Source organism: Pipistrellus kuhlii, unplaced genomic scaffold (assembly GCF_014108245.1).
Source record: "Pipistrellus kuhlii isolate mPipKuh1 unplaced genomic scaffold, mPipKuh1.p scaffold_m20_p_17, whole genome shotgun sequence".
Classification (NCBI taxonomy): domain Eukaryota; kingdom Metazoa; phylum Chordata; class Mammalia; order Chiroptera; family Vespertilionidae; genus Pipistrellus; species Pipistrellus kuhlii.
This window is the reverse complement of record NW_023425482.1, coordinates 11,204,589-11,492,946: the sequence shown is the minus strand read 5'-3', so window position 1 is coordinate 11,492,946 and position 288,358 is coordinate 11,204,589. Positions and strand designations below refer to the sequence as shown.

The 288,358-nt window shown below is 41.8% G+C and overlaps 2 protein-coding genes across 2 annotated transcripts; one reads left to right on the top strand and one right to left on the bottom strand.

Annotated features, from left to right (window-relative positions):
- Positions 1–40,925: 40,925 nt before the first annotated feature.
- DYNLRB2 (dynein light chain roadblock-type 2) lies at positions 40,926–51,631 on the top strand. The gene is made up of 4 exons (XM_036440999.2): positions 40,926–41,077; positions 43,212–43,287; positions 50,350–50,517; positions 51,377–51,631. The coding sequence occupies exons 1-4, from the start codon at positions 41,075–41,077 to the stop codon at positions 51,418–51,420; spliced, it is 291 nt and encodes a 96-aa protein (XP_036296892.1). The 5' UTR covers positions 40,926–41,074; the 3' UTR covers positions 51,421–51,631.
- Positions 51,632–89,068: 37,437 nt separating this feature from the next.
- On the bottom strand, positions 89,069–240,466 carry CDYL2 (chromodomain Y like 2). The gene is made up of 7 exons (XM_036440608.2): positions 239,978–240,466; positions 143,193–143,781; positions 118,138–118,355; positions 110,124–110,296; positions 103,713–103,923; positions 101,252–101,395; positions 89,069–95,190 (listed from the first exon to the last, which is right to left on the bottom strand). Exons 1-7 carry the CDS (start codon positions 239,999–240,001, stop codon positions 95,032–95,034), a joined length of 1,518 nt encoding a protein of 505 aa, XP_036296501.1. The 5' UTR covers positions 240,002–240,466; the 3' UTR covers positions 89,069–95,031.
- Between the last annotated feature and the right edge of the window lie 47,892 nt (positions 240,467–288,358).

The following is a 288,358-nucleotide window of genomic DNA, read 5'->3' as shown; positions in this document are numbered from 1 at the left end:
AGGTCCTTTTCTTATACAAAAAGACATTTGCAGTGAGACGACAAGAGTGAATCATTGCCAAGTCCAAATTACCCATTCATTTATTCACTCCAGATGTTCGAAGGGTGGCCAAGGAGTGTGGTGGCTAAAGGCACAGCCTATTCATAGAAGGGCATGCCCCAATGTGCAAGTATTTTTCAAACCTCTCCTCATGTCACATATACTGGCAACTCTTTAGCCAAAACCAATCTCACTCAAACTCAAACTCAAGGGAGCAGGAAAGTACATTTCGGCCACCATGAGGCCTTGGCAAGGATGTGGTTATAAAATACTATGGCAGACTGTGCAGTAAGACCACACCTGGCTACTGAGCACTGAAAATATGGCCGGTTCAAACTGAGATGTGCTCTAAGTGTAAAATATACTAAGCCCCCAAAATGTAAATATCTCAACAAGGTTTACACTTTTCTTTGAAATGATATTTTGGGTATGTTGTTGGGTAAAATTAAATATATTATTATTTTTAAAAAAAAATACTAGTGCAGAGTATTGAAAAATTGGGACCAGACATATACTACAACATATTAAGGTATAACAGATGTCACTATAGAAACAAGGGGTGGAAATGACTATTGATCAATAGTAGCTAACATAAAAACACATTTTCTATTTGGGGGCAGGAACCAGTTTTATAGGGACCAACCCAAACACTGGCATTTGGATTTGTGATTTCTCCTACAGGAGTGAGGTGAGAGTTGATCATGGAGGTTTCAAGAGAGAAAAGAATCTCACATGACTGCATTTTCCAAATTCCACTCAGATACAAAATGAGAGGTCTAACCTAGAAGGTTCTCTGGAGTGGCTTCCAGCTCTCCTTGGCATGGTGCTCAGTGTGCACCAGACACGGAGGAAGCCATTAAGCTGCCCCTCGGTTGTAATGGTCTTAACATGCTGATGGTTGCATTGGCCCCTAGCTGGTGCCCTCAGCAGCTGGCATGGCATGATGGAAAGAGCAGGAGGAACCAGGCAAGCTGGGTACATGTCAGTGGGACTGCTGACCACTGGGTGAGTCCTTCACCTCTCTGCCTCTGAAGTGAGGCAGATCTAGATGATGTTTACATCCCTCTCATTCTGAGAGCTCGTGGTTTTATGACTACTTGGCTACATCACAGGATAGGCGGTGCTCAGGTGGCAAGGTGGCCAAGGTAACAAGCATAATCACCAAAAAGCAGTGAGAACTGTGCTGATGGGCACAGGCAAAGAGTGAGTTGCCTGTGACATATGGCTCAGCTGTAGGCTCCATGTGCCTCCAAATGGGCCCTTGTCAACCAGGCCTAAGGCTCCATCTTTGGGCTAAAATGTGGTCTCCAGAGCAAGATGGGTCCTAGAAGAGCTTCCAACTCTGAACCCCACTCTTTCTTGAATCTCGTGATGCCCCAGAGAGACCTGGTATCCACAGTTCTCTCTCTCCACAGACAGACTGCAAGAGCCACTTTCTCTATCAGCACAACAGATGGGGGGGGCGGAGGGAGAGGCGTGGAAATACATGCAATAAAAGCAATTTTTATACAGAAATAATTTTGAGGCGACAATGAAAGTCCCTTTAGCAGGAGCCACAATTTTCTTAAATAATCGTTCCCGTAATTGGCTACTTGTGGGAACAACTAATTGTGCATGTAATCATTTGCCTGTACAGCTCAGCATCAACCAGTAATTAAAGACAGAGCCGTCCTTGCTAAAATTGGCTCCAGAAATAATGGTAATATTTCCAAGTGTCCAAAGTCTTCCTGCCAAAGAACTTTTAGCCCTGTTCAAATGAGTTTGTTATTTTTAAAAACATCTTACAAAGGGGAAACCTGCATCCTTGCCCAAAGCCAACATACAGTCAAAGAAAAATGCTTCTGGAATAATCCTCTACTTGCACTTATTCCACAGCATATATTGTGCATTGAGCATCCCCTTTGTGCTGGATCAGACCCTTCCTTTAACTAGTATCTCCTTGATCTTCTGGGCCTTTCTCTTTGCACATTCTCTCAGGGGAAGATAGAAAAAATAATCATCTGACTTTGCAAAAGATCCACTTTCAATAACTTCCTTCAGACCATGGATAGCTTCCTGACCAAGGTACTCCATCCACAACACCTCCCCATCCCCACCCATCACAGGGCCACCATGTCTGGGAGTGGCTGTTATCTCCCATCTGGAAGCTCACAGAAGCCTCTTAGCTGGTCCTCCTGGTGTCACACTTGTACCTCTTCAATCCAATCTCCTGCCCCAAGAAAGCAAGCAATGCTCTTACGTTCAAAATCATATTGCTCCCTAGATGGTGGGTTAAATTATATCAAAATTCAATAACAAAAAGGCAAGTATCACATGATCTCACTCCTATGTGGAATCTAAAGAACAAAATAAACTGACTAACGAAATAGTTCCAGAGACATAGAAACATAGAACAGACTGTCGAATCTCAGAGGGAAGGTGAGGATGGGTGGATAGGAAGAGATTAACCAAAGAACTTGTATGCATGTATGTAAAATCCATGCATGCAGATAACAGTCTCTCCCACTCATCCAAATCTGTCTTTCCTTGTTATTTTTTGTTTTTCTCCCCCAGGTAGAACCTGGTGTGAAGGCTATTAAAGCCACAGAACCTTATATTTGAAATATTTAGTTTATATTCTTATTCTAAACACTATCTAGTGCTTTAAGATATTATTATCAAAACTATAAAGATTTGGTAAAAGGACAGAAAGTTGTAAAAATTTTTTCTGTAAGAAGGGTCAGATATGAATCCTCTATAATAAAAGTCTAATATACTGTTTGGTTGTCCGTTCAACCAATCAAAGTATAAAATGCTAATGATATGCTACGGCCACTCAACTGCTCACTGTGACGTACACTGACCACCAGGGGTCAGACAGTCAACTGGTCAACCAGTCGCTGCGACATGCACTAACCACCAGGGGGCAGATGCTCCAACTGGTAGGTTAGCTTGCTGCTGAGTCCAGCAGATTGGGACTGAGCAAGACAGGCCAGGCATACCCTGAAACCCTCCTGTGGTCCCTCCCTGGCTGGCCAACCTACCGCATCTCTCCACAGCCCCAATCATGCACCAGTGGGGTCCCTCAGTGAGGCCTGTGCCCTCTTGCAATCCAGGACCCCTCAGGGGATCTTAGAGAGCCAGTTTTGGCCTGATTCCAAAGGCCAGGCCGAGGGACCCCACTAGTGCATGAATTTGTGCACCGGCCTCTAGAGCAGTGTTTCCCAAACATTTGACATATGTGTACCCCTTCTATAATTTTCGTAATGCTGAGTACCCCTTGTAATCATGAGAACATAGAATTAGGCTCAGCTAAGCACGGTGCAGTGCATATCCCCACCAAACTCTTCCCGTACCCCTGGGGGTATGCATACCACACTTTGGGAAACACTGCTCTAGAGTGTGTGTGTATGTGTGTGTGTGTGTGTGTGTGTGTGTGTGTGTGTGATCATATAGTCTCTGTTGTAACTATCCAACTCTGCCTTTGTAGTGTGACACAGTCATGGACAATATAAACACAAATGGGCATGACTGTGTTGCAATAAAACTTTATTTACAGAAATAGGCAGTGGGCCAGAGATTGCTGACTACTGTTTTAGAAGAAAACCCTTTAAATATCTAATGTAGTTAACCTGAGCTTTGGTTTCTCTCTATTCAAGCCTGCTGTCAAGTCAGGAAGCTGGCAAACAGCTCCAGGACAAGGGTAAAATGTAAGTCAGCAGCTGTGTTCTGAATTGAGCACTCTAAGAAGAAAGTTTCAAAAGCAAAACCTTGCAAGAAGAAGGTTTTTCTCCCATTAAAAGTTAATATTTTCAATGATTTTTCCCTTAAGTAAATAGGTAATCTTTGGAGCCAGCTAATCCTTAATAAATTAGAATCTTTACACCACGCTGAACCGAGGGAGCATCCGTGTTCCCATGTCCCCTCACCCGGAGCCTCTTTAAAGACCCATTGATTACTGCCAAGCCTCCATTGGTGGGATTAATTAATTTATGAACTTGTCATTACAATTCATTGATTAAAACGTCCCTTCTTAAAGATTTAATTATGCCCAAAGATAAAATATCTGCTAATTATTGTCCTTTATCTAATTGAAGTTTTGTATTACAAATAAAGTTCAAAGGTTTAAGACAGTTGCCCTTTCAAACAGTTGGGCAAAGATGAGGATTTAATTAGAGGCGAGACACCATTCTCTCTGATCTATTCTAATGAGAGAGAGACATCAGGCTGGATAAGATGTCTGGTCAGAGTGGGAAGACCTGAAAAATCTGTCAGCCTCCTTGTCACAAAATGGATCTTAACAAAACAGCTCCAGTCACATGCATTGTCAAAATAGTTTGGCTTGCTGGCACAAGCAGAGTTATCCATTGTGTCAAGAGCAGGAATTCTGCCAACCAAAATTATACTGTGTATTTAATTTTTCTTAAAAATACTGATGCATGAAAAAGTCTGCAAAGAATTTTTTTCTCTAAGATATTATAATAGGCCAGTGTACCTCAGTGGTTGAGCATTGACCTATGAACTAGGAGGTCACAGTTCAATTCCAGGTACATGCTCCGGCACATGCACAATCCCTAGGAGGGGGCATGCAGGAGGCAGCTGATAAATGATTCTCTCTCATCATTGATGTTTCTAGCTCTCTCTCCCTCTCCCTTCCTCTCTGAAATCAATAAAAATATAACTATAAAAAAGTAACATTGCAGATACATGAAAAGGCATCTTCAATATTAAGAGAGATTATGGCCGGGACCAGTTTGGCTCAATGGATAGAGTGTCGGCTTGGGGACTGAAAGGTCCTGGGTTTGATTCCAGTCAAGGGCATGTACCTTGGTTGCGGGCATATCCCCAGTGGGGGGTGTGCAGGAGGCAGCTGAGCGATGACTCTCTCTCTCATCGATGTTTCTGACTATCTCTCTCCCTTCCTCTCTGTACAAAATCAATAATATATATATTTTTAAAAATAAAAATTAAAAAAGAGAGATTATGATACAAATATATATATCATTTAAAATACATGTTTTATTTATATATTCGCACATATATGAGAGAAGATGAAGAAAGTGGGAAGGAGGAAAAGAGGAAGAATCTAAATCAAGTTTATAATGGCGATGTATCCCTATATCCTTTTTAATAAAACCCTAATATGCAAATCGACCAAACAGCAAAATGATTGGTCGCTATGATGCACACTGGCCACCAGGGGGTAGACGCTCATTGCAGGAGAAATGCACCCTGGTTGTCAGCGTGCTCCCACAAGGGGAGGGCTGCTCAGCCAGAAGCTGGCTCATGGCTGGTGAGCTCAGTGGTGTGGCTGGAGCCTCTCCTGCCTCTGAGGCAGTGCTAAGGACCCCTTGGGGGATATTTAACTGCTGGCTTAGGCCCACTAAGCTGGCAATCACACATCCCCCAAGGGGTCCCAGACTGTGAGGGCTGGGCTTAGGGACCCTTCCCCCCAAGTGCACAAATGTCATGCACCCAGCCTCTAATAATATAATATTAAGGGGGATTGCTTATCTATATCTTCTTTATTTTCATTATCTAAAGATTCCAACTTTCTATAATTACCATGTATAATACTTATTTACTAAAAAGAAGAAAAAAAAAACACACATGGATTTCAAGCTAGGTAATTTCTTATGCCAAGAATACAAAACAAGCTATATTTGGAGTCTATTTTACATAGTTCAATCACTGAGCGACCACACCGTGCACCACTTCTGGTTTGGTGTATTCTTTGCACTTTACAAACCACCCTGAGGACACACTTCTTTATTGGTGACACCTCCACGAGGGTGGCTGCTTCTCCAATTTTCGCTCTCCCAAGATGACAGGTGCCTGGACTCAGACAACCCCTCCAATCCTTGTGCACAGCAGATCCTTTCCCCAGATGGTCAAGAACCCTGGCCTCTCTGAGCCACTCCCTGAGCAGCCCAGGGAACCCTCAGCCATGCTGCTCCACCCAGCCCAGACCTTTGCAGTTGTCATCCTTATTTCTGCCCAAAGCTGGGCCTTTTCTTTGCTTGACTTTATTAGGTTGTTGAATTGGGTTTTGTTTTTTGTTTTGTTTTGTTTTTAATTTATCTATTTGCTTTACTTTTGTGTCTTAACTCTGAACATAACCCTATCCTACATGAAAGAGATGGAAAGTTTTCCCTTCTTTGCCCACAATGGGATGTTTGAGAGGAAAACCTTAACTAAATCATGGGTGGAGAGAGACAACATTGAGGATTAGAACAGAAAGAACTGTTGGTCAAGCAGGAGAGAAAGCTCCCCAATCCCCCGCCACCAGAGGCAACATAGAGCCCACCACTCAGGCCGGCTCTGGTGCTTGCTCCAGCTGCCAGGGCTGGTGATCAGATTGGGGATGAGTTTCCTGCTGTCCCAAGTTATGGCTACTCCCTGGGATGTTGTGCTGGGACACTGGACCTAAGAAGCTCTCAGAATGTTCTGACCAGAGAGGATCCCTGGACTGAATTCTGAAAGTCTGTGGAAGCATGAGAGGAAGCCAATCCGCTGGCATCTATTCACATGGCTCTCCCGCCCTCAACCCAGCATGGCACTGCCCTGGCTGCACCTCCACACTGGCAGGGCAGAGCCCTCCAGAGCAGGAGCAGTCAATAGCTAAAGACAACCTGGGAGAAGGATGGCTGAACGACCCTTTGCCCTGCCCTGCAGGATGTCCTTCTAGAACCTTCTTGACCTCAAAGATCAGTGCCCCACATGATCTTTTCCATCTGCAAACCACAACTTCCAGAAGCACAGATGGGCTGTTTCACATCTCAAAACTGTCTTGCATCTATATTTTTAACCTACTGAGAAAATAACTTGATATTTGCTATGAATTTAAGAAACAACCTTATTAATGGCATCAAGCTATTGAGCAACATTCACTGACTGTCGATTTACATTATGTAATGGAATGTGAAGCCGATTTCCCTGTGTCACACGAGTAACGATTGAATTATCAGCAGATGGAAAGTTGTTCTGAGCTATAACAAGGTCCTATAAGGTGCTAATTAAGTTGGCACCTTTCTAAAGAAAGAACTTCTGACACATTTTGATAAGAAATGTTGCTACTGGGGATACTTATTGGTCCTCAGTAGCACATTTTGGATTTATTTGAGAGATTTTTTTCCTTATTGTTAATTCCTGAGAAGAATGATAATGTCATAAACTTACTGATTCTCCAATCTGGTCCAAAATCCATACTGCAAAAAACCCTATTGATTCTAAAATAGAAAAAGCCACCTTTGCCCTATCTGGTGTGGCTCTGTTGATTGGGCGTTGTCCCATGCACCAAAAGGTTATAGGCTCAATTCCTGATCTTGGCATATGACCAGGTTTCAGGCTTAATATCCACTCAGGGGTGTGCAGGAAGCAGCTAATTAATGTTTCATATCTCTCTCTCTCTCTCTCTCTCTCTCTCTCTCTCTCTCTCTCTCTCTCTCTCTCTCTCTCTCGTCAATAAACATAGCCTGAGGTGAGGATTTTAAAAAAAAAAAAAAAAAAGCCAGAAAAAGTCTGTATGCTATTGAAGTGGCAGTACAGGCCAGTGTGGGGAAAGAAATTTCAGTTACAGAAAGGAGGCACAATCTCAAACAATGTAAGCAATTGATGAATTTGGGGTAATAACTTGGCTTTGGATCATCTTCCATTTCAGCTTGCAAAAACAGAGAAAGAATGTCACAGCCTTCCAGCGAGGTAGGGGGGTATTAATCTTCTAATTTTGTAGATGGAAAAACTAAGGTTCAGAAAGGTGAAATCCCTTCCCAAACCCATGAAATTAGTAAGAAATAGAGCAGGTATTCAAAATCAAGTTGGTTTGCTCCACAGCCACCCTCTTTCTACATTCATGATTCCAGAAACACTGATTCTTAAGGATAAAAAGAAGAAATAAACACTCTTTCCAGGCATCAGTAAAGAAAGAATAACTTCATGAAGTCAGCTTAAAATAAGTATAACTCTTATGTGAAGAGAAGTGGACACAGGAGTGGTGAATTACTATGTTTAAAATTGTCCTTTTATTCAAATATGATTGAAAGGGGTCAGCAGGACAAAACACTTGGTCTTCTTTTGAACTAATGTTTGAGGAGGGGAGAGAATCCTTCTGGTAAATAATAGAGATTATAAAATTAAGCATTTCATAAAGTAAAGTTAATTGCTGATTCACCCTAAAGCAGTGAGAGCCTCAGCAAACTGTGGCTCTCGAGCCACATGTAGCTCTTTGGCCCTTTGAGTTTTTAGCAAAGGTCAGCTTAGGAGTACCCTAATTAAGTTAATAACAATGTACCTACCAATATAGTTTAAGTTTTAAAAAATTTGGTTTTCAAAAGAAATTTCAATCGTTGTACTGTTGATACTTGGCTCTGTTGACTGAATTTGCTAACCACTGGTCAAGCAACCACAGAGACAGGACCCCATCTCTCACTGGAAGATGAGTGAAAGAATCTGCAGGCATTTTCAGTCCACCAAAATAGAAGTCCCACCTAGCTGGGACTTACTTCACACAATTTTATTGACACCTCATAGCTCAGAATCATAGTTCTAGAAGAATGTTCTTCAACAATGAAGTATTGATGGCATCCACATGTTGGAAGACCGTTTTGTCATTGTGACAAGACTTCACCATTACAGAACCTACAAAAGCATTTCCTGATCTTAACACAAATCTTTTCAACCAAACTTTAATTACTTTGATGGGGGGGGGGGGGTCTCCTCAGTCATTTTAATGTGCATTTTATGCTTCCAGATGCTCGATCCTACTTTTAGAAAGAAATGTTTCTCATTATCATAAAATTTACATGCTCATACATTTCACTGAAAGACTTAATCTTTCTAGGTGACAATAAACAATTCAGTAATTTGGAGAGAAAAAAAGTCACAGAAATAAGTGTGGATATACTCAGGAATTCAGAGACTCAAGCCATAGCTCTGGGAGAAGAGAGGCAGGATGATTACATAGAAATAACAAAATTAAATTCTGTTCCTAATTCATCCCACATCTTGAAAAGTTTGTTCAACCTCTAGGAACCTAAGTTTAACCATATGTAAAATAAAATACTCTTGTGAATAGACTCCTCAACTGTGGCTTTGAACTTCTTATCTGTGTCTAAATCCTAATTCTAACAACACTGTTTCTGTAAATTAAATAAACAATATTTCATCTCTCGGATTTGATAATGATAACAAGTCAATATGTAAAAAAGAGCTCACAAAATAGTCTATGTATAGCCTTATATTTCTCGAATTCTCTTGCAGTTAGGATAGGGCTATTTAATTAGTTCTGATCAATAGGATGTGAGCAGAAGAAACAGAGTTACTTCTAGGCTAGAGCAGGTGAGAACCCAGGCCTGAAGACCAAATGTTTAATTTCTTCTCAATATGGCTTCCTATATTTTAAAAAATCTATACTATTAGGAATTTGTTTCAATTGAGCTATAAGACTTATCAGGCCTAAAATATTTTGTTCACTATTACAGCTTTTGTGCACAAAATTTTGAATTCTTAAATTGTGTACAATGTTCCATAGGTCTACATTGAAAACAGGTGTAAGAGTAATTGGATCTACATATAAAAGAGAAATTACACCTATTTTCTCCCTGTCCAACTCATATCTATTGAGTTTGAGATATTTTTACTGTTTGATTGATTGATTGATCATTATTATGCAGCCTCCAGTTGCACTGATTCCAAGTCAATGAGTTTAAATTGAAGGAATCATATGCAAAAGATTCAGATTTGTTTCATCTTTGATCAAGGTTCACTGTTCTTTACAGATACAATTTCTACAGATTTAAACCTAAAATTAATCTGAATACTGTGGAAGTGCCCCAGGTCTTGCTCCCTACTAAAATACCTAGGTCTATTTTCTAGTATTTGTTATTTGTTAATATTCAACTTGTTTGAATTTTATACCCATTTAATATGCATATGAGTCTCTCTCCTGAAAAATTCTGAATGTTAACCACTCTCTCTTAAAAATAGCGAGCTGCAGTAAGGGTTGAAACTCAGAAACGTCAGAACATAAATGAGAATAGGAAAGAAGAAAGTGAGATTAATTAAAGTTCTACATATGGAGTAGTCAACTCTCCTATCTCAACGTTCAGGATATCCTAAAGCCAAGTGTTTACCAAATGAAAACAACCACAGGAAAAACAACAGCAATAATAGACACAGGGGCTCTTCCTCTTAAAACACACACACACACACACACACACACACACACACACACACGAATGAACAGAGAAAACCCATGCAGCTAGGGTGATTGCAATGGGACAGCACTCCACATGTTGGCATTTGGAATTCCAAAGCAGAATGTCCAGATTCTTGCCTATTGTACCAAAAGAGACACCTGACAGTCAACCAGTCCCTCCATACCCAGTTCCCACCCTCTTATAGCCTCCTCACATATGAATTAATGAGAACCATCCTTGCCAGAAAAGGATCAAATAATAAATGTGATAACAGAGAAAACAGAAGTAGTACAAAAAAGAAAAACCTAAAAATTTATTTTCAAAAACACTGGGAAAGTATTTATATTCATAAAATGAGAATAGGGTGTTATATAAAGGGAATAATCCAAGAACACAAAAGGACAAAGTAGAGGGAATCCTTCAGAACACAGAAAAAAGTAACATGTAGGGAAACTGTAATAAGGAAGCATCTAGTTATCTCTCTGCTTATAAATAAAGAGGCAAATATCTGGAAGAAACATAGCACGCAGTGAACTATTTGCCTCTGGGGAAGGGGGTTGATTGACTAAAGGTATTTCATCTTTTACATTATATATTTCTGTATTATTTTTATAATCATTTATTAATTTATAATTAAAATGTAATACTTTCTTTAATCTCACTCGTATCAAACTATTTTTAAGAGACCATTGCCATGCACACTTTCCAACCAAGTCTATAATATGGTGACCCTCTGGGAAGATACTCCTATTTCTGTTTATAAGTTGGTCTTTTTGAGGCTTTCATTTAACTGAATTAATACTTTAGAGCAGACTTTCTCAAAATGAGGTTTTCCCCATGTACTTACTAAACCGAAATTCCTACAGATGTGGCCCAGAGACTGCATTATAACGAGCCTCTCAGTGACTCTGCATACACCAAAGTTAGGGGAACCACCATTTCTGAGTCCGGTTTTGCCTGGGACAACTGATCACACTGAGCCACAAGGCACTGGCCAACATTTTCTGAAGCTGCCATACAGCTCTTCTGATTTCCCAGTCAAATTAATGGTTGCTGGTCGGGGTCTCCAAATCTAGATTCACAGACCTTGAACTCCAAAGGCACTGGGGGACTGAAGGATGTTCAAATGTGCAACAAATTTGGATTTTCCCAGATTAAAGAGAACAGCAAAGGCATAAATATAGTGTTCTGACACTTCTGGCTTGAGGTGGCCCCAAATCCTAAGCTTGTGGCTGGAAGGTTATACACCAGCAACCACCCTTTTCAAGATCGGTATCGCCAAACATTGCAACAGAATCAAATCAGGCTCCCAAACCCAGCCTAGCTGGAATTCAAGTTCTTTAGGTGCTGAGCTTTTGTTTACTCCTGAATAAATTCAATAAAGTGCAGTAACCATTATAACAAATGTAGATGTCACTAATTACAACACTAGATTTTAAGTGCAACGCTAGTGTCTCAAGTGGCCTTTAAAACTAAGTAAAATCACAGCCAATTCAAATTTAATTAAAACTATCAGTTTAATTTAGTTTGCTTTTACAATAAAAACTGCACTAACCCATTAACTGCATTCCGAATCTCCCATTACGCAGAGCAACCAGCAGCTTGCAGGACTCCACTTCAGTGAATGCGGCCGTGCATTCATTTACCTTGTTATCCAGTGAAGTTTCAGTTGTTCTAGGCCCAATAGATGACCAGTTTCAGCCTCTGAAATGAGGCTCTTGGACTCGTTCAGGTAATTCACCATGTAATTAGAACAGGCTTGTGGCCAGCATCTTGTGTTTTTGCAAATTCATCCCAAGGCGAATCCACCTTTGCTGATCACAGTATCTGTTTAGAAACTGAACTCACAGTTGCAAAGAAGGGATCTTTGCAAACTGAATGAAAGAACATTGGGAATCTGGGCAGTCATGACCTAAACCTGGTCCTGCTACTATCGAGCTGAGCAAACCTCTTCCCTTTCCAGAGACTGTTTCCTCTTGTGTAGTAGTGAGGAGGATTCCAAAAATTTGACATTCATGATCTTTGTCTTATCTGAGTATTTCCTGTCAGCACTTGCAACTCGTATATACTGATGGCAATGGTTTCTATGACAGCAACTGCTTTAAACTCATCCTAAACAGTAGTATTTATAACAGTTTAATGTACCAGTTATACACACTTTTCTAGTAGGATTAAACTAAATACACAACGAAAGTTATTTATTTATTTTTTTAAAAATATTTTTATTGATTTTTTTACAGAGAGGAAGAGAGAAGGATAGAGAGTTAGAAACATCGATGAGAGAGAAACATCGATCAGCTGCCTCTTGCACACCCCCTACTGGGGATGTGCCCACAACCAAGGTACATGCCCTTGACTGGAATCGAACCTGGGACCCTTGAGTCCGCAGGCCGATGCTCTATCCACTGAGCCAAACCAGTTTCGTCAACAAAAGTTATTTAAATGGCTACTAAGGTCATCATGTACAGCCCAGTGGGTTATGCATCACATTTGGAGAATATTAGCCTCTCTGACCTCTGAAATCCCTTCCTGCTCCAGGGATTTGCAAGTCTATGAAAAAGAATTTTATCACTTGACTCAGGTGAACAACTGCACACACACAGATGAACTGCCTGCAGGGCTTGTCTGCTTCGGAGCAGAGAGGGGTGTGTCTGTTGAGGGAAAAGCACTGATCAGAAATGAAATTCAGGAGGTAATAGATGTTATTTTAGGAGAGAAAGGCATTAGTAGTTTAGCGAGTTCATGACAAACTGAACAATTCAGTCAAACATTGGAGAGACAAAGATAGACCTTGTAGGAAGGAAGAACTAAAACAAAAAGAAAAAACAGACCTGTGAAAAGTTTGCAATCTTTTAACCACCCATGAGCGAGAAACCTGGAACACAAAAGAAGCAGATCCCATCTGTTTGGGCCTGAATGGAGACTTCACTAGGTACTTCACTAGGTACTTCACGCTGGGTCATCCTGGTCCAAGGATGCCTCTTCTGGAGAGGACAGTAAAATGAGGAAAACTGCATACAAATTAAATAAGGAATCACTGGAGAAGAGTCCACACATGTTGTGGTTGGGTCCACCTCATGGAGAGATCTGGGAAGGCATTAGGAGGGGATTACGCTGCCAGGAATGAGGTTATTCAGGGAAAATGTTGAGATGTATATATAAGGGATGACTTAAGGCTGTTTTTATAGGGCATTCAGACAACGGGGCTGTAGCTTCTCTTGGTCACACTGGTTAAGTCAGTACTGCAATACTCAGGTAGCTATAGGTCTGTAAGTCCACCAGTGTGTCTGCATGAGCGGAAAAGGCCTGTGTGAGCTGGCCCAGAGCAAAGCAGCTGCCTGTTCTTCCTGTCTTAATGTCATTGTCATTTGGGAGGCAGCAGAGCCAGGACAGTGGGGCAACAGTAACCTGTATAACTTGAGAGCTTGAAAATACAAACAGCCAGTGGCCAGACTATATGTGACAATAGACCTCTGACCCATAGACTCTGCAGCAGCCAGCCCAGGAAGCCAATCTACAGCCTCTGTGGCACTCAACTCAACACGGGCAGGACTCAGTCAACAACACCCAGCTTCCCTAATGTTTGCCTCCTTCTTCTGTTCATGACCAACTAGAGAACGCCAATATGCTCCCAAGTCTAGCCACACAGGATGTCCCACTTCTAGTTAGGTGACATCCAGCTTTCCTGGGCCAACAGCCTCCAGACAGGGTCCACCAGACACTTTCCCTTTTTCACTGTCAAACTTCCCCTCTTCCCTGCCTGCCTTTGAGTTCCTGCCAAACACCAGTTTTAGTCTTGTTTGTTCTTACTCAGGTGGTCATTGTTTTATTTCTACTCCTATCTGAAATGGCCTAAAGATTTGCCTGGTGCCCATATCTACCTCAAAGCCCAAATTACATGGTTTTTAACTAGGACACAAATTGCATGGTTTTGGACTGTGTCCATCTGATTCACACATGATTTACACATAACCCTTCCGTTCATGATATATAACACAACACACACACTTATGCACAGGCACACTCACTTCTGGTATTGGCTTGAATCATGTGTGCCTTCAATTCAATTATTGATGGCCTATTTCAAGTGTGGTAAAGGCTTCCACCCAAGTTTAGCCTGGTGTGTTTTAAGCCTGTATTGGGGCAATTGCTTTAATTTATGTGACACTCAGGGCAGAAACCAAGTGAAGGCAGGCCTTTACCAAAAAGATTTGAGGCCACTGCTGCTGTTGTCTGCTGCCACCCAGAATATAAATTACTGGGTTTATGCTAGACCCAACACATAAATGCTCTTTTGAGACCAAGGATCAGCAAATTATGACTGTGTATTTGGCCCACTGCCTGTTTTTTTTAAATAAAGTTTTATTGACACACAGTCACACCCACTGACTTACTTATTATCCATGACTGCTTTTACGCTCCAATAGTAGAGTTTGGTAGCTACAGCAAAGATGGTATAGTCCACACCCAGATCCATCCTTTTCTGCCCTGTTCTATGCCAGGAAGCCCTAGCAGACTCATCTCCCAGCTTCCCTTGACCATGAGCATCTAGTTGGGTTTGATCAATGGGAAGCACCTATAGGAAATCATAGGATAGGAGGAGAGAGAGAGAGAGCAGAGTATTTATTCTTTGCTTAACCACATCTCCTATGGTATCTGTGTCTCTCCCTGGACGCAGCTCCTCCCAGATGGATCCTCCATATTGCCATCGCACTGGGTTCCCATAACGCTGTGATCCCCTAGGCCTAGGGGCTGAGACAGCTTCCTGTTATGGCTAGTCTCTAAGGACTTCACTCACCATTCCTGGTCTATTTTAGTAAACATGCCTATATTTCAGTCCTGTAGCCCCTTCATTTGAATCACTGAGGAGCAACCCTGCCTCACATCTTGAACAAGCAAGTGCCTCCATATGAACCATTTGAAACTCCAGTTGAACCATCTGTTTCTTGCTGGGACCCTGACCAAACACAGCCCCTTGTTTCTTTCAATAACTCACTTAGGAAATCAATCAGCCTAACCCACTCACTCAGGACATAAGGTACATGAGGTCAAAATACATTCACCCACACATGCATGAACACACAGCCTTTTATCAGAGGACAGGCATTTAAAAGCTGACATTTATATTCATAAAAATGTCTTTTAATCAGCTGTATTCAGTCCCATTTGGATGGTGTGCTTTAAGGATAAGAGGCTTTTTCCATGAGCAACCAGAGTTTATGTAAGGCCGTCCATCCATATGAGCAGATGAACATTATTATAAGCTCGCTTTTGAGATTGCAATGTTCCCAAACATTATTGCTACGCAGTCAACAGTTATAATGAGTCAGGAGCTCACTGCTCACCAATAAGTGGCACTGGCCTTTGTGTTCTCTTCTGAGTCAATCTCTTTATTGTTTCACTCCTTTGGTAGAGATTGTTTTAATATGTCCCATTTCTGAGCAAATTCTCTCAGCTCATCTTCAAAATTCTGAAATTCCACTTCGGTTCCCACTGGGCTGTGTTTGTTTATAAGGTCACGAAAGGTTTCTTTAAGCTAAATCAAGCTGGGCAGCATTGCTGTGCCTGAAGTTTTCTATAAGCAATATCTGTAGCAAGGCAGAGTGGGTTTTAAATCATTTGTAAGAGATTGAGCTCCTTGTCCAAGCTGACCCTAAGGACATTTCTTGCCTGTTCTTTTTATTTTTTTATGTTGAATGACATAATGGATTTGAAAGTTCTTTGTGAACCATAAAGACCTTTCTAATGCAGGGGATTACAACCATGATCTCAGAGTTTGGGAACATCCTGTCTCCTCCGGTTTATTTTATTCCCCATTTTTCAGGGGTCATCAGATTCTAAAGGAAACCAGGAATCCTGGTTTTTCTATGACTCCTTTTACATATGGGGAAGAAGAGAACCTCATTCGTTTGTTTACAGAATAGTCACTGGATACTATCTGTGTGCCAAGCATTGGGCCAGGGTGCTAGCCATAAAATGGTGTAAATCACACAGTTCATGTCCTTCAGGAGCCTAACGTTTACTTGGTTCTCACTCTGGGCTAGGCACAGTGCTAAAGATTTCACTCACATTATCTCAGTCTTTAAAGGTTAAAGACATTATTCACTTTATTTAGTTAATGACATTATCCACATTTTACAAATAGCACATAACAAAAACAATGACGTCAATGTTGAACATTTGGCGAGTGCTTACCATGTATCAGGTAGTGACCTAAATGCTTTACAAACATCTCAGCTAATCCTCAAAACATCCCTAAGAGCATTCTATTGTCCCTATGTCCCACATAAAAACTAACATTTATTGCCCAAGCTGGTTTGACTCAGTGGATAGAGAGTCAGCCTGGGGACTGAAGGGTTCCAGGTTCAATTTCGATCAAGGGCACATGCCCGTGTTGTGGGTTCGATCCCTGGTGGGAGGCATGCAGGAGACAACCAATCAATGATTCTCTCTCATCACTGATGTTTCTATCTCTCTCTCCCTTTCCCTTCCTCTCTGAAATCAATAAAAAATATTTTTTTAAACTAACATTTGTTGACCACTTAATATTGGAAAGTATGACGATAAGCACTTTAAGGGCATTATCGCATTTAATTATTTCAAGGACAACTTGAAGGAGATACTACTATTATCCAAGTGCTTAAGAAACACACCCAGGTTCACAAGGCTGGATATGACAGAGCCGACATTCTAACTCAGCTCGCCATGACCTTAACCATGACACTAAACTGGCTCTCAGAAACACATTTTATTCCCAGAATAACTGACTCTCAGAAAAAAAACAAACAGAAAGATGTCAAGGTACACATCTCAGCCAACATTGAAAAAGAACGGTTCAGAAATAAATCTGAAAGCAGGTATTGCCTTTGTTCCCCTTATGGACTTTTTTGTTATTTGGTGGCTTCTAGCTTTCAAGTAGAGTTTCAGCTTATTTTAATTTACCACAGGATATGCAGTTTGTAAACCTGGTCTCTATTAGATACTAGCAAAGAAACACTAAGGGCTTAAACCCTTGAATTCCAATACCTGACTATTCCTAGAGAGGGGCTTAAGAAATATGGACTTTTTGTCAATTATAATGATATCCTGAAAACTACCTCTCAAGACACATCCTTTCATTGTGTATGCTGTAGAGGGGCACAGGTATACACACACAGGCGCATACGCACGCGCACACGCGCACACACACACACACACACACACACACATTTTTCATAGCATTTAGCAAAAAACCTACATTAAGCAAGAACTCAATACAAGACTGTAGAATGAAATGGAATGGAATAGAATGGACCAGAATAATATAGAACAAAAAGTCACAAGTTCAAATGGAATGAGACAGCATAGACTAGAACATCTAGTAATTAAATATAATAGCGTAGAATGGCACGGAGTAGAACGAAGGAGAATGGAATAGAGCAGATGCCTGACATCCGATTTGCTTCAGTGTGTTATCATTTCCTTTACTGGTGGAATTCAAGAGGAAGGGCCTGTCTAATAACTGGGCCCTGACAGCCACAGCGGTTCATGCTGAGCTTTGTATTGCAATAGATCAAAACAGGGCTACTCAGCAGAGGAAGAGTCCCCTCCACCCTGAAGAGCCTCAGTTCACAGCACCCAACAGCAAGAATCTCCTTTTATTTCCAGGTAGGAGGGTTGCTGGGAAACCCTAAAATCATGTGGTATCCTTTTAAGCTCCGCCTTCCTCGGAGCTGGATACTTCTCATGTTCAGAGCTCTTGCGAATGCTAGGCATGAGACATAGCCAGGACAAAGAGATGTGGAAATAAAATCAGATATAAAAAGTTTTGGCTTTGGGTAGTCTGTCTACAGCCTTCATAAATACTATGTTGGAGGGCTTGGATAGGGCTCAGAGGTTATGCAAATTTATCTAACTCTTAATTGTCTAATATCTACAGAAAAGGCACTGGCACTTCCAAAAAGCACTATTCTAACTGCTCCCCCGAGTCAGTTTAGAGCCAGAACTGTTAATTCTCTTGGGATGTTATCCTGTATCACCATGACATCCTTTGGGGACCATATTCTTAAAGGGTAGGCTGTGAGTCTGGAAATTCAGTTTCCTTAAAACTGAATCTAAGAAGGCTTATGCTGATCTATTTAAAGGTGTTGGTGGGAATGGGGAAGTCTGATGAATTAAGAGAGCCAAAGAGTCTCCAAGACAGGCCACAGACATTTCACCAGCTCCACTCATACAGATCTGTTCCTATTGGTTCTGTTCTTCTGAGAAGCCAGACTAATACACCATTGCTCTGCCCTTTCCCCAATTAATGTATAATGTATTAAAGTTACCCCATTAATTCATATATCTAGAACTATTTTTGTGATAGACAGAGGCAAAGAGATAAAGACAGAGAGAGACAGAAATAGCAAGAAAGATGAGCAGGGAGGAGGGAAATGCTTAAGAAATTGGTTCACGTCGTTTCGGAGGCTGACAAGACCCAAGGTCATAGTCAGCAATCTGCAGACCCAGGAGGGCCAGTGGTGTGGTTCCAGTCTGAAGGCCAACAGGCTTGAGGGCCAGGGAGAGCCACTGTTTCAGACTAAGTCTGAAGGCAGGAAAAAAAAATGTACTGCTTGAAGGCAATCAGGCAGGAGGAAATTCCCCATTACTCAAGGGAGGGTCAACTTTTTGTTCCATTCAAGCCTTCCACTAGTTAGACAAAGCCCACCCACATTAGGGAGAGCAATCTGCTTAACTTAGTCCATCTATTTAAATATTAAACTCATACAAAAACACCCTCATAGAAACATCCAAAATAGCATTTAACCAAATATTCAGGCATCCTGTGGCCCAGTTAAGTTCATACATAAAATGAACAGTCACAGATGGGTTCATTCATGCAGAGGAATGCTGTGCAGCCATATTTAAAATATAATAGATGCATATATTCTGACATAGGAGACTGTCCATGTAATGGTATTCATTGTTTTAAAACAGCAAACTGCAGAAGAGTATGTTTACTATGATCCCACATACATCAAAAGGAAGTTTAGAAAAGTGAATATATGTACACACTTTTTTAAGAAAGTTTGTATAAACATAGAAAAACTTCTGGAAAGATACACAGAAACCACAGCGGTTTTCTTCCCCTCCCTATCCCTTCCCAGGGAGTCAAGGGAGTATGCATGGCCTAGTGGAGACATTTGTTTTGTTTTTATAGTAATCACCAAAATATGCCAAGTGCTTGCTAAATGCTGAAAACCATGCTAGTTTGTGCTCCATACACAGTGCCCATTAATATGCAGAACCCTGTAGAATGCTCACTCTATCTTACAAAAGCTAGAGCAAAGGCGTAGGGATGTAAATCCCACATTTATAAGACTTGAATGGGATAGTTCTGGCCCAGGTCTGTCTGACCCAACCCTGAGTTCTGCCCATGGTGTGCTTTCTCCACAAAGAGATGATTCTCACATATAAATATATATGCATAATATAAAATACATATACATATATGTGTGTATATGCAGAGAGAAAGAAAATTTTTTTCAATGAACCTACATTACTCCTACATTTTTTAAGAATAGATTTTAATATTCAAAAACAATAGGAATGGATAAGATCTAAGGAGAAAAAAAGAAACATTCAGTGGGGAAAAAAAAGTATTTTTATTGTTTTATTTATGTTTCCCTAAAAGCAGAGCCTGAGAGGAGGACTTGGGTACATGATGCAGGGAAGGTGATACAGGGAAACAAAAAAAGCCGAGATAAGGAAGTGCACTGGGGTCACTGCTGCAAATGACAGGGCTGCATTCTGAGAAGCAGATAAAGTGCCTCCCAGCACTCCCACCTGAAGGAGGAGGAGCAGCATTGTCTTCCAGTAGCTCCTGATGGAGGGTTACCCCGGGGCCCAGAGTACTAATCCCCTGCCTCAGGGAGAGGAAGTTTGAGATGGGATTCTGCCATTTGAGGTGTGTCTTTCCTGAACCTGAAATAGAGGCAGGCAAAGGAGTGTGACACAGGATACCAAAAGAATCTGTTACATGCACCGTGCAAAAATTACATAAAGGGGAATCTTTAGATATAAGTGTTTTGTTTTTTTCTAAGAAGAAAAAAAAAAACCTACACACAAAGTAGCACAGACTATTCATTTTATAGCCAACCCTGACTGCTAATCGTTGATTTCATTTTGAACGGCCATGGCAAGGAGAGATGGGGCTCCAGCCAGCAGACAAAGACGCAGGGGGAAGACAATCCACAAAGGAGAGTGTGGCTTCCTCGCAGAGGCCTTTCGGACACTCTGGATGAACCCCGTCAGCTCCACTGCTCTGAACTGGTGCTCAGAGAAAGGAACACACAGCAGGGAGAGTTTAACATCAAATAGCACGTGAACTTTCTACGTTCCCCCTAACAGCTGCCTTGGGTAAGGATCCTGGCAAGTGCTTTTAGATTTTTATTCATGTGCAGACAGGAGAGGAGGTGAGGAAACAATTCTGAGATGAAGAACTCCAAATTATGAGAAGAATGCTAACTGTCAATAATCAAAATAATTCTTCTCCGCATAATCAGCACCACGTCAGAACAGCTGCTGACGAAGAGACAATAAACACCAAGTAAAAATAAGGCATCTTTTTTTCCATGCTACCTTATGAGTAAAAGCTGTACTGAAGCAAGGCTTTGTGAAAGAGCACGCAATCAACATTTTCTTGAAATTACATCTGGCCTCTTGCAGCTAGCAAACTTCTGTCTTTCCACATTCTTTTTTTATTTTTACCTTGTAGAGATGGCTTAGCACAATTGCTAGAGCCATTAGCTTGGCAACTGATTTTTGCTGCCTGATGGCACACCTCACACTGGAATATTGAGATGATATATTTACATGATGTCCATGGTGTATGTGACGCCTGGCCTGTGCTATAGAGAGATTGGGCTCTATATGGTCTCAACCTTGCTGTGTGTTTCAGAGCCTGGCATCAATTGTTTTGTGGGAGGGAGACAATCTCAGGTTGCTTGAATTAAACCTCAGAGGATTCAGATTCATTACGGTGTCAAGTTTTGGCTCTGGAGTCACACAGCTTGGGTTTGAATAGCACTCTGCCATTTACTATCATATGACCTTGAGAAATGTCACTCGACCCCTCCAGGCCTCAATGTACTCATCTGTCGAATGGAAATAAGAATTCTTCTTTTGATGTTTGTGGTGGGAATTAATAAAATAATTTGTGTGACTTTCTCTGCACAATGCACAGGTCACAGTAAGCATATGGGCAGTGGTAGCTGTTATAACTGCACTGAAGTTAGCTCAGAGCATCAGTAAAGATTATCTAATATTGCCATCATTTAATAGTGATCTTTCATAAATGTGTTAGTATACCTAGAAAATGACAAAATCCTATCACCTATCCAGAACTAAGCTCAAGGCCACAAACATATCGGAAAGGAATGAGATGAGAGAGGTGAACAATGGGCAGCCAAGTTCATGGACTGATGCTTAAATGGCACCTCTGCCTCTCATTCACAGCCTATTTGTTCTCATAGTGCATGTTATTCTAGCAGGCATAATTATCTGGCTTTCAGTTCCAGAACAAATTAGAGGCAGATCAACTGACAGGAGCAGAGAAGGGCTGCAAGTAGACATACCATTTTCTGTAAGATGCTCTATCCCTGCCCTCCAGCCCTCCACCTCTCATGGGTTCATATCACCATTCCCTATAACATTCCTCATATAATATGATTTCAATTCCCTTTGCCACCTTACCTCTCTCCTTTAAAACTACTCCTTCTTTTTTATGTCTTCCTTAGATCAGAATTAAATGCAATGTTGAATGTGTGGCTTGGCCAAACATTTTTGGAATGCAGGTTTTATGAAGAGGTCACAAACTAAAACACTTCCAGAGACAGTGGGGTACAGCAAAAGAGGGAAGAATTCAAGTATAAGGCAGTAAGAAATGGTGTTTCTTGTGGTGAGTAAATGAAGAGGGAATGCCCAAAGGTATTCTTGCATCCATCAAAAGAATATCCAGTCATCTGACCCAGACAATTTGTGTAAGCCAATTGGGATATGGCTTTTGGGCCCAATAAGACTGAAGGAAAGAATGGATGCTTTAAGTTTGAGGGAAAAGGTGTCTTCATCCTCCATTTGGACACAAACAAGGAAGGAAGGCTGGGCCACAATCTGCTACTGAATGCTATCTTACAGCTGTGGGTGAAGGGAGCCCAAGTCAATAAAGTCAGGATGAAAGAACAGCAAGAGCCGAAACCAGTTTGGCTCAGTGGATAGAGCATCAGCCTGTGGACTGAAGGGTCCTGGGTTCGATTCCAGTCAAGAGTATGTACCTTGGTTGAGGGCACATCCCCAATAGGGAGTGTGCAAGAGGCAGCTGATCGATGATTCTCTCTCATCCATGTTTCTAACTCTATCCCTCTCTCTTCCTCTTTGTAAAAAATCAATAAAATATATATTTTTAAAAAGAACAGCTAGAACCTGCACCCTTGATGGCAACATGACCTACTAAACCAACCAATCCTGTAGCACACCCTAACTCTTAAGTACGAAAATAAATGCTCTCACTAATTAAGACAATTTGAGTGGGGACTGATCAACAGCATCCTAGGAAATAAATAAACTGGCCAAGTAGCTCAGTTGGTTAGAGCATCATCCCAATACAGCAAGGTTGTGGGTTCAATCCCAGGTCAGAGTACATATAAGAATCAACCAATGAATGCATAAATAAGTGGAACAAAAATTTGATGTTTCTCTTTCTCTCTATCTCTGAATAAAGATACTTATGATAACATTTTTAAAAAAGAAAAAAATACAGAATTCAAGTTTTAATTTTGAAGCACCGTGTTAACCAAATAAGACTTGGCTAGGAGCTATATAGAATTCTCGAACACTGAAATGTGAGATGTACTCTGCATCTAAAACACAGAATAAGAAAGACAGTATAAAAAACATAAAGTTCCTGATTAATATGTCTTCATCTTGATTACATCTTGAAAAAAAAACCACTTTATTTTGGGGCATGTTGGGTTAAATAAAATAAATTCATTAAGTTAATTTCTTAATCTGTTTCTCGTTACCATTTTTTTGGAATGTGGGCCCTAGAAAATTAGAAATTACATATGTACTCACGTTGTATTTGTATTGAAGAGCACTGATCTAGTTAGTGCATTCCTTCCAATTGGCCTAAGGATATTAGGTTACATGAAACTATAAACTCATATTTCCCTTACTGTCAACAAACATTTCTGAACTTTTTTTTTATTCTTTCTTGTGCTAAACCACAAGAAATAATAAAAAATACATACCCATTCTGTTTTCTGCAGGTATTTTCTCAACCTAAGTGAAGAACTACATTGATCCTAATTATAGCTTATCCTAAACCCATGGCATAGGCCAAAGGTTCATCAGAGGGCATGATGGGCATGTGTGGGGGCAGTTTGGGTTGTCATGTGATTGGGAGGGGCATGTTATTTAGTGGGCGGGGTTTGCACATCTAATAGTAGCTAGAACTCCCCCCACCCCAGTGCCACTCCTATAGGTGAAAAGGTATATTTAGACATAACTAGCCAGGATTAAATTCTATTTTAGTTAAAAATACAGGGGAGTTTTTGCATGAGGTTAATATAAATGAACAATCTAAGAAAGTAACTACTGTGTAAATCAAAGGAGAGGTGTGCTTTGTCTTATTCAAAACTTGAAAAGCTGTTCACCATTCTAGAAAATCGCATCGTTTATCACAATGCCACTGCTTTGAGTCCAATATAAAAGGTGTCAACACTTTTCAGGTGAAGGTAGTCTTACCTCTCTTAAATCCAAACTAATTAATTGATACCAGAGACAGACAACAGTAAAATCAGTTCTGACCTAGCACAGTTTATGTGTTCCTAAAAAGTCACTGCACTACACAAAATTGCACACTGGACCTGTGGGGAAAGTGAAATGAGTGGCACAACATGCAAAAACTTCCCTACTGACACTTTAAAAGGAGAAGAAAAAAAAGAACCCAGTAAAAATGGTTACTCGGTTTTATGTAAGTACTACAATGAAAGGGAAAGACCTTAGGTTTGCTGTAGATGTGTGGGAAATGGAAGGGCTGCAGTTTGTGAATTACCTTGAGGTGGAGGCAGAGGGATGTCTAATTGGGAAGGAAAGTTGGAACAGCAAATTGGAGGGGGGGACTTCCCATTAGAGGGTCTGTATGATAGTGGAGTAGTGTGTATACTCTAGCTTTGTATATTGTACAAGCTGAACTCACCTGGGTGTAGTTTTCTGTATTTATCTTGTGCTTCTTGTGGATAAAACCATGCATAAGCAGCCCTAGTTGGTTTGGCTCAGTGGATAGAGCCTCAGCTAGTGGACTGACGGAATCCAGGTTTGATTCTGATCAAGGTCACACACTTGGGATGTGGGCTCAATCCCCAGTAGGGGGTGTGCAGGAAATAGCTGATCAATGATTCTCTCTCATCATTGATGTTTCTCTCTCTCTCCCCCCCCCTCTCCCTTCCTCCCTGAAATCAATAAAAATATATTTTAAAAATCATGCATAAGCAAATACTAATGCTCAAGTTGCTCCCTAATATATTAGTCAAGTTGGAACAAATTCACATTTTCAAAAACAAGTATGACTGATAACAGAACAGACTGTACTTCATTATATCCCTAGTGTAGTTTTATTCCAAAATCACTTTCCTTTTATTTCTCCTTTATATTACTCTGAGGGCATTACATATGGAGTTAGGAACTCCATAGGTTATGTTACCTATGACCTTCACTTCACAATAATAAAAGTGAGATTACAAAATATTTCATATAAAGAGGGCCTTTGGCCTGAGAGGGTTGAAAACCTCTGCTAACCCACTGAGTGGTTGTTAAATAATTATTTCTCTGTACATTTGTTATGCCTCTTTCGTGGGTGTTATTCATAGATTTTTGCCATTCAAATTATTGTGACATTCAAACTATCAAAACAGTTTTTCCAGGATAGGACTAAAGAAGGAATTCAGGTCATGCCACTAAAAATCATACTCCAACACTCCCATTAATCAGCACATAGACGTTCACTCAGTCTGCAAATCTCCTACGGTAACCTTTTGTATCTGTCCATCTTGTTCAGAGCCTAGCAAAAGAAACCCTGCCCAGAGCCATCCTGGTGTCTAGCCAGGCCACACTGCCTGCCCTGTTCACATCAGCCTGAAGTCTACAGTCCTCACCACGGAGAGAAGCGTGCTTCATTGGACTTTTCTTAAAGTGCCAGTGCCTGACAACATTCCTGTTAGAAAATGACACTCTGAGTGGAAACCAGTGCTCTCTGGTCTGATGGGCACAGAAAATGTCAATAGATGTATATGGCACTGATTTTGGATCTTGTTTTTATAAATAGTTATTTTTAGAAGAAAAGGAAAATGATCCTTGGGCTGAAGCAATAGTTCTCAAATCCAATCACCTGAGTAGCATTTTAAAATACATAATCCCAGGCCCTACTCCAGATCCACCAAGGTAAAATTTCTAGAGGTGGATCCTACAAGTTAGTATGAAAAATGATTTTTGCCAGAGTTTCTGGTGGGGAGCAGTCATACTTAGAAGCAAGAATCTCAATCATCTATTCCTTCAAGTACTTAACTTGTGAATGGCAAAATGTGTCAAGTGCTATACAGAGGCTGGGGTTTCAAAACCATGATTTTCCAACTTGTAAGACACACACAGTATAATATAAAGTAATGATTGTCAGACAAATGACAAGTGTTATGAAAAAATAGTGTTTCTCAACCATTTTTTCATTATCACCACCCTAAAATCAAGCATTTTTTAAGATACCTTATTCTTAATCTCCCCACACACATACACACACACGCTATTAAATTTTATATACTGTATATCTGACAATGTATTATATGTATATCTGTGTTTATACATTAAAAGAATAATTTTTGTTCTAACTTTTGCCTGTTGGGGACAATATTGCCCACATTGAGAATGCATGTGACCGAGGTAAAGAGAAAAGATAGTGGCAGCAGAGAAGGGGTGGCCCACTGCCTGGGACAGGGAGGGCCAAACAGGAAGTAACATTTGAGCCTGGTTTGGTCGGATGAATAAGATTTCCCATCTGGGAAAAGGTAGGGAAGTGGTTCTACAATAGAAGGCACATCTTCCAGGCATGTTTACTAACTGTTTCTTAACATGTGTGCTCTGAGATCTACACATCTACAGAAGGAGCAGAGAATATAAAAATATAAATGTTAGTACAATGTTATAGACAAACTGACTCTTATAAGGCATCAAATCCCAGAACCCTTTTAGGGGTGGAGGGTGCACAGGGAGCAGAACTGCAAAGAACGTTGAGTTATTAAAGGTAGGCATTTGGTTCCTTTAATTTCAGTCTATGTCTCAGATAGAAAGACTCCTGAGTAATAAATAATAGAACACTCTTTGGGCATAGTTCATTCACCACACTCCCAGACACATTTCGAATACCATTCAAAGTGAGTTGTGAAAGCTCTGATTAATATACAACACAGAGCTCTCTCTATATATACTCTCAAGGGTAAAAATACTGCTGAAAAGCCAGTTCTTTTAAAAGCTGAACATCTAACACCACCTTGTGAATGATAATAAATGGCAGGCTGAGCCAGAGGTAGACTGCCCTCTGTCTGGGTCTGTGAGTTTCAGATACACAGAAATACATACCCATTCTTTGGCCAAGAGAACAGAATGGTCTTCCGGTGAGATAAGATTTCCTATGAGACTCCTGGTATTTCCCAATCCTAACATGGTCAGAAATAGCAACCCCAACTCTCCCGGGGGATTTTCCTTTCCTTTTTCTCCTTCCATATTACCCATTCAAACTCTACTAAGAATGTGTATTTGCTATTAAAACAATGTGGCAGTTATTTTTCCTAAGGTCAGAGACATTTAGGATTTTTTAACAACCTCAGGTCCCTCCTGGCCCCATGGAGCTTGTCATCCACCAAGAGAGACAGGCCTTGAGCACAAAACTACAAGACTAATTTCAGCTGTGATCACGACAAGGAAGAATTAAATGCTATTAGACAAATGCAACAAATATAACTTAGAACCTACAACTTTGTGTACAAATCAGGGTGTTTCATCCTGTGCAGGACACCATGACGAATTTGAATTTATATCATGGGGTGAGGAAGCCAATCCTCATAAAAAAATATAATCATGTTTGGACCCTCTAATTATTATAATTAGAACTCCATTCATTGGAATAAGTACTATCCAGCAACAGATTTATTTCTTAATTATCATCATGGGCCAAAGAGAATTAGGCAAAGATACCACAGCTTTGTTTGTAGAAAAAGTACTAATCCAAGTGCCCTACTGAAGGGGAATAGTCACATGCATAGAGTACTTCTATGCACTATTCCAAGAAACAGACTAAGATTATATATCCTCCTATATAATAAAGAGGTAAATGCAAATTGTCACTCCAACACACAAGATAGCCACCCCCATGTGGACACAAGATGGCCAACAGGGAGGGCAGTTGGGAGCAACCAGGCCTGCAAAGGAGGGTAGTTAGAGGTGACTAGGCTGGCAGAGGAAGTCAGTTAGGGGTGACCAGGCCAGCAGGAGAGGGCAATTAGGGACAATCTGGCCAGCAGGGGAGAGCAGATGGGGACAATCAGGCCGGCAGTGGAGCAGTTAGGCATCGATCAGGCTGGCAGGGGTAATAAGGCTGGCAGGTGAGCAGTTAGGAGCCAGCAGTCCTGGGTTGTAAGAGGGATGTCTGACTGGATCAGACCTAAACGGGCAGCCGGACATCCCTCAAGGGGTCCCAGATTGGAGAGGGTGCAGGCTGAGCTGAGGGACACCCCATCCTTGCCCCCATGCACAAATTTCATGCACTAGGCCTCTAGTCTGTATATATAAAAGTCTAAGTGACCATTACACCAGTCAACTGAATGACCAGTTGACTGGTCGCTATGATGCACAGTGACAGCAGGGGGCAGACACTCAATGCAGGAGCTTCCCCCTGGTGGTCAGTGTGCTCCCACAGCCAACCTCTCATGGCCAGCCAACCTCCCACAGTTCCTCTCTCTGGCCGGCAGGCCTTGATCCGCCCAAATTAGGACTGGGTGAGACAGCCCCAATCAGCTCTGATTGCCAACCAGGCTAAGGAACCCCATCCATGCACAAATTTATGCACCAGGCCTCTAGTACTAATATAAAACTACAACAACAAAATGTTATTGAGCCTGGCCAGTGTGGCACGGTGGTTGAGTGTCGACCCATGCACCAAGAAAGTCGACACTCAGTTCCCAGTCAGGGCACATGCCCAGGTTATGGGCTCGATCCCCAGTGAGAACAGTGCAGGAGGCAGCTGATCAATGTTTCTCTCTCATTGATGAATTGTAGAATGACACATAGAGTGTGCTTCTATTGGTGTGAAAATTACAGGTTCTAGTAAGCTTGTGCAGACACAGAATATATCCAGAAGAGCAGGTAAAACATGGTGACAGTGGTGCCTCTGGAGAAAACTAGGTGCATAAAGGTCAGAGGTGGTAAAAAGACATATTATTTGCTGCACTTACTTCACTATTGTTGGAAATTTGCTAAATCTGATTAGAGAAAAACTATCTCCAACAGCAAATACAGAGAAGAACAGTGTTGAGGAACAATCAAAACTATTTATTTTTAAGCTGCCCTTCATCCCACGTATGCTTGCTTAACAAGACTCTCTGAATGTTTAGAAATAAGGTGAGCAGAATCAGATGGGGGAGAGTAAGGTTCAGATACTATTGAGGGGAAGTAAAAGGGGGCCAAAAGTTCATATGAACAGTACACAGAGACACATGGGCTATTGATCACCAAGGTTGGAGGATGCATTTCTGGTGAGAAACATCATTTTGGGTGGTATATGGACACATTGTTGGAGAAAACTGGTTCACATAATAAAAAAATTATTCCTTTTTCAAATACATTTTTTTTTAACTCCTCAGATATAATAAAAGAGAAAATCTCCATTGGTACAAGTATGTCCTCTAGACTTTTTCCTGGAGCTAAAATGTGATAACAATGTTTTGATTTAATTGTATTTTTTCTCACTCAAAGAGCAAGTGACTCTGGTTTCCTATTCATGATCATGAAGCAAAGCTTCCTTCTAAAATGAAAGTATTTCATTTTAATTTTTTTAATGCACCACTTTAAGTGAAAATATTAAGTAACACAGAGGTATGGGAGGATGTTAAAAACTGTGCATGGGATACATGAATAACAGTAGCTTAGGAAACAGTGACTTGAAAGAAAAAAGATTCTCAGCCTTAAATAGAGAAGTACTTGTGTGGCCATGATTTCTTTTGATTTTTTTATTTGCATCCCACTGAACAAGCACTGAATAAAAACGAAGGGGATTAATTTTTAAAGAAACTGCAGTTTCATTCTCATCGCCGATAGCATTTAACCAGAATAGCATTCATTTCCTAGAGCCATGCTTTGGGTGACTGAGAACACTTACAACTAAGAACGCAGCACAAACTCACTCCAAAGGCCTAATTAAAAGTATGGGCCCTGCCCCCGTGTGCAACACTGGCCCTTTTGTTAGCATCCCAGGAGACAAGGAACACCTCATCTGAAATCACTGCTTCCTACTCGCTCCCTCGCTGTTCCACCTCTTTTTCATTAGCTAATCCCAATTAGAATTTTTTTTTTTTACTAAAACCATAAATCTCTGCCACTCTTGATAGCATAAATTATGCAGTAAATAGGGGTGTTCTGTGTGTGTCCAGAAAAAAGAAAAACTAGTTTTCTTCAGCCCATGAGACCCAGCTGCTATATCAACAGTCACGCCTTTTCAGTTAGGGTTTCCCCGCATCTATCACGCCTCAATAAAAGCAACAAGTCTTTTCAAAAGAAAATTACCTTCAATGCCCTTCTTTTAAAATAATTATAATCAAAGTATCCTCTTTTCCCCCCCTATTTGTGAACACTTAAGGTAGTGGGAAAAGCTTGACCATTGTGTTAAAAATCTATCTTGGCCATTTACTGGCTGATTGACATGGGACATCCATGCTGGCTCAAATCCAGGCCTGAATCATCCACACAGACAGACCTCGTAGGATTCTGTGTTCAAATAAATGAAGGGACTTAAGAGGCAGGTTTAGCACAGTGCCTGGCACAGAGTATGTGCTTGTTGATATTAGTTGTTCAAATCACATAAATGGGAGTGATGATTTTTTTTTTATTGTTGTTCCTATTGGGGTCAGTAATTCCTTAACCCAACATTTCATGTGTTAAACTAATTAAAAGAAACATACCTTATCCTGTGATTGATTTTCAAATTCATTTATTACTCATTTGTCTATGGCTTAATTTAATTAAATTGAGCAGCAGATCAAATATTGATTTTAATGAAATCTTCATTAAGATTTGAGCAATTATCAAACACAATCTTTCATATCATTCCTGCATTTCAAATGGAACCAACCTGAAAACCAATTTACTTTTAAAATAAGTGATTTTTTATATATATAAACCTCAGGCCATTTTCAGAAGTAAAGGAAAAATGGCCTCCCAATCCTTTTATTAGCAAAGATAAGCAGCAATATCTGACTTGGGTTTTAAAAAGCTTAATCCAGTTAGTCATCTTGTCTCCAGTCGTGAAAGCAGAAAAACAATATAGTCAATTCTTTCAATAAACATTAATTTAGCATCTACTATGGACAAGGCACTGTCCTGCACTAACCAACACTAAGAAGGTAAAGATGAGCTGATCCTTCAGCCACTTTCAATGTGTGAAAGAATTAGGCCACACTTGAAAACTTTCATTTTATTAAATAACCAGAGAAGTGCATGTATTCCAACTCTCAAAATTACTGTTCTGTAATTTATGTGTATAGGCTCAGTCTTAGGAGAATATCTATAAATGTGATAGCATAAATTATCAATAGTATCACACCAGCAATTAGCCATAAGTATAGACGTTGAATAAGTTAAATATTTAGTTTGATGGTTAAGTGCTAACAATTTCTAGCCCATAACTATTACAGCAGCACCACCTTCAGGACTCTAAGAAGTATCACAGGCTCATTTCCCCCAACATGCCATTCTTCCTATTGAAAGGTAACTCTGAGTTTCAACATCTTATATCATTCAAAGTATTTTAACTCTATCCACATCATTTAGCATCTTCTTAAATTCCTGAAATGTTTAAATAGCTAAATAAAATTGAATATTCTCAAGCTCACAGTGCAATTGGGCAGAGGATTCCAATTCTCCTCCAGGAAGGGCAGGTGGTGTGTGCGCAAGAGTATCCCAGGCCCTGGGGCATGCTGACCTGGCCATGGCTGTCCCCCCAACCACGACACACACCTCCTTGTTCTATCTTGATCCAAACTAAGCACATGAGTCCTTAAGCTGACTGGACATCAGGTAACATTTCAAAGTCATCTTCCAAAGCTACTGTCCAAGATTTATTTAGAGGAGTGGAGAAGAAATCAACTTTCTTTTGTTAAAATGGCTTACACCACATCCACTTCCCCTCCACTTGTCAAAGCTGAACTAATGTTCAGCTGGGCGGGGAGGTGGAATTGAAAGGGCAATAGCAAAACACCCCCCCCCCCCATTTTTTTTTTATTAGTTCTCATTCTATCTCCCATTATTTTTCCTTAAGCAGGAAACTGCTTTGGGGGCATTAGAACTAGCATTCCTTGTGTTATTTGGTCTCAGAATGTCAGCAGACTTTGCTGACTTGGGTGACTGCCACCTTCCAGGGAATGGCAACAATTCATTTAATATGGCTGGGCCCATTAAGGCCCACGAGGAGCACTCATCTTTATTTCCACGGGAGGGAGATGTCTGCCTCAGTGACGTGGGACTCACTGGCATTTTGCCTGGCAAAGCATTAAATACAGAAATCTGAGTTTACCTGCACTGTGAAGTCATGGTTCCTACCTGAGGACACTGTTAAAGTTGCAGGGAGGGAGGAGAGAGAGAACAGTAGCTCATTCATGGCAATTCTCTAAATTTTAGGTAATGTATTTGGACCCAGTTCACCAAAGGAATACTAGGTTTTGCCTAGAGAAATCTCTTCCCCATTTTTTATGCTAAAGCCATAGGTGAAGTCATACCAAACTGTAATAATGTTAGTTCTTTGAATGTCTTCATCTTTTTTTGTACATGCTTTCCTCTATTCCATCTCCACACTTATTCTCCCAATGAGTGTCAGATTCTCCTTTATGACTCAGCTAAGATATCACTGACTCCAGAAACCTTTCCAGGACCCCTGACACTGGGTCAAGGTGACCTCCTATGTGCCCCAATTGCAACCTATATTTCTCACATAAGAAACCCTGATGTACAGTTTTGTAATTACTTATTAATCATACCCCCCCCCCATGCCATGAAGGCAGGGCACATTTCTTTCTTATTCACAGTTCCTTCATCTCCATGGTTCCGGCTCAAACACTCTATCAGTATTACTGAAGGCACGCTTGCCCTCTCTAAGTACAGCTTACCTTGGGAAGGACTCTGAAGTTCCATGCATAGTCTCCACTCCTTTGACTTCCAAGCCTGTGCCTCATTACTCCCATTTTGCTTCCCCACTTACCTTGTTCTCTTAATCCCTGAACCGGTCAGAAGGAAGGCCCATGATTCTATAAGGAAAGCTGCTTCTTGCTAGTCAAGGTTTATGGCAACCTCTTCAGCATCTCCAGACTCAGTTAGGATCCACAGACAACTCATCTCAATTCCTGAGTCAGCTGCAAGAGAAGTAGTCACCCAAATGTTTAGAGAAGTGATCTTTCTGGGATGGCTGTGTGCTATTAGGAAGCAGCAGTCAACTGGCAGGGAGATGAGACTGCTTCCTCTTTCCATGCAGGTAACAAAGTGCTCTTCTCGCTGGTGTGCAGTTGGCATACTAGCACAGAAGGAAGACAAAGGAGTTAAACTTTGTGTCTATTGTGTCAATGGAAGAACTGTAATCTTTTGGAACTAGAAGAGAATAGGACCATTGACATACAATAGGCACTCAAGTACAGAGTCAGAGCCATCCTAGAAGTTTCAGACTAGAATGAAATGAGATGTACCTCTCTGGGTCCTTATTCTGTCAGTTGACTTCTTTGCCTCAAAGACTACATCTGCAAAATGGAACTAAGTCTGCCAAGCTCAAGGAGCCTTTGTGAAAGCAAATGAGACAGGGCACATCAAAGGCATTCAAACTATATCCGGCTAATAAACACTGAGGAATTATTAAATGTTAATAGAAGGGCCACAAACTGTTCCTCATCTAATAGCTGCTGTCTTTAGTTGTTAAAAGTCTGGATTTATTACTAATCATTTTATTATTTAGATGATATTTCACTGTTTAGATCCTGACAGAAGTTTAATTAGGGAATAAAACTTATAGCAAAATTATTCTAGCATATATTAAATGATAACCAGTAAGTAGATCCTAAGACTAAGAAGCAGTTAGAAATCATTACGGTGCAATAAAGGAGAATCAATACATATAGCGTATTGTTTTGCTTATTTTCACATTTATAATTATGTAGATGGGAATCTATATTCAGAGTACAAGTAAACATTTTTCAACAAATTCCTTTAAATAAAGTCTTTATTCGTGCATAAAATTCTTTTTAAATACTGGAAACTGGCAAAATAACAGACAAGAATGTTACAAAACTGACAAAAGATACCAAGCCCCAATTTCAGGAGGTACAACAAATCCTGAGCAGAATAAATACAAAGAAAACCACACAAAATGGGACTGCAATGTATGGGTGATCCAGTTTATCCACATCCTTGACAGCATTTGGTAGTGTCATTGTTTTTTTATTTTAGCCATTCTAATAGGTGTGTAGAGCCATCTCTTTATCTGCTTCAGTAGAAAGTATTTGCCCACTTTCTAACTGCATCATTTGTTTTTTTACTGTTGAGTTTTGAGATTTTTTAAATTATTTTATTGTTTATACATCAATTTGGAGAGAAGTGGCATACCCCCATTTATCTTCTTCTGTTTTTTGATCAGCAGTTGGTAGTTTTCAGCATATGCATGTTTGTTAGGATTATACCTGAGTGTTTTGTTTCTAGGAGGTTGTTTTTTTTGTAGATTCCTTGGCATTTTCTCCATATTAAACCATCTCCATGTCATCTCCAAATATGAGTTTTATTGCCTTACTTCCATCTTTTCTGTCTTTTCTTTCCTTTTCTTGTCTTATTGCACTGGACAAAATTTCCAGTTCTAGGCTGAACTAGAGTAGTGAGAAAATACAGGAATCCTTTCCTTGTTCTAGATTTTAGGAGGAATGCAAGTAGTCTTTCAACATTAAGCATGTTATCTGTAGCTTTTTTATAGATGTTCCTTATAAAGTTATAGATGTTTCCTTTATTACTAGTCTGCTGAACGTTAAATCATGAATATTAAATATTGTCAAATTATTTTTCCGCATCATGTGATTATTTTTCTTCTTTAGCCTATCAATATAGTGAATTACATTACCTGATATTTGAATGGTAAAACAGCCTTGCATCCCTGGGATAAACTCAAGTTTACCATTGTGTAATATTCTTTTTATATACTGGTAGTTCCATTATCAAATATTTTGTTAAGAATTCTACATGTACTCATGAAGGATATTAATCTGTAGCTTCCTTTTCGTTTTTCATTTTTGCATGTATGTGGGGAGAGGTACTTACTGACAATGTCTGGTTTTGTGTCAGAATAATGCTAACTTAATAAAATGTATTGGGAAGCCTTCCTCCTCTTTTCTTATTCTTTGAGCATTTCATAGAATTCTTTATTGAGTCTCCAATGGAGATTTCTTTGGGGGGGGGGGGATTTTCAAACTATTAATTCAATGTCTTTAATAGAATAGGGCTATTCCAATCATGTATTTGATATTGGATGAATTTTTGTGGTGAGTAGTTTTAAGGAAATGGTCCATGTCAGCTAAGTGTGGGATGATTTCAAGGTCCTCTATTCTGTTACATTAATCTATGTGTTTACCCTCCACTAATAACATAAAGACAATATGTCTTGAAATTGGGTTCTGAGATTTTTCCAATTTTATTCTTTTTCAAAATTGTTTTAGTGATTATATGTAGAGTTGTTCATAGTGCTCCCTATCTTTTTTATATCTGCACAGTACTATGGCATTCCATCTTTCATTCCTGATACTGCTAATTTGTTTTCCCCCATTTGTGTATTTGTCCCTCTTGCTAGAGGTTTATCAATTTTAATGATCTTTCCAAAGAACCAACTATTTGTTTCATTGATTTTTTCTGTTATTTTTCTGTGGTTTTTTTTTTATTTCTGCTCTGATCCTTATTAAACTGTTGGCTGGAGAAGGGTGGTTATTTTTTAAGTTTCTATCTTGTTGGCTATCTCTTTCCTGGTCTTTTAGCTAGAGAATAGGCTTCTCTATGGGTTGTTGGAAATTTCTGTGCCTGCCAACATTTCTGCGTTACCAGATTCTTCAGCTTGAATAGATGAAGCAAAAAGAAAACCCAGGTAACTTACAATCATTATCAATTTTGGAGTCCAAAGCTCCCTAGGCAATCAATCAGACTGATTCGCTCCACCTTTCAGAGTCTTGTGTTCATATAATTTCCAGATTTTCGGTTACATCTAGTGAGAGAATTAGGTAAAAGAGTATCTACTTCATCTTTCCAGAAACAGAAACCACTGATCATTTTTTAAATTAATGCTGACAAATCTCTATCTTTTATAAGTGTACTTAGACTACTTGCATTTAATGTAATAAATGATATACCAAGATTTAATTTACATTACTTGTTTTTGGATTTTTCCATTTGCTTTCCATTTCACTGCTTTCCCTTTTATATTATTAGAATAATTTTTAGTATGCCATTTTAATTTTTCTATTTGCTGTTTTACTCTATCTGTATAGTTTCTTATTGGTAACTCTAGGGATTATATACCTCATTCTTCACAGTCTATTTAGAATCAGTACTAGAATTTCAAGTGGAATGTAAGATGCTTATCCTCATATAGGTCTCTTTACCCTCTCTCCTCTATGCTGTAGTTATGTTACATTTGCATATTTTGAAAACCCAGAACAATGTTATATTTCTTGCTTTCAACCATTAAACATATGTTGAATATGAAAGAGAAGAGGAACAGTCTAGTATGGGCATCAGCAAATTTTTTCAGTAAAGGGCCAGATAATGAATATTTTTACAACAATGTGTTGATTACTGAGGGAGGGAGGGAGGGAATGAGGGAAGGAGAGAAGGAGCAGTGGAAGAGGGAAGAGTGGGTATAAATGGTGATGGATGGAGAACTTAACTTGGGGTGGTGTACACACAATACAGTGTACAGATGATGTGTTGTAGAATTGTGTGCCTGAAACCTGTATAATTTTGTTAACTAGTATCACCCCAACAAATTAAATAAAAAGAGATATATATGATAGATAGATAGAGAGAGAGAGAGAGAGAGAGAGAGAGAGATAGATAGATAGATAGATAGAGATAGATAGATAGATGATAAAAGTTTTGGCTTTTCAAGCCAAACAGTGTAAGAGTAATGATTGGAAACTGCCATGTGGAATCTTCTAGAATGTAGGCAGTGTTCTATTTCTTGAACTGGCTGGGCATTACACAGGAGTTCACTTTGTTGTAACTCACCCAACTGTGTATTCTGTTTCATACACCTAACTTTTGTTAGTAACTCACTGACTTACACTTGTTTGTGTACCTAAATTTTGTAAATTAAACATACCATTAAAGCTAAATAGATCAAAAAGCTTGAAAAAAATACATCAAGGATCTAGGGACTAGTTTATCAGAAGAAAAAAAAAGTGATACATCAAGTGCATGGGATTTATTGCACCCATCAACCCTTCCTTCTTTGAACAAAATTGATAGATGAAAAAAATAATTACAGTTTGCCTCCAATGCTCAGATACTGAGAATATCTATTTAATGCAAGGCACTGAGATGGGAATTGCTTGTGGAGCTAGAAGTTTTAAAAGGGAACTTTTTTGGGGGTGGGGGAAGAGAGATTAAAGGGAGATGAGTTACATTAGATGAAAATTCTAAGTGAATAACAGTACAAAAGGAATTTGAGAAGAAAGGGAAAGACATTCTTTACTGACAAAAATCAACAATATGAATTCTGGGATTTTTCCTAGGGAGTGCATGAGGAAAAGGAGGTTGAAGAGAAGGTCATTATAAGGGAAAGAGGGAAAAAATGGGAGAGAAATAGAAAGGAAAAGGCTAGAAAGATAGGAAGATGATGAGGAAGGAAAGGGTGAAGGAAGGATGAACTAAAGAAAGGAAGACATAAGAAAGAAATGTGCTTAAATGACCCATACTGGGCACCTGGTACAAACCAGGCATTTTACCTGTATACTCACAGTTAAACCTCACATAAACCCTTTAAAGAAGACATTATCTTTCCTATTTTATAAATGAGTAAGCAAAAACCCTGGTAATTTATTTTGCTCAAAGAAACACACCTAGGAACATCAACCCTAGCTGCATGTAATTCCAAATTCTGTGATCTAGGAAAGAGAGGATGCTTTATGCTTATGTTATATTTGAGTTCTAGAAAGAATTACCAAAGGTGTCTTTGCCCTTATAAAAAGTAGAAAATCTTTGATCTCCTGAATCTCTAAATCTATATTCTGTAATTCTATGGCATCGGGTCAATTATGTGAAATACTCACTGATATCACTGACATCATCTAATTCTGCCTTACTATTATAAATGGACATTTACAAAAAATCTAGTACTTTCTGGAGTGAAACCAGTAGAGTATTAAGAGATGTTCTGTTTAAATTGAGAAACAATGCCTTACCTTATGAGAGAATGGGTACAAAATATATTCCATTGCCCAGTTTATAGAATTTTCCAAGTAAAAAAGAATGCCAAAGACATAGGGGTGTTATGCCCAGACTTCGTGATCCCCAAGGACCACCAGGGAGCCGAGTCCGATGCAATAAACAAAAGAGCCTTCACCATGCTAGCATGTGCTCCCCCACTCATGCCGGCAGCATGGCGGAAGAGAGCAAATTTCTTCCGGTCCAGGGGTTTTGAGGGCTAGGGATAACTCCGCCCTACGGGGCGGAGTTGGGAGCTCATCCTCACCCCGCCCTGCCCTTTCAGGGGGTGGTACAGAAAATTCCAGGAGAAAAACCCAAGATTATCAAGTTAACCTAAATGTCATTAGGCTAAGTAGAGAGCAGTAGCAAATTATCAGACAGAGACCTCAGAAGAAAATAATCTTACTTTGACACACTTATGTGAAGAATTGTGGGCTTTGTCTCTGCATGTGCCACAAATGTGGGGGTCATTTCAGAGTACTTTCAAAAAAGTATTACTCACTAGTTATTTCACTTAAATTCAAAGGTATTAAACAATTACCCTGGGCCCAAAATAAGGGTGGGAAAAGGGGATGGGAAAGGGATAATTCACATGTATTAAGAATGGGGTAAGGAATAGGTCAGACACTGCCAGGGTACTTTATACAGCACAGCTCTGGATATTCATTATAGTCCCAAAAAGGCATAAAAATTAAACCAAGCTACCTTCCAGGAATAATTAGAAGTGAAAATCAATAAGGAGAAAATGGCTCATATTCTCCTCATTGATTTCCTGTGCACAGTGAGTCAAACTTGACTGTTGGTTAGAAGTCAGTGTGGCTACTTCTTATTACTTTTTCAGCAGTTGGGCAGTCCTGTCAGGGCCTTTCATGCTGGAATCTTTCTCTGCTCTAATCACAGCTGTCAGCTATCGAACAAGTTTGACACCCCGACTCCAGAAATGAGGGGATTCACACTTCATGCATATGAAGTCAGGTTCCTTCATTAAAGCTGATTGACATACAGAAATGGTGCACTACCACTGGTTTTTATAAGCAAAACAAACGGCTGCACATCAAGTGTAGGGATCTCCTTGATCAGGAACACCCAGAGAGCACAAAAAATCAGACATTATACAGTCAACACTGTAAATTTATATACTGTTAGTACTTAAAATTGTATATACATAGCCCTGGCTGGTGTTGCTAAATGGTTAGAGTCAGCCTGCACAACAAAGGGTCTCGGGTCTGATTCCCATTAAAAGGCAGGTATCTGGGATGCAGGTTTGAACCTGGCCTGGTTGGGGCATATGCAGAAGGCAATTAATTGATGAGTTTCTCTCACATCAATGTTTCTCGTTCTCTCTATCCCCTTCCCACCTTTCCACTCTCTCTAAAAATTAATGGAAAAAATATCCTCAGGTGAGGATTAAAAATTTTTTTAAAAAAGGTAGATATAGGCAATCAGTCAAGAACCAGATCTGTGCACAGCACACATGCATGCAAACATACACATACACCAGACTCCTACCCCACAATCATCGCTGCCCATCTTGAATGGACTTCTAAGTGAGGCGTGAAAAGGACTCTAGTTAGCTATTGTAACCTGGATTTTTGAGCATCATAAGTTTCCTGGAAGAAAAAGAAAAAAGAAAAAAAAAAAAGAGGATGACAGTGACCAGAATCTTCTCCTCTGTGTGTGGGGGGGAGGGGGGGAGAGGGGATAGGGAGGGGGGGATGGGGAGGGGGGAGAATGAAACAGAACTTGAGCTTCTCAGGGTGTTTCTGTATATAACTTAATGCCATAAAATGAAAGACTCCAGCTTCAAATGGACCTTCTAATCCAAAATTACCAAAAAGCTCAGAACTCTTTCAGAACGTCTCTGACAAGGGCCCATTCATATTCTAGATGACATTCCTAACCATAAGGACACCTTGTTTTGTTTGAGGCTGCTTTCAGAAAATGAGAACCCAGACTGAATCAGTGTTATAGAGAGCCATAGCCTGGTCCCTCTGCGAATGCATTCCCAACCTACAACTTGTATCTATAATCAATGTTTGCCTTCTCCAACCTCAGGATTTTGATTCCAGACACACAATTTTTCTGCTGTACCTCACACAATAGTCGGTTCCTGCCTCCCAGGCTACAAAGATATTATCAAGGCCTTTCAAAAGGTCAAGTGACTTCTGACTATCCCTGGTTGATCTTTAACTTGTTTCTCCCATCAGTTCCTTAAATACCCAGGACAATGCTCTGTTCTATGGTAATCTGTAGAACTTCCACCACTGCCACCTGCAATTTCTCAGCGACTCAGAACTGTTGACAAATAATGACCACAAAAGATCCTAAAGGATTAAACAAAAATACTGGTAAGCAGCAACTCGAGTAAAAAGCAGTGCTACAACTAGATGAGAACCCAAGTTGTAAGATGGTGCTTATCAAACGTATATATGATTGTACTATTCGATGCTGAGATATAGTTCTTCTTTAATAACCTATCCGTGCAGGGCAAGGGAGCAAACGTTACCAGCTCAAGAAGTACGCAGAATGTCACGAGGCAGCTGAGTATATTCCCAACCCCAGCGTCAGAGGGACCCCTCCCCGCGCTCGCTCCAGAGCAGGTATCACATGGGAGAGTATAGTTTCTGTTGTTGCATTTGGTCTGCCTCCCGACAGAATGTCCCCAGGACCCTGAGGACAGCAGCCTGGCACGTGGTCGGTGGTCTTGACTGAGGAAGTGGCTGTGACATGAATGCACACCTCAAGGAGCGAATGAATAAATGAATGAATGGACGAATGAATGATCCGGAGGCGGCCTTGGCCCCGCTCCAAGCCTGCCAGCGGCTCCTCGCCCCGCGGGCGTCGGGGAAATGCGGGTGAGCGCTCCAGGCCACGCGCTCCAAACTCCGCCTACGGCGGCCGGGAGGAGACAGCCGGTTCCGGGCGGAAAAGCCACCTCCGGCTGCCGCCCCGCCCTCGCGCAGGCAGGCTTGGGCACCGCCGCTTCCCGGAGGTCACTTCCTCCCCCGTCTCCTAGCAACGGCTGGAAGCGTTGTTGACAGCCCAGGCAGAGGGAGCTCCGGACTGAGCGCAGTTTCTCCGCCAGTGCGATGGTAAATCTGGGGTCTCCGCCTGCCACCCGGCGCTCAAAGGGCGCCGATCCGAGTGGGCCTTCGCCGCCCGGCTTCCGAGGTCCATCCAAAGGCCCCGGCCGAAGCCACTGCGAAGGCTGAGTGTCCAGAAGCTTCTTGGAAGGGCGACTGGGAGATCCTAGAGGGTGACCATGAAGGCAGGAAAGATATCTTGGGGTATATGGGGTGATTTCTGGAGGTGATACTGGGTGAAGAGAGATATCGAGAAAGAGGAGATACTAAGGGGATGAAAGATCCTGTGTGGGATGAGAGATCTCACTGTGAGGAATGCGTGAAAAGGAGCGAGATGGAGAGAAAAATCATCCTGAAAGGGAAGAAAGAGAGGGGACGGGGGCGAGCGCGAGGCAATGGAGAGCGGGGAGAAGGAGATATTGAGAGAGAAGAAAATAAAATAAAAAGTAGGAAGGAAGGTGAAAAGGGAGGTGAGAGAATAAGTAGGAAGGTGGGGGGGAAAGAAGGGAACTGGAAAGTTTGAAGGAAGAGCAAGTTGACAGCAGAGTTTTGAGAGGAATGAAAAGATGCTGAGGATCAACAGATTGGCTCAGAAATCACAGAAGTAGGAAACTGGGAAAAGAAGGAAAATCTGGAAGTCTGGGGAAAGCAAAGAGAAAGGTGTTGGGGAGGGAAGTAAAAGAGAAAAGGAAAGTGAGGGCAGTGATTTAAGGGGCTGGGAACATTGTCGTAGAGGTGGCAAAAATGTAATAAATTATTGATCCCCTCTACAGCTATTAGCTTTAAATGCGGCATTTCCCAAAGTGAGATGCAAATATGGTTGCTGTGTGAGATGGCTCAGAAACACCAAATAACAGAGTAAATCACATCTGAGAAAGTTATTCCTTTTTCATTTGATTTTCTTTTCAACCTTTAGACCATATCCAGGAGAAAGTTTCTGACAATATTAGGTGGTTAGGCCCCTATCATTTCACAATTTCAAATTTACACTAAAGAATAGACCTCAGGCTTGTAGAATAATATTTGCCCCCGTTTTTCTTGGTTATTTCTGTTTATGACCATATTTCCATTTGGTAGTGATGTATAGTTTCCTTTGAAAATGCATTCATTTAAGCCTTTAGCAATAATATAATTTCAAAGAAGTGCTAGATAAGTAATATAGATGGTATCCCTAATGTCAAAAAATTGAGATCTAGTCCATAAATTACTGAAATTCAGAAAACATCTATAGAGTGGTAACAAAAGAAGAAATAGGTTTTCCCACCCACCTTAGATGCAAAATAAAACTGTCTTGCCTAAGTAGCATAATGTTCACTTGTATGATGTTGAAAGGGGAAAATACCACAACACCTTATCAAGAGACTCTGCAGAATGATGTTTAAATTCAGAATATTCAGTGATTCCTTGGTTATGAACAATATGCAGGATTGGAAAAGATCATTCTTGGTTTTAGCATTTGTAGAAGGAAAGAAAACCACTGCAATATAGTTTATGCATAAAATTCATTCAGAAACCTGAGTTTAAACCCAGTAATGCGGTTCCAATGTAAGCATTCATGGTTGAACATTCAGCTTGCACTGAGAACCAGGCCATAGTTACCAAGAGATTCTTGGAATCTTGGAATAAGGTTTTACAGAATATCCTCAATTAGTCCTCTGAACTCCCAAATAGGTAACATTTAGAACTGAAAATAAGATTTCTCAATAAGGGATACTTTTAGACAGAAGATGACAATGATATAGCTCTATAAATATTAAAGTACTATAATAAAGTAAGGGAATTTTTATACAAATATGGAAAGACCAATGAGTGAAAGATGGTCAGGAGCAGATTTCTGTCCAATGTAAAGAATATGTTGCCAGTAAATAGATAAACATGTAGTGAGCTCTTGTGAGGCAGTAAGCTCTCTTTCTCTAGAACAGTTCAACCCAAGAGATTTGTCAAGGTTGTCTGCCAGGGATCCTATATAGACCTTTATATGAGACTTGACAATTTCAAAACTCTCTTCCAAAAGTCTGACATTAGTATATAAAACTTAAGTTAGAGAGAGAGATGGGAGCAATCTTTCCAAATATTAATTCTCTTTAGGATTGGGGTCACCACAAAGAATCTTTCGGTTAATTTCTATCCTGATCTCTTCCAGGCAGAGGTGGAGGAAACCCTAAAGAGGATACAGAGCCATAAAGGGGTGATTGGAACCATGGTTGTAAATGCAGAAGGTAAAGACATATGATGAGCTTCCTTCTTGACTTGCCAAAGCCAGCCAAGCCCCTGATGGTTGTGCCATGCCTAAGACAAGCATCTTAGAATTTGGAAATCAAAAGCACACTTTGTATATTTAAGCTATAGCATTTACTTTAAAACATGTATTGAGTATTACATGCCAGGCACTCTGCTAAGAACTAGGGATATAAATATGAAGAAGACATGTCTAAAAATGTCTGCATATTGCTAAGACACACTACTGTCTTTTAACATTTCAGGCATACCAATAAAACTTTTATATTGAAGATAGGGAGAGTATCATTTTTGGCAGTTTGTTTTTGTTTTAACATCATAGAGGGTACAGGGTTTCAGTCTTCATTTTAAATGGAATTGCTCCTTTGCCACATTTAATAAAATCTTTGAGAATTAGTTGTAATTTCTAGTATAGTCTTTATGGTTATAGTATACGAAGGCTACTACATTTCCACCTATGAAATCTGTAGACTTATCCCAGAAACCAGCCCTCACCCCACAGTCCATATTAATCCACAAAGCATTTCTCTAGCACACTGCCTGCCTCAGGCTCAGCTATGGTGTTACCTTTTAAAGGCTCTTGCTCACTTCATTGCTAATTCAAGCATTTGTAAGGGCAATAGGTGATACAAATCCCAGAGTATTAGTTGAAATAAGAGTACTAGTTACTTTATATAATTGAAGTTGCAACCATGGGATTGGCACATTGCTAACTCAGTGATTGGCAACAGAATCTCAAAACTAATCCTTGTTTTGGAGCAAATCCATATATATTTATTGATGGCTTTAAAACCTAAATAACTAAAAGTCTGTTTAAACTCTGACCTTCAATCCCTTATTATTAAAAATGGAAAATGACCTACTTTACTGATGGTTGTGATAAGTGAAGTAACTGTCAAGTGCCTGCCACAGTACCCAACACTTAATAGAATCCTGTCCTATAATAAATAATATTAATAAAAGCCTCAGGTATCCAACTGTTCAACCATTCAGTCATTATAGCATGCACTGACCACCAGGGGGCAGACACTCCAAATGGTAGGTTAGCATGCTTCTGGGGTCCGGCTGATGAGGACTGGGCAAGTCAGGCTGGACATGCCCTGGAGCCCTCCTGAGGTCCCCCCCCCCAGCCCCAACGATGCACTGATGGAGTCCCTCAGCCTGGCCCACACCCTCTCACAACCCAAAATTTCTCAGGGGATGTCAGAGAGCCAGTTTCAGTCCAGTCCCCACAGCGGACCCCACTGGTGCCTGAATCCATGCACTGGACCTCCAGTTATAAATAAATAGTTCTGAGAAGGCAGGGATTTTTAATTGATTTGTACAGATAAAACATATGATGTGTTTCACAAAATAAAGTTAAATGTAACATCAAATAAATATAATAAATACACTCAACTAGAGTGATCAGAAGGGAGTGGATTTAAGATCAGCCCTACAGGTAAGTCCAGATCCACGCCTAATACAATATTTCCAGGAAGTGATCCAACCCTAGTTCATGGTTCTGATTAAACTGATTTTAGGTCCATGTATTTACACAAACTCTGCCACACACACCCTCAGGTGGGTTAATCTTCGTCACTCCACAGAGGTACTGTATTCCTTTCCTTTGGCTGCCATAACAAAGTACCGAGTGGCTTAAAAAAACAGACAGTTATTCTCTCAGTTTTGAAGGTAGAAGTTGAAATCAAGCTGTCAGCAGGGCCAAGCTAACTTTGAAGGCTCTACAAGAGCATCCTTCCTTGCCTGTCTCCCAGCTTCTGGTGATTCCCAGCAACCCTTGGCCTTCCTTGGCTTGTAGACTCATACCGCCATTCTTTGCCTTCATCATCCTCTCCATGTCTCTTTTTTTCTCTTCTTATAAGGACACTAGTATTGGATTAGGTTCCACCTTACTCCAGTATGATCTTATCTTAACTAATCACATCTAAAAATACCCAGTTTCCAAATAAGGTCACATTCTGAGGTTTAGGATGTACCTGACTTGGGGATAGGGGTTTGTGGCACTCTTCAGCTCAACACAGGTGCATTACCTATCACATCCAGGTCAACTCACCTATGTGTTACTTTGGAAGAACTTAGTCTAAACTATGCAGTCCTGGCAATATGCATCAAATGTCTGAACAATAGTCTACCCTTTGATCTGTAATTCCACTCCTAGGAATTAATTCTGAGAAGTGATGAGGGAAAGATTAAGTCCAAATGGTAATCAGTGAGGCCTAATATAGAATACTAATAAATAAACACATAAATAAACCTATTCCAGCAATTTTCAACTGGTGTGCCTCAGAATTTTTAAAACATGCAATACCTGCTCTTTTCCCTTAGGTTGTCAAATAAAGAAATGACAACAGCCAACACAACAATAGCCATCTGGTGTGAATGAATCAAAATTAGACCTATTTTTTGTCAGATTGGCAAAAAATATATTTTTGGTGTGCCTCAGAATTTTTGTAATTAGTTTATATGTGCCATGAGATGAAAAAGGTTGAAAATCAATGATCTCTCCCAAAAGTAGGGAAATTTTTTAATTAATTATGTAATATTTACTTAATGAAGTATTTCTCTACTTAAAATGTTGAAGAATATTTAGAGTCATGGGAAACTAACCATACTATCGATGAAAAAAATCAGGGAACATAGCAGTACCCAGCATTTTCTAATAAAAAATTTAGCCAGGCACACACATACATTTAAAAATAAATATGGAAGAAAAGGCAGAGATGTGGTGATTATCTCTGAGTGATGGAATTAGAAATGATTTTTATATTATTTTCCTGGGATTTTTCAACACTTTTCTCATCCAGACAACAAAATATTATTTTTAAGACCCATTAACTTCTTCTAATTAACCTCTATTATGATAAGGTTATGTTAGAATTCAGGGTACTTTTCTGAAATCCAAATTAACCTTTTCCCCAAAAATATAAATAGGGGCTTACTTTTATGGTCATATTATTAATAACAGAGTATATAACAAGGCTGTTTATTAATAGCATGTGGTATAAGTTGTATGACCAGAATGTAATAAAATACTCCATTTCAACAGCCTACTCAATTTGAGATGAAAGGGTCATTTATTATAGTGCAGTGTTGTAGCTTTCAGAAGTCCCATGAAATTTGATTCTGAAAATATTTAACTAAGATGGTATTTATGTGGTCTTGTATTCTGCTAATGATGTTAGTCCACTAAGTCTAGGCAAATCATTTTAACATACTTTTAGATGGTTACGTAATAACCATCTATGGTGTTTATGCACTGAGATCTTTTCATATGCCAAATTAAATAATTTTTTGTTTTCACTGTTATGAAAGCATATACTTCTTATTCATGACAATAAAGTAGACTTATCAGTTTAGTCCAATGCTGAATGGTATAGGTTTTTGTTAGAGAAGATTCTTTGGTAACATTGATTTCCCATTTATAAAACCATTCATTATTTACAAGCTTACAGCACTGATCACTGAGTTAGAGACTAGTGAATATGTCTGAGTGTATACAGGGTATCCCCAAAAATGTATGCACACACAACAATTATAAAGACAGTGTTTATTAAAATACATTTCATTTTCAAAATTGGGCTATCAGCTGTTAAAGTGTGTATACGTTTTTTTGGGACACCCTGTATGTATGTATATCCGTCACATCTGTCATATATTCTTATGGATATAAGCCTGACTTCTATAGGATCTTAATTTGAAATGTTCTTGACATTTCTAACAATCTATCATTAGATTTTATCAGCCATCCAGCCAACTCCTTTTATAAATGTACAGCGGAAGAGTACCAGCTTACTGGGATCAGAAAGAATAATTTTAACGTAGTGCCATTTTAGGAATTTATACTATACATATATGCAAATGTGAAATGGCAAGCACAAAGACATACTCTGTAGCTATGTTTATAAAAGTCAAATATTGGAAACAGTCTAGATGCCTGTCAGGAGGATGTATTAGTTATATTACAAGCATCCATTTGACAGTCACATTACATAGTCATTAACATGAATAAACGAGCCTTGTGCATACTGAACGGAATCGTTTCCAAAGTGCATTAGATGAAAAAAAATGTAAGTGCAGAATAGAGAATGATACACTCCTATATAATAAAAGGCTAATATGCAAATAGACTGAACGGCAGAATGACTGGTCACTATGACATCAGGGGGCAGATGCTCAGTGCAGAAGCTGCCCCCTAGTGGTCAGTGTGCTTTCACAGGGTGAGCGCCCCTCAGCCAGAAGCTGGCTCATGGCTGGCCAGTGCAGCAGCAGTGGTGGTGGCAGTGGCAGGAGCCTCTCCCGCCTCTGCAGCAGCCCTAAGGATGTCCAACTAATGCCTTAGGCCTGCTTCCGGCACCACTCCCTGCACTGCTTCCCTGGGGGAGCGGGCCTAAGCTGTTAATTGGACATCTCCTGAGGACTCCCAGGCTTCCTAAGGGATGTCCGACTGACTGCGAGCTTAGGCCCAATCCCTTGGGGAGTGGGCCAAAGCTGGCAGGTGGACATTCCCTGAGGGGTCCCAGACTGCGAGAGAATGCAGGCCAGGCTGAGGGACCACTCGCCCTCCCCTCGAGTGCAAAACAATTTTGTGCACTGGGCCTCTAGTTAAAGAATATAACCACAAACCTACTTGAATAGGCTTAGGGGACATGTGGAAGAGTACCAAAGAAACAGGGAGCAGTGGCTACCTCTCAGAAGGGGAAGTGGGAGACTTTCATACCATGTGCTACAATTACTTCTTAATAAATTATTTTTTAATTACCTTGCATGGCACCAAGCAGGAGCTTCATAAATATTTGTTGATTGATTTTTCTCAAGTGTCTATAGGGGATATGAAAAACTCCAAGACTCTCCACAGTGTGCACTTACTATTCAAAAAGGCTAGCTGTTTTATTTATCGCCTTGCATCATGCATAGACTAACGAAATAGACCTGAGCATCTGATTCATATCTTGTCATCTGCATTTTAAATAATTTATTCTGGCTTTATTTCTTGTTTTGACACTAAGCAGTGCAGACTTTGGGTAGTCACCATTTAGGCTGCAAAATAAAACTGTTTCTCAAAGGTGCTCTTACAAGGTTGAGTGCTTGCTACATTCCACTCTTCTGCTTGTGCCTTGGGATGTTTCATCAGGTGCGAAAGACTTCTGGGGGAAAGTGGCCAACAAATAATAATATGAAAATTAACAAGCATATATAAAACCTGATTCATTGAGTAGGTTTTCCTGTAAATATTGTCCTGGTATTGTTTAGCTAGACCTATTCTAGAGATAATCATTTTCTTATAAGAGAAGCAATTAATCTATTTCAGATTCAGAATTAAGGCTCACAAAGGGTTTCATGAAAAACTAGTAAAATCCCAAGTTTAAAATTCTGGTCCACTCTTGAAGTGCTCATCTTGAGAGTTTCTAAAGTTATATTCTCGGAGGAAAAACCAAGAGTCACTCCAGCCTCTTTTATTGATTGTCCTCAATTCAGGTACCTGAGGAGTCTGACAATAATCTCTAATTCACCTATGTATGTCCCTCTAAATTAAAGACACATTTGCAATTCAAATTCCTGGGGTTCCCTGACCATGTGGTAGTCCTCAAAATTATAAGAAGGCCATTTCTGATTAGTTACAATATATGCAAATACCTAGCACAGCACCTGTTATTTAATAAGCACTGAGGGCTGAGTGACCCGAATTAAGCTAGATTGATCTGAACTGAACTGAATTATACTTGCATATTTGTCTGTCTAGACATTTCCAGTTAAATTAATAGGTTCTGTTTTAAACACGTATCATGGAGCAGTAGAGCATACAAGTAGCCAAATTTAATAATGCTTAACCCAAGAATGAGTTCAAACCATGAAATGCCGAGCAAAACTACGGTGTCTTTGTTGCTGTGTTCTCTAATATAAATTTTGTTTTTTTAAATACTGGATGTTATAAAGAATTTTTTTAAATCCCTTTTGATATGCTATCTAGCATGTGCAGTGATATCCCTTTCTAACTCTGGCCTCAGGAGAAAATGAGCATTATATCACAGACCAAGCATTTCAAAAGCAGGCTCTGTAGACAGGACACTGGAGGAATTCATTTTGTCTAGAAATATGTTCATCTAGTACTGAAACAATCAGTTAACAGCTTCCAAAAGACCTGTGCACAAAAGCATCCATCACACCATTAGCTACAAAAACAGACATGATACCTAATAATCCAACATTAGGGATTGATTATGGTATATTCATATAAATGAAAGGGTACAGCCATTCAAAAAAATATTGATGACATGGTCACCAACAAGGACAACTTGTATGCTGTCATTTAAATGAAGACAAAAACAATTATCAAATTTGTAATTATACAATAGTTTGACCCAAGTATTTTTTTTTTATCTTCACTCAAGGTTGTATTTAGAGAAGAGGGGGAAGAAAGAGGCAGAGAGAGGGGGGAAGGAGAGAGAGAGAGAGAAGGGGAGAAAGAGAAAAAGAAAGAGAAAGAGAGAGAGAGAGAGAGAGAGAGAGAGAGAGAGGGAGAGGGGAGAGGAGGAGGGAGAGGAGAGGGAGAGGAAGGGAGAGGGAGAGGGAGAGGGAGAGGGAGAGGGAGAGGGAGAGGAGAGGTGAGGGAAGGGATGAGATGGGAGCGGGCTCTTTAGCGGTCTCTTTCTCTTCTGGCGTTAGCTGTTTGAAAAGCTCGTTCGCGGCATCTCTTTCAGGAACCTCCGGAGCTCCACCACCTCTCCCTCCCTTATGTGGAACAGATCAGTTGCCTTACATATGCACCCTGACCAGGGATCCACCCTGCAACCTTTCCGTGTAGCAGAAAACGCTTCAGCCAACTGAACCACCCAGCCAGGACTGACCCGAGTATTTTTTTAAGTCTATGTAGAAACAAGAAGATTGGGAAAAAAATAAACTAAAATTGTTACCAGTGGGTAATACCAGCCATCACCTTTTCTTCCTCCTAACAATTATAAGTAGTTTCTATATTTCTACAATATTCATATTACTTTTATAAACAGAAAAATAATTTAACCCCAAGTTAAATCTTGTACCAGGTATTCCGATTCGAACAACCTTGGACAACTCGACAACAGTTCAGTATGCAGGCCTTCTTCATCAGCTGACCATGAAAGCCAGGAGCACAGTTCGTGATATTGATCCTCAGAACGACCTCACCTTTCTTAGGATCAGATCAAAGAAACATGAAATCATGGTGGCGCCAGGTAATTTGGCATTTTATTTCACATTTAAAGCATCTTCCTACTTTGCCATATGAAATGTTCAAAGAACAAGGAGTATAGATTCTAATATGCAATATGACACATAATGTTCTTCAATTACAAAATGAAGACATGTTTGAATCTGAAATTTTCAACTTGAAATTTTTGTGACATTGGTGAAGAATCTGACCTCTGAAGAAGTTGAATTTTGCCCACTTGCATTTGTTATTAGTAATAAAAAAAAATGTAGGAGCTGTAGGCCTCATGCTATTAATAAGATGAACTTAGCACACCGATTTTCTGGAGAGTGGGAGAATTGTCTCCTGTCTAGGGGATAAAGTAGGGGTGGATCACAGGCCTGTAATCTTCAGCATCTCTGTGGAGAGTTCAGACTCACCTGGCCTACCTAAAGACAGCAGCCACCAAAATACTTCTTTCCCTGAAGGAATTCTATTGCCAGTGTTGGTAAATGCCAGTGTAAAACAGGACTCATGCTCCTAGATGTAGTCTAGAATAAAAGTCTTCATAGTAGTACACCTGTATTATCAGAATTACCCACAAACTAAATAAAGCTTTTTTTCACACTGGCTGCATATTGGAATCACTTGGAAAGCTTTACAGAAATAATGATTGATGCCTGAACTTCACCCCAGACCAATTGAAACCAGAATCTCAGGGCTGGGTCCCAAGTAATGATATTTTGTGAAAGTTTGACAGATGATTCTGATGCAACCAGGGTGGAAAATGTTGTCTACACAAGGTCCAAGTGCTGTTTCACAGAGAAAAAGCAGATTTAGCTGATGTATTCATTTATGACATTTAATGTTTAGAGTCGGTTAATTCTGCCCATATCTTTCCACAGATAAGGAATATCTTCTGATTGTCATTCAGAACCCATGTGAATAGCCCTGCTACACATGGCCAAGCCCATCCTGTGACCCTGGGTTGAAAACACTTTACTCTTTAATAATTACTAAGATTCTATTCCAATAGAACTGATCTTTTTTGGATATTCTTTTCTATTTTTTTCATTTAAACTATTGTACGTGTCTCATTTAGTTCCTTTTGAATATATTGTAAAGTTGTGATTTAGCTATATAATAAATAAATTCTGGTATGTAAGTCTCTTTTCTTACAATTCATAAACTAAAAGAGTCTAGTGAGAAGACAGCCTTCCTTACTAGTATAATAGCGCTTTTAGTTGAGAAGTTAACTGTCACCAAGAATCAGTAGGAAAGTAGAATTTTTGCCCATTTTGTTGACGTGTCAGTGGGGCCCTCCGGGAGCTACAGGGCAGTCCCAGCCCTCCAAGTGTTGGGTGCTTCCCCAGGTCAGTAAGAGGTCAGAAGGATTGTCCTCAGCTAGGCCAGCACCACGGCCAAGCACCACCTCCCATCCCTTGCAAAACCCTTCAAGATCATACTTTGGCCACATCAGCCTGGAGACCAGGAGCAGGTGTTGGCAAGGGTACACACTTCAAAGGCTGACTAGGTAACCCAGAGGGTTTTGTTTTTACTAAATATTTCCAGCATTCAGAAAATAATCAAACCACAGATATAACAGATTTTCAAGACCCATATAGAACAGATATTAATATTTTGCCATATTTGCCCTTGCCCTCTCTCTTTTTTTAAATTAAGCTATTTTTTTATTTTTATTTTGAGATAACTGAGGATTCAAATCACATTGTAACAGATAACATAGAGAGGGATCCTGTGTAGCATTACCATTTTCCTCCACAGCAACATCTTTCTAAATTCCAGTACAATGGTGCAGGCAGGGAATTGACGCTGATTCAGGCTGAATACTGATTATTCCCATCACCACCAGTGCCTCTCATGGTGCCCTTCACCAGCAATCCACCAGCCCCTGACTCCAGGCATCCACTAACCTGCCCTATTCCTGAAACTCTGTCATATCAAGGAGATTATAGGAATGGAATAATACAGTGCATAGCCTTTTGGAATTGACTTTTTTTGCTCAGCATAATTCCCTTGAGGTTGATTTAAAAATATAAGAAAGAAAACATTGCAGATACAGCCAAAGCTCCTCCTCTGGTTCCTCCGTTCTCTCCCCCAAAGGATTCTCGTCAGAGGCACAAGTCACTCTCCACCAGGGCCCACAAGAGCCCACACCCGAGTTCCCAAAATGCTCTACAGCAGGCCAAGCATGAGGAACGGTGCACAGTAGTTTCACTAGTTCAGGTAAACCCATGGCCCCAGCTTGCATCCTGTGTGGCACCAGGGCCAACCCAGGCAAACAGTGTTTGGGGCAGAAAGGAAGAGCTGGGGCCAATCCCTCAGATTTAAGGGGTTTACTCTCCAAGTGGGAATGGGAGAGGAGATGGATTGCAGATGGAAGTCACTCAAGGTTCAGAGAGACAATGAACCCAAGCCTGTCCGTGCAACAGGTGTCTGATCGAGTACTGCTGGGGGTGGGGCCCCACATGAATATACTTGGAATATCCTCTCCAGAAAATTGCAGTGACCTCCAAGCTGAGATCAGCTGAATGGTGGTCAAAGACAAAGGTTTGGGAGTCACGAGTCCTGTTCTCATTCTGGCTTTGCCATTTTTAAGCGAGTTTTGTTGTTGAGAATCAGCTGAGCTGGTGCAGCTAAAGAGCACTCACTGGAGTGCCAACAAGTGTTAGCAGAAGCTGCCTTCAGTATAACTCAACTGGGGTGGCACTCACTGGGGTGGTGAGGAGAGTGGCCCATGACACATAGAAATATGAGTTCTGGGAACAGCCTTGAGGTTCCCATGTCATCCCAGCCTGCTGAGCCCGAGATTTACAAGGAAGATGCCGACTGTCTCCAGAGAGAACAGAACAAATGAGGAAATGAGCTTAAATTACAACCAGAGTGTGTTCTTCTTAATGTGTGGGATGGATAAACACAAAGGAAACATTACAGGAATGGAGAACCTATTCTACAGCACATATCTGACTTCTGAGCAATTTTCTAACACTTTAGTTTTTAAACTTCAGACTTGCAGAAGAGTAGCATAAATAACATAATGAACACCCAAATAAGCTTCGCCCACATTCACTAACTTCTTATATTTTACATTTGCTTTCTCTCTCTCTCTCTCTCTCTCTCTCTCTCTCTCTCTCTCTCTCTATATATATATATATATATATATATATATATATATATATATATATACTCCAATTTTATACTTAACAATGTAATACTGATATTCTCTAATAGAGTTACTCAGATTCCCCCCAATATATCTTTATGTGTGTTTTTAATCCAGGATCCTATCAAGGGTTACATGTTGCATTTGGTTGTTATGACTCATTTTTAGCTGTTTTTAGGACCCAGTTTTTCTCTCCTCTTTACCTCCAGGTGGTATCGAATTTGTATTTGCTCTCCCCAGAGTCCCCAGAGCCACCTGCTCCCCGTCTCCCTTGAGCCCCTGCTGATTAGACCCAGATGCAGCCTCAGGGAGAGGAAATTCAGCCTAAGAGCAGGCCTTAGTCACAGGTGTTAACCTCCCTTCTGACCCTGACTCGGACCAGACATCACCATGGACCCACCTCGTGCTTCAGCCCAGGGAGGTCTGGCTACCACAGTGGCCACTCCCCTAGGGACAGCTTTAGCATCTGCTGACAGTTTCCAACATAAACAAGATCTTGTTAGAACACAAAGAGCAAAGAAATGCATTACTGAGGGAAAGGCCCACAGAGATCACCTATGCAGCCCCTTGGTTTTACAGGTGAAGATTCACCTGAGCCAAGGGCTACGTGTCACAGGAGTCAGGTATGTGGGTTTGTTTTGGATGGTCACGTCTATGAGCGGGTGCGTAGGGTCTTATCAGAGGGCTCCTGCTCTTTTGAGACACCCCCTCCCCGCCCCTCCATACCCTCCAAACATTTTTTAGGAAGTATATATTAGCTCATTGTTATAAGGGTATCAGAGGTAACATTTGATTCCAATACCTAAATGTCATCTCCCCACAGTTCCCCAGCCCACCCAGAGCTCATCGGCAGATGCATGGCTGAGTGGGAAAGCCACTTCCTTCCTCCTGGCCCAGCCAGAATTTCAAGTTCCATCTGCGATGCAGCCGGGGGAAAGCTCTGGCAGATGCAAAGGACACCGCTAGTGGCAGGGCTCTGGGTGGGCTCTGCTGGGGAAGACAACCCTTCCATCCCTCTGGGCAGTGGATTCTGCCGTGGTCCTGCCTGCACTTTTCATCCAGAGGAAACTGTAACCCTTTGTTGGAGACAGTGAAGGTGGCAGCAAAAAGTAGAACTTGCCAAAGCCAATTGCATTGAAGGATGATATGACCTTTGGGAGTTTTTACAACTGCTCTCTGCCTTCCCGCACACACACATTCACGTTCCCTCTCAGATGCACAGCATAGTTAATTAGCACTATTTAAGAGATGCCTGGACCGCCCTGACTGGTTTGGCTCAGTGGATAGAGCATCAGCCTACAGACTGAAAGGTCCCAGGTTCAATTCCAGTCAAGATCATGTACCTTGGTTGCGGGCACATCCCCAGTAAGGGGGAAGAGGGGGTGCAGGAGGCAGCTGATTGATGTTTCTCTCTCATCAATATTTCTGACTCTATCCTTCTCCCTTCCTCTCTGTAAAAAGTCAATAAAATATATTTTTAAAAGAAAAAAGAAAGATGTGTGGACCTAAAAAAGCCATTGGTGAAGCACTCATTTCCTATGAGAAATACAAGCCTGGGCTCACTGGTACCTCTCCTTAGTCCAACTTGGTAGGAATTTTACCTGAACAGGAAAGCTATTTGCAGAATGTCTGGAGGAACATATCCCCACCATAAATATGAATGATAATGAACCTGGAAAGGCCAGCTTATAAAATAGCTAAAATGTATTTATACATTATTATCATTATATGCTCCCAAATCTTCATCACTCAGAAGAGAATGGGTGAGAGGCTGCCTAAAGCTCCCCCAGGTGCCTGCCTCCCACAGCCTCTATTGATTTTTCTTAATATCTGTATGCACTTCCCTCATATGTGTCTGTGGTGACCTTGTCCAGATAAGGCCAATGAAAGATGCTTCCTTGGTATTTAGAGTTGGAAGAGAGTCAGAAAGCACATCCCCATATGGCTGGATGTCTGGACACACACACAGGTGTTGGGTGTGGCCATACTTTGCACCATGGAGAAGCAGAGGGAGGCAGTTTTTAGAAAGAAAGGGTACAGAGCCAGGGTAAGATGATGGCCCATGGGTCCTCGGCTACATTTTACCCTTGGGTTCATAAGACACCTCTAAAGCCTTCCAGGAGGTTTTCCTCTTTTGTGTACACTGACAGGGTGGGTTTCATCTGTTGCCTGAAACCAAAATGGTCTTACTTAACACACTTGAGCTATATTTGGGTCATCCCGAGCCACTTTAATCAGACACAGTCAAAGAGCCAGTGTTCTCCAGGACATGTATATTAATCAGAGGCCCTGGTTAATATAGACCCTGGGCCTTCAAGAGGCAGACCTCTGGGAGGGAGAGAGATGCTGAGACATCCCTCTCACTGGGAGCAGTATCTCTAGTTCATTTCCACCTGGTGAATTGCCTCTGCCTCTGTCAATGGCTGGAAAGAGAAGTGATCACCTGGACACTGGGCAGATGCATTCCCTAAGCACCACTCTAGGTTGCCCAGGGTTGCTGAATTGGCAGAAAGCCACTTGAGAGACAAAAGGGATAAATACAAAACAGACTCACCAGATAACATTCTACGCCCTTGTCCCCAAAGGCAGTGTGGTGCAGAAGCAAGGACATTACTTTGTGGTTAGACAGGTCTGTATTTTATGCCTTGTCCTGTCATTCATAATAATGATGATGATGATAATAATAATAATAATAATTTATATTATTTTCAGAAGAAAATAGGAAGAGGAAAGAGGGATGAAGAACAACAGCAGCTAACATTTGCTGACCACTTACTATGTGACAGGCACAATGGATTTTCATAACAGTCCCATTTTATAGATAAGAGCACCAAGGCTTAGAATAGTCTCATGGCTTGCCCAAGGTCAATCTAGCTTTTAAGTGCCAGAGGAGGAACCAAAACCCCCATAGGTGACTAAGGCACACACTCAACCATTCCCTTAGATTGTTGACTCACCAGACTTGTGACAAGGAAATTAACACCTATGAGCCTTAGAATCCTTACCTGTAAAATACAAACCATAACTCCTACTTTATGGGTTGTTGAGAGACAAGAAGAAATTATATAAAGAACCTGATACTCAGTGGATGTTTAACAAAAGGTAGTTGCTACTATCATCATCCCATCAATACTACCTTAGAAGATCAGTAACTGCTGGGAGATGACCATCATATCAGTAATGTTAATATAAATATGGCCAATGTCACAATGTTTACTAGTATATTTGACGATAATCCATGGGGCTCATCAGGTTTAGTGGTTACTCCTAATACTTTCATCAAATCCCTAAATCTGTGATCGGCAAACTGTGGCTCTCGTGCCATATGCGGCTCTTTGGCCCCTTGAGTGTGGCTCTTCCACAAAATACCATGGCCTGGGTGAGTCTATTTTGAAGAAGTAGCATTAGAAGTTTAAGTTTAAAAAATTTGGCTCACAAAAGAAATTTAAATCATTGTACTATTGATATTTGGCTCTGTTGGCTAATGAGTTTGCTGACCACTGCCCTAAATTAACTATCAACTATCCATCTGGTTCAACAGGATGTCAGCCTCCTGTTCTACTCATGAAATGTCATCACATCAGGAATTGCTCATAGGACTAATATCCCCTTCAAGAAAGCATCTACTGTTTCATGTGTCACTAAGCCTATGCTTTCTCCCCCTCCCATTGATTCTACACATAATAGTTTGTACTATGCTTTATTTCCTTCCCATTCTGTCCCACTTGTAACCAGTTTGAACCATTCCTTCTTTCCCATTCCCCACTATGCCTACACATAGAACCAACCTTTCTATTTGGATGGGTCATTTCAACATGTCAGACTGAGTTTTGGCCTGTTCTAACTCAAAAATCCAATCATACAAGGTTGTGCATTAGACAGTATGTTAGGTTTACCCCCTAGACCTGGCAGAAAATCTGGCACAGTGTCTGTATCAACATCTCAATTCGCACCCAGGCCCTCGTTTGGAAACAGTTCCCTTTGTTATGGGATTGGTTGCAGAGGGGTCCACCGTGTTAATGTGCACCTTTCAAGTAGACATAATTTGCTACATCCCCAGAGAATATTCAAGACAGGGTTCTGACCAATTAGAAGCTTTCACACATCTCAATTCAGATTGCAAAATGAAGTTCTCAATTCAGGTTGCAAAATGAAGTAAGGCAGGTCATTGACTCCCATGGGCTTCCTTCCACATCTGCTCCTGCACACTTTCTGCTTCCTGAATAACCCAGAGGAAATATCTGGGGCTGCCCCATCAATGCCAGGAGAGCAGAAGGCCCAGCTCTCAGAAGAGGGCCCAGCACTCACATCTGCACTCTTTGTAGAGCAGGGATGGGAGGCCTCTCCTGGGTAGTCCTAGACCTCTGGGTAATGGGCTGACGCCATCTCCATCAGATTACAATGCCCCAAATGGTGCTGTCAGCCAGATCCTTTAACTAACATAAACTTTAAGTTGTTCACAAACTCTGAACCTTTCGGTTGGGTATTTGATCATACTTAAGGGAAATAGGGGGAAAGTAAATGTCTACTGTCTCCATGAAGTTAAAAAAAAAAAAAAAAAGCACACCATCAAAGTGATGTCAGAACAGGATAGAGGATATCATCTTAATGAGTTTACCTGCTCTCACCAAGCCCAGTAATTTCCGGGAGATGCAAGCAGAGATGAATAACCCTTTATGAAATCTCAAATTAATAATAATACTGGCTTCCTCTGAGAGTTTACAGGAAAGGAGGTATGCTCCTTAACCAGGGAACCATTAGCCAGGTGGCATCCCATTCTGCAAGCATCTAACCAACAATTAATTCAGGCCAGGCACACTCTGTACCAAGGGGCAAACATGGGTGATGTCATCCCTGCACCAAAGAGCTCCTGGTGAATAATGGAGAGAGATGTGCAAAGAATACATCTCGAACAGTGAGATAATAGCAACCAATGGCGTATGTGTGAGGAACAGAGCAACTGCAATGCAGATAAAAGACTGATAACAGTGTGGTGTTCAGGAGGCTGCATTCAAGCAGGCACACCCAACCTGGATGTTAAAGGTGAGCTAGTTTGCAATGTTAAGAAGAGGGAAACAGAGATCTGGGCAGAAGATGGCAAAGGGTGGCATATTCTAGGCCAGTGGTCAGCAAACTCATTAATTAACAGAGCCAAATAGCAACAGTACAACGACTGAAATTTCTTGGGAGCCAATTTTTTTTAACTTAAACTTCTAATGCTATTCTTTAAAATAGATTCACCCAGGCTGTGGTATTTTGTGGAAGAGCCACACTCACAGGGCCAAAGAGCTGCATGTGGCTCACAAGCCGCAGTTTGCTGACCACGGTTCTAGGCAGTGTCTTAAGCCTTGCTTTAGGAATAGCGACCTCCTTCACACACAACCCTGAGGAGAGGTGAACAGAGTGGCCTGCTCTCCATGAAGCAGGATGTCTTCTCTTCCCTTCCACCCTCACCTGCTCTTCGACACCCCAGACCTGTGGAATCAGAACCTGCATTTGGGAGGAGTCCCAGGGGACTCTTGTTCCCATTAAATTTGAGAAGTGCTACACCTGAATGAGGAAATCTATTTTTCTCAAGTGCCCGTAGGAGCGAGAGCAATTATAATCATTTGAGCTAAGAAACACTGCCACTCTACCATTTCTCTCTTCTGGAAACCATCCTCACTGCCAAGCCCAGGCCACCCAAAGCCACAGTTAACAACAGGCAGGGAGCAGTGTAAAGGAGTGTTGTATAGAAGGCAACTGCATCCCAATCCAAACTAAAAGAGAAAGGAGACGCACTGTGAAATCCAACCAAATCCATCCAGATGCACTGTGATTCCCCCCCCCCCCCCCCCGCCCCACCAGGATTGAGGTCCCCTCATGCTGCCAGTGAACCAGTCTGGCCAATTTCCACATAGCATTTCCATGACCTTCACCTTCGCCTGCTCCAGCTCTCTCCCCTTGACACTACCACGTCCCTAGGACACTGCTGCTCCTACCGGAACTACTGGGTTCAGAAGATCACGTACACCATGGGAACCATTAATAGAAGCACTGCCCTTGTACCAGCCGCACCATTTCCTCCCATGCCAGGCACACCTGCCACCAGTGAGATCTGCAGAAGGAAGTGTGTCAGCTTGGGTTCTTCCTCTCCTTCCTGGAGCCCGTCAGCTCTGGTTCCATGTGAAGGACACCCTCTTGGTTTGCACATATCACGTCATTCATGGGTGCAGACCCCTTCTCTAACCCGGTGGGTCTTCCACTCAGAGAAGTGAGGTCTCACTGGGTTAATCCTAGGTTTTCTCTTGATTTCCCCTTCACTGAGGGTGAGAGCTCATTCAGGAGGCTCTGAAACACCCATGCAAGCAGGTTTCTGAGAACAGCAGCCTACCTGTCAGCTAGACACACCGGGACCCCCGTGGGAGCTGAAACCTGGCTCCTACAGACTTGTTCAATGTCACATACAGTCCTGGAGCCCAGGCTGTATTTCAGGTTCTGTATGATCTTACCCCACTGGCCACAAAATAACCTCCCTGGTAGACTTTATTATCTCCTCTTTCCTAATAAGGAAAATGAAGCTCACATGAGGTTATCTTGCCCGGAGTCACACTGCTTGCTCACCTCAAAGATCCTCAAGGACAGAAACCAATTCTTACTTATCAACCCCTCCCATGCATTGTTCAGAGTTTGTATCGAGTCCACACTCAGCATAGAAAGCTTGGATGAAGAATAAATGAATTGTGTGCGTATAATCCATAGCACCAGTTTGGGGGATGGAGAAAGATGGGCACACACTTTAAATAAAGGCAAATTTATCACTGGAGCACAAGCTGATGCACTCTCAAGAGTAGGGTGATTGGCTCCGACACAGTCAGGAAATATGTCACATGTGTTTGTATATGTGTGTGCATGTTGTGAAAAGATTATTTGTTTATTTATTTATTTATTCCTCACCCAAGGATATGTTTTCATTGATTTTAGAAAGAGAGGAAAGGAAAGGGAGAGAGGGAAAAAAAACATTGATGTGAGAAACATCAATCAGTTGCCTCATGCAGGCACTCCAACCTGAGTTATCGATAGAACCCAAAACCTGGGTATGTGCCCTGACCAGAAATCAAACCCATGACCTTTCAGTGTATAGGATGACACTCCAACAAACTGAGACACCCATTCAGGGCAAAAAAAAAAAAAAAAAAATTAAATCCAAACCAAGATACTAACAATAAAGATTTCTGAGTGAGTAGGATTATGCTCTATTTTATTTTCTCCTTTTGCCTTTCTTTCTTGTCTGTTTCTTTCACTTTCTTTTGGCAATTTGAATTTTTATTGAACTATGAGATGAATATTAAAAGCACACATATCTTAAGTACACATCTTGGTGATTTTTCACAAACTGAACACACCATGTGACCAGCACCCAAATCAAGAGACTAAACACAGCTGCCCCCAAGAAGGATCTCTGGGCTTCCATCTGGTTTCTAATGCCCACCCTAGAGTCACCAAGAGCCTGGCTTTTGTCACCAGAGGTTAGTTTTTTTTCCTTTTTGTGCACTTTGTATAAGTGGGATCCTACGCTTTGCTTTACTGCATCTTTTGATCATCAGTACACTGGTGAGATTCATCCATATTGTGTGGGTAAGAGATCACTCATTCTCATAGCCATTTTTGTTTGTTTTTTTTAAACATAGAAATTTTAAACTTTTTTTCTTTGGTGGCTGGCAGGAGGAAGTCTAGATAGAAGGAGTGTGGAGCCAGATCTGTCCCCCTTGCAGAAATGCTGGGGTAGCTCAGAGAGATTGTAAAAGAAAGAGGAAAGGTCCATGCTTTCAACCACTGGTTCCTAGATGCCAACAAGCCCGCCCACCATCACTGTACAGAGGAAGGACATATACTTTGAAAGCTTAGGTTCAAATCCTGGCTTAACCTTCAACTCTTCTGGGAGTCTGTTTCACTCTTTTGTTTGTTTTTCATTATATTTTTATTTATTTCAGAGAGGAAGGGAGAAGGAGAGATTAAAACATCAATGATGAAAAAATAATTGAGCAGCTGCCTCCTGCAAGCCTCCTATTGGGGATCAAGCCACCAGGATCTGGGCATGTGCCCCTACCAGGAATGGAATTCTGACCTCCTGGTTCATAGGTTGATGCTCAACCACTGAGCAATACCGGCCAGGCCTGCTGTTTCCCTCTTTGAGCCTCAGTTTCTTTATCTGCAAAATGGGGGTCTTGATTGCTCCCTTTAGCAAGCCCTGTTGGCTTCCACCCAAGTCCCCTTATATCCTTTTTATCATTTCTATGTACTCTGCTGCTGGCTTCGGGGTTTTTTGTTTTCACCTGTCCTTGGGTTGTGACAGCCACTTTGTAAGCATGCCGAGAGACCACAGGTGCCCAGGAGTTTGCTCATGCTCACCCTGGAAGCCCTCATCTGGGTGCCGGATGTGTAATTCCAGCTCCTTTGCACTCAGGGCAGGTGCAGTGTGCCTTCCAGAAGCCCCTGCAGGAGCTAGCTACAGGCCCCCTCCACAGGTCTTGGCCTGAACTGACATCTTTTGGGACTCCTTCCTCTCCTGCTGCCTCCTCTGGGTCCACCCAGGAGATCTCCCTGAAATAGTTACTACATGCACAGGAATCCTCAAGCAGGGCCCACTTCTAGGGAACCTGCCCGAAGACGCCCTCGGAGTTGTGAGGGATACATGGATAATTGTGCAGATGCCTCCCACCACCCAGTTGGAACTCACACCTGTTAAATCTCTTCCCTGCAGTTAGCCAGAGGCTGGCCTTGCTGTGTGGCCAGAGGCCCCAAATCATAAAATCCCCAGGGTCCAAAGGGACCGTAAATGTCTTGGATGCCTGGAGTCCTGAATTATCTTGAATCACTCCCATCTCTCCCTGAAGAGCATTACAGTATCTTCTAAATGAAATAACCAGGGACAGTAGAGACACCCCCATTACCCCAGCTTTATTGCGCCACAATCAGCACAGCCATCTCGAGTGGAGATGAAGCTGTGGGGAGCGGATATTAAAGCCACCGGCTGCGCTGAGCTTCCCAGATCAGAGGCCAGGTTTTCTACTGGCTGCTCTGAGCAGCATTTGAACCCCCAGAGCCCTACCGTGGCCCCGTGGGGAGGGGGCTCAGTCCTTGGGCCATGGTGGCAGCTCTGTGTGTTGGTGCTCACACTTCCCGGGAAGGAAATCTTCCTGCATCATCAGCTAAGAAGAGCAAAAAGCTACATTAAAAAGAGGTGTGGGGAGAGATAGCACATGTGGAATGATCCTCTCTTTTGAAAAGAAAGTTCTTTGTTTTTTAATAATCCATGGCATTGATCTGTATTCTAAGAGCAGGCTTTAGACTGATTCCCCCAAACAGGAAGGGAGCATGGAGCCCAGATACTGACAAGGAGCAGTTGTTGAATATTAATTGTTGCCATTCATGCATTAGGCACTGCTTTGAAATGTCTAACAGTCTTTGAAGGAGGTATGTTCACCTTTGATTGACAGATGAGGGAATGGAGACTCCAAGAAGGTAAATCACTTCTCCTGTCCATGCCACTGGTAGTAATGGAGCTGAGAATCGCCCAGGCCACCTGCCTCCAAGGCTGGATGGGTTCTTAAACAGAACTATTGCCAGGGACTTGGGTACAAAAGCTGCTTTAGTTCCTAGGGCTGTTGTAACAACAGACCACAAGCTGGGTGACTTATGGTGACAGAAATGATCTCCTCCAGTTCTGCAGGCTCAGATCCATCCTTGCCTCTCCCTAGCTTCAGTTGGTGGCCAGCAATCTTTGGCATTCCTTGGTTTGCAGCTGTATCACTCCAATCTCTGCCTATGTCATCATGTGGCCATTTTCCCTCTGTGCCCCTCCCTCTGTCTTCTCACCTTCTTACTAATATAAAAACACCAGTCAGGCTACCTGAAGGGCCCACCCTACTCCAGTGTGACTTCATCCTAATTAATTACATCTTCAATTATCCTATCTCCAAATAAGGTCACATTCTTAGATGCTGGGAGTTAGGACTTCAATGTGTTGGGGGGAGGGGGTTGTTTTTTTCGGGTTGTTTTTATTTGTTTGTTTTGAAACTCAATTCAATCCATAATGGAGGACAAGCAGCCAGAAACTCAGTTTTAAACAAGGAGATTCAAAGAGAATGAGGAGGGGGTTGGCCTTCCTTCTTTCTGGCAGAGGAAACCAGGGATGTGTGCTTCAGTACCTTTGATCTCGAATCTCCATCTCCATCTCTGTCCACCTGCTACTAAGCCTATGGCCCCAGAGGAAGAGACCAGCTCACCACTGGTTTCAACCTTTAAAATGTAATACCTAATATATTGCAGTATTCTAGGACAAAAACCTCTGTGAACCTATTCTGGTTAAAACTCTACTTTGAAAAAAACAAAACAAAAAACCCTTCTTATTAAACTCAGATGGCATTCTCAGATGAAATCTTGGAACTCAACTTTGGATGATTTAAAAAATATATATATATTTTATTGATTTTGTACAGAGAGGAAGGGAGAGAGATAGAGAGTTAGAAACATCGATGAGAGAGAGTCATCGATCAGCCGCCTCTTGCACCCCCCCCACTGGGGATATGCCCACAACCAAGGTACATGCCCTTGACCAGAATCAAACCCGGGACCTTTCAGTCCCCAAGCCGACACTCTATCCATTGAGCCAAACCGGTCTTGGCAACTCTGGATGATTTTAACAAAAAGGAACCCATTTTAAAAATAAGATCTAGCTCACACAACATCTGGGAAGGTTGAAGGACCCAGCTGAAACAATTGTCAGAAACAAAGAAATCTAAGAGATAGTCAGGACTATAGTCAGAATCAGAACCAGCCAAATGAGAACACTGGCACCACTGGGCATAATTCCCACTACCATGGACTCATCATCATGAAAGTCCATAGACCTTGGACATTCTGAGGTCACCACAGTTACCCCATTGTACCTGATTTTGGAGGGCCTAACTCCAGATTTTAAGTCCTTGGTTGAGGCTAGCTAAAATATTTTAGGTATATCTGCAAGGGAGTCTGGGAAAACATGTATGTAGCTTTTTTATCTTTAATAGAGAGAGACAGCCTCCTTTGTGAGCCACACACTAAGGAATTCCACAAATACAGGAAAGAGGCTCAAATGTTGGGGAAAATAATGAAAAATTGCTCTTAGGAAATATTAAACCAACTTTATCCAGGAGCAAAGGTAAGTTAGGGGTATCAAGGCCAAAGCTGGTAAAAATGGAGATCATGACTCACAGACTTGAGATATTAGTGTCAGAAGTTTCTGAGAGACCATAGAGATAGAAATTAGATTAGGGACTGAGTGGCCTGCAAATGTGGGAATGGGGGTGCCTCCTAATAAGTGCAGGATTTCTTTTTGAATCAAAAAAATATTCTGGAATTAGATAATGACTGTAGTTGTATAGCCAAGTTGTACACTTTATGGAGGTGAATTGTATGTTGTGTGAATTATATCTCAATTTTAAGAAAGTCTCAGAAGGGATCCATACCCCTCAAATCTGCAGGAAAAAGAGAACTTTAGAAAAGCAATGGGATGAACACTGGGGCAGGTGTATATGGGGAGAGGCACAGTCCCTCAATTTTCCCACAATGGTAACACAATTTGGCAGGCATGTGTTGGCCTGGGGAAATGGAACAGAGTTGGCTAACTATGTCAATAGTTCCAAACACCCCGTTTTCTTTGAAAATTCTCTACATATCTACTTATTGGGTCACAATGAAATACACATCCCCACTATTTCTGCTCAGAATCATAGAAACAGACGCCCAGTGGTGATGGTTTTCTACTTGACATGGAAACATTTTTTTAATAAACTAATTTTGGGGGACATAGTGGGGCAGGCAATATAGAACTAAAATATTGATTATACTCCAAATGTCCTAGATCCTGTGCTAACCATTGCCCCCACTGAGTCCTCTCCCAGATTCTTTAAGGGGGGAGGGGATAATCATCTCCCTTTTGTAGATAAGAAAAATGAGCCCCAGAGAAACTGTGTGATTGTCATCTAGGTCCTCCAACTTCAAAGCCCTGCTCCTTTCAGCTCCTCAGCTTCCTGGCATAGATTTAGACAAGGATGTACATCCCATGAGAGTAACTGAAGTGCAGGGGGAGTGGGGAGGCGAGAGAAGGAAGAAGGGGGGAATAGCTGTAGGAGATAACAAATGACTTTAAGGAGTGTGTAATTTTCAATTTCTAACTTTCTGGCGTATGCCTCCCCAGATCTCCAGCCAAGTCTGCTGTACAGACCAAGTTCTTGGGTAGGTGGGAGCTTAGGGGGCAAAGTTTTGGCAAAGGCTGGTTGACGGGTGAATTAAAAAGGTGTCTCCCATTTGGACCAACGCTGGCAGAATTAAAGCAACAGAGATAAGATTTAAAGATAGGAACTTCCTAACAGAAGCCAGAAGTCTGATCTAAACTTGAACTTGAGGTTATAAAACTGCCTTGGAATTCACAGGTGTTCAGCTGATCAAAACTGGACCCTAGGGGCAGGGACACCCCCTTCATTATGAAGATTCCACATTTCTTACCTCCCACATGAAATGTGGAGCTCTTTCAGGGCAGAGTCAAAATCTGGTTCATTTTTCTGGTGCCTCTGCCCAGCAAGCACATGGTATGGACTTAATAAATGTTTGTTGAATAAATAAGTTCAAGGGTGAGGCCCCACGTGAATAGATCACTCTATACATCAGAAATTGTACTTGCTTACAAGTAAAAAATATAAACTCGTTTCAGTGTTAAAATGGACAAGAGGCCAAAACCGGTTTGGCTCAGTGGTGGAGTGTCGGTCTGCGGACTGAAAGGTCCCAGGTTCGATTCCGGTCAGGGCCATGTACATTGGTTGTGGGCACATCTCCGGTAGGGGGTGTGCAAGAGGCAGCTGGTCGATGTTTCTCTCTCATCAACGTTTCTAGCTCTCTATCTCTCTCCCTTTCTCTCTGTAAAAATCAATAAAATAAATAAATAAATAAATAACCTGCCAGCTTTTCTTAACTAACATCATGGCCCCATGTCCTAACACCCCCCCCCCCCCCACCTCTGGACCCTGTCATGATCTCCTGATGGGTCTCCCTAAAATGCACCCAGGAAGCCCTTCCTTACACATTCCGTATGCAGCCTGGGGCACATTTGTAAGTGTGGGCAGGCCAGCCCCTGCTCAGTGTCTTCCCCATGCCCCTTTGATCTCTGGATAAAAACAAAGCTCCTCTCTTGGCTGACAAACCAACAAAGCTGGGTGGTTTGGCTCCTGCCCACCTGTTCCTCCCTCTCCACTCCCTTCTGTCTCCTCCCCACATTCCCTCCTACCTTCCCCTCCTCACCTCCCCTCCAGCCCATTCTCCGGGCTCCAGCCACACCTGCTCCTCCTGGGTGCTTGTCAGTGTCCTTAAGCTCCCTCTTGCCACAGGGCCTTTGCACGTGCTTTCCCTCACCTCTTTACAGGTTCATTCCCACCCGCCTATCCTTCACATCTCAACTCCAAGTCACTTCCTCAAAGAAGCTTTTCCATGGCTTCCCAAGCCAAGTCAACCCCTCAACTATCCCCTCTGGACTCCACGCCCCAACACCATGACACTTGTCAGGGTTGCGGTGTTATATTATTTAGAGTTGTTGGGTTAACCTAGACCAGAACTTCTCAGTCCCAATGGGCATTAGAATCAACCAGAGACATTTCAAAAAAGTGCAAAAGCCTGACCCCCCCCCCCCCCCAACAAATTGAATTCACTTGTTCTGGGGCACGGACATCTATACTTTCCACCCAGAACAAGAACCACAGGACTTGACTCTCAGTTTCATAACGGCAGGGTCAGGTCAGCTTTCCACCCCATTGCCACCGTGTGTAGCTCTGTTTATGCTATCTGTGGAAGAAGGGAAGGGAGGAGAGATGAAAAAATGGGAAGGAGGGAGGGTAAAGAAGGGAGGAGGAAGGGGGAAGGAACGGCAAGCAGCATTCTATGGAGGACACAAGTTTCAACACCAAGAAGCAGCGGCTTTTCTTTTCTTGGTACCAGCCCCTGGGAGGCCCTGAGGGCCTGCCAAGGAGCCAGGCAGCTGACACTGTGAGGACCTGAGCTCTCAGGGGGGCCCCAGTTTACTGGGGAGCATCCACTGGCCTTGAAGCCTTCCCCAAAGCAGAGAATGTGTCCCCACAACTGGTGTGGGGGTGCAGGTGAGGTGAGGACATTAGTTCTAAACAACTATAGGAGAGGACAGGATTTCACCTCCATCCTCCTTCCACCTCACACAATGGGGGTGCCACCGCACTGACTCCTGTCTGAGTCAGGGTGTGCCCGGAGCCTGGGGTCCTGGCAGGGCAGGGGACCACCGGTTAGGGACAGAGCCTGTCCCTCAGTTAGGGTAATGGGAACAGAGCACGCAACAAAATGAGTGACCTCCTGAGCCTTGCAGAATGGCAGGTCAGCAATATGTCAAATAGTCTATTAATATGATAACCAATCAATTAAAACATTATACATAAAATGTAAGTATTGTAAATAGAACAAAGCTGAACAAAATGCTGCCCAGGGAGGAATGAGGAGTGCAGGCTTTGGAGCCACTCAGACCTGGAGCTGGGACATGACTTCCAGCTACAAAGCCTTGGACAAGTAGCACCGTCTCAGCCTCACTTTTCTAACTGTAAATGGAAATAATCATATGTCCTCTGCAGACTGTGTGTGGAGGTGAAATGGAATAATGTGTCTAAAGCCTGAGCACTCCACCTTGCCTGGAGTGAGCACCCTGTCAGGGTTAGTTTCTTTCTGTTCCAAGTGTAGATGTCAAAACTAAGTCTCAGAGAAGCGGGTGTATGTGGCACATGGTCAGCTCTGTCCTAGGAGCATTATTCCTTCAATGCCTCCTCCTCTTCAGCTTCATCTCTGAAAGTCCATCCCCACCAGGTTGGAATGACTCAAGGGTTGAGTGTCGACCTATGAACCAGGAGGTCATGGTTGGATTCCTAGTCTCAGTGTCCAGTGTGGGGCAAATAGGAGGCAGCTGATCAATGATTCTCTCTTATGATTAATGTTTCTATCTCTGTCTCCCTCTCCCTTTCTTTCTAAAATCAATAAAAATTCTATATAATTTTAAAAAGTGTAATATGCATATCAACTGAAGGGCAGAATGACCAGTCGCTATGACATGCACTGACTACCAGGGTGCAGATGCTCAATGCAGAAGCTATCCCCTGGTGGTCAGTGTGCTCCCACAGGGGGAGTACTGCTCAGCCAGAATCCCAGGAACTGAGCTCAGAGCTGAGTGCAGTGGCAACGGCGGGAGACTCTCCCACCTCTATGGCAGCACTAAGGGTGTCTGACTGATAGCTTAGGCCTGCTCCCTGCGGTGACATCCTCCGAGGGCTCCCAGACTGCAAGACAACACAAGCTGGGTTGAGAAATCCCCCCACCCCTGACACAAGTGCACAAATCTCGTGCACCAGACCTCTATTATACACACACACACACACACACACACACACACACACACACACACACACATATATATATAAAGTGCTCTTCCTGACACTTTTCCTAGGTGGCCTCATCAAGTCCCATGGTTAAAATTTCATCCACAGGCTGATGACTCAGCATTTATATCACCCTCCCTGGCCTCTGCTCTACACTCATCCACCCAGCTGCCTGCTTGATATTATAGTTCCACTCGACTGTCTAGTGGGCTTCTCAAAATAAACATGGCCAAAAAAACCTCGTGGCTGACACCCCCACCCCCAGCCTGCTCTCTTTCACTTTAGAAAAGGGCCCTCCTCGAGTCCTCAGTTTCCCTCATAGCCCACAGATCACCCATCAGCAAGTCCTATTGGTTCTGGCTCTTAAAAAAAATCAAACCCATTTACTTCTCTGCATTCCCACTGGCATCATCCAAGCTGCCATCATGCTCATTCCCTGCAATCAGCAGAATAATAGCCTCCAAAGGTGCCCTGGAGTCTGTGCACATGTGACCTGACATGACAAAAGGCACTTTGCAGATGTGTTTAAGGATCATAGGATGAGGGTCTTATCCTGGTTATTTGGGTGGGTCCAATGTCACCAGGAGAGTCCTGTGACAGGAGGGTCAGAGTCATGACGGTAGCAGCAGAGGTCAGAGAGAGATTGGAAGATGCTACAGAGCCAGCTTTTAGGATGCAGAAGGGGCCACAAGCCAACAAATGCTGGCAGCCTCTAGAATTTGGAAAGAAAGGCAAGGCTTGGATTCCCTCTTGAACCTCTAGAGGAGCCATCGCTGTCCACACCTTGATTTCAGCCCAGGGAAACTCATTTCACATTTCTGACCTACAGTCTATAGTATAATAAATTTGAGCTGTTTTAAGCCACAAAGTTTGTGGTAAGTTGTTACAGAAGCAAGAGGAACCCAATCTGCCTCCTCACCACCCTCACCTAACTGTCCCTTCAGTCTACTCTGGGGGTTCCCTCTGGCCCCTTCAGTCTACTCTACACAGCAGACAATATGGGCTTTAAAAAGCATCTCTTAGATCACCTCATTTGTACATAATGCCCCCTAATGGCTTCCATTGTACTTAGAAGTTCATGGCCTTTGCCCCTCCTGGGGACCCCCCAGAACCCCTTTTTCTCTGGGCTCTAGTCTCCCTGGATGCCTTTCTGTTTCTTGAGTTAGTCAAGTTCATTGCTGTGGTGAGCCAACATGGCCATGGCATACTCAGCCCCACATTGAGCACCTTGGGTGCCTGGCCAGCTCAGCCAGGTTCGGTGAGCCTGAGTGGAGGCCGTGAAGAATTGAGAAAAGACAGACAAAAGAATGAAAGCTGGGTTCTCTGTAGGACACTGTTCTCTCTTACGGAGAGCTAGTGAGTACAAGCCTTGTCTTTATTTTATAGCCAGATTCCACAAGGCAAAGTAAGGGCATGGTCAAGATGTTTACAACATTCTCGAAGGTTTGAGCCTGCACAGCTACAAGCACCTGAACTCTATCAAGCCCATATTACCCAGACACGTGGGGCCACATGTTTGGACCATAGGTTCAAGCTTACAACTATAGCTGTTGGTTATAATTGTGCTGGGAGGGCTCTGCCCTCCAAGCTGGGACTTGCACGTGGCCATGAGAGGACTGTGCCCTCTTTTCGGTCCGAGGCTTGAACCTATCTCTTGCCACCTCAAAGCATTTGCTCTGCTATTTCTCTTCCAATAATTCTTCCATCGCTTGCCATTAGGGCTCAGTCTGAGGGCTTCTCACATTGAAACCTCTCTCACTTTAGCAAATCTCTGCCGTATTCCTCCACTTTATTTTCTTCCTAGCCTTTATCAGTAGCAGAAATGCTCTTGTTCATTTATTTATATTTTTACTTGCCATTGTGTGATCACAGGAGAAGGGTTGTTTGTGTTTTACTCCTCTCCTTATCCCCAAAACTGTCAGCTCCGTGGGAGCTGTCTAATTGCTTGTCCAATGGTTTCTCACCACACCGGCACTATAACGATGACTGGGGTAAAGCAGTGCTCATATCTGTCTGTGTTTAAGTGTGAATGCATGAATGAGTGAATGAACAGTACAGCGGTGGGCAGAGTCAGTGCTCAGTGAAGGTTGTTAAACTAACTTGATCACGAGGATCGCCGTGAGAACGCTTGTTAACAGCAGAACCTGCACAGGTGTGTGGCATGCTTGTTAACGTCATTAGTTCCCCTCGAGAGGGGGTCAGCTAGCTGGGATTGCTTTGGGTCTCAGCAACCCCCCAGAGTCAAGTTGAGCCACAGGAGCCTGTGATGGGGTGCAGGAAGTCTGGGCTGACCAAGACCCAGTCTGGTGGCCAGATGTGAGGGCAGAAACTTCCTTAGGGAGGCCAAGCGTTATTACAAGTGCTAACTCCAAGAGGCAACAAATGGCCACTCTCAGTGCATGGATTCACACACACACACACACACACACACACACACACACACACACTTCCACCCCTCCAAGGCCCTGCCAGGTAGATCCAGCAAATAAGGAACCCCTGGAGAGTGGAACCCCTGGGAGACTGCAGCGACCCTCCCATCTCTAATACCCCAAACAGCTGAGCCCACGCTTTTCATTGGGATGGGTATAAATAAACAGCAACAGGATCCTTGAAAGAAAACGACCCTCCAGAGGAAACCTGATCCTGAGGCAATTACAACACTTCTGTTCAGATAATTGCCTGCTGAAACCATGAGCTGGGTGCCAATCCTCCAAAGGCGCCAGCACTGCCACCCAGGCTGATGGCAGCCCCCCCACCCCCTTCTCCGCTCAACCATGCACTGGACACCCCGCCGTGTCTGTCCCATGGTGAAGGGGCTCAGGCGTGAACTGCACCTGTGTCACTTCCAGGGAGTCTGGGGATGAGTGTGACGAGAGCAGGGTTTCTCACCCGGAGGTGTGGAGGGGAAGTTTTACCCCCCGGGGACAATTATTTTTGGTTGTTCCAACTGGTTGTTAGTGGGTAGAGGCCAAGGATTCTGCTAAACGTCTTGCAGCACACGGGACAGCCCCACCACAAAGAGCCGTCAGCTCGGATGTCATTCGCGCTGAGGCTGAGAAGCGCCTGTCGAGGGCGAGGAGGCAACTGCAAGGCACAAGTTTCTAAAGTGCTCTGAGCACCCACGGTGGGCCCCTTTGTCACACAGAGACCTCTGTCACTGAGTCACCAAAACATCTTTTATGAGGTTTAATTATCACTCTCTTCTTACAGATATGGAAACCAAAACTTAAAGTGGTTTGTAAAAGTTCTTAAGCAACTTGTTCGAGATCCCCCTGCTAGTCAGCACAGAGCCAGATTTCAATGCTAACCTGATGCCACAGAGCCTGAGCTTCCAACCCACACTCGACCATCACCCACCGTTAGTAATCCCCTCCATGGTGCCTGTTAGTCTCACAGAATCATCTTCTGGACCCAAGGGAAGTGTGGAATGCTGGGAGAAGCAGGGCTTTGGCTTCCTATAGACTGGAGTTCAATGTCCTGCTCTGCCATGTTCACCTGCCATGAAACCTTGGGCATGTTAGTGAAACTCTGTGGGCCTCAGTTTCCTCATCTGTAAAATGGGCTGATTGCTTGACCCACCAGAGGGTTTTTCCAACATCACATATAAATACCATCAAACACTGCCTAATGCAGTAGTAGGCAAACTCATTAGTCAACAGAGCCAAATATCAACAGTACAATGGTTGAAATTTCTTTTGAGAGCCGAAAATTGACTTCTTTGTATGGGCCACGAAGTTTCAATTGCACTATATGTGCGTGCCCGCACCTGGTATTTTGTGGAAGACCCACACTCAAGGGACCAAAGAGCCCCATGTGGCTCGAGAGCCACATTTTGCTGACCATTGGCCTAGTAGTGCATCAAGGACCTCAAGGATTGTGATTAGTATTGTTAAGTTTGAAATTCTTTTTATTAGGAAAGTGGAGCAGTGTGGGGCAAATAGGGGGAACTAGGGGTGAAGGGTGAGAAGGAAAGGAGGGGTGAGGGAATGGAGTCCATTCCTATGAAGGCCAAAGTCTTGCCTCTAACTCCCCTCTGTATTCCTTCCTTGGGGGAAAGTGTTACATTTTGTTTACTGGTGAAGGTATGATTCTCTATCTCATGAAATGCCAAAACCTATTTAAAAAAAAAAGGTTCTAAACAGGACCAACTTGGCCTAGAAGAGGATGCTAAGAAGAGGGTGGGAGAGCTTCTCTAGGCTGCCTGGCTTTGACCTTCGCTCACCTGGTCTTCTCTCCGGTGGAGGGAAAGAAAATGACAACTTCTTCACAACCTGTTCAGTGCAAGTGCTTTGGACTCAGCTTATCTAGTTTTCCCAGAAGGCCCTGTGAAGTTGCAGCATCCCCATTGCACAATTGAGGAAACTGAGGTAGCCCACAGTTGCTCTGCTGGGAAATGGAGGTCTGAGCCCAGATGCCAATGCTGATGCTTTTCACCTCAAGCCCATGAGCCTCTACTTTACAAGATGGTTATAAGACTGATGGGCCCACAAGAAGCTTTTCTCTAGACCCTCTCTCCATCCCAGCAGTGTCTGTTGACCACAGTGAGCATATTTCCAAAGCTCCAGACCAGTCCCGTGGTCTGAAAAGATTAGTGTACTCAGAAGGCACAAGATGACTGAAAGTCAGAACCTTCTAGAATGGCACCAATAGAACTTTCTGCAGGGATACAAATGTTCTATATCGATGCTATCCAATGTGGTAGTCACTAGCTACAGGGGACGGTCTATTTGAAATATGGCTAGTATACATGTCAAACTGAATGCTTCCTTTTATTTCATTTTAAATAATTGCATTTTAATTTAAATATTCACAAGTGGCTAATCCATATTGGACAGTGCAGGGAAAATTTAGGACTCTTCACCTCTAGGCTTTTTGCCAACCATGTGCTTCCCAGAGCTCCCTTCCATAGAAATGTCAAGTTTAAGATCCACTAGCCCTTGACTTTTTTGAGCACAGGGGTGAGAAAGCCTCTTGGATGAGCTGAGTGCAAAGAGGATTCCACCATTCATGTTTCCAGTCAGACATAAGTCATTTAAACAATACACACACACACACACACACACACACACACACACACACAACACACACACACACACGTGTTGAGATTCTACTGTATCCCAGGCCCGAACTGGATGTGGGTACTATCCCTACACTGGAGGAGCTCAAGGGCTAATGGGAGCAGCTACAGAATAACAATAGTGAGGATCTAATAGTAGTGATGATGATGAGGGTAGGGATGATGGCAATGGTGATGGTGAAGGTGATGATGAATGATGATGCTATTGATGACAAAGGCAATATAGATGAGATAAGAATATGAACTTGGAGTCACTCTGGATTCAAATGCATATTCCACCATTTACTATTGGCTATGAGATCATGGCAAGTCATTTGGCCTCTTTAATCCTTAGATATCTCTTTGAAAAATAAACTTAATAAAAGCATGACTTCTTAAGGTAGCTGAGAGCATTAAATAAAATATGTAGTGTGCATAGCATAGCCTGACTTGTAGGAAGGAGTGAATAAATGTTAGCTCTTATTATTTCTCACTATCATTTATTCTGGGTACACTATTCCCCAAGTTCATGTTTTAAACAATCCCAGTCTTCAAACTGACTCGGCCCCCATTCCCATTCGACAGATAAGAAGACTGAGGCTCAGGTAAGTTTAGAGAATTTGCTCATGTTCTTAGAATAGTGCTGTGATTTGAGCCCCAATCTACATGACTTAAAAACAGGCGAAATTGCTTAACTGCCCAGTCAGCTACAAATTAGACATGATAGAGACTCTCAACATGGCACTGTGGGAAGAGAACATTTTTGGTGTTTACCATGCACCAGCTGTGTGAGTCGGGGAGAGAAGTCACTTCCTTTCTTGGATCCTCAGGACAATTTCAGCCCCTGGGCCATTGTACAGATTACATAGAATTACATGGGTGAACATATAAGACAGTCCATGTAAAACGTGTCATGTGGAGCTGGAGAATATGGAACACTCAATAGAAGCTCACATTACCAACATCAAATCATTAGCACAAGCCTGGCACACAGTACTCTACGAATGCTCCCACACCACCTTTTCTCCATGCCCCACCCCTTTAACGACACACAACACTAACCTCCAAACCCCTTTCTCTGAGAGGGACTAAGGTGAGTATGATTTTCCCTACAACTTCTGACTGCCTGGCAAGGCCCTGGTAAAGAGGGGAGCAACTCCCAAGAGCTGTGCTCTGCAAGGTCCTGCCACGCCTCTGCCACAGACCCTCCCTGGGACTGGGGGTGCAGAGACTCCCCCAGAGACTCTGAAACTACTGACAACCAGCTGGGGTCAGAAGCGCCAGGCATGAGAGAGGGTATGTATAAACCTGGCATCAGTGACTGAGCCCTCAGGAACCTGAGAGGGGAGCAGCTTCCCCACCCGCAGGGAAATCAAAGAGGAAAAACACCAACACATTCCAAGCTTAGGCACCCGGCAGAAGCCACAGAGGGCGCATCCAAGTCCCCTTCTAAATTTAGAACAAAACCAGTCCTCCAGCTCACCTGACATCTCTCCCCATGGCTGGACCAGGATGTTCTGAGAGCCAGGGACACAGATGGGAGCCAGATCCCCGCCCACACGGTCTCCATTTCTGTTCCATCAAACCGAGTGCCAGCGCCTCCATGGCTTTATCACTCACACCTGGCCATAGGAAGGGCTCTGAAGCCGGCGATGGGAGTTCAGTGTGGAAGCTGGCTGCTGACTCGAACCAGCCCAACATCTCAGACCGGTGTCTCAAGCTTCCCACGTCTCAGTGACCTCATGTGCAGCGTGACAGAACCTGTGACCAGCAACTTCATTCCATTGTCTCTTTCAAGGGAAGAACAAGATTTGCGAGGGAATCTCCCAGTCCATAAGCCTGTTTCTCTACCTTTAGAGGGGGAAATTGCACCTCAGAAAAATTCTGTGAGGACTGAGTCCAATGGCAAGGAGAGAGTCCCCAACACAGGGGCATACGGTGAGCCCCCAAACGGTGTGGCTGAACCAATATGCGAAATGACACCAGCAAGTTCCTTTAATGAGTCTCTTTCTTATTTTTTTTTATTTATTTAAACCCATTTATTTAAATATTACTTATGTGTTTCAAGCTCTATTTCTAGTCTAGGAATAAAACCAGGGTCATGATAATTGTAATCAAAAGGCATTTCTCTATCCTTGATCCCATCTGCCATTGAGTATAATCTAGCCCATCTTTAAACACTTCCTGCTATTCTAGCACCACTACCTCCATTAATAATTATAATAATAATAATAGTTAAAAGCACTCACTAAGTACAGACATTGGGTTAAAGGTTTTACATGAATTACATAATTTAATTCAATTCTTAACAGTATATTAGAACCAAGATTCAATTGACGCACAAAAAGATATAAAGCAGCAATATCAATACCAATGATTTTATTCTCTCCTCACCTTCCTAGTTGGACCCACAGGGGAACTGAAGAGCACGCTCCTCTTGGATACCACATGGAGCCTGCCATGTACCTCTCCTGGCCAGTCCAGTTCAATCTCTCTACAGGAGGGTCACTAGTTGCCCTGCCCTGTAGCGTGACACCACTCTGTGCTCCAACAGCCACCCCAACTGGGAAAGTATCTGTCCCCATATGTGCTACATCCTGTTTCCCTGGGTACAAACCACTGTGACTGTGGGCACTCAAGGCCTTCCCAAGTTTAATGTGTAGCAGTCCTTGATTCTGTGTGCAGGTTTTGCTGTAGTTGCCTTGCCCACGGGTTTCAGTGGGCATGTGCACCTCACATACTGACCCTTGTGCATGGACCAAGCTTATTTGACTGGGCTCCATCTTCCCTCAATGTTTCTCTCCCACAGACCTTGAGCAAATAAGTCCACGAGTCCCCTATCATCCTCTAGACTTGTCCTGGCATTTTTTACTTCGGGATGAACGTAGCAGTTTGCACTGCCCAGCTGAGACTTCCACTCAGAAGATCCAGCTGCAGACCAACCACGTCGAGGCTCAAGTCTTTGGGTTAGCTTCTCAGCATTCGCTTGGTTTTATAATGCCTCATCCAGAGCCCCTCTCTACTACTGTGAGAAACCCTAGGTATTGTTGAGATAACTGGTTGTCGCTAGGAGTGCTTCTCTGCTCAGACTGAAGGTTCTGTAAGTACTTGATGACTTAGAGCCGGGGTCAGCGAACTGCAGCTCTCGAGCCACATGTGGCTCTTTGGCCCCTTGATTGTGGCTCTTTCACAAAATACCATGGCCTGGGCAAGTCTCTTTTGAAGAAGTGGCATTAGAAGTTTAAAAATTTTGGTTCTCAAAAGAAATTTCAATCGTTGTATTGTTGATATTTGGCTCTGTTGACTAATGAGTTTGCCAACCACTGACTTAGACTAACTTTCTCCTTTATGTGCCATGTGCTCTCCAGGTAGGTAAAGGATTCATGTGAGGTCAGGCTCACTACTTCCAAGTCCCAACAGCCTGGATTCTGAGCCAGGAGCTCTAAAGGTATGCCTGAGCTCTGCACATATTTGAAATGAAGAAGTGTCCCCCGGCGTGGACCGACCATCATGGACTGTGAACACAGCCTGTCCTTTGAGACCGACAAACACAGCATTGCCAAGAGGACAACTGACTGATGAAGTGTTCTTGCAGGAAGCAACTCGGGCCACTGGGCTCCTAGCTTATGAGTCAGCAGCCCTGGCTCCTGCTTCGTACTCACCACAAAATTGTACAAGTTTGAAAATTTGGTGACATCTGGAGTTTCAATCTTAATAAGACTGCTTTTGGCGTTTCCCTTCCTGGCATGGAACTGTTTCTGGGTATTTTTCAAACTTGTATACAGGGAATTCCATAGAAAAACCCCTAAGCTGAGTCCTATCAAAGCCACAGCTTAAAATTCCATGAGTTGCACACTTGTCTCAGAGTTTGAAGGGTATCCTATCGAGAAACACTGACCATAGACTGTGGAGGTATGACACTAAGCTGTAATTAAGCAGAATAATCTCCCTCCACTCTGCTGCCTTCAGACCCTGCTCTGCAATGCACCAGGTGTGAACTTGGCAAATTACTTCTCTAGGTTTCTCTTATTTCATCTTAAAAAATGGGGGGGGGGGGGGGGAGGAGAAGGGGGTAGAAGATAACCAAAAGACTTGTATGCATGCATGTGAGCATAACCAATGGACACAGACAGTAGGGGGGTGAGGGCTTGTGCTGGGGGTGGGAGCAGCCAGGGAGAGGTCAATGGGGAAAAAAGGAGATTCATGTAATACTTTCAACAATAAAGAATTTAAATTTTTTTTAAAATGGTGGGAAATGCTGATTTTCTGATAATAGCCATTCTGACTAGTGTGAGATGGTATCTCATTGTAGTTTTGATTTTCACTTCCCTGATGATTAGTGATGTTGAGCATCTTTTCATGTCTATTGGCCACTGTATGTCTTCTTTGGAGAAATTTCTTTCCATGTGCTCTGCCCATTTTTTGATTGGATTGTTTTGTTTTTTTTATTATTGAGTTATGTGAGTTTCTGATGTATTTTGGATATTAACCCCTTATTGGATATGATCTCTCCCATTCAGTAGGTTGCCTATTTGTTTTGTTGATGGTTTCCTTGGCTGTGCAGAAGCTTTCCATTACTTGAGGGGATGTATCCAAAATATATTACTCAGACTTATGTCAAATAGTTGACTTCTTACGTTTTCTTCTAGGAGTTTTATGGCTTCAGGTTTACATTTATGTCTTTAATCCATTTTGAGTGTTTGGTTTTTTTTGTACTAGTGTAGGTGCAAGTGAGTGGCTTCATTTCATTTTTTTTTTTTTTTTAGCATGTATCAGTCCATTTTTCCCAGCACCACTTGTTGAAAATACTATCATTACTTCATATTTTTACCACCTTTGTCGTATATCAGTTTACCGTATAAGCCAGGGTTTATTTCTGTGCTCTCTATTATGTTCCTTTGTTATATGTGTCTGTTTTTGTGCCATTACCACACTGCTTATTATAGCTTTGTAATATTTTATCAAAAAGTCAATAAATAACATGTGTTGGTGAGGATGTGAAGAAAAGGTAACCCTTGTGCACTGTTGGTGGCACTGCAAATTGGTGCAACTGCAAAGGAAAATAGTATGGAGTGTCCTCAAAAAATTAAAGATTAAAGATATACCATACAACCCAGAGATTCCACTTCAGGGTATTTATCCAAATAAAATAAAAACACTAATTTGAAAAGATAGATGCACTCGTGTGTCCATTATAGCCTTATTACAATAATTAAGATATGAGAAAAACCTAGGTGTCCATAAATGGGTGAGTGGATAAAGATGTGGTGTATATATACCCAGTGGGATATTATGCAGCAATAAAAAGAATAAAATCTTGCCATTTGTGACATGGATGGATCTAGAGGATATTATGCTAAGTGAAATAAATCCGGCAGAGAAAGACAACTACTATATGGTTTAACTTATATGTGGATTCTAAAAACAAAACAGAAACAGATTTACAGAAACAGAGACCAAAGGGATGGTTACCAGAAGGGGAAGCTGGGGGGTGAGTAAAAAGGAGAAAAGAAATATAGTCAGTAATACTATGATAAGTTTACATGGTGACAGATGATTACTAGAATGAGTAGGATAATCACATTGTAAGGTATAAAATTGTCAAATCACTATATTGTACACCTGAAACTAATATAATCAACATAAGATTGTATACCAACTAAACTTAAATAAAAAATAACATAAAATAACCTTCAAAATGTAGGAAATTATATGAAAACCAGTGCCCCTGTGCATGGATTTGTGCACATTGAAAGGAAATTAATTGGAAGGTGGCCAGTGAGGCAGCCTGGGTGAGATGGAATGAACATGACCTGAAGCCAACATCCCACAGTCCCTCCCCGGCAGGCCACACCTGGAGTGGTGCCATGGCTCAAAGAGCGGGATCCCTCTGGCAGGTGGGGTCCCTTGGCCTGGCCTGTGGAGATAGGATTGAAACCAGCTCTCCAACATCCCCTAAGGGCTCCTGGATTACAAGAGGGCGGTTCTCGGGTAATGCACCTCGGAATTGGGCTCCCTCCTCTCTGGTTCTGGGGTACATCACTGAAGAACTGCCCAGTCACCACAGTTGGGCAAATCCTACATTGAGCATCTGCCCCTTGGTGGTCAGTACATGTTATAGCTACCAGTGGGAGAGTCTGCCCCCTGACGGCCATTGCACATCATAGCTAACGTTCAGATAGTTAGATGGTCACTTGGCCTTTTAGATAGATAGATAGATAGATAGATAGATAGATAGATAGATAGATAGATAGATATAGATAAAGCTCTTACAAATTAATGAAATACTTAGATATTTCTAAAATATGAGAACTTTTTATTTGTTTATTTTGTCTTTGTTAATCCTTACCTGAGGATATTCTCTCCACTGATTTATTTTTAGAGAAAGTGGATGGGAAGGAAGAAAGAGAGAGAGAAATAGAAAAAGAGAGAGAGAGAGAGAGAGAGAGAGAGAGAGAGAGAGAGAGAGAGAGTGGTTGCCTCCCATTTATGCCCAACAAGGGGTGAGGATGTAACACAAAACCCAGGTACTTGCCCTTGACCAGGAATCAAATCCACATCCTCTATGCATGGGGTGATGCTCTAACCACTTAGCACACTGGCCAGGGCACCTAAAATATAAGGGCTTTTAAAAAACATAACCACAGTGTCATCATCCCATGAAAACATTACCAACAATGCCTTAATAATTCACTCACACACGCTTGATTTTTACACACTCAGGATCAAAGCAGACCTAACTTTTATTTAGAAAAGAGAAATAGTTACTAAAAAACAAAACAAAACAAAACAAAAAAACCTTTTTATAGGTAAAACAGCCATTTCTCTCTTCCTCCTACAGGAAGGATTTAGTTTCATTCACTTCAACTTCATTGAGTACCTACTCATTGCAAGTACCATGGAAAATAAAGGGACAAATAAGGTATATTTTCCTGAGACTCTCACGCATTCTGTGCCTTCATCATTTTATATATTTATACACTCAACAAACATCACTTTAGCTTTTTCTCCATGGGAGGCACGAAAGTGCTGAAGATTCAAAATTGATTTTTGCCCTCATGTAACCTCACAGTGTAAAAGCAACATTTTGAATTGCAATATCATTTAATATTATTTCCAACTGCTTTAATGCTAGTATCCATTCTGGCAGTGTGAGTACGGTATACAGAAATCGGAATGGGGGTAGCATGGTGTACTTGAAGGAATCTAATCCCAAATGACTAAGTGAATGTAACCAGCAGAGAATGAATGGACATGATGTGCCTCCTGATATGATGGGCTGGGAGAGACATAACATTACTTCTGTGATTTTCTTGCCAAAACATGTAGCTTGAATTTAATAATGGGCAAAGAGGACTCAAACCCAAATTGGGGGCATTTTACACACTATAACTAGCCCGTTATAATCTCTTCAAATTGTCAAGGTCAAAAACATCTCCTAAAGGTGAAGACACTCTTCCATATTAAATGAGAATTATGGAGAAGGACATGTGAGGCACGATCCTGGGTTGGATTCTGGACCAGAAAGAAAAAGGACATTTGTGAGACGACCACTAAAATCTAAATAATTAGATCATAATATTGTTGTTAATGCTAATTCCTGATTTTTATGATTGTACCATCATTTGGGGGATCTCGGTAAAGGGTATGTAGGATTTTTGCAACTTTTTTGTAAATCTGCAACTATTCCAGGATGAAAAGACAAACACAGAGGCACTAAGCTGGAATTCCTGCTCACTGCTTACCACTGTGTGTCTTGGGGTTAAGTCACTTCACCTCTCTGAGCCCATTTTCTTTCCAATTACCTGAAGGCATTAAAAGAAATTGGGCATAAAAATACCTTGAAAGTAAACTAGCCTGAAATAACTATTCAATGCTGCAGGTTATGTCTTAATCCTAAAAACAAAACAAAACTCTAGAAGAGGTATGTGAAGCCAGGAGGAGCTGTGTCATCACAAAATATCACAGGAGAGGGAGGCAGAATTTGAATCTACAATAGCTCTATTTGATTCTAAATGCCATGTTCTTCCTGCTATCCCAGGGCTGTAGTTATGATGATAATGCGATGAACAACACAAGACTTCGGAAGAGAAGACTCGCAATCAAACAGGAAATGTGGCCAAGAGTAGATACCATCTTAAAGACACAACCAGAAGACTTCTAAAAACGATTGTCAACCACAGATCTATTTCACCAGGAATTGGTCCACCGGGTCTGAATTTTCTCCTCTGTCAGAAACTGCTTGTCACCATCCAAAATGGCTGTGAGAGCAGCACATGGCCTCTCTTTGAAAGTGAAAGTGTCAACAAGAGTGTCTGCACAGCATGCTGAGACAGTGAGTGTGCCATGAAGCTAAAACCCATCGGGTCCCCTGGTCACCTCGAGACAGCCTATTTGCCATCTGTCCTGGCAGAGCCAGGGGATCCATCTTCAACAATAACTGGAGAGTCTCAAGGACCACCCTTCCCCACCCTCGCCCAACAGGCATGTCCCTGAGTGTCCTATTATGTGTGCCTGAGAACGTGTTCCTCTGCCCACAGTGGCTAAACCCGGTGACTCCAACCACCCTACAGCCACAGATCATTTTTAAGGCACTTAATCCATGAGGTTATTAAGTTACACCCCACAACTCACCATCTGGCTTGGGGGGAAGTGGGGGGGTGGTTCCCACGTAAGTTGGGTCTCCAGACACTACTTGAATTACACCAGCTTGGATGTCAGTCCCCGAAGACAGTGTAAGAGACCCTTCCTTCCTCCCAGTTCCCTCCCTCTTTCCCCAAGTTTCCATTGTTTTTAAGGGAAAGGCAAGAAGATGACTATCAGGAATCAGCATTTATTCTTGCCATGTGCCAGCCCCTCTTCTGAGTACTTCCTGCATGTAGTTTACAAAAGTTTCATAATAAACTGTTGTAGGAGTTTGAGCGCCCATTGTACAGATTAGGAAATCAAGATCATGTCATTTATTGAAGCCAAACCAGAGGTTTAAACGCAAAGTTATCTGACTTCACATCATGATCTCTCCAGTTGCTTCTCTCAGAAAAATCTCCCCACGTTTCTTACAAAGTGACAGTCCTGGAGGAGGCATTAGCATTGATTCGTACACACCTGGGCCCATCCCACCAACCTGGTGTCCTGGATGGTCCCCTCCCCAACCTTGGACAAGATGGCAGCTGCCCTCTAAAAGTGCACATAGCCCTGCCACCTCCATCCTGAACCTCTGACAGTGGCCCTTGTCCCTGTTGTCCACTCTGTCACAGGGTGCTGGCTCTTGGCTAGAACCCCAAGCTCCTCTGCTCCTGGTTGCTGACCTTGATCCGGTGCCCAAAGGGCTCTCATGCTCAGCCCAGCTGAAGAAGGGCCTCACCCCATCCTGGTCCAGTGCCACCACATCTCCATCTCCAGGAAGGGCTCTGGGGTACAGAGGAGTGTAGACTTCAGTGGAAACCTCAGAGCGTCTGATGGGGCAGCTTTATGGAATCCCCAAGGGGAAGTGCTCCAGGTCTCAGACACGCAGAGTGAACCCTCATGGTCATCCTGAGAGGCAGTGTGAGGCCACGTGCAGGCAGGACAGGGAGGCCAGAGAGGAGGAAAGGAGGATGTGCCAAGGTGGCCCGGCCAGGGAGCTTCTCTGGGGATGATGCTCCGGTTGGCTACCAGCAGAGACAGGTTCTCATCTGAGACCAGAGGGACTTAACAGCATCCTGCCCAACTTTCTCCTGAGCACAGGTTTGTGTGTGCTCGCAACAAAACACACCCATGTAGAGTCCCTTGACTGACATGTCCCAGCCTCTGCCCATGACATTTGCCAGCATTAAAGTACTAATATGGCTACTATTGATGCAACAGCAATGCTGGGCCAAGATTGGTCCTAAAGAGGTGTGTGTGTGTGTGTGTGTGTGTGTGTGTGTGTGTGTGTTCACGTACACACTCACATGTGTATATATAGGTAACCATCTAATTCCATATTTTCAATAAGTCTACTCATATAATCTCATACATATATGTAAAGCTCATTTCATCACTAAAGAGTGATCATGTGCTCTAACTGTCCTAAATATTTCATATGTAGATGAAATAACATTTATATATCTCTCATAGATTTGTATATCATTTAAATTCTCACAGACATATACACATATGTAGAAATCACATTAAATAATTAAACAGTTACTATCTGTCCTGATTACATATACAAAACTGAAACACCAATCAGAAAGAACATATGCACCCCTATGTTCATAGTAGCACAATTTACAAAAGCTAAGATCTGGAAACAGCCCAAGTGGCCATCAGCAGACGAGTGGATAAAAAAAAACACCTGTGGTACATTTATACATGGAATACTATGCAGCAGTAAAAAAAAGAAGGATCTCTTACCTTTTGAGAAAGCATGAGGGACCTGGAGAGTATTATGGTAAGCGAAATAAGCCAGCCAGAGAAAGACAACTATTACATGATCTCACTCATATGTGGAATCTAGTTAACAAAATAAAATGATGAACAAAAATAGATCCAGAGACACAAAAGCATAGAACAGACTGTCAAATCTCAGAGGGAAGGTGGGGTGAGTGGGAAGGAGGGAAGAGAACAACCAAAGAACTTGCATGAATATATGCATAACCCATGGACACAGATAATAGTGAAGTGAAGGCCTGGGCAGGGAGTGGGTGCAGGCTAGAATGGGTCAATGGAGAAAAAAAGGGGACATCTGTAATACCGTATTTTCCGGCGTATAAGACGACTTTTGAAACGAAAAAAAAGTCAACCGAAAATCGGGGGCAAAAGACCAAAATTGCACAAAAATTACCTGTAGATCTTGACGGCAAAGTAAGTCTTTTCTTTGAAGTGGGGGGTAGTCTTATACAGCGAATATAGGCCTAACCCTATGTTTTAACTGTAAAATTAAGGGGTCATCTTATATGCCGGAAAATATGACTTTCAAAGGCAAAGATAACTTTAAAAAAATAAAACAGCAAAAAAGAAAAGTTTTTATAAACAAAAAAACACATGAAAAAGATTACATATAATATGTATACATAATCTCATTTATATAAATCTTATATATGTAAATGTATGCATATACATAAAAATTTCATTTAATCATTAATAGTGACTATATGTTATCAACTGTTCTAAAAACTATATATAACATTTCCCATATATATATATATATATATATATATATATATATATATACACACACACACACACACACACACATACATATATATTGCTGCAAATCCCATTTAGTCATTAAAAGGCTATATGCCAAAAACTGTTTGAAATATTATACATAGAATTTAATTTAATATATTAAAGTCATTTATATAATTAAAGAAATCTCATATATACATATACAGTTATGTATAGGGAGTTCCCCCAAAAAATGTATACACACTTTAACAGCTGGTAGCTCAATTAATGTTTCTTTCTTTTCCCATTGATATTAATAATTATTCAAACTGTATATCCATTTTTTGGGACACCCTCTATATACAGTGGAACCTCATTTCTCGAACTTAATTTTTCTCATTAGAAATAATGTAAATTTAATTAATCTGTTCCAGACCCCCAAATAATTCTGTTTTACCCTTTCTTATATACAGTACATGTCTATTGTAGTGTTTATAAATAGACACTTTAAAAACAAAAAGGATATGAAATGTAAATAAAATTTTTTAAAAAAAGGAAAGGAAATGTATAGTAACCATGAAAATTTAACAATAACTATAAGCAGCAACAAAAGCAAAAACACATGAAAATATTCAGAGCACAATATCTGAGATTTTAACAGTGATAAACTGACTCATATTCTAGCATTCTCTCCTTTGTCACAGAGAGATGTGTGACTCATCATACAGGGATCAGCATGAAAGGGTTGTCAGGTTGAGAATACAATTGTTGGAGAGGGGAGACATTTGAGAAACAATGTTTGTGTGTGTGTGTGTGTGTGTGTGTGTGTGTGTGTGTGTATCTTGTTTAATTATCTAAAAATTCCCTACGAGGCAGACACAGTTGTAACCCCAAAGACTGAGGGAGGTGATACCAGGTCTCAGCTGAGCTCCTGTCACCCTGACTCAGACCTGCTCCCCCAGAGTCCAGAGCTGTCCCTGCCTCAGTTGGGGATAATTCCAGCTTTCCAGCTGCCCAGGCCCCAGGTCCCATCACCACCTTTGACTTCCTCTGACTCTACAACCAATCCACCAGCAGATCTTGGTCTGCCTTCAACGCACACTCAGGACTTCATTCCTCACCACCTCGCCAATCCCTCCCTGATTCAAACCTCTGTTTGAATAGACAAGTGGGAGAACCTCCTATTAGTCTCCCCATCCTCACCCTGCTCTCACCTTCTGTCATAGAGCAAACCTGTTAAAGCACAAGTCCATGAGGCCACGCTTTTGCACATCGTCCAGGGAAGCCCACCTCACCCACAGGACCTACGGCATGTGTCTCCTTGTGAAGACTTGCCAACACGTTGACATCGCTGCCTTCAAGAGCCTGAATAGTTTCTAGGTGTAATTTACATATCTAAGATTTATTAAGAAGCGTCGGTAAGAATTTCTTTGAAGAGAACTATGCTATCCACATCACACACACACACACACACACACACACACACTCACACCTGGAAAGTATGTGAGGAGGCCTCCCTTTCATCTGAAGTCAAAGGAGAAGGGGACTTCGGTAGAGACTTGTGTGTACCCCCTAAAAAGTAGGGGACATTGTAGATTGGCATCTGACTCATGCCTGAGAAATGCACTGGACAGGGCAGGGAGGCAGATGGTACTCCACCAGTGAGGCATTCACTGTTGTTCAGAAGTCACCTGTTTGGGCTGAGGGTGTGAGTGTTTCCCATGAGCCACATGTGGTCCAAGGCAAAGAGCTGGCATGGGGATTGGTTGTCTTGCCCTAAAGGGACCAATAGACCTCACTTGGAGAAGCTGGCTGTGGACCACTAGACTCCTAGGGGCTGAAGAGGGAGTAATGGGTTCACAGAGTTCATTTGGCAATTCTGAGACTGGCCACCATCAACGGAGGGAAATCGCCAAGAAACCCATCCAAGTTGAAAGACAAGAGAGATAGTGACATCTACAAGGCCCAGGGAATGAAAATGCCCATCTGCCAACAACATTTGGTCCTTGTAAAATCAATGTTTCTTGCTTCCCTCAATCAAACGGGAAAAGGCATCTAGGGTCAGCAAGGATGAGTGGAGCCTTCACCTGAATGCAGTTGGAAGCACTGATATTTAAATAGAACATGACCATTTTTTTATTTTTTGAATTGAAGCTGTGTTTACAGCTTTAAGGAATTATTATTTACGAAAAAGGTCCTGCCGCCTACATGTCTCATCGTCTAGGGTTAAGAGAGGGCTATTCCATTAAGCAGACTTCACGGGGTAGTGAGAAAAATAAAGTTGCTTTTGGAATTACATTCACCATTGTTCAGCATAGTGGTGGTTCACCTAGTTGTTGATGTATCTGACTAGATAGGCATTTCAACCCACTTCACTCTATTTTCTTCTCGCTGTTGGGCAAGGGTCCTTCTAGCACGATACCACACCAGTTAGCCTCAAGAGACAAAGGAATGTGGTTTTGTCTTACAGATGCCTCACTCTGAAACATCTCCAAGGCCTTGTCCAGTCTATTGAAAGGACAAGAAGCAGTCAAGAGCAAAGGACTTTCCAGGTGTGACCTTGACTACTCAGGATGGAACCAGGACCCTGGAGAAAGAGCAAAGGGGCACACTAAATGACAACAATGGCAACCACAAAGACACCAAGAATAATAGAAAGAAAAAGGAAAGGGAGGCCAGTGGAGGGAAGGTCCTGGGCCAGCCAAGGCCAGCCCACAGATTGAAAGGGAAAACAATGAATGGAGCACCATATTCTAGACCACATGTGTCAAACACAAGGCCCGCTGGCCAAATCCGTCCCACCAGGCCTTGCAAAGTGGCCCGCACCGCGCTGTCATCACTGCACTCCGCTGCGTTTCCATCACAATGACAGTTTATGACTGTTCAGTAAACTATTCGGCCCGCGATTTAGGCTGGATTTTAGATTTTGGCCCCTTCTCTGATTGAGTTCGACACCCCTATTCTAGACCCTGAAGGTGTTTGTGCCTGTGTATAAGGTGTTCTCTCCAGGACTGCCTTGAGGGCAGTTCAAGAATCAGGGCAGAATTACCTGCCTTCTCACATTCCTGGACCCAAGATTCTTCACAACAGGGACTATCTGAGTAATCCGTGCCTTTCTGCAGCTGTGCGGCACCCAAGACAGAGCAGTAGGCTGACTATGGCTGCTGGATGGATGGTAGAGCAGACAATGACGTTATGCAAATCCCTCTCCCAGGATTATTCATTGCCATGAACCCCTGAAAGACCCCTCTTCCTCTTTCCTGCAGCCCCTGCAAAGTCTTGGGAAGCCAGGGGCCCTCAGCAGTGTGCCTCTCTTAAGAGCCATGCTGTGATGGTCCAGGCAATGAGATAGTGCCGGCAGAAAGACTTTGTGTAAGTCCACAGTGACAAATGTCACCCATGTGTGGCAGTTCAGGTTGTATGAGATGGAACTCAAGTTGTGCAAGGAAACTTTCTGGGCATACCAGGGAAGAGGTGAATTCTCATTTTAACCCCCCTAAAAAATAATCCTGTGCTCCCCTTCTAAGGTCTTCTGGAATCAAGCTGCTGCTGCCCAGTGACTAGTTGCCTGAGTAAAGCCTCAGGCCAGATGTGGGTGCAGGCCTGTGCTACCCAGGAACCCAGACACAACCTAGAAGCATCAGAGGCCTCAACCCCCTGGAGGCCCCAGAAACTTCTCTGTTCAGAAACCATAGAACCTGTTGGTGAATTTCATGCACAGGCTGCAAAGGGGAGAGAAGGGAGTGGGGACAAGCAAACGCAGACCAAGTTTCAACCTTTTTATTCAAAGCAGCTTTTCACAATGTATAAATACTGCATATTAGCACACATGAAAATACAACTTCTAAGGCACCCAGAAATGTGTTCATACACGTTACAGGACCATTCACAAAGAGAGTGTACAATTTGCTCTAGACAGTCAGCATTTGATAAATCAGATTATTATCCCCCAGTACTGCACCCAGTCTCAGGAAAATATTTACAACACGGTGAGAAAGGGTCAGCTGTACCTGCTTGATAATTCTATGAAGTACTCATACTTACAATATTCAGAACTAGTTCAAGACTCTCCCATGACAAAAGAAAACGAGTAGCCTAATTTGCAAAGGTCTCCTTGGATTTTGGTGTGTGTGTGCTACATCCAGGATCAAACCCAAACAATCCTAGGGTGGGCTGGATAAGTTTTTGGTAGCCTGCTTCGTTATCAGAAGTTTGGTAATAAGCCTTACCACTAGAACACCACTTCTCTTCAGCATCAAGCATTTCTCAACCAGTTAAAGGATCGATGATTGCATCATGAATGAGAATGGAGAGCATCACCTGGTGTGAGAATAGAAGAAAATTCTTCTCACATCATCAGGAACTGGAATGGGTCAATGTAGAACACAAGGAAGTGGAAATTTGGCAACTGCAGGATGGCTATTCAGTGCGGTCACATCTGAAAAACTGGCCGTAGGGGTTGTTATTCAGATGGAGCCGTCCACACTGGCCAGAGAACCTGGAAGAGTGCCAGACCTCCACTTTTGATCGTAATGGATAAAGGCTTGGACTGCAAAAACACCCACCTGAGAGCAAATTTCCGTCTGAGAAACTCATCTTTCAGAGCCTTCTCCAGGTGACGACACACCCCTCTGTATGGCCAGCCAGGGGGAGTATGCAGTTGGTGGAAGCGAGCAGTTTCTTTGTGCCTTGAAGCAAGCACACCTCCGTCTCGATGTGCCTATGATCTATGAAACTCATGCTTTGTTGAAATAATGAAATTCTTTGGTCCTTGGTTTTATGAAAGGCAATATTTTCACAATCCTGTCAACATGGGCATCAGCAAATGACTTCAAGCTGGGACTAATGGCGCAGGGACAAATACTAGATGGAAAACTCTACACCTTCCAAACTTCCCAGAATCCCCTGAGCTCCAGCATCAGGTCAGGTGTGGGGCTAATGAGGCATGATCAAGCCAACAAATGCTGGAGCTGAAGCTTAAAACTAGATGTCAACTTTTCATACTTGCAAACATTTGAAGCATATCTCCATCCCAGTGGTAGATAAGTTAACTTTATGAATATTATTCAAAATGAACCAAATTGTAACTTGACTTTAGCCATGCTATAGTCTTGGTCTCAAAATCATCCTTAAAGCCTAGGAACAGAGAATCAGTTGGTACTGTGACCAACTGAAAGGAATCATCATTTTAAGGGAATTTAAATCCAATTTTTAGTTGGTTTTACTAGGTCTCAAGCACAATGGACACACACCACCAATGAGCTCCATGACTTGTGCTCCATTAAAACAGCCTGGGTTGGATGGACTCAGCCAATGTGTATGTTCTGCATCTAGTTTGCCTTTGCCCTGCTAAACATGGGTTTCGTATGGCTTAACACACACAGTTCATTGATAAGACGCTCAAGACACATGGGAATGCTGATTGTATAACTGAAAAGAACTTCAGATTGTCTACACAAGACTCACATGTAAACTTTATTAACATCTCTCAAGGAATGCTGATCTCAGCCAGGTTGGACGTTTCCAAGTCACCCACAAGGAACCTGGGGTCAACCACCAGGGTCAGGAGCAGGAAATGCCATTTGTTCAGAACAAAGGATGGACTAGCAGCCCTCCCTGTGACCGTGTCTGAATCATGTGAATAGTACAAAGGTGGCTCCAGAAAACCTGTCCTTGGTTCATGTATATGGCCAAAGACAATCACCAAGGTGCCTAACTGGCCCCTGCAGCCATCAACTCAACCAAACTCTTCAGATAAGCCATAACTTACAGACTGCATGGCGTCCATCAACATGGCTTACATTGCTTGGAAGAAACAACCCGTATTACCCTTTGTTTTGTTTTTTTGCAACAAGCTTAAGGCTCTGTTCACAAACTCCATCAACTGCCACACAGTGAGAATTTATGGGGAGATCTTAAACTACATATGTAGTTGTAAAGGTTGGAAAATTTACTGATCCTAATGGTAAGGCTTATTCACAAATGCAATACATTTTCAAATTACACTTCAAGAAAAAAAATAATTAACCTGCTCTCTAATAATATAAGAGCATTAGAGTCTAATGGGGGGGAAAAAAACACACACACACAAAAAAAAAAAAAAAAACACAAAACCATTGGCACCAAACCAGTATGCTATTTTTTGAAAGAACAAGTGATATTAATGAAAAAGATTGCCTAAAACGCATATTCTAACTTACCACAGAAATATAAAAGTTTATATTCTGAAAATATATACTGTATTAAAGTCTGTAAGCATTTCAACCAAAATTTGCAGAAATAACTAAGAGATACTTATCTACAACAAAAATATACATGCAAGACAGCCCCCAAATGGTTTCCCTTAAATATCTACAAAGGCAAAGTGTAGATTTTTAAAGATTATACAAAACCATTTACAGAGAATAAAATAAAATACTTAAGAAATCTCATTTAGAGTCTTAAATACTGTGTATATTAGTGAGTGTCTAAACTAATATATACAACAGATCTAAGTATCTGAATATAGAAACACAAAGGAGAAGCAAGTCTGCATTTTAAATATTCACTTAGGAACATTTGAAGATGTTTGTACATGTTTCTCTTTGTTTAAAAAAACTTCCACAGAAACTAGATTGTAAAACTGCATGAATGTAACTAAATTTCAAATTTTAAAAAGTTTACAAATTTTTAAGCCAACAGTTAATAATGGGAAATGCAATTCAGCCTTCAGTCAAGGCTATTTTTAAATGTGGAAATTCGGAGATGCAGTTGCATTGATCAAAGTCTATTGTGATTATTACTTTTCCATCCTTATACTAAATTTTATTTGGGGGAAAAAAATACATTTCCGTGATTCAGAGAGAACATTTCCTAATTTAATCTAAATTGAACAAGAATAACATTTTAAATCATTTCTCTACTACCTTCTCATAGTTATCCAATTTCATCCTTAAAGGGTAATTTTTGATGTTTTTTGCCCACGAACATTATTCCAAAGCCAGAAGAGACACGTGGGTACATCAGCATTAGTCGGTGGCTTCCAAATGGTTAGGAGCCCTGACCACCTTCTACAAAAAGGCCTCTTGGAATGTGGGCCATAAACTCAAGTGTTTCCATTACAAGATGCTGATACCAATCTCAGGGACTGGAGCAGAGAAGAAGAGTCCTAATGCACAGCTAACAAGATGGCAAGCAGTGGGCTGCCTAGAAGGTTCCTTGACTAAAGAGGTACCCTTAAGTTCCCACCCACAGCTGTTTTTCCAACCTCACAGGTAATTCTGGAATGCGGCTGCCAAATCAAGGTGCAATTCCTAAAGACTTGCCCAGGAATTGTAGACACAGAGTGGGGTGAGGTGGTGTGGGGTGGGGTAAGTTGGGGCAGGGCGGGGTACAGGCAAAGCAGGGTAGAGAGTGAAGAAAAGGGCCCTATGGGTAAAGAGAGAATTCTGGGATATAAGATAACAAGTGGAAACCTAAGCCCTATTTCAAGAAAGCTATTAGGACAAACCCTGACACACCCACAGGTCTGGTATTTCCCATCCCAAGGCAATTTGCTATATGTCACCTGGATTTCACCTACACTTCATCAAAACAACTACCCAGAAAGTGAAAAATTCCAGAACTTCAGTCTAAACAAATTTAACCAGCTTTTGCCCAATTTGTGGAACATCCTTCTTGATTTGACAGTAATGGAAACAACCAACAAAGATCATCATTTGAAACACTTCTTGTTATAACCAGAACCTAGAAATTAACGGGAATTCCACCTTAGTAATGGTTTCACATTCCTACCTTATCACCAGAGATCCTTGAAATGTTCATAAGTTTAGATTTGTGATATGTCTGAAGCTAAAATATTTCTGGTGTTTTCAGCAAGGAGCAAAGATGGACACCGATTGAAAGAAATCTCCAAACATTCTCTTCCATCTCCAACAAGAATACTGACACTGCTTCTATGGTAAACACGTCTGTCCCTAAAAGGTAAACAGAAAGCAAGGGTCTCTTTCTTTAGAGGATTTAGCAATGCTACACAGATTATCTGCCACAACACATAAGAATGAGGTTTGTCTAGGGGCTTCGGAGAAGCATACATTTGCTTTCTCTAAGGAAGGCATAAAACCAAGTGGAAATATGATAATAGGCATTTGGGCAAAAGCAGATGTTTCTCTAGAATAGTTCCCTATATTCTAGGCCAGCAGTTCCTACAGGATCCTATGTGAACAAAGAGAAGGGCACATAGGACTTCAATTTGATCTTCCTCTGGCTAGACTCATCCAAGGTGACTGTCCCCTGCCGGCTCCCCATGGCCAAGACAGCCTAGATGGAGAAAGGTAGAAGATAAGAAGCTTCATGAAGTCATAGAGAAACTCAAAAGTAGAGAGGCTTTCTACAGAGGGAACCAAGGCCATCTTAAGGATCAAGAGTCCAGATAAACCTCAGATTCACTGTCTAAAGGACCATGTCTCTAATCACAGACTAGGCACTCAACATGTCTCTGAAACACAAAGCTCAGAGCCTTGAGCCTCTCTATCTGCCTGGTCATCTTCCAGAAAGAAAAAGGACCAGTCGGAGATACATAACCAACCATAGCAATGACCCTCCATTGCTCAGCCCACCTCCCTTCCCCCAGCTAAGCCCAACTCTTGCTGCTTCACTCAACTCTCCAAGGAAGGGTCATGAGAGATGGGTGATTAACATAGGAAGAGAGAAGACAAGTGAGCAAAGAGCCTCTGAGGACACTCAGGGGCTGCAGAGTGAAGATAAAGCGCATCCCTGGTTTCTCCTAAGAACAAGGATTCCCTCATTATATCAAGAACCATTCTACAAGCCGAGAACCTGGCACAGAGCGATTCCTTTTGGCTGCAGACATCCTCCCACTTTCATCTCTCTGAATTTTATTTCTACATGGTTCCTTGCTACAGTGCATAAACCTCACATGGGATTTGGTCCAGGGCAGTATGAAAATAGTATCTGTGTGAAGACAGATATCATAATATATAAACAAAAATAAATAAATTAAATAAGTCTGATTAAAGAGAAAAAAAAACATTTTCCTAGGAGTTTATGTTTTTGCAAAACTAGCTTTACATATAATACACATAAATTATCAGAATTTCCACTTACATTGTTTTAAAAATATATATATTTAACAAAACATTCCTAAATGTACAATATCTGGTTTTGTAAATCACTCGGGTGGGTTTTAAGACCAAGCCCTAAAAGTTATACAGATTTGCATCAGAGAGGAGACTGAGACTGGCTCTACACTATTGTTTTGCTCTTCCGTCTGGAAATTCCCTAAGATGGACCGTCTCCCTTCCCCTGATCTGCACGTAACCAGAACGTGCATTCTGGCCCAGTCTCCAGAAGAGGCACTGTGCAGACGCAGTCTGAGTCAGAAAAATGGGGAAACTGGTCTTCCCCTTCTTGGACTTGGATGGTGCATTTCAACGAGTGGGGACAGGACAGTACCTGGCAGAGGCCTGGGAAGATATAGCCCTCATAGCTCTCTAGCCAGGGGGGTAGGGACACTGGGGAGGCCAAGTACACTGTGTTTCCCATCTGTTACACAAAGTCAAACCAATGAAGAACAACCAATGCAAACAAAGAAATTAACACAACCCTAGGTATAGAGACACCTTGACAAACTCCTTGGCCGGGCTTACACTGGGCTCCGATTTCTGAAACACAGGGCAAAAGCCGGAAGTCACGTGCCCTTGATCATTGTGGCAAGTGAGCCAGGGCCCTTCAGACTTCGTAGATTTTGTCCTGCAGGTAGCTGAACAAGGAATCCAGGCCTTTGGAGGAACTCCAGAGCTGCTTCAGCATGAGGCATTCTTTCTCATTCACATCTTCAAGCACCGATTTCAGGAAGCTGCGGACAAGGCATTTCGACTCCTCCAGCACCTGAAGGGAAAGGCACAGGCCTTGTTAGCTAGGCACCAGGGACTCTGCTCCAGAAGAACACACGTGTCTTGTGAGGTACCAGTCAACCTCCTGATGCCCAAAGGCAGAGGAGGCTGCCTACTGCAGCCTGGTTTTCCCAGGCCTGTGTCCCCAGCAATGCCAGGAATGGGTTCCAGGTGTGCTATGATGTTGAGCCCACAGTCCCTGGAATGACTGAGTGGAGCCCACATCATCCCCAACCCCAAGAGCTTTGATTTTTAACCAAGGGCAACATAAATTCGTATCGCTTTCTATGGTGTCATGAAAATGTTTAGAAAACACTACTTTCACCTCCTTCTGCTTCATTCTCACTATCTGTGAGAGGGCAGTAATGATACCTAGCTCAGGGATGGTTGGGGTCACAGAGTAAGGTAATGACATGAACTAAAGGTTGTCCAAGCATCCATCTGAGCCACCTCAGCAGAAATGCCTCTCCTTCAAGCTTAGTAGTAAGAGCACTGGTAATAATGGTAGCAAACACTGTAATAATGAGTATAATTACAATAATTGTGGTAATGAGCGAGAATAGTAAGAATAAAAATAATAGTAAAACTGTAGTATTATAGAAGTAATAATAGTAGTAATGTTAAAGGAGCAATAGTAATAATGTCAGTAACATAGTAGTGATAATGGTGACAATACTAACAGTACTATAGCATGATAGCAGTAATTACAGTAATGATTATTAGTAATGCAGTGGTAATAATAGTAACAATAATCATAGTAATGAATAGTAACAATTATAGTCATCATGGTGTTAATAATACCAATCCACTACAATCACCATTAACCAATAAAGTCTATGAGCAGTACTTTTACTTCATTCTGTCATTTCTTGCTCATGATAGCTCCATGACTAAGTAGTCTCCACAGGAGAGATGAAGGACCTGCACTCAACAAGTGAAGTTGCCAGAGATGCCTCATGGACATGGCTGCAAACATCTGGCTGGTTCTAACAGGCTGCACTGCCGCCTCATTCTGGCAGAGGCCCTGCTGGGAAGTGCAGCATCCGAGCACCCCTCCTTTAGCCTCCACCATCCTCTGCTGATGTCAGAACTTCAGTTCCCATTCTCCAAAAGCGTGTTCACACAGAACAAAGCAAGACAAGAGCTCCCTTGCTCCAGCATTCGGGGATCGTATTCTTCAGCCTGGGCTAGAGGCTAACAGGAAGTGAGGATGGGCTGGCAAGCCAAGGCTGCCTCTTTCCTCCCAAGAATTCCTCTGAAAAACACCAGAGATTGTGGGTAGAGTCCCTTCTTGGGGAAATCAACCCAAAGCTCCTGAATTCATAAACATCAATAGGAGAGATTTCCTTGCCATATTTAACAGCTGGTTTCACCTGAAAACCTCCATTGCCCGAAGACCCAACTCCTGGGGCTTGGAGGCCTTTCTCCCACCTCCTTTTCCTACTTTGTCCTTTGATTGCCCTGGGCAACTGCTCACACCACCGTGAGTTGCCACCTTACTTCCCCATAGGTTTGGAACTCGTGTGCTCTAACTCACACTGCTGCTTCTTCTTAGTATTTCTACCTGCCTCTCCAAATTGGAACAGAAGAAGTAAAATTTGTCATTGTATGTGGATGGCCTGATGTTATATATGAAAAACCATAAAACTGTTAGATCTAATAAATGAATGCAGTTAGGTTGCAAGACACAAAATTAATATTCAGAAATACATTGCATTTCTATATCTTTAAAAACAATCCCATTTACAATTGCATCAAAATGAATAAAATACCTAGGAATAAATTTAACCAAGGAGATTAAACACCTTTACTCAGAAAACTCTTAAGACATTGATGAAAGAACTGAAGATTACACAAATAAATGGAAGGATAGACCATGCTCATGGTTTGGAAGGATTGACATTTTTACAATGCCCATACTATCCAAGGCAATCTATAGATTTAATGCAATCCCTATAAAAATGCCAATGACATTTTTCCTAGACTTAGAACAATAATCTTAAAAGAACTTTTTAAAATAATTTTATTATTTTCAGAGAGTGAAGAGAGAGAAAGACAGAGAGAGGGAGGGAGAAACATCAATGTAAGAGTAAAACATCAGCTGCCTCCCCTACCGTGTCTTCAGCCTGCAATCCAGGCATGTGCCCAGACCAGGAATCAAACAACAACCCTACAGTGCACAGGACGATGCCTGACCAATCAAGCCACACCAGCCAGGGCAATAATCCTAAACTTTATATAAAACCACAAAACAATCTGGAGGAATAAGAACAAAGTTGGAGGTATCATGTTCCCTGGTTTCAAACTACACTATAAAGTTATAGTAATCAAAATAGTATAGCAATGGCACAAAAACAAATAGTTCAATGGAACAGAACAGAGAGTCAGAAATAGACCCACAATTCTATGGTCAATTAATCTACAACAAGAGAGGCAAGAATATATAATGAAGAAATGACAGTTTCTTCAATAAATGGTGTTGGAGAAAACTGGATAGATACATGCAAAAAATGAACATGGACCACCTTCCTCCCTCCATATATAAACATAAACTCAATACCATAAAACTCCTAGGAAAAAAAACTTGGGCAGTAAACATTCAGACATCAGTCTTAGAGATATTTTTTGGATATGTCTCCCTGAGCAAAGGCAACACAAGCAAAAGTAAAAAAATAATAATAATAATAAATAATGAAATTACATCAAACTAGAAAGCTTTTGCACAGAGAAGGAAACCATCAATGAAAAGACCACCCACTGAATGGAAGAAGATATTCACAAATGCTACATCTGGTAAGGGGTAAATATTAAAAATATATAAGGAACTCACAGTTTAACACACACACACACAGAAAAGACCCTACAAACAATTCAATTAAAAAATGGACGGAGGACCTAACTAGATATTTCTCCATAGAGGACATACAGATGGCCAAAAGACACATGAAAAAAATGCTCAAAATCACTTATCATCAGGAAAATACAATCAAAACTACAATGAGATATCACTTCACACCGGTCAGAATTGCTATTTCTAAAAAGCCAACAAATAAGTGTAAGTGAGGATATGATGAAATGGGAACCCTCATGCTTTGTTGGTGAGGTTATAAAATGTGTAGCCACTTCGGAAAGTGGTATAGAGATTCCTCAAAAAATTTAAATACAGAACTGCCATACAACCCAGCAATTCCACTTCTGGATATATATTCAAAGAAACAAAAAAAACCAATTCTAAAAGATATATGCAGCCCTATATTCACTGAAGTATTATTTAAATAGCCAAGATATTAAACAACCCAGGATTCCAACAGTAAATGAATGGATAATGAAGATTATACACATACTCACACAATGAAATATTCTTCAGCAATAAATAGGATGAAGTATCACCATTTGCAACAACATAGATGGACTTAGAGGGTATCTATGCTAAGTGAAGTAAATCAGAGAAAAATAAATACCATAGGATTTCACTTATATGTGGAATCTAAAGAAAAAAATAAACAAAACAGAAACAGACTCAGAAATACAGAGAACAAACTGATAGTTGGCAGATGGGAAGAGGGTTGAGGGACTGGGTGAAAAAGGTAAAAGGATTAAGAAGTACAAATTGGTACTCACAAAATAGTTACAGGGATATAAAGTATAGCATAGGGAATACAGTCAATAATCTATAATAATAAAAGCATAATATGCTAATTAAACCGGACAGTGGTCCTTCCAGACATCCTTATGGACAAAGCCGGGCTGTGAGGACTGAGGCAGTTGCTGCAGCTGCGAGGGCTGAGCCCCTTTGCAAGAATTTTGTGCATCAGGCCTCTAGTATTATAACTATGTATGGTGACAAGTGATTATCAGGCGAATATCTACATAAATTACACAAGTGTCTAAACACTATGTGGTACACCTAAAACGAACCTACATTAATAAAAGAGAAATATGCAAATTGACTATACATCCATCAACCAATCAGGAATGAGTATGCAAATTAACCCAACAAAGAGGATGGGTTAATTTGCATACGCAGGTGCAGAACAACAGGATGGGGTGGGATGCCTGCTGAGAGGGAGAGGGCAGGGAGCAGAGGAAGTTTCAGGAGTGGCGCTGTGGCCAGGAGTGAGGACTTGCAGGCTCCTGGGCGGCCAGGAGCGAAAGCCAGGGGAAGAAAGGCCTATTCTTGCACAAATCTTCTATTCTATACTTATATTCTATTTATACTTATAAGTATAAAATAATGCTGAATGTCAAAACTAATTAAAAAATTAAAAACACAAATAAAAAATAAACAAAACCAAAGAATAAACAATACACAATAACAACAGACTCAGATACAGAGAACAAACTGATGGTTGCCCAGAGAAAATGGGATAGGGAGATTGGTGAAAAAAGTGAAGGAGATATGAGGTACAAACTACCAGTTATAAAATAAATAAGCCAGGGAGATGTAATTAATTACAGCACAGGAAGAATTAATAATATTATAATAACTTTGTATGCTGACAGATGGGATACTAAATTAACAATAATATAATAACTTTGTATGTTGACAGATGGGATACTAAACTTATCGGGGTGATCACTTTGTAAGGTATATAAATGTAGAATCTTTATGTTGTTTACCCGAAACTATTATAATATTGTATGTCAACTATACTTTAACTAAAATATTCTTTAAAATGTCTACCTGCCTATGCAGCTGACTCTAGGGTCATCAACCATCCCCATTTGCCTAGGACCAGGGGGTTTCCTGGGAACAAGGGGTTTTCAGTGTTAAAACCAGGGTAGTCTCCATAATCCTCGAGAATATTTAAAGAGAATCCATATAAAGAGAATCCATGGTAAGTGTTCATGAGCAATTCAGGACTATCACCACCCATCACCACCTCTGGCACAGTCATGCTTCCAGGGCGCAGAGTTTACATACAGTAGGTGCCCAATAAAGGCTGGTGAGTCCAATCAGGAGTGCACAGCAGCTCTGTGGGGGTTCAGGAGAAGCAGGGAGAAGGGAGGGAGGGTCACAGGTCTGACCCCATAAACCCAGCACAGAAAGTGTCCCCTGCCCTTGTTCTTCGAAGCTTTGTTCTCATTTCCTGAGCAGGCCCTGTGGTTGCAGGGGCGGCCTTTCTTCCACCTCTCAACAGGATATTTCCACACCATGCTCAGAGTGACTTTTATGAGATAAAATCAACACTTAGTTAAAAATCGGCACCTCTGAGGAGGTGTCATTTATTTATCTATTTTTCAGTGTGTCTTCAGAGTCCAGCGGCAATGCTTGAATGTGCCAAGTGCCCAGTGGGCAGGGAAATACAAGGACCGTGTGGGCTGCTTCCTCCCGTCCCTCCGCTGGTTTCATACACTTTGCCCTTATTTGCCTTTGCTTATTGTTTCTTTGAAAACTATACATGTTTTGTGTCTGGGGAGTGTAGAGGACTTTCTTTTAAGGCAATGCCTTCTTCCCCAGAGTATAAATCTCTTCTGTGAGGTTTTTCAAATTGGAGATGATGGGGAATACTAATAATGCTGGCCGTCTCCCTCCGGATTTATGCTTTCAACACTGAGACAAGGCATCAGGTGAATTACACAGGGCCTCTCAAGTACTCCCTGCACGGCCTGTAGCAAGTCCATTAGTCCCTGTCAGCTCACTGCTTTCATCTGCAAAATGGATCTCTCTCTTCGTTTTTTAAGTAACTTCAGAGAGGAAGAAAGAGAGAGAGAGAGAGAGAGAGAGAGAGAGAGAGAGAGAGAGAGAGAGAGAGAGAGAGACAGAGAGAGAGAGAGAGAGAGAGAGAGAGAGAGAGAGAGAGAGAGAGAGAGAGAGAGAGAGAGAGAGAGAGAGAGAGAGAGAGAGAGAAACATCAATAATGAGAGAGAATCATTGATTGGCTACCTCCTGCATGCCCCCTATTGGGGATCAAGCCCACAACCTGAGCATGTGCCTTGACCATGAACAAGGCCAGGGGACACTTTCTGTGCTGGGTTTATAGGTCAATGCTCAACCACTGACCTACACCGGCTGAGCTCTTGCACTGACGAGAACACAGAGACACAGGACTCACCAGTGCACTGCAGGACGCCATCTCCTTGACCCTCAGCATGACCTCCTGGCTGAACGTGGTTGGCCAGAAGACCTGGGACACCAGTCCTCTGCTGCAAGCCTCCTGGGCAGTGAGCTTCCGCCCACAGAAGAGCATCTCATTGGCCTGAAAAAGCAAAGGCAGGGGAAGGCTGAGAGCCCGGAGCGCCTCTTGTGTCTGCTAGCGAGGCCCGCACTTGCTGTCAGTGTTCCAGGTCTGGAAGGCCCAAGCCTCAACCGGGTCCAATAAGCTTTGGAAACTATAATCAAACAGTGTTTATGTGCATCTTTCTGAGCATAGAGTCCACGGATTTTATTAAATTCCCAAAGAAGCCATGTAACTACTGTAGCTTTGTGTGCCCAATTACCCCCCATTTACATGTCTGGCAGCAGACCCACAGAAATAGGCACACACCTCCAACTGGGTGCATTTCGGTGCTGCACAGTGACTGGCCTGGGGTCGACCAGATGATCCACCCTAGATAATCAAGCTCTCTATGGGGTTTCCAAGCTAAAGGCTCTGGGGAAGTATCTTTCTCCTTCTCTGGTTGCCGGCAAAAGTCAGTGAGCTCGGGCCACCGACTGCTGTGTCCCCGCTCTGGGGAGAGGCAGGTCCACAATGAAGGAAGGATGGAGGACAGGAGAACTGACAGTACTTGAATTCCTGGACCCATCACCCACCTGGGGCATTCCACTTCTGGACTTGTCAGTTATGGAAATCATGCTCCTCCCCCTGCTCCCCTTAAGGCAGTGTTTTCATCACAGACAGCCAAAAGGGTCTTGTGTAACTAACGCCACAACTCCAACACAGAGCAGTGTCTCTCCTGGTGGCCCAGGGCTGTGCACAGACACTGCCCAGTCTTGAAAGGTGGAAAGTAACCCCTGCCTTCTGAGGGCTCCTCTGCATCCCACTCCCCAAAAAACTTCCTTTTGGTTTGGAGTTCACAGCTGTCAGACTTCTGGGAGGACATGCGTGGATAAGGGCCTGGGCACAAACAGAGCATAGTGCTGTCACCGCTGAAATTTACCAACAGGTGACTCTCACACTGATAATTAGGGCGTGATGGCCATGGCCATGTGACAGGGTCCTTATCTCTTTCAGGATGATGAGTCCCTGCTTCCCCCTTTGTTCTGGCTGTCACTGATGGGTCATGGTGACCCACAGGACAATTTTGCACTCCAGAGTGGAAAACTTGGTCAGGTCACAAGTCCATAGAATGCATTTGGTTAGAGGTTGGAAGACAAACATATATGTCATTATACTTATTTAGGAACACCTCGGTCTCAGGAGAAATGAAAGGAACTCAGTAGGAGCCAAACAGGATGCAGTCTACAAGAAGAACATGTCTCCAACAGCCACATTCTTGGAGTTTCAGAAATGATTGCAATGAAGAAGGAAAGAAGAGATAAGACTATACAAAGTTAACATTTCTGTGACCACAGAGGACGGGGAGGAACTGGAGTGGTAGTGAGCTGGGGCAGAACACGGTGGCTGAGATCAAAAGGGAAAGTGTTGATTCCCGGGCTCCTTGCTTGCCTCGTTTTTCTGCCGCCCATGAGACTGAGCAGCCTGGAGCAGCCCCCAGAGCACTGCTGAGTCCGAATGGCCTTATCTGTCCCCACTGCAGGCCCTGCTGCATAGACATGGTGCTGGTGGGTTTGAGGGCTGAGGGTAACCTCTGCTGGTCTCTTGGTTGCTATTCCTGCTTCATGCTTCATCAAAGAGAGACAGCCCACTCAGAAGTGGTGGGAGGGCGGCTCCCATCCTTCTAGACTCATTCAAGCAGTGCCCCCGCTGGGAGCCTCCTCACTCGCTCCTGTGAGGTTTGGCCCTGTTACCTGGATGGTGATTCTTTGGTAGTTTTCTGGGGTCTCCCAGGACCACCAGCATCTGCAGGAAGAATGTTCCCAAGCAGTCCTGGGGGACTGAAACAGACCTTGGTGAAGGCTGCACCACATCGAATCCATCTCAAAATGCTACCTCTCAGACACAGTAGACCAACCACTTTCTGAACCCTTCCTATATCCTAGTGGTGCTAGTCGCAGACTCACTCATCAGAGATTGGTTCCATTTTATAGCATACTGGTTAAGAGCACAGGCTCTGTCTGTGTTCATATTCCACAACTTCCATTGCTGCTGTGTGACCTGAGACAATTCACTTAACCTCTGTGATTCTTAGTCTCCACTTCTGTCAAGAGGGGATAACAGTAGTCCTACCTTACAGGTGTGTCTTGAGGATAAACTGAGTTAATGGCTGTCAAGCACTAGCCCCACCCTATGCAGATGGTGGCACAGGGTGTTGTCACCATGGCCTCTCTGAGCTCTCAAGACTCACCCCTGCCCAAACTTGCTTCTGGCTGCTGGTGTAGAGTCGGACCACAGCCTACAGTGGGTTCTATGACCTTGCTTGAGCACCACTCTGCCTGCTTACGAGGAGGCTTACCAGCGCGACACCCAGGATCTGGGGGAAGGTGTACGAGGAGCAGCCGGCGGGCGTGAGGCGGATGGTGGCATAGGGGGTCTGAAACCAGGCCTTCTCGCTGGCCCACACGATGTCGCAGAGGGGCAGGATGGAGGCACCCAGGCCCAGGGCGGGCCCGTTGATTGCCACCACGATGGGCTTCTTAAACTGGATAAAGGCCTTCACAAAGTCCCTGGGGAAAAGAGAAGACCCTCTTTAACAGGTGGCCAGGCTTGCTGAGATCATGTGATGCCCTTGATTGTAGTGAGGCTGAAATAGCTTCCCCAGGTGCAGTGAAGCACCTGTAGGTCCTCAGAGAAGAGCAGGTGCCAGGACAGGGTCTCATTCTCCCAGACGCTGGGCCACTGAGCTGCAGTCACAGGCATGCCACCCTCTGAGGTTGGTGCCAGTTTCCCAGAGGGGACCTAATGGGTGACCACTTGTCAGGGTCTGCCCACACGGCCCTAGGTCATGCCTATTGAGCTAACACTGCCCTTCTACTCCCTACACACTGACAAAAAACTGTACATATCCCTAGAAAGACAACCTGAATGTTAATATACAGAACCAGAACCGACCCAAAGAGAGGGTGTTACAAAGAGGCATATTTGAACTCAAGGAGAGAAGGAATGTTCCAACAGCACTGGCTGAAGGTGGGTGATGACTCCAGGAGGTGTGAACTCCTCATTATCGGAAATAGCCTTGGCTCGATGATAACTTTAGATGAAATTATAGAGAGAATTCAAGCTTTGAATGGTGGGCATGGGTAAGGATTGATGACATCTAAGATGTCTTTCAATTCCAGGAAAGATTGTAAATTACCTAAAGGGATGCCAGATTCTCAAGGGTAGTTCTAGAATGCTGACAAGGGTCTATGTGTTAGGATGACCAAAATTGAGGAAAGATGCTGGACTCCCCTGAAGGCATGAGGCATCTGAAATAATGGCTACAGGATTAGGCAACATTTTCTCTCCATGACCTTCTGCATTGAGCAAGGGTACAGCCTGCATCTTTATCCATTATGCAGAGCCACCCGAAATAACTTCTATTTCCTTTACCTTAGACACTTTTTGCCTCCCTGCTACTGGCTATATAAGACCTATGAAATTTTAATATTCAATCTGACATGGAAGAAAGATCCAAGGTGTCTAGAAAATCTGCATCCTTCATTATTCTCTAGTGATACATTGGAAACTACCAAGAATTCACAAGAATAAAATTCCAACTTCCAACCATGACCTTGGTCTACCTCTGCTTAGGTCTCCAGGTTGATCTTGTGTCTATGCACCCCTGCTCTCTGTGCATGAGCTACACAGCCCTTCTGAGAGTTCTTGGAAAATAGCATTATCGCAATTTGCAATTATCTTAATCACTTGCTTGCTTGTTTTTAAATTCTCCTCCCCTACAGCTCCCTATGAAAATCTATAGGTCTGCTTTGTGCACTGCTTGGTTTCATACAATAATATTGATATTAACACTCAGTAAATAGCTGTTGAATAGATACAGGATTCTCCCAGAATGAGAGCAAATACTACAGATGTGTGGCAATAACATACTATTTCTTCACCAGACTTTATCCCCCCACTTCCCCTTCCTTCTTCTTCCTGAATCTACTGCTAGAACACATTTCCCAGCCTCCCTTGAAAGTGGCTGTGGCCAAGTAACCTAGTGCTGGCCAAAGGAATGTGAGTGAAAATCATATACGCACTTCTAAGCCTGGTTTGTGGAAACCTCTCACCATGCAATCCTCCCAGTCCTTTTCATCTTGATGGGCATGGCAATCTTATTGAGCAATAAGATAGAGGGAGTCTGGGTTCCTGAGTCATCACTTTGAGGCAAGCCAAGGGCTCATCAGTAACATCTATTTTAGGTTCGCATATAGTAGAAGTAAATTTCTATCACAACTGAGCCATCATATATATTTGGGTTTATTTGTTACAGCAGCTAATACTTAACCAATACAAATGTAAATCTGATTCATCCCTGATCAATGGTTACCACCCTCCCCAATTCTTATCAAAATATGTGGTTACAATCATTATATGTTGGGATTTAATTCAATTGTGAGAGACTTCTTAATATTCTGCCGGAGTTGGGGGTGCCTTATGACCCATATGTCTTCATGAAAGAATGACCCAGGCTTGAGGCATCACATTTCCTGACTCTTGTATGATTCTGTGAGTACATGATGGAGTTATCCCAGCCACTTCTGGCCCCACTGCACCTGACCCCAAAAGGACACTGCCACAAAGAAGAATGTTGTCACCATGGCCTTCTGATTTCTGGTTTTCCAGGCCCACTTCCTGGCTTGATTTCTCAACCTAATGGTCTCAGTTACTGGTTTTAACAGGTGCTTTTTACCAAATGCAATTTGGAGTCTTCAGGGATATGGGGCTGGTTTACAGCCCCTTGGACCCACAGGGTTTGGGTGATTTTTGACAGACATTCCAATTCCTGAAGACCCTCACTCAAATATACAGGATCCTAGATCTCAGAGTGGGAAGGACTTCAAGAGTCATCGAGACAAATATTCCACTTGGTACAGAATTCTCCCCACATCCTCTGGCCTCTGTTGGACACCTTCAAACAAGAGGGTCCTTCCCTATTAAGACGCCTTCCTATTGTGACTTCATGTGGTCTCTCTATACTTGCATTCACTCTGCTCCATCATCCACATGACAGTCTTTCAGGAATTCAGCTCCACTCTCACGACCTTCCAGAAGCTTTCCCTTCCAGACCCCAGAGCCTTTTACTCTTTGGTTTCCAACCTGAGCTCCATGCAGGGTCATCAAGGACCCCAGAGAAGGGCTGAGGGACTAAATGTGAATGGCTCCCACTGACCTCAAGCAATTCATTTCCTTGACATAAAAAGATGATGCCCAGACCATCTCCTTATCCTTCTCCTCTCACCTCAAGCAGATCTCTATCACAAGGGCCCGGAGGGTGTAGAAGCCAGATAGAAAACAGGATATTGCATTACAGACGCTGCTCAGATATCTGATTCTGGATGGCGGGGCTGCGCTAGGGAGATGACTCCCCGCCTTCCCCAGCAGCCATGTCTGCCACGCTTACCCTGGCTCTTGAAGCTTCCTCCACTCAACCTGAGTCCTATGGCTTTTGCTTGCCTGAGCTGCTGGGCTGTTCAGAGGCAGCAGAAGGAGCAAAAACTTTGGGATCTGAAAGACTTGCAGTCAAGTATCAAATGTGCTCGTAAGTGGAGTGAGATCTTGGATGAGTTACACAGTCTCTGCAGCCTCATTTTCTTACTAGGAAGATGGGAAAGCCACTGGTGTATCCCCACAGGCCATATGAGAGTTGCATGAGGCATCCACCCAGGGCACTGGCACAATGCCTGACACAGAGGCACCCGTGATCGCTGCAGCTCTCATTCCACATTCAGTTGTCTGTGAGCCACCTTCTGGTATAAAGGAGACTCAGAAGCAAAATTCTGCTCACAGGGGTGTCTGGATTTTACCAGGAGCACTAACATTGCTTTTGTAAACCAAGTTATTCATTCCTTTTAACCAGAGCCACAGGGTGAAGCCCTCCCTCTGCTGGTCCAGGGCCTGTGAGCTCCTGATGTATGGGGCACTTCGGGAGCCCACTCCATCGTTAGACTCAGGCTTAGCTAAAACTGGGAATAATGTGAAAATAATTCTTTACACCTCTTCCAAGTACTTATTATGTTCAGGAACAGGCCAAGTTTTGCATGTGGGTCATCTGATCGCTCTTTGTCCCAGCACCCCGCCAGCAGGCCACCACACCACCTGTGAGGAGTTCCGTTGCGGGCAGCCTCTTTCAAGATGGGGCAGACGGCTTTGTTTGGGGCTTGGGGAGAGGCTTCTGCAGAATGGATCACCCCAGCTCCCCCACATCGGCTAGTTCATGCAGCAAACATCCAGAGAGTGAGCGCAGTGCACCAGGTTGTGTGGAGGAGCACCGCTGGGGGAGCGATGGCCGTGGCCGTGTGGCGTGCTCAGGATCCTGCAGGTAGCGCAGCCCAGCGCATGCACGTCCCAGGAGAACTGCGAGGCATCTCAATAGGTTATAGGTTCCATGGCTAAAATATGTCTCAGCAACGTTCTTTCCCAAGAAACGTCTCTGGTTATAAATACATTAACATGCCTGGGAAGTCTGTGTGAGCGGGGACAGAAAGTCTAGCGTGGCCCAAACTCAGTTAAGACAGTGCCCTTTGCTCACAACGCTCCTCTGGAAACCTGAAGATCGTTCTCTGGGAAATGTTTCTCTGCCACATCGTGGCCCCAACTCTGGAGTGTGGCTGCTGGAGGGAGCACTACAAAGTCAGCGGAGCTGGGCCTCCCTGGAGGGGTGTGGTGGTGAATAGCAAGTCATGCTTTCTGACCCAGGGACACCCTTCTCTACTAGGCATACGGTTTGCGCCTCACCTGTCTCTTCTTGAGACTCTCACCCTCCCTGTCCCTTCCATCACCTTCCTCTTCACCTTCTTCTCTTACAGCCAACTTTCTTCTCTTGCATAAAAATAGGGACCTTTTTGTTTCTACAACTTTTAGTGCTCTCAGTCTCTGGTGCTCTCAGATTACCATCTTGGTTGGGATGGAGCACATTCGAACCACAGAGGGGACTTTAAAACCAAAGCTATGCCGTCCCCACCCCATACTCATTAACTCAGAATCTCCTGGGGGTGCTGCCAAGCAGCTGGGTTTTGAAAAGCTCCCTGGGGAGTCTCTGTGCTGCTGGGGCTGAGATCCCATGGCCTAGGGGACACCCCATTCCCCATCCCTCCTGTGTCCCTGGTGGCTCATGAATTTCGAGCTTCTGCTCCCTTTGACACACTGGGAAGAATTCCCACAGCCCTCTCTCCCTCCACTCTGCCTAAGAGAAACTCACCTTCCCGATGAGAAGGCAAATGTTTTAGTGCCACTGGCTGCCTTTCTTCAGTGGTGAGCTAATGTGCTCGGCATCTCCTCAAAATTGGGACCTCTAGAAATCAGCTAATGCCTCCGTAGAAATTCATAAACCAGACCAGTGGTTGGCAAACTCATTAGTCAACAGAGCCAAATACCAACAGTACAACGACTGAAATTTCTTTTGGACGAAAACTGACTTCTGCGCATGGGCCACAGAGTTTCAATCAGACCCACACGTGGTATTTTGTGGAAGGGCCACACTCAAGGGGCCAGAGTCGCATGTGGCTCCTGAGCCCCAGTTTGCCAACCACTGAACCAGACAAAGGCTACGGCCAAGGTGCTCCTCAGCTATAGAGATGGGCACCCCATCTCCAATGGTCCCATAAATGAGGAAGGAGGCTTACTAGGGACCTGCTGCTCCCCTGCTGCCTGACAGGAGCAGAGAACAAACCACCGTGGCCATGGCCAGGCCTGTCTGCACCCAGAGAGCCTGAGAGCTGCATGAAACCACATGCTTTTCTAATAACATCATTGGTTTTTCCGTGTCTCTTTTGGGGGAGACAGGAGTTCTGCAGCAGGAAGCACACAGGTGTTTGGAGCATAGATTCCAGGGAATGCGTCACCGTGACTGGGACTCAGAACCCCACGTGTGTGTGAGGCCATCCCCGTGCCATCTCTTGGAGACTCTGCATACCCTGAAAGCTCTCACAGCCTCCTGGGAATCAGCCTCCGTGTGACGATGTCACCACACAGTGAGACTGGAAGGTCCAGAAAAATCCCTAACCTGTAGCCCAAGGCTCCCTGACAGCCTGTGGAATAAGTGTTCCTTCTCAAGAGACCAGGCAGCATTACTGAACTGTGACTCCTGTCTGAGGTGAGCAGTGAGTGAGGGTGCACTCTGGCAGACCTTGCTGGAAATCACAGGAGCTCACCTGCTTTTGATAAATCTCTAAAGAAGGGGGCCATAACTGCCCGTTAGTGTCCCAAAAGAGATACTGACTGTGGGGATCATATATCACCCAAGGGCAACAAGAGAGAGGAAAATACTCCCACACCGCCCAGGGAACCCATTCATCCTCCTCCCCGGTGTTGAGCCATGTCAGCTCCAGGAACAGAACTGCCCAGAAAGTCAAAGATTTCACCCTCAGACAGAGGGCAGGAGAAGTGTGGATAATGATGGGCATTACCAGGTGCAGGGCTGAATATAAGAAAATAAAATATTTGGGGGATCAAAAGAATAAAGTGAAATCTTATGGAGTAAAAGCATCCCTAATTTGGGCAGGAAAATATGGGACATCTAATCAAACTCCCAAATTTCATATAAACAACAAAGTATTTTTTACTGTAAGTATATGCCAAACTTTGCATGGGACATACTTATGCTAAAAACAACAACAACATTATTTGTTGTTTGAAGAGTTTAACTGAGCAGCCTGTATTTTTGTGTGCTCAATTTGGCAATCCTAGGCGGGACCCCCAGTGTCCGAACAGGAGCACAGCTCACCTGATGGATTCTGCAATGCGGGTGCTCTCCTTTCGCCGGTCACTGGACAACCGGCCAATTAGGTAGGAGTAATCCAGGCCGCTGCAGAACACGCTGCCCACCGCACTGAGGAGTAGCAGCTTGCTGTCATCTGTGGCCGCATTGCAGAGGGCTCGCCGGACCTCCTTCATGATCTGCGGGCAGATAAGGATTTGTGGAGATGTTAAGTGTCTGTCTGGAAGCCAGGGCAGAAGTGAGTAAATGTGCTCTGTCTGAGCAGGGAGCCTCCCCTGATTTTGAGCCATGTCCAGATGTCGCAAAGAAACAGCAAAACCAGAGCTCCCCTACACCCTCCTTGAAGCAGGCACAGAAGGCTATGGAAGAGGCAGAGGGGTCACTGGCTGCAGACTTGGAAGCCTGGCTTGGAGTCCTTTACTCCCTGGTAACTCTGCAAATCTTCCAGCATTTGCTTGGTTAGCCCTTTTCAAGGCGAGGGGGGAAATTCCTGCTCACAGTAGGTGAGTTATGTAAGCCATCTCTAAAAAGCCAAATTAATTCTATACTCTTGCTCATCCTTGATTCAACAAAGACCCTTACACAGCTTATGGACGAGAAGTGGGCTTTGCCATCAGACCCATAAAATGTTCAAGGTACCAAAAAAATAACCATCCAACATAAATTCTGTGTCTAGCTCAACTATCATTCAAAAGCAAAGGTAAAGAGTAGGCATTTTCAATTAGAGAATGTTTACCACACTTAGGCTCTCACTGAAAGAACTAAAAAAGGATGCACTTCAAGAAGAAAATTATACTCAGAAGAGAAAAAAAAAAAAAAGCCACAAAACCTGACATTCAAGGAACAAAGCCACTAAAGAAACTGGTGAATATGTTAATAAATCAATATAAGAGCCGATGATAAAAATCACCATACTAATATTGACTAATGGGGGGTGCACAAGGTAGATCTATGGTCCTGGGCACTAATATTGTGTCAGATGAGAGAAGGGGTGACCAGAGTTAGAGCATACCTAAGTTATGTATCTAGTAATGATTACATTTAGGTTTTACTATGTGAACATAACTCATGAATAACTTCTTTAAAGTACATAAAGAAAGCTCAATCACTCAATCCAACAGAAGTTATGAGAAAAGAAAAAATAAGTTCAGAAAGAGTATGATAAGAGAAAACAAGGCATGCACTTACCTGGGTAAAGCTGAGAGTGCCTTGGGGGAGACAATAAGTAAATAGGCTTTTATTTTATTTTAAAAAAATTTTTATTGATTTTTAGCAAGAGGGAAAGGGAGAGAGAAACATCTGTGTGAGAGAAGAACATTGTCTCCTATCAGGGATCAAGCCCACAACCCAGGTATGTGCCCTGACTGGGAATTGAACCAGCAACCTTTCAGACATGGGATGACACCCAATCAACTGAGCCACACCAACCAGGCTTAAAGAATCATTATTGATTATTCAATAGGCATAATCATAGGATACAGTGTTGAAATGTTCTGAAAGTATTGTGTGTGTTTTTTAAATATACTTTTTAGGGAGCCCCCATTTGTTAAGCACTGAGAGGTATCAGTGCAATTTTCACACGATATTTTATTCCAAACAGAAATCCTGGAAGAAAGGAATGGCATTCTGATTCTATAGGTAGAGCAAGGAAAACTCAGAGAAGTGAGGTTGTCCAAGGTCACCTGTAACAGGCAAAACCACGATGCAAATCTACTCCAACACTCCTTCTCTTTCTACTGCTCCACACTGTAGGGTGACTTAAATAAACGGATGTATTTGGGTGAATAAACAGAGCTAGACGTCCGTCTGAATCAGCATCTGCCGGCCTATGAGTGCTCTGTGGGAGGGACGGAGAACCACTTTCCACTCTCACAGGGTGTAAGCCACAGGAACCCATTTTGAACATCAAAAAAGGTAACAGGCCAATATCTTGTGGGTCTTTTCATGTATCTGCCTCTAAAAGCAGACAATCTGACCCACACGTGAACCTGCTGTAAGGCGTGAATCTACTCATGGCTCAGAGAGTAGTCTCTCTCTGAGGTCACACTTGCTTGTCAATTAGTAAAAACACAAAATCAAACGCAGCAGCCACCTCCTTTGTGAATTAAATGGAAATCAAATTTGAGTTTTGTTGATGCAACAAATGTACAAACTACATTTCTTAATTTAAAAAAAAATTGTGTCTGGTGAGTATACTATCTATGCCGTTGCCTGTCTCATGTTGATAATCCAATTTGGACTGATGGCTGGGGACCTTCTTGAAGGACTTGAGTTTTATAATGTAACTGGTTTGTTTAAAGTAAACTGTGTTAAAAGCATCACCCTCCTTTACCTTCTTACACAGAATACACTGCCGCTGTCACTACTCGGTGGCCACTTGCTGGCCTGAATCAGAACGGTCCCCTCAGGGGCTCCTGGGTTTGCCTCTAGAACAAACGTTCCCAGACTTCTCTACATATTAAAGCCCTAAATCTGTTTGTGAGAATTATTCCCCTGTCACTCGCCCCTGCTGTTGGTGTCCACTAGAGAAAGCATCCTCCTCCCCTGCTACTTCTAGCTTCTGACCTGCCATGGGTTGGAACCAGATAATCAAAGGCATCCGAAGGGGTGTGAAATGGGAGGAGATCAGGGACCCCTCTCCACTTCATCTTTACTTGCTGAGCTCAGTCTCCCAGGGCCACCTCCACTGCAGCCACCCTCCTGAAGGCCTTCCCACATGTACCCAAGTAAAGGCACTCTCTTCCTTCTCCTGACAGCCCAGGTATTTAAACTCCCCGCTCTGACGCTCTCCCTTGTCCCATGTGTGCATCCTTAGCTAATCCTGCCTCCTACCTAATTCCAATCCCTGTGTGGGCAGCCTCAGTGATGGCCCTCGGTGATCCCTTCCTCTGGTATTCACGCCCCTGTGCAATCCCCAGCCCTGGCGTGTAGACCGGACTCAGTGACTCACTCCCAGCCACGAGAATACAGCGGAGTAATGGGATGTCCCTTTCACAAGAAGATTTGGATACAAAGAGACTAGAGCTTGTCCTGGCTCTCTTCTCCTGCTGACTCCCTTTCTTCGAGCTCTCAGTCTGGGGGAAGCATGTAGCCAGCTAGTGAATAGCGCATGGAGCAGTTATTCATAGTCCACGTGGAGTAGCCACATACCAAGGCACTGATGTCTCTGGCCAGTGAGGATCTGAAACCTGCCAACCCTGGGGAAGCTTGGAAGTGGATCCTCCTCTATTGAGCCGTTAGATGAGGCTGCAGCCCCAGCCAACACCTTGACAGCAGGCTTATGAGAGACCCTGAGCCAGAAGCATTAGCTAAGCCACGACTGGATTCCTGACCCATAGAAACTATGAGATAATAAATGTTTGTTGTCTTAAGATGCTAAGTTTAGGGCACTTTAACCATTGTAACACCTAGTCCAGAAATTTGCACATACTAGGATTTAATAAATATTTATTAAATTGAATGAATGACACAGTATCCAACCTTCAAAAAGTTTATAGGCTAATGGGAGGAATGAGACATTTAACAAATTATCACACTATTACATGCACACTAACAGTTGCAATAAGTTCTGGTAGGCAGGGGTGCACAGTGCTAGGAAAGCATATGAAAGACCTGATCCGGTCAAGGAGGTGAGGAAAGACTATGGCAGAAGTGATGGCTGGGCTGAGATCTGAATGAAGAGCAAAGGTCTGCTAAGTTAAAAGGAAAATAAAAAAATTTTGGTCAGAAAGACAAGTATATACAAAGGTTCTGGGTCAGATGTGGGCATGGAAAAAAGCCAGAGTAACTGGAATGCAAGAGGAGAGAAGAGTGAGGTGTGATAAGAGATGGAACTGAAGAGATGAGCAGGGTCAGAATGCATCACTCCCCCTAGGCCACATTACAGTTTTTGATTCTTAACAATAGAAAGTGTATCTTGATTAGATTAGCTCTTCAACTGATCACTCTGCCTACCCTGTGGTGAATGGATTAAAAGGCAGGACACGTAAAAGGGGCAGATTGTTAGCATTTTATTATAATAGTCCAGAAGAGACAGCCTAGTGGTCTGAACTATAAGGGTTATGAAGGAAATTGAGAGGAAACACATTTGAGAGCTATTCAAGATACTCAAGTTAACAGGCCTTGGGGATGTTGTGGATATGGGGGGAGGGAAGGATGACCAAGAGGGCCAAGGGTTGACTCCACGTGTCAGGTGTGCCCCTTGATGCTGGTGTGTGTCTCTGAGCACTGGCGAAAACCAGGAGTTGAGTGAGGGCTTGGGGTCCTCACCTAATGGGGAAGCAGATGAGCTTTGAATCTCTAAGACGTTGGGCAATCTAAGTTGCTGGCTCTTTCCTTAAAGAGCATTCCATTATTTTCCTGGTTCTTTGCTTTATTCCAAAGAGGAGAATTATTACAACATACCCACTGACCTCAGAATCTAGTTAACAAACCTAGTAATGTATGAATTTTTGCCCATGAGGCCACTGTCAATTAGAAAAAGGAATTCAATTATGAACATGAAGGTGGCCCTCCCAGTTCCTCCAAGAGTGAGCAAGACTGAGTCTGCTGGTGGCCATTAAATGGCCTCTGTTCCCTCTTAATAATGACAGGAACACCCATCGAATACCTCCTATGTGCCAGGTACTCTGTGAGCCTCTTTGCAGACAAACAGGACACTGTATAACTTCTAAAAGTGAGGAAGCTCAGGGAGGCAAAGTAACTTCCTAAGGCACATGTGTCAAACACAAGGCCCGCGGGCCAAATCCGTCCCGCCAGGCCTTGCAATTTGGCCCGTACCATGCTGTCATCACTGCACTCCGCTGCGTTTCCATCACAATGACAGTTTATGACTGTTCAGTAAACCATTCGGCCCGCGATTTAGGCTGGATTTTAGATTTTGGCCCCTTCTCTGATTGAGTTTGACACTCCTATAAGGTAACAGACGTGGTGAGTTGGTGCAGCAGGCAGGACTAGACTCCAAAGTCCACATTCCTCCACTAACACCACCTCTTCATTTCAACAGGACCTTTCTCTCGGGACTACTTTACCAGTTGCTGGTTTATCCATAGTCAATCCACACAGTTTTGGAGCAGCTATAAACAACAGATCAATGTGTTGTTGTTTTTCTCCATTTTTCTACCATTCTGTTACCAACAGACACCAATTGGAAATGGACCTCTAATTAACTAAGCCCACAGGAGGTAAGAACCGATGCACCTTACATCAGTTAGAGGCAACACATTTTCCATGATGAGTAACAGTTCACACACAAGGCGGCTCCAAGGGGCCAGGATGAACTGGGAGACTTCACACTCACTCGATTAATCGAAGGAAAATGCTGTGTCTTTTAAAGCATGCTTTTAAAAAGCAGTGAAGTAGAAAAAAAAATCCAAGAATTGGTCTCAGTTGGATGCTTTATGATGAGCTTAAAAATAACAAGGTTTGCAGGTGTATAAACTTGTACAGAGCAGCCTTCGAGGTAAGTCATGATCTGGACTTCTCTGAAGCTGACACAAAGGTCTGCCCAGCACAAAACCCCCAGATGGTTCCTGAAGGTGGAATAGGGAGAGAGCCCAGAACATCATACTTTAAAGAGGGGCAACAAGCAGCCACGAAACCCACAAACTGCACAGATTTTAGCTACATCCCTTTTCTTACACTTGGCATCATTCCTGAGGGTCACACCCACAATTTCATAAAACAGCCCTAGTCTATGATAAGATAGGTGATTGCAAGGTCAAGGACTTAGCAATTCCCACACCACCCCACCTGGGCCTCCCTAAGTGTACTGGATATACTGGGCCAGTGGTCAACAAACTCATTAGTCAACAGAGCCAAATATTAACTGTACAACGACTGAAATTTCTTTTGAGAGCCAAATTTTTTAAACTTCTTTTAATGCCACTTCTTCAAAAGATATTTTGTGGAAGAGCCACACTCAAGGAGCCAAAGAGCTGCATGTGTCTCGCGAGCCACAGTTTGCCAACCACTGATCTCAGATGTCAGAATAAATAGCATTAAAAAAGTTACCTAGAAAAAATAAATTGAACTTCATCACAATTTCAGAACTTTTATGTCCAAGGACACTATATACAGAATCAAATGAAAACCCACAGAATGGGTGGGAATACTTTCAAATCATATATCAGATAAGGTTATAGTACCTAGAATACAGTATAAAGAACAATAAAGACACAATAATAAAAAAAACACCAATTTTTTAAAAATAAAGTATTGAGGTGAAGGCTTGAGAAGGGGTAGGAGCTACATGGAGGAGGTAAAGGAGAGAATGGGGAACATCTGTAATAGTGTCAAGATAAAAAAAACAAAACTTAAAAGACAAAAATAAAAATAGGAAAAGGATTGGAATAAAAATTCTCCAAAGAAGACAGACAAATGGCCAATAAACACATGGAAAGATTCCCATTAGGAAAATGCAAATTAAAATCACGAGATACCACCTCACAACTAATAAAATCTAATTACCTAGCATGACTACTAAAAAAGATGCAATAGCCCTGGCCAATGTGACTCAGTGGTTTGAGCATAGGCCTGCGCACTGAAGGGTCATGGGTTCAATTCCTGGACAAGGGCATATATCTGGGTTGCAGGCTCAATCCCTGGCTCTGGTTGGGGCAAGTGTCAGAGGCAACCAATCAATGTCTCTTACATCAATGTTTCTCTCTCTCTTTTCCTCTCCCTCCCTCTAGAAATCAATGGAAAAAAATATCCTCAGGTGAGGACTCACAACAATAAAAAGATACAATAACAAGTGTAAGGGAAGATGTGGAGAAATTAGAAGTACAAGTGTCAGGGAGGATGTGGGGAAATTAGAATCCTCACACACTGATGGTATAAATGTAAAACGGTGAGTACCTGTGGAAAACAGTTCGGCAGTTCCTCTGAAAGATAAACTTAGTTATCTTATCACTCAGCAATTCCACAATTAGCAATATACCCAAGAAAACTAAAAACGTATGTTCAGCCCCAACCGGTTTGGCTCAGTGGATAGAGCGTCGGCCTGCGGACTAAAAGGTCCCAGGTTCGATTCTGATCAGGGGCATGTACCTTGGTTGCAGGCACATCCCCAGTAGGAGGTGTGCAGGAGGCAGTTGATGGATGTTTCTCTCTCATCTATGTTTATAACTCTCTATCCCTCTTCCTTCCTCTATGTAAAAAATCAATAAAATATATTTAAGAAATTAAAAAAAAAACACGTATGTTCATACAAAAACGTGTATACAATTGTTCACAGTGATATTATTCATAATTGTCAAAGTGGAACCAACACAAATCTCCTTCTGCTGAAGAACTAATTCACTAAATGGAAAACATCCATTCCATGAATATTTTCAGTGTGAAGCCCTGGAACACTCTGCAACACGGGCAAACCGTGAAAACGTGATGCGAGTGAAAGCCTGTCGTGGAAGGCCACCTACTATATGATCCATTTCTCTGAAACGCCCAGAACAGGCAAATCTACAGAGACAGGAAGTAGAGCAGTGGTTGCCAGGGGCTGGAGGGAGAGAGAACGTGTGATTGCTAATGAGTACGGGGTTTCCATTTGGGGTGATGGAAATATTCTGTAATTAGTGGTGATGGTTGTGCAATTTTGTAAATATATTAAAAAATATCACTGAATTGTTCATTTTAAAAGGATGAAATTTATGGTATTTGAATTATATGTCAAAAAATGTAAGTGAGCTGAGTAAATATCATTCCATCTGCAACAATGAAATTGGACTTGCTTGTTATAATGCAGCCTGAGGCCTCTAAGTTCAAACCAGCTGACTGAATCTCTCCATTTACCAGTGTCTTCATCTGTAAAATGGGACAATAACGTTACCTCGTCAGAAAGATCAAATGGAAAATGCACAGAAGTGATTAGCAAATTGTGTCCTGCCATCAAGTGTCTGTGTGCATGCTGGCTACTTCCATCAGAGGCCCCCTAAAAAGAACAGAGAGAAGCCAGCACCTCAATCTGATGGATGAGAGGCCCTCCCCAGCTTGCCCCTCCCCTCTGATCCTGCCCCCTCACCTCGGGGGTCAGCGCGTTGTTGTCTGAGGTCTGACTGGACAGCAGGATGTGCGTGAACCCCTCTTCCTTCCGCACGACAATGTCCCGAAACCGACAGTTGCTTTCGTTCTGGCGGACGCTGTACCTGAGCCTCTTGTCAAAGACGTAGTCCTTCTCCGTGTCCAGCTTCCTCTTCACCGAGCTGTGCATGTTTAATCCCCCGTTGGTCAGAGCAGAGCCTTCCAAAATCAGATAAACCAAGTGAGACACTAAGATGGGGACCATCGTGCAAGAGCAAGCTCAGAGAGCATTCAGACTGTCACTGGAAGGGTAGGATGTGGCTGGGTCCCCCAAGCAGCCTCTGTTCTGGGTGGGGTAGGACCTGGGCCACACTTGCTGTATCTCCAAATTCAGAAGAGGATAGAGAGGGCTCTCTGAGAAGGACCCTATGTGACCCTTGATTCTCCTCTCCCACACACAGGCCTGCTTCTACTTGGACGCCTTTTAGCAAAAAGGAATCACTGCACAGAAACCAGTTTGGCTCAGTGGATAGAACGTCAGTCTGCAAACTGAAGGGTCCCAGGTTCGATTCTGGTCAAGGGCATGTACATTGGTTGTGGGCACATCACCAGTGTGGGGTGTGCAGGAGGCAGCTGGTCAATATTTCTCTCTCATCGATGTTTCTAGCTCTCTATCCCTCTCCCCTCCTCTCTGTAAAAAATCAATAAAATATATATTTTTAAATAAGTTTAAAAAAAAAAAAAAAAAAGGAATCACTTCTTTGAAAGTGTACAATCACAAGACAAAAGACTTGTAGCTCTATTTGTAACCATCAAAGATTGGGAGCAACCAATATGTCCTTTCCCAGGTGAGTGGGTAAACAAGCAATGGTCCATTCATACAATGGGGTATCATTCTACAATCAAACCAAGTTAGCTACCAAGTCACAAAAACACAGGAACGAATCTTAAATGCAGACTAAGTTAAAGAAGCTAGTCTGAAAAGGCTACACATTGCCTGAATCCAATTATATAACATTCCAGAAGAGGCAGAGAGTAGAAACTGTGTAAAGGTCAGTGGTTGCCAGGAGTTCGGGTGGAATGAGAAGGGGTGGATAGGTGAAGCTCACGGGATTTCTTTTAGGGCAGTGAAACTGTTCTGGATGACACCATAATGGTGAATATGAGACATTACACATTTGTTGAATCCCAAAGAACTTTATAGTACAGACAGTGTACCTTACAGTATGCAAATAAAAAAAAAAAAATGAAGAAACTGGGAGATTCCCAGGATGGAATGCAGCATGTGATCAAAGAATGTAACTGTTTTACAAAGGTAGGAACCAACCTTGATGAAATGGGTGGGGAAAGGTGCTGACCTAGGGAATGAGAGGAGTCTGTAGAAACTACAGGCAAAATAAACTGTACAGAAGCGTGTATTCTAATTGACAAAGCTGATTCCCACGGGAGTAGGTGGGAGTTAAAATTTTTGATACCATGATACATGTGTGCTGGAAATGAACAGCTAAGTAGACAGTAAAGCAGGCGACAGGGACAACTTTTCTCACTGACAGAGTGAGACTTACAGATAAGCAAGGGAAGGAGGTTAGAATGATCCATGTGATGACGGATTAGAATTGAAGACATCAACTGGAGCTCAAATTTATTAGCTTAACACAGTTACAGAAGACTACATACAGAAATATTTACAGATAAGTTTATGTACACAGGTTAATATATACGCATGCATTTCCTTGTTCTGTCGGCTGAGAGAATCAATGACATGCCAATAGCAGCAAGCACACCCAGGGCCCAGATCTCCGTTTCTGATACCGTCCTCAAGAAAAGGAACTAGGGCTCCCTGGAGAAATGGCTGATTCTAGGAAATGCATCAGATAGGTTTGTCATGGCTGAAAGAAAGGAAGCACTAATTTTTTTAATTACCTTACAATGATGGGGTTTCCTAAAAGGACACAGGGCAATTAAAGAGCTCATGGTGGCCAAGGATGGGGCAAGTTGAGCAACAAAATCAAGTAGTATTGCATTACAACTGAAAGGGTAAAACCAAGATCCACATGTCCACATGGATATAAATAAATGATGAAATGATTGATAAATGGGAGAGAAGAGACAATTCTCCCATGCACAAGAACTCGAGAGTCTGTGCAGACACTCTGCCTTCAAGGGGGAGGAGCATAGCATCACACTCCCTAAGTGTGGGTTGCACTCAGTGACTCCTTCCAAACAGTACAATATGGAAAGTTGGGGGGGGGGGGGGGGGTTGCAGGGAGGTGAATAACTGACAGTGGAGAACCCTGATGGACAGTTGAAGAAGCCAAGGCCACCTCAGCCAGATGATCAGGGTCAACATCCACAGTGATAAATCAAGGTGACAGCATGTACCCTTGATTATGAGGGGAAGAGTGGCACTTCACCTGTGTGGTCTTCCTCTCAGTAACCCACATCGTGAGGTCAATGTCAAACAAATGCAGATTGAGGGGCATTCAACAAAGTACCTAATCAGTACATTTCAAAGGAAATTCTGAACAGGGCCATGATGACTAGAAAACCAGGAAAGTCTGAGAAACGGGCATAGCCAGGAGGGACCAAAGGAGATGTGAGGATGAAAAGTAATGTGGGATCTAAGAAAACCTGGCTGATTTATGGACTTTATTTAATAATAATGCATCAATACTGGTTCATCAACTGTAACAAATGTACCGCACAAATGCAAGATATTAATAATAGGGGAGGCTGAGTGTGGGTATATAGAAACTCTTTGTATCAGCTTCTAAATTTCTCTGTAAATCTGAACCAGTTTAAAAAGTGAAGTTTATTTGCCCTGGCCAGCTTTGCCCAGTGGCCAGAGTGTTGGCCCACACACTGAAGAGTCAAGGGTTTGATTCCTGGTCAAGGGCATGTACCTGGGTTACAGGTTCAATCCCCAGCCCGGTTGGGGCACATGTGGGAGGCAACCAAGTGATGTGCCTCTCATCTATGTTTCTCTCTCTCTCTCTCTCTCTCTCTCTCTCTCTCTCTCTCTCTCTCTGTCATACGCACACATCTCTCTCTCTCTCTCTCTCTCTCTCTCTCTCTCTCTCTGTCATACGCACACATCTCTCTCTCTCTCTCTCTCTCTCTCTCTCTCTCTCTCTCTCTCTCTCTGTCATACGCACACATCTCTCTCTCTCTCTCTCTCTCTCTCTCTCTCTCTCTCTCTCTCTCTCTCTCTCCCCCTCAATCTCTCTCTCTCAATCTCTCTCTCTCTCAATATCTCCCCCCCCCCCCTCTCTCTCTCTCTCTCTCTCTCTCTCTCTCTCTCTCTCAAGCAATGGGGGAAAAATATCCCTGGGTGAGAATTAACAACAAAGGGGAAAGTATATTATAATGAACACATTTCAATAGTAAGTTAATAATAAAATTTTTAAAACCACAACACGCTTCTCGGGTGATTCCGAAATGCAGGCATGTTTGTCGTGGCCCAGTAGTTCTTACACTTGAGCAGACATCAGGATCCCCTAGAGAAAACCCAGCCTGCCAGGCCCACCCCACGGTGCTGCCATCATTCCCAAAACCAGGCTCTGAGAAGCAGGGTCCAGACAACCCAGGTATCCTCCTGAGCAGGCGGTTCCCCACTCCCAGGCATGAGAAGTCTCCCTCAAGCCCTAGACTTGCACAGTGACGAAGGCCTGAAAATCTTGAGCTCAGTGTTTCTGCTGGGGGCACGGGATGGAGCCCCATATCAAAAACAACCTCACTACGCTGCCATGATGTGAGAGGAAGACTACAAGGAAGCAAAGAGAAGGATTTACTCAGTGCTAAGCATTACTGGACCTTTCGTTTCATTTTTGGCAAGGAAAGGAACGAAGTCACGATGGAGACGGCAATGCTGCATCCCAACCAGGAGCTGGTCCCCTGAGGCCAAGCCTGGCCCTCCTGGAAAATTACTGCGGACAGAGTGGACTCATCCTGGCTGCTTCTCCTCAGAGAGCAGGACCGAATGACACACATATTTAAAGGACCCATGATATAAGTAAACAAGGAATAAGTGGTAGCTTTGGTTTTCTAGTCATCATGGCTCAGCTCAACATAAAAGTATTTTAATAATCCTCTCTCCAGCAGCACGGTAAGCATTTTGAGGCAGGGCCACTGTCACACACACGCAGGCCAGCATATCTCCTGTCCACGGGAATTGTTCCTTGGCCTCTGGAGCTCTGGGTCTGCCTCTGGGTGGCCTCAGATCCATAACTAGCATTGGGGGTCCTGGGAGCTCAAGTACCAAGCCAAAGGCAGAGACCAGGAAGGGCTTCACTGGACCCCTCCCTGGGAATGCTGGGGTCCCCCCCACAGGTGAGCACCCAGCCTGGAAGGGGCACAGAGGCAGCAGTGCCTGTGTCCTCCCCGTTGTCCCGAAGCTGCCTAGTCTGGTACTTTTCCATCACTCGAAGCCACTGGGCTTTGTCAACCATCACAACACCGGCAAAGTGATTCAATGAACTCTGGAAAGTAAACTTGAGCACTTAATGAAAAGGCTTATGTAAAGGGAGCTGTGTCTTCAGAGTAACCTCAAAACCTTCAGCTCCTCGGAGGGGCTTCCTAATTGGGGATTGCCACAGTTTCTGCAGCGGCCCAAGTGGATCCAGATCCACGGAGTGGTCTTGGGGCAGAGGTGAGCGCATTACAGACTGAGGAGAGGTCAGAACCTCAGAGCACTGGTACATCAATGCTTTCCAGGGCTGGGAAGGGTCTGAATAAAATCCTCCCGCACCCCAACCAAACTGAGGTGCTAATGAACAATTACATCAAGGAGGAGGGTTAGCTGTGTTGAGCTCTATATATTGTCTCTCTAAGTTTCTCAGCAGCCTGATGAAATCACCATGGCGAGTCCATTTTGCAGATAAGGAAAAGTGAATAATGTGCTGGAAGCCACAGACAGCTCTCTCATTGGATTCATTCATTCACTCAAAATCTATTATTTCCTCCCTATGGGCTATCACAGAGGTCAGCAAACTCATTAGTCAACAGAGCCAAATATCAACAGTACAACGATTGAAATTTCTTTTGAGAGCCAAAATTTTTAAATTTAAACTTCTTCTAGCGCCACTTCTTCAGAATAGACTTGCCCAGGCTGTGGTATTTTGTGGAAGAGCCACACTCAAGGGGCCAAAAAGCCGCGTGTGGCTCGAGAGCCGAGGTTTGCTGACCACTGGTATCATACTAGATGATGGATGTCCAAAAAAGTAACTGAAAAAATAAGACCCTTACCCCAAGAGCCTGCTTGGTGGGGGTGGTGAAAAGTAAAAAAGCCAATTAATACTGTATCAGGTCCTGTTTCTGACTGTAAGTGGCTACCACGGGTCCTGTGTTTTAGGAGACCCAGAGGAAGGTCATCCCAGAGCCCAACAAACTAACTTCACACAGAGATGCCCTCAAGCCTCTCCCCTTCTGGGACACTGAACCTTCGAAAAGACTGCAGCATGGCAGGGAAGACGCCATGGGAAATAGAGCATTCCAGAAGCATGGAAGTCTAGGACTTTGCAGCTAGACAGCGTAAGAAGCCCAACCCTACATTTGCTAATTGGGAGAAGCTATGAAGAAGTCACATGAGCTTCTTGAGCACCGTGTCCTTGATTATTAGATGGGGTCAATAGTACCTGCTTTTCAGGGTTGTTGAGATATTTCAATTAAAGAACTGATAGGGGATTTGACAGGTGCCCAGCTCATCCCAGGCACTCTGTAAGTGTTGGCTGAAGGACACTTCACAAAAGAGAAATTAACTGGTGAGTCCTTGAAGCCTGACATGCCTGTTCCCAGACCACACCCTCCCACTAAGCCTGAGGCACAGACCCAGGCCAGGCGATGGGGCTTTCCAGGCACAGGAAGCTGACTGCCCTGCTGAGCTGGAAATGAGGGTGAACCCAGTGACAGGCCAGCGTTCAGGTCTCCCCATTCCCTCTCGTAAGCTGAAAGGTGGTGGCTCAATATCCACTCCGTGCCCCCCCACTTCCCGCATGTGGAATGGCAGGAACCATTCCTGCCTCACAGAATTGTTGTAAAGTAAAAGGAATGATGTGCGCTGCACTTCTGGAACATAGGAAACCCTCCATCATGCTCCCTCCTTCCTTCTATTTCCTTCAAACCTTCTCACATGCCTTCCTTCAGAATACAAAGGGCAATCTGCCTTTAAGAAGGCTAAAAAATAATAATAAAAAAGAAGGCCCCATAACATCACTCTGACACAGACCCTCTGCTCCAAATACACAGGTAAATACTAGGCTCACCAACAATATCAGTCTGTGTGTATGAGAGGGAGAACATCAACACAAAGTAGGAAGTGAGGCTGAGAGCGAGAATGGTGGGCAGGGGGTAGATTCAGAAGCAGCAGAGAGCAGATTTCCCATGAAAGATGGCAGAGGGGACCCAAGCCCATGGCCTAGCACAAGGAAGTGGCATGAGGCCCTGCCATAAAAACACAACCACAAGACCAAACAGGTGCTGCCCAAGGCTGAGGCTTTACCTGGGCCAGGTGGAGGTAAACACAACTATTAGAGAGAAAGAGAGAGGGAAAAGAAGAGGAAGCAAAGAAAAACAAATCACTTCCTTCTTGAAATGAGCCTGTACTCCAAAATTCCAAAACACGAAGCTATCTAATGCTCAGAAATCTAGCCCACAAAATCAACACTTGTGACATGAAATATTCCAAATAAAATAAAATGAATATCATAAAACAATCTGACAACGACTATAAAACAGGAATGTTTAGAATGATCAAAATGATAGATGCAAGGAAAACATTAATTTAAGATAAATAAAAAAATTCTCAAACAAATTCAGACAGAAAGAAGAGGGTAAGGTAAAGAATTAATTAAAAACCAAGCAAATGGAGCAAAAAAATATTTGCATATCACACATAGAAGATAAAGATCCCCAAATTGTAAAAGTATAAACACTGAAGACAAAAGGACCAAAATGTCCTCCCAGAAAAAATGAACAGACATTCTTATTAAACATTAAAAAAGATTTCAGCCCTAGCTGGCTTGTCTCCGTGGATAGAGTGTCAGCCTACAGACTGAAAGGTCCTAGATTCAATTCCTGTCAAGGGCATGTACCTTGGTTGCAGGCACATCCCCAGTAGGGAGTGTGCAGGAGGCAACTGATTGATGCTTCTCTCTCATCGATGTTTCTAACTCTCTCTTCTCCCTTCCTCTCTATAAAAAATCAATACAATATTTTTTTAAAAAGGTTTCAACTTGACTCAATAATGCAAATTAAAAATCATAAGAAAGGGAATAAAGATTAAAACTATACTGAGATACAATTTTACCTACCAACTTGGCAAAAATTCAAAATCTTGACACAATACTCATCTAGAGAGGATGTGGGGAGTCAGGCATTCTCTTAATTGCCGGTAGAAGGCAAAATGGTACAACTGCTAAGGAAGGAAATTTGGCAATATTTAACAAAACTGCTATGCACTTATTCTCAACCCGGCAATCCCACTTCTAGAATTTTAACATGATAATATGTTTCTAACAGTATAAAATATATATGTGCATAATTTACACTGCAAAATATGGAAGGAGGAGAAGTAAGGAGGTGATCAAAAGAATAACCAGTCAAAAGGACACAAGAGGCAGCTCGAAGGGGCTCCTACTAGCAAACTCTGTGATAATTTGAACATAAAAATAAATAAGGGCAGTAAATGGATCATAAACTGTTGCATAAAATAAGAATCTTCAAGTCTGCAATGATCATAGATGAGATGACAGACAGACTGGCAAATGATGGATGGATAAGTGAGAGCAATATCATATTAAGTATTTCAGTGAAGATGAATAACTCTAATCTTCAGACAGCATCAGACAAACCCAAAGTGAGGAACACTTTGTAAAATAACTGGCTTGTAGTCTTCAAAAATGTCAGAGTCATTAAAGACAATGAAAGACTGAAAAATGGTTCCAGATTAAAGGAGAGTAGAGACATGACAACTAAAGTGATCACAGGATTCTGGACTGAACTCCATATTGGAGGGGAAAATTATCTAAAGGACATTATTGAGATAATAGAAAAAATTGAACTATGGACCACAGATGAAATAAAAGTATTCATCAATGCTAATTTCTTGAAGTTCGGTTCAGTACTATGTTGAGTTATGAGAATATTCTTTTTCTTAGAAAATACCCTTACTAAGCATTAAGGGGTAAAGATGTATGACATACACAATCTACACTCAAATGGTTAAGAAAACAATAACCTGTATAATCAAAAGGATCAGAAATAGAATAATCATTTGTCTGATAATTTGTATATAAAATATGAGTGTCTATATATGTATATTTCACACACATGTACATATGCACACACCAGAAAAAGGAGCAAACATAGCATACTGTTAAAAACTGGTAGATCTTAAAAGGATTTCTTTACAATGCTTTCTGTAAACTTTAAATTATTTCAAAGCAAAAGGTTAAATAGATTTAAAAACAAATATTCTGCAAATAAGAGTCAAATTAAAATTCAATACAAGGGATAATTCTAGGAAAGGCATGTTTGAAGAGGTAACAGCTTGAATATTTTCCAGTACTTATTAAAAAAGACAGGTTTTTAGCTTGAAAAGAGCACTTTGAGCATGAAGCAGGATAAAAGGTAAATGATAATAAAACTGCACAATGTCATGGGAGGGGGGGGAAGATCTTAAAATATAGCATAGAGAGAGAAAAATATCTAAAAGAAATGACAGACTAATAGCAAAAGCAATAACAAAGTGCTAAAAAATGAACTATCATCAAAATGCTGAGAGAAAATAACTATAAAATCATTCAACCAAAAATGTCATACCCAATTATTGATAAAATAGCATTTAAAAGTCTAAGTAAATGGGCATTTTCAGATATCCCACCACTATGAGAATTTACTGCAGCCTCTAAAAGAGTGATAAAGAAAAAAACTTTAGCAAATCAAAAAATTAATTAACAGGAAGACAAGATAAAAGAAAAAATAATTTTTACAAATTTAGTAAATATAATTACTGGCCGCAAAAAAAATAATAAAAATAACGTTTGGTGTTTAAACAACATTGGGAAGACAAAACAAATTCAAGATGTACAGAGAGTAGTTTAAGTAAAAAGAGTCCTTCTTCCTATATTTAATAGTAGGACATCATACTTATTAGAAAAAATTACAGTTAAGTATGTATGCTAAAAATTAAGAATAAAAATAAAATCTATACCCAGTTTCCAAAACAGCTCAGGGAGAGGGAATATATAAAACATATCAACTCATTAAAAAGTATAAAAAGGTCAGGGGATAGGGATGGGAGAGGGACCAGGGAAATAGAATGATTAAAATAAAATGCAAAATAGGAGAGAAAAACCAAAATAGTATATTAATAAATCATTAATCTGAATAGATTAAACTCATTTATTAAAGGATAGAGATGTAAGACTATACAAAATAATAAAGGATCCAGGTGTGTTGAAGATTCCCTAAGGAAAGATTCTTAAAGACAGAAAAAGGCATCTGAACTCAGGCAGTAGGGGAAAGACACCAGCCCAGTGCGCCAAGAAATGGCAGAATGACTCCAAAATTGTTAAGAAATGGTATATGGCTGTCAATGTACAGCAAGAAAAGCTGTCAGGAAATACACAGCAGTTGGTAGGATACACAAGCACAAAAACAAGCCTGTTATCTAAAAGACAAGGGGAAGCTGCCCTGAGACGAGAAGAACAGAAGGTAAATGGCTGAAGGAGGCCACAGAGGACTGGACAGACAAGGGACAATTCACAGGACACTTCTGCCATGCAACCTCAGTTTCAGGAGACACGGCCATTCTACACAGGGTTCAGAGTCCATGCTCATGTACCACCAAGAACATGTTACACCCCCAGGCACAGAAGAGGATCAAGCTCCCTCTGTCAGGGAAGGAGGGAGAAAAAGCTTAGACAGAAGATGATATCCCCAGTTGAGAGATGTGGTTGTCCTGCTGGTTCCACATGCACAAAGTCTTTCTTTTATTATCATGGGCAACTGGGCTAGGAGCCATCTACACTTGCTCAGAAGAATCCAAAATGGTGACTTCCAGGGCCGGTACAGGATCAATCTCAAAGTCTTTTCTCTCAATTGCTCACCATAATGCAACAATTCTATTTTGTTGAGTGCTTACTGTGTGATTCACATTGCTTACCTCATTCAACCCTAATAAAAACCCTGTAAGGCACCATTTTATCCCAATTTCACAAAAGAGAAAAGCAAAACTCAAAGTGATGCCACTAGAAAGTGCCAGGGAAAGGTCTATACCAGCAACTCTAAACTTGATGTTAACTTGACTCAAGCATCAAGACTCTGAAACCTAACCCAGTCTCAGACCATCCCCCTGGTGTTGGCCCTGAGGGATCTTTTGCTTTTCTTCCCAAGATCCCAATCTTTGCAAATAAGAATTAAAGAAAATTTAGTCATTACACCTGGCTCTGGTGTCACATGATACTGTTACCAAGCCACCCTAATTTCCCGGCATTATCATCATCTATATACCTGCCTGGTGCCCCCACTAGACAGTGGGCTCTTTGGGGACAAGACTGAGAGTTATTCATTTTTGTGTCGGAAGCACTGAGCTCAGTGCCCAGAAGATAGAAACTACTCAACACACTGTTCATCAAGTGAATAAATAGGCGAATAACAAGTGGAGGAAACTGCCATGACTGGTGTGACTCAGTTGGCTGAGCATTGTCCTGTGCACCAAAAGGTCACCAGTTCAATTCCCAGTCAGAGCACATGCCCAGGTTTTGGGTTCTGTCCTTGGTCAGGGTGTGTGTGGAAGGCAACTGATCGATGTTTCTCTCCTTCTCCCTTCCTTTCTCTCTCAAATCAATAAAAAAAAAATATTTTTTAATGGAGAAAACTAACTTATGCAACACATACTATATACAACTTTATTGTACTTTGTACCAACCTTATAATTAACTCTCCTGAGGTTGGCCATTCTGTATTCATTTCTCAATGTGTTCATCACACTTCCAAATCTCTGTATTGGTTCTATGTATGAAAACACTGGTTTTCTAAATCAGGTTGACCTCACACCTAGATGATGCTGTTCTCATATCACACCTGGCCCTCCTGCCTCACAACAACTGAGTGAGATCTCACCTCTTAAAAGATGCCCTGGGAGAGAACACTGTGAGTGCTATGAAGTTTCCTTCCCTTGAGAAGAAAATAGTAACAACTTTGGTGGTTCGAGCTATTAGAACACAAAGGGGAGAAGTCAAGATCCCAGAAATATTCTCTCTCCTGGAACGCTCTTCCTCTCTTGCCCTCATCCTCCTCACTGCAGCTCCACTGTTACCTGCTTAGGAATTCCTCCAGAATAGCTCACCCCTCTTCTCATGGCTATTTGTACATCCTTCTCTTTTAACAGCCTTTACACTACAAGTAACCATTCTGCAGGATAATTATCTTGCAAATCCTGACATACCTTTTCTCACATGTCTGACTCCCTCCTCACCCTCAAGACAGATTCTTAAAAGCAGGGGCTATGTTGATCATTCCTCTATCTTCAGAAACAGTGCAGCCCAGCACACAGAAGGGGCTCCGTCACTGCTGAATAAATAAGTGAGCAGATAGACAAATAAGTGCTACATGTATAATGGAGGGCCTGCAGAGGTTCCTACCTCCTGGCCAGAAAAGGCCACGTGATAGAGAGAAGCTGGAAAGCAGGGTGAGGAAAGTACAGTGAGTAGGCTCCTACTCATGAAAAGACCCATGAAAAGACCCCATGAAAAGACCAAGAGCCAGGTGCTTCCCTTCCTGTCCATTCTCCTCAGCTTCCCAGTCCTGATCTCTGTCTTAGGAAGCAGATATAATTCGCAGGCAGAAGTGGGGACTGGGACCACCCTGAGGGTTGGGTGAAGGGCGAGCTTAAAAAAAAGCAAAAGAAAACCCATGGGGGTTAGGGTTTTCCAGCTGCAGTTCTTAGAAGAGAGAGTGGTATTTCTTGTGCCTGAGAACCATTCCCTAGTCTGTGGTTGACTCACCAAAGATCCCTAAAGCATGGCCAACCGTTGTGGGGGTATACCAAGAGGGGAAGTGAGAGGATAAAAAGTTTATATGTCAAGACCATTTTTCTGGCCTGGCTGGTGTGGCTCAGTGATTGAGTGATGACTCATTAACCAGGAGGCTACAGTTCCATTCCCTGTAAGGGCACATGCCCAGGTTGAGGGCTCAATCCCCAGTGGGGGCAGGGAGGAGGCATGCAGGAGGCAGCCGATCAATAATTCTCTCTCACCATTGATGTTTCTTTCTATCTCTCTCTCCCCCTCTCCTTTCCTCTCTCTGAAATCAGTTTAAAAAAACATATTTTAAAAACAAGGCCCTTTTTCTATCTCAGCATATCAGATTCAGCAGCTGGGACAGCAGCTCCTTTCAATAGGGCCAGCTGGGTGGTCAGGATCTTTAGAGGTGGGAAAAGGGAATAGAGTTGGGGGAAAAACAGCAGTCACTCCACCTACTAATGTCATGAAAGTTCAAAGTGCCTAACCTGCACCTGAACTCTGTGCTTCATGGCTGCTCATTGTCCAGACCTTAACTGTCACCATATACGAATCCCTGATCTTGGGGCTGAATTCATCAACAAAGCTCAAATTTGCAGGTAGTTTTCTAAAATCTTACTTAGCCATGTTAGCCATCATCTAGCATGTTATAATTATGCCTCCTGAGATAATTTACACACTACAAATTTCAAGGAAGTTTGGGTTTAAGGATTATTTAGAATTGCTAAGATCATACATCTTATGATGTTTACCATCAGGCATCTAAACAGCAGAGCAAAGCATGAATTTATAATGCAAAAGAAACTAATTAAAAGGACCGTTTACCACAGATTAAATGTCTCCTGTGTTATAACCCGCAAAGCACTCCTAGGCCAGAATCCTTGGCTCACAGAGAAAGATCTTCTAGGGCCGTGGTCAGCAAACTGTGGCTTGCAAGCCACATGTGGCTCTTTGGCCCCTTGAGTGTGGCTCTTCCACAAAATACCACAGCCTGGGTGAGTCTATTTTGAAGAAGTGGCGTTAGAAGAAGTTTAAGTTTAAAAAATTTGGCTCTCAAAAGAAATTTCAATCGTTGTACCATTGATATTTGGCTCTGTTGACTAATGATTTTGCTGACCACTGCCTAGGGTCTTCAAAGTATAAAACGACCCTATTGCAAATTCATTTTCTCATCTCTTCTTGCCACTCTTCAACTCACAAACTCTACCTTTTGGCCTTATCCTGTTCTCCAAATTGAACTAACTCCCTCCCCTGCCCCTGAAATACCCTAATTTCCAGGGCTGTTCCAGATTCTCTACAACACTCTGCTCTTTCGTGCTTCTGGAACATTGGATTCAGCCGTCCCCCAGGCCCAGAATGCTATTGCCATCTACCTTCACACATCAAATCCTCAGGGCCGCCGGCATTACTTCTCTTCCAGACAGCTGTCTCTTTCTCCCCAAGTGCCCAGGAATGGGGCACCCCGGGCCCCTGAGGCAGCCTGCCCAGGCCCTTCCCAAGTTCTCAGCACACTCGGCTATGCAGCTGGTCACTGGGACCATCTGATCCCTTAATTAGCTTAATGAGCTTCAGGTTCTTCGGAAGAGAGGCTAGTCCTCTCTCTCTCCCCAGTTGCCAGCACTCAGTGGGAGCAAAGTCAATGCCTCTTTGACTGTATTGTAAGGAAGGGGGCGCGGGGGGGGGGGGGGGAGATAGCAGAAATTATCTCAAAAGGCTGAGGGAAGAAAAGAGTTTCCAACCATGAGGCGGCTCTCCTCTGGGCATGCAGGTAACAGCAGCAGGTAGGAATGTGGGCCTGGAGCTAGACCACCAGATCTGAATCCTGGAATAGTCACCTACCAGCTGACAGACCACAACACAGGCGGGTTACCTGCCTCCATATGCCTCAGTTTCCTTATCTGTAAAATAAAAAGAGAAGGAGATCCTACCTCCTAGGACAAACTGAGTTACTGTGCTTAGAACAGGGCATGGCTCCTGGCTCAGGCTCAATAAATAAATGTTGGCTTTTTCTGACATGGTATGGAAACTGTTTATTGATTTGTCTTTTCCTTATTTATTTGCTTTCTTCCCTAAATTGTGAGCATCTTGTCTCACTCATGGTTATATTCCCAGAGCGGGAAACACAGTGACTCACTTCTAGATGCAGAGCTGGCTTCTAGCAGCCGCTACGTGTTTGATGAAGAAAGCATGCATGGAGTTTATTGGTGATATCACATATTTTACACAAATATTCTTAATAAAACGCAGTTCTTGCCATCCAGAACATTTCCCCTTCTCTCTGCCTGACCAAACTCTTCTTACCTTTCAGGCCTCCTGTTAGGAGTGAGCCACTACCACCTGGAAGTCCTTTCTCTAACCTAATTCCAGGGGGTTCTGCACTCATGCAGCGCACTCGCACACACATCACAGCGTGCTGTAAAGTTCAGCCACTTCTCAGGTTTTCCCAATAGAGTGTGAGCTGGGCAAGGACAGCAACCATCTCCTACACACGCCCATGGCCTCGGCACCCAACACCATGCTTGGAACACACAAGTACTCAGTAAACCTGCGGCCAATGGTTTCTCTTTCACCACCGAGTGCCAGGAGGAGTCACCGGTGGGAAGCCAGACCATGGGCCGTCGTGTTTAAACTCCAGGTCATCAGCACAGATCCACTCCCCACCTGTGTGAAGGAGTGTGAGAAAATCGAGAAAGGGGCCAAAGGTGGGAAAAACCACTGGACTTCTTTCTTTTTTTTTTTTTTTCCTTTTTTTAAATATATTTTATTGATTTTACACAGAGAGGAATTGAGAGGGACAGAGAGTTAGAAACGTCGATGAGAGAGAAACATCGACCAACTGCCTCTTGCACCCCACCACCACCACTGGGGATGTGCCCACAACCAAGGTACATGCCCTTGACTGGAATCGAACCTGGGACCGTTCAGTAGGCAGGCCGACGCTCTATCCACTGAGCCAAACCGGTCCTGGCTGGACTTCTTTCTTACAGAAGAATTAAGCATCAACTTGGAGACAGGAACCTCCAGCCCAGTATCACTGTCACCAACGTGGCAGGTGGAAGACTCATGACTGACTCCCCTCGAGGACAGAAGTAACAGGGCGGCCAGTCATCCCGCTGCCCAGAAGTGGGGCCTTTTGCGTTCACTTTGCTGGTTTTCTCAAGCAGAATAATAGTTAATATTTTAGTATTAATGACAAAGCAACAGGGCATGTGGTGGGAGGGTAAGAAAGCACACCTCTGAGGAAAGCAAGGGGCTCCATAAGCAGCGTGGTCTAAGAAAGAGGGAGGGGGGATTAACATTCTCTCAGCACTGACATGAGCCAGGACCCATCACTTAATCCCTTGTGGCAAGTACTGTTATTCCCACAGTGCAGAGGGGAAGGCTCCAGAGCTGGTGAGACCTACTCAGTCAGTGACTCAGCCAGACACAGTTTGCACTTGAATTCAAAGCCCACACTCTCACCTTCCCTTCCAGTTTCTTCCTCAAAAATCATGCTGCCTCCAAAATACACAGCAAGTTTTTGTTTTTGTTTTTGTTTTCACAGCAAGTTTTAAAGAGGAATCTCAAAACCCTTTCTGTAGCGGGTACTTCTACTAAGAAATCCACTGCATTTCCTCTTCCATCGCGAGGGACTACACTGGGAACAGAAAATACCACCCAAATGAAATGCACTCTGCTACTCTGCTGCACATGATCCCACACAACCCTTGATGGAGCGCAGTGGTGGGGGAAGAGGGGAGAGGAAAGAGGGGTGGAATGAACCCAGGAGCTTAATTAAGAGCTGGCGAGACTGTGTGAATATTAAGGGTGGAGAAGCGTAGCAAGTCGAGCCTTCGTGGCAGATGGTGAAAACAACTCTCAGATGAGACGGGGGAAAGGGAATCCTTCAGCTGCTGCAAAGAGTCCTGACAAAACACTAGCTCTCCATGACAGACTACAGAGCAGGAGCTCAGTGAGATGGCAAGACAAGCCCAGGTGGAGGGGTGATACGGAGACAGTGAGGGGAGCACTTAGCAGGGATGAGGAGAATTCACGGTGGGGCCTCAGGACCCACATCTGAAGCAGGAAAGGCTTCTTGCTTCCTCTTTTGTCCATTCACTCACTCCATCATTTGGAGGGTATTTCTTAAGCGCCTACTCTATGCCTGGCACTATGAAATGCAGGAGGGAAAATAGAGACCAGGTCTGCCCCAGTGGAGCTCATGGCCTAGTGAGGGAGGCAAAGATTATCCAGGTAATCAGGTTGTGACCATTTCAAGACCAGTGCTCTAACCCCTGAGCTATAGGGCCCAGTAGGTTGTGACCATTTCAAACGGGGATGAGTACTGTCAGTGTGCAAATGAAACTGGAGACTGACCTACGGGGAGGGGAGGCGGGGGGGGGCGGGGAGGTTTCCACTGCTTAAGCGAGCCATGAAGGATGAAAAGGTGAAGTACTCACAAGTGGGCTGGAGGGGATGGGGAATACAGGGAAACGGTATGGGGAAGGGTGGGAGGCAAATCTAGAGAGTGCCAGCTGCATGAGGGCTTCCTTACCCCTTCCAGAAACAATCTAAAACACCATCCTGGCTCCATCTGTCTGGTTCTTCAGCCGACCCTGACACACAAGGGTTCCCCGGGGGACCTTCAGCCTCACCTGGAGGTAATCAGGAACTGGCTGGGCTCCCATAGTCTTTGTGACCTGGTGTCACACACCCACATGCTGACCCAGGCCCTATGGCCCTGTGCATGCTGTCACCTGTCGTCCCACCACCCCTGCCTCTTTCCTCATTCATTCTCATTCTACCAGCCTCAGCTTGCATATCACATCCTCCAAGGAGCTCATTCCTAACTCCCCTCCCAAACTCTGCCTACAGCTCCCTCAGTGTCTCCTGCATATCTCCGTGACGGCATAAGGTATTTCAATGATGTGTCTGAACGGTATCTGGTATACAGCAGTTGCCCAGAGGTTGAGTTAACATATATAACAAGGGATAATATGCACAATATGTAACATGCTCTAAAAATCAAATAGGAAACTACCAAGACCCAGGTAGAAACATGGGCAAAGGACTGAAATAACATAGCTAATATTTGTCAAATGTCTACCATAAGCCAGGTAATAGGCTAGGGGCCTTTTATGAATGAAATTACTTATACTTTACCCCAACTCCATGAGGTATGAATATATCTGCATCTTCTGAATGAACAATTTGGTCCAGAGAAGCTAAGCAATTTGCCTGAAGCAATATGGCCAAATGCCCTTGTCCACCCATCGTACTGAGTGTTACCTTCTCTACACTTGGCCCAACTATGCTTGGGCCACTCCCAGGGAGAGAAACATAGTAGCAGGAACATGAGAAGATGCTCATCCTCATCTGCAAACTAAAATCAAAACAGCAGCGGCTGGGGAAGCATGACAATGACTGGCAATGAGTGTGCATCCTTGGAAGCAGCCTAAATGCCCATCAGAGAGAGGACCATCTACCTGCACACTATAAAACCCTGGGCCACTAAAGTAAGAAAGCAGATCCACATGCCTGGCACAGACAGGTTTCTGAGTTTAAGCAAGATGTTCTCACCATATCTGACCTTTACTCAAAGGCCATCTTCTCAGAGGAGGCCTTGGTTTCTTAGCTGTGCACATGTGTATGTATGTCTTTTCATCTAAGGCCCAGAGAAAAATCACTCAGGACCAGGGGGTCCACCTCCCTGGCACACTGAGTCAGCATCTTTGGAACCATGGGAGATGCTTCAAAGGAAGGCTGCCAGAACTTCCTCAGGAACCAGGGAAAGGTGTGCTGATTTGAACCAAAATCCTGGAAGTGCCTTTTTTTTCCTGTATAAAATGGCTCCCAGACCTCTGACAGCTTCAGCATCGCTAGACCTGACACCACATCCCAACTCCTCGCCTCGGTGTTGTGTGTGAACTCTGAGCCTCAGTTTCCCCACCTATAATAGAAGCAAGGCCATTCGTAGCTAACCCTGATATGATGCTATGTAGTTAAGTTGCTAAATCCACTGTGGAGATGACATAGTATCTGGACAGCAGACACAAAGAATGAGGCTTAGACTTTGGAAGGAGTTCAGCATCACCATATCATCGGTGTGGGGGTGGGGGTGGTGGACAAGCTGTGAGCCTGGGGGTTCAGCCCAATGGAAAGGAGATGCTTTTCACTAATGGTGAACTGAGTTTTAGTATTGTTTTGCAACCCTCTTACTGCTAGCACATGGGGGTGGAGTTCTACTCCCCTGCCCACTTACTTTGGTTTACCACTGATGATGAATGGCAACTTGGAAACAGCTCCTAAGGTGTTTTGTTTTGTTTTGAGGTGTGCTTTTTTTTTCTTTTTTTTCTTTTTTCTTTTTTTTTTTCTTTTTTTTTTTTATGTGGTTGAGAGAAGAAAGCAGTATCTGAGCTGGCAGGGAAAGTAATTAGTCCATTTCCGAATCTTGACAGTGGTCAAGATTCCATCTGCCTCTTTCGGATGCCAAAATCAAATCCAGGTTCGGGGAACCAATTGGGAGCATGGATTTCCCCCTCTTGGACCTGCCATGGGTCAGGTTCGCAGTCAGATTTTCCATCACAGCCTGGCACTCTCCACTCAGAGGCAGTGGCCAAGTTGGACCGGTCTTCACATAACCACATAAAAGGGTTTCATTAGCAACAGTCACTTACTTGCCACACGTTGAAAGACAAAATATAAGAACCTCCTAGGTTTTTGTTGTTGTTATTGGTTTGGAACGTGACCCACTTTTGAAAAAGAAAGCGGTTGGTCAAAGTCTGTTGGCTTGGGAGTGGGTGTTTGAACTGTGTTAAAAGAACAGCTGTGCCCAGGGAAACAAATACCTGTGCTAACAGAGGCCGCAGCACGGACACCCTCTGTGGACTTCCTGTGATTTTATTAGAATGTCTTGGGGCAGCTGCCCGTGACACATGGGCTGCCCTGGGCCTCTTCCAGGGACAAGCTGGGCACCTTCAGAAGCAGCGGTGATTCTAAAGGTCATGAGCTGGGGCCCCAGTTCAGGCCACAGAGTGAGAAGTTTCTGGCACAGTCATGATTTTGAGGAAGTACTGAGGAGATGGTAGTAGGCCCCGGAGGGTTATTCAGGACTTTGACAACTATGTCTTCAAGTGACACTGACCTATAATTTTCCTTGCTCTTCCTCCCGTCTGGTCTGGAAATCAGACTGGCCTCATCAACGGAGTTGGAGTGCTTTCCCTTTTTCTGTTCTCTGCAACCATTTGGATAAGAGAGAGATTATCTGTTCTAGAATATTTGGTAGACTTGCCTGTAGAAACGTTGGGCCTTATGTGCCTTCTCCCCTGCTTCTTTGTGAGAAGTCTATAATGGCTCAGTTAATGATTTCTTCAATAGTTACTGTTCTATTCAGGTTTTCTAGTCCTCCTTGTGTCTGTTTTGTTAGTTGTATTTTTCTACTGACCACTTTATCCAGGTTTTCAAACTCAATGACATAGAGTTAGTCATAGTATCTCAGGCTTGGAAGGATTATATGCATCCAGGGAAAAAGCAAAAGGGTGAGCCCAATAAGTGGCTCCTGCCCCACCAGCACTCCCGGCCCCATTCAAGGCATGTGTGCAGAACCGACTGTGATCCGGGGGCCAACTCTGCCTGGGTTTCTCTTCTCATCCCAACCTGAACATTTGTAACCTCAGTATCCTTGATGGTGTGGCTACATCAACAACTACCATTTAAGACTGCTATAAGGATCACGAAAAGCACTTTGTAAACTCCAAGGTCTCATCATTCCCATATGCTCAAACTTTCAATTTATAAATTTTCAAGAAGGCAAACTTAAGGTCCAGGCCAAGGTGCTTCAAATCTCCCCAGTGCCATCAACTGGTATTCTCCTTGTTTTTCTTGAATTTATTGGGATGGCCTCAGTTAATAAAATTATACAGGTTTCAGATGTGCAATTCTGTAATACAACATCTGTATATTGTATTGTGTGTTCACCACCCCAAGTCCAGTCTCCTTTCTTCACCATTCATTCCCCTCTCGCCCCCACTTTACCCTCTTCTACCTCCACTCTCCACCCTTTCCCTCTGATAATCACCATACTGTTGTCTGTTTCCATGAAGTTGTGTTTTTTTGTTGGTGGTGTGTGTGGGGGTTTTTTTGTTTGTTTGTTTAATCCCTTTACCTTTTTCACCCAGCTCCTGAACCCCCTCCCCTCTGACAGCTGTCTGTCTGCTCTCTGTATCTATGAGTCTGTTACCACCAACCGGTGTTCTCAATCACTGTCTGTCATTTTCACCTCAACCATCTTGGTGCTTATCTGTCTGGAGCAGTGGTTCTGAAACTGGGTCCCTGGCCCTGCAGCAGCATCTGAGAACTTGCTAGAAATGCAGATTCTCAGTCCCCCGCCCCCAAACCTACTAAATCAGAAACTCTGGGGTTAGCACAGCAGTCTGAGTGGGGGTTTTTGTTTGTTTTCTTATTTGTTCTTTCAGTTTTAGTAATCTGTGTTTTAACATCCCCATCCCCCAGGATCTGATACTCGTTTGATGTTCCAGAGCCCTATATTCTTATAAGTCCCAGGGCATGTCCCATGCTCATGCTCAGTTCTAAAGTGCTGTTCAACTCCATTATGTTCAACAAAGGAAAGAAACTATAATCATGCTGAAAGAGCGAGTAGGAAGAGATAAATAAACATTTTACAAGTGAAAGCTGAGATAACTTTAAAGATCAATGGAGGGAACATGACGAACGCTGCACGTTGGTGTGGGATGACTCACTTGATGATAGGAACAATGCTGAAAACACGAATCAAGCAGAGTGTCTGGGATGCAGAGCCTGTGCGACAGAGAACAGTCTCAGGATACAGGGAAAATGACCTCAAATTCGTAGAAATGTGAACACAGGGCCACAGGCTCAGCATCAGGAGTGGAAACTCATGGGCTTCATGGGAGTCCGGAGAATGCTGGGCATCTGTGTGTTGTGCTGGGGATTAGAGTGACAGGTTGGCTCCTAGTAGGGAAAGGCTCACTGAATAGTGTCAATGCTCTAGCTCAGTGGTCAGCAAACTCATTAGTCAACAGAGCCAAATATCAATAGTACAAAGACTGAAATTTCTATTGAAAGCCAAATTCTTTAAACTTAAACTTCTTTTAACATCACTTCTTCAAAATAGACTCTCCCAGGCCGTGGCATTTTGTGGAAGAGCCATTCGCAAGGGGCCAAAGAGCCTCATGTGGCTCGAGAGCTGCAGTTTGCCGACCACTGTTCTAGACTATTTATTAGCAGGCCAGAGAGCACGAACCAGTCTTCCTAGGCCAGACCACAGGAGTTAGCTAATCGAAAGTTTTTCCATACAGATGAAACTGCTCTGTTTTACAGTAAAAAGAGATGCCTGGTAGGAAGTGCATCAGATGGAGAAATTATGTCAGGTTTTAAACTTTGAAGGACCAAGTCAAAGTGAAAATCCAATCATTATCTTTTGGATCTACCCCAATGGATCGATAAACCATCACTTACAACCAAACGCATCCACAGGAGCTACTGGACATACATACCCAGGGCCATTAAAATTCAGCATTTAAAATGCAGAACTCCCCACCCCCTATCTCCTGAGATCCCGATTTATTCAACTGGGATGGAGCCCATTTTTAACTAGCTCCCTAAGGGATACTGAGGCAGATGGTCCCTGGACCACAGGGCCGACTGCCATTGTGGAAGAAAAATTGGAATCAAGAGCTGTACTGAGTCGCTTCACCAACACTGCTGGGCAGAACGCAGCCTGAAACCAAAACACCCCCCCTCCGGAGCCCCGATTTAGCACTTGTTCCCACAGCACAGATCAGGGAAGTCAGCAGTAAATGAGTAACGTGTTACATAATTTGCTTCTCTGTATGCAGAACCTTAATCCACCAAAGAGAAGTTAAAACCATATAAAAAGCAACAGCCCACCCCCAAAACAAATGCTGGGGAAGCGTAGCCAGGTTCTCCCCAGCCACCTTCTGCCAGACAAGGATGAGTCCTCCTCAGTGTTGAAAACCCCATTAGCTCCAGCCACTGGGAACTGGACCCTTTGGTCAAGGTGGCCGGGAATGGCAGGGGGAGGGGAGTAAAAGAGGAGGAGGAAGAGGACATCTGTTCCACGTGAGCACTGACATGGCATCATCAAGGCTTCCCTCTTGTTGAAAGCATAAGTGCAAACATGTACTTGAGTATACCTCTGACCCGTTGCTGGAAAGTTCTGGAACCACAACACACCTTCTGCCTTGGATCTTGTCCAAGAACTCCAAACCACCCTCTCTCTCTAGAAAGGATTTCCAGTCTTTTCCTCTCCCCAGTTACCCAAGACCTGAACAATGAGCTAGTTCTCACCAGGGTGTTGAAGGCTAACAGTGGTTGGGACATTTATCACCCAAACGACCACAGAAGATGTCAAGAGGGGAATGGCAAAGGAACACCATGTATAGAACATATGTATGACTCCTAATGAGCCAGGCTCAGGAGTTCTCAACTAGTTCTAGACTGAGCTAGAGACATCCACTTTGAACTGATTGGAGCATACATTTAAGTTTCAGAGGAATTAGTCCTTAACTATCTTTTTATTTTGCTATTCCAAGCAGCTAAATAGTGACTAACCTTTAGGAAGTTTTCAAAAAAATAAGTACTGAATTGACTTACATTGACATCTGATATAAAACTTAATTGCCACCCTCATATTGCCACAGTGCATTAGAGTTCCCCAGGGTACTTGTGGAAAAACCATCTTCTCCCTGGACACTGTGGCTCTGTTGGTTGGGTGTCATCCCGTGCACAATGAGGTTTCTAGTTTGATTCCCAGTCAGGGTACATGCTTGGGATGTGGGCTCGACCACCAGTGGGGAGTGTGCAGGAGGCAGATGATCTATGTTTCTCTCTCCTCTCACCTCCCTCTATCTCTCTCTTAAAAAACACACACACAACAAAAATATATTTAAATAAACAAATACAAATAAAAACCCATCTTCTGGGCTCTACCCCAGACATAGTATATCAGACTCCCTGGGACCTGCTTTCTTAACAAGGTGCCAGCCAATCTTACACATGTGCAATCTGAGAACCACTGCCTTCTCTTTATGGGGATTCTCCAGGACCCCAATGCTGTGGGATGTAATTAAACAACAGGGCCCTTTGGGAACACTCAGAGCAGAACACAATAACGGCAGGCAGCATCCTCCTCTCTGCCACGGATGGGCCCCAGTGGAGTACAGAACACAGGGAAAAAAGGGGGCCAACCAGACACCCGAGGTGAGAAAGGTCTGGAGAAGCATTCTGGAGCTGAGGTTGGACATGAACAAAACCACCTCTGATCCCAATGTGGGGTAGCATGCCCATCATCAGATCATGAAGCAGGGAGCACCAACTAGGTCAAATGGCTGGCACCCTGCCCCACTTGGGAAAGTTGCAGGGAACAAGAGGTACACCTTTGCCTAGACTTCTCCACTGCCTTCTCTCCTTCATGCTGCAGTTTGGCAGCTTAAGTGAACAAACTGTCCTCCCTCATGCCCATCATCAGATCTCCCACCTCTCTGCAGCCACATTTTGAGCCAGGACAGGGCACTTCTACCAGCGGGGAATGAGGAATCATGCCCAGGTTCCTTCTGTCTGCATCCCAGGAGCCTCAGAAGCTCCCCTCGCCAGCTACCCTCCCTAAGACAGGGAATGCCTTTACTGCCAGCAGTTGTCTATCACAGGAGCACCAAACACAGATGTTTGTGCCAGGCCTCATTTATACGAGCCCACTCCTCCTGGAAAGATGAGTTTTTTAAGCAAATACCGTTTATGTATGGTAGCAGGCAGAGTCATGTCAGCATCAGGAATCCCCAGACGGAAACGGGAATCAACCGGGGGCAGAGACTGCTCAATAAATCCTGACTGGGTGAAACTCCTCTCTGGAGAAGGAGGTACCTGCAAGCGATTGCTCCGATTCCCGGGCAAGAGTCCCTGAAGACATCACACTCTCCCCAGCGGGACAAGCTGAGCACTCGGAACTCTGAAAGCACCATCACCCATCCCTCCGGGAGCTCTTCAAGCCTGTCCCACCAGTGTTCATTCACCCCTGTTCCCACTCACACTCTGGTTCCACCCAGGCCATGGAGGACCCTACTCTGTTGGGCACAGGCACTCCACACTCGTGCAGGATTTCCTCACATCCCAAGGCTCAGGGTTCTGGCAACTAAGGAAAAGAATGCCACCACATACACACACAGATATCCAAGAGCTAGGGGAGTGCACATAGGAGGTACACACAGCTAGCCTGGAAGACTCGGCCATAAGGACTCAGTCTGGGAGCAATTTGACTATTAGAGCAACGTCTGGCTTGGGAGTGTGATTTACCTGGGCTATTGCCTACTCTGACTTTAAGTTTGCCTTCGGGAACTCTGTAAGGGGGAGGAATTCTATCATCTTTGCTGTTACTTCCAGGATGGAGTAAGAAGTTAGGGGCACAGGATGGGACAGGGCAGCATGTACGATGTAACTCAGAAATGGGGAAAGGTCATTCGTGTTAGTTATAGATGAGGAGCAAGAGGCTCCAGCTTCCACATGAGTTAGTAGAATCCAAGTCCAAACTGGGTCTGAGGAGGACCAGACCCCAACCCAGACCTCACCTCTGTGGATTACCCTGCCAGGCACCCCAGGAGATTGAAAGCAAGGGCTCTAAGAGGTGTGTGCCACCCCAAAAAGGCACTGGCCCTCAGGGGACATGAGCCTCAGATCCTGATAGGTCAGGACTTTGAGATACCCTCACAGAATAATGTCTAGGATGGTTACCATGGCCTCAGGTGTCTTCAAGTGCAGTCAGGAATCTTGGACCCACTCCAGCCCTTGGTTGGAATACCACTGGCCTGCCCTCCCCCACATGCCCGGGTGTCTGTAACCAATGTGAGCACATGGCCAAGTCCACATGGCCCTAGGTGAGGGAGACCAAAGGAGAATTACTGCCTAGCTAAAAGTCAGGGGCAGATGGGGGTCCTGTGTGTGCATGCAAAGCCCCCACCCGCCTTGGCTGGAGCCAAACGCAGGAGAAAGACAAGCCACCTACCGAGCCCATTCTCTGCCAGTGCCGCATGGGTGATCTCACACTCGCCCAGGTCTTGCTCACCGATGTCATTCAAATCCAAGCCGGGCTGGTGGGACCCGTTTCCAAAGTGCCTCTCGTCCTTCTCGGATCCAGTGTCCCCGTTTTCCATTCCATTCTGAGCCTTTTTCAGGGGTATTATTTGCAAACCACTGGGGGTAGTCCTGTAAGACACCGTCTTGGCGGCCCTGTCACCTGCCGCAGGGGGCTTGGCGGGATACCCTTTCTTCGGCTTGGACAGGGAAGGGTTGATTCGCTTCCGTTTATGAGAAGTCCCCTTGCTCTTCCCAGACTCTGAAGGTCTGCTGGAGAGTTTCTCCACCGATGGGCCTCGGCTATCGCGCAGGAGCTTGGAGGTGCTGGCCTGCTTCCCTGACTTGATCCTCTTGTCCTTGGACACGTGCAGCCCGTTGAACTCATCGATAAACTCCTCACAGTGCAGCAGGTGGTGCTCTGGCTCCCACGTGTCCTCCGTGCTCCCGTAGCCTTTCCATCGGATGAGGTACTCCCATTTCCCTTTCTTGTTCTTTCTCTTGTCTACAATCCTTTCGACCTGGGATACAAGATGAGAGCCAGGAAAGAGAGAAAGGGGGAAAAAATCAGTCCCAGATAAACAAGAAAAGCACAAAGTCCTCAGGACAGAGGCTACGTCCTGGCCAGGGGCAGGGGGCAAGGCCCGTGACACTTTCAGGAGCGGTCAAGGTGGCTGGTTTATTTTAGGACATCACTGAATGGAACCCAAGGTACATGGTCATGTCCCATGATTTGCTGATGCTATGCCTGGCTGGTGGCATCTGTCTGTCCATCCATCCAAGGCTTATTCTTGCTTGAAATGACATTACAAGTTTTCATGACAGATCTTTATTCTTTTCATTGCACCAAAGTAGAATCAGACATTTAAAGGCCAATTTGCTGTTGGTTTTTCACCCCTGCGGCTGCTGCTACTACTACTACTAATAATAATAATAATAATAATAATAATAATAATAATGATGATGATGATAAATAATACGTAGTATTTATTAAGCATTTATATGGTAGGCACTACTATGCTGATGTAACCTTACTTATAATACTAATTATTAGTAACATTCATTGGGCACATATGAGGCAGACGTTACACTAAATGCTGGGCATGGATGTCTCCATTTCCTTTTGTCCTGATAACAAACCAATGCAGTAGGTATTCTTTCTAATCCCATTTTACAGTGAGGAAACTTGGGCTCAGAGAGATAAAATCCCTCACCAAATTCCAATCTGGTAAAGGCAGGGCTAGGATTGGAACCATACTCCCCAGAGATGTATTTTCTTAATCATTATGCCATACCAACTCTCATTAACAAAAATCTCCCATATTGATAAAAACGAATTGATTTGCCAAAGCCCAATTCCTCCCATTTAGAGCCCCATGCTGCAAAATGGGGTGAAACTGAGGCAAGATGATAGGTAATATTTGCAAAGACCCTATTATGTGCCTTATATAACCCCATGAGTGTATTCATGCTACCATTTGATAGAAGACGGGATTGAGGATGGGGCACCTCCCCTACAATGCAGGGCTAAGAAGGGTGAGATCTGAATCTAAATCCATCTGGCTATAAAGCCATGTACTACTGTCTTCATACCTTCAAATGTAAGATAATCTCCTCTATCTTCAAGTAATCCCCAAAAAAAACACACTTAGGAAAATGCCAGTCCTAAAGCTAATAGCCATTGTATCTAGGTGAAGGGTATGTGAGGGTTATTTACTTATTAACCTTTCAACTTTGCTCTAGATTTGAATTTTTTAATTAAAAAAATGACAGAAAAGTTTATTTCTCTACCCCCAACAAGCAAAATTTTAAGGAAAGATTAAAAAATTGCATTCAAACATTTATTATATTTCAATTTCAACATAATATACTTTTCTAGAATAGAAATTTGGCATTAACTAATAACCCAGAAATTTATAAAAAGAAAAAATAATATGAGAGGGGAAAGTGGGTATATAGTTGATAATTGTTGAAGGTGGGGAAAGGGTATGTGAAGGTTCATTATATGCCTGTTAACATGTTTGAATTTTTATGTTTCATTTTTTCCATAGTAAAAAGTAAGAAATTTTTGAACACTGAGATTTTTGTACCACAACAGAGGCTACGAAAAATAATTAAATGACTTCCATTTGCACTAAATAAATAAGCAAATAGCTAAGACATACTGCTTCTTCATAATACTGCTTCTTTGTAGACAATTTTAATTGTCTCCTTAATTAATTAATCTCCAAATAGGCTTACTCTATTAAAATTTCTTTCCTTAGAAAATGCCCTGTGAACATCTGTTTTAAATGTAGTAAATAATTTTTAGCAGTATAACACAAATTCTAACAGCTTTCAAAAGTAAAATTATATAAAGCTAATATAACTTCCAATCTTTGGGTCAGGAAAAGAGACTTTCCCTGACTAGCTAAGCATTCATTTATGATAATTTTCAGGAAGTCAAGGTGTTTGTGGAAGAGCCTGCAGTTTGCACATTTGGAGGATGTTGAGGGGGAAAAACCTCCACAGGTTGACAGAGGGAGGAAAGTGAACAAGCAAACAGCAGCATTCCCAAGAACACCAACCTACGAGGGTCAGGAGCAAGCCCACATATGTCTGGGGAGCTAAGGAATTTGTGTTGACAAGAGGGTCTCCAGCTTCAGAAAGCATATGCTTGGCCCCCAGAATGGAGAAACTTCTTGCCCAGATGAAGCAGAAAGCCATGCTAGACAAAGAGACAACATAATAAATAGTCTTGTAAGGTGGATGGGTAGGTGGAAAGGTGAATAAATGGGTGAATAGAAAAATGGATAGTTAGTGGAAGAATAAACAGGTGGGAGGACAGTAGAATCGGGGATGAATAAAAGGATGGGAAAATGGACTGATGATGGATGGGTGATGGGTAAAAGGGTGAATAGAGAAATGAATTCTGGAATAAATGGTGGCTGGATAGCACTCATTCATCCAAATGAGTGTGATACAGTATTTAAGAGCACGGGCCATGGAGCAAGACTATCTGGCTTCAATCTCCTGCGAAGCCTTCTATCATGTGTTCTTGAGCAAGTTACTAACCCTCTTCGGGCCTCGGATGACTCATCTAGCAAGGGGGAAATAACAGTACGTCATAGGGTAGCTGTGGAGAGTATACAAATAAGTAGTTTTGCATTCCAAAGTAAAGGTCACTTAATCTTGCAAATTCTCCTGTGAATACAAACCTTGATGGTAATCTAGAGACAGATCATTTCCCTATCCTGCAGAATATGACCTTCTTAGACTACACAATGCCTCCCTGGGAAGAAGACAAAGTCCTCCCGCTTAGATGGCTCTCAGAGTAGGGCTGCTGGAGAAGCCTGGGGAGTCAGCAAGGGTGCAGTGTCAACACCCCTAACTGGAACCACAACAAAGGTGGGGGGAAGGGCAGCTTGGTTTTTCCCCCTCCACATTACTGAAGGATTGAGTCACAGAGTCACAAGTGGCTTTATAGGTGACGGAAAGGCCACTGCTGTCACCTCTGGTCCCATCCACAAATCCACTGCATGGTGTGACCACCACTTCTACTCAAATAATGCCAATAATGAACCCTATTAACAGGGTTGTCCCTAAGAGTCTGATGTGTGGGGAGAAAAAACTGTGGGCTCCACCACTTTCTACCCACATGACCCTGGGCAAATTGCCCAACCTCTCTAGCCCTCAGTGTCCCCATCTATAAAATAGTACAGTAATAGCAATAACAATAATAACAACAACAATAATAATAGCAATGGCAGCAGCTACTTGAAAGGTTATTGGAAGAAAGAAATACAATGGGGAGAGTAAAGTGCCCGAACACTACAGAGCACAAGGAGGTGAGTGAAATTGCTCTAATACGTATGAAATTTCAAAGGACAAAAGGGCTGTTATATACATTATTTCCTCCACACTTTAAACATTTTTTTTAAGTTTTTTTTTCAGGCTTAGAAAAACAATTATGTTTTTTTTTTTTTTTTTTTTTTCTGAAAGATCAAAATGCCCACAAGGAGTTCATACCCCATCGTCTTTGAATGTGCCATCTCCTGGGACTTATCTCCTCCCTCACATACCGTGAAGGTTTTCTGACCCTCTTCTCCTCGTTTTCTCAGGAGCACCCCAAATAGAATCAGAATCCTAATTTGTTCTGTTGCTAACAAAGGCCCATGTTATTCATGACCTGATCTCACGAAGGATTGCAACCTTCTCTGTCCGAGAAATCCTTTCTTCTTCTTAAGCTCCCCCAATCTCCACCACTATCCCCTAACTCCACACACCTGCTGACAACAGAGACCTGGGCCTCCAGGTGCTGGGGGCTGGTTCCTGATGCCCCCACCCCCTACCTGCACAGGACCCCCTCCACCCTCCACATGGTGACAACCCCATCAATCCCTTTCCCTTTTCCATGCACTTGATAACCACCACGTGGGTGATATTTTAAAACTTTATGCTCATACCCATCCACCAGCTTCTCTTTTCAAAGACAAGCAAGCTGAGACTATGGATTATTCCTTAGAGTTCAATCAAATCATTAAATAACATTTACTCTCTGTAATTGCAGCTAGTATGGCATGTCATTCTACTGCAGGTTGGGGCAGGAGAATCCTGATGCATTATTAGTAGTGCCACAATGACGAGTGAATAGCTATCTCATTAGGAAAACTAATGATGGCAATCACCATTATTAGAACACCAGTGGCCTGGTGCATGTATTCATCACATTGAAATGAAATTAACTAGAAGAAATATTTTAATATCGTTATTCACCCTTTCTCTATAATAGAAGTGTCAACCAAATTCACGATCGACAATGACAGATCAAAACACATGCATGTGATTGGTGCCAGCAAGAGCTTTATATGTATCACGCATGCGTGAGTCAACTTAGCCTTTTATATATACAGAATAAACTTGCTTAATTAGACGCGCTTTCTGATTTAAATGAACTTTTTCCAGCCCAGTGAAGCACCCAACTTCTCTATCAGGTAATTGTCAGCAACACAGCAGTAAATTTCAACATGAAGCAGATTATTAGTGTAGATCACGCAGGGAGAACAAAGGGTAAAATATTTAACTGCAGCAGTGTTTGACTATATTCTGCTCAGTGCAAAAACCTGAAGTCATTTTCGAGGTCCATTTCTTACTTCTTTCCAGTCGGGTCAAGTTTCTGAACTTTCTAAAATCTCTGTTTTCTGGCTAATGAAAAGAAAATAGGATTCTACTGAGTCTCCTACCTACCTACTCCAGGACTTGTGTGTGGATCAAATGAGATAAGGCACTGGAAAACACTTCACAGATATTTGGGTAAAGTATAAAATGTTTGCACCTGGCTATAAAGCAAGTCAGGTTCCTGGACTGAAAATACTACAAGGAGGCCAGTAGCCAGTGCGAGGAAGCCAGGCGTTGCTATATGACCTCATTACCCATCGCCCACAGTGACCGTTTTGGGCTGGGCTGGGCTGTGGGCTACATTTTTCACCATGGGGTCCCAGCAGCGTTGGCTGTAATTTGGTGGGCTGTCACTCCAAGGTGGTGGCAGGGCCTGTGTTCCACTTGAGGGGGACCGAGTATTGCTTTGTAGTTCCCAGGTCCACAGTGCCGTTTCTTTGTAAATGGCCAGGATGCATCATGGCAGCTCCTGTTGAGCATCATTCATGCACTGGAGGGGGGGGCGGGGGAGGGAGTGTCCCTCAGCCCAGTCTGCCTCCTCTCACAGTCCAGGAGCCCTCAGGGGATATCCTACTGACAGCTTAGGCCCACTCCTCGAGGGGAGCAGCTGCTGCTGTCACTGCTGACGCCTCGGCCGCCAAGTTGTTTTCCTCAACATGGACTCTAGTCCCTTCACCATAAAAAAAAAGACAACTTTCTTCAGGCAATTTCAAGATGTCTCTTACATAAGATATGACATTTATCTCTTTTTTATCCTCACCTGAGGATATTTTTCCGTTGATTTTTAGAGAGCATGGAAGAGAGAAGGAAGACAGAGAAAAACATCAATGTGAGAGAGACACTTTGATTGGTTGCCTCCTGCATGAGCCCTGACCTGGGACCCAGCCAGGAAAGAGCCTGTAACCGAGGTACATGCCCTTGATCAGAATCGAACCCAGACCCTGGGTCCACAGGCTGAGGTTTTATCCACTGAGCCAAAGCAGCTGGTGCAGGATATGACATTTCTTAGCCCCTCCAGCAGCGGACCTTCGTTTTTTTCCTCCAGTAGTGAGGTGGAAAAGCCCTAGATCAACTTTTTGGATCCTTATTACCCAAGTTACCAAGAACACTGTGAGTGGTATACCGAGAGTTTAGCCAATGAGTGGTCAGAAAAGATGTTTCCTCTGCAGCTCACACACAGAGGTGGGACTGCTGGCGCACCACAGCTGGCAGGCCCCTGTGTCTCCACTCTGGGCCTGCTCAAGCCACCACGGAGGCTTGGGCAGGCCCCTGTCTCTGGTCCGGGCCTGCAACATCTAGGAACTGTGCTAAGCACTTACCTATAAGGTATTAGATTTTTGCCTCCACACCCAGGCTTTAAGCTAGGCATTATTATTCTAACATCATTTGACAGGTGAGGAAATTGATGCTCCAAGAAAGTAGGTAACTTTCCCTGGATCACACAGTCAGTAGGTAGTTAGCCAGACTGAAACCCTAAGGAAAGGAGAGAAAGAAGGAGGGAGGGAGGGAGGGAAGGAGGGAGAGAAGGAGGGAGGGAGAGAGGGAAGGAAGGAAGGAAGGAAGGAAGGAAGGAAGGAAGGAAGGAAGGAAGGAAGGAAGGAAGGAAGGAAGGAAGGAAGGAAGGAGAAAAAGAATAAAGGAAGATGACCATGCCTTCTATCTGCTCAGACATATACCAGAGCAGCCATCCCTGGACAATCCCTGATTCTGGATCTCAAGCTACAGATCCACTGGACCTCTCTTTGTGTATCCTTTCAACATCCTGGGATGGCTCCCTTGGGAATAGAAAGGTACAGGGAGCATATCATTACAACTTGGAGTTTGAAGTCCTTGGGAAAAATAAAGACAAGAGAATTTGGGAAGCAACTAGGTATGGGCTGTGCCAGGTCTAGAAGACTGATTGCTTCAGATCTTCTAGTCAGAAAAGGCAGTACAAAGAGGTGGCACTTCCTGCTCCATCCAGCAAAACTACACCAGGAAAACAGACCAAGACACTCAGCTCCGTGCCATGTAGTTCAAGCATCTCTGGGTGAAAGTCTGAATGGGGAACTCAGTGGCATCCAAATAATGAGGGGCCAAGAAGAATCCCACACCCACTCTACTGGAAAATGCAAAACCAGAGAGACCTTTCTTTGATCAAAAACACACAGATTAAATACTGGCAATAGTAATCTCATTGCAGGACATATTTATAAAAACTCCTAAAGTATATAAGAATATGATCCTAACTAAAAATTCTCAGTAAAATCTAAGAAAAGTATTACTATACATTTAATAACATTTGTGTCATCTTTTGAAATACTGCAGAAAATATGAGCTCTGTTTTTGAGAGAGGCAAAAAGGATAAGTGGTGAAATAAAAACCAACAGGTAAAGAAACGGAAATAAAAGAAGATTCATTTACATAAGAAAGGATGCAAGGAAACCACAGGGGGGAAATGCAAGAAAGAAATAAAATGTCCATTGGAACCAGGGAAGGACAGAATCCAAATGCTGAGAATCAAATCAGTGAGATGGACAACATACTTGAAAAGCTCTCAAGGAATGCAGAACAACGCAGATTTTTAAAGAAAACATTAAGGAAAATGAGAATAGCTATCAAGAAAAGTTAATAGGCACTCTGTCAATGTAAGTCTAGCAGAGAAAAAAATCAAAATGGAACAAGAACACTAAGAAGATGGATAGAAGAAATCTCTGTATCTTGAGTCTGTCTGTCAAAAAAGATCTCTCTGAGGGAAAAAGCAGAGGTTGAAAGTCAATCAGCTTTACCTCTACTCTTTCAAAACTTCTTAATTTCAAAAAATTAAACTCCCCACACACACACAACAACCCTACCCTAACCAAAGGACAAAGTCAGGCAGACTTCAGAGAGCACTAAATGCCAGATCACAAGTTGAAAAAAATAAATATTGTAAATTTAAGAATTTTAAAACAAGTTCAATGAACTTTCAGATGTGAAAGAGGAAGACAATTCATGTGAAAAGGGACAAAATAGTAAACTACTCCTTTGAAAAATGAGCTCGGAGGATCGCATAGTGCCAGAAAATAAGAAAGTGTTCAAAAATAAGTGAATAAATAAAGTAAATGATGGGGGAGTGCCTAAGGAACCCAATGAAACGTTCCCAATGGCAAAAGCTGAAGCAATTTAAGTAACAAAATAAACAGTTACAGTACTACATTTATAACCCCAAGAATAAAATAAATATCTGCGAGTTCCTCTGTTATTAAAAAAAATAAAAACGAATCATCAGAAGTTGGCCTGCAAACCAAATCTGGCCTGATGCCTGTCTTTGAAAAATGAATATTTATTGCCCTGCCCTTGGCTCAGTAGATAGTGTAGGCCCGTGGACTGAAGGTCTCAGGTTCAATTCCAGCCAAGGGCATGTACCTGGGTTGCAGGCGCAATCCCCAGGCCTCATCAGGGCATGTGCAGGAGGCAACCAATCGATGTGTCTCTCTCACATCAATGATTCTCTCTGTGTGTGTCTCTCCCCCTCTCTTCCACTCTGTGAGGATTAACAACAACAACAAAGGTTTTTTTGTAACATAACTATGCCCAGCCATTTATGCATCTATGGCTGTTTCACACTAAAGAGCAGAGTTAATTACGTGACAGAGACCTATGGCCCACAAAGTCTAAAATATTCGCAATCTAAAGTCTGCTTATTCTGGAATAATTAAATAATTAAATCTAAAGTCTGCATCTGAATAATAGTAACAACAAGCATAAAACCTAACAATTGTAAGAATTCACTACATACTTATTCATTTATTTATTTTGTCAAGAATATCAAAGTAAAATTGAGGAGCAAAATGGAATCAATTAGAAATGAAGATTTTTTTAATTAAAAATACTCACTAAATACATAATAGTCATGAACTTTTCTGCATTGAATGGAGAATGGTTGGACAGTCCTTATAGGAGTATTCAAATAATAAATTTAAAAGAATAAGGGACACAGAGAAATCAGCATTAGAATACACAGTAATAACTGTACAGGCAAGATTCACACACAAAAAAAATGCTAAAATAAGTTGTAAAACTTCAGAGAGAAATGGATATTTGCATAACCTCACAGTATCTCCCCTGACATATTAATTAACCACCATGATAGTTTTAACAGATGCCCACCAACGGATATCCCTCCCTTTAGGAGGCAGAGCTTAATTCCTCTCACCTGAGTGACTGCACTTAATTACTTTCGAACAGAGTGGGCAAAGGAAAAACAGTAACTAAATTTGAGAAATCAGGCAAACCCCAGTGATCAAGGTAATATCGATAGCACTAGTGATAAACTATGCTGAAGTCATATATACTCTGATATGATTCACTGAGAAGGCCACTTCCCCTTGCTGATATGATCCCCAAACCCATAACCTCATGGGGAAAAAAACATCAGACAAACCCAAATTGAGGACAGTCTACAAAATACTTGACCAGTACTGTTGAAAAGTGTCAAGGTCATACAATCCAATGAAAGACCAAAATACTGTCTTCGATTGGAGGTTACTAAGGAAAAGTAATAACTAAATGCAATATGGTTTGGATACTGAAACAGAAGGGGATAGTAATCATGGAAATACTGGTGACACCTAATTAAGTCTGTAGTTCAGTTCACAGTGCAGCACCGATGTTAATTTCTTCATTTTGATAAATGTACATGGTATCAGATATAAAGAATCATGAAACCTGGTTAAGGGGGTATATGGGAAGTCTTGTGTACTATGCAACTCTTCTGAAAAATACATAATTACTTCAAGTGTTTTAAAATGTACAACTATGGGATGTACTACAACTTTTTTACTGTAAAAGTATCTGAATAATAGTAACAACAATCATAAAACCTAACAATTGTAAGAATTCATTACATACTTATTCATTTATTTTTCCAAGAACATCAAAGTAAAATTGAGGAGCAAAATGCATTCAATTAGAAAAGAGGATTTTTTTAATTAAAAATTCTCACTAAATATATAATAATCATGAACTTTTCTGCATTAAATGGATAAAAAGTTAACTTTAAAAAATTTAACAGAAAAATAGAAACAATCTGAATATTTAAACTCAATATTTTCAGACTGAGGCAGTTCAAGAAGATAGAAAATATGGATGTAAAGAATCTGAATTATACAAAAATGATGGTCAATCTGGTAAATATGAGACATATATGCATCAGAAATTAACTGAAAGTGATGAAAGAAAATATTCTCAATCAATAAGTTGATATCAAAAAACTTTTTTTTATGAAAAAGAAAAAAATTCCTCAGGCAAAAACTAGGGGAATTAATCTCTAGCAGACATACTCTATACAAAACGTTAAAGGAAATTCTTCAGACAGAAGGAATATAATACCAGACAGAAACTTGGTTCTACACAAAGAAATAAAGAGCACTGAAACTGGGATAAATGAAGGTAAAAATAAACTCTTTTTTTTCTTACTTTTAAATGCTCTAAAGTTCAATGCCTATCTTCAACAAAAGGAGAAGCAATGTATTGTGTGTTCATGGCATATGCAAAGGTAATATGAATGACAACAATAGGACAAAGGCAGGAGGGAAATGAGAATATACTGTTGCAAGGATGTTAAATTATATGTGAAGCAGTATAACTTATAAGAAGGTACACTGAGTGAAGATATGTAAAGTAAGCTTTAAGACAATTACTTTTAAAAATAAACAAGAGATAAATAATTATACAGATTTTTTAAATCATGAGAAATGCTGAATTCTTAAAAATATTTTAAGTCAAAACAAGGTAGGAAAATTAGCAAAATGTTTGTGCTAGGGATCAGTGAGATACATCAGGGACACTCTCTGAATATTCACCAACTCCCTTCTTTCCTTTCCTTTCTTACACTTCCCTCATCCAAGCCAGACATTGCTAGTCAATCACATCACTTGCCTCAATCAGTACAGACCAACCCAAGATGCTCAGCACAGGACCCAGTACACAGAAGGACTTGGTAAATTCTTATTTTTTAATATAATACTCTAGACAGACACAGCTACTCTCTCAGAAGATATAAAAGAAGGTACTTATTCACTCACTCATTCATTCAACAAATGGTTATTGAATGTGTATCACACAGCATGCACTGTAGTAGACACCAAAGGTGCAATGGTGAGTAAAAACAAGTGTGGTCCTTACTCTCATGGAACATAAAGTCTGGGTGGGAGCCGGTGGGAGGCAGACCCTAATCAATAATGTCACCAATCAATACATAATGCAAAATGAGATAACTGCCCTACACAAAAGGATGAGGTTCAATGGTAGCGGACCTGTTCTTGGAGGTCAGGAGAGGCTCCTCTGAAAAAGCAACACTCTAGCTGAGAATGGAAAGAGGGGCAATAAAATGCCTTTAACTAAAACGGAGTGCGGGGGAGGGGCGCAGAGGGAATAGAGTCTCAGCCAGAGGGAACAGAATGTGCAAAGGCTCTGAGCCAAGTAGGAGTGTGGTCAGTTTGAGGAATAGAAAGGCGGTTGGCTAAAGTGAGGAGAGGGAGAGGGTTAGGTTGATAAATGAGACTGAGGTTGACAGGAGCCAAACACTGCCAGGTCCTCAAGGGCATGATAAGAACTCTGACATTGTAATTATCTTAAGGGCAAGAGAAGCCACTCCATGATGTGACAGATAAGGGAGCTGGAAAAGGTACAGTGATGTTTCCCCTGGCCCAGGCCTGATATGCTGATACTCTAGGTAGGCGCTTTCTTGCCTCCAGCTTCGTGAAGTGCTCATTCTTGTCTACTCTCCATCTTTCCCCCGGGATCATATACAACACTCAGCTACCAAAGATCAAAAGCTAATAAAAACTTGTTTAACTCATACTAGTTGCCCCTAAGCCTCAGGCCTAGCAACCTCTCAAGAACTTTCAAAGGGTTTATGAAAAGCAAATGCCCCTCCACCCTCTCACCAGAGCATGAGCTCACAAATCAGACAGCAAAGCTGGACCCATCCTCTCAAAGCCGGTGGTGCAGGGCTCAAGCTCAAAACAAGATCAACCTGAGCCGGGATCCGGGCTCTGATTCATGGGAGCAGAGGTGAGTGTTGGAAGACCTGGCTCTATGAGGGCCTTAGATGAATCACATATTCAGATTCATCTTCTGGCTGACAGAGTGATGGTCTGAATTGCAGCAGTCACAGGTTTTCTACCTGCATTCTGGAAAGCCCTACAAATGGATGGAGGTGTCCCAGGAAGTCAACTCAGAGCAGAGAGGACTACTAAACTCCCCGCTTTCAACTCCCTTCACTCGGAGCCAGCCACTCTGCTTGGGTACAGATATCGGGAAACTGCCTGGCATTGCATGTGGTGCTAAAAAAGAACATTTTTAGACAATAACAATAAATGTGAAACACCTTGAACAAAACGATCCTTGTTCAAGGAGCCTTCCACAAGTTTCCTCCCAGTTCTATAATTTTGAATGCCTTGTAAGGGGAAACAACCTCAAAGAGACCAGAACACAAAGGTTCTTCAGGTTGGTGTCTCTAAACTCCAGACACTTTAGTGGTATCATTCTGATGACCAGACCCAAAGCTGAAGTCATAACCCTTTCCTAGGTTTTAGCAGAATTAATGTTCGTATAAAATAAAGACCTCTGTTTGTAACAGAATGGTCAAATCCAGCACTCCAGACTGGCACCCATAAAGTTAGGAGAATGCAGTTTATCTGAACATTGGCACAGATCAAAGGTTGGTACTTCAAGGGCGCTATTAGACAAGGCACAACAGTTTCACTGCCATTCACTGGAAACATTCCAGTAAGAGACCATTAATACCCCTTAGACCAGCTGTTGCCAACCTTTCGGAACTCACAGACCACCATTAGTCCATGGATCACTGATGGGCGACCGCAGTCTTAGACCACAAGTATTTTCTCTCCAGTAGGGTGTTGGGGTACTGAGGAGGGCTGGATGCCCTTATAAATCATTCTTCTCTCAGCAGCAGGGCTGAGAGGACAGCCCTCTCACTGCTGGAGCTCCCTCATGTCTCTTGAGAAGGTTGTGGAGGTTGTTAGTCAACAGATAAACCAGAATGTAATCTTATATAATAAAGAGGTAACATGCAAATTAACCATCACTCCTAACATACAAGATGGCTGCTCCCATGTGGATACAAGATGGCCACCATAAGATGGCCAGAAGGGGAGGGCAGTTGTGGGCCATCAGGCCAGCAGGGGAGGGCAGTTGAGAGGAACAAGGCCTGCAAAGAGGGCAGTTGGGGGTGTTCAGTCCTGCAGGGGAGGGCAGTTAGTGGTGACCAGGCCAGCAGTGGAGGACAGCTGGGAGAGACCAGACCTGCAGGGGATGGCAGTTAAGGGTGACAAGACCTGCAAGGGAAGGCAGATAGGGGCAATTGGGCTGGCAGGGGAAGACAGTTAGGGGTGAGCGAGCCAGCAGGTGAGGGCAGTTAGGGGTAACCAGGCTGGCAGGGAGGGCAGTTAGGAGCAATCAGGCTGATAGGGGAGCAGTAAGGCATCGATCAGGCTGGCAGAGGAGTGGTTAGGGGGTGATCAGGCAGGCAGGCATGTGAGCAGTTGGGAGGCAGCAGTCCTGGATTGTGAGAGGGATGTCCCAGATTGGAGAGATTTCAGGCTGGGCTGAGGGAAATACACACACACACACACACACACACACACACACACACACACGCTGTGCACAAATTTCATGCACTGGGCCTCGTTTGTGTGTGTGTGTGTGTGTGTGTGTGTGTGTGTGTGTGTGTGTGCGCGCGCGCGCGCCTAAGCAACCGTCACAACCGAAACAACTGGACGACTGAACAGACTGTGTGGGGTGACCAGGCCAGCAGAGGGGTTAGTGAGGGCTGACCAAATGACTAAGCAGCAGGCTGCATGGGGCAACTAGGCCAGCAGAGGCAGCAGAGGGGGGCAGTGAGGGGCAACCAGACTGGCAGGGGGAAGGGAGAGTTAAGAGCGACCAGGCCAGGCCAGTGGGGGTGGGGGGGCAGTTGGGGGTGATCAGACAGGTAGGCAGATAAACAGTTAGGAGCCAGTAGTCCCAGATTGAGACGACTTTGTGAGATAAGGCCTAAATCGGCAGTCGGACATCCCCCAAAGGGTCCCAGATTCGCAAGGGTGCAGGCTGGCTGAGGGACACCCTTCTCCCCCTCCTCCCGAGCCCCCCCCCTCCCCCGCCCCCCCCCCCATGCACTAATTTCATAAACTAGGCCTCTAGTGGAAGAATAAAAGGAAACTGTCATTTTCTCAACTGGAATTAGGGAAGTTGTACCTATTACCTCAATATACCTTCCATATCCCTTATGAGGATGCCAATACCATCCCATTTTGAGAATGCAATTCAGAGAGGATTCCCATCAAGGGAAAAAACTCAACTTGTCCCATGAGACTGTAAAGAGCCTCACTTTACCCAAGAGGTAATCAATAAATATTAGCTGATAGTCAGACTGCCATTTTTAAATGAATGAATAAATGAATGTGTTGTTATTTAGGAACACAAAGTAATAGAAGCCCATTGTGTAGTTCAAATTGTTCTCAGTCCCCAACTAAGAAAACAGAACAGATGGGAATTTGATAAATGATGGAGTCTTTATTATACATAAAAACTGATGCAATCTTTATTTATTATAAAGCAAAGTGAAGCAATTATCTATCTTTGAATTTTTAAATACAAAGAAAAAAAAAATGCTCTTCTATCCACACAGCTCCTGTTTGCAAAATGAACAGGAGTGTAAGATGCCAGTCAAACAAAAGGCAATATAAATAGAAAGCATGGCGAGCTCTGCTGTAACTTGTTTTGAAAACACAAATTTATTCCAACGCAATTGATAAAGGGAACAATCTGAGCCTAGCACAGATTCTGCACTGGCTTGTGCATGATTTCCGTCCATTAGAAACACTAGGTGAATGCAGAGACAAACACCCAGCCGAAATGAGCCACGTAGGGTACCCAAAATGTGCACACATCTCACATGTTCACCACATGTTCTGAGCCACACCTATCCACATCTTTCCTGGACTCAGACAACCATCCTTCCTCACGACACCATCACTTCAGAAGCTGCAATCCTTCTCACACTCACTGGCACAGGCCGACTTCCAGTCACATTAATTGTAGCTTGTATGTGTTTGTTCCTTAACCACTTAGCCTGTGCAGAACAGTGCTACCTACTTTTTTATTACTGTGTCACTGATAACGTTTTTTAATTTTGTGCCCTAACCCCACTTTCCCTATAAGCCCTGTGGATTTTTCAATTGCGTAATTCTGGATAGCACAGTGAATTTCAGGAACACCCAAGTCACAGGATAGCAGAACTTACTGTTCTCCCACAGTTAGCTAAATTTTAAAAAAGGAAATGCATAGCATTATTAATTGGTACATCCTTCTAGCAGTCAGGTGGCAATACAAGGTGGTGCAAAAAACAGGTTTACAGTTGTGAGTACATGAAACAGTTTATTCTTGTATTATCATTTACTAATTATTATATTATTTTCATATGAACAATTGTAACCCTACTTTTGTCCCAGTCTATATTGACTAAGCTATGTCCATAGTAACCACATTATAGGAAACATAAGACATAATTCAACAGGAATTATAGACGTAATTCAATAGGAAAAAAGAAATGAGATGAATGCATTAAGATGTTCATTGGGACATTGATGTGTGTGTGTGTGTGTGTGTGTGTGTGTGTGTGTGTGTGTAAAGCCACCAAATTTTAAAATGTGTAAATACTACGTAACCAAATAGTAAATGAAATGATATATTATGCCTTAGGTGAAAAAAAAGGGGGGATTAATATGAAAACAAAGAGAAAAAATATTTGTTTATACATACATATATAGAGAGTTGTGTTTTAAAAATATTTTAAAGCTAAGTTACCCAGAAGGGTTTTGAATATGTTAATTTTCCATCTTTTTAAAAAATCAGAAATAGTTCTTCACTGCAGATGACATACCCAGCACACTATTTCTAGATGTGAAGGGAGAAATTTGAAATTTTAGTTTTGTGAATACATATTTTTGTAACAGTACAAATCTTAATCCTGAACTACAGCTGGTTATCTCTGTCACTAAAACTAATTTGCAGCCCTGCTGCTTGCTGTAAATATGAAAACAACAGTCCCTTTGCAACATGCAAACACACAGGGCAAAGCATACCAACACAAAGTAAAGGTTTATTGAACAACAGGTAAGCGGTTGCTTGCACATGGATTGTGTTGATGGGAGAAAAAAAGATGTAGGGTTTGATGCAAGCAAGGCCATTGCCAGGAAGGCTACTTTCTGAACAAACCAGATGGTCAACAGGAAGTGGGGCATTTTCATGTTTAGCACAGAAGAAACTGCCGAATGGATTCTGTGAAAAATATAGAATCCAATCAGAGTCTCCAAATCTATCCAAACTCTTATGCAGGGACCCAGATGTTGACAGTGCACGTGGGGTCTTGGGTTGGGCAGACATGCCTGCCTGCACACCAGGGAGGGGATAAAGATGGGATTACTTCTAATGTTTTTGTGTGTTTTTACTGTGTTTTAGTTGATTTCCAATTTCATTCCATTGTGATCTGAGAAGATACTAGGTATGATTTCAATCTTCTTGAACTTGTAGAAACCTAACATGTGGTGTATCTTTGAAAATGACCCATGTGCATTTGAGAAGAATATATATTCTGCCACTCTGGGATGAAATGTTCTATAAATGTCAATTAAATCCATCTGATCCAGTGTGTCATCTAGAGTCAAGTGTTTCCTTGTTAATTTTTAGCCAGTGAAGTCAGCAGGGTGTTAAAGACTCCTCCTATGACTATATTGTTGTCAATCACTCCCTTAAAGTCCTCTAGAATCTAAAGTTTTATGTATATATTTAGGTAATCCATTGTTGGGGGCATATGTATTTACCAGGGTTATATATCCTCTTGTTGGATTATATAACCCCTTTAGTATTATGTAGTGGCCTTTGTTGTCTCTTGTAATGGCCTTTATTTTGAAGTCCATTTTGTCAAATATGAGTATTGCCACCCCAGCTTTTTCTTCGTTTCCATTTGCATGGAAAATTTTTTCCAACCCTTCACTCTGATCCTGTGTGAGTCTTTTGTTCTGAGGTGGGTCTCTTGTAGATAGCAAATAATTGTGTCATGTTTTCATATCCATTCACCTACACTATGTCTTTTGATAGGAGCATTTAATCCATTTACATGTAATGTTATTGTTGATAGGTATTTATTTACTGTCATTTTATTTCTTTATGCCTATGTTTCTCTATTTCTTCTTCTCATTACACCAGTCCCTTTAACATTTCTTGCAGTGTTGTTTGGTGGTGATAAACTCTTTTAGCCTTTTTGTTTGTTTGTTTTGTCTGAGAAGTGCTTTATTTCACTATCTATTTTGAATGATAGCCTTGCTGGATACAGTAATCTTGGTTTTGGATCCTTGCTTTTCATTACCTTGATACTTCATGCCATTCCCTTCTGGCCTATAGAGTTTCTGATGACAAATCAGCTAACAGCCTTATTGGAACTCTTTTGTAGGTAACAATTACTTTTCTTTTGCTTGTCTTTAATTTTTGGCATTTTAAATGCAGGAATAAAAGTATCTCTGGGCATGGGCCTGTTTGGGTTCTTCTTGCTTGGGACTCTCTGTACCTCCTGAATTTGTGTGACTTTTTCCTTTACCAGGTTAGGGAAGTTTTCTGCCGTTATTTCTTCAAACATATTCTCTAACCCTTGCTCGCTTTCTGTCCCTTCTGGCACTCCTATTATGCGAATATTGTTGCATTTTATGTTGTCCTGCAACTCCCTTAAGCTGTCCTTCTGAGTTTTGTTTTTTCTTTTTGGTTCTCTGATTAATTTTTTTTTCTACCCAGTCTTCTAATTCCCTGATCTGATCCTTGGCTTCTCCTAATCTGCTTTGTTTTCCTTCCACTATGTTCTTTATTAGTGCTATGTCATTCCTCATAGTTACTATATCGTTTCTCATGCTATTGAGTATTTTTGCCATCATTATTCTGAACTCTATGTCTGATAAATTTCTTCTTTCCATTTCATTTAGCTCTTCCTCTGAAGAATTCTCTTGTTCTTTCATTTGAGACTTTTTTTATCTCCCCATTTTGGCTGCCTGTTTGAGTTTGTGTCTGTGTGTTAGGTAGATCTACTCTGACTCCCAATCTCTAGAGCAGGACAGTGTCAGACGCTGTTTGTGACTGGTCATGAGTACTCTGTTTGGAGCTACTAGCAATCCACAGCTTGTGGCTCCCTCTGGTTGGCTGAGTGCCTTTGGATAGGACCAAGATGTGCACCAGGGTCTTCTTTATCCCACCCCTGGGCCCAGGATTAGATCAGGCAAGACTCAAAGCCTCCAGAGGCTTGCCTCTGCCTGCAATCCCACTGACCCTCAGTTTTTATTAGCCTCAGGCTATCAACCACAGAGTGGGGTAAGAAGTCTTCCAATAGGGTGGATCAAATGCCTCCATCTCTCCCCTGCCCCTAACCAAAAACTGCCTGGCTAGCAAAGGTCTGCCAGAAAAAGATGTCCTCTGCAGTGTGAGGAAATGACTGTGCATAGGAAACCAGAGTAGGTGCCCTAGGAGCTCCAACCCTGAAGTCCTCAAACCTGGCTTCTGCTCATACAGCTCCAGTCCACTCTGCTGGAGCCCAAAGTGAGTGGCTACACACAAAATTTTGTGTGTTGGTGCTTTAAGAGGGTGCCTGCATTTCTAGCCATCTCTCACTGGAAGACACTAATCGTGCTGCTTTTCGCAGCCAGATGTTATGTGGGCATCTTTCTCAGTTCTGGTGATCTAGATTGAGGAGCCAAGCTTGGGGTTTAGATCCCAGAGTTCTAAGTGGGAACCCCTCACAGCTGAGGTATCTCTTCATAAGTTCAGCTGCTGAGCCCGGCCAACTCTTTCGCACCTCCATATTTCCTACCAGTCTCTATGTGGTCTCCACTTTCTGTCCTTCATTATCAAGGTTCTTTCCAGCTAGTCTTCAGTTGATTTTTCAGGGTGTTTTTTTCTGTATTTTAGTTGTATTTCCAGTTTGGTCTTGGGAGAGTATCAGTGTTGCATCCACTTACTCCATGGCCATTTTGGAATCCTCTTGAGATGGGATTACTTTGAATGTTTAACAAAAAATTTTGTTTTTTATTGGCTTTCCTGTATCAAAAAGCTATCTCCTCCTCTGAACACCTGGGATGCAAAGTAGGAAAGAGTGTTCCAATTTTGGATCTTAACAGCCCTGGGATTTAATTAAAACTATTTTTTGTGTAACCCTGGACAAATTACCTCTCTGGGCCTCCCTTTCCTCTTTAAAAAAAAAAAAATGTAGGAATAAAAGTATCTCTAAAATGTTTGTTCTGATGAGTCTTTTAAAAAGTGGCATACCTGGTCCTGAGAGGGGCTTAATAAATCCTCTTTAAATCTCAAGTTTAATATTTTAAAACATTCCTACTCCCACCTTGACTTCATCCATGCTTGCTGTCTCCAGAAAGAACATAGTGGCCTGGCTGACCCAGCTCAATGTGGCACCAAGAGATAGAAACTCCAACAGGAGAGAAAATTACCCATTATCCAACCAACACTGGATTAGGACAACCAGCTCCACCCACACCAACATTCCAAGCTGCGTGTGTGAGGATGGTGAGGGTAGAAGGCAAGAGGGACAGTGAATATTAATAATTTTTTGTCACACTTAAAAAAAAAAAAAGAATCCATACTGCTGCTCATTGTGATTCAAATGAATGCAGTTAAGTTTGTACCTGTTTTAAAGTAATATTCAAAAGATCCTCAAAAATAATCACTTGATGTTGGAGAGGCTGGAGAGAAAAAGGAACCCTCATTCATTGCTGGTGGGATTGTAAATTGGTGCAGCCACTATGGAAAACAGTATAAAGATTCCAAAGAAAAATTAAGACCATATGATCCAGGAACCCCTGTTCTGAGTATCTACCCCCAATTTTTTTTAAATGAGATATATGCACTCCTACGTTCATTGTGGCATTATTCAGAGTAGCCAAGACATGAAAATGATCAAAGTGTCTTTTGTTAAATTATTGGATAAAGAAGATGAGATGCATATATACTATGAAATATTTTTCAGCGGTAAGAAAAGATGAAATATTGCCATTTGCAACAACATGGATGGATCTTGATAATACCATGCTAAGTAAAATAAGATGAAAAAAAGTCAAGAACTGTATGATTTCACTCATATGTGGGATATAAAACTGAAAGCAACAAATGATCAAACAAGACAAACAGAAACTCATAGATACAGTAACAATATGGTGGCTACCAGAGGGAAAGGGGAGGTAGTAAAGAGTAAAGGGAGTCAAATATATGGTGACAGAAAGATATTTTACTTTGAATGGTGGGCACACAATACAATATATCGATGATATATTACAGAATTGTATACTTGAAACCTATGTAATTTTATTAAGCAATGTCACCCCAATGAATTTAGTTTTTAAAAAATTTTTTAAATCACTTTATCATTCCTGTAACCGTTAGTGTAAATTATCACTGCCTGGTGTCCTTTGTCTGCCCTTGAAATTCTCTCTGATTCATTTCTCAGCATCATAATGATGTTGGTTGCTGGCTCTGCTACATGGCAGCTAGCCCCTCATGTCTCTCTATTGCCTTGCTGCAGCAGCAAGAAACTGAATGCTCACAGATAGGATCCCTCCCATATAGCAGCCCAAGGGCAGCCATGTCTCCTCCCTCCGCTGTGTGGGAACAGGTGGGTTACTGCTAGGAGGACTCAGTAGGTCTGAGCAGAGTGTTTAGGGGAAAAAATCACACACACACACACACACACACCCTTCCCGGGTGTATGTGGAGCTGCAAAGCAAGAGCTCTGAGATGAGAGGGAAATGTAGTGGCTGAAAGAAAATGCAATTGCTAAGAAACATGTTTCCCTTCATCTGATTTATGTAGCATGCATAGCTGGCTGTGTCACTTTGGTATACCCACTGGCTGCCACTAGATAAGTAACACCCAGCCCAAAGGGGCACTGCCCTTCTTGGTAGCAAATGAGTGCTTTCTGCTGATACCTAACAGAAAAGGACAAGAGGAGGAGGCCACCGGATATTGCAAACCAAGAGCACCATTGTCTGGGGTGTGTGGCTTCATGAATAAAGTGTTTAGATGCAAACAAGAGCCTTTCCATGGCCCCCAGCAATGCTACTTATTTGTACAAGAGTAATTCTTTAAGACATTACATACCTTGAATACATGGTCCCTGATCTACTGAGCTCCACATTCTCCTCCTTCTCATACTACCTCATGCTATGCCTGACACACTATAGGCACTTAATAAGGGCTAGGTGGATGGGTGGTTAGGGTGCATGTGTAGACAGAAGCATGGATGAATGCATGGAGGGGCAGCTGGATGAAGTTTTTAAACAAGCTAAGAGGAGCTGTGAGTTCAGTGCATTGAAAGGGAAATTCTAAAATCATTCAGGTGGCAATCAGATTGCCATCTGCTATTTGTAGACAAACATTCAGAAGATTGGCAGCATTTTAATTAAATCAAATGGCCATTGAGATGCACTGTAACAACAGCCTGGGCTACTGTTCAAGAGGTTCTATTGGAATATTGATGCTTAGCCCAGAGCTCAAAAGATCCCTCTAAACCTTTGATTAGCTTCAATCAGAGATTTAAAAGATATCTAAGGATGACCAAGACCTTGACATTTGTTCCACCACCCTGCTTCTATCAACAGATTTATGAAAGTGACCCCTGTATGGCTAGATCATAGTCATTCATTTACACCATGCTCTCTTGAGACACTCATTCTTGGAACCTAGCAACCATACTGTGAGGAAGCCCAAGAGAGCCCAGATGGGAAGAACACATGTAGGTGTTCCAGCTGACAGCACAGCTCAGGTCCCAGCCAACAGCCAGGACCAACCACAAACATGCAAGTAAAGATGCTTCCAGATGATTCCAGCCCCAGCCATCAAGTCACCCCAGCCTTCAGGCCTTCATGGTGGAGGCCCTAGACACTGTGGAGCAGAGACAAACCATTCTAGTGTTCCCTGCCTGAATTCCTGACCCACAAGCATTCATGTTTTCCACCAGTAATTTATGAGGTGGCTTATTTGGCAGCAACGTTGATTGGAACACTAAAACTGAAACACTGTCCCCAAATCCATGCCACTTAGCTGGAGCCTTGACACTGAGCCTCCATCCTGTTGGCCCCAAAATAGCAAAGGTGGCCCTTTCCTCCTCTACTGTTAGATATCTGTTAAGGTCTTACTATCTAACACCAATAAAATAAATCAATCAAGAGGCTGCTGCTCACCTGGTTTACTGTCCATTTTTTATACATCTGTTCCTGTTCTGGCCACTTCAGTAAAGTCAGTTACTCTATCCCTGACCCCAGTTCTCTGCTTCTCCAATTGCTCTGGTCCATAAAATCCAGCATACTTCACATAGATGCCAACTTGGGAACCCTCAAAAGGAAATATCACCTCCGCATTCCACTCTCAATCTAACTCCGAGAACCCCCTGAGGCTGGCAGTGAAAGGTAAATTATTGCAAAAATAGGTTATCGTCATCTCTGATCAAAAGCCCCATTTTTAGATATCAATGGAAAGGTAAGCATTTATAAAGCTCCTTAGTGGGCAGGCAGATTCCATAGAACAGCATCAATATGATGTTTCAATCCATCCCAAGTGGAACAAAACCAGAGACCCAAAGCATGCTCAGAGCCCCTGACGTCACTCAGAATCAGAGACATAATCCCTAGCAGAAACATCAGTAGACACAGAAGGGGTGGTTAAGGTTATGCAAATCAGTGACACATCTTACTCACCCAGAGGAGCAACTGAGAGGAGATCCAAGTAAATGTGACTGAAGCATGACACACAAACTCAACTAGGGCCTTGGTCTTAACCATGAACTTGGCTGTGGCTGCAAGAACCAGAGCAGTAAAGAGAGGAAGAAAAGTATGGCTCAAGCCCCAAAGAAGGAGAAGCTGGAGAGGACATATTACACTCCTGTATCTTGGCAATGGCCTGAGGATACAGGAAACCTTGTGGAACCTCAAGTTATGACCCTTCCAAAATCAACAGTGACCGATGGCTTTGGAAGACCATAAGTACCACCAACACTCTGATGAAGCCATCCATCCAAAAGAAGTTATTTTGACAACCAGAGGGTTTTTCTCCTTGCCTCCCATATCCAAGACCTACTATTTTATTTCCTCAATTTCCTCCCCAAGACACTTACAGTTCTCCACTGGTACTGCCCTAGGTAATCCACCAGGAGCTCACAGCAGCCTCCAAGTGGAAAACCCTTCATTCTCCACACTACCTCCAGATTTTTCATATTGAAATATAATCATGTCTCACACACACACTCACACACACACACACAAAACGGGCCCTTCTTAAAACTCTTCGATGGAGTCCCAGCTCAAAGGAGAAAGTGCAAAATCCTTAATATGGACTTAAAGGCATTGCACAGTTTGTCACCTGCCTACATCCCCCCCCTACACACACACACACACACACACACACACACACACACACACACACTCAGCCTCCACACAGTCTCTACCCTCCAACCACTTTCTGGAACCATCTATGCCCCCAATCCTCACCTCAGGGCCTGCCTGATGCCCTGAAAGGTGCTTTCATTTTCCATCCTTCTCCTAATTAACTGCTACCCACTTCTTAGATGCAAAAAAGAAAGGGGGGTGGGAGGGGATTCTGAAGCAGTCTTCCTGGGTTCAAATTCCAGCCTTGTCACTGACTTGCACAGAGAGTTAAAACACTGACTTGCACAGAGAGCTAAAACTCTAGGCATCTTGTGTGGAATAAATAATCATTCCTATTCAGAACTCCATGCAGTCCCTCTGAAGATAAAGAATTAACATCTATAAATTAAGTTAAAATGATCATAAGTGGGCCTAACACATCAAAATCACTAGGTAACTATAAGCCCCTTATTTTTACTCCAGCTGAAATGTCACTTCCACAGAGAGAAGCTTCCTCTGTGGCCCCACACACTAAGATTTATCCATTAAATGCTTTCCTTCAAAGCTTTTAGTGTCTCATAACTTTAGTGGGACTATTTGACTAGTGTATGTCTCACCCACTGGTCACAAGAGCAGGGTATGTGTCTGGTTTTTCTCACATTATATGCCAGTTCTTAGTATGGCTCCTGGCATACAGTAGGTATTCAAATAAAAACCACATGAATGGAGTGATCAGTGGGTGGGTGGGTGGTTAGATAAGTGAATGAATGGAAGGCTGAATGGATAGATGGATGGATGGATGGATGGATGGATGGATGGATGAACGAATGCATGGGTGGATGGACAGAGGGATAGAGAGATGCAGGGATGGGTGAATATAAAGAGCCCAGATGACACAGAATGCAGAGGCTAGCCACTCTCACTATCCAACAGCTTCACCTTCATGAGCTACCACAGCCCTGACTGTCTGTGTATCTTCTATGATGACCTTGAGTATCATCAGTTCTCTTTCCCACCTCACTGTTTTTGGTGGCTCCATGTTTATAAAAAGACAGCAATAGGGCCAGAGGGAGATGAATTTCCTCATAGCCATAGAGTAAGACACTCCAATGACGATGCACTGAACACGGCCACTGCCGCAAAGGAAGGTCAGTGAAGACAGTGGTATCCTGAGTCGGGGTGATCAAGAGCCCCCCACCTTGTCCAAGATCCCACCAGGGCAGTTTCGAAGGAGGCTGATTTACCTCCTTGGGGGCGAAGAAAAGAAAACCCTGTGGCAAACTGGAGATTGAGCCAGATCCCTTCTTGGCAATGGCCTGAGGATACAGGAAACCTTGTGGAACCTCAAGTTATGACCCTTCAAATATTCATGAGAACTGCTGAGGCCCCTTGGGGGTTACTGGGATACATGGAACACAGAAAATAAGTAATTAAAATAAGTGATTAGTTAATTGCAAGTTTTCGAGGTACAAAGTAGGCAAGTAAATGGGGGGGGGGGGGGCAGGGAAGTCTCTGTCATATACTAGAAATCCCTGACATGTATAGAATGTGACATGGCTCTTAAAAGAGTTAAGTTATCCCATGTGGTTTTGTGGAGGCAAACCAGGGGTGCATTAAGCAGGTCTGCTGCTAATAAGCTTCTCACTTGAAATGCCAAACAGTATTGTAAGGCCCTCACGGAGAGGTGCAGAGGTGCCCAGTTCTCCCTGCATGTGCAATGTCTGGCTCATGTGGGGTGCCTTCCCAGGCACCGGCACCCTGACAAACCCAAGAAAGGCAATTACCCCCCTTAACAGATGTAGTAGTTGAGGCTCAGAGGTGTTAAATGAGTAGGTCACATGGCTGAACCAGAGCGAAACCCAACACTTATCTCCTAAGCCCATGCTCTTACTGTTTGTTCTGGGCGACATGAGGGGTGAGAAGTGGGTTTTGTTCCGTCTTTGCACAAAATGAGGGGCCTAATGTAAAACGACACGTTAATGTACAGTAGTCATTGTCAAGATAATCTGTAAATAAGATCACTACTTGTTTAAAGATAGATGGCAAACTGCCACGTAACTTAAAACAGTGATAAACTCAGGGCCAGCCTGGCACCAAGGTGGCTCAGAAGCCACTTCTTGCGCCCAAGAAACAGGGAGAAGTTAATTTGGGGAAGAGAGAAGGGAAATAAAAGCACCTTCTACGCACAATTCCACCTACTCTTCACATCTCCCCACTGAAGGTGAGGTTAGGACCATCATACCTAACTTACAGATGTGGAAACAGAGCATTTAAGAGTTAAAGTGCTTATTTAAGGACTAAGAGTTGAACCACTCCAGCACTTAAGATCACCTAACCAACTTGAAGAGAGGTGATTTACTGCCCTGAGGCAAGGCAGGCTGGAAAGGTGGCCGGGCTCAGGTGTAGAATCGGCCACTCTGTAGAAAGGATACATCTGAAGGAACCCGGAATCCAGTCTAGCTAGTTTAGCCTGATACCCAAGGCCCCACAGCAGACAGTAGGTGGTGCTGCCTGGCAGGATGGGGAACCCAGAATAGTGGGCCTGCAGGTGTCATCAGCAGGCCTGGGCTGGAGACAGAAGCCCAGTACCTAAGAGAGGTACTGACAGAGCAAGGGAGGGCCTGGTATCCAGAGATATGGGGAGGGTACCGAGGAGGCAAGGACTGGGGCCAGGAAACAATGCAGGTTCCAGGAGCAAAACCAGGAAACCAGGCAGAATTATTCTTGGCAATGAGACCAAAGTTGTCAGAGCACAAGTTCTGGGCTTGATGACACAAGGAACTCCCAAGGGACTCCTTTGAAGAGAACAACAATCTTTCGTTCCTTCAGAGTATTGACTGAGCACCTGTTATGTTCCTGGCTAAGGTGGGACCCCGGAGATACAGCTTTGAACATGACAGAAACACTCCTGCCCTGTCCCACCAACCTTGAGTTTCAGGTCCAGGGCAATGTCTCTGAAGCCAGCAGCTGAGGGCCCTCCGGTGGGGTGTGTGTGTTTGGGGGGGGGGGGGGGGAGTGTTTATAAAAATGCAGATTCCTGGGCCCTGCACCAGAGCTGCTGAAGGAGGTTAGGATCAGGAGCCTGGACTTCTCAGGGCCTCAGTTTCCCCATTTGTAAATAGGACTAGGAATAAGACTGGTTCAGGATAGCTATATTACTGATTATACCCAGCACATGGTAGGGATTTGATACGCGCCAAGATCATCGTGATCTTCATTTTAATTTTCTGCATCATCATCTAGGAATAGGGTCTCTATGAGTCTTCATTTCAACAAGACCAGGAATCATTGGCACGCACTAAATCTTGAGAACCCCGCATAGTTTTTAGCTCTATAGGCAATTCCTGCTTTTCCAACATAGGGACCAGCCAAGAGCTCAGAATGAAGACAAACAAGCATCTGTGCTCAGGCTGCCTGAACTAACACACGGTTATCTGGGACCCCAACTCTGAACCACCACTACCACCACCACCTCCCCCGCCTAGACATAACAACAGGAAACAAGGAGGCCATCCAGATGAGCTTCATGCTGTGCAGTCATGGAGGACAGGAAGCACCTTGCTCACAGCGTGTTTCTGTCTGTGCAGAGATTATAACAGCAGAATCAGCCCCATGGGAAACCAAGAAGTGGCCGAGGTCTGCCTTCCTTACCTTCTTTCTCACCCCAGCCCTCCTCCAGCATCTCTGCCTCTCAGCCCTGCTAATTGAGGGAGGCATTTCAAAAGCATCCTTCATATTACTTGAGCTGAATCCCTCCGCAAAAATGTCCTTGTCTCCCGGCCTCTGATTATACAGCAAAAGGACATTTAGGTACAATAGAAACGGGCAGGTCACAAATGAAGGTGGGAGGAAAGAAAACATGGGTTTCTCCAGGGCCCTAAAACTATGCAGACTAAGGGGGTGAAGGCACTCAGCGTGTTCAGGGAGCTCCCTCTACTTTCTTTAACCATTCCCCTCCCTGTGGACACCCAGATTCCATGCTGGAACCTGGAATTCAATGGAAGGTCACTTGACCTCTACATGTCAGGAAACCAATGAAGCAAGGAAACAAAAACTAGGGACTAGGTTGGCCCAGGCAGGTTTGATGCTAATTCGTGCCACCTCTGTGGACAGTCACTATTTAGGACCAGGCAGTGCACAAACAACTCAGGCATATCAATGCCTCCAAGGAACTTGGTGCTTGCTTTCATTTGCTCCAACAGGAAATACTCTGGCAATGAGTGCGCACCCTTCTACCAGAGAAAGGAACTCGGTGCTCTGCTGAAGTCTTCAAATGTTAAGGGCACTTTGCTCGGGACTATCTACCCATTCCCTCAACGTGGCCTCTGAGGGAGCTGTTGCTGCTGGGAAGGCATAGCCCTAGCATTTCTACCTGGGATCTGAGATGCATCTTCCTCTTGGGCCAACATACAAACAACGGTAGGCTGTGGCCTACACTATCAGCACTGTTATTCTGCGGCATCAGTGGGCTGGGCTGGGAATACAACTTGGAATACTATTTCTAGTATAAGTTTAAATCTTGAGAGCCCAACTGCTTCACAAATTGAGCATGTGTGGTTGCCGACAGGCTTTCTTTAGAGTCATCAGTGGGGTAACTTTTTTTTTTATTATTGATTTCAGAGAGTAATGGAGAGGGAAAGATAGAAACATCAATGATAAGTGAGAATCATTGATCGGCTGCCTCCTGCACGCCTCCCACTGGAGATCAAGCCTGCAACCCGGGCATGTGCCCTCGACCTGAATCAAACCTGGGATCCTTCAGTCCACAGGCCGATGCTCTATCCACTGAGCAAAACCAACCAGGGCGGAATCTTTTCTTAAGAGAACAGACTAAAATAACCAATGAGAACCCGCATTGTATCATTAGAAGGAAGTGGCTACAGAGAAATGTGCTCGTTCTGAAGAGACTCTAAACACGGAGAATACAGTTTCTCTAAGACCCCAGGGGAAATGTCACCTCCTCCCAGGTGGTTATGGGTTTCCTCCTCAGTGTCCCCAATACCCATTCCAAACAAGGAGCACAACAAATCACAATGAGAACAACCCCCATAGTACAAGAGCACTAAGAAAAGACATCACTGCCATCGGCTGGCTGTCCCCTGGGCCTGACTCCTGTGAACCACTACACCTGTGGTAACTTGCTGATCCTCACAATAATCCTCGGGGGTACCTACTGCTATCATTCCCATTCGACAGGTGAGCAAACTGAGGCTCTGAAACACTTAAGGGGTTTGCTTCAACTCGTATAGCTAGCACATGCTGGAGCCAGGATTCAAAGCCATAACTGACTCAGAAGCTTGGGCCCTTTCCGAAGGCACAAGCAAGTCTAAGCAGAGAAAACACTGCCCCTCAGGAAGTCCTTCCATCAGGAATCCTGGGTAGCGGTGATGACTGTCCAGGCTGCTCCTAGAGCTGCGAGTTCTTCCTTGTCTGCTGGAGTCAAACACAGCCCTGACGCCTGCTGCGCAGCGGAGACACCGGTGACCATCTCCTATGAAGCAGATTTATCATCTAGCATATAATCCGCCATATTTGAGTGACTCTAAAAAGCACACCATTCTCCATCAGATCATCTCTGCAATCAGGACTGAAATCAAGGCCGACCTTCTGCCCCTCCAGGACTGAGCTGAGAAGTACCCCCAGGGCAGACTCGGCTGTCATATCCCCTCCCTACCATTGAACGCGAGTCCAGGAACCCTCGACTGCATGCTTGGGGACTGTGCACCAGGCAGGGCAAGGCAGAAAACTGACATCTCCCAGCTGCATCAGGGGCCCTACAGAGACCCTTCTGACAAAGAGGTGGGTGGGGAATGCCTCGCTGGGGAGTTAAGAAAACTTCTGAAAGGGCTCTATAAGCAAAATAAAACAAAAAATGCCAGTGATAAGGATGCATTGAATCATCATATAATGAATGGAGCAGGATTTCTTTTAGTGCAGTGGTTCTCAATTTTGACTACACACTGGCTTCATCTGAGGAGTTTGGGGTTTTTTAATACTGATAAAAAATAAATAAGGTGGGCTGAAATCGGTTTGGCTCATGGATAGAGCATAGGCCTGCGGACTGAAAGGTCCTGGGTTCGATTCCGGTCAAGGGCATGTACCTTAGTTACGGGCACATCCCCAGTGGGGGGTGTGCAGGAGGCAGCTGATAGATGTCTCTCTCTCATCGATGTTTCTAACTCTCTATCCCTCTCTCTTCCTCTCTGTAAAAAAAAAAAATCAATAAAATATATAAAAATAAATAAATAAATAAATAAAGTGGGAAATTAATGAATGGGAAAATGAATGTATGAATAAAGCCCATGCTTAAGTCCCAACTTATTGGTGTAATTGGTCTGGGGTATTGCCTGGAAATCGAGATGTGTGAAATCTCTCCTGGAGATCCTAAGGTTTAGAGGTACATAAAAGAAGAGAGAACCTTCACATTAACAGTGTTTCAGGTTACAGAAAACAAATGCAATACTGAACTTTCAGAATTTGTCCAATTAACTCAACCATATCCCCAAAATATGCCCCAGCTCCTTTTAATGAGATACTTTATCAAGTCAGCAATGGCCAATCTGCCAACAATAGCATAGGTACACAAGCTTCATGTCTATTTTATCTGTAATTATCAGGAGATACCTACGACTAGTTTTACTAGGCCCATTTTACAGATGAGGTTATTGAGGCTCAAATCAGTCCAATAACTTACCCAAAGTTATAGAGGAAGTCATTGGCAGATCTTCAAAACATATGTCCTTTGCAAAACATCAGGCTGGCTGGTCAATATATTGTGCTCCCTCCAGGAGCTAAAATCTAAGGATGGATAAACTGCAATATATTCTAAGAGTTTATAAGGCTCTCCAAGGAGGCAGATTGGTACCCAAGTCATGGTCATACAAGCTGCCTTGCGCTCTCCAAGTACAAAGGGCTGAGGAAGTGCTCTAGAGGGGAAAATATTCTTGACTAGAAGAGTCAGTCTCGATAGAGAATACTGGGCTTGGTCCTTGGAGGGTCAGGATGATTTCCATTGGCAGAGCATAAGAGAGGGCTCAGGCATAGAGGGACCAGGAGTCATGACCCATCCTGCTGCAGGAAAAAGGCCTCTTCCCTGCCAAGGACAGCAGGAGCACTCTATATCCATCCTCCGTGGCCCAGTGTGTCACAGTACCCATTTCAGGCACATGCTCAGGCCTACCATTTGCCTCCAAGTGCATTTAGGTGTGTGGTATGGGTCCAGGAATTCCTGGAAAGAGAAAAGGCAACCCCGGGGAGCCATCTCACACCATCTCCTTTTAGGAGCTGTTTCTCTGGGCACAAAGGCTGCATTCCCTGAAGCGTGAACCTAAGAGCAGGGAGCTTTGCCCAGAAGGGCTGTAGTAATTAATCGCTGGCCTGGTATCAAGTGCAGCTTCCGCCTCACAGCCCTGAGGAACTGAACGGAACATCTTACAATTTGCATTCTGCCCGTGGCTACATCTGAGGCTGGAAGATGGGACATCTCTAAGTAAGGACCTTAGCTCCACATGTCTCTGCACCCCAGACTCCCCACATGCAAAACTGCCAAGTGCATCTTGAACACAATGGGTCTCCCTTGGGAAGGGCCACCACACTCCCATGCTGTGACCTCATTGGGAGGCCTGGTGGGACAGACACCATCCCCCAGTACACTGACTTTATCTCAGCAAGCCCTCCTCCTTTCTTACTGACCCCACAATGGATTATTCTCCTCTATTCCTCAGAACAGGGGTTGGCAAAACCACGGCCTACAAATCTGGCCCACCATCTGTGTTGTTGTTTTTTAAATAAAGTTTTATCAATAACACAGTCATGCACATTTATTTACATGTTGTCTATATGAGGTTACCTTCCCCTCACAAGAAACAATGCCCCTGAAACCAGTGCTGGACATGTAGAGTGAATGAGAAATTGACCTTTTTTAATTCAGTCCACCGAGAGTTGAAGTTGCTAACCACAGCATAAATTAGCCCATAATAACTGTTACACTCCAGGGATAGTAAAGAAAAAAACACACGTAAGGTGTAAATATAGGTTAGAAGGTAAGAGAAGACATACTGAGAATTATAAACACATAAAATGAGTTGAACTAGGACCCAAAAAATGACACTTTTAATGCTGAATATAATTGGTTGCCAATCTGTTTTACCAGGAAAGTTAAAAATAAATATGTAAATAACCTTTTTAATAAACACACACAAAAAAAAATCTGGGATTCAAATTCAGTAAGTCAATTTAATCTACTTTGAAAATTTTACAAGAGAATTTTATGAGAACTTTTATTGCCCATCTTACTAAACACATATGTGCTGAGGTAAGGATCATTAAAGTTTTCAGCACACTAATAAATTTAGCATTGATCTAGTTGTTAAAAGAATGGAGTGAGAGTTGAAATATTGGGCACTTTCACATTCTTCATTTCATATTTTTGAAATACATTTATTTTCATAATAACTGTCTGCTTTACTATATGCAAGGAAAAATAAAGATGAAAACAAACAAAGAATTACATTTTTTTTAAAGAAGGTTACCAAGCCCTGCCAAAAACAAATAAGAAAAGGAGGAAAAAGGAGAGAACTGGAGAAATTATTTGTCTTATGTCCCCTGCCAAATAGCTCTTTTATTTTTTAATTGATGAGAGACAGAGAGAGAGAGAGAGAGAGAGAGAGAGAGAGAGAGAGAGAGAGAGAGAGAGAGGGAAAGAGAGGGGGAGGGAGAGAGAGATTGATTTGTTCCATTTATTGATGCAGGGTTGTTTGTATGTGCCTTGACCAAGGATCAAACCTGCACCTTGGCATATCCAGATAACACTCTAACCAACTGAGCTACCTGGACAGGACCTGGACAGAGCATGGAGCTTTTTTTTCCTCTCAAAGAATAAATCTGACCCCATTTTGTACAGGACAAAGATCTTGATTCCTTAGCATGGTTCATAAAATTGCAAAACAGTCTCTGCCAACCTCAACCACATGACAAGCACACATAGCATGGTATGACATGGCATGAAATAGATCAGCGTGCCTTGCCAGTGGTAAATGCAGCACTGTGTAAAATTTTTATTTCCTACACATATACACACACACGTATTTGTGCACTGAGCCCACGATGCAAATTTTATTTCTTTCAGTGGGTAAGAGTCAAAAAAATTTTCAAAAGCCACTGGACTAAAATCCTATGGATTTAATCTCAAATCTACCCACTTCTCTGCATCACCAAGTCACAAAACCTCTCATCAGAGCCTTCCCTGTAAGCCCCACCTGGTCTTCCTGCTTCAGCCTTGACTTCTACCAATGGGCTTACACATGATGACCAACTCTGAAAAACCCTGTTCTGATACCTTGTGGGGCTTCCCTCCGTGTTAAGAATAAAACTCAGGCTTCTTACTACAGCCTAGAGCTTAACCATGGTCTGGAGCCTGCCTGCCTGCCTCACTCCTGTACCACATTCCAGCCATGCTGCCTCAGACGTGTTCTCAATCTATTGAGAATATACTGGACTTGAATATTCCCAGTGCCCGTAAACCCACCCCCAACACACACACACACACACACACACACACACACACACACACATACAAACATCTTGCTTCACCAACTCGAATTTATCCTCTAGGTTAGGGGTGTCGAACTCAATCAGAGAAGGGGCCAAAATCTAAAATCCAGCCTAAATCGCGGGCCGAATGGTTTACTGAACAGTCATAAACTGTCATTGTGATGGAAACGCAGCGGAGTGCAGTGATGAAAGCGCTGTGCGGGCCACATTGCAAGGCCTGGCGGGACGGATTTGGCCCGCGGGCCTTGTGTTTGACACATGTGCTCTAGGTCCTACTTTAATATCCCTTCCTCTGCACATCTTCCCTGATGCCACTAGACAAAATCAGTAATGCCAAAATTTTCAGCACCCTTTTCTATCCCTTAAAACAGTGGTTCTCAACCATTCTAATGCTGCAACCCTTTAATACAGTTCCTCATGTTGTGGTGACCCCTAACCACAGGTTGAGAACCGCTGCTATAGAGCCTAAGACCATCGGAAAACACAGATATTTACATTATGATACATTAACAGTAGCAAAATTACAATTATGAAGTAGCAACGAAAATAATTTTATGGTTGGGGGGGGGGGTCACCACATCATGAGGAACTGTATTAAAGGGCTGCGGCATTAGAAAGGTTGAGAACCACTGCCTTAAAGCATCTCAATTGTAATTAGTAATTTGTGTGATTCATAGTGACTATTCCCTTTTACCCTTGGATGGCAAGCCCCATGTAGCAGGATCTATGTGTATCCTATCCAACACTGCGTCCATAGCTACCCCCTGGCCCACAGTAGGTGCTTAGGAAGGTTAATTGAATGTCTGAGTCCACACATCCCACAGTTTGCAAAACTCAGTCTATAAATTTCAAAGTTCCATCATCACCTCATTCATTATGGCCTAAACCAGATGCAGAATTTTGAGACATTCACAAGAAATTCAGGCAATGAGTATTTTTGACTGATCTGAAAAACCAGAACCCAGACAGAATTCAAAAATACTTGACATATTTGGCTCCTGAAAGCCTGCCAGCCCCACTGTGAGTGGGCATGCTTTTAAGACGAGCACGTGCCTGCAATTCAAAAGTGGGGTCTGAGCCGAGACCGGTTTGGCTCAGTGGTAGAGCATCAGTCTGCGAACTGAAAGGTCCCGGGTTCAATTCCGGTCAAGGGCATGTACATTGGTTGCAGGCACATCCCTGGTAGGGGGTATGCAAGAGGCAGCTGGTCGGTGTTTCTCTCTCATCGACGTTTTTAGCTCTCTATCCCTCTCTCCTCCTCTCTGTAAAAAAATCAATAAAATATATATTTTTTAAAAAGTGGGGTCTGAGTTATATAACTGAAGTAGTGAACCCTCATTTTTTTTTTCAAATTCTTACTTGTCACAAACATTCTTGGTGTCATTCTACCTACAGGTTTCTAATATTCTGGGGCATGTATCTTTCATCTTCGGAAATAGAATGACAGTCACTCATTGGCCTTTAAAAGGGCCACTTGTGAAATGTTCCTTAGCATTTATTTAAGCTTCCTCCAATATGTGTATCTGAGTCACACAAAAAGCAATGAAATCAACTTCAAGTTCAAAAATGATTTGCTGATCAAGAAAAAAGAATGTCAGGTTCAGATGAATTAAGATTAGACAGGAGTTCAAACTGTTGAAGCTGGCTAATGGGTCTTTATAATATTCTATTTTTGTGTATGTTTGATATTTTCCATGTGAACACTGAAAAATTATTTGATGAGCATTTAGTGACTCAAATCAATATTCATCCATATTTTTGCTCCCACTAATAAGCATTTGCTGTTATAATCAGCAAATGAAAAAGCACATAAAATAAAGGGAATGATTTTAGCCCAGCAAACAATAACTGTATGACCCTATCTCCAATTTAATTATACCTCTTTACTAAAATAACATTAAATTGTGAATGAATTTCTAATTACTATGCTTAAAAAGTTAAATTCCACTTAGATGAAGTTTTAAATAACTGAAACCATGAACCTAAGTACAGAGCTTAGCATTCAATATGTATTTACTGAATGAAAGACCAGCTGAGGCAGCTTTCCCAATTAAACTACAACTATTTTTAGCTTAAGCAAAGAGAAAAAGGAGATTAATAATGCCTAGGGTTCATATCTTGGTTCTGATATCATTCTCTAATAAAAGCAAAAAGGGTTCCTTGGAGAAATAATTGATTCTAGGGTGTTGGGGCAAGGATATACAAAATGAGCCTGGAGCATCTTATAATAGCAATGTAAGAAAGTGACATTAAAATAATATTTTTGTAAACGCGAGCATGTCAAAGGCACACAGGAGCCAACATGAAAAAGCTTCCAATGGCTAAAGCTGGAACAATTTGAGCAAACTAAATAAATCATATAGCACCCAATTTATAAAATAAATATCTATTAGTCTGATTATGTAAATTTGTGATTAAATAACTAAATAAATTAGGGAGACGAGACAAAGCTCCCTTACAGAATTCCAAATAAAATGTCAAATGTAGATTTCCCCATAAGAAGGGGGAGCTTAACTCTTCACTCTAGAGTAGGGGTGTCGAACTCAATCAGAGAAGGGGCCAAAATCTAAAATCCAGCCTAAATCGCGGGCCGAATGGTTTACTGAACAGTCATAAACTGTCATTGTGATGGAAACGCAGCGGAGTGCAGTGATGACAGCGTGGTGCGGGCCACATTGCAAGGCCTGGAGGGACGGATTTGGCCCGCGGGCCTTGTGTTTGACACATGTGCTCTAGAGTATGGGCTGAGTTTGTCACTTGCTTTCAAAGAACAGAGTATGAAAAAAAGAACAGAGTATGAAAAGAGGAAGGAGAGTACCTTTACAGAGGAGAAATCGAATAGACATGACTTCAGTCAGGTGGTCAAGGGCAACATTAACAGTGATAAGTCATGTACCCTTTTAATATGATGAGAATGGCACTCGACCTCTGGGGTATTCTTGTAAAAACCTATAACCCAATCCCATCAAGAGGAAAACACTGGCCGAGACCAGTTTGGCTCAATGGATAGAGCGTCAGCTTGGGGACTGAAGGGTCCTGGGTTCGATTCCAGTCAAGGGCATGTACCTTGGTTGCGGGCATATCCCCAGTAGGGGGTGTGCAAGAGGCAGCTGATAGATGACTCTCAACGATGTTTCTACCTCTCTATCTTTCTCCCTTCTTCTCTGTATAAAATCAATAAAATATATTAAATTAAAAAAAAAAAAGAGGAAAACACTGGACAACCCTAAATTGAGAGACATTCTACAAAATACCTGCCTATTACTTTTTAAAACTGTCAAGGGCAGTGGCTTGAGAGTCTGAGAAATTTTCATAGATGACAGATGGCCAAGAAGACATGACTAAGTGTGATGTGTCATTCGAAATGGAATCCTGTGTTCTAGAAATGAGCCACAGATGCCCTCTATAGATTGGCCCCTAAGTTGTTTAGTTGCCAACATGAAACTCAAAATTTCACATACTCTATTATTTCAAACATAGCCCAAATGAGCAGATTTTTAGCCACTTAGAACCTACTTGCTTTGCATGCTCCCAAAACTGCACATAACATCTGCCACTCATAGATTAGATTAACTCTGTAACCACAAAGACCCCAAACCCCTGCTGCCTTTCACAGGTTTCAGAACCAGACCTTCCACTGGCTGCTGAGCAAAGTCAACCAGACACATAAGGCCCCTGTCCAGTCCTCGGGGAGGGAGTTCTTTTGTCCTCCCCCTTCTGAGTAGTGGCCCCTTACCATAATAGCCTCTGGATGACTGTGACCAACATACTATAGTAATCTAAGATGTTAGCAATAGAGAAAACCGGGTGAAGAGTATAGAGACACTCTCTATAGTATTTCTGTAGATTTTCCATGAATCTAAAACTATTCTAAAAGTATATTTAAAAGTTAAAGCTTAAGCAAAGAGTAAAAAGGTATATTTAAAGTTATAGAATGATAAGAAGAGGCAGAACTTCTATAATAACTGTATGAGCACAGCAAATTCTCTCACCCCAAAAAACGACCACTTAACTGGTAAAAATTATAGAAGAAAAAATAACATTTAACATCTCTGAAAACTGTCCTGAGTGCACAGAGAAAAAAATAGAAACATTTATAAAAATGAAACCGACTAAATCTCAATAACAATAGCGAGAGTCTGTGGCACTTGATCCATGACCTGCCCAGCTCTAAGTTACAGAAGCTTTACTGCCAGAAGGAGGTCTCCCCAGCTCCCAGTCTGGAGCTACAATTCTTCCCTAGGTGGGGCAAGCCCCCAGAGTCTTCATCTTCCCTTCCTGCCCCACCTCTCCACCGGCTCCGTGTTGAAGAAACTCCGGAACAAGTGAGGGACTCGGAATTCCTTCCCTAACACAGATCCTACTAATAGGGTGATGGCTCTACAGATGCTTGGCAGGGGTCAAGAAAAATGGGGCTTCAGTCACCTCCCTCCAACTCACATTGCTTGCACAACAGAGGCTACATGCATGGAGAGGAACACTGAGAAGACCAGGGGCTACCATGCACAGAGTGGAGGTGTAGCTCTGGGAAATGTGAGCTTCTGTCCCTACCTCCCACCTTGGTGCAGTGGTGGAAAGGTTCTGCCCCAGGGGAAAGAAGCCATCAGAGAACGAATGTTGTCTAGAACAGAGCATGGAGAAAATCAAAGACTAAAGACATTGTTGAAAACAATGAAGAACTTGGTTGCAAGCAATTAAGAGAGGACTGGTAATTCCATGAAACTAGTAGTAGCAACACGCAAAATGGCACACAAGTCTTTAATAGCGAGAGTCAGGGAAAGGGGCAATGAAGAACGGCCCTCCTGGAATCACACTCATTCCTGGGAATCCAGAAGCCTGGCACATGTGTTAGGCAACACCCACTGGGAAGAATCAAAGCTAGATGTGGAGCATTCTTAAATGCATTCAGCAAAGGGCCTTACTGGTTGTAGGAGTTTAAGCATAATCTCAGACCAAACATTGACTGAATAATAAACTACAATGATCCTAGGAAGCTAGGCTTAAAATCAGATTCCTCTCTGCTGGTCTGGAAGACTGTGCACATGCCCAGGGCTGCATCCTCTCAGGAATGACCAGAGAGGAAATATCCCAGATACCAGTCACTAGCATAGGACAAAATTGTAACCCTCCGAACTGTGAAAATAGTCTCCAAGCCACAGGCAAATTCCAACAGTAAAGAGTGAAAATCTAACTGGCTGAAAGAGCATAAGCACAACTTTTGACCAATAAGTGGCTTATGTTGACCTAGGAAGCCTAGCCTATAGATTAAAACAAGAGAAAAACATGGAGCAAAAGACATACACTGCATACTGCAAAGAAAAGAGACTTCACAGAATTAGTTCAGCCTAGTCATTAAACACATATATATGACTATTTATAAACAAAACAGGCCCTGGTTGGGGGTGGAGAGGGAGAATCAGTACCCATATCTGCTACATGCATTATCTAAAATTATCAGTTTTCAACCAAAAATTATGAGACGCGCAAAGAAACATGAGTGCACTGGGGCAGGAGGTGAAAGCCGACAACAGAAACTGTCTTTGAGGGGGCACAGATGTTAGACAAAGTAGACTGAGACTTTAAAATAGCTGTTCTAAAGATGTCCCAAGAACTAAATGAAACCATATTTGAATAATTAAAGGAAAGTATTATAACTATGACACATCAAATAGAAAATATCAATAAGATGGAATTTTTTTAACAAAGAACAAAATGGAAACCCTGAAGTTGAAAAATACATTAACCAAATTAAATACATCATTAACAAGGCTCATTTGAGTTGATAAAAAAAAAAGGGTCAGTGAACTTGAAGGTAAATAAGTAGAGATTATGTAATCTGAAAAAAAAAGAATAAATAAAAATGAACAAAGCCTTAGAAAAACGTGAGACACCATTAAGCATACCAACATATACATAATGGAAGAACCAGAATGAGATAAAGAGAAAATATATCAAAAGAAATAATAGCTGAATATGTCTCAAATTTGATGAGAAAAGCTAATCTACACTTCCAAGGAGCTCAAGGAACTCTAAGTAGGATAAACACAAAGATATCACACCCAGACATGCCATAGTCAAATACTGAAAGCCAAAGACAAGGAGAAAATCTTTAAAGCAGTAAGAGCAAAATGAAAAATCATCACATATATCGGAACTACAAGATTAACAGATGACTTATCATCAGAAACAATGGAGACCAGAGAGCAGTGGGGCAACATATTCAAAGTACCAAAAGAAAAATGTTGTCAACCATGAACCAATATCTAGCAGAGATAACTTTCAAAAATTAAGGCAAAGTAAAGACATCCCAAGATAAACAAAAACAAAGCATTTGTTGTAGAGCTAATTTAAATAACAAAATAACAATGTATAGCTAATACTCCAACAATGGAGATTTACATTTTTTTTAAATTATTCAATTAATACAAAAGAAGGTAGAAAAGAGAGTGAAAGAGACCATGTTCATATAGGACAAATAGGAAACAAACATTATGATAAAAGAACTAAGTCTAACCATATCAACAATAACATTACATATAAATGGTCTAAAGACCTTAATATCAAATTGGAAATAAAGCAAGAACCATCTATATTTTGGCTAGATAGAACACAATTTAAATACAGATACATAAATTGGTTAAATGTAAAAAGGTGTGAAAAGATATGTCAATGCGAACACTCAAACAAAGCCAGAGGCCATATTAATGTCAAAGTTGATTTCACAGAAAAGTATATCACCAAAGAAAAGGAAAGACATCCCATAATGAGAAAAGGGTCAATTCATTGAAAGGACATAAATTTAATATTTATGCACCAATAATAGAGCCTCCAAATATAAAAACTAATAGAAGTAGAAGGAGACAAGCCCACAATTATTGTCAAAAGCTTAGATACATCTCTCAAAAGATAGTGAAATAAGAACACAGAAAATTAGTACTATATAAAATCAGAATATAAAAAAAAATCTGAACACTACTATCAACCAATTTGGCCTAGTTGGCACTCCATCACTACTAGCAATTCCTAGGTGACGTGTAGACACTAACTAGTAACAATAGAATGAACGTTATTTCCAAATGCATATAACATATTTGCCAATATAGCTCACAGACAGAGTTATAAAACAAGTCTCAATAAGGTTAAGAGGACTGAAGTCAAACAAAGTATGTTCTCTGACCAAAGTGGAATGTGGAATTAAATTAGAAATTAATAACAGAAGGATATCAGAAAAATCCCTAAATATTTGGAAATTAAACAATGTACTCCTAAATAATCTATAGTCCAAAGAAGAAATAAAAAAAAATTAGAAAGTATTTTAAACTGAATAAAAATAAAGCATATCAAATTTGTTGTATGCTGTTAAACCTACATTAGCAAAAAAGGTCTCAAGTCAATTACTTAAGATTCTACCTTCAGAAACTAAAAAATAAAAATAAATTAAAAACAACCCAAAGAAAAATAAAGGAAATAATAAAGATAAAATAATGAAACAGAAAACAGAAAAATTATAGCAAAAAAAAGAAAGAAAAATCAATGAAACCTAAAGCTGGTTCAATGAGAAAAATCAATAACATTGATAAACCTCTATCCAAATGGATCAGAAAAAGAAAGAAACTAGAAATTAATAACATTAATTATGAGAGAGGTAACATCACCACAGATTCTATAAATACTAAAAGGATAATCGGAGAATGTTATCCTTTTAACTTTTTTCCAATAAATTCGGCAACTTTATGAAATGAAAAAATTCTTGGGAGAGACACAAAGATAATACACTTGAATTCGAGAGGAAATAGATAACAGGGATGAACTTATTTTGTAGTTTAAAATATTTTCACAGTAGAAACTCCATATTTACCAAACATATACTACCACTAATAATAACAACAATAGCTCCAGGTCAACACAAACTCTTCTAGAAAACTGAAGGAAACTCATTTGATCAGGGCAACATTATCCTGGCACCAATATCATATACATATATTACAAGAAAAGATATCAAACTATAATACCAACCAGTATCTACCATGCACAAAAATGTAAGATTTCTACAAATTTAGCAAACAAAATCCAAAAATATATAAAAAGAATTATAAATCATAACCAAGTGGAATTCCACCCCCCCAGAGTGTAAAGTTGACTTAATATTCAAAAAGAAAATCAATGGAATTCACCATACTGACAAACAAAACAATAAAAGCCATGCAAATAAGATACAGGGGAAAAAAAATTCTTGACAAAATCTAATATCCATTCTTGATTTTAAAATTTCAGCAAATTAGGGACAGAATATTTTTCACTATTGATGAAAAACAAAAAACACCTACAGTTAGCTATTACCACACCTAATGCTGAAAGACTGAATACTTTCCCCCTACACCATGAACAAGTCAAGGATGTCTCTCACCACTTCTAGTCAATATTTTGTAGAGGTTCTATCCAGAGCAATCAAGCAAGAAAAAGAAATAAAAGGCACCCAGGTTGAAACAAAGAAGCAGAACTAGTTTTATTCCCAGAAAACATTGTCTAGGTAGATAATCGAATTGAATCTTTAAAAAAATCTACTAGAACTGGTAAGTTTCATTACTCTGCATGATACAAGATGAATATATAAATATCAAACATATTTCTACATGCTAGTTATGAACAACCAGAAGTTAAAAAATGTATTTAAATACCATTCACAATAGCATCAAAATATGTGAAATACTTAAAGATAAATCAGATAAAAGATGTCAAAACTTATACACTGAAAACTACAAAATTCTGTTGAGAAAAATTAGAGAACCAGGAAACTCAGTATCTAAAAAACAGGAGTTCATGTCCTGGATGATTTGGCACAGAATATCAGCCTGCGGATTGAAGGGTCCGGGTTCAATTCGGTCAGAGAACATGCCTAGGTTGTGGGCTCAATCCCCAGATGGGGGCATGCAGGAGGCAGCTGACCAATGATTTTTCTCCCATCATTGATGTTTCTATCTCTCCCTCTCCCTGACACTCTGAAATCAATAAAAATATATTAATAAATAAATAAACAAACAAAAAGTAAAAACAGCCCTGGCTGGTATTGCTCCAGGGTTAGAGCATCAGCTGTGCACTAAAGGGTCACAGGTTCAATTCCTGGTCAAGGGCATGTACCTGGGTTATGGGTTCAATCCCCAGCTCTGGAGCTCTGATTGGGGTACATGCAGAAGGCAACTAATTTGTGCCTTTCTCTGTCTCTGTCTTTCTCTCACGCATCTTCCCCCCCACTTCTTTCTCCCTTCCTTCAGCTCTCTATAAAACTCAAAGGGGAAAAATATCTTTGGGTGATGATTTTTTTTAAATGAAAAGGGAAAAAAAAGCACAAAAATTAAAAGAGAAGGAATCAGTAAGATAATTCTGAAAAATTCCACAGCAAATAATATAAAATGTCCAGACTCACAGAGCCCACTAGGTATCCCATACAATGACCAAAAGCAGGCTAACCCAAGAACTGAATTTCACGGATAAATTCTGGAATCTTTCAAAAGGGAAAATAAAGTTTTGCATCCAAAGGACCAGGAACCAAAATAGCTTCAGATTTCTCAAGAGTAACGCTGAACACCAGAAGCAAGCGAGCAATACTTTAAAAATATTTAAGAAAAAAGATTTCCAACCTAGAATTCTATACTAAGCTAAAGCAACAATCAAGTGGTAGAACAGAATAAAGACATTTTTATAAGTGGACAATCTCGAAAAATTAACTTCCCATCCATCTTTCTCAAAAATCGTTTTGAGATTATGTCCACCATTACAAGGGTATAAAGAAAGAGAACAGATACAAGATGCATCACAGTTAAAGAGGCAGAGGCTCTCCAAACTGATAGTGAAGGGACTCGAGATGACAGCTGTGCACTAGATCTTGAGGGAAATCAATTCAGACTGTAGCAGGTGTGGCATTATTTTTGCCCAACAACAGCACAAGGCTCTAGGGCAGTGGTCTGCAAACTCATTAGTCAACAGAGCCAAATATCAATAGTACAAAGACTGAAATTTCTTTTGAGAGCAGAAAATCGACTTCTGCGCATGGGCCACGAAGTTTCAATCGCACTATATGTGCGTGTCCACATGTGGTATTTTGTGGAAGAGCCACACTCAAGGGGCCAAAGAGCCGCATGTGGCTCGCGAGCCGCAGTTTGCCGACCACTGCTCTAGGGCCCCTTTCTCTCCAGAATAAACAGGCATAATGAAAGTCATTAGAGCCTTCACTCTTAAAATTCTATTTTTCAACTATAGTTTACACTCGATATTATTTTGTATTAGTTTCAGCATAGTGTACAGCATAGAGTACATATATTATGTACAGCATAGTGGTCAGATAATCATGTAATTTATAAAGTATTCCCCCCAATATTCCCAGTACCCATACATAGCCATCACTTATTATTGATAGATCCATAATGATAACAAATGTATGAATGGCACTGAATGATGAGAAAATAAAGTACCATATTTCACTGACGCTGACACCACTTTTTTCACATTTTAACATCTCTGAAGTCAAGATATATTTTACAGTTGAGGGAGTGTCATGTTTTAACTGACTGCATATTTTCTGTCTTAGTGGTCAATCATTATCATTGACAGCATTTTAGAGTAATGAAATACAGGATGGTCCCTACAAGACTGGCTACACTCCTCTGTAGGCTCCTTCCAATCAAAATCATGGTAAGAGCCTTCTTGCTCTCTATAGGCTGCAATACCGAGAAAAGACACGAATCTGTTTCATCAAGAAAAAGCCTCCTCCATAAACATACAAGCTTGATTACGCACAGAATTTTTTAACGAAGCTAGTCACTCATGTGGTTATGTCTGGGACATGTTGAAGCAGTATGACTTTCCCTCTGTACCTTTTGACCCTTCTGAATTTTGTACCATGAGTACGCTTTGCCTATAAAGAATAAAAGTTCAAAATAATTTAGTAAATGAATGTATGAAAAATATTTAGAAAGAAGTCTAGGATTCTGGGCATTAGCTGTGATGAAGATGACACTGAGCTGCCAAACAGTAATACAAGGACTTCCTTTTGTTCCATTTGTTAAAAAATAAATAAACAAACAAACAAACAAACAACAACTAACCTAAACTATCCTCTCTTTTACTTATTTTTTATTTAAGTATAGTTGGTATGCAATCCTATATTGGTTCTATTAGTTAAAGGTGTACAATAAATATAGTAGGTCCTTGGGTTACGTCAGAGATCCGTTTCTACGGCGTGACGTAACACGATTTTCTCCATAAGTCGAAACCCACCTTACATGAACACCTATGACACTCACAAGGAGCACATACACAGCAGCAATGAAGTGAAACAGTAAAAAAATTTAAAAGAAAGATAATAATTCCTGACCTTTATTTGTGGTAAATAAATAATAAAAAACATAAAGCACACATGTATGTATGTCGAAATGAAGGAACTTTTTATATATATATATAAATACTGTAAATGGGAGATGGGGACATAACCACGGAACGATCAGCCCACCCTAAATAAGAGTCAAGTTGAGAATGCTGAGGAATGACAAACCGCACACATTTTAATTCTGCCGCCTGCCTCAAGGTGTGATGATCCATTTAAATGACATGAAAAGGCCATTGAACAAAACAGACTCAAAGACATCTTCAGAAAAGGGTGAAGACTGTAGCAACAAGCCCATGTACCCCATGTCTCCTGATAACGTTCTTCCCACAACCACTTCCACCCACCCCACTGCACTGACTTCTCTTAAAGGATTAAGGTCATTTACTGGGAGGTTATGGAGTTAGGAGGACACTGAGGAAGCTGAATTCATAAAATCAGTTGTCAAACATATATAAAGCTTTTGATATTATTCCAGAGTGTCTGCTGCATGTATTTTAAGTTACCCTGCGAATATCAAAGGGGCCATAGCTGCAGCATGGTTGGCGAGTGGGATGGAATCAACAGGAAGCCAATTTCTTTATGTGCTGGAAGCACTCCGAATAGTTTCATAATGCCATTTTGGCTAAGCAGTGGCCTCACCCTATTCCAACATTCTGAAAGCTCTGGACACTCTCCAAGGCTCCCTGGACAGGTTTGTGGCAGCTTCCTGGGAGGCACTGGTGACCTCTCTTCATAATCAGCAGGATGCGGCAGTTTCTAAACTCCCTCTGGGGCCATCACCGCTATGCCAAGATGGAGAAATGCCTGTCTGAACAAGTGGAAGTGGAGTGTCGTGGATGTGCCTCTTCCCCAGTGCTTTGTCAAAAAAAACGCAAGTAAGGCAGTTGTCACCACAAAAAAATGAGAAAGAAAATATCCCACTACCCTGAGGATAAAGTAATCAAAGGTGAAACTGGGATTTTACAATAGATGCTCCCATAACAGATCCCGGACACAATGATTACCTGTGACCAGAACTACTAACTGTTCTTCTACCCACAGTCCTCTTCCTCCGATCTCATTGCCACGCAGACACCAGGCTGGGCTTTCTAAAATATAAAACTCTGCAATGGCGCCCCAGTGGGATTGACTCCATTCCTGATGGCAAGACAGACAAGGTCTCCCAATATTCTGAATGGCAGTCTGGCTTTGCTAAGTAATTATGGCCAGAAATAAAGACAACAGGTAAATTAGCATATAAAAAAGGTATATTCCGTGAACTTAATACCAAACCATCATAATTTATTTAGTTACCTGGGTGGACATTTCATAACAGTTACCTTCTCATAAACTATTGAGTATATTAAGAAATGCCATCTTGCAAGATGTGGTATTTCGAGAGTGTTGCTTTGAGACTTCATTTAGCCAATGTGTAGATCTTGTTGAATCTAATGGGGGGGAACTTTCAAGGTAAAACCACGGTAGCCAGGCTACACAGAGAACTTTGGGTCAAGGCCACTTACATGTTTGTACCATGTAGTTTTTGGGGGACATATTACCTGGACACGAGATTATAATGGTTGGAAATGTAGGCCAAGAAGACAAGAGAATGCCAGAGGTACTGGGGGTGAAGATGCAGTTGGAAACCAGACATACTGTGAACAGACAGGACATCTAGATAGAAAGCAACTGGACAGAAACTCAGAAAGGGAAGTAGGCTTGGGAAATGGGATAAGAGGAAGTCCATCTGTTTGTCAATTAGAGGTATGAGGTTTGGACTCATTCCCTCAACAAGGTTGATTTCATTAGTACCTCCTATATGGAAGATGCAGTGCTGGGCCTTGGGGATATGGACATAAATTCCAGGAACCAGATACTGAAGGACTCCCTGTCACATGCACATGCCCTGCAGAGCTGGCCCACAGTTTTGTAATCCAGCACTCGTTTCTTCAATTTAAGGTGCAGGAAGTCACGACAGATTTCCCACCATTGTATGTTCCAGCTACTGATAATCACTGGACATCTAACGCTGTGATAACTGCGGATGTCCTTCCATTCAGAGGCTTTCCAGCAATCCCCAGGTGCTGAGCTCATCCTGTCTCCTCCACCCATCTTGCCATAGTGCACCTGCCGCCAGTCAGCACAAAACTTGCATTTCTCTCCAAGCCAGAGCCTCTTTCCTGGCACTTGGTTGGGTCCTCTAGTCATGCCATTTGTTTGCCCTCTCTCTGCCATCAAGGGCAAGAACTCTTCGAAAGAGCATAAAATGATATCAGGGGGGGAAAGTGAGGAGCCCTGATATAGCGTCAGCCTGCGGACTGAAAGGTCCCAGGTTCTATTCCGGTCAAGGGCATGTACCTTGGTTGCAGGCACAACCCCAGTAGGGGGTGTGCAGGAGGCAGCTGATCGATGTTTCTCTCTCGTAATGTTTCTAATTCTCTATCCTTCTCCCTTCCTCTCTGTAAAAAAACAATAAAATATTTTTTAAAAAATTTTTAAAGTGAGGAATACGCTAGACCCCAGCCGCCAAAGAGATAATTGTGCCCAAGCTACTGAACTTGCCAATAAGCCATGAAGGAAATTACATTGATTGTACTCTTCTGCATTGTAACAGGTGCGTACATAAATCACTAAAATATCTGAGATAAAATGGTGTCGCATAGGGCCAACAAAATGTACAAGTCCTTACAGACTTCAGCAAGTTTCTCCCGACGCTAAGTATCAATTTCCTCATCTGTACAATGGGGGTAAGAATGACCTCTTCACTGTCAGAACTAACTGGCCTAACTCATGTAACCACCTAGCTCTGTGCCTGGCACAGTATATACCCTCACTGAATGGGGATGATTACCATTATCACCATGGCTAATATCATAAGGTTCCAGAGGCCAGGGCAGGGTGGAGGGAGGGCTGACAGGAATTCTCAAAGGCAGCACAGACCCCATTGCCGCAGATTCCAACCAGAGCTCTGGTGACTTGGTCTGAAGGAACACCCCAGAATTTTGGCTCATAGACATCACAGAAATAATTTCTCTCAGGGGCCTCACAGAAATGATCATGGGACTCTCTACTGAGCACTCTGCAAGCGCACTGCTTTCCGTCCACTCCTTCCATCTGATCAGTCTCAAAAAAAAAAAAAAAAAAAAAAAAACCAAGCCAGTCAGGGAGCTCTGATCAGCTCCTACTTTTGGACAAGATGTTTGTCTCTCACTGCCTCCAACACGGCCCGTTCACAGCAGAGTCTAGAGAAAGTCCTGAAAAGTGGGAACTTTGGAATCACCGAGTTCTGCGTAGACCAGCTCAGGGGCCTTGGCAGGTCAATAAGCACTCCCAACCTCAGCCAGCTCTGGCCTCTGGACTAAAGGTCTCCTTCCCAGCCTGCTCTCAGCCGCCAGCCCTTCATGGCATAGGACAGTGACCTTGAGACTGTGGAACACCCAGCTGTGACTGCTGGCCACAGGCCCAGGGGCAATGTGTGTAAACTTCCGTCTTCGGGGCCATTCGGCGGCTCCTAAATCTGATTGCAAATGGTGACACATCCCCATCATCAATACGCTTACAACTCACACTGTGTCCAGGCTCTTCATGAACATTTTCTCATTTGTCTGTTCTTGGTTCTAATGGCAAAATATGGCTCTTAACAGTCACGCAGAGAATACAAATACGAATAAACCCTTGAGTGAGTTTAGTTTGCAAAACTGTCCAAAACACAGCATTCAACAAGTTAAGCACACGTTGTCACTTTACTAAATGCTTACTATGTGCCACAACATCAGTGGGAAACAGAAGTACAAACTGAATCCCCATCTAGTGCTGTGAGGGGGAGCTGGGAAGATACAGCTGGACAACATAGCCAGCGTGAACTTGTGTGCTGAGGGGAGGCAGAGTAGCAGTGTGGCTGAAAGCCGGGACTGGGTTCAGAGTTCATGCACTCAAAAAGTAACTTGGGGCCCTAAAAAGGAAAAAGTGCTGATACTTGCTACATTATGGCAAGTGAAAGAAACAAGAAGCAATAGGCCATCCTATATAATAAAAGCCTAATATGCAAATTGTCCCCTCAATGGGAAGTTCGACCAGCAGTTCAACCGCTCGCTATGACATGCGTTGACCACCAGGGGCTGCTACGGAACATGGCGGGCACTGGCAATACGGCGTTGGCAGTGGGTGGCAGTGGGGGTGCTGCCAGCCCCAATGGGCCTCGACGAGAGCTGGACTGAGGTGGGATGGAGGAGCAAGTGAGTGGATGGTGCCAGGACAAGGTGGGTGTGAGCAGGGCCCAACCATATCACCAATTGCTCCACAGATGGTGACCAGTTACAGTGACAGGGGGCAGGGCCACTTCCCAGCTCCCAGGCACTGAGGGAGGAAGGAAAATAGCAACATTAAAATATTTCTTCCAATTATTTTCCTTTTAATGTGCACAAATCTGTGCACTGGACCACTAGTGTATTATATGATTCCGTCTATATAAAAAGTCCAGAATAAGCAAAATCCCTAGAGACAGAAAGTAGATTTGTAGTTGCCAGGGGCTGGGGGTAAGAGGGGGAAGGGAAGTGACTACTAATGGGTATGAGTTCCTTTTTGAGACGACAAAAATGTTCTAAAATTGACTCTGATGATGGTTGTGTAAATCTGCATATACTTTGTGGTGGGTGAATTATATCTCAATAAAGATATTTTTTAAATAAAGTGACTTTGGGAAAATATATCAACTTCTCCAACCCTCAGTTTCTTCATCTGTAAAATGGAGATAATGATAGTAGCAAGTTTTTAATTATTGTGAAAAGTCAGAGTTAGATAACTTCATTAAAATTACTTCCTGCTTTAACCACTATTATTATCAGCTATGAAAGATCAGGGGATTATTCATAATAGGCAAAAGGTGGAAGCTACCCAGTGTCCATCAAAGAATAAATAGATAAAGGAAAGTAGATACATACAATCAAAAATTATTTAGCCTTAAAGAGGAAGGAAATCTTACAATATCCTACATCATGGACGAAACTTGAGGACATTGTGCTCACTGAAATAAGCCAGTCATAAAAAGATGAATACTGTATGGTTCCACTTAAATGAGGTGCTTAGAGCAGTCCAATTCATAGGGACAGAAAGTTGAAGGTGGTTACCAAGGGCTGAGGGAGGGGAAATGGGAAGTTGGGGTTTAAATGAGAACACAATTCAGTTTTGCAAATGGAAAGACCTCTGGCGATGGAGAGTGGTGATGGTCATGCAACCATGTGCATGAACTCAATACCACCGAACTGTACACTTAAAAAAGGCTAAGGTGGCAAATTTTATGTTATATGTATTTTATCACAATTTTTAAAAATGCAGAAAGTGGGGGGGAAGGAGATGTGGAAAGGGGTCATTGTAGGGTACAGGGAGGAACGTGGAGAAGGCTTCATAGGACACAAAGCAAAGCAGACTGACGGAACTCCTCCATGCCAGCAGTCCCAGGACAGAACCAGCACACCAGACTGATCCCGGTGCTGCCTTCCAAGTGCTCTGCCTTCCTCCCACGCTGCTACCTAGCACCAGGCCACAGAGCAGGAAGAACCAGCTGAGAGCTCGGGGGAATGGGAGCAGGAGTGAGTCACTAGAGCTCTGTTGTCAGACTCCCTGCCAGTCAAGGACACTCCCCAGAAACAGAAGCCCCACACTTGGGGTGTCCTGGACACTCACAGGCCCTACAAGTCCAATGATCCAGAAATGTTGATCTGGATGCTCCCAACAGAACAGCTCAGATCTGCTGAGGGTGAAGTCGAGTCACACGAATGTTCAGGAAGATAAGGCTTTGGCATTATTCATGGTTTTCCTTTGTTAGATTTCCCCCCATGTGGCTGTGCCAGGTGTGGGTACAGGAGGATGCTGGGGAGAAACTACCCAAGACAAGAGAGTTGTTTATAGGACTCTAACTCAGAAAAAAAGAGACTGACTAAACTAGGCAGAAATGGCAACCACAGTCCCAGTTTGTCCCTTTAGTGTCCCTTGTCACTCTGGTGTAGCCTGAAGAATATGCATGTCCAGGAAGATGCAGGGGGGAAAAAGCAGGTGCCTGAAATTTGTCCTTATGTTCCCTACTGCAACATCCATCACTTAAAGGCCCAAAAATGTGCAAGATTAAATGAAGAAATCCATAAAACAACTGTGATATATAAAGAAATGAAAACTAATATATTTTTTTTTCATTTTTTACCTTTATCTTCTAAAGTGGAAGAGGTTGTGGGAGGGAGGAAGAGAGTGCAAAAACAGCTAGACATAAGCATGGACATATGGATCTGGGAAGTACTTGGAAGGACTTATCCAGAGGTATACTATGACACCCACCCTTTCAAGTTCTATAATGCATGAAACTCCATTAAAAATGCAGCCCTGATGTCCAAAACCATTCTTTTAAGTATTATTTTAGAAACTCTAGCCAATGCAATAAGGCAGAACACAAAAATATAGAGGTAATCTATAGGAAACAATCTAAAAATATTCTTTTCATACATCATCATAAATCTAAATAGCTCAAGAGAATGAATTGAAAAAATGTTAAATGTGTAAGAAAATTCAAAAGACATCTAGTTACAAAATAAAGATATAATCAACATTCAGCAATAACTAGTTAGAAATTATAGTAGGCAAAAAATCCTATTTAGGCAACAAAAATTGAAATGCCTAGAAATAAACTTAATAAAAATGTGCAAGATTAAATGAAGAAATCCATAAAACAACTGTGATAATAAAGAAATGAATCACCAAGTAGAGATACTTCTATATTTGTGGATGGGAAGTTTCATTAATATAAACATGTTAATTTTCTTAAAATTAACTTTATGTTTAAAGCAATTTCCATCAGAATCCCATCTGGATATTTTAAACCTGACAAATTTATTTTAAGTAAATAAGAAACAGTAATAACCCAGAAAATTTTTAAACAAATAGAAAAATGAATTCAGAATTTGCATCACTATTTATTAAGACATAGGACTACAATAAACTAGTAACTATCGTTAACTAATAGTATAAGCACACAAAAATAAAATTGCACAAAAAGCCTAGAAATGGACTGATGTATACGCATTTACATGATTAGAATTTTGAATATAATAAAAATGGCATTTTAGATTCTAGATTCAGCAAAAAAAAAAAGTGGGTCTGGATAACTGGTTAACTATTTAGAGAAAAACTGTGAGATGCCTAAGTCATATTATCAATCAACATAAGTACAGTTTAATTAAATATAAAAAATATATATACTTATATGGGATAGAGAAAGGTCTTTCTAAGCTTAAAGGGAATTTTAAAAGCATTTATTACATAAAGATTTTAAACTTTTATTTATCAGTGCCATAATATAAATTTTAAAACATTCTAAAGATGTATAACATAAATTATAAACACTTTTTCTACTATTGAAATGAATCTTATGATGAGGTAAGACACAGATTAACACATTTTTGGAAAAGAAAAAGAAATGTGTGAGGGTAAAGAAATGTGAAATGACCAGGAAACAAACAAAAGATATTTAAACTCACCAGTAATAAAAGTTTGAAAAATAGGACAATGAATTTTTCCCCCCCACAAAATTGGCAAAAGTTGAAATAACTGATCAGCACTGGCAGTTATTTGACTCAATGGGCACCCTTACATATTATTGGGAAGGTTAATTGACAACATTCCTGAAGGGCATTTTTTTTTTTTTTTTTTTTGCCATATCCATTAAAAAAAAAAAAACCTTTGAAATGGTCACGTCTTCTGATCAGTAATTCCACTTTTAGAAAATAGCCTAAGGAAATAGCAGAACTATGTGCAAAGTTTCAACATCATCATCACATGTTATGGGTACCATGTGCACTTACGTATTAGGCACAGTTCTATGCTCTAAATGGATTGTGTAACTTAATCTTAAGAAAATAATATCTAGATCCTGATGTCATTTTCATTTATAAAGGTGAGGAAGCTGAAGGATAGAGATGAAGAAAAATATCCAAGGTCACAAAACTACTATAGTAAAGCCGATATTCAAACCCAGGCAGTGTGACTGCCTAACCCCAGACTCTTTAAACACTAAGACAGCATTGGGGGTACATCAATATAAATAGCAAAACATTTACATTACCTAATGTCAAACAATAGGGGAGTGATTACATATATTCTGGCATGTGCACATAATAGGATGGATGGATGGACGAATGGATGGCCCAATCACAAAACATTTATTTGGAAATCTGTCCTTATTTTTATTGCCACTTCTATGAATTGAACATTAACTTCATGGCAGGCAAAGTTTCAGGTACACTTTTGCCCTTAACCAAAACAGGCAAGAGACAAACAGTAAAACCCAAGGCTTCTGCTCCTAGAAATAAAGGGTAGGTACAGACATTGTGAGGAAGATCTGAAACCAAAGATGTTCTTTCCAACGTTCTTAAAAACTCTTTGTTTCATAAGATAGGGAGCATTCGAAGAAAGTCACAAACTATGAAAGTCTTAAAGTCTGGGTCTCAAAAAAAAAACACACAAAAAAAACAACAACCAGACTGAGATCCCAGCAATTGTCTACATTGATACAATAGGGCTAATAGAAGGAGGCAGCACCCGGTGAGGACAGAGTGTGTGAGATACAGAAGAGTTCCAAGGACGCTATAAAAGTGAGGACAAGAGAAGAGGATTTGGATCAAACCCGGAGAAATGTGCCCTATGTCCTACTCTCCCCCAGGTCTCACCTGCGCCCCAGCAAAGAGGGGTAGCATTAACCCCCAGAACGAGATGGCATGGGGAGCTCCATGCGCATTATTTGTTGTTATCTCAATACAGGGAAGATTATTTTCTATAACAAAAACTACATGAGGTTGAACCTTTTCAATATTTATTTTTTTAAACCATTAACCCCTTCAAATACAATTAAGTATGAACACAGGCAACCGAAGGCAGCATCCTGGTGCCCAGAACAAACCAAAAGAAATAGGAAGTGCCTCAACATGTGAGTGACACCTACGAAGTGCTCAATAAATCAGAGTGAGTGGTCAGAGCGGTGGTGGGACTATGCTTTTCACACTGGCTTCCCTGATACCTCTAAGCAGGCGTCTTCAAACTACGGTCCGCGGGGCCCCATGCGGCCCGCAGAGGAGTCTAATCCGGCCCGCCAGGTTTTTTGGGCAGTGAGCGCAGCCGAGGTGTTACAGTAGGAATTAGTAGTTCATATAGTCCGGCCCTCCAGCTCTCTGAGGGACCGTGATCTGGCCCCCACTTTAAAAAGTTTGAGGACCCCTGCCTCTACGTGAGTCATGTAAATACTTCACACCCACTGACTCACTTAATAACTCAATACTTCAAACCCCGAAGTTAGGTATTATTATTCCCATTTGAAAAAATAAAGAAACTGAGGCACAGGGAAATGAAAGCAACGTATCAAAGTCACACCCTTAAGGCAACAAGGGATTCAAATCCAACCAGCGTGCTCCTAAGTCTAGAGATGCAGAAAAGGCCGGAGCCCTGGGAAACTCACTCCAGGAAGCGGTCAGCACATGTGGGCAGATGTTCCCCTGTCCCCCATGCTTCCCTTTCCTGACTAATGTCTCCACATCCCCTTCCCTGAGAAACGCTAGTAAACCACAACAGAGCTCCACACCGCTGTCGAAGACTCTTCCTCCCCTCCACATGCTGAATCTTTTAACGCCCACTTCGCTGCTAGTGGACACCATGAAAATATCTTTCCCACAGGGACCCCAATTCTGTAGTCCTGATCTCAGAAGGCAACAAGGTAAAGACAAAAGAGGATAAAGAACTTACCATGTAGGAGGACCCTACACTAAGTACTTCACATCCAGCATTTAATTTAATCCTCCCAACCGCCTTCCAAGAAAATGTCACAGTCCCCAACTTACAGGAGAAGAAACTGAGGCTCCGGGAGGCTGAGCCACTTGCCCAAAGTGAGAGGTGTCACAGCAGCTCACCAAGACCTGCAGTGAGAAGCCACATGGGGGTCTCAACCGAACTAAGGTTTTGACAGCATGTGTCAACACAGCAAGGGTCTTTCCAGTTAAGTGAGTGCCACAGGCTCTCTCTCCCAGTTGACAGGGTGGAGAAGCAGTGACTTTGTCCTGTGACCACCAGCAGCACACTCACTGGTGATCAGAAAGGTGACAATCTTGGACCACCACCCACCCTCCTGCTATCCTATATAATAAAAGGCTAATATGCAAATAGACTGGAAAAACCGAACAACCGGTCGCTAGGACGTGCGCTGACCACCAGGGGGCATGTGCAGAACATAGCAGGCTTTGGCCACAGTGGGATGGAGGAGCAGGTGAGCGGGGGCACCAGACCAAGGTTACTGTCATCGGGGTGAGCCTCTGGTGGTTACTGAAAATTCTTTGCTCCCACACAAATTGGTGCCTGGCACTGGTCCTGATCACTTGGTGCCATCAGCAGGTGCGAATGGCAGCTGCTGGCCCTGATCACCCAATGGCTTCTCCACCTCCCTCTGCTCCTAAGGGCGATAGGGGCAGCAGCCGCCATGCCCACCTGCTGACAGCATCAGCCCCACTTATACCCACTGCTGGTGCCAATTGCTCCACACCATCAGCAAGTGCAAGTGGGGCCAGCGTTGTCAGTGCGTGGGATCAGCAATAGTGGGAGTGGGGCTGCCAACAGACAGGGAACCAGGGGCTACAGCAGGAGAGGCCAGGCAGGGGCACAGAGGATCGGCTGAGACCCATCTCAGTGTCTACCACATCCTCATGGCCCACAGATACTTTCAAGGTGCACAAATTCGTGCACTGGGCCCCTAGTAAGTTATAAAAAAAACAACAGAAGGAAGCAGGGGCACTGAGCCACCTGCCTCTCTCCTCTCAGGAAAGCTCTGCAGACAGGCACCCGAGAGGCCCTCTGGTGCCATGCACACGGAAAGCCCTACAGGGTGGGCGATGGACATGGAATACTAAAAACACCCCTGCTAGCGGCCCTCCAGCTGATGACATGCTTTCCCACAATGTGTTTCCTTCACCTGCACAAATATCTCCAGAGCCAGGTGTTGCTAGCAATCCTGCCCATTCAACTAAACCACCGAGGTAAAAAGTTCAAGCAACCTGGCCCAGGGCCCACGGCTTCAATATAGGGGTCTGGGATTTGTACCCAAGACCCTCTGATCCCAAGCCCCATGGTTTGTGCATGACATTAGGGAACCTCTTTCGTATGAACTGAGCATCTGAAAGCCAGATGTCCACTCGTTGTGACGTTAGTGACTCTGCAGCCAGGAGTCAGAGGAAACCCTGTCTCAAACACTCAAAACCCCCAAAGCGAAAGGCAGTCGGCAGTGGAATCAAGAGTGCGTGGGGTGCATAACCCCAGCCAATCACTAACCAGCTGTGTGACCTTAGAAACGCCACTTCGCCTCTCCGGGCTTTTGAGTTTCTCACCCATAAAAGGAGAATAACAACAGCCACCACCTATTAAGTTGGTCTGAGGATTAAATGAGCTAACACCTACAATATACTTCCAATAATGTCTGTTACTATAAGCACTCAGTAGATCAATATATGGCAGCAACTAAAATTACTACTATTGTTACAAACTGATGACAGTGCACAAGTTACCGGCTTATAATGGGAAGCTGATACTGCTTGTAGATTTGGCTTTCCTGAGCAAAACAACACAGTTGTAACATTACTCAATGATTGGGGGGGCTGGGGGGGGGGGTTGTTGTTGTTAATCCTCACTGGAGGATATTCTTCCAGTGATTTTTAAAAGAGAGTAGAAGAGAGGGGAGAGACAGAGAGAGAAACATGGATGTAAGACACATCACTTGGTTGCTCCTCCCTTCTTTACTCCCATTCCCCTGACCTCCCCTCCCACACACACACTCCACAACCAGGGCCTGGGATGGAGCCTGCAACCACAGTACACACCCCTGACCAGAACTGAACCCAGGACTCTTGAGTACAAAGGCTGACACTATCCACTGAGCAACACAACCTAGGGCACCTGTGGGGAATTTGAAATCAACCCCAGCCCTGACTGGTTTGGCTCAGTGGTTAGAGCGTCAGCCCAAGGACCGAAGGGTCATGGGTTCGATTCCCAGTCAGGGGCATATACCTGGGTTGCAGGCTAGATCCCCGGCCTGCCTGGGCAGAAGGCAACCAATCAATGTGTATCTCTCATGTTGACGTTTCTCTCTTTTTCTTTCCCCGTCCTCTATTCTCTGACAAAAAAAAAAAAAAAAAAAAAATATATATATATATATATATATATATATATATATATATATGTATATGTGTGTGTGTGTGTGTGTGTGTGTGTGTGTGTGTATATATATATATATATATATATATCTCCTTGGGTGAGAATTTAAAAAAATAAAATAAAATCAACCCCATACCAAACGCTGAGGTGTCCTTATTCGCTCAGAAACGTTTCTGCACTGACCTTTCATTCGTGCTGCCCTCTTGCCTCAGAGGACAGGGGAGGGCAGGGAGGGCCCATGGCACCACTGGCTTCCCCAGAGCAACTAGCAGGTCGCCTCCACCTGGTAATATAGCCCCTCAGGTGTGAGGGTACCCTTCCTGCTGCTGAGCAGCATGCCTGCCACTGAGCCGCGTCAGCCCTTGGAATCTGAAGAGTGGAGGGGGGCGGGAGTGAAATACACAAGACAGGGCCTGTTCCCAAGGCCTCCCTCCTACCGCAGGCTCTGGGGATGCTGCACCTCTCCAGCGGGCACCCCACTGGCTGCCCCTGGGTGCAAATGAAGGGCAGGTACCACTCCCGCCATCATGAAGACTGCAGGAGGCTGGAGACTGACATTGCATCCTGTCTGTCTGAGTGGAGGCACGGGCTGAGAGTGTAACAAATGGACACAGAATTGTGCTCTTCCGCTGACCAGGCCGACCAGGCCGATCTGACTTGACCCCGAGCTCCCTGACCTCAGCAGCGAATGGTGCTCCAGGAAGAAAAGGGCTTCTTGAAACGCGCTCAGAATGCTCCATCCGGCACTGACTCCAGCGGTGGCCACTTGTTTTCTGCTCACAGCCGGGGGTTTTTTAAAGTGCAGATGCTAAGCAATTTTCCTTGCATCCTCTCAAGGGTTCTGGAATCCTCTGACTGTTTGGAACTGCTGTGGAAGACGGAACAGTAACCCCAAGAATGCAGGGCACAGGAAATGGAGTGCCCAAGACAGACTGAGAAGGATGCCTGGCTCGGTGGGACAGGATCTTCACTGGGCGCCAGGCCTGCCAGGGAAGAGCCTGGCCTCGCAGGTCAGCAGGTCCCCTCCGCAGGGAGGGAGGGACCTGTGCGGTGGCAGCAGGGCTCTGCCGAAGGGCACAGCTGGGAGACAGGCTTCTCTTCACCGCCGGGTCACTGTCGACGCGGGGTCATCTGAACACTGAACATCTAAAAACTGGTTTGCTTCCCTTAAAATCCACATTCCCATCTTCTCTTTTAAAATAAAAATAATACTAGGAGAAAGAATCGACTGGCAGCCCTGGGTCTACATTCTGACAACTGGCTGGATTTTTAACAACCGTGACCTTTCCTGGGTGTGCCACCGTCCCTACTGCTGCCTCCTGTGTCCCAAAGCTGAGGGTCAGTCACTGTCTATTGTCAAATGTGGACTTGTTAATATATTTATGGCATCAGAATACTTATGGCATCAAAAACAAATACTAATAAGCCGAAACCGGTTTGGCTCAGTGGATAGAGCATCGGCCTGTGGACTGAAAGGTCCTGGGTTCAATTCCAATCAATCGAGGGCATGTACCTTGGTTGTGGACACATCCCCAGTGGGGGCAGTGAGGGGCATGGCATGCAAGAGGCAGCTGATCGATGATTCTCTCTCACCGATGTCTCTAACTCTCTATCCCTCTCTCTTCCTCTCTGTAAAAAATCAATACAATATAAAAATAAATAAAATAAAACAACAAAAGGTAGACAAAAAGGCCACACTTCAAGAAAACTAGGAAATGGTCCACCACAAGGCATTTTCCATATTGGTACTGCCAGCCTGGACCCCCTGGGGAAGAGCATGGCATCTCCTGTCAGAGGGCCTGGGCCCAGATCCTGGCTAGGCAGCTTCTCAGTGGGGGGACCGTGGGTATGTGCTTCATTCTCCAAGCCAGTTCCTCAGTATTAAAGGACTAGGCTCCACAGAGCGTGAGAAAGGATTTAAAAAGATAATGCATATGGAGTGCTAGGCATGGGGCCTGGGACCCAGTAAGTGCTCAGTAAACGCTGGCAGTCCTTATTGATGTTGTCAGAAGCAGCAGTGGGGTGGCGTGGGAGAGGGTGGGAGAAGGTGGAAGTTTTCCAGTGGAGTCCCTTCTTCCATCAGGCATGGGCTGGCCCTCCTCCTAACCTTTAAGGCTGGAGAAGCACGCACCACTCAAAAGAATCCTGGCCGCACCCCAGGCTGCCCACACAGACTCCTCTGGACAGCTGAGCAGGCCCCCAGTCTCTCTGCCTTGCAGCTTCATCTGTGTTTCCTGCACGCACATCTTTTACCTGGCCCCTCCAGCTCCTTCTGAAAGGAACACCCTTCCCAGCTCTGCCAACTGGGCAGGCCCTTACTCGTGTTTAGACTCTGGTCAGACATCAGCTCCTAAAAGGCTTTCCTGAACTCTCAGTCAAGATTCTTGAAGTCCCAATCCTATTTTGTATCTGTTCATCTCCCCACCTAGGCCATGAGACCTTCAAAAACAGGGCAGAGTCAGCTCTGTGGCCCCAGCCCCAGACAAGTGCCCAGCACAGAGTGTACTCAGCACCCAAGCTCAGCCCCAGAGCTGTTCACACCACTAGGTGATTCTGGAAAGACAGCAGAGTACAAAGGAAAGATGCGGGTTCGGGAGTCAGAGCTGTCTCCAGTCTCTGCTATTTAATCTCAGGGTAACCCTGCGCCAGTCCACTTAATCCTCAGAGTCCTGGTTTGCACAAATAGAAGGCCAGGTTAACGCGAAGGATCTTTGTGAAGAACAGATGACATTAGCAAAACAAAGCAGTGCATTATTATCAGCAACCACCAACCACTATCAGATCCAGCACCACACCACCAAGAACAAATCCCTCCTTCCCCATCCCCAACTTAACTGGTGGTCCCTGAATTTAACTGTCCGGTCTCTCACTCTCCTAACCTCCACCTCTGCACTGAGAGCTCTAAGGAACATAACGTGGCCAGGGGTTCCACATAAGCCCACCCTGACATAAAGACACCCATCGAAGAGGGGAATGTCACAGAAGGGAGCAAACTGTATGTTCTCTCTGTACATAAAGAGCATTTAAGATACAGGCTTCAGATATAAAGTGCATATAAAACTGTATGTACAATGTGGTCCCAATTGTGTAAAATACTTAAAGCAAAACAGACCAAAAGAAACGTGCCCAAATGTTGAAAGTGGAGAATGATTATGGGTCCCTCGTATTTATTATTTGTACTTTTGTTTTCCAAATTTTCTCTAGTAATTACATTTTATTCTATGATTCAAAAGTTAAAACTCTATCAAATTCCTAGCAGGCTTTATTTAGAGCACATGTGTCAAACACAAGGCCCGCGGGCCAAATCCGTCCCGCCAGGCCTTGCAATGTGGCCCGCACCGCGCTGTCATCACTGCACTCCGCTGCGTTTCCATCACAATGACAGTTTATGACTGTTCAGTAAACCATTCGGCCCGCGATTTAGGCTGGATTTTAGATTTTGGCCCCTTCTCTGATTGAGTTCGACACCCCTAATTTAGAGCAAGTAATTGATTAATCAATTGTTTAAAAAGTAAATTATTAAAAATATATAAAGTGCCAAAGTCAGTTTGGCTCAGTGGTAGAGCATCGGTCTGCGGACTGAAAAGTCCCAGGTTCGATTCCAGTCAAGGGCATGTACCTTGGTTGCGGGCATATCCCCAGTAGGAGGTATGCAAGAGGCAGCTGGTCGATGTTTCTCTCATCGACGTTTCTGGCTCTCTATCCCTCTTCCTTCCTCTCTATAAAAAAAATCAATAAAATATATAATATATATATCAATTGGTGATCTGTCTATAGTAGTCTTACCAGTGCTCAGCAAACTCATTAGTCAACATAGCGACAAACCGAGACTTGCGAACCGCATGTGGCTCAGGAGCCGCAGTTTGCCAACCACTGTCTTAGACCATTCACAATAATAAATGCAAAACATAATCTTTTTAAATGTCCATGGAACATTTACAAAAAATACTAAGCAAGTATTAGTCCACCAGAAATATTCAATACCAAAACTCAGAAATTAAATTCTGTCCACAAAGCAATAAAAAGAAAAATCAATAGCTAAAAAATAAGCAAACCTCAGAACACCCCAATAATTAAGCTTTGGCTAAGGAAGGCAATCCAAACAAATTATGAGCTACATATAAAATTATGGTAACAGCTCCACATACACTAAAATGAATATGATTTCACCAAAGCTGATCTCAGAGGGGAAAAAAATTAGCCTTACATGAAATTTGTTTAATAAAACAAGAATGAAAGAAAATTTGGGATGTACTTAATACAAAAAGCTGAAAACAACAACAACAACAAAAAGACCTTAATCAAAGCAAGAAAGGTGATTAATTTTTAAGTACAAAATAATTAAGAGAAATAAATAGTAAAAAGAATAAACTGGGTCAAAAAAATTAACTATTAGTGCCTTTTAAATGGGGCTGATAAAAAATATAAACCTCTAGCAAACCACACAAGAGAAACTCAAAACCCAAAACACTATTTATGAGAGATAGGCTATAAACACAGAGAGATTCTAAATATTGTATTTCCTCTGCAACCAATGAAATGGGAAATACTGAGAAAGAAATGATTATATATAATTTTTAAAACATCATTTTTCAAAAGACCTGACTAAACTAATAACCAAGGAAAACATTAGGAAAAGGTGCCACTGAACAACTGGAGCTGGGGGAGGATGAGCCAAATCCAAGTGACTATGGTAATACATTTAAACTTCCCAAGGATAATGTAAAAGCTAGTCAATAGAATTTAGATCATAGAAAAATACGGGAATCCCCCAGTGTATTTTGGAATCATAATTCTGGTTCCAAAATCAACACAGACAATGCAAGAAAAACAAAACCAAACACAAAAAGACTTTCAACTCCTATTCCAGCCAACACAGAGCAACTTTTAGGAAACCAATGTCTCTGCCAAGAACAACCGGGAAAGCTGCTAAGATGCATCACCTGAGACATTCAAGTGCTGCCAGGGCAGCCGGGATGTGAAGCACCACAACCTCGGAGAAAAAACCCACAGAGGTGTGCTTCACATTCTGCATTCCTGCCGCCCCCTTGGGTTACTTGCCAGTCTTTAACAGGTGGGCTTAGATGCTGCAAAGCTTGGCGGAAACACACACACACAAAAGCAACACAGAAAAGCACATGGAAGCTACAGGAAGCTTCCCACAGTCTAACGGGGCTAGGAAGACCAAAAAAAAAAAAATAAATATATATATATATATATATATATATATATATATATATATATATATATATATGGTTATTAGCTCCTCGCAAGGGCTGGAGAGGCCAATCAAGACTTACGGGTCCAAAAGATGGGATGGAAGGGAGGCAGAAAGAACCATGCTTATACTCTGTACCTGCTTTCCCTTCAAAGCAGTTGATGATTCCTAATAAAAATTATGAAATAAAATAAAATGAGAGACTGAAGTGCTGAGCAAAAAGAAGCTGAATAGCTAGCTGAGCTTAACTTTCAGGAGGCTTGTGGCGCTGGGGACATTCTCTTTGGAGTCCAGGATCTGTTAAGGCAGAAATAATCACCAGGGCTCTCAGGGAGAGGGAGGTCATCAGAATTAGCCAAGCCTCACAAACACTGCAAACCAACCTCAGTTTCTGATCAAAGTGAGGTTATCTGCCGCTTCTCTGCCCAATGGAGGACGGGGTAAATCCTCTCCGAAGACAGGCCGCGTGCATCCTCTTTGCAAGAAGGGCACATCCTCCAGGCCCTGAACAGCTAGCTGTCCAGCATTCGGCACACCAAGATCAAGCCCCCCACCCCAGCACCCAGCCCGGGGACCTCAGGTTGCGCCCTCCGCCCCAGCACTGGTCCGGGGGACCTCAGGCCAAACCCCCTGCCCTGTGGGGCTTGATGGTTGACCTCAGGCCACGCCCTTTACCCTGGCCAGGGGACTTCAGGCCTAACCCCCTGCCCCAGTCCCAGGGGACCTGAGGCTGTGCCCCCCCCCCACCTGGCATGCACCAAGGGACCTGAGTGTGCAACCCCCCCACCCAGTGGGGCTTGATGGGGGACCTAAGGCTTCGTCCCCCTGCCCAGTGGGGCTTGACGAGGTTGGGGCCAGCCAGGTCTGAATCTCACCCAATGGGGGTGGGGTCATCCAGGTCTGGGTCTCACACAATTTGGAGGAGTGCACAGGTGGACGGGGACTTGATTCTGGGTCCTGTGACATGCCCCAGACTGACAGGAGGAAGATTTTCATATACATATTGCTAATTTTCTTTCATCTATGACATTACTATTATAGAGAAAGAGCAAATAGCAATATTAAAATATTTCCTCTAATTAATTCCCTTTTAATGTGCATGAATTTCATGCACCGGGCCACTACTTTATTACAAAGGAACACTGCAATAGGGAAAGAATGGCCTTTTCAAGAAATAGTAGATTCTCAATTTTAAAATTTTTTGACCCTACCTCACACCATATACAAAAAAATCAATTCAGATCCATTACCTACCTAAATGCAATAGGTAAAACAATAAAACTTCTAGATGATAACATAGAACATCTTCACAACCTTCAGGTAGAAAAACATCTTAAACTAAAAAGCATAAAGGGCTGATCAACTGAACTTCATTAAAACCAAGAACTTGTACTTATCAAAAGGCACAATTAAGAGAATAAAAAGGTAATCCATAGATCATGCAAAGATGTGCAGAACACATATTACTAACAAAGGATTTGTTTCCAAAATATATAATCCACTTGGTCAAAGCCCATGGTTTTGAGAAGAACAGTCACAGGAGAGGGGTTATAGTGAGATAATGATGATAAAGGCATATCTTATACATCATCATATTTAATCTTCACAATAATCCTTTGAGGTTTCCCATTTTTTATCCCTGTTTTATACGCTTGTCACAATCCTAGTCTTCAAAATGCACCTAAGAGCAATCACCACTTGGGATGCTTGGCTAGACACAAACTGTAACCAATTCTTGCCAATCTGTAGTATACTAGGAAGAAGGTGACTATATCACAGGTCCACCTGGGCAGAGGGGCTGCAACCAATATATGGGTAGACTATATTAAATTTAGACTATATGACTATCTGAGGACTGTATAGACAAGAGTCTGGGATTCAGGACAAATGGAGATTAAGCCAGGAGCAAAGGCCACCCCAATATCAGATATTAGAAGACACTGCCATTAGTGAAAAGGATGTTCTGCAAAGGAACTTCACGTGGCTTGGAAAATGTGCCGGAATCTGAGAGCTGTCACATCCCTCATGATCCATAAAAGATGGCCCCATGTGGCCAAGAATAATATGGTGGGAAGGTCAGCCCAGGTGTCTCCATGGCCTGTCTGTGGTGTGACTCTGGACAAGTAAATTTGTCCTTCTAAGCCTTACTTCCCTTATCTGTATAATGGAGAAGATAACAGCCCCCCATCAGAGAGGACTCAGCAGGGGAAGCCACATGGAGCCCTGGCCTACAGTAGGAACTCAATAAATCACTATGTTGGAACTCAATAAATAACTCTGCTGAGGTTTTCACGTTCATTTGGGAGTGTGATGGGATTTAGCCTCTATCCTTCCAGAGATTAATGACCTGCTGATTGGGGGCTGAGGGGGAGGACAGGGGCGTGGGGGGGGCGGGGGCGTTGGGAAGCAGCCTCAGAACTTCACTCATGCACTTGGGCAGTGGCCCACCAACACAACCTGCACTTCATGAGTGGAAAGAAAAGAGGTGGGTAAGGGGCTCAAACTCTTACTGGCTGCCTACCTCACTTCCATTCTCAGAGTCCGTCTTCTCATCCACATTCTACTTAATGTGTGTGTGTTTTTAAGATGGCAAAATATGTGAAATGCCTGAGATATCCTGTTTGCTCAGCAAGTGTCAGTACACTTCTGTGTGTCAGCAGGAATGTGTGGAGACTGCTTGCAAACAGAGAGCAAAGATAACTTTGAATTCTTCCCCTAAATCTACCAAGGAGTCTAAGTATCACAGGATCTATGTGAGGATGGATAGGAAGGCTTCTCAACCCCCTCACCCCAGAGCCCTCCTCAGAAGAGCCCATGCTCAGCACTTCACCCTTTGTCTACAGAGAACTGGCATCAGTGGGAAATGGCTTTTAATACCTACACCAAGAAAAGGCATAGCTGTCCTTGATGACCAGAAGGGCCAATAAAGGATCTGACCATAGAAAGCAGAAGCCTGGAAAGTATTCTTACCCTTTGACCTGCTGATCCTGCTTCTGGAAACCTATGCTAAGAGAATAATTTTAGGCACAGAAAAATGCAGAAAATTCATCACAGAGCTATCAAGAAATTTCATACATATAAACAAAAGCCTCCACCATGTAGGAAAGACTCTCTTAAATAATTATGGGGCCAATGGATAAAGAAACAAAATTTACAAATTAATTAGAAAATAGCAATAGTGATAATATAGCATGAAATAATCTAGGAGAGAGATATGGCAAAAATTATAATCCTAAGAAAATTATTAATTTTATTATTTAAAAATAAAGTAAAAAATTAATGCAACAATAATACAATTCAAGAAGTTAGAAAGAGAACAACTAACTAAAACCTAAGGGAAACATAACCAAGGTATTATTACGGTTAAAAGCAGGAATGGATTCATTAAAAACTAAAAGTCAGAATTCAAGAGCTAGTTCTCTGAAAAACACTATGATAAACAAAACAGTATTTAACAAAAAAAAAAATAGTATTTAACAAAAAATATGGCAGCAACTCACAAATGAGGAGAAATTATTTAAAATTTAATAAATTTGAAAATGCTCAATAAAATGTAAGCTTTTCTGAATAAATACAAGAGAACACAATTTACTTAATAAGAACATCAAATTAAGCAAAAGCTATAGATGAATTTGAAAAGGTTGCTAAAGAATGCTCTCTAAAGCTTTATAAAATGTTCCCAGCAGAGTAAAAGAGGAACGTTTCCCCATTCATTTTATGACATTTAGTGACCTTGACAGAAAAATCTCTCACAGACACAGTAAAACCACAGCCCAGTATCACTTATAAATATACATGGAAAGAACTCTAAATAAAATATTTTTGAAATCCACTACCATAATAAGAGGAAATACGTATCTATTAGCAAGAATTTGTCCTAGAAAAAGTGGTTTATGCAATCCACTTTAATAAATTAATATAATAAATTAATATAATCATCATATCCATTGGTTTAAAAAAATCACATGACTTCAATAATTTTTAAAAGGCATCTAGAACCATTTCCCATTTTTTAAATATTGCAAACCAGGACCAGAAGAACATTCTTAGCCTTAAACTAATAGCCAGCATCAAAGTTAAGCTAATATAATACATGCATTTCCATTAAAATCATGGGTCAGGATCCTATCACAACTTCTATTTAATACTAATAAATAAACCTAAAAGTATTTAACACTGGTAAACAAAGCAAGTAAAAGACATGAGCTCCCATAGTCAGGAAGGGCATGGAAACTGACTATTTGCTTAAGATAAAACTGGAGAATTAAGCAGAAGACCATAATAATTAATAGGAGAGTCAAAAGATTTCAGGTTATAAAATAAGTATTCAATAACCAACAATTTTCCCTATAAAATTAATTTTTGAAAATATAATAGGGAAATATGTATTCTCAATAATAAAAACAAAACTGAACAGAACAATATGCCTGGAGGGAGGGAATACAACAAGCAATATATAAAATCTAATGAGGAAATAAAAAAATTTATTGAAGGATATAATTGAGACCTGGGCAAATTAGGGAGAAAAGCCAATTGGTCTATTATAAATAAGTCAGTATTTCCCAAGTTTAACAATAAATTAAACACCATTCTAATCTCAGCTACTAAGATTTTATTTTACTTGAAATTGATTCCACAAATCCATATGGAATATAAGTTGGCGATAAAATTTTGAAGTATAAGAATAAAATTGTTATATATGTTAAATAAAAAGTTTAGTCCTCAGTAGTATGATTTATTTATTTAGTTTTTTAATTTTTTTTTTCTTTTTTTTTTTTTTTTTTTTTTTTTTTTGGTAAGCCCTTCAATATGAGCTGGCCTCTCAGGTGTTCTCTTGGGTAACTGAATGATTCTAACTACTGATTAGAGTCATGACCTATATACCAACTGAATATTATCTCATTTAAAAATAACACGCTAAAAGAAAAAATACCTTGCTAAAAGAATAATGAAGCAAAGATAATAAATTATAATCATTTTAAATATTGGAGTCCTTTTGTGATGACGGCTCTGAGCACAGCAATCAAATCATTCTTTTTTATTGATTTAAGAGACAGAAGGGAGAGGGAGAGAATGAGAGAGAGAAACATCAATCTGTTGCCTCCCGCAGGCACTCTGACCAGGGATCCAACACACAACCCAGGCATGTGCCATGAATGGCAAACAGATTGGCGACCTTTTAGTTCATGGGATGATGCTCCATTGAGGCACACCAGCCAGGGCCTTTTGGGCTTCGGATAGTGTTTACTGCTTATGTGGATAAGAAAAGGGTGTTACAACCTCCCCTCTCCCTGAAGATAGCAAAACAGACCCCATTTAAGAGTTTAAGACAATACCTCGAAGTAATTGCATAATATAAAGACACAGTTGCATAGGTAAAACTGCACTGAAAAAAAAAACTAATAGTAATAACAAATTCAGGGATTGCACAAACCACTTCAAGTCTAACCACACTTGCACAAGTTTCCTTAAGACCAGGAAACTCACAGGGGAATTCTAAGATTCCCTGAAACATGTGGAAAGCTTTGAACTATATATATATATATTTTTTGAGGTCCTGTCCTAAATTCTAAGAAAATGGACTCAAGACCGTTTTGAAATTAATAGAGCTATTATCGATACAATTACTAGAAATTACTGTCTTAGGGTAAATTAACTGTAGAGGCATAAAGACTATTTAGAGATTAGTGCTTTCATTTTAAGGAAAAGGTGGAAATCTACATTTACAAATTGAGTGTCACTATTCACTATACAAAGATGGTTTAAAGATAGCAGACTGCCCTTGTGCAATCACAAAATTATGCAAATTGGTGATGCATTCATCTATTGTCCAGGCACCTGGGGTAGGCAAGAACATAATGTCAACAGCAATTGCCCTAAGAAAGCATCCTGCTATATATCTAAAAAAAGTCCATTGCCTCTGGTATGTTAAAAACACTGTCAAAATAGCTGAATTTCTTACAAGAATCTTCTCACCGAGGCTTCTATTATTGGTGAGAGGATAAAAATCTTATAAAAGTAAATACATCGCTAACTACAACACTGGGTATTTAATGCAGGAAGAATGAAATGAGAGCAAGAAGACTCGGAGGTGATCAGTTACCCAGGGCTGTATTCTCGAAATCATTGAATACGAAACCATAGAAATCATAATTCCAATCCATCTCCTAAGGCTATGTGACTTGGGAAAAGTTACTCAGCCACTGTGAGCTCCTGTTTCCTCATCTGTAAATGTGGGTTCATCAAAGCATGTATCTATGCTCAGGGGTTGTATTAAACACACAAACAACTTAATAAGGAGCCTAACACCTGCTAAAGGCACCATAAACATTGATGGTGGTAGTTTTGATGGTTATTATTTTAATCATTGCCAACCTTACCACAGCTCTCCATACAAGTGGCTCACAAGCCCCTCCCCACCCACAGATCAGAATCACCTGTGGAAAGTTTTTAAACACATCTATACATAGACTACACCCCTTGCAATTGTTGACTCAGTTGGTTTGGGGCTAGGCTAATGCCACTGTGTTTTAAAAACCCCACAGATGCCGAAACCGGTTTGGCTCTGTGGATAGAGCGTCGGCCTGGGGACAGTAAAGGTCCCAGGTTCGATTCCGGGCAAGGGCACATACATTGGTTGCAGGCACATCCCCAGTAGAGGTGTGCAGGAGGCAGCTGGTCGATGTTTCTCTCTCATCGATGGTTCTAACTTTCTATCCTTCTCCCTTCCTCTCTGTAAAAAATCAATAAAATATATTTTTTAAATAAAAATAAAATAAAAACCCCACAGGTGACTTATATATGCACATCCATTTGAGAACACAAACTTTAGGAAAGCAGATACAAAACACTTAGAGATTCAAAGGCTATGTCCACTGTCCAGGGATGCTAAGAAGAAAGATAATTCAAATGAACTTCAGAAGAGCTACCACAGTGAAATGCTGACAGTGCAAGTGCAGATGATCCCAAGAAAAAAAAGGGAAGAAAAGTCACCTGAGGAAGAATGTGACTGTGCATGGAGGTGAACTTGGGCTCCAAAGGGACATGAACCGAAGGCAGAAGAAGCTGAGCAGAACTACGGTCAAAAACAGTAGGCGACGCAAAGACCCTAAAGGAGCTGACAACTGTCAACCTGTTAGTATCGAGTCATTTCAGTCCACAGGGTAATACAGGGAAAGCCTCTCCACTACTTGGAAAAGATACTAGTCACACCAAAGTAAACTATTATTCGCAGACTCTGTATTTGTAAATTTGTTTACTAGATAAAATTTATTTCTCAACGCCCATCCCCAAATCAATGCCCAAGGGATTTTGTGGTCACTCAAGGATGTGCAAAGAGCAGGAAAATTTTTGAGTCGTCCAACGTGCACGTGTTTCCAGCAGAGGTTGAATTAGGCAACATCTGCCTTCACAGTTCAGCTCTCATACTGTAAACAAGTGTCCTTCTGTCTATTTAGTAACATGTTCTTTGCATTTTTGTGATTTTTGTTGGTAATTTCTCTGTTTAAAACAGCCCCCAGGTGTAGTGTTGAAGTGCTATCTAGTGTCTGCAAGAGCAAGACCATGAAAATACATGAGTTGGATGAGCTTTCTTCAGGCACGAGTTCAATGGTAATGAATCACCTATGTGTATTAAATAAGGTGTGCTTGAACAGAAACACAGATAAAATGAGGTTATGTATTGATTGGTTGACAAAAATATGACCAGAGACTCCCAAGAAAAAAATCATGTATTTCCTCCAGGGAAATGATTCAGTATTGGCTGACTGCATGTTCGCAGGGACTTTATAAAGAACTTGACTATGACTAAGAAAGCACTGCAAATATTGAAAACCAACTGTAGCCCCTCAAAACCGGATTTGCTTCCATCATCTCCAACAAAGACCAGGACCCTGAGTAAAGCAAAGTCAGAGTAAGGGAGCACCAATCCACTTTAAAAGTTTTAGACCTCTGAGCTCAGATTAATTACAATGTCGAGTTCCGAAATAATGCCGATTCTTCCATTCAACAAATATTTACTAAGACATAAAGGTAGATGCCGTATGAAGGGATATAGTGGTGAAGAGGAACAAAAATCGCTATCTTGGGGAGCTTACATTACACTATTTAAAAACTTACTTTTTAAATGAGGTTAAAGAAAATATATGGTATATCAAAGAGTGTTAAAAACTAGGAGAAAGGGGAAAATAGAGAAGGGGCTATCAAGTGAGAAAGAAGTGTTGAAAATGAAATAGGGTACCCAGGAAAAGCAGAGAGAAATAAGAGATGTAAAAGAAACGACTCATAAATTTTGAAAAGGACAAGACAAAAAGTAGTCTTTAATGTGTTATGATTTAATATGTTAAAAAAGCGTGTGAAATATGCCAAAACCGGTTTGGCTCAGTGGATAGAGCGTCGGCCTGCGGACTGAAGGGTCCCAGGCTCGATTCCGGTCAAGGGCATGTGCCTTGGTTGTGGGCATATCCCCAGTGAGGGGGGTGCAAGAGACAGCTGATTGATGACTCTCTCTCATCGATGTTTCTAGCTCTCTATCTCTCTCCCTTCCTCTCTGAACAAAATCAATAAAAATATTTTTTAAAAAAACGTGTGAAATATAGGCATTTAATAAAAACAAGCATTTATTGTATATAATATAGTAAATCCTCAATGTTGTCAGTAGGTTCTGCAACTTTACCCAAAATGATGCATAAAGAAACAAATTTCACCACAGGCTAGTTGATATAAACAAGAGTTAAGTTCCTATGTAATCTCATCAACATTATAAGGAAATTATGTTGAACAAAACGATGTTATTTGAGGACCTGCTGTATATAAAAATAATTTACTTTCTTATATTCCAGCAATCTATATGTATAAAAGCTTAATATGCAAAGTGTCCTCTCGGGAGTTTGAATGGGGAGTTCAATCACCCGCTATGATGTGCGCTGACCACAAAGGAAGGCCCTGGTCAGGAGCCAGCAGCCAGCAGCCACTAGGTACCCTATCTGTGCACGAATTTCATGCACTGGGCCTCTAGTAGCCTCTATAAGACACAATTTTAAAACATTCTCTACTCAGTAGCTTCAAAAGCTATATACAACCTAAGACTGGCCTTAAGAAATACCCATGACCTATATAAAGACAACTGCAAAGCTGTTATGAGAGATATAAAAAGAGATTTGGAATAATGGAGTTAGGTGTCTTATTCCTGAGAGGAAGACTAAAGAGAAAAAAGGATCAAAATCTGTTGGACACAGAAATTGGGACTCAAACGTTTTTTGTTATTATATGTATATTTCTAGTCTGCAGTTGTAAGATTTTTCAAAGAAAAGAAATGAGGGGGAAATAGTTATAGAGATGAAGAACCACTGAACAGACTATCAAACTACAGCGGGAAGGCAAAGGAGGTTGGGGGGGAGAAGTGGTGGCTGTAAGAGATCAACTGAAGGACTTGTATGCATGCATATAAACATAACCAATGGATACAGACACGGGGGAGGAGAGAAGGGGGAGGTAAAAGCATATGTGGGGGGGGGGGGTAGAGGAGGCTGGGGGGAGGTTAAGGGAGGAAAAGGAGGCATATATACTACTATTTGTAATCGTTCAAACAATAAAAAAATGAAAACAAGTGAAAAAATTAAAAATTAAAAAAAAAATCTCCCCAAATTAGATACATTTTAAGAATGATGCAATTCCAATCCTCATTCCAATGGGAGAATAGAAAAAATGTTTTCCTATAAGAATAATTCAAAGAGACAAATATTAATACCAAAATATTTATAATGAATAAAAGGATATGTTGCTGAGTCAAGAACAGACAGAGCTATGGAAAATAATAAAGATTGAAAGTTTGCTAGTGAGCATTCATGCACTGTAGTGAGACACCAGTGAGATAAATGGTCTTTGATATATACTGTAGGAGTTATCTCCATCTGTGGGAAAGGAGTTTAGTAAATAGATAGACTTGGGACAATTGGTTAGTAACATGGAATGGGCTGAACTTAGCTCCTTGTACAATATGCCTGAATTAATTCCATACCAATTATATACCAAGAAAAACTAAATAAATGTTGCATAAATGATTCCTTAATGTTCTCCTATTTTTATCTTACTCCAGAGGATAAGCAAAAGGGCAAAGCATCAGACTGGTAACAAAGAATTGTCCACATTATTATTATGATTATTTCCCTTCGGAAATAGAATTTAAAAAAAAAAAAAAAAATAGTCCTGGCTGGTATAGCTCAGATGACTGGAGTATCGGCCAGTATTCCAAAGAGTGTGGCTTTTATCCCCAGTCAGGACATACCCAGGTTTGGGGTTTGATCCCCTGTCAGGGTGCATATGGGAAGGCAATCAATCGATCTTCCTCTTTCTCTCTCTCCCCGCTTTCTCTATCTTTCTCTCTCTCCCTCCCCTCCCTCCTATCCCCCTCTTTCTAAAATGAATAATCATGTCATAAAACCAATAAACAAGAGTTAAAACCAATGAACATATCCTTGGGTGAGGATTTAAACTATTTGCACCTCTTCCACAAAATGTTAAAATAAGGATAAGATGGTGCTCTGACTAAATATAAATTACAAAAAAATTGCTCAAGGAGAAATATGAAAAATTCAACAGCCATTGAAAATGCTATCAAAAATTGTCACAGAAAAATAATCTAGACAAAAAATATAACCAACTTATTTGTTTCCAAATACATTCAATAGAAAGCTTAATTGACATGTTGTATAAATTATTTCTAAAAACAGATAAAAATAAAAGGTTAATCAATTCCTTTCCTAAAACCAGCATAATCCTGACATTAACAATTTGACTAAATTAACACACACACATTTATCAGTATCAATACTAAAATTCTAAACACACACAGCAGCTAGCTGAACTTAACAATACTAAAATAAAAACTGCATTATCACGGCATATACTTATTTCAAAATAAGAAAAGTTAGCCTTAGAAAGTTGGTTACTAAATTATATGAAGGGATAAGAAGGAATATTATATGATCACCCCAGTAAGTATGAAAAAAAATATGTATCACCATTCCTTGTTAAAAAGAAAAATAGTAAATGAGGTATAGGAACTTTAACAGAAAATATATCTGCCTTTTTATCTGTAACCACTGCCTTAATTAATGATGAAATAAAAGGCAGTTTTATTAAGTCAGAAACAATGTATAAGACACAAATGCTGGCTATCACACTACTATATAGTGCTTTCTGAAAATTATGACTAATAAAATAAGAATAGAAAAATACATAAGTGTATAAAGATGAGTGAGGTAATATAATCTGAGGATGATGTGACCACATAAAATTCCAAAAGGAACTGAATTAAATATATTAGATTGATAAGAATTCAGAAGGTGAATAGTTAAACACACAAACAAAAAAAAAAAAGTACTCTCCTAATGTACAGTAGTCTCTCTGTATCCAAGGTTTTGCTTTCTGTGGTTTCAGTTATCCACAGTCAACCAAGGTCTGAAAATATTAAATGGAAAACTCTCCCTCACTTCATCTCATCACATAGGTACTCCATCATCTCACATCATCACGAGAACAATAAGATATTTTGAGAGACCACACCATGTAAGTTTTATTACAGTATATTGCTAGAGTTGTTCTATTTTATTATCAGTTATCATTGTTAATATGTTACTGTGCTAATTTGTAAATTAAACTTTATCATAGGTATGTATAGGATAAGACAAAAACAAGTTTGGTTGTTTTTATGGAAAATAATACAATAATTAATAAATAATTATACAAGGATAAACTCTGTGTTTACGTACTCACAACTGTAAATCTACTTTTGTCCCCTCCCCTGCATATATATATATAGAAAAAAACAAACATTAAATATAGGGTCTGATTGCGAAAAACTGCACGACACTGAAAAAAGAGATAGAGGAAGATATAAGGAGATGGAAGAACATACCATGTTTATGGATTGGTAGAATCAACATCATCAAAATGTCCATACTTCCTAAAGCAATCTATAGGTTCAATGCACTCCCCATTAAAATACCAACGGCATATTTCACTGACCTAGAAAGAACTCTCCAAAAGATCATTTGGAACAATAAAAGACCCCGAATAGCCACAGCAATCCTGAGAAAGAAGAGTAAAGTAGGAGGGATCTCAATACCAGACTTCAAACTATATTACAAAGCCACTGTTCTCAAAACAGCCTGGTACTGGCACAAGAACAGACATATAGATCAATGGAATAGAATCGAGAACCCAGATATCAACCCAAATCAATATGCTCAATTAATATTTGACAAAGGAGGCACGAATATACAATGGAGTCAAGACAGTTTCTTCAATAAATGGTGTTGGGAAATTTGGACAGACACATGCAAAAGAATGAAACTAGATCACCAACTTACACCATTCACAAAAATAAACTCAAAATGGATACAGGATTTAGACATCAGACGGGAAACCATAAAAATACTAGAAGCATCCACAGGCAGCAAAATCTCAGACGTATGCCAAAAGAACTTCTTCACTGATACTGCCCCTAGGGCAATGGAAGCTAAAGAGAAAATAAACAAATGGGACTACATCAAAATAAAAAGGTGTTTTATGGCAAAAGAAACCATCAACAAAACAACAAGAAAGCCCACTGTGCGGGAGAACATATTTGCAAATAATACCACTGATAAAGGTTTAATCTCCAACATTTACAGACAGCTTATACAACTAAATAAAAGGAAGATGAATGATCCAATTAAAAAATGGGCAATGGACCTAAATAGAATATTTTCAAAAGAAGACAGAAGGAAGGCCAAAAGGCACATGAAAACATGCTCAAAGTCACTAATTGTCTGAGAGGTGCAAATCAAAACAACAATGCGGTACCATCTCACTCCTGACAGAATGGGCAACATCAACAAATCAACAAACGACAAGTGTTGGCGAGGAGAAAAAGGAACCCTCGTGCACTGCTGGTGGGAATGCAGACTGGTGCAACCACTGTGGAGAACAGTGTGGAGTTTCCTCAAAAAACTGAAAATGGAACTCCCATTTGACCCAGTAATCCCACTCCTAGGAATATATCCCAAGAAACTAGAAACACCAATCAGAAAGGATATATGCACCCCTATGTTCATAGCAGCACAATCTATAATAGCCAGAATTTGGAAACAGCCTAGGTGCCCATTAGCAGATGATTGGATCCAAAAACTGTGGTACATCTACACAATGGAATACTATGCTGCCATGAAAAAGAAGGAATTCTCATCATTTGCAGCAACCTGGATGGAATTGGAGAACATCATGCTGAATGAAATAAGCCAATCAATGAAAGAGAAACACCACATGACCTCACTCATTTGTGGATGATAAAGAACATTATAAATTGATGAACCAAGAGACAGATATAGAGACAGTAAAGCAACAGGCAGACTGTCAAATTACAGTGGAGAGGGGAGGAAGATCTGGGGAAAATAATAGATCAACCGAAGGACTTGTGTACATGCATATAAGTACAACCAATGGACATAAAACTCTGGGGAGGGAGGGTATGTATGGGAGGAAGGGAGGGGGGCAAAAAAAATCAATAAAATATATTTAAATAAAAAAGAAAGAAAATAAATAAATAAATAAATAAATATAGGGTCTGATATTGTCTGTGGTTTCAGGCACTCATTGGGGCGTTCTGGAATGGCTAAGAGGGGATTATGGCATAAACAATAATGAATTATACATAAAAACGTACTCACACGAGCAAAACATTTTTAAACTACCTAGTAATAACCTTAGGCTCTGAATCTCAAAAACTTTACTAACACACTTAAAATAAGATTTACTAGGGAGAAATGTTTCACTGAATGAGAAAACTCAAATCACAAAGATGTCAACTTTCCCCAAAGTGATCTGTAACTCTAGTGCAATTAAAAGAAGAATCTCACTGGAATTTTATTTTGAAACTTTATCAACAGAAATAATCAAAAATATTTTGAGAAAAGAATTATGAAAGTGAACTTGAATTACTAAATAAAATATTTCTAAAAGAAGAATAATTAAAACTGTGAAAGACAGTGGAATGTCCATAAACAAAATCATAGTGATATATTAAATAATTCCATCAATACTAGATATGATATTTAAAATCAGAGGAAAATAATTATTCAAAAATAGGCTGAAACAATAGATTAACAATGGCAGTGACCATATCCCTACTTCACACCATACAAGCAAAATAAATTACAGCTATATTAAATGTGACTTTAATGTATAAAAATTGTGCCATAAAAGAAATAAAAGATTAAAGATGAATAATTAGTTACTTTGGCATAAGGAAGACTTTCTCCTTACTTCAAGGAAAGAAGTTAGGAAGAAAAGAAGGAAGAAAGGAAGGAAAGAAGAAAGGAGGGAGTGAGGAAGGGAGAGAGGAAAGGAGGGAGGCAGGGAGGGGAGAGGGAAGAAGGGAGGGAGGACAAATGAGAAGTAATCATAAATACACATATATTTAATCTGGTATAAATTCTTATCAAAATACTAGCAAATCAAATCCAGCAGCATATTAAAAGGATCATAAACTATGACCAAATGGAATTTATACCAGGAATGCAAGGGTGGTTCAACATATAAAAACCAATAGATGTAATACACTACATTAATAGAATGAAGAAACAAATGACTATTTCAAGTGACACAGAAAAGGCATCTGACAATATTCAACATCCTTTCATAATAAAAAATAAATAAACATCCAGAAAACTAGATACAGAAGGAAACTTTCTCAATATTATAAAAGCATTTATGGAAAATCCACAGCCAACATCATACTCAATGGTAAAAGGTAGAAAGTCTTTCTTCTAACCTCAAGAACAAGACTGTAATATCTGCTTTCTCCCTTTCTATTCAAACTGAATTTCTATTCCAAATCTAACACCAAAACCATGGGCAATGAAAGAAAAAATAGATACCGAATTAAAATCACAACTTTTGTACATCAAAGAACATTATCAAGAGAGTGAAAAGACAACCCATAGAATTTGAGGATATATTTTCAAATTATTTATTTGATAAGAATTTAATATTCATAATATGTAAAGAACTCCTATAACTCAACAGAAAAACAACCCCATTGAAAAATCAACAAAGCACATGAATAGACATTTCTTCAAAAAAGATACAAATGCCTGCCGAAACCAGTTTGGCTCATGGATAGAGCGTCAGCCTGCGGACTGAAGGGCCCAGGTTCAATTCCCATCAAGGGCATGTACCGTACCTTGGTTGCTGGCACATCCCCAGTAGGGGACATGCAAGAGGCAGCTGATCAATGACTCTCTCTCATCGATGTTTCTAACTCTCTATCTCTCTCCCTTCCTCTCTGTAAAAAATCAATAAAATATATATATTTTTAAAAAGATACAAATGCCATTAAACACATGAAAACATGTTTAACATCATTAGTCAATTAAGGAAATATAAATCAAAACCGTGAGATACTATTTCATAACTACCCTGTTTCCCCGAAAATAAGACAGTGTGTCTTATATTAATTTTTGCTCCCAAAGATGCGCTAGGTCTTATTTTCAGGGGATGTCTTATTTTTCCATGAAGAAGAATACGGTATACATTTATTGTTAAATGAAAATAGAGGAAATTTATTACCTGTATACGGTAGAGTAGTACGGTAGTTGTCAACACAAACCAGACAAACTGAGAATCCTACAGTATCAAGAATTTACTCATTTATTCAATGACAATCATGTCATCATCTTCTGGAACATCATCATAACAATCCAATTCCTGAATTTCCTGGTGAATTTCTTGTGACTCCATTTCTTTCAGAATCAGTGGACCAAATCTCTCATGTTTAGCAATAGCATTCTGAGACAGAGCCTAGGGGGGCCTTATTTTCGGGGGATGCCTTATATTTCACTCAGAAGGAAACCTGTAAGTAGGTCTTATTTTCGGAGGATTCTTATTTTCGGGGAAACACGGTATCAACATGGCAACAAATTTTTTTTTTAAATGAAACTACCAAACTGACTCAAGAATAAATACATAAATAATCGGTATAGACCCACAACAAGGAGATTGAATCAGTAATCAAAACTTCCCAACAAAAAAGGCCACACCCAGCTGGCATGACTCAGTGGTTGAGCACCAACCTATGAACCAAGAGTCACAGTTTGATTCCTTGTCAGGGCACATGCCTGGGTTGTGGACTCAATTCCCGGTGGGGGGTATGCAGGAGGCAGCTGATCAATGACTCTCTGATCCTTGATGTTTCTCTATCTCTCTCCCGCTCCCTCCCTCCCTATCTGAAATCAATTACTATATATATATATATATATATATATATATATATATATATATATATATATATAATTTTTTTTTTAAAGGCCAGGATCAGATGGCTTCATTGGTAAATGAAAAGTAGTGAAGATGTGCATAAATTAGAACCCTCAGCGCATTGCTGGTGAGAATGTAAGATGGTGCAGATGTGGTTAACAGCCAGTTTTTTTTCAAAAAGTTAAAGATAGAATTATAATATAACCCAGCAAGTCCACTCTTTGGATATACCATATATCCAAAAGAATAGAAAAATGGGTACTCAGATACTTGCAAGCCAAGTTCAGAGCAGCATTGTTCACAATAGCCAAAAAGTAAAAAAACAAACCCAAGTGCCTATCAACACATGAATAGATCGACAAAATGTGGTGTACATATAATATATACTAGGATATATTATTTAGTCATAAAAAGGAAATTCTGATTGCATGCCACAACACAGATAAACCTTAAAAACACTACGATAAGTCAAACAAATCCAGATACAAAAGGCCATATATTGCATGATCCTATTTATATGAAATATCCAAACTAGGTAAATCCATAAAGAAGAGAGTAGAGTAGTGGTTGCCAGGAGAGGGAGAAATGGAGAATGAGTACTTAATGGGCTTGAGGTTTCCTCCTGGTGTGATGAAAAAGTGTTTTGGAATAAGACAGTGGTGACAGTTGCACAGTGTTGTAAAAATATTAAATGTCACTGAACTGTACACTTAAAAATGTTTAACATGGCAAATTTTATGATATATTTTACCACAATAAAAAAACAGTATACATATGTATGTAAAACACTTATTCTACTATTTTTATCTTTTATACTTTTTAAGCCTTTTTTGCTTTTATTTATATTTATTCCTTCCCTTCATTTGTTATTTTTATAACTTTTTGAGATGAACAATTAGTTTACTCCTTTTTGTTTTCATTCCAATGTGTTTGTTATAAATGTTCCTCAAACCACCAGTTTACCAATCGCACAGAAGTTCCAAGGCCATTGTTTTCATTCAAGTTATTTTTTAAAATACTTATTCTGAAATTCAGGTTCTGGTTTTTCCTGAGATTAAATTAATTTTTTAAAAGTCCACATTACAAGAAGTGAACTTTGGCCGAAACCGGTTTGGCTCAGTGGTAGAGCATCGGTCTGCAGACTGAATGGTCCCAGGTTCGATTCCGGTCAGGGGCATGTACGTTGGTTGTGGGCACATCCCCGGTAGGGGGTGTGCAAGAGGCAGCTGGTTGATGTTTCTCTCTCATCGACGTTTCTAGCTCTCTATCTCTCTCCCTTCCTCTCTGTAAAATCAATAAAATATATTTAAAAAAAAAACACAAGAGGTGAACTTTGCTGATAAAGCAAGAACTATTCTAGGTAATACATTTAAAGTAGGGCATTAAACAGATTAGAGATATCCATGAGAGAACAACCAGGAGGGTAGAAAGACTAGGAAACATAGCTGATAAAAGCAGAAAGGAAAAAAAAAAAAAGATAGGGGTGCTTAGGAGGGAAGATTCCTAGTTTCTAGTAGCCCGGAATTTTCTGGAAAAACTCCCACAAGCACCTGTTAGGCTCTAGGTGCTGTAGATTAAATCACTGAAACAGAGGTGGCCCTGCCTTCAAGAAGACAGTCCTTAAATAAGTACAAAAATAAGGGACTGAGTACAAGTACCGACGTTGTGAAGGATAAGCACAGGGTTTTCAGAGAATACCTAACAGGGAAGTGTACCCTGAGCTGGGGTCAGGGAAGGCACCCTCCATGAATCCACTTTAGAGCTGAAAAGTGAGGGACGAGCAGACCAGGCAGAGTCAGGGGCCTTCAGACAGGAGACACAGCAAGAGGGAATATCCTGAGGCAAAGGAGGTTTGAATGGCCTGAATAGAGGCAGTGAGTGTGGTACACTGGGAAGCAAAAGGAGCTGGGAGCACAGTGTTGGCAGGCAGGTGTTCTATCTCATTAAGTATTTGGGACATTTGCCCAAGACTGATGGAAGGCCAATGAAGACTTTGGAAAAAGAGTGACAGGTTCAGAATTACCTTTTCAACCCATCACTTTAGATATGGTGTGAGAATAGAGAGTGGCAAAGAGGAAGTGTTGGGCAGTCCAGGTAAGAAGGCTGTTGTTTCTTCCAGAGGGAGAAAGGCGTGGCATGGACTTGGATGGCAGCAGGGGAAATGGCAATACCTAGGAAATCAAACTGATAGTTTTCGGTGACTGGATTTATCACCCTTACCAACAGGTAGAAATTGCTCAAGAAGGCAGACTTTGGTTCACAAAGCATTTTCCAACAGCGAACACCCTATGCCAAAATAAAAGATTCTGCCCTTCAAGACAGAACACCCTATTTTCTTGGAAAGTTTCCCAGGAGGGTAGGTAATTGTATGTGAAAGATGTATGGGCTGGGTGAAGAATTAAAACTAAATGGCATCTAAGATATTCCAACCTCTAAGACTCTTTGCTAAAATCAATATAAATGTCAGGCCATCTGGACAACTCAATGTAAAACACCTAAGAAAGAAATCATGTCTGTTTATGTATGTATATGAATTACCTTATATTTCTGTTTTCCTCTCTATTCAAGCTTAGTTTTTGTACAGAAAAATGCACTGATAAATTACCACCAGCTCATCATGCAGATGGTGAAAAAATAGTATTACACTGGTATAGCTCTTTCTGGTTCCTTGTATTTCTTTATGTGTTTGGTGTAAATGTTTCTACTCATTTGTGCATTTTATCTTAATTTTAGTAAATATCAATAATGTGTATGCTCTGCCAATACTTTTTTAAAGCCAAGTGAGCAGACCCATTCGATAGAATCTGAGATTATTTGCTTCACCAATAGGAAGCCAAGTTGTTTTAAGCACAAATCCATATAAGGCACTATTGTCTACCAAGCACCAAACTGTAAGTACAGTATATGGCAGTAAAGAAAGAGTTTCAAACACACTATGCTGCCATTTCCAACCACAAAGGGATACAAACACCTTGCCAACCAAAAGTGGGGAGTGGGAGGGGAAGCACATGGAAAAATGTACCAAGGCTCAAAAATATACTGAAACAGTGAGACTAAGAAAGGTCACTAATTGCCTTCAAAGCCAGTGTTCTCCTCAATACTAAAGTCTAAGTGAAGGAGAACCAACACATTCCTGACCAGTGTTGCCAAGTGATTAGAGAGCATAGGCCCTTGGACCAAAGGGTTTGATCCCCAGCCCCAGCACATGCGGAAGGCAAGCAATCAATATATCTCTCTAATATCAATGCTTCTCTCTTTTTTCTCTCTCTTTCTCTCTCTCTCTCTAAAATCCATAAAAACGTATTTAAAAAAAAAAAAAAAAAAAAGGTCAACCAACACCAAGACCCCTGAAACTGGTTCCTCCACAAGCACCTCTTGGTAATTACTGAAACAATATGGGTTAAAGCATGGTTGACAAATATCTACTCAGACAGACTCAAAGGGGGGCTTTCCCATTCCAATGACTCATTTCACAGGCACTTCTTCACATACCAACATAGACTGGCCAATCAATCCCTCTCTTGAATGAATGATACAACATACACAACTGTGTGTTCATGCTATAAACTTGTTCCTTTTCTTCTTACTGCAACCCTCAGTGACCTATACCTGGGATTCATGGTAAAACAGAGGCAAGAGGGTGTGAAGGTAGAAGTATCACCTACCAACAAAAGGAGGAAAGTTAGAAGAGAAAGATGAGTAGTGTGCCAGTTTAAATCTTGGCTCGACCAACAGCTTCTAAACCATAAAATGAGGATGCTAGTAGTACCCATCTTGCAGGAAGAACTAAATGAGGTGAACTTCATGCACATGAAGAATTTAGACAATGTCTAGCACCCAATAAACACTCATTAAATGCTAGTATTACTGTTTTTCCTATTATTAAGATTATGTTATACAAGAATCATAGCAAGTTGCACTTCAATAACCTCTTTATTCAACAATCAGAATCAGAGACTAGATGTCTTCCAAAGGCATACCAATTCATTAAGTCAAAAACTAATGGGATTTACATCAGCTTCCCCCAAAAAGTCAATACTGTAGACATGGCCACACAACACTGGGCAAATAATAAAACACAGAAGTGCCTCAACATACCAAACACTTTGCCATCTTTGCATGCTTGATAACCAAAGTAAGGAAACAATCCATGAATTTCTACATAGTATCAAACCAGGTATCAATTCAGAGGTAAAATTAGGTCTATAGTTAGAAGAAAGTCTTTGCATCCCAAAGGTAACCATTGTGTGGCTCCCTTCCTCATTCTATTAAAGACAAGACCCTTAACAACGCTGTTTCACAGGGCTCCACATGTACCATATTCTTCAATGTGAATGTGGCTTTAGGTGGCAACACAGACAAGCAAATCTAGCAATGTAAATATCAAGACACAAAAAGTTTTACCCCTTAATTTCTTACTGCAGCAGATGCTTTGGATTTCCATTACTTGATCTTACATCCAACAGTTTGTAAATGAGTTTGGATTTCCAAGAAAAGTTAAGATGTTGAGTGATCCCCATAATGTCAAGGCCTGTGACGTCAGTCAGTCGAGGCAGGTCCTGACCCCACAATCCATCAACAAGAGAATTAAACCAGATTCAAGGCTGTGCTAAGCTTCACTGGCCTCCTTTACTAAGTCTTGCATAAGAAAGCAATAATGACGTCAAGATTTTCAAGGCGACTCTACAGAGTAGCCCAGGAAGATATTGTCTCTGTCTCATGAATGATTTTAGTAAAGGCAAAATAGCCAGCATTTGTATCCTTTAATTGAGTAAGAGAGGCCAACACTTGCCCTAGTTGGTGTGCCTCAGTTAACTGAGAATCATCCCATGCACCAAGAAGTCACTGGTTTGATTCCAAGTCAGGGCATATGACCAGATTGCAGGCTCCATCCCCAGTAGGGGGTATGCAGGAGGCAGTCAATCAATGTTTCTCTCTAATCAATACTTCCATCTCTCTCTCCCTCTCCTCCCTCTCTCTTTAAAGTCAATAAAAATATTTTTTAAAAGATGCCAACACTTTTTTAATCTTTATTTTTTCCTTGTTATTGAATGTATTGGGGTGACACTGGTTAACAAAAATATACAGGTATCATGTGCACAATTCCACATCATTTATACACTGTATTGTGTGTTCACCACCCCAAGTCAAGTCTCTGTCCATCACCATTTATCCCCCCCATACCCTCCTCACTTTCCCCATCCATTCCAACAGCAGTCACCACACTGTTGTCTCCGCCCATGAATTTTTTCTATTTTTTATCAATCCCTCCACTCCCTCCAGTCCCACCCCCCAACCAACAACAGCTATCAGCTTACTCTCTATCCATGAGTCTGTCACTATTTTGCTTGTTAGTTCAATTTGTTCATTGGATTCCACATATAAGTGAGATCATATGGCACTTGTCTTCCTCTGACTGGTTTATTTCATGAAACATAATGCTCTCCTGCTCCATCCATGCTCTCATAAAGGGTAAGAGATCTTTCTTTTTTACAGCTGCATAGTATTCCATTGTGTAAATGTACCACAGCGTTTTTACCCACTCATCTATTGATGGGCACTTGGGTTGCTTCCAAATTTTGGCTATTGTAAATAATGCTTCAATGAACATAGGGGTACATATACTCTTGAAATGGTGTTTCAGGTTTCTTAGGATATATTCCAAGAAGTGGAATTGCTGGGTCATAAAGCAGTTCCATTTTTAATTTTTGAGGTAACTCCATACTGCTTTCCACAGTAGCTGTACCAATTTGCATTCCCACCAACAGGGCACCAGGATTTCCTTTTCTTCATTTCCTCACCAACACTTGTTTGTTGATTTATTGATGACAGCCATTCTGACAGGAGGTGATATTTTATAGTGGTTTTAATTTGCATTTCTCTAATGATTAGTGATTTTGAGCATCTTATCATCTAGCTATGGACCATCTGTATGTCATCTTTGGAGAAGTGTACAAAAGTTCACAGATAGGTCCCTAAAAGGGAACTGTCCTCCGCCCCAGGAACCATCCCTGCTCAAGAACATACTCCCTCCCATCGGCTGCCTCCCAGCAGTGACTGGCCGATGCAGGGATTGGAGGACCCAGTGCCCTTGCTTTGATCTGGGACATTTCTGAAGAGCCATCCCAGCTTCAGAGCTGCCCATAGGATCAGAAGAGACCTCAGCAGTAACCTCTCTGCAGGTCAGTTTCACCATCTGTCCAATCCTACTTTCCTCACTTCCTTCCAGGTGTATCTCTAGAGTGCATTCTCTAAATACAATTCTTCATTTCAGAGTCCATTTCCAGGAAATCCAATGTAAAATGAATGGTGTGCACCAAACTGGGCCAAGCCACTGAGGCTAAAGAGGCAGAGTTGCCAATGCAGAGGCAGCTGAAAACCTCACAGCTGTCTTTGTGTATGTCGGCATGAAAGGACTCTGTCACAGGCAGGACCTCTACAGAGATGGGTTACTCTCCATCTAGTCACCAACTGTGCTGAGGGACAATGGCTTGAATGTTTCCATTCATTTCATGGGACTGTTATTACCTAATAAATCTACACAAGATCTGCTAGAAGGCAAAATGGAAACTTGAAGTTCGAGGACAATCTGAAGGAATCCTCTTAGAAAAGGGAGAGAGTAACACCAAACAGGAAGCCTTAAAGGAAGCTCACTCAAGAGAAGGCCAAGGTGTCCTGAAGCATAGGCTTGATCATTTCCAATGAGTCATTCAACAAGTATTTGTTAAAATGTTATGATGTTCCCAGCCAAGTGTCACGAGAGGGGAATACCATCATGAAAATGCAGACATGGTCTCTACCTTTACAAAGGTTAGAATCCAACAGAAAGTGCTGGAGCTCAGCAATGCAAGCCTTTCCCCTATCAAAATGTTTCAAGGACACCTAACATAAAATCAGAAGCATTTGGTAATTTCTTAGTGAAGATGTTATTTGTAAATTTAACTTATGACACTTTTTTATCACTGAGTTAACTCAGGAGCTCAGTAAAAAACTATTTTCATTAATAGCACCATTTTTAAATGAGGTCCGAGGATGCTAGCTGTCTTCCTAGAACAGCCTGGGAAAGTAAGTTTTCAAATAAGAAATGATCTTGATTTTCTCTGAAACATGGTTATAAGAGGCAGCAGGTTTGGTTTGTTTTGATCATTCTGTTTTGCAATCTCAGAGCATTCTGCATTCTAACCGAGCTTGAAGTCTAAAACAAGAGATGAAGGAAATGTCTGTTCCATGGTTGAACATCTAACATAGAATAACTGCTCACATTCCTTCTCTCAAATTTAAAAGTCAGGGCAGAAGGACCTAGAACTCTCAGTAAGCCCAACATTACATTTTTATAATGTATAAGAATACAAGGTGTTAGACATTTGGTCATTATCACACACTATTACACCACATTTAGAACATTCACCAACCACCACAACCTGAACCTCGAGTCATTTCTAATTAGAAATGACCAATTAAATGCATTGTGGTATAAAACATGTTTGCTTGTACATTCTGTGTGAGGAGATATGAACAGGCCTGAATTTTTTTTAAATCACTGCAGAACTACAACATTGCTAAAACAATGTACAATATATACCAGAAGTTCAAATATATGTCCAGACATGGCAGGAAAAGCTCTCTTCTTTCTTTTTTTTAATTTAAATTTTTGTTGAAATTATTACATGTCTTCTTTTTCCCCCATTGACTTCTCCCTGCCCACTCCCACTCCCCAGCACATGCCCTCACCCCCTACTGTCTGTGTCCATTGGTTATGCATATATGCATGCATACAAATTCTTTTGTTAATCTCTTAAATCCTCTACCTCCACCCACTCCTGCCTTCCCTCTGAGGTTTAACAGTCAGTTTGATGCTTCTATGTCTTTATTTTTGTTCATCAGTTTATGTTGTTCATTATATTCCACAAATTAGTGAGATTATCTGATATTTGTCCTTCTCTGACTTATTTCGCTCAGCATAATGCTCATCAGGTCCATCTATGCTGCTGCAAAGATAAGAGTTCTTTTTTTTTCACAGCAGCATAGTATTCCGTTGTGTAAATGGACCACGGTTTTTTAATTCACTCATCTTCTTATGGGCACTTAGGCTGTTCCCAAATCTTAGCTATTGTAAATTGTGCTGCTATATGCAAAAGGGTGCATATATTCTTTCTGATTAGTGTTTCGGATTTCTTTGTGGGGTGACTAGGTCAAATGGGAGTTCAATTTTTAATTTTTTTAGGAAACTCAATAGTTTTCCACAGTGGCTGCATCAGTCTGCATCCCCACCAGCAGTTCCTTTTTCTCCTCATCCTCACCAGTACTGTCATTTATTGATTTGTTGATGGTAGCCATTTTGACAGGTGTGAGATGGTACCTCATTGTTGTTTTGATTTACATCTCTCAGATGATTAGTGACTTTGAGCATTTTTTTCATGTCTCTTGGCTTTCTGTATGCTCACTTTCGAAAAGTGTCTATTTAGGTCTTTTGCCCATTTTTTCATGGATTATCTTCCTTTTGTTGAGTTGTAGGAATTCCCTATAAATTTTGGAGATTAAATCCTTATTGGTGATAACATTTGCAAATATGTTCTCCAGTACAGTGAGCTTTCTTATTGTTTTGTTAGTTCCTTTTGCCATGCAGAAGCTTTTTACTTTGATGTAGTCCCATTTGTTTATTTTCTCCTTAGTTTCCATTATTCTAGGACCTAGGCGATGTGTCAGTAAAGATATTGGTATGAGTTATGTCTGATATTTTGTTGCCTATGGATTTTTTAAATATTTTTAGTTTCCTGTCTTGTGTTTAAATCCTTTATCCATTTTGAATTTATTTTTGTGTGTGGTGTAAAGTTGCTGGTCTGTTTCTTTTCTTTTCTTTTTTTTTTTTTTTCTTTTTTTGCATGTATTTGTCCAATTTTCCCAACACCATTTATTGAAGAGACTGTATTTTTTAAAAATATATTATTATTGATTTTTTTTTACAGAGAGGAAGGGAGAGGGATAGAGAGCTAGAAACATAGATCAGTTGCCTCCTGCACACCTCCTACTGGGGATGTGCCCACAACCAAGGTACATGCCCTTGACCGGAATAGAACCTGGGACCTTTCAGTCTGCAGGCCAACACTCTATCCACTGAGCCAAACTGGTTAGGGCAAAGAGACTTTCTTGATTCTATTATATGTTCTTACCTCCTTTATCAAATATCAATATTAATTGAGCATAATTGCTTGGATCTATTTCTGGGTTCTCTATTCTGTTCCATTGTTCTATATGTCTGTTCTTATGCCAGTACCAGGCAATTTTGAACACAGTGGCTTTGGAACATAGTTTGATATCTGGTATTGTGATCCCTACAAGTTTTTTCTTCTTTCTCGGGATTGCTGTGGGTATTTGGGGGGTTTTATTATTCTGTATAAAATTTTGGACAGTTTGCAAATTACAGTGGGGAGGGGAGGAAGATCTGGGGGAGATAATAGATCAACCGAAGGACTTGTGTACATGCATATGGGTGCAACCAATGGACATAGAACTCTGGGGAGGGAGGGTACGTAATGGGAGGGAGGGAGGGGGGCAAAAAAAATCAATAAAATATATATTTTTTAAAAATTATTATGAAAAAAAAAATTTGGACAGTTTGTGGACATTTTAATGTTGATTCTACCAATCCATGAACATGGTATATTCTTCCACTTGTTTATAACTTCCTCTATCTCTTTTTTCAATGGCCTGTAGTTTTCTGATTATAGATCTTTTGCCTCCTTGGTTAAGTTTATTTCTAAGTATCTTAATTTTTTGTTTCAATGGTAAATAGGAATGTTTGTTTAGTTTCTCTTTCTGTAAGTTAATTATTAGTATATAAAAATGCCATCGATTTCTGAGTGTTAATTTTTTATCCTGCTACATTGCTGAATTCATTTATTAAATCTAGTAGTTTGATGGAGTCTTTAGGGTTTTCAATGTACAATATCACATCACCTGAGAAAAGTGACAGTTTTACTTCTTCTTTTCCAATTTGGATACCTTTTATTTCTTCTTCTTCTCTAATCACTATGTCTAGCACTTCAATACTATATCAAACAGAAGTAGTGAAAATGGGCATTCCTGTTTGTTCCTGTTGTTAGGGGAAATGGTTTGTTTTTGCCCACTGAGTATGATGTTGGCTGTAGAGGTTTGTCATAGAAGGCTTTTATTATGTTTAGATATTATTCATTTATTCTCACTTTGCTGAGAGTTTTTATCAAAAAAGGGTAGAAAGTTTTATCTGAGGTCTGCTCACAAAAAAAAAAAAAAAAAAAAAAAGTGACCTCTCATCGATGTTTCTAACTCTCTATCCCTCTTCCTTTCTCTCTGTAAAATATATTTTAAAATATATTTTAAAAATAAAAATAAATAAAAATATGGTCTATAACTACATGTGGTGTTAGGGTTTTTTTTTATATTTTATTGATTTTTTTACAGAGAGGAAGGGAGAGAGATAGAGAGCTAGAAACATCAATGAGAGAGAAACATTGACCAGCTGCCTCTTGCACACCCCCTACCAGGGATGTGCCCGCAACCAATGTACATGCCCTTGCCCGGAATCGAACCTGGGACCTTTCAGTCCGCAGATTGATGCTCTACCACTGAGCCAAACCGGCTTCGGCTGCATTAGGTTTTTTTAATGATCACATTCTGAATAACAGTTTAAAAGACATCCATGGCTGCAACCTCAGCACTTACCATAGTTCTAGGCACATATTTGACAAACAATAAATATTTGGTTGATGGGTTATTGAACAAGACTATTTTTAAATAAAATAAAATCCAGCATTTGTATAAAATTCACCATTTGTTAGTATTAAAACATAATTTTTAAAGCACTGGACAAGAAGACAAAGAAATGAAAAATCAAAGAGGAAAATTCCTTCATTGAGAATCTGAGAATATGGTGGTGACCTTTGGCAGGGAAATTCCTGGTGTGGCAGAGTGTGGCCCAGAGCCCCGGTCCCACAGATGTGTCCTTAAAGTTTCCAGGCTGACAATCCTCTGAGTCATTTACAAAGCAATGTAGTGGGTGGGTCAATGCTGGAGATTCTGAGAGAGAGAGGGTCAAGAGGGAATAACTGGGAATAACGTCCTTTATAGTAAGAGAAAGCAGGGTGTGCAATGACAAACTAATGGCCCTCCAAGGCTTCTCAGGAACTAGTTACTTTATTAGTCCTGGTCACCTGGCGGGGCTGTCACTGGAGCGATGTGACCTTTGGAAGCTGCAGCTTCTATCCACTGAGTAAGGAAATGATGCACTAAAAGAAGGGGCAATAAAGGGTGGGTTGGGACAAGAGGAGCTACTCTTCATCATTCACTCAACCACCAGAGCCAAAGGCTGACTCAAGGCAGAACCAGGAGAGGGCTACCCTAGAGGTCTAGCACCTGCCTATGCTGCCATCCCAAACATGGCTCCACTGGAACAACTCTAGTTGATAACAAGGTTGAGCAGGGTTCTTGGAACTCTAGATGTATATACAAATAAGATGACAGCTACTAGCAAATAAGGTGTTTATTGAAGAAGTAACAGACTCAATCAGGAGAGTTTTCAAAAACAGAAGAGATCTCATTTTACAGCAGAGGCCACCAAGGTTCAAAAAGATTAAAAGAATTATCTGGCCCTAACTGGTTTGGCTCAATGGATAGAGTGTCTAACTGTGGACTGAAGGATCCTGGGTTTGATTCCAATCAAGGGCATATGCCTGGGTTGTGGCCTCGATCCCCAGTAGGGAGCGTGCAGGAGGCAGCCGATTGGTGATTCTCTCTCATCATTGATGTTTCTATATCTCTCTCCCTCTCCCTTCCTCTCTAAAATCAATAAAAATATATTTTTTAAAAAGAATTATCTGGTCACACAATGTTATCAAATGGTGATGTGTGAACAGGAACACTGTCTGTTTCAATCAGGAATCATCCAGAGAAGCAGTACCACTAGAATATATGTATTAATTTACTGCAAGGAATTGGCTTACATGGTTGTGATGATGGCGAGGCAAGTCTAAAGTACATAGGGCAGGCCATTAGGATGGACAAGATGGAACTCTTCCAAGCTGAAGCTGGTGTCCACAGATGGAATTTCTTCTTCGGGGAAGCTTCAGTTCTATTCTTAAGACCTTTCAACTGTTTGAATCAGGTCCACCAGAATAATCTAGGACGACCTCCCCGGTAAAGTCAACTGATTATGGACTTTAATCATATCTACCAAATACCTTTGCAACACCTAGGTTCATGTTTGAATGAATAGCTGAGGACTGGAGCTAACCAAGTTGACACATAAAACTGACCATGACATTCATTTATCAGTAGTGTTCCATCCAATCTACCTCTCCTCTCACAAGAATGCTAGTGTGGCAAAACCTCATGGAAGAACTTTATCTTCTTGTTCTCAACTTGCAAAATCACTTTCTTGAACAAATTTTACTTAGCAAGGTTCTGTATGACTACATTATATACGTCCTACTATTTTTCTCCATGTAAAGCCACTGAACACACCAGACTGTCATACGTCAGCGAGAGAAGAATTTGTAAAGTTTATGAAAAATTACTTCTTCTAAGCATGTAGGGCCCAATAACCCAAATTCTATATACACTACAACATTTTATTATCCAAGTCATACAAAATAGCAGAGCATGTGTAGAAGTAGGAGAATGGAGATGGCTGATCCATTCTCCCACTCCATCCTTGGATAGCACTTTCACTCACTCCTCGCTATCACACCCAAGATTCTTAAGTGTCACCCAAATAAGGAGACTTTACATGCACATTCCTCATCATCACACTGCCATCAAGTCCTCCCCCAGCTGCCCATACACTGTATGGAACAGATGCTCCCCCAGGTGATCAATGACTTACTGGTTATGAAATCCAAGGGATACTGGTTGTTGACCATATCTTCTTTCTTGAAGTGTAATTTTTCACTGTCTTCCATAACAACAAAAGCCTCTTGTTTTTCCTCTTCCTCTCTTGCTAGTCCTTGTATATCTGATCTTTCTCTTCTTCCATTCTTTAAATGACCGTTTTCTGCAGTATTCCATCATTGGACCTTCCTCATGTTTATACACTGTCATTGGCTTTTATTATAATCTATACATAAATGATCCCCAATCTCTAGCTTCATGTTAAATAATGTGTCTGAGCTTCAGACTCACATAACCTGCCACTATGGACATCTGTATCTGGATGTCCGACAAACACTCTGTATTCATTGTTCTTTCCGCTGCCTTCAATCAATGTGTCTTCTTAAGTTCTCTATCTCCATGACTGGTCCCACCAGACACCTAATAGGCTAAAATACTGTCAATAAGGTTTTATTTGAAAGGGAGAGGGGGAATGCAGCTGAAAAATCATACTTTCTAGCTCCTGTATAGCTAGATGACCATGTAATTAGGTTCCAGCCAATGAGCTGAAAGCAGGATTGTATGAATCTTAGAAACAGCTGTGTATAGAGGATGACTCAACTTTTTCCCTTCCCTCTTTTTTGCTTCTTCCTTTCCTTTATGAAGAAGATGGCTAGGGCTCCATGACCATCCTGGAACAAGTAGTGACCTTGAGGACAGAGGCCACAGCTGAAGATGAAAGAGACAGAGGGAGCCTGGTACCCTGAGAGCTTCATAAAGCATAATACCAAGCTGGAACTCCATGCTTATTTCAATTCACGGTTGTTTTTTTAATCTTGTTTAAGTTACTGTATATTTTCTATTATACGCATCCAAACATAATACTGACGGATATATAAATTGTGTTCTTTTTAAATCTTTTGATCACACCCAGATCTCTCCATCTCCACTACCACTCCCTTAGTTCAATCCACCAACACTGCTTGTTTCAGTTACTGAAACAGAATATTAACTGGTCACCCTGCTTCTAGTCTTCTTTCAAACTAATCCATTGTCCATTTCTAGAAATCAAACCAACCACCTTTTAGTGAATGGGACCACACCCAGACAACTAAGCCACACTGGTTAGGGTGTAAATTCCTTTGACTCTATCTCCCACCAAACCATAGGCTCATTGAGAGCATAATGTCTTCATCCCTCTAGTGCTTGACATATATTTGGCGTTCTATTAATGTGAAATACATTGTGATGGTGCTATGAATTCTCCTCACTATCCAAAAGATGCAGAATAATCCATATCGTTAGAATCTAAATGTTTGTCTCCAATACATATGATTTTCCATAGTAACAATGCCTAAACACAAGGCTGTAAGGGATGACTGACCTGTTAAGGGCAAACACTAGCCAGGAGGAGACTTAAGCAAACTGTATTTTTATTAGATTTGTTTTTGGGCTTGATTCTCGTTATAAAGTTCAATAGATTTCAACAGTTTGCCTCAATCCATTTTTGAGAATAAGCCCTGCTATTTTTTAGTGCCTGATTTTTCAAAACACAAGGTGTACATATATCACTATAGCAGAAATCCCTATGTTCATCTCAGCAGCAAAGTCAATTTTTAACTAAATTTCTTTCAAAACTAAAACTATCCTATTATTGTTGTTATTTGTTTTGTGTTTTTGGAATGAAATTCAAGCAGTATTTTCATACACACACACATTCACACATACACACCCAATCACATGCACATATACGTTAAATAAATATCAACGCATGCATCACTCCAAAAAAAGACATATGGTACATTTCATCCTTTTAAAATGGACTTTGGGAAGTATAAATAAACTGAATGTTGACAAATACACAAGGAACTATCACTGTCAAGCCCATCTCTATAAATTTGGCCACTGCTGACTTACTCTATAGAAATACAGCATTCCCTTTGAACATTTTTGCCAAGTGCAGACCTCCTCCACAATACTAGCTAATACAAGAGGGGGAGTAAAATACTACCCAAAATCCACATGAAAAGCTACATGGTTGAAGCTTAGATGCATTCAGTCCTTCTTATGAATAACAGTGTAGTTCTCTGAAAAGGGATTCTCTCACTTCCTTCCAGAAGGAACCGATGGCCATCCCTACACATGGTGTTAACACCACTAAGAGACCATGAGCCAGGGAAGAAAAGAGAACAAAGAGTAACACCACAAGGATAACAAAGGTCACCCGATGTACTTTATGTATACTTAATTCAGTCTTCTGTTTTCTGATTAGGTCAACAAGTATCTGAATGTGCAAGGAGTTAGGGACACAGAGATGGACAAGACAAGAGAGAACTGGGTTCCTGATACCCAAACATCTTAACAAACGATTGGCTAGAATCCTGGTACTGCAAGCTCTAATGCTTCCTGAAGCCAGATAAGCAATGTGAAAGTGAAGGAGAATGGGCACATGAGAATAGGGAGTGTGGGACAAGGACAAACTAGAGATCACATGATCCCTCTAACGTTATTTAAATCCATTTTTCTTATGTACCTTTGAGGTAAAGCAACATACATAGACTGGCTCATAGACTACCACTTTATGACCCTTGTGTTTAGCAGAATGTAGACCAGAGCACCTGGATAAGAGATTTCCTTTTGTATCCAGACAGATACCTGGTGCTAACATCAACCAATATTTAAGATCATTTTTCTGTAAGTGATGGCTATAATACAACAAATGATGAGAATTCTGCTATAGGAAAAACTATAGAACAACTACCAAGATCCAAAATTTTGAAAACTGAGCTTGAGTCCATATTTCTTTATTATGATTCAAGAGTGCTATTATATAATCAAAGTTTTCATTTTCTGACCTAAAAATCTCTATTTGGGGAAGGTTTACGCTTTACAATTTAGTTATCTGAAATACCAAAGAGAAGATGAAGAATCTCTATAACTCAAATCACATCTTCACCAGAAAGGGTCAAGAATAATGTCAGTAGATACACAAGAGAAATATACCAATTACAAATGTAATAGTTCATAGCTCATTCAAAATGTGGTTTCTTGGTTAGAGGTTCCAAGAAGCCATTTTATAAATACTCAAATATATATTTAATGTAATACCAATATTGAGCATTAGATCAGTTTCCTTCTCTTTTTTCTTTCAAGGTCAATCAAAGTACTAAATCCAAGTGTTATGCTTAAGTAAAACATCCTATTTTTTACACACAGACAACAAATTTACAGTTAAAGCTACATATGTTAATGTACAATTAGCATTTGTTTTTTATAGCTCAATTTGGACAACAATTTAAATTCTTTAGTATATGTTAACTGGTGTAGACATAAGCTATAAAAATGTTGACATTGGTTATAGTCTCATAATTCAATTTAGCCTTTTAAGTAATGTCTATACAAAAAAAAAAAACAGCCACAGGAAAATTATTTTATTTCTAGTACAATTACCTACTATCACAGAAGTAATTATTATTATTGTCCTGTTTATTGAATTCCAATAAGAACTCTTGAGGTGCTAAGATAGTTCCAAGGACACTGTGAAAACTCCCCTTTTAATGGACTCATCTGGCAACTATAATTACCAATGTTAAGGAGGGCGGTTTCAGATGAACATTAAACAAGAAATTATCCCCTGAAGATTCCTAAGTTCCAAACTTTACATGGGTAAGTACTGACAGTTCCTAATATGTTCTCTTAACGCCTTCATAGTGTAACTTTTTACTCAGGGATAGTCAGCAGCTCTTAGATGACTCAACAACAATGGGTAGAAAAATCCACACTCCCAACGAGATGAGTTTTGCCCCTGAACAATATTTACTTTTGGCCAATGCACAAATAGGGCTAGTTATATTTCCAAAAGCTCAATCAAACCTCCTACATTACTGTGCTTCAACTTTTGATTTCAGAAATTGCTCTGCCATCTTGACACAAACCAGAGTGCTTCCTGGGTGACCCAGTGGCCATGATCTGACAGAGTTTTTCACCAAGTTTCTACCCAACTTCATCTGCCTTATTGGCATAGAGATGAGGAAGGCAGGAGAGAAGAGGTCAACTTGCATCGTTCTCTCAATGAGTGCTAAGATCCATCCCACCTGAGCCCACCTACTAGGGGTCCCTGAGTAGGCCTCACCAAGTCCAGAATCATTAAAAGACCCTAAGGGCACAGGAAGCCACGATGCTAACTTGCTTGTTCTCCATTCTTCTCACACCAGCCAGCAAATCCACCATCTTGAAAAAACGTCAGCTGTTCAGAGGGCCAGAGAAAAGAAGCTCATGGCAGGTGAATCACCCCTGCATTCTCTTCTGGGTGAATCACCCCTGCCTTCTCTTCCCCACGAGGCCAATACTACCTTTTCAGGCTTTTACCAAAAACTTTTTACCCAAAGCCTCGAGAACCAGGGTGAGTGTTAATGGAGTCAAGGTCCACGCTGACTGATGAGGCTTGTTTCTTGGAGGACCAACAGGCCTTCGGGCTGCAGATGGCTGGTCTCTTAGCTTCCCCATCCTGACCCTTCTCTTGAGGACCACCAATACCTCTTCGGGGGCACTCTCCCCAAAGAGAAGTTGTTCTTATTTTATCCACTCATGGGGAATCCAAACGCATGAACAGTTGTGTCCAGAGCTAATAGCTAAAACCTAGCTTCCCATAGGCCATGGCTGTTGAGTGTTTCAAAGATGACAGATGAATGTCTATCTTGACCACTTTTTGAGACGCTTTCCGAAGTATCAGGTGCAGATGGTGTGTACCTGGAGGCAGGTATCTGCCGAAGACGACAGAGTGCTGGGAGCCCTGCTCCCATCCCATGTCTTCTGGCCACGTGTTACCACCACCCACCTTCCACGTTCTCTTCCTTCCACCACTGAGGGCCATCTGCAGCGCCCCCTTCCGCCCGCAGCGAGCACCACACCTGCAAGGACCGCCCCCCACGCCACCTCGGCCTGGAGGGCTCCTCGCCCTGTCTGGGGCAGCAGGTGGGGGGAGGGGGCGCCGGCCTGGGGGCCCCTGAGAGCTGTTTGACGGGGCGTCTCCCGAACCCCCACACCCTGCGGCCGCCTCCCCGCACCACCCCCACCAGAACCGCGCTTCGCCCGGGCTGGGCTCCGCTCTCACCGCCCCCTCTTCTCACAGCCCCCCCACCCCCGCCTCTCCTGCGCCCCCGGCCCACCCCGGGCCCCGCACCTCCCGCCCCGCACCCGCCCCGGCCGCGCCGCGGGGGCCCCCCGCATTCCCGGCGGGTCCGGCTCCGACTTTTACCTGTACTTTCTGTACTCGAGGGCGAGAAACACCTCCCCGGGACCGCTACCTCCCCCGCCCCGGCTCCGCCCGGCTTCCTCCTTCCCCTCCCAGGCCGCAAAGTAGATGGAGTAAGAGAGTGTGTGTGCGCGAGAGAGAGAGAGAAAGAGAAAGAGGGAGCGGGCGCGGGCGCCGCGGGAGGGCGGGCGGGCGGGAGGCGCGCCCCGGCCCCCGCCGCCCTCCGGCCGCCTCAGCCGCCGCCGCCGCCGCGAGCCCCGCAACTCCGGCCCCGGCCCCGGCCCGGGCCCCGCCGCCCGCCGCCCGCCGCCGCCCGCGGGCTGGGGCCGCCCGAGCCCCCGCGTCCCCGTACCTCGTAAAGGTCCCCAGAAGCCATGCCAGGCTGCGGAACTTGGCTCGCCGGGGGTGCGCGTCGGCTCCTCGCTCGCGCCCTCCTCCGTGCGTGTGCGCGGGGGGCGAGGGTGCGCGTGTGTGCGCGCGGGTGTGTGTGTGTGTGAGTGTGTGTGTGACTGTGTGTGTGAGTGTCTGTGTGTGTGTGTGTGTGCGCGCGCGGCGTGTGGAGTAAACTGTGTTTTTGCAGAATGACAGGCTTGGGGGCTGCCTATGCGCAGAATCAGAGCGGGCGGCGGCGGCGGAGCTGGCGTAACCGGCAGCGGCGGCGGCGGCGGCGGCGGCGGCACCAGCGCGGGCAGCAGCGACGGCCGCGCAGCGCGCCCGGGTGGCACCGACGCGGCCCCGAGCGCCGCGGCCCCCGCGACCCGGCAGCGGCGGCGGCGGTGGCTGCAGCGGGCAAACGGCTCGCCCCGGCGCCGCCTGCCTGCAGGAAGCCGCCCCGCGCCCGCCGCCGGCCCGGACGCTGCTGCCACTGGGCGAGTCCCCGCCCCCCGGGAGCCCGGCCCGGCCCCCGGGGCGGGAGGGGGGCGGGGGCGACGGCGGGGCCGCGCCCCGGGGGACCGGTCCGGTGTGGGGGAACGCTGGGGCCCGCCCTGCCGCCCCGGGCCGGCTCCCGAGGTCGTCCGGTGCAGCCCCCCGGGGGGGACGGGCCAGGTGCTCGCCCTTCGAACCTGGGCCCAGGCTGCGAAGGGGCGGCCGGAAGACAGGTAGAGGACTATGGTGACAGGTCGCAGGACTGGGGCCCCACGTGGAGCTCAGAGAGTCCCAGGTCCTCACCTCTTCCCGCCACCCCAGAAAGGGAGTGGGCGCCGCCCTAGAAGACCTGGCTCCTAGGGGCTGCATCCCCGGACGGGCGCTGCATAACCCCTTCCTCCAGGCTGGTTTGGAAGACGTGGAGGCCACAGGGAAGAGGGGGAAAATGGCTCAATCCAGAGACGCCAGGGAGAGCTAGGGCAGCGTCCCATAAACCCTAGAAACTCTTTAGAGCCTGGCTTGCCTTCCCTCAACCCCCACCACCACTACCACCACCTCAAAATTCATTCACTCATCCATTATTCAACAAATGGTTTCCAAAGTCTACCCAAACTGCATGCACAGTGTTCCTGGAAAGACACAACTGGGACCCTGCCCACAAGGGACTTGTAATCCAAAAGGAGAGAGTAACCACAGCACGTGAGGATTCAATCCTTCAACAAAAAAGGAGTTCCTACTATGTGCCAGCGCCAGTGCAGGAGGGATTGGAGAAGCTTCCTAAAATCCAAATTCCTAAAGTCACCTACTAATATCATGGATATCTGGTCACCCTTCTATTTAAAGTCTTCTCTCTATAAAAGATAGAGTTAACTCAAAATCTGAGAAGGCAAGGTGTTCTGAAATGGGAGGAACGATCCTCCTCATCGCAGTCCCCAAAATGCCCCGCTGGTTCGTTTCTCCAGAGTTGGATGTTACTCACATCATCCCTCCATTATTTCCCATTTGTGACACCTTAAACAAATCATTTTATCCTTCTGAACCTTGATTCCCTCATGTCTAGATTGGGATAGTGTAAACACCTAAAATGGTGTGAAAACTAGAGGATCTATGTATATATGAAATGAACTATACCAGCAGATCGCGATAAAGATTATTTGCGTTTGGATCTAGTCTCTGAACTGACCTTGTGAAGAGCAAGATGGCAAAGGGGTTTGTCTGACAAAGGGAAAGGGCTTAATTCAGTCCAGAGGATGTCAAACTTAAATTTTCAATTTAAACAAAATTTTTTAAAAAAATTCCACCAAATCTGGTCCACAAAGGTTTCATGCCTGGCTCATTCTAGGATGCAGGCGTTTGTGTATGCTCTTCCCTCTGCCTAACATGTCTCTGTACATGGGATCCATCTGGAAAACTCTGCATCTTCTGGCACGGGCTTATCTTTGTGTCACAAGCATCTATCACTGTTTCTGCCAGAGAGTCGATACATATTAAATATTGGTCCAACTATTCCAACACAACAAAGTGTATACCAATTTCTAGTTTCAAATCCCATATTAAAATGGTGAGAGGGGGAACAAAGGTGAGGTGTGGGAAACTATAAATAACAAAGTGTATTTGTTTTAGAGACTGTGGAAATTATTACAGCAGTTCTCTTTCTCACACTATTTTCCCAATGGTCATGGTTTTAAATAATAACATTAATGATCAGTACTCTAACTGTTGGTTGTAAAACAAATGTTAATGATCCTTCACTTGTACTTGGGAATGCATGCACCACCATAGCATGAGGATATCATTTGGAAGTAGAAGACAAGAAAGAAACAGAGTTTGGAAATAATATGCTCAGTCAAATTTGAATATATAATCAATAGTTTTACAAAAACACCAAAGGCTTGACTTGTGCTGGCCAAATACTCCCTAGAAATATGAGCACAGTTTGGAAAACTCTAGTCTAGACAACAGTTGTTTACAGGAGTGTTCACTGTGGATTGGCATGCTAAGGAAGTGTTTTATGGAATAATGGATTGAAATGGATCTTGAAGACTCATAGAAAAGGAGTGTTTTAACTTGAGGGAAGAGATAAGGGTAAGCCGTGCTGCCATGGGAGGGTATGAGAAGATTGAAAAGTTCATTTGTGGATGTCACCGATCACTGTATAGCAAATGCAGATCAGTTCATGAAGAGTTGTAAACACCAAGTTAAGAAATTTTTCATGTGTCACCAGTGGAAAGACGGAAGACTTTTTACTTTATCAAAAGCATGTGGCCATCAAAAGTGTGCATTAGAAAACAAATTCTAGAAGAAATAAGAGAAATGGACTACAGAGGGTGAGATTAGAGGCAAAGAGACCAATTGCAGTGGTCCACGGTGATGGCCCTAGAAATGAAGAAGAAAAACTGGATTGACAAGATGTCCAGAGGAAGAGTCTGCTGGCCACCCACTTTCATTATAGTTACTCCACCCACTTCCATAAAGCTTTTGATCCAAATCAACAGGACTCAGTGACTAACAGGATGTCTGTGTGTATGCTGAGAACTGGGGGAAGGGGTGAGCAACTAAGGAAAGAAGGGATAGAGAAATGACTAAGGTTTTAAACGAAATGACGGAGCTACTCATCCATCATGACACTGTTTTATTTTGCTTACCCTCAGACCATCACTGGCTTCCAGAAAAGCCAGGTGCTTCCTGAAGGATGAAGGGAAGGGTCTTCATCCTCTGTGGGAAGTTCTCCAGGTTCTTCTGATGACATAGGACCATTGTGGCTCATGGAGAATGGAAGGAAGGTTCCTATAAACGTTCCACAAACTAGAATAAATTCTTCATATACTCATAACCCAAGAGCAAGCAATAGAAACTCAACTCAAACTAATTTAAAACAAAGAGAGAATGTATTGACTCACAGAGACGAGAGAGGATGAAATTGCTCTCAGGGTTGGCTGTATTCAAGTTCTCAGAGGTTATAAAGTGGCCTCTCTCACTCTCTGCCTTTTTCTGCATGCTGACATCTTTCCTGTTGAAGACCAGCTTCCTCCATGCATCTCACATCATCTGGCTTAGAGACCTCATGCAGTATTTCTAAATCTCAGAGAAGGGCTCTTTTTGGCTGATGTACCTCATGTCACTGGTTTTGAACCAATTACTGTAGTCAGTCCCTGATAGTATTCTATGATTATCTAACTTGTCATACTCCCACCTGTAGGACAGGAAGAGCACAGTGACTGGCAGCTTTACCAGAATTACATCATTGCAAGTGGAGATGAGCACAAGCCCAAAGGAATGGGTGAAGGGATACTGGTAAGATAAGCGTCCACTCTATGCTGGATCAAGCCCGGGCAGATAGGAAACTTAGAAGCAAGGGCAGTGGCTGCCTAGAACATAACCTTGCAATGGAGCTAGCTTAATAGCCAAGGAAAGGCTGTATCCTTTGCCCTGACGGTGGCATAAGAATGTGACAATAATTGCCGAAACCAGTTTGGCTCAACGGATAGTCGGCTTGGGGACTGAAGTGTCCCTGGTTCGATTCCGGTTGGGGGCATGTACCTTGGTTGCGGGCATATCCCCAGTGGGGGGGGGGGGGGGTGCAAGAGGCAGCTGATCGATGACTCTCTCTCATCGATGTTTCTAACTCTCTATCTCTCTCCCTTCCTCTCTGTACAAAATCGATAAAATATTTTTTTTTTAAAAGAATGTGACAATATTCTCCTTTTAGTATTACTTGAGACATGATCTTGACCTCCTGGATAATGTGGTGGTTGAATATATGGGCTCTTGAGTCAGATTGCCTGAGCCAATTCTTGCATTATCATTGCGATATGCTATGGGGTTCTTGGCTTCACCTATCTTTTCATTTCCTTTTTTTCTTTTTTTTTCTTTTTGCTGCACCATAAACTATCTGTAAAACTTCATGACTTAAAACAAAAGTTATTTCTTATCTCACAGCTTCTGTGGGTTAGGGAATCAGGAGCAGCTTCACTGAGTGGTTCTGGATTACAGTTTTTTATGGGATTTCAGGCAAAATGTTGGCTAGGACTGCAGTTATTTGAAGAGTCAACGGAGATAAGAGGATCTACCTCCAAGATAGCGCCCACACATGGCTGTTAGCAGGAGGCTGCAGCACCTAGCCATGTGAGCCTCTTTACAGGGTTACTTGAGTGTCCTCTTGCCGTTCTCATCTCGTCCCTCTATAAAGCAAAACTGTCAAAGCTTTAGCTCTGTAATTAATCTGATGTCTTAGTCCATACGAAGAAGGCTATTTGATACAGAGGTGATCTGCAGCATGTCAGACTGAATGGCTGGAGATGTCATCTGATCCACATCCCTCATTTTAAAAAAGAGAAAACTAAAACTCCGATTGGGGGAACCAGGAGAGAGAGAGAGAGCAAGGAGGAGGTCACAACGCCTTTGACCATCTAAGCTTGGCAGCCTACCACTGTCACTTCTACTATATTCTATTCTTTAGAACTGAGCCTCTAAGCCTACACCACACTCAAAGAGAAATAAATTAGTTCCCACCTTTTAAAGGGAGGGCTTTCAAAGAAATTGTGGACATATTCTACTTTTTAATATATTTTTATTGATTTCAGAAGGGAAGGGAGAGGGAGAGAGAGAGAGAAATATCAATGATGAGAGAGAATCATTGATTAGCTGCTTCCTACACGAACCCATAACCTGAGCATGTGCCCTAACCTGAATCAAACCATGACCTACTGGTTCATAGGTCGACACTCAGCCACTGAGTCATACCAGACAGGCGATTGTGGACATATTTTAAAACCATCACACTACATCTGTAAATTGAGATGATAGATAGCCCATAGCATCATTTATGAATTAGATAGGATAATCCATGCAAGGCAACAACTGCCACCAATAACAGCTGAATAATGGCATCTGATTTAATTATTGTAACAGCTACTATTACCAGTTTCAAACTTGATATGTGTCACTAATGACCTTGAATAGTTAAGATTAATATTAAAATGCATTAAATCAAATAAAACCTTCAAAATGAATATTGTTCTCAAGCCACATAGAAACTTTTATTACTAATTAACCTTGTTTTATAAAGGTAATAGAAGTAAAGTATTTATTCAGTGTCTATAAAATGCTAGATATTATTCTCATTGAAGAAAACAAAGAATGCCCTGTCTTCATGGAGCTTATAATACAGTGGAGGAGGCAGAGGAAACAACAGGGAAATTATATATATATATATATATATATATATATATATATATATATATATATAGAGAGAGAGAGAGAGAGAGAGAGAGAGAGAGAGAGAGAGAGAGAGAGAGAATTATTTTAGGTATTGATAAGAACCAAAAATCAACTAAGTAAAGACACAGTACCTATGCCTGGGCCAGGTACTGATTTAGATAAAGTGTTTAGGCAAGATGTCACCAAGTTGGTGACATTTGTGCTGAAACCTAAACAAAGTGATGGAGAGCACAAATTAAATCAGAAGGCAGAGAATGTCAGAGAAAATAGCAAGGGGAAAGCCCTGAGGCTGAAGGAGCCTGGTATGTTCAAGGTCCAGCAATTAAGCAGGTGGGGTTGAAGCTGAGCATGAGAGTGCATGGGAAATGGTAAATTGAAAGCTATGCCAAGGCCAGATATTTGTATGAACTTGTAGTGATATGAGAGGGCAAGGAATTGGAACTTTAGTGATGTGAGCAGTCATTGGAATAACACTGAACAAGGGAACATGATGATTGGGTCACTTGACTCTTCAGTAGAAAATGGAATGAAGACAGACAAGAGGAATATCGAACGCCATAACAGAATCCAGGTGTAAGACCCTAGTGTTGTAAACTAAGGAAGAAGATGTCAAGACAAAGAGGAGTGGTTAGGTTGGGTTATATGGGAGGGTATGTAGGATATGAGGAAACTAGAAGAATCCAAAAATTTTTATCTGAATGTCTGGATGAATGGAGTTGCCATCTACTCAGGTGAGAAAATGGGGCTGAGGGGAGCAGCATATTTGGCAGGTGGTATTAGGTCTGGGTGAGGGCGAATCAATAATACAGTTTTAGGACACGCTAATTTTGAGATGTGTTAGACATTCAAGTAAAGATTAGGGTGTATTCAACATGCAAATCAGGAACTCAAATTGGACATACTGGGAAGGACCAGCACATTAATAGTAAGGAGAGGGACCAGTTATGATCACCCATGGAGTGGGCACAGACCTAAAAAAGAAGAGGATGGAGCCCTAAGGCAGCTGAGCACTTACAGGTCAGGAAGAGAGTGAGGAGACAGCAGAGGAGTCCGAGAAGAGGTGACTGAAATTGGAGGAAAATAAGAGAGTGTTGTGTCCCAAATCCAAGTGAGAGACAGAGGATTGAAAAATACCAGTGGAGGGTTGGGTAAGAAAAAGACTGATTGCCCACAGGGTTTGGCAAGGTGGGGATCTCTGACAGGACCAGTTTCAGTGGAGCAGCAAAGTTGGAAGCTAGACTGAGGGAGTTAAAGGGAGTTTGGGTGGAGAGGAAGTGCAGATGGCGAGCGCAGGTGACTCATTCCAGGCCTTTAGCTATAAAGAGCAGAGAAATGGGTCAGTAGGTGGAGGGGGCGTTGGATGCAGGAAGGGTTTTTTAAATAGATGATATGACAGCATGGCTATAGAATTATAAGAATAACACAATAAAGAGGAGGAAATGGCTGTGGAGCACAGAGGAGGAAGAACTGCAGAAACAGTTTTCTCTCCCGAGGGGGAGGGGACAAAGAAGGCCAAAGTGAAGTTAGGAGCACAAAGTCTACCTAAACTGGGTTGAATGGTGTATCCTTAAAATCCATGTCCACGTGACACCAGAATGTGACTTTATTTGCAGACGTGATTCGTTACAATGAGTTCATATAGTATTAAGGCTGGCCCTAAAACGGTAACTGATGTCCTCACAAGGACAGAAAATAGAGACAGACACACAAAGGGAGGATTTCATGTGATGATGGAAACAGAGATTGGAGCAATGTGTCTACAAGCCAAGGAATGACAAGGATTGCCAGTCACTACCAGGAACTAGGAAGAGAGAACCTTTCCCACAGCCATTGCGGCGAGTGTGGCCTTGCCAACATCTTGATTTCAGACTTTTAGCCTCCAGAATTGTGAGAGAATAAGGGCAGGCTAGAAGAGATCAATGGGGGAAAAAGAGAACATATGAAATACTTTAAATAATAAAGATTTAAATAAAATAAAATGATGGTACCAATGTGAAGAAGAAAAATACCCCAAGGAAAATAGTGCCTTGTCCCAATTCACTGGGATTAGGAGGAGAGATAAGGAATAGGTGCTTTTGTTATTTTACAGATGTAAGAAACATTTTTGTTATTTTTAAGTCAACATGTTTATAGTGAACTATTATGGCACAGAAAACTAATACACCATCCACTGGAAGAACAAGGAAGGCCAAGCACTTCTGCAGATGAAGTTGTTGGCAGATTTGGAAATCTCTTCTATTATTTCTATATTCCCCGTCAAATAAGCCAAGAAATCATCAGGTGAAAGTGAGGAGAAAGAAAAGGTATCAAATAGGGGAATATGATTTGCCTAAAGCAATACTGGTTTAGCCTGTTGTCCCCCAAATCTATTAATAGCAGCCCCTTTCACTCCCAAGGATATCTATATTTAGACATTAAATATATAGTTTTTTTTAGTTTATAGATATTTGAGAACAGAATTAAAAATAAGAAAAGTCAACTCAGAGAAGAGTGGATTGACTAGAAAAATAGAACGGCCTTGCTGGAAGGTACTGAAGGTCCACTGGACATGTGTGGTCATAAGTTAATCAGACCAGTCAGACCAGAAAGCATGGTTGCGATTGATCCAATTATATCCAGTTGTTCAGGGAACAAGCTGAGCACTGGGTTTAGCCAAGGGCAGGATTTGCTATATGAGTTCAATGGAAGAAGAGGGAAAAGAGAGTTAGGAATATATGTAAAGAAGTGATTATAATGATAGCATAATGGTTGCTCAATGTAAGCTAAAGAGAAGTGTGATGACATGGGGACTAGGGTAGAGGTAATACAAGCAAAATTGTTGATCAATGAATTGGAGCAAAGATTATTAGAGCAAAAAGGACTCTTGAAATGATGTAGTTAGTAAGATGCCCCCACTCACTAGCAACTGCTTTGGGCTACGTGCTTTCCACATGTGATTATTTTTTGTGTCCTTCAACTCCTTGTTGCTTACTCTACTCACATTGCAAGGACCTGCCCTTGTCCCAGCAGGAAAGGCAGGATCAGAGTTCATAACCTTGAAGATGTTAAGAATAGAGGGTAAATTTGAGGTGAAGACGGAGGGATGGATAAAAACCTAGATATTGGAGCTGGAGAGGGGCTGCTAAGTAAGAACAGGAGAGCAAAAAGGAAGGACCTCCTGGAAACCCAACCAAAATATTCTTTAAATGACCTCAACTGAAGGAAAAGTAATGAAATGTGTTGAGATGTTTATGGGCTCCAATGATTTTTAATGGATTTAACCTGCCATTCCTTCTTGGCATTGTAGGCAGAACTCAATTATTGTATGCATGTTGTATCGTTTTATCTTTTCAACAAGGTAAGAACCATTGGCTTCATTTTACAGATGTAAGAAGAAAAGGCCATGGCACCTAGCATATGCTTTTGAAGTGGCAGGTAGAGCTTCTGTTATGTTAAGTTGGTCCAGATTCCCTCCTGGCTATGTGCTTGGCAAAAAATGATTTCTTGCAGAGACCACCAGGGGAGAAAGAAAACCCAAGTGTTCGGCCTTGAACTTTGACTAAGAATTGATCCCATGTCCTTGAAATCTCAGGGTAGGAGAAGGGTGGATTCTGGGAAGCAAACTATCTTTTTTTAGTGGTGTGTGAGTGAGCGTGTGTGTGTGTGTGTGTGTGTGTGTGTGTGTGCTGTAATAAGAAGGAATTTAATTTTTTTTGGCCCAACACTCCTTTGCTTAGAAAGATCAAATGCAATTTTTATTTCTACATAGAAAATTAGTGACATTATTGAGAAACCTATGTACCTATCAGTGTGGTTTCAAATGACTACACTGCCCTGTGCACCAGAGGTTCTCATTTTTCTTTTATCTCAAGACCCATTGACACTCATGATAAATAGTAACTACAAGGAGTTTGGTTTATGTGGGGTGTATCTATTGATAGTCGGTATAGTTGAAAGAATTTTGAACATGGAATTTATGCACATAAAAATAGCACACAAACACACACTCTGTTAGTTTCCAGAAGGATAAAGTTATCTGGAGTCATGTAACTTCTAGAAAAGTCCTTGGCACACTGGTGAAAGGATGAGAGTGAAAAGGCAAAAACATCTCAGCATTATTATGAAAACTGTTTGGACTGTGTGGATCCCAGAAATGGTTTCAGGGGCCATGAGATTGCCTGAACCACTCTGAAAATTGCAGCTCCACAGAATCATGAAAAGGCTGTCTCTGTTGTGCCTAAAAATTGCATCTTTGATGATTATATGAACATGTTTCTTTTCTAAGGAGACTTAGACTGCATTGTTCTTACATCTTGGGAGGTGAGGACTGTATTGTTCTTACATCTTGGGAGGTGAGTGTGTGTTCTCATTCCTGCAGGTTCCCCCAAAGGAGCGGGGAATAGAGGTCCAGAGTTCCCTGCACAGGACCTGAGCACATCCTTCTTCACCATAAGCTTCTGGAGAAACATCAAAGGAACACAGCTAAATGTATTGGTGAAACCCTACAGGGGGGATTCTCCTCCACCTCATCCTCCTATTCCTTCTCCTTCTTTCATTTAACCTTTTTGAAAAATCCCAAACCTATGCAAAAGTAGAGAGAAAAATGCAGTGAGTCTGCATGTGCCCATTATCCAGTTACAAAACTCAGCAGTCCAACGCCATTCTTATTTCATCTCTACCGCCTCATGTCATCACCCCACAAATGGGATTATTTTGGTCTCAAACATCACACCATTTCATCTGAAACATGTCAGTGTGGATCTCTATAATATAAGGATGGATCTCTATAAGTACTGGTCTCTTAAATGTAATCACAATACCACCATCACACAAATGAATGTTAATTCTATGATGTCATCAAATATTCAATTGATGTCCAAATTTCCCCAGTTGTCTCATAAATACTTTTGATGTTTGGTTTGCATAAGTCAGGATCCAAACATCCATACTTTCATTTGTTTGCAATATCCCTTAAATCTTTAGGTATCTCCCTCCTCCCACACTCTTCCTGTTGTGTTTTTCTTGCAATTTATTAGCTAGAGAAATTAGATCATTTGTCATCAATGTCATTTAGCATGTGCTTCTGTACCCAGTATTTTCTATGTGCTGGTAGCTAGATCTAGATTAGGATTTATTTGGGGGCAAAAATATTTCATAGTTGGTACTAAGTACACTTCTACCATAAGGCACATGTCTGCTTGTCTTTTTGTGATTTTAGTAGCAAATGATGATTTTTGCCTAGATATATTTCACTGGGATTGTAAAGTGGTGACTGTCACTCCTTCCTTATTTATCAGCTGGATACTTCTATGAAATCTTCCCTGTGCAACTCTTTGGTTGCCCTAAGATATATTTATAAAAAAAAAAAAAAAAAGAAGCTAGCTAAATGTTTTTTTCTTTCCTTTTATTTATAAGTGTTTTAAATCATGAGCTGGTTCCCTAACATCCCCAAAAGATCATGGGGTATTTGTTTTAGTGTCATTATAAACTCATGAATGTTAATATATTTAATATGTTTCATCCCATTACCATTGTTCCTCTTCTTATGGCTTCAAATAGCTCCTGTTTTGGTTAGCAGAGCCTCTTCCAGTTGGTTCTTGAACTTTTGAATTCAACCTTGCTTTCTGTTATGAGAAGATGCTTGGACATCTTGACTGCTTCCTGTACCAGACCTACTATCCATCCTTTCACCAAAGATCCCTGTGTTTGCTTTTTACTGAGAAATGGCATCAAGATACCATAAAGTAAACACTAGCTGGTGGCTGTAAGTTTTATTTATTTCTAGGCTGGACAAAGCTAGAAATGTTTTGTGGTGTTTTAGTTCTTAGAGTATCCCACAAGGAATGTCCAATCCCATTTCTTTACTTTAAAGTCGCTTGAAATGGGTTTTCTATGATTGGTTAAGTTACCAACTCACTACAGATTTAGATTCATTTGTTTTCATTTTGAATTTGGTTTTTAGGGATTGCATTTTTATTTTTATTTAGTTTTTTAATTGTGTAAATATTTACATGTTTCCAAAGTTTAATCTACAGGTGGGGTATAAATAGGTAAGTCTAGCTTCTATCATTTTCTTCCACTCTGTTCCCTCTCTCCCCTTATAGGCAACCATTTTATTTCATGGTTTATGGTTGCATTTTTAATATAAACAAATACATACATACTCCCTTTTTTTTAAGGTGGTAAATATAAGTATATTATGCACACTTCTTTTGTCACTAAACATATCCTGAAAATAATTTAGCATTATTTAGAATTATTCTTCTTACATGCTCCATGATATAGCAGTATCATAGTCTATTCATCCTGTTGATGGACAACCGTTTGCAGTTACCAATAGTACTGCAATGATTAGCTTTGTCTTTTTGAATTTACGCTAGCCTAAGGAGGATTTCAATTTTATGCTGATAATTGGACTTCAGAAAATGTACTGATCATTACGATTTGCTAGAAGACAGGGTGTTCAAAAGTAAGCCCCACCTCTGTGGGTAAGGCACTAGCATTACTTTTATTTCTGAATGGAGTGGCCACTGAAACTGTCAATCATCATGGCAGGAAACCAATATGGAGATGACAGAGGCCATACTTACTTAGGGAGGGAATCTGAGTCTCCATGGAAGAGAAAGGTGGTAGATAAAGCCAGTGGAGAATAGAGGCGAATAAAGTGGACCTCCCCAGAACTTCCCAGACTAGGAAGTGGCCCTGTGGTCTAGGAGAACAATCCAGTAATTTGTTTTAACGTTCTCTATGCTCAATTTCTCTTACTTTATCTCAAGTTCTTTAGACAAGTTTTATAAAACATGACAACAACATCTCAGTTGTCCAATGGGGAAATTCGGAGACAAGCCTGTATATATGATTGGAATGCAGCGATAAGGCACAGAGTAGCTGTCCTTCCTTATGCCCTGCCCCCAAAGCTCAGAGAGAGGCAGCAGCAGCAGCTCCAGAGAAGGTGGTGGCTCACAGTTTCTGAGAATGGGTGGACACTAAGCCTGTAGAAATCCTGTGGCACAGAGAACGGTGCCATGGAACTAGGAGATGGTCCAAATTCAGTTCCTTATCAACTTGTTGAGAGGAGTCACACTCCCTGATGAAGAAAGGCCACAGAAAAGAAGCATAGATGCATAGACACTCATTCTCCAGAGGTCTTTCCGTTTAAGTAGAAAAGAACTGTTGTGTGTTGGCAGAGGGATATTAATTATATAAAATTAAGTGATCAATAAGCAGGCTTCAAACAAGGAGTTCATTTTTCTAATTAACCATATATACAATGTAAAATATTTATGGTGTGTAAATAGACACATCAAAATGAAAATGATAGCAATGAAATCAGAACTAGTTATAAAGTCATGGGTAATTTTTCTAATTGTTTTTAAATTTTTTCCATATTGAAGTATGGGTTTATTGTGAAATTAAAATGTTATATTAAGATAATAAACAAAAATGGGCAAGGACATTCATAGGCAATAGGGAAATGAAAATATGAATGAGCAATGAACTTATAAAAAGAGTATTCAAACGTATTTGTAATAAGAGAAATCCAATGCAAAATAAATAATAAATAAGTAATTTTTAAAATCCAATGTAAAATAATAGCAAGCTGTCGTTTTAATTAATTGGTGATTATTTATTTATGTATTTATGTATTTATGTATTATTATTTCCTTTTTGTTAATCCTTACCAGAGGATATTTTTTTCCATTGAGTTTTCTAGAGAGAGTGGAAGGGAGGAGAGACAGAGAAAAACATCCATGTGAGACACATCAATTGGTTGCCTCTGGCTCATGCCCCAACTGGGGCCAGGGATAGAGCCTGCAACAGAGGTATGTGCCCTTGACCAGGAATTGAACCTAAGACCCTTCAGTCCACAAGTCAATGCTCTAACCACTGAGCCAAAGTGGCTAGGGTGATGATTTTTAAAAATTATTCCAATACCTAGTATTCCTAAAGATGTAAAGAAAATAGTACATGTACAATCTTGGTCAGGAGCTACGTTAATGCTGTCTTTTGTGGAAAGAAATTTGACAGTTTATCATTTCCCTAGGGCCTCATAATTTACTACCACAAAATATTCTGAATAAAAAATCAGATATGTACATAATGACTTCTGTTTAGGAGTATTTATTATAATTATTTATGATACTAAATATCATTAAAATGTAAATGTCCAAAAGGTTAATATTCAGCAGGTAATTAAAATCATGACCTTCAAGAATAGTTAATGACATGGGGAAGCTCATTATACATAGTTGAGTGGAAAAGTCAAATTATAAAATGGTATATCTAGTATAATTAGTTTTGTTCATAAAAGGCCACGACCAACAATGATAAGTCATGCTGATAGTATGAAAATTGTACTTTATACCTGTGGTCTCCCTCTCAAAACCCTATAACCCCAATGGAAGCAATAGAAAATAATCAGATAAATACCAACTGAGGGATAATCTACAAAATATCCAATCAGTGCTCATCAAAAACAAGGAAAGTCTGACAAATTGTCAAAGCCAAGAGGAGTCTAAGGTAGCATGATGATTAAATGTAAGGTGGTATCCCTGAGGGGATCCTGGAACAGAAAAAGGATATTGGGCAAAAATTAAGGTAATGTGAATAAAGTATGGCCTTTACTTAATAATAATGTATCAGTATTGGTAGCTATCGATAATTGTGATAAATGTATCACACGTAAAGTATTAATAAGAAAGGAAACTGAATGAAAAATATATGGAAAGTCTCTATACTATCTTCCAATTTTTTGTGAATGAAAAACTATTTTAAAATATAAACTTGTTTTTTAAAAAACAAGAGGCTGAAACAAAAGATAATGAAAAACATTCTCAGACATTATCTCTACAGGATAGGTAGGAGATAACCTAAAGGCAAGGTGTGTGTTTTTTCCTAGAGAAAGTTATTGTATTGACTTCAAAAAAAGCATGGTAAGAAGAAGACTATTTTTTATCTTCATTGATAGAAGGGTAAAAATGGTACATTATTCTGAAGGTATAGATGTCAACTATAATTTTACTATTCTTTTTCAAAAAATAAAAGTGATAACTGAATTTATCTGAGAAAAAGGCGGACCAAAACAACAAGAAGCCTGGGAACAGGAAGAATCTAGGGGAAAACCTGCCTCTGAAGATGAGCTACTCCAAAATTCAGAAGAAATTTTTAAAAACCTGGTTGGGATTCTTCAAAAAGGACAAAAAATAATAGGTTACATAAATAATATAAAAGTGTCATAAGAAAAAATAGAGGCATGTTTCAATAGTTGAGCATCCATCTATGAACCAGGAAGTCATAGTTTGTTACCCCATCAGGGCACATGGCTGGGTTATAGACTCAATCCCCAGTGTGGGGCATGCAGAAGGCAGTTGATCAACAATTCTCTCTCATCATTGATCTTTCTCTCTCCTCCCTTCGTGTCTGTAATCAACTTAAAAATTGTTTTTTAAAAGATAGAGTTAAATAGGCAAAAGAGGTAAAAGGGAAGATGAGTGACAGAAAATTTAAAATGATGTAGCAGAATTAAAATCAACATTAAAGAGAATAAATGACAGTATGTGTTATGAACAGCTAATTTAAGAATACCTCCCAGAATTTAAAATAAAAGGACAATGATATTAAGTTAAAGAGGGAAAATATAATAATCATGGGAGATGGAGGATGGGGAATAAGGATGTGATTTTTTAAAAAGTACAACTGAAGAAGAGAAAAAAATAAAAACAAAATCTGAAAATATAGAAGAAAACAGAAATGAGCCAAAGTCTTGCCATTTTATAAAAATTTTAAATGTTAACAATTTTATACAAAGCAGTAGTTCATAGGTAAAGGCAATACAATAACATTCCCACATGAACAAGAAATCAGAAAATGTAGTTTTGTTTTAAAAAAATTATCTTACTATTTTCTTCACTTAAAATAAAATCCTCAGAAATAGAACAATCATAAAGAAAACAGCAATAAATACTAAAATTAGAAAGAATACTCAGACTAAATAATTGTTGTACATCTAATTTTAAAACTGAAAGTGAATGTAAAAGGAACAATATACAAATATCTGGTACTAAAACCCTAACAATAACCACTACTAAAATTTACGATATACCAGTTTTAGCCCCTAAAACACAGACAAATATAAAAGCAAAGTCAATATAACCCACATAGCATAAGATAGAAAATAAAGGAGATAGCAAAAAAATAAGTAAATAATAGAAAACATGAGTTAAGATGACAGGGTATTTATTATAATGACAAAAGTAAATGGGATAAATGCCCATGATAAAGGCAAAGAATCTTAAATTAGGCCACACAATCTAATGTTATGCTAAAAGGTACAGGTTTTTCACAAACATAAATATAGATAAAAGTGATATATCACACTTAACAAATAAAAGAATTTGAAAAGACATGATATAAATGTAAAATGAATATTAGATGAAAAAGAAATCCAGGCAAAAACACTAAATAAGACAAAAGGATATTTTATAGTAATAAGGAATGTAATTCAAAATGAAGACATGGTACAATATTCAGCAAACACTTATCAATTCCTATAGTTTCTCAGGAATAAAAATGCATGGGAAGCATTTAATGCTAGCTATTAAAACTCAAAATAAAATATATAACTTTTTATGTTTATTTTCTTTACAATATTCCATTTAAATATATAAAGTAAAAACAGTTGGAAAAACTGACCCAAACACTGTAATTTTATAAAACATCATATCCATTATTGTTTTTGGTACATAAATAAACCAAAAAATAAAGATATAAAGGATCTAAATCATAAACTTAGCACTTTAACTTTTTAAGTGGGGTAAAGAGAAAGTACATTTTCCCAGTAATTATGGAAAATTTACAAACATAGAACACATAAAATGGAACAGGTCAATACAATTATATATTAGTAGCTGACATTAACTGAAGATAATTGATTCTGAGAATAATCTATGTAAAGTAAACCTCCTTAAAAGGAAGTTCACAATTTTACAATGACCACTGAAAAAAAAGTTGGAGTGGAACTTTATCTTGAAAAATGAAACAAAATTATTAAGATATATTTACTTATTGCATAGTTAATAAAATTAAAGAACAAAAATGTTTATTTTGGCATATTTGCTCAGACAAAAGTTGGGATCTCATAATATAATATACTTCATGTTTGAATAATAAAGTAATTTTCTGGGGGGGAAAAATTTAAGCTTTTCTCAGTTTCCTATTCAAATATTTCTCCTCAGAAGCCAACATGGTATTAAAGATAAGGTAGATTTTTCCTTTCCTTTCATTTGCATTATGCCAGATCCTCATTTGTCAAAGATATTTGGGTGAGTCCAGCAGTTTTCCAACATCACCTTCAACCTTTTTAAAAATATATATATTTTATTGAATTTTTTACAGAGAGGAAGGGAAAAGGATAGAGAGTTAGAAACAGCGATGAGAGAAAAATATTGATCAGCTGCCTCCTAGACATCCCCTACTGGTTGCATGTGCCTGCAACCAAGGTACATGCCCTTGGCCAGAATTGAACCTGGGACCCTTGAGTCCACAGGCTGATGCTCTATCCACTAAGCCAAACCAGTTAGGGCCATCACCTTCAACCTTACGAAACCATACAGCCTCTTTTTTAAATCAAATACAATGCTTTTGCTTTGTTTTATCAGGAAAACATCCAACAGTCAGCGGGAGGAACTGAGCAAAGAGACCAGATGGGCAGGTAAAGAACCTGGTTTTATGCTCGGCCTGCAAGGCTCAGTCATTGTGCATCAACCTATGAACCAGGAGGTCACAGTTCAATTCTCAGGGCACTTGCCTGGGTTGCGGGCTTGATTCCGTGTGGGGGGTATAGGAGGCAGCCGATTAATGTTCTCTCTCATCATTGATGTTTCTTTCTCTCCCTCTCCCTTCTTCTCTGAACTCAATAAAATTAAAAAAAAAAAAAAAAAAAAAAAAAGGTCCCACCGAAGGGACCTTTCAGAGGAGATTGATTTCATAGGTGGTTAATGCATCAGGAAACAGTTCACGTTATGAGAATTTTGCACCCCTATATAACTTCAAAACTGTGGGGAATTAGATAATGAAATCTCCCCTTCATGAAATGTAAAACATCCCTACCAGATTATGTACAAGAAAATATTAAAACTGCAGTGACGTTATTTAGAAGTTACACACAACAAAAAATAGATGTCAAAATTAATTAAATACAGTCAAGTTGTTTATCAGTGGGAAATTTATGGAGTTAAATGAGTGAGAAATAAATATGCATTATTCTATGCCACTGAAATCTTGGGGTCAGTTGTTACCATGAACAAACTAAAGAAAAGTTGGATGACACAGAAATAAAAAGATGAAGTGTGAAAAAGAAACCATGGTGTCTCTAGAGGAAAATACTGATGAATGTTTATATAATCTTATGTCTAGGTAAATATAATATGGAGGAACAACACTTAAATAAACAATTTAAAGCTTTGGCTACATTTAAAACTAAATTTTCTTTTGTACAAAATACTCAGCCAATAAAAAAAAAAAAACTGGGGAATTCAGTGCAACGTATCTGTCAAAGGATTCATATATATAGTTCTTACATGTGAAAAAAAGGATTAATGTTCTACAGAGCCAAGGGTATTAATAAAAGTCAATTCTCAAAAGGAAGGATTTAAATAAGAACAAATGTTAAACATGTTTGACCTCACGAGTTACCAAATAAGTGCTAAAAAAACATTGAGATTCCCTTCTTAACTATCTTATTAGCAGAGATAAAATGTATAATCACACCCAGTATTGGGAAAGGAATAGGGAAAGAGGCATTATTTTTTTTTTTTTTGAAGGATTAGAAAGAGGCATTATTCTATGCAGATCTTTAAAGTGTAAATTTTTTGGAAAGCAATTGGGCAAAATATTAGCAGACAAAAGTGACTCAAAAAGTCTACTGTCTGGAATTTATCTTTAAAAATATTGGACAAATTTGCAAAAATGTACATACAGCTCAGTGCCATTTATAATAGGAAAATATCTTTAAATATCTTAAGAGGTTAAGTAAATTATGATACACCTATACCATGAAATACTATCCAACTATTAAGGTTGATTAGGTAAATATATATTTATAAGAAAAGATATGCACATAAAAAATGAAGAAACAATTTAAAAATATTTGGTTACTTCCAATTATTTTATAACTAATATTTATATGTGTATGTTTTAATTGTATGTTCATATTTGTAAACATATATAATTTTTAATATTTAAAACTTGAGGAATAGCTAAATAATTAGTCTTTGGTGTGTTTTTTTATGTACAGTTTCAAAATCTTCAATAATGTATTATTTATGTATTAGAAAAAAGCAAAATTTAAAAGACTATCCTAACTGGTTGTGTTGTTTAAACCCCATTAGGGTCACAGATCTCTGAGAATATATTGAAAGCTATTGATTGGCTGGCCTTGACAATACACATTTACAGCTAGACACGGGACTTTGTATGGATGTCCAGTGATTTCTCATTACTCTTAAACATAAACCCATGGACATCTAGATGAAAACCCTGGATGTAGAAGTACTATACACCCAATTTCTGTCTATTCTGAATGTCATGACCATTCAGTCCAAGAATCCTATCTAATAAAAGAGTAATATGCAAATTGACCATCACTCCAACACACAAGATGGCTGCACCCATGTGGATACAAGATGGCTGCCACAAGATGGCCAGCTGGGGAGGGCAGTTGAGAGGGACCAGGCCTGCAGGGGAGGGCAATTAGGGGCAATCAGGCCTGCCAGGGAGGGAAGCTGGGGGGAACCAGGCCAGCAGAGGAGAACAGTTAGGGACAACCAGGCCAGCAGGGAAGGGCAGTTGGGGGGACTAGACCTCAGGGGAATGTAGTTAGGTTTGACCAGGCCTGCAGTAGAGGGCTGTTGGGGGTGACAAGGCTAGCAAGGGAAGGTAGTTAGGAACAACCAAGCTGGCAGGAGAGGGCAGTTAGGGGCAATTGGGCCGGCTAGGGAGCAGTTAGGCATTGATCAAGCTGGCAGGGAAATAGTTAGGGGATGATCAGGCTGGCAGGCAGGTGAGTGGTTGGAAGCCAGGATTGTGAGAAGGATGTCCCAGATTGGAAAGGGTGTAGGCTGGGCTCAGGGACACCCCTCCGCCCCCCGCTCTGTGCACAAATTTTGTGCACCAGGCTTCTAGTGTATAATGAACAAAAGGTGGAGTTGTTTAACTTAGTGTTTTATTAAGATGACAAACATGTTTTGATAATTAATGGTTCCAAGTTCTGTCATGAGAAATACTTTGTCGGTCCTCCATCATTAGGAACATCTTACTAGGAAGTATAGGCAGACTCCTTGATCTGACTGCCCGTCCTCCCAAAGGAATAGGTGAATTCAACTTAACTGGGATGGCCAAAAGAAATAAAGAAACATGCTATCGTCTGGTCTGGTCTGATTTTCCAGAGTTTGAGGTTCCTCAAACTGAGGCCCAGACTGAGTCTCTACTTCTTTATCCAAGCTGAGTGATGTTTTAGCTTTCTCACCTGAATTTTGTCCTACTTCTGTGTCCATTTTGCCTGTTCTGTTTTCTCCCCATCTTATTCTCTACGAGGGAATGAAGGAGGCTGTATGTTCCTCCCTCTACCCGAAGGATATTGATGGTTGAGTTCCAAACTGGAAACCCATCACCTTCTTCCAACTGCCAAGGCTGGCACAGCATTAGCCCCCGGGGGTCATTATCTAGCCAATTCACACTTGGTAATATGGGGCTCTGAAAATGTACTGATTTCCTTCACAGACAAGGCATTCCAAAGGCTCCTGAGATCCTGAGATCACCCAGCCAACCACAACAACTGCTGGCACTTGAATTCCTTCTAAACTGAAAGGTTAAATAAATGAAGTTATAACACCCAACAGCTTCTACAAGTAAAGGTAAGTCAAATCAATAAGCTTTTATGTGACCTCTGTAATGGTTTAGCTCTGTAGGAGGTCTTAGCAGAGATACAGAGTAAGAAGAATTTAGGATGATAATCTTTAAACATGTGAAATGTCTAGGCAACAAGATAATCTGTTAATCCAAATATTTAAGGAGGAATGCTGCAGAAATGGGAAGCTGTTTTCAAGGAAAAGCTTTTTAAAAAAGTGGACATTTTTTAAAAGTAGCTGAAACATTTTCCTGCCTTAGGCAGAATATGTGGAGCATAGATTAACCTTTTCTATACATCTCTAGATAGGTAGGAATGTCAACTTTGACACTGTGCTGTGATATAGGGCTACCCTTAGGGATTTTCAAGTGTATGGGTGCCTGTAGCTGTATTAAATGAGAGCTACTACAATGCTCACTTCATACTTTTGCTTTTAATCATGTGTTGTTGTTTTGTCTCCTCCTATGTTGTCATCACTATCTTCTTTGAGCAGGATTCCAACCATTAGCCAAGTTTTGATAAAAATTGCATTCAAAGTAAGAGTATAAAATCTATAGTAATAAAAGCATAGTATGCTAATTAGACCTGATGTCCTTCTGGATGACCTTCCAGACGAAGCTGGGGCTGCTGGGGCTACGAGGGAGCTGGGACTACAAAAGAAGCCCAGGTCCCAGTTGCCAGAGGGAAGCTGGTGCCAGCAGCTGGGGGAAGGAAGGCCTACTCCTGCATGAATTTCATGCATTGGGCCTCTAGTCTATATAAATAAAAGGCTAATATGCAAAGTGTCCCCCTCCACAGTTCGACATGGAGAATGGGAGTTTAATCGCTCATTATGGCATGCACTGGCCACCAGGGTGCAGCACAGAACATGGTGACCAGCAGTGGCAGAGTGCTGAGGGAGTGAGGGAAGGAAGAGGCAGGGGGAAGGGGAGGTGGGGATGTTGGGAACCTCATCAGCCCTGATTGCCAGCCAGGCCTAGGGACCTACCCATGCATGTGCACCGGGCCTCTAGTCTATGATAAAAGCTGAGAGGTGTTCTGATTAGATTCTATCTACTTTTAGATTTATACTACTTATAAAGTATTATGTTCCTGCATTTAATTTTCTGCACAATCACCATTAATTGTTGTTGTTTTTCTAGATTCTCAACTACGTTGAAAAAAGTAGGTTTTGTTGATAAGTGACTTTCGGTCAAATAAGATATTATTTGATAAAATCAAAAGTGTAATGAAGAGATGTATAAAAGAAAGAAATGGGGTCCTTGGGAAATGACACTGGAAAAGCAAAACTTACACCAAACTAGAAGAGAAGAGAGGAGAGAAGGGGAAAAGGTCTTGGCATTTACTGCCTTTCACTATTGCCAAGTACTAGGATGATTACATACGGTTTCACACTTAGGATTCACAGTTAGGATTGCATTTGTCTGCAGTAGAAAATGGGAATTTATTTAACTTGCATAACAAAAAAGCCTAGGAACTAGTGATAGCTGCCTTTTGTTCAGCTACTCAGTGATACTATGAGTGGCTTGGGCTCTTTCTCTTTCTGCTCTGCCATCAAATCATAAATTGCCTATACTGTTGTTATTACAGGTTGGCTCTTGCAGCCCCAGACATCGCATCCAATATTCAGAGCAGAATAAAGAGGAAAGGGCAAAGACTATCTCTGTGAGACTTGGTCTTTTTATTTGGAATATCAGCCTTCTTTGGCAAACTCATTTCACTTCCTTATCTAGATCTAGGTCACAGAACCCCAGGCTGAGATAAGATTCTATTATCCTGAAATAAATTAGAATGCTGTCAGCAATCTATCCTACACAATGAAAGGCTAATATGCAAATTGTCCCCTCTGGAGTTCAACCGACTGGGAGGTCGACCAAATGGGAGTTTGACTGACTAGGAGTTTGACCAACTGGGAGTTTCATTGCTCACTATAACATGTGCTGACCACCAGGGGGCAGCTTGGAACAAAGGAAGACCCCAGCCAGCAGTGGACAGCCAGGGGAAGGAAGGCCCTGATTGGCCCTGATTGCTTGCCAGGTCTAGGGACACTACCCATGCAAAAATTTTGTACACTGGGCCTCTAGTATATAAATAATGATGGCTGCTGAGTAGGCCACAAACGATGTTTGCCATGCACATGTTGTTTCATTTAATCCTAACAAAAATAGGTTTTTTTATTCTAATAGGGAAACTGAGGCTCATATATGTGCCTTATCCAAATGCACACATGGCTAAATTTGGATTTGAACCTACTGATCTTCCTTTCTCCATGATTATACAGCCATAGTGAAACCACACCACTCATCCCTAGAAAAATATACTCAAGCATTAGGAGTTAAGCTATTTCCTGAGTATATAAAGAATCTTCCAAGAAGTAATATCTTTGCTCTAATTTGTAAGGGCAGAGTGGCTATTGCCAAAGAGCCGGAAGGAAGGTGGGATCCCAAAAGGTGGAAGCCCCACTCAGTGTGCTGTCTCTTCTTTATGGCCCTAAGGCTACCATCACTCTTCCTGCCTCTTGTCCGAGCTGCTCAGTCAAGGCCACAAACTCAACAGGTACCTGCCTTGCCCCAACACATTGAAATTTCAGCAGCAGCCTCACTTCTGATCCCAGAAGTCACATTTAATCATCCTATCCACCTATTCCTTATCTCTCCTCCTAATCCCAGTGAATTGGGACAAGGCACTATTTTCCTTGGGGTATTTTTCTTCTTCACATTGGTACCATCATTTTATTTTATTTAAATCTTTATTATTTAAAGTATTTCATATGTTCTCTTTTTCCCCCATTGATCTCTTCTAGCCTGCCCCGACTCTCTGCCCCAGGCCTTCACCACACTATTGTCTGTATCCATGGGTTATGTATATCCTATATAATAAAAGCCCAGCAACCCAATGGTGGAGCTACCAGAATGACCATTTGACCAGTCGCCATGATGCACACTGACCACAGGGGGCAGACACTCAACACATGAGCAGTGCTGCCACAGTGGGCCAATCCCTGCAGGTCATGCCCCCCCCCACCAGTGCACGAATCCTGTGCACCAAGCCTCTAGAATGCATATAAGTTCTTTGGTTGATCTCTTCTCACCCACCAACCCTCCCCCACCTTCCCTCTGAGATTCAACAGACTGTTCTATGCTTCTGGATCTATTTTGTTCATCCATTTATTTTGTTCATTAGATTCCACATATGAGTGAGATTTCATCACTTTCAAGTACATTGCAGAAATTTAAAATTGTTCCTTTTTGTGTTATTAAAAATCCTGCTTTGGGTCACATGATAAACAAATTTAATAATTTTCTTTTGTATTTAAATATTTTGAGTAAAATAATGCAGTATTTTACAGATGTGTGAAAAGGGAAGTGATTGCACTATAATTCTTTCCCAGTATTTAAAATCTCCCTTGGATCCTATTTATCTTTATGTTGCTTCCATGAGAACTGTTCTGACCCAATTGTGTCTATGATATTCCATTACCTAGAGGAAGAGTTCTTCAGAACATCCAAAATTGTAGATGAGTGTGCATACATAATTTCTTTTTCTGGAGAGAAGATCCATAGATTTCATCAAATCCTCCAAGAAATTGGATTAGTTTCCTAAAGTAATAAAAAATTATTTAAAAACAAAAACAAAAAAACTGATGGCTGAAAAGAACAGTTTCATTCTCTCACAGTTCTGGAGGCCAGAAATCCAAATTCAAGATATTCAAAGGACCACATTTTCTCTAAAGGCTCCAGGGGAGGATTCCTCCTTGCTTCTTCCAGCTTCCGGCTTCTGGCATTCCTTTGTGGTCACATCATTCGAATACACAGCCTTCTTCCCTGAGTCTCTCTGTGTCCTTTTATGTCTGTTATAAAAACACTCATTGGGTTTAGGGCTCACCCTAATCCAGCCTGATCTCCTCCCGAACCCTTATCTAAATTATGTCTGTAAAATCTATTTCCATATGAAGTAAAATTCTGAAGTTTGGGGTGGATGTGAAGGGGGGGGGGGTGACACTATTCAACCCACTATGGATCCATGATCCTAAGTAGTTTAGAACAAATGACACACCAAGTTCCTGGGATGACATCCCAGGATTTTATGGATGACATTCCAAGGCCTTCAGACTCTGCTGCCTTCCCACACCTCTAACCTCGTCTTCTGCAGCCACCCACCCTGGCCCCAGCTCCCCACATCACTGCACTGGTCTGTATCATACCCTCTCTGGATCCCTTCTCTCTAAGGCTCTTCCATCTTGCTGTGAGTGCAATACACAACTCAATCTTTGACCATCCACATCTTTGCTCCACACTCATCCCACTAGAGAATGCAGCCACACCCATGACTGACTTTTTATTTCCCAGGAAAAAAAGAATTTCAAACTGAAATCTATTCATTTTTAGAGTGGTTTCACTTATTGATTCATTTGTTCATTTACTAAAATGAACATTTACTGAGAACCTGTCACATGCAGAATACAATTGTAATAGTGGGGCTACAGAGGTGAACATATTAGATGAGATCCTGGTCTTCACTGCACTTATATTCTAGTAGGAGAAAGACAGTAACCAAGAAAGAATTAAACAAGCCAGTACATGGGTGATAAGTACTATTAGGTCTAGTAATAATTAATGTCGTTTTCTAATACTTTTTTAAATCTAATTTATTTAAACAATACAACAAAATTTAATCAACAATATAGTTGCCGTTGTTTTCTACTACTTGTGCCCAATGCTCAGGAAGCATTTTAATCCCTCTGTTGTAAAATTCTTGTGATTTTGATGCAAAAAATTTGGTCAATGCATTTTTGAGGCATTCTTCATTATTAAATTTTTTTCCAAGAAGAAAGTTTTGCAAAGAACGAAACAAATGGTAATCGGAAGGGGCAATATCAGGAGAATATGCAGGTTGAGGGAGAACTTTCCATTCCAACTGGCGCAGTTTTTCAGCAGTGATTCTTGCAGTATGCGGTCGTGCGTTATCGTGGTGAAGAATTACGCCCTTCTGATTAATCAGCGCAGGTTCTTTTTCTCTTAAAGCTTGGGCTAACCTTTCCAATTGGGCACTATACACTGCACTTGTAATGGTTTGGTTAGATGGTAAAAGTTCATAATGAAGAATTCCTTTAAAATTCCACCAAACACACAACATCACTTTTTTCGCATGCAAGTCCGGTTTTGGCGTGGGCTGCGGAGCCTCATTTTTGTCCAACCATTGAGGCCGCCTTTTCAAATTAACATACAGCACCCATTCTTCATCTCCGGTAACAATTTGCTCTAAAAACGGCAAACGGTTTTGATGAGAGAGGCGCGAACTGCAAATTGTGACTCTTTGATTACGGTTGTTGTCGGTCAACTCATGAGGAACCCATTTTCCAAACTTTTGGGCTTTGCCAAGTGCACGCAATTGATTGGAAATTGTTTTTTTGTGAACAATTTAAAGTTGTCGCAAGCTCTTGTTGGGTAATTTGAGGATTTTGCACCAAAAGAGCTTGAAGAGCTTCTTGATCAAAATTGGACACACGGCCTTGACCACTCTTGTCATCTAACAAAAAATTTCCCTCGCGAAATTTCTCAAACCAACGCTGGCATTTTCTGGCGCTAACTGCATCTTGACCAAGAGCACTACAGATGTTTTTTGCAGCCTCACTTGCTTTTCTTCCTAATTGGAACTCGTAAAGCATGCAGTGCCGAATATGCTCTTCATCCGCCATCTTCTTAGCCCTAGTTTTGCAACAAAAACCAAACCAAACACAAACTTTTTCAAGCAAAACTTGTTAATTGCACTTCACACGTTCTGTAGATACCACGTGTTTGAAGGTTATGTCAATACAAGTCAACGCCAAGCAAGATTTTAAACGAATGTTTAAAAACGACATTAATTATTACTATTATGGAATGGCATAGAGGTGGAAGAGCAATACTCTAGGCTGGGTGGCCAGTGAAAGTCTCTGCAGGGAGATAGCATTTGAACTGATGTGAGCAATAAGGGATCAATGAAGTGAAGATTTGGGGCAAGATTCAGTGGAAAGCTGAGAAGAGAGAAGAAAGAGAAGAAAAAAATGGTGGTGGAGAAAGAGGAGCAGGAGGAGGAGGAGGAGGAGGAGTGTTAGGGCTGATTTAACAAGCAAATTTCCAGGAGAGAGAAAAGTTTATGGGACCCAAAGCACAGCAATAATACACAAACATTACAACTTCTATAGCTGCATGTAAACAGCCTTGGTAGCACTGGGGGGAAAGGTGAATTAATGTCATTTGGACCCTCTGTAACTGTTCATTAGTTCTGCTGATTAATGGATGACAAAGATTGGGCAAGAATAATGACTGCAGCAAATGCCTTGGCATCTCCAACTTTTCACCTTTGGCAAACAGCTTCTTCACCAGCCTCTTATTCTTATTCTGTGTTTGGCAGCTGGGCCCTTCCAGAACTGCAGGGAGACACAGCAGATGTGATCTTTGCAATGCAGCAAAACCAAGAGATCTTCGGGGCAATCTCCAGAAGATGACGTAGAATTCATCCTTCATCTAAATTTAGTGATGCCAGCAGAAAGTCTAACCTCCACCCATGCAACCCCAGGCTGTCCCATCTCAGAGCCATTCCTGTCACACCTCCCTTCCCCTCTTTCCTGTAGCCAGGTTACACAAAAAGGATTAGACTCCAGCTGCTTGGGAGAGCTTCAGGCCGCATGTGTCACCAAAAAGCCTTATGAAAACTCTGAGAGAATTCCTAGATATCTGCATAGAAAACACTTTCCGAAGAAGGCTCGTGAAAGGGCAGCGCCTGCTTTGAAGATCTGGCAGATGTCACCATTGCTTAACAATTCTCATTGACTCAGTTCTATAAACCAGATGTCCTCAGCATTGTCTAGCTTGCTGAAGGCACATATTCTTTCATTATCCAAAATAGAGGCCCAGTGTATGAAATTAGTGCACTGGCCGGGGGTCCCTCAGCCCCACCTGTGCCTTCTTGCAGTCCTGGACCCATTGGGGAATGTCTGCCTGCCGGTTTAGGCCTGCTTCTCACAGGAAGCTAACCTAAGCTGGCAGGTGTACATCCCTGTTGCCGTCCAGGACCCCTCACTCCTTACCGCTGCCTGCTCACTGCTTCTGAGGGCTTCCACAAAGGTGGGAGAGGCTCCCCCTACCACTGCTGTGCTCGCCAATCATGAGCCCAGATCCTCAATTGAGCATCTTCCCCCTGGTGGTCAGTACACATCATAGCAACTGGTTGTTCTGTCAGTTGCTTAGACTTTTATTTTATAGACTAGAGGCTCGGTGCATGAAATTTGTGCATGGGGGTGTGTGTCCCTCAGCCCACACTCTCCAATCTGGGACACCTCAAGGGATGTCCACCTGGCCATTTAGGCCCAATCCTAAATGGTCAGTAGGACCTCCCTTTCACAATCCAGGACTGCTGGCTCCCAACTGCTCACCTGCCTGCCAGCCTGTTTGCCCCTAACTGCCCTCCCCTACAGGCCTGAGTCCCCCCCAACTTCCCTTCCCTGCAGGCCTGGTTGCCCCCAACTTCCTTCCCCTGCTGGCCTGATTGCCTAAAACTGCCCTCCCTTGCATACCTGGTCCCTCCCAACTGCCCTTCCCTGCTGCCATCTTGTGGTGGCCGTCTTGTGTCCACATGGGGGCAGCCATCTTTGACCACATGGGGCAGCCATCTTGGCTGTTGGAGTGATGGTCAGTTTGCATATTATTCTTTTATTAGATAGGATAGAGGTGTGGTGCAGGGGTAGGTGCTGACTGGCTTGCCCTGAAGGGTGTCCTGGATTAGGTTGGGAGTTCCCTTGGGGCATGGGGAAGCCTGTGTGAGGAGCCTGTGGTGGTTTATGGGCCAGCCACACCCCCAGTGACCCAAGAGGAGGTCCTGGTATCTGGGATTTATGTATTTCAATTATAGAAATATAATTGAAACTTTGTAGCCTTGAACAGAGACCAGGGCAGTCCAGGGCTGCAGGAGCTTGGCTTCCTCCATCGCCACGGGTAACTCAAGCCTCCTGTTCTCTCCAGCTCCATAGCCACAGCCATCATGGTTGGGTTAATTTGCATACTCATTGCTGATTGGATGGTGGGTGTGGCTTGTGGGTGGGGTGGAGTGGTGGTTAATTTGCATATTACTCTTTTATTAGATGGGATAACATGACTCCAACCCCCATCACAGTACTAAGAGAAGTCCTGTGATCTTTCTAGTATCTGAGAGAGTGAGAATGAGGATGAGAAATGAATAGGGTAAAGCTTATATTTCTACTGCTCATCTCTTTTCCTTCCTTTTCTGAACCTCACTCATCTTCCTTCCTCCTTCCCCCAAAACAACAAGTCTCTTGTGGATAATTAATTTTTACTGAGACTTTTTTTTAATCCTCACCTGAGAATATGTTTATTAATTGATTTTTTAGAGAGAGGGAAAGGGGGGGAGAGAAAGACAGAAACAATGTGAAAGAGAAACATCAATTAGTTGCCTCTGGGACATACCCTAAGGGGGATCAAACCTGCAACCTCGATATCTACCCTGTCCAAAAATCAAACCACAATCTTTTGGTGCACTGCATGATGCTCCAACTGACTGATGCACCCAATCAGGATTTTACTGAGGCCTTTAAAGATAACAGAAGTGGTTTCTTCAAAATCATGTTTTCACAACCAGAAAAAAAACAAATTCAAGTAGATATCAGAGCTGGATGTTAAAGGTGGACTAGTTTACAATGTTAAGAAGAGGGAAACAGGGATCTGGGCAGAACAGTAAAGTGAGGCATATTCTAGGCCAAGCATATCAAACTCAAAGACTAACATGGGCCAAATAAACAAGGTTTAAATTTATGTGGGCCACAAAAAAAAGCTTCAATTTGCATAGAAATGTAGGTTTATTTCAATAGAGACAACCTATTTTTCTTATTCTCCAAGAGCAAAGTATTTCCTGTTGCACATACCAAACAAGTCAGTCCAAGGCTAATGACATGACAATCTGCTGCTAAAATATTCACTGCTAGTATTAGTGAAGAGAAATGGTGTGCCTGCATGTAAGGCGCATAAGGGAAATGAATGCAACACACGATTATAGTACGGTAATTGGTCATTAGTGAGCATTGTAGCTCGTTATGAATAATTTTGTATAACAGAATATTATAAAAATTAAGTTACAAAATTTTTATTAAAACATTACCATTATATTGACTGGGCCACAAAAATATACACTGACATGAGAAGACGTAGATAGTCAAGTAGAATATTAGATGGAGACATTCTTTAAGGGGGGCAAGAGAAAACCTTGGCCTCCTTCTATGCTGGCCAGGAGCATCCCTGCTTTTCTTTATTCACTTGCCTGGGCTGCTTCTTTCAATTCTCCAGACTCTGATTCATTCATCCATTCAATAAGTGTTGGCCAAGGACTACTTTGGGCTATGACCTGTATCAGTGACCGGAGCTGTAAAGATGAATAAGTCTTGAGGAAGCAGAATATCATGATGAAGATATATCTGGGTTCTAATCCTAGCTCTTTGCCACTTAACAATTTGTGTAAGTCATTTACCCTTCCCAGCTTCCGTTTATTCTTTTATAAAATAATTATCAAACTTAAATGATACAACAATATAATACACTAGCACAGGCCTTGGAACAGTCAATGATGTAGAAATGTTAGAGATGATGATGGTGGTAATAATGATATTTCTTAACACTATTCTCAGAGAGCTCAAGATCACGTGTGTATGAGGGAAAGAGGGGAGATCAGAAAAATAGATGGGTAATTGAAGTCAAGTGTGTGGGGGTGCTGGAATATAAATCTCAGCGAGTGTGGTGTTGACACACAAAAGAGAATGGTCAACCATCCTATAAGAGAGGACGAAGAAGAAAGTCATCCTAAAGAAAGCCCTCTGTAAGATGGCACGAGGACTGTCATATAATCACCCCGCTTCTCAGGAGTGTTGCCCTTTGACCGAAGTCTCCAAGTAATTCTACTTGAGAACCCAGAAGGGTGACCATTGGAAGAATCCATACCGGCTCTTCTCCAACAGGAAGGAGGATGAAGTCACACATCAGCTGTGTCAAAGGAAAGAAGTCAACACCGAGGTGGAGAAGAAGGTCAAGAAAAGGCCTGGGGACAGAAGGGAGTTCCTACACAAGCCAGAAGGCTTAACTGCTACATTACGATTCTTGTTCCCACCCGACAACTGTTTTAAGGCGGCCATGTTTACAAATGTTCACAGCCCAACAGTGATAAGATAAGGGAGAGAAGACAAGGGACTACTCTGTTTCCAACAACTAATATGTTATGCTTAGATAGCTTTCAGTCCTTCGGGAAAGGAGACAGTCTATAGAAGAATTACAAGGGTTTTGCAGAGGAAACCTATAATTGGTGGTATAAGTATTCTTTCATCTCCACAAATTATAAAAATGCAAAGCTGTCATGCTCGTTCCCCCTTATAATTTAGATGCATATTTCATACCCAAGCTGGAGAATCTATAAAGAATAGAGAGTTTTATTTAGGCATTGAAACTCAGGGCACCACATTTACTCAACTCCATGATGAGAAAATGACACCCAAGTCACCATTAAAGCTTTCATAACAAGTGGAAAGGTCAACAGGGAGATTACTGGGCTATTTCTAGAGCTTGAATGTTGCCTTGGGAAGAAATATTTTGTTCTTTTAAAAATAAAATGCATCTGCTTTGAAGACTTTACTGTTTTGAAATCCTATCAGTTCTAAAAATCAAGATGCTTTCTTCAGCTTATTTATTCAAGTAGAAGGTTCCTTGATATTTGATATTGATATTTCTTCCACAAAGGCATATTGAGAGTCCCAAGAAAGGAAGTTATTCACAGGCTGCCTGTTTTGGCATATGCTTGGCTATTTACCTTTTTTATTTCAAGTCCTTGAAAATGAACTTTATCACCCCTTTCTGATTGCTAAGGTACACAATTAAGCTATCAATGGAAATGTAAAAGACTGCTTATATTTTTGAAGATCCTTATTATTTCTTGTGTACGTTTTGGTTATTATTCAAGATTAATAAAGATTGAGGTTAGTTTTTTCTTTGGCAGTGTTCCTCTTTCCCTGGGCATCCCCCTCAAATTAGCACACCCTATTCCCTATTCACCATAAACTTCCATGAAGAGATTGGTTAACAAAGAGATTTAAAAGTTTGTCCTCATTTTGAAGGAGGATGCTTATGCGAAAGATTTATAGACTTTGAGCTCCATGCTTCTTTGATAAGAAAAAGAAAAATCATTGTGAAATGGGTTTGTTAAAACAAGCATTGGATTCCTCAACTCTGTTTTGGTGATTTTTTTTTTTTTTGCCTTAACTTCCCAGGTTATTTATGAGTCTGTATTCCTTCCCAGACACTATTTGAAAAGAGTTGTAAAATTTGGTGACATTTGGGGGGTCAAATATATAAATGTAAATGAAAAATGTTCTTGCCTCCAGGGGCCAAGCTCTTATTCCTTGAAAAAATAAAACCCATTTCATACACACCTATAAACAATAAGCTCTTAGTTTTTTGTTACTTTAATTTTCCATGAAACTAATTTTTAGTTGTTCTTGTTAATCCTCATCTGGGGATATTTTTTCATTGATTCTCAAAGAGAGTGGAAGTGAAGGAGGAAGGAGGAGCCAGGGAATGAAAGAGAGAGATAGAATTATCAATGTGAAAGAGACACATCAATTGGTGCCTCCCACATGCACCCTGATGATCAGGGCCAGGTATTGAACCCATAACCCAGGTACATGTCCTTGGCTGCGAATTGAAATCCCAACCCTTTGGTGCAGGGACCTGTATCTAACCACTGAGCAACACCAGCCAGGGCTCCATTCAACTAATATTTATTGATGTCCTGTTATTTGCTAGATACCAAGGATACAAAGGTGATATAAAAACAGTCATGGTCCTTGCTCTCATGGAGCTTACAGTGGTGAAAGAAAATTACAAGTAAAAGAGAAATAGGAGTAAGTACAGCCCAATGGGAGAGGCGGAGAGAGGGGTGTGGATAACGAGTGGCTTAAAATTTTTTAAGTCAGTTAAAAAACAGTGTGCCATTAAGCAATACATATAGTAAACATATAAAATATACACACGCACATTGGTTTGCCAATGTTTGCAATGGAGAGGCAAGCACCTTTCTGAGAACTGACTGCAGTATTGTCCAGTGTAGAATTCTGTGATTATGGGAATATTCTATACTTATTCTAATGCAGCTGTCATTGGATACACATCGCTATGGCTACACCTGTGTGCTATGTTGAGCAGCACATGAGAAGAATCCTCTGTTATCTTTCCTATTAAATCACACCCTTATGCCTCCTCTTTGATTTTCAGTCCCAATTTCTTTAAAATGGAGTGAGAACTTAGACAATTGTGACACATTCTGAGAGCAGCATCCTTTAAAATTTTAATATTGTTTTGTAATTGTTTACAGGTGAAAGGTTAATTTTTTTGTAATAAAAAAGCGGTCATAGATGAAACTTTTTTTTCACTCACACCTCATCTGATCATCATTTTCTATAGTAACTTGCATCTTTTAGGTCCGTTGATGAGATGCATTGAACACCTAACTCCCTTTTCCATTCCTATCTGGTTCCTTTCTTGAGATGGTCAGCTTCTTGTAGAGATAGACTAGGGGTGGGGTGGGATGGGACCAGTTCCAGTAGGCAAAGATTCTGTAGAAATTCCTTAGTCTGAGCTGGGGAAGAGCGCTGAGGCCAGCATCTGAAAACCTTGAGGAAGAGGTTGTAAATGACAGATCCCAGAAAAAGTGTGCTCCATAGGGATACTAGGACTGCTGAGGTTAGAGAGAGCATCGGTTCTGTCTGAGGATTATGGTATGCATGGCTCCTACCAGGCCATGGCAATACTAAACAGATCTTTGATGATAAATGGACTCAAATACCCCTGGCAGTGAGATGTTCCTTCTCAGGCCCTCAGCAAGGGACTGCTGCCCACCTTCTGCCACCCCAGCTTCCCATTATAGTAAAAATTCCTTTATCTTCCACCAGTCAGAGATCAGCCTCTATTTAAAATCCTGTAACAAGCTGACCAATGGCTGTTTTTAAAATATAAAATGTATTAGAGGAAGCACAGCAGTTAGAGAAAGAAAGGCCAATCAGAAAAAAACATTTGGGAAATACAGCTTCTAGAAACAACAAAGGACAACCTGAACAAGCAAATAACAAGAGAAGTTAAGGAGATTAAAATTCAGCACACAAAAAGGATGTCTGGACCTCAGAAAAAAATAATAACTTCTTCATTGAATGGGGTTTCCAAATTTAACGCGCACAGGGAAAACTACAGGGTGGCTCTTTAAATCTGAATTTCACATCCTGTCTGGGTGGCTCACTTGATTGGAGTGTCATCCCACACACCAAAAGGTTGTGGGTTTGATTCCGGTCAGGGCACATACCTAGGTTGCAGGTTGGATTCCTGGTCAGTGTGCGTATGAGAGGCAACCTATTTATGCTTCTCTACCACATTACTCTTTCTCTCTCTCTCTCTCTCTCTCTCTCTCTCTCTCTCTCTCTCTCTCTCTCTCTCTCTCTCTTTCTCTCTCTCTCTCTTTCCCTTCCTCTTTCTAAATCAATAAAAACATTCTCAGGTGAGGATTTTAAACATCTGAATTTCACATAAGCAATAAATGAGTTTAGTGTATTATGACCCATGCAGTATTTCAACATACTTATACTAAAAGATTATTGTTTCTTTGAAATTCAAATTTAACTGGTTGTCCTATATTTATCTGGTAGCCCTACAACTGAATTCAGTGGATGAACTGAAAAGAAGTTTGGTCATTGAAGATATAGGAACTAGTGACTGGGAAGCACACAGAAAAACTCTCATTGCCCAGAACAAGCAAAGAGGTGAACCAATAAGAGAAAAAGATGAGACTCAGGGCTGGATCCAAAAGGCACACTGTTGGCAATAATATGAATTCCAAGAGCAAAAGGAAACACAGGGGAGAATATAATTTTAAAGTGTGTAATAAAGGAGCTTTCTTACTCAGCTGAAGAGACCCAGAGTTTGGAAACTGAAAAGGCCACTAGAATTCTAGACTTGATTGATAAAGAAAAACATTCAAGTCCTGATAAATTTCCTGAATGAAATTACAAAACAGCCGAAACCAGTTTGGCTCAGTAGTAGAGCGTTGGTCTGCGGACTGAAAGGTCCCAGGTTCGATTCCAGTCAAGGGCATGTATGTTGGTTGCGGACACATCCCCGGTAGTGGGTGTGCAAGAGGCAGCTGGTTGGTGTTTCTCTCTCATCAACATTTCTAGCTCTCTATCTCTCTCCCTTCCTCTCTGTAAAAAATCAATAAAAATATATTTTTAAAAAAAAGAAATTACAAAGCAAAAATCTGACAAGCTTCCAAATAGAAATAACAAATTACCTGCAAACAGAAAAGCATGCTGTTGGCATCTCACTTATTATCAGCAACACTGGAAGATAGAAGATAATGGAATAACATTTGCCAATGACCAAGCTGAAAACCACCAGGAATCCTTTGCTTAATTGAGATGACCATCGCTGGCCAAGGTGAAATGAGAATTATAAACATGAAAAAAATTTGGAGAGTATATCCCTCACAATTCCTCTTTGAGGAAAATAGTCAAAAGTTTTAAAAAGAAAGAATTTGCTTAAAGAATTTAAGATATAGGAAGATGAAGAGGAGAGAAAACAGTGATGAACAATGAACCCAGCAAAGGCAAGTAAAGGTAAGTAGATATTAATGGATTGTTGGGCACTACATGATTTGAATGTTACTTAAGGTCTTTGGAAACAGAATGGACATATGGCAAAAGAAACTTAAATAATTACCCAGAACTGACATCCTGGAGAAGCTCAGGCATCAAAGGTAGAGAGGGAGTGAAAAAGTAAAATATCCCCAAAATCTCACTTTTAAGAGAAGGAAAGGGATGATGCGAAGGAAGGAGGAAAATGAAACTCGCTATAACAGCAATTTTCAAATTGCGCACACAAAAATTTTAAAAACATGCAATAGCTAACTATTTAGTCAGGGGCACTGACCTCCTTTCCCTTAGATTGTCAAATTAAAAAATGACAACCGCCAACACATTAGACATCCAGTGTGAATGAATATAGATTATACCTGTTTTTTGTATCAGATTGGCAAAAATACAATGTGTTTTGGTGTGTTGCAGAATTTTAGTAATTAGTTTTTGTGTGCCATGAGATGAAAAAGATTAAAAATTACTGTTCTAGTTGTTTCATTTTCCTCAGGAATGAGATGTACAGGGAGCAGAACAGCATGGTGAGTGAACAGCATGGTGAGGAAGGGAGAGAGAGATAGAAACATCAATGATGAGAGAATATCATTGATCAGCTGCCTCCTGGGGATAGAACCCACAACTTGAGGATGTGCCCTGACCGGGGAATTGAACCGTGACCTCCTGGTTAACCTGTTAACCGAGTGGGACCTATAAATACGTCAAACGTAAACAATATCGGGAACGGGTAGGACGTATGAATACGTCCTTGAAATATATGTTGCGCACTGAGAGGGATGGTATATATTTTTTGTAATCTTTATAATTGTTTGTAAAATTTATAATTTTTTAATTCGATGTTTCCATTTTTTTTGGTTGGTATTCTTTTCTATTTGTTTGTAATTTTGTATTTTCCTTTGTGCTTTATATATAAACGAAAAAATATTTATTTCATTTATTTTCATTAAGTATAAATAAATAAAAATAATAATATGAAATTACGTCCTCCAGGCGTGATGTACTGACACGTCCTAGTGAAAGAGTACGTGCCCGTTACAGGTTGCGTAATTAAAAAGGGAACTCCCCGGTTAACAGGTTTTAATAGGTCTACTCTCAACCACTGAATCGTGTCTCCAGGGCTAATGTGCCTTTCTTGAGGAAATAGTTGAATTCTTGTTTGTAAATAATAATGTATAGATATCTTCTTAACAAATGTAAGAGAAGGAAACAGAATAAAACAGAAATGTTCAATAGAACACCCAAATAATTATGCATTCTGTAAATGCTAGTTCCCATCCTCATGACATTGGCAGGGGTCTGTGTATTTCCTTTGCTTTCATAGCATTTATAACAGCTTTATTGAGATATCACTCACATATCATACATTTTACCTATTCAAAGCAAGTAACTTGAGGGATTGGGTGAAAAAGGTAAAGGGATTAAAAAGTACAAAATGGTAGTTATAGAATAATCATAGGTATGTAAAGTGCAGCATAGGGAATATAGTCAATAATATTGTAATAACTATGTATTGTATCAGATGGGTACTAGATTTATCAGGGTATTGCTTCATGAGTTACATAAATTGTCTAATTGCTGGTTATACAGTTGAAATTAATATAATATTATATGTCAACTATAATTGAAAAAAATTAAATTATTTTTAAAAAGATCTCACTAATGTAATACACTATTAATTATATCTGTCAAGATCAGGATTCTGCAAACTGCTCCTGTAAAGAGCCAAATAGTACATATTTTAGGCTTTGCAGGCTACATGGTCTCTGTCACAACTACTCACCTTTGCCCTAGTAGGGGGAAAACCATGGGTATGGTTGTGTTCCAATAAAACTTTACTTTAAAAAATAATAATTAAGTGTGTAACTCAATGGCTTTTAGTACATTGAGAGTTGTGCATCCATTACCACAATATAACAACATTTAATCAATATAAGAATATTTTCATTATTCCCAAAAGGAGTCTGCTCCCATTAGCCATCATCCCTCCATCCTCCCTCCCCCAGCTCCTAGCCCTAGGCAACCACTCATCTACTTTCTATCTCTATAGATTGGCTTATTCTAGACATTTCATGTACATAGAATTGTACAATTTGTGGTCCTTTGGGTCTGACTTCTACCACTTAGCATAATGTTTTCCATTCTCATCCGTGTGGTACCATTAGCACTTAATTACTACATTTCATTGCCAAATCATCTCTGTTTTCTTCCAATCATCAGTGGATGGACATTTGGATTGTTTCCACTTTTTGGCTATCAGTAATAATGCTGCTGTGAGCATTTGTGCATCCCATAGAATTCTATATTACACCATGCGTAGTCAACTATTGGCATGTCTGCTCTTTTCCCCATTCTCCACTCATTCACCAGATAGTGTCATGCACAGGAATTAGCACAGTGTCTGTCACCAAAAGACATTCTATACTGTCTGTAAAATAATGAATACAGTAAGCCCACAATCTTTGACAAGAAGCAAATAATGGCTATGGCCATATCTATATTCAGCAGTTGAACAAGCAAGGAGGGAAAATTCTTGAGTCTGAAACTTCCACCTCCTTTGAGCCTGGGACCTCAATAATCTCACCATCGGTTTTTAAAAGCCATTGGTCTCATGGGAGCATAGAACAGAGTGCGGAATCTCAGAGGGGAGGCAGGAAAGGGTGGCTGTGGCGGGATGGGTGTGTGTGTGTGTGTGTGTGTGTGTGTGTGTGTGTGTTAATCAACCAAAGACTTTGTATGCATATATGCATGTCCTATGGACAAAGACAATGGGTGGTGAGGGCCTGGGGCAAGGAGCAGAGGTGGACTGGAGGGGGTCAGTGGGGAGAAAATGGGGCATATGTTATACTTTCAACAATAAAAAATTATTAAAAAATAAAAGCCATTAAAAAATAAAAGCCTTACACTTCTTCATTTCCTTAAAACATAACACTACTTATAAAGGCCTTTTTTCATTATTATTTTTTTAAAATATTTTATTGATTTTTTTTCCCCAGATGGATAGAGAGTTAGAAACATCGATGAGAGAGGAACATCCATCAGCTGCTTTCTGCACACCTCCCACTGGGGATGTGCACGCAACCAAGGTACATGCCCTTCACTGAATCGAACCTGGGACCTTTCAGTTTGCAGGCCAACACTCTATCCACTGAGCCAAACCAGTTAAGGCTCACTACTTATAAAGGCCTTTAATCTTGTCTAGATTGTTTTGTAGTTTGGGAACTTTCATTAAACGTTTGCGCTGCACCAGTAACAGATGGACACTACACAAAAAGCTACCATCAAACTCAGATATGGAAAGGGTATCCATCAGCATCTGCATCACTAGGAGAGAATTGAGAACAATTGATGTTATGGTACATTCATATGGATATTGATATTATGGTACATTCAAGAAGGAGTAGGCAGAAAATACAAATCAAGGGTCTGATCGGTCATAAGGATCAAGAATGAAAATAGTACATTAAACAGGAAGACATTTGGTCTAATTAACTAGGATATCTGAAGTAGGCTTTGTATGAGGTTCGGCATATGGTGATAAGTGTATGGGATTATTTAGAATACAATATAGCAATAATTGAAAGAGAATTGCTGAATTAGAATTAAACAAACATCTCAGTTAAAAAAAAATCATAGTTAGAAAACAGCTTCAGCCTGTGGACCCGATAAAGACTGTAAATGTAAATGAAGGAGAGAAGTTGGAGAGAACGTGTGGTACATTTTGAGAGGCGCTTCTGCAGCTGACAGATAAACTGCTTTCTGGATGAGTAAAAAGGATACACTGAGACTACATGCTTGAGAGCAACTTAGTGTGGAATCATCCTGCCATCTTTTTCTATCTTCATGCTTGCAAGCATGAAACCAAATACATTGCATAAAAGCTGGGCTGTGTGAAGAAAAAAATAGATAATAAGGTAATGAAATTACTTGTCTGACAATTTCTGAATGTTGACCGGTGAGGCCAGCTACTGAGGTGACAAACAATCATTCTTCCTATTTCTTACCACGCCTATTTCTTACCACCTGGCGATGTTATGATAAGAAATCAAGAGAGATCTTAAAATGTTTTGAAGAGAAAGAGAAAGAGGTGAAATTCTAAGTAAAGTTCAAAGAAGATTTTCCAGTAAAATCGTTTTACAATGGAAGCTTATTTAGCCATAATATCCATAATTTGACCTCCCACAGAATAATGTAATATTTTCAGATTTAGATGTCTTAGCTTCAAATGAACAAAATAATTTTTAAAGCATTTGAAAATATTGTGTGGTACCTATCACATAGTGAAAAAAATAAACTGGTTTTAAAGTATTTTATATCCTAGAAGAATTTCATCTAATAAAAATGTATTCATGCAAGCTAACTGAAGAATGTGTTAAAGATAAGTCATCTTTCTGTGTTCATGAAACACTGGGTTAAGTTGAAAATGGAAAAAAATAACATGTATCTAAATATTCAATAATGGAAACACAGCAAATATTTTTTAAAAAAATGACAAATACATAAAAAAATGACAAATGAGTTTTTTAAATGAAGTTTTATTTCCCAGGAAATCCTTGTTGATCTGAACAGAGAGATGTGGCAAGGATTCCTTATCAACAGGATTTGATGTAACGTCAGCACAGAAACTGGAGCTGGAACGATGCCAAAGCATTGGTGACAAGATCCATCATCTGCTTTTCCTTCCTCCGCTTTTCTTTTTCAGGTTTCTCTTCCAGCCTCTATATCTGAACCATCTTCAGTTCAGTAATAAATGATGTCTGTCCCATGAAATGTATGAGCTTTCACAGTATCAAATCGCATTGGATAAAGGCATTATTCATTCATCCATTACAACTCTCACCACCACAGACCCAGCTCGGTGGTGCTCACCATCAGAATGAACCATGAGCTTCAGAAAATTATTCTTCAATTATTATAATAAATGATATTTTAAGTAGGCAATCATTTTTTCTTTTAAAAAATGACTATGTAATATAATTCCATTATGTACTCGTATGTTCTGGATAAATGACCTTCTACTGAAGTTCATGAAATAATAGCTCATAAAATATCTACCTCTTATCTACACTAATAAAAGAATAGCATGCAAATTAACCATCACTTCACTACACTAAGCCACACCCACCAGTCAATCAGGAGCAAGTATGCAAATTAACCCAACCAAGATGGCAGCCGGCCACAGAGCTGGAGCAAGCAGTAGGCTTGGGTTGCCCTGACAATGGAGGAAACCAAGCTTCATACCTGCCCTGGCCTGCCCTGGACTCACTTTACGGCTACAAAGTTTCAGTTATAGAAGATAAATAATTCCCAGATACCAGGGCCTACTCTTGGGTCACTGGGGGATGTGACCAGCCTGTAATCCACCACAGGCCCCTCGCCCAGGTCACCACATGCTCTAAGGGAACCCCCACCCTGATCCAGGACACCCTTCAGGGCAAACCAGCCAGCCCCTACCTGTGCACCAGGCCTCTACCCTACCTAATAAAAGAGTAATATGCAAACTGACCCTCACTCCAACAGCCAAGATGGCTGCCTCCATGTGGTCAAAGATGGCCACCACAAGATGGCCAGCAAGAGAAGGCAGTTGGGAGGGACCAGGCCTGCAAGGGAAAGCAGTTGGGGGCAATCAAGCCTACAGGGGAGGGCAGTTAAAGGTGACCAGGCAAGCAGAGGAGGGAAGTTAAGGGTGACCGGGCCTGCAGGGAAGGGAAGTTGGAGGGGACCCAGGCATTCAGGGGAGGGCAGTTAGGGGCAATCAAGCTGGCAGGAGAGCAGTTAGGCATCAATCAAGCTGGCAGGATAGTGGTTATTGGGATGATCAGGCTGGCAGGCAGATCAGTTAGGAGCAATCAGGAAAGCAGGCAGGTGAGCAATTGGAAGCCAACAGTCCTGAATTGTGAGAGGGATCCCAGATTGGAGAGGGTGCAGGCTGAGCTGAGGGATACACACCCGCATGCACAAATTTCATGCACCAGGCCGCTAGTGTTCAATAAGATACAAGGATATATTTTTTACTAAATAAAAACAATCGGACCTAAACCAACAAGTATAAAAAATTATAATAAGGATAAAACAAACAAACAAAAAAACAAACAAACAACAACAACAACAAAAAAACAGGAGTGGGGAGTGATTAACCAAAGAATTTATATGCATAATCCATGGACACAGACAATAGTGTAGTAAAAGCCTGGGGGTGGGGAGGGAGGTGTCTGGTGTGAGGTAGAGGGGATTAATGGGGGAGAGAGGGAAGGGAGGCATCTGTAATACTTGCAACAATAAAGATTAATTATTTTCAGAAAAGAAAAACAGTTGCATGGGAAATGGTAGATTTACAGCTGCCAAGAAAATGATTAAATGATGCAGAGAATAAATTTAAGAAACACAGAATTTTACAAATCAATTTTCAATTCAATATTAAATGAAAATGAAAATATTATAGAGTTGGCAGATGAATTAGATAGATTACTAAGATTCAACTAATTAGTGGATGTTTTGGCAGAACATGACAGAGCAAATAGATCAAAGCAATAATCAACGTGTAATAAGAGAAAATTTATACAATCGAAGCATTTTTAACTTCTGAGAATGAAATAACTATATTTCAGGCAAAAACTGACAAATAAACATTCTTCCCAAGACACATAATTGTCAGATTTTAAAAAAAAAAAAACATAGATGCTCCTTGGCTTACAGTGGAGTTACTTTTTTTTTATATATTTTATTGATTTTTTACAGAGAAGAGGAGAGAGGGATAGAGAGCTAGAAACATGGATGAGAAAGAAACATCGAGCAGCTGCCTCTTGCACACCCCCTACGGGGGATGTGCCTGCAACCAATGTACATGCCCTTGACCGGAATCGAACCTGGGACCTTTCAGTCCGTAGACTGACGCTCTACCACTGAGCCAAACTGGTTTCGGCTGGAGTTACTTTTTGATAAACCCATCATAAGTTTAAAGTATTCTAAGAAGTAAAAAATGCATTTAATACATCTAACCTACCAAACATCATAGCTTAGCCTGGCCTACCTCAAAAGCACTCAGAACACTGACATTAACTTATAGTCGTGCAGAGTCATCTAACACAATGAATACACTGTAGAGTATACCGTATGTTGTTTACGGTGTTGATGATGTGCCTGACTGGGAGCTGTGGCTCTCTACCACTGCCCAGCATCACAAGGGAGGATTATAGTGCAAATCACTAGCCCATGAAAAGATCATACATGCATAGACCATGGACACAGGCAATCATTTGGTGAAGGCCTGGGCAGGGTGGGAGGTAGGGGGATGAGGGTCAATGGGGGAGGAGGGCATCTGTAATATTTTCAACAATAGAGATAATCTTTTTTTTAAAAAAAGATCAAAACTCAAAATAGATTGTTTGGTGTCTACTAAATGCAGCTTGTTTTTGTACTATCATAAGGTCGAAAAACTGAAAGTGAAACCATCATAAGTCAGAGATCATTTGTATAGGACTGGAAGCAGCCTTTAAATTAGGCAACCCAGAAGTCAAGGTACAAGTCAAACTTCTTTAAAAAAGGGTCAGTTTTCACAACCTTCATTTCTTTACACCAACTTAGTCCTCATCCAACATATTATAACTGCCACCTGTTAAACAGAAACTTCTCTCACCAGGAAAAGTCAATGTCTTTTTGTGATTAAATCCAAAGGACTTTGCACCCCTCATCTTGTTTGACCTGCCTGCAACATTTGACACCCCTGACTAGGCTTTTTGAGAAATGTCCTTTTCCTTGGTTTCAAGGCTGCCAAACTTTTCTGGTTTCCCTCCTTTCCTAAGTGTTTTTATTCATTCTTCTTTCTTGAATCTACCTTTTATCCATCCTTAACATTAGTCAGTCTTCTAAGTTCTGTCTTTCTTTCTGACTCCATCCACATAGCTCCTATGTGCAACCCTATTTTCTTCCCGACTTCCATTACCACAGATATGCCAACAACTCTCAAATCCATATTCCTAATTCAAACCTTTCCCTGGATCTCCAGATCCATATATTTTATTTCCTGGATATGGCTACACTTGATCTCCTAATTTTTCTCCCTTCCTCTCCAAGACTTATTCCTGTGCTAGTATTTTCTATGTTCATAAATGGCACCATCATCTATTCTGTTCAAGCCAGAAATATCAATGTTCTCTTCTCTTCTCTCTTCTCTTCTCTTCTCTTCTCTTCTCTTCTCTTCTCTTCTCTTCTCTTCTCTTCTCTTCTCTTCTCTTCCCTTCCCTTCTCTTCTTCCCTTCCCTTCCCTTCCCTTCCCTTCCCTTCCCTTCCCTTCCCTTCCCTTCTCTTCTCTCTCTCTCTCTCTCTCTCTCTCTCTCTCTCTCTCTCTCTCTCTCTCTCTCTCCCCCCCCCACCTTGCATACAGTTAAACAACTAGTCCTGTTGATTTAACATGTTAAGCATTTTTCACATCTGTATATCTCTCCCCATTCCTACTATGGGTACAACAGTTTAAGCTATAATTATCTTTCAACTAGGTTCTTATAATAGCCTCAAATCTGGCTTCTTAGCAACCAATATAGTCCCCCATAGGTCCATTAATAATTCAACAGAAAAATCTTTCCAAAATCTACACTAATAAAAGAGAAATATGTAAATTGACCATACCCTCCATGATTCCCACCAGCCAATCAGGAGGCAATATGCAAATTAGCAGGACAAAGATGACAACTGGGCAGGGCAGGATGCCTGCTATGAGGGGGGAAATGGGGGGAGGGGGGATAGAAGGAGCTACAGGAGCTGTGCTCCAGCCGGAACAAAGCCTACAGACTCTGAGCAGAGTCAGTGAAGCCTGCAAAGACTTTGGCTGGAGCAAAGACTCTGGTCAGAGTGAAGGCAGAAGGCAGCACCAGAACAAAGGCCTGGGTCCTGAATGCCAGAGGAAAACCGGTGCTGGCAGCCAGGTGAAGAAAGGCCTATTGCATGAATCTTCATGGAGGAATGGACCTCTAGTATAAAGATAATTGTGTTACTTACCCAAACCCACCACCTATAGCTATTTAAAACTTTTCATTTGGGTTTGTGTTTTTTTAGAAAAATTTCTCAAATTTCAAATAATCTTATAGAACTCTCATACCTGCATATTTCAGGTATCATTCTCTTTGTGCTCGATTATCTTCCTGTCTCCCTTAAATGTGGCACCTGTTTCTTAACTACTTGCATTGGCATATAATTTTCTCTTTGTCTATACACTTTTCTTTCCCTTCCACTTCCTGTCTCTCTACAACCTATATAACTCTGAATCATTCAAGTTTGGCAGCTTTTGAGTAAGTGCTTCATCAGGAAAGCTTCTCTTTCTTCCTTAGTTGGGTTAAATTCATCTAGCCAGACAGCAATTTAGAGACTCTAACAGATACCTTACCTAAGAAAATGCACAAACAAGCACATGAAAAGATAGTACTCCACATCATAGATCACCAGAATAATGCAAATTGAAACAAGGAGATACCACTACACATCCATTAGAATGGCCAAAATTTGGGAAACTGACCACTCCAAACGCTGGTCAGGCTGTAGATAAAGAACTCTCATTCGTTGTTAATGAGAATGCAAAATGGTATTGCTATATTGGAAGACAGTTTGGCAGCTTCTTGCCATATGATTCACAATCATACTCCTTCATATTTACCCAAAGGAGTTGAAAACATGTCCAGACAAAAACCTGCACATGGATATTGATAGCTTTATTTATAACTAGAGGCCTGGTGAACAAAATTCCTGCATTGGTAGGGTCCCTAGGCCTGACCAGTGATCAGGGCTGATCTGTGGGGCAACTGGTGGGGTGATCAGAGCTTCCCTCTTGCGCCCACCTTGGCCAGCCTGGTGCCACCCGCTCATCAGCCCCGCCTCCCCCTGTTGCCACTGGTCGCCTCCCTCTGTGGGGTGACCAGCAGGGTAATCAGGAGGTCTCCACTTTCACCCGCCTTGACTAGCCTGGGGTCTGTGGTTGGAGACAGCTTCTGTGTTGAGCATCTGCTCCCTGGTGGTCAGTGCATGTCATAACGACCAGTCATTCTGCTGGTCATTCCACCATTCAGATAATTTGCATATTAGGCTTTTATTATATAGCACATGTGTCAAACACACGGCCCGCGGGCCAAATCCGTCCCGCCAGGCCTTGCAATGTGGCCCGCACCGCGCTGTCATCACTGCACTCCGCTGCGTTTCCATCACAATGACAGTTTATGACTGTTCAGTAAACCATTCGGCCCGCGATTTAGGCTGGATTTTAGATTTTGGACCCTTCTCTGATTGAGTTCGACACCCCTATTATATAGGATTGCCAAAACTTGGAATCAACCAAGATACCCTTCAACAAGTAAGTGGATAAATAAAATCTGATGCATCTAGAAAATGGAATACTACTCAGCACTAAAAAAAAAAAAAAAAAAAAAAAAAAAAAAAAAAAAAAGAAAGAAAGAAAGAAAGAAAAAGAACTATCAAGTCATTAAGAAACATGGAGGAAACTTAAGTGAAAGAAGCCAAACTAAAAAGGCTACATACTATATAATTCCAATTATGACATACTGGAAAAGGCAGAACTATAAAAACAGTAAGAAGATCAGTGGTACCCAGCCAGAGTGGCTCAGTAGTTGAGCATCAACCTATGAACCAGGAGATCACAATTCAATTCCTGATCAGAGTACATGCCCAAGTAGTGGGTTTGATCCTCAGTGGGGGATGTGTAGGAGACAGCCAATTAATAATTCTCTTTCATCATTGATGTTTCTATCTCTCTCTCTCTCTCCCTCTCCTTTACTCTCTGAAATCAATAAAAATATATTTTACACAAAAAAAAAGATGAGTGGGTGCCAGAGCTTAGAAGAGAGAATATATAAATAGGCAGAGCACAGAGGATTTTTAGGTCAGAGAAAATACTTTGTATGATACTAAAATAATGGATGCATATCATTATATTTTTGTCTAAACATATAGAATGTATAAGGAATATGCAGTGAACTTGAATATAGATCAATAGAAATTATCAAATCTGAAAACTAGAGGAAAAGAGAGGAAAATAAATAAATAAATAAATGGAACCTCAAAAATACAGGGGGAAACAAGCACACTAACACATATGTAATGGGAGAGAGAGAGGTAGATGATCTTTTGAAGAAATAATGATTGAACACTTTCCCAATTTTTATAAAAACACAAATCTACACACCAAGAAGCATAAAAAAAACCTCTATGTTTAAAATAAAGACATATACACCTAGAAACATCATAGTCAACCTGTAGAAAACCACAGACAAAGAGGAAGTATTGAAAGTAGCAAGAGAAAAATGACATAAAGTCCAAGGGAGAACAAGACAAGGCCAGGTATCCAGCCAGCCAGAGATGTGCTGTCACTGGCCTGGTGACACAGATCCATCCAATCCTAGTCACAGTCATGTTGGTTGCATGTACCATTTGCTCACTTTTATGTCCTATCTCCAAGCTTCAGCCATCACCAGCCTTGGATAATATTTAAAGACAATGCTTGAGGCAGAGTTCTAAGAGGTTGGCAGTGATGGCAGAATCACCCTGGCCACAGCCTTTTGCCATTGCAAACGTAGTTGTCTCACAACCACCACAATAAAATTAACAACAGATTTCTCATCAGAAGCAATAGAGGCCAGAATGCAATGGGATGACATTGGAAGTGCTAAAAGAAAAGACTGTCAGTCAATAATTTTGTATTCAGCAACACTATCCAAAAATGAATGTAAAATAATGTCATTCCAAAATAAACAAAAATTGAGAGAATTTGTTGGTAGCAGACAACAAATAAGTAATAATAAAGGAATCTTTCAGAAAGGAAATGGCGATAGACAGCTATTTGAATACACAGAAGAAATAAAAATCACTGGAAATAGTAAACATGTATGTTAAGATTTTTTAAACATATTGTGTTTTCTCTTGCTTTAAAAGACATTACATTGCACAAAACAATGATTATGACATTAAAATGTTGCATTTTAACATACATATTGATGTAATATATAATAGTAGGGAAAAGAAGGGATAAAAGTAATCATATTAAAGCTAAGTTTCTATATTTATGAAAATTGATAGTGTATTAATCTAAGGTAGATTGTAATAAATTGAAATGTATATAATAATCTATAACAACCACTAAAAATATAGATAAAAAACATTAGCAGGTATTAAAATTGAAATTTAAAATATTTCTGTAACACACTAAAAGATATTAAATCAAGAATTGAGAAATAAAAGAAGCAGGAAATACAGAAAACAAATAGAGAATGACCAATGTAAATCCTTTCATAGGAATAATTTCATAAACATGAATATGAATAGTTTAAATGCTACAATCAAAAGGAAAAGATTATCACATTGGAAAAGTATATAATTTGTATCAAACTTAAGGGTGAAAGACTGAATGATTTCCTCCAAATACCAGGAACAAGGCATGAATGTCTGTTTTCAATATATTTATTAAACATCATATAGGATGGTCTAGACCAGTGGTTGGCAAAGTCATTAGTCAACAGAGCCAAATATCAACAGTACAATTGAAATTTCTTTTGAGAGCCAAATTTTTTAGACTTAAACTTCTTCTAATGCCACTTCTTCAAAATAGGCTCGCCCAGGCCGTGGTATTTTGTGGAATAGCCACACTCAAGGGGTCAAAGAGCCGCATGTGGCTCATGAGCCACAGTTTGCCGACCACGGGTCTAGACAATAAAGTAAAGCCAAAAAAGAAAAAGAAAAAGAAATTACGGACAGGCCCGGAGCAGCGGCTGCCAAGCTGGGAGCGGCCAGGCCTGGAGCGGCCGGGCCCGAAGCAGCTGGGCCCAGAGCAGCCGGGTCGGGTGCGGCCAGGCCCGGAGCAGCAGCAGCCAGGTCCAGAGCAACTAGGTCAGGAGCGGCGGTGACCAGACCCAGAGCAGCTGGTTGTGGAACGAACCAGAGCAACAGAGGCCAGGCCCGGAGCAGCCAGGCCTGAAACAGCTCGCTCCTTGCCTGCCTCTGCCCCACAGCTGCCTCTCAGACATGGCTAGAAACTTTTGTGGGAA

Bases quoted from the DNA above. Each gene is read 5' to 3' on its own strand.
- DYNLRB2 (XM_036440999.2), top strand. The intron at 43,288-50,349 runs GTAAAGACATAT...ATCTTGTACCAG, and splicing joins CATGGTTGTAAATGCAGAAG to GTATTCCGATTCGAACAACC. The intron at 50,518-51,376 runs GTAATTTGGCAT...ATCTTTCCACAG, and splicing joins TGAAATCATGGTGGCGCCAG to ATAAGGAATATCTTCTGATT.
- CDYL2 (XM_036440608.2), bottom strand. From the start codon at position 240,001: ATGGCTTCTGGGGACCTTTACGAG. The intron at 143,782-239,977 runs GTACGGGGACGC...CTTGTATCCCAG, and splicing joins CTTCTGGGGACCTTTACGAG to GTCGAAAGGATTGTAGACAA. The intron at 95,191-101,251 runs GTGAGTCCTGTG...CTTTCCCTTCAG, and splicing joins TGGCGTCCTGCAGTGCACTG to GTGCTGGAGGAGTCGAAATG.